General features: G+C 53.4%; 12 protein-coding genes and 1 long non-coding RNA gene across 24 annotated transcripts in view; 8 read left to right on the forward strand and 5 right to left on the reverse strand.

The window, feature by feature from the left end:
- The first annotated feature begins 8,474 nt into the window (after positions 1–8,474).
- On the forward strand, positions 8,475–40,257 carry LOC122387049 (laminin subunit alpha-1-like). Its single transcript, XM_043376848.1, has 43 exons — positions 8,475–8,624; positions 11,340–11,446; positions 12,437–12,620; positions 12,886–13,025; positions 13,298–13,389; positions 17,780–17,912; positions 18,089–18,229; positions 19,979–20,152; positions 20,488–20,666; positions 20,941–20,955; positions 21,118–21,252; positions 21,549–21,663; positions 22,563–22,703; positions 23,100–23,299; positions 23,678–23,871; positions 24,232–24,483; positions 24,960–25,255; positions 25,501–25,665; positions 25,948–26,117; positions 26,583–26,700; positions 26,921–27,019; positions 27,299–27,425; positions 27,574–27,750; positions 27,991–28,145; positions 28,529–28,687; positions 28,937–29,091; positions 29,876–30,058; positions 30,223–30,324; positions 30,612–30,780; positions 31,125–31,272; positions 31,480–31,736; positions 31,976–32,116; positions 32,319–32,488; positions 34,870–35,052; positions 35,256–35,408; positions 35,869–36,004; positions 36,226–36,354; positions 36,498–36,671; positions 38,373–38,529; positions 38,747–38,880; positions 39,146–39,268; positions 39,628–39,730; positions 39,845–40,257. The coding sequence occupies exons 1-43, from the start codon at positions 8,513–8,515 to the stop codon at positions 39,997–39,999; spliced, it is 6,552 nt and encodes a 2,183-aa protein (XP_043232783.1). The 5' UTR covers positions 8,475–8,512; the 3' UTR covers positions 40,000–40,257.
- A 781-nt stretch (positions 40,258–41,038) lies between these two features.
- Positions 41,039–47,645, forward strand: LOC122387053 (splicing factor 3A subunit 3-like). 4 transcript variants are annotated; one of them, XM_043376855.1, is made up of 5 exons: positions 41,039–41,068; positions 44,807–45,567; positions 45,833–46,030; positions 46,278–46,390; positions 46,673–47,645. In XM_043376855.1, exons 2-5 carry the CDS (start codon positions 44,901–44,903, stop codon positions 47,195–47,197), a joined length of 1,503 nt encoding a protein of 500 aa, XP_043232790.1. In that variant the 5' UTR covers positions 41,039–41,068; positions 44,807–44,900; the 3' UTR covers positions 47,198–47,645. The 4 variants fall into 4 exon arrangements, with proteins under 4 accessions (XP_043232790.1, XP_043232791.1, XP_043232792.1 ...); XM_043376856.1 differs by lacking the exon at positions 41,039–41,068 and adding an exon at positions 43,383–43,428 and having other exon boundaries at positions 44,809–45,567; XM_043376857.1 differs by lacking the exon at positions 41,039–41,068 and adding an exon at positions 43,418–43,467.
- Positions 41,664–43,212, reverse strand: LOC122387055. The gene is made up of 2 exons (XR_006257492.1): positions 42,955–43,212; positions 41,664–42,506 (listed from the first exon to the last, which is right to left on the reverse strand). It is a non-coding gene; the product is annotated as an uncharacterized LOC122387055 (long non-coding RNA).
- Positions 47,601–52,335, reverse strand: LOC122387054 (dimethyladenosine transferase 2, mitochondrial-like). 3 transcript variants are annotated; one of them, XM_043376860.1, is made up of 9 exons: positions 51,978–52,335; positions 51,124–51,577; positions 50,815–50,969; positions 50,422–50,569; positions 49,976–50,115; positions 49,595–49,732; positions 49,064–49,209; positions 48,580–48,739; positions 47,601–48,057 (listed from the first exon to the last, which is right to left on the reverse strand). In XM_043376860.1, the coding sequence occupies exons 2-9, from the start codon at positions 51,479–51,481 to the stop codon at positions 47,950–47,952; spliced, it is 1,353 nt and encodes a 450-aa protein (XP_043232795.1). In that variant the 5' UTR covers positions 51,482–51,577; positions 51,978–52,335; the 3' UTR covers positions 47,601–47,949. The 3 variants fall into 3 exon arrangements, with proteins under 3 accessions (XP_043232795.1, XP_043232793.1, XP_043232794.1); XM_043376858.1 differs by having other exon boundaries at positions 52,043–52,208; XM_043376859.1 differs by lacking the exon at positions 51,978–52,335 and adding an exon at positions 51,935–51,965.
- A 2,330-nt stretch (positions 52,336–54,665) lies between these two features.
- Positions 54,666–95,710, reverse strand: LOC122387056 (SRSF protein kinase 3-like). 3 transcript variants are annotated; one of them, XM_043376861.1, is made up of 14 exons: positions 95,396–95,710; positions 84,911–85,034; positions 68,371–68,525; positions 65,395–65,503; positions 63,536–63,623; positions 61,941–62,135; positions 60,572–60,734; positions 59,377–60,048; positions 58,788–58,994; positions 58,229–58,507; positions 57,065–57,196; positions 56,575–56,684; positions 55,979–56,249; positions 54,666–55,674 (listed from the first exon to the last, which is right to left on the reverse strand). In XM_043376861.1, the coding sequence occupies exons 1-14, from the start codon at positions 95,427–95,429 to the stop codon at positions 55,487–55,489; spliced, it is 2,727 nt and encodes a 908-aa protein (XP_043232796.1). In that variant the 5' UTR covers positions 95,430–95,710; the 3' UTR covers positions 54,666–55,486. The 3 variants fall into 3 exon arrangements, with proteins under 3 accessions (XP_043232796.1, XP_043232797.1, XP_043232799.1); XM_043376862.1 differs by lacking the exons at positions 57,065–57,196; positions 58,229–58,507 and having other exon boundaries at positions 95,396–95,669; XM_043376864.1 differs by lacking the exons at positions 57,065–57,196; positions 58,229–58,507; positions 58,788–58,994 and having other exon boundaries at positions 95,396–95,669.
- Positions 95,711–98,355: 2,645 nt separating this feature from the next.
- On the forward strand, positions 98,356–106,078 carry LOC122387057 (uncharacterized protein CG4449-like). Its single transcript, XM_043376865.1, has 8 exons — positions 98,356–98,385; positions 101,042–101,306; positions 101,528–101,699; positions 101,910–102,033; positions 102,353–102,484; positions 102,893–103,037; positions 104,090–104,291; positions 104,609–106,078. The coding sequence occupies exons 2-8, from the start codon at positions 101,042–101,044 to the stop codon at positions 104,700–104,702; spliced, it is 1,134 nt and encodes a 377-aa protein (XP_043232800.1). The 5' UTR covers positions 98,356–98,385; the 3' UTR covers positions 104,703–106,078.
- Positions 106,079–107,391: 1,313 nt separating this feature from the next.
- On the forward strand, positions 107,392–130,070 carry LOC122387058 (kinesin-like protein KIF28P). Of its 2 annotated transcripts, none has more exons than XM_043376867.1 (21): positions 107,392–107,549; positions 110,984–111,059; positions 112,211–112,414; positions 112,582–112,714; positions 113,088–113,276; positions 113,488–113,707; positions 113,971–114,094; positions 114,422–114,563; positions 115,480–115,635; positions 115,828–115,964; positions 118,360–118,529; positions 121,899–122,036; positions 122,279–122,430; positions 122,639–122,787; positions 122,942–123,076; positions 123,223–123,369; positions 123,654–123,800; positions 124,033–124,289; positions 124,482–124,602; positions 128,724–128,861; positions 129,585–130,070. In XM_043376867.1, the coding sequence occupies exons 2-20, from the start codon at positions 111,015–111,017 to the stop codon at positions 128,859–128,861; spliced, it is 2,904 nt and encodes a 967-aa protein (XP_043232802.1). In that variant the 5' UTR covers positions 107,392–107,549; positions 110,984–111,014; the 3' UTR covers positions 129,585–130,070. The 2 variants fall into 2 exon arrangements, with proteins under 2 accessions (XP_043232802.1, XP_043232801.1); XM_043376866.1 differs by having other exon boundaries at positions 128,724–128,853.
- Positions 130,071–131,742: 1,672 nt separating this feature from the next.
- Positions 131,743–132,568, reverse strand: LOC122387059 (cuticle protein 7-like). Its single transcript, XM_043376868.1, has one exon. It carries the CDS (start codon positions 132,551–132,553, stop codon positions 131,822–131,824), a length of 732 nt encoding a protein of 243 aa, XP_043232803.1. The 5' UTR covers positions 132,554–132,568; the 3' UTR covers positions 131,743–131,821.
- Positions 132,569–136,181: 3,613 nt separating this feature from the next.
- On the forward strand, positions 136,182–137,260 carry LOC122387060 (cuticle protein 7-like). Its single transcript, XM_043376869.1, has 2 exons — positions 136,182–136,366; positions 136,554–137,260. The coding sequence occupies exons 1-2, from the start codon at positions 136,361–136,363 to the stop codon at positions 137,163–137,165; spliced, it is 618 nt and encodes a 205-aa protein (XP_043232804.1). The 5' UTR covers positions 136,182–136,360; the 3' UTR covers positions 137,166–137,260.
- Positions 137,261–138,157: 897 nt separating this feature from the next.
- Positions 138,158–143,031, forward strand: LOC122387061 (cell surface hyaluronidase-like). Its single transcript, XM_043376870.1, has 3 exons — positions 138,158–138,431; positions 139,208–142,071; positions 142,553–143,031. The coding sequence occupies exons 1-3, from the start codon at positions 138,309–138,311 to the stop codon at positions 142,761–142,763; spliced, it is 3,198 nt and encodes a 1,065-aa protein (XP_043232805.1). The 5' UTR covers positions 138,158–138,308; the 3' UTR covers positions 142,764–143,031.
- A 6,073-nt stretch (positions 143,032–149,104) lies between these two features.
- Positions 149,105–172,421, reverse strand: LOC122387062 (2-aminoethanethiol dioxygenase-like). 4 transcript variants are annotated; one of them, XM_043376873.1, is made up of 4 exons: positions 171,984–172,421; positions 169,158–169,269; positions 157,828–157,895; positions 149,105–151,192 (listed from the first exon to the last, which is right to left on the reverse strand). In XM_043376873.1, exons 3-4 carry the CDS (start codon positions 157,885–157,887, stop codon positions 150,413–150,415), a joined length of 840 nt encoding a protein of 279 aa, XP_043232808.1. In that variant the 5' UTR covers positions 157,888–157,895; positions 169,158–169,269; positions 171,984–172,421; the 3' UTR covers positions 149,105–150,412. The 4 variants fall into 4 exon arrangements, with proteins under 4 accessions (XP_043232808.1, XP_043232809.1, XP_043232807.1 ...); XM_043376874.1 differs by having other exon boundaries at positions 172,140–172,419; XM_043376872.1 differs by lacking the exons at positions 169,158–169,269; positions 171,984–172,421 and adding an exon at positions 164,985–165,156.
- A 271-nt stretch (positions 172,422–172,692) lies between these two features.
- On the forward strand, positions 172,693–177,006 carry LOC122387063 (39S ribosomal protein L10, mitochondrial-like). The gene is made up of 5 exons (XM_043376876.1): positions 172,693–172,854; positions 175,300–175,496; positions 175,623–175,733; positions 176,101–176,302; positions 176,523–177,006. Exons 1-5 carry the CDS (start codon positions 172,824–172,826, stop codon positions 176,741–176,743), a joined length of 762 nt encoding a protein of 253 aa, XP_043232811.1. The 5' UTR covers positions 172,693–172,823; the 3' UTR covers positions 176,744–177,006.
- A 64,915-nt stretch (positions 177,007–241,921) lies between these two features.
- Positions 241,922–283,936, forward strand: part of LOC122387064 (transcription factor Sox-7-like) — a 69,434-nt gene continuing 27,419 nt past the window's right edge. The window contains exons 1-2 of the mRNA XM_043376877.1: positions 241,922–242,089; positions 251,007–251,417. Of these exons, the coding sequence (XP_043232812.1) occupies positions 251,015–251,417 (403 nt within the window). The 5' untranslated portion in view covers positions 241,922–242,089; positions 251,007–251,014. The remainder of the gene's footprint in view (positions 242,090–251,006; positions 251,418–283,936) is intronic.

Genomic DNA, 283,936 nt, shown 5'->3' on the forward strand with positions numbered 1-283,936 from the left:
TGCGGTCGATGGGGCTGAAATTTTCACAGCGTGTTGATGACGTCACGCGCACGTGCAGTGTCGAGGTTCGAGTCTCGGGGGGTCGATGGTTCGCACGTGGCACGCCCTGGAAAAAGGTGCATTTTCTCCAAATTTGCTCGGTCTTCAAGTCATCGGCAGCCGGGTTCGACGAACTTTGCAACTAAAATGCATGACGATCGGCGGCGGGTGCCTCTCATTTGCAGATTGACAGCTTATTTATTTTGATAAACAGAGGCGAATGAAGATGTTGATTTTCGGTAAATAAAGACAGTTTTCAATGCGCTTACACAAATGCACCGCGTTTGACGCAATGCGCCACATTTGTCACGAGGCGCCATTTTTGTCACAAAACGCACAACTTTATCAAATATGGTCCGATAAACGTGCGATTCGGTGGAAGGATGCATGACAAACGGACAGGAAGAAATGCACCACTTTTGTCGCAATGCGCCACATTTGTCACAAGGCGCCATTTCCACCAAATAGGGCAAAGAATAATGGGGTGACACGAGTAGGAGCAGGGTTAGGAACTCTTTTTTTTAGTTTATCAGTTTATCTGATAGTCTGTGACCTCACATGACCCAGTGGTAGTAGTAGATGTAGTGGTAGTAGTATATGTAGGGGTAGTGGTAGTATTAGGGGTAGTGGTAGGGGTAGTGTTAGGGGTAGTAGGGGTAGTGGTAGGGGTAGTGGTAGGGGTAGTAGTAGTGGTAGTAGTAGGGGTAGTAGTAGGGATAGTGGTAGGGGTAGTGGTAGGGGTAGTAGTAGTGGTAGGGGTAGTAGTAGGGGTAGTGGTAGGGGTAGGGGTAGTGTTAGGGGTAGTGGTAGGGGTAGGGGTAGTGGTAGGGGTAGTGGTAGGGGTAGTGGTAGGGGTAGGGGTAGTGGTAGGGGTAGGTGTAGTGGTAGGGGTAGTGGTACGGGTAGGGGTAGGGGTAGTGGTAGGGGTAGGGTAGTGGTAGGGGTAGGGGTAGTGGTAGAGGTAGTGGTAGGAGTTGTAGTAGTGGTAGTGGTAGAGGTAGTGGTAGGAGTAGTGGTAGTGGTAGGGGTAGGGGTAGGGGTAGAAGTAGTAGAAGTGTGGTACAGGCCGATCTAATGTGACGTGGTGACCTATACGACCTGGCCTGACCCAGTGTGACCGGGGATGACCAACTTGACCTGACTTGATCCCGTATGACCCAAATTTCATCCAACTAAGTTATTATGCTCAAAATTTTCCTCTGCACGTTTCCGTCCATATCTCTGCTTCCAGACGACAGATCAATTTAAATCAAACACCGTTCGAAAGCAAATTGGCTGCTGCCGCATTTTATGGCTACGCCGCGAAGCAAGTGGCGCAGCCGCTTGTCTATATTACTATTTGAGGAGGGTGCGTCTGTCCGTTACCGAGGTCCCGACTTGGTGGTGCTTTGCGTGGACTACAGGCCAAACCGTTGCACCTAGCCCGGTGAAATTTGCACAACTCATAGATCAAGGATGCGCGACGTGCCTTTGAGGGGTCTCAGCTCGATCGGGTCGATAGGGAGCGCGTGGTGCGTGCTCAAAAAGTGCAAATTCGCGTCATAGACCTTACATGTATAAATCGGCGTGCGAAATCGGGCGAAAATGGCTAATTTTGGCCGACACGGGTCCAGTTCCCGTGCAATATCTTGGTGACCAGGGATCCGACCGGCACGGGGAAAACAGCATCGTGTACAGAATTGAACGGGCTATTGAATGGTGTGCAATGCAGAGGATAGCACGCGCCACGTGCACCGGAGAGGGCACTTTTATTTGAAAAATTGCGGTTTTTGAGGGATTTTGGAATTAATTTTATTTTTAGGTGACCGTTAAATGGAGCGAGTTGAATCAACGCCTATTTGCAAGAGAAAGGTACCGCCTCTCATATAAAAATTATGAAAAGCTGATCGATCCAAATCAAGGTGGTGCAAATCACAGGAGAAAATGGTGTTTGTCAATTTTGTGCCACTTTATTAATCACACGGGGTTTGCTGCATAACCTGATACCTTTGGCAATTGAATATGGTACCATTGGATAGAGCATTCAATTCTGTCCAATATTCACTCTTCATTTTTGCATAATTAGCAACAGTATCCTTAAAAATGTAAATGTTCCAAACCATTACATTGTCATTTTTAGCGAAATTCATCGATGGCCCTCAAAAGACTTCACGCCAGTTTTCGAATCATTCTAAAGTAGAACGCATGATAATACGACACGGGCACCTCGATGCGATGTATCTTTTTGTTTTCTTACAAAATGCTTGGCCGTCAAAAAGCAATCGAACGAAATGGATATTTACCAACCAAATCGACACAGACCAACCCACGGGTCAAAAAATCCCCCCTTAGCGTTGCGGAGCACGCGGGTAACCCTAGTAATGAACTATAGAATGAACTATAATTTGACCTTGAAAGGTCAACTTGAAAATTTGACCTCAGGTCAAGGTCATGACCTGACCGGAAAAGGTCATGTTGCATATCAGTCGATGCGTCTCGGCAAGACAAACACAATGAGACCATCCCTAGCGTTCTATCTCTTTCCAATCCGCGAGTTATTGGCAAAAAACTGTTTGTAGCCTCAAATGACCTCGGATGACCTTTCTAGAGGCTATCAGCAAAAATGACACCTTGGTCATCACGAGTGGACTAAATCATTGTGATTTTGATATATTTGGACTGTTCCTATGCGTACACACGGATCTAGAGGCATTTTCATTTTTCTCCATTGACTTGTAGGGGAGAGTGGGGTAAGATGCCCAGGGTGGGAAAGACGCCCCACCCCCTCTAGCGACGAAACAAAGAATCGGACCTGGAAATTAATGTTCTTAGCGTAAAGCGGAAGCCTGCCTTGTTAACGGCACAAAAAAATTGCGAAGCTCAGTTGGGCAACGGCTGGCTGATGACTGCATGTTTTTTATTTGCTGCTTTCAAAAAATATTTTGGTGTCAGAACATTGTAAATATCAAAGAAGGTAAATAATTTTTGCGTCCCTTGCTATAGTCGTGATACATTAGCATGCGTGTACTGTGTCCCAAACAGTTTGTTTCATGGTGTAGTTTTATGGCTAACAAATTGTACTGATTTAATGTTACTTCGGTACCTTGGGGTAAGATGCCCCCTGTCCTGATGGGGAAAGACGCCCCCCTAAATCCGTAGGCTGTCCTTCAAACAGCCCGTCAAATCATTTATTACATACTTGTGATGTAGACAAAAGCCGATCTGGGACTATTGAGAGTCCAGTACGGTCGGGTGCTCCCCATGCCGGTCTCTCGGCCCACATAGCGACTTTTTGGGAGGCATCTGACTCTGAGAGCCCTCACGACGGCCTCTGTGGGCCCAATTATTGGCTCCAGGGCCCATCACGACATCCTTTGAGGGCTCCCACGTTGGCCCCACGGGCCGCACTGGCATCGGAGGTCCCCACGATGGGCTCGAGGGCCCTCAAGCATCATGAAGACCTATATGATGACGTTTGGTGTCTACTGCAGGCTCGAAGGGACTACTGATTCGTTCAGGCGATTCACGTGCCCATTTATGTCACTTATAGTGCAGGGGGCATCTTTCCCAACGTCAGGGGGCGTCTTTCCCACCCTGTGGGGTAAGATGCCCCCTTTCACTTCTTCAGGAAAATGCTTAATAGCAAAAAAGTAATAATATTTCAGGCACGAAAGTGTGATATTTTTGGAGAAAAATGATGTCGGCTTCCGTTGAAACTCCAAGTTTTTGCTTTCCCATCGTCATTTTCGAATAATATATGACATAGTAAAACCCTTGGCATCTTTCCCCACTCTCCCCTAATGGAAAGGTCATGCCACTGACCTGACCTTAGGTCACGGATATAAAAAAAAAAATCCGAGATATACAAATTGTAGGCGCCCATAACAGCATGCAATCCACCAAGTTTAAAACCTTTCTGACAAACACTGCAGGCTGGACATGATTGCAAACTTTTTTAGGCTTGGTCAGTTAACTTGACCTGGTGACCTGACCTGACATGACCTGGGGTCAAAAATTTCACACCTTGTCCAAAATTGATGTACCAAAAGCTACCCCAAGCGGCGCGGCGCTACGCGCCGTTTTTTTTTTTTTTATTCACACGCAAAAAACGCGACAGGGTGGTAACATATGCCCCCCCCCCCCACTGGGGCGAAGGCTAAATTTAACTTCCAAGCTTATATTATAAAAAGCGATACCTAGTATCATTCCGATAAAGTCGCGTATCATGAGGCAGATTAGACGTTACATGAATCCCTGTGTTTGTCGGTTATCAGATCACGCTGGTGATAGCCGCCGAGTCAGCAGTCTCCGACCTTCCCAGCTGGGCGTGCATTAGTGACACACATATACGAGTACATAATCGACGGCGTCGGTCACATTGGCTGTGCTATCAGCCGCATATGGGCTACACCGAACCGCATACCTACAGTAGCGGCGCCCATACACGAGACACAATGCAGAAAACCCATGCGTTCTGGAGTATATATTTTATTGTATGTCCATTAAGTTAGCGTCGTATAAGTTGCGCTTAAAACAGGGCCTCAATTAATTTAGAAAGCCCTCTTTTACGCTAAAATAATAAGTTGTAGTACGTAAAAGCCACCTGTTGCCGTATCCCGGCAGCCGTAACATGTCGGAGGCGCGGTTTGAACGCCAGCCTGTAGCCGCGCGCGTCCTCCCCGCTGCCCGTGGCGCCCGGCTGTGCCGACTGCGCCATATATGGCGCGGTGCGCCGTGTTCGCGGTGGCGCGCGCCGTTTGAGTCGCCGCCGCGCCGCCGGCGCCGCCGTATCCGGCCGAGTGGCATTGTTGCAAGGTCGAGCGAAGGCCGACAGAGACAAACGGCCAGCCTCAGACGTCCGAGGGGTGACTGCAGTGAGACTGTGTGTGAGAGAGAGGGAGACAGATGGAGGGAGAGAGAGAGAGAGGGGAGGGAGGGAGAAAGTGGAAGAGAGGGCGAGAGAAAGAGAGAGAAATGAAGGGAGACCCGGCTGTTATCGGGTTAAAGGTGCACGGTCAGTTCTGCGTGCCGACAGATTCCGTATCGGGAAGAAGGTCTGCTCGTTCCGGGCGGTATTGAAAATGGCGATTCGAAGTGAAGGTGGACTGTATTTCATAGTTTTGCCTTCCGAGGGTTCGTGGCTTCCGCTTTTTAGATATGTTCCTATATGGAAGAAACAATGCTTGAGTAATAGGTATTTAAATTCGCAAATAATCGGTATATAAATATACTACCTACATTGAGTAATAGGTAGTCCTATAAATTCGCATAACTGACAATATAAAGGGAAGTAGGTGACGGTGTGTGTGACCGTATTACCAGGCAAGTGACCGTTTACATACATACATGTTCATTGTTCGTGACCGTAGACGTATGCAAACGACTGTATGTATACCGTTTATGTCCGTCCCAGTAACCGTATAATTTAGTAACCGTATAAGAAGCATTGACCAACTACGAACATATACGAACAACAGAGCGGTATGCATCGCGCAGTTTTCAGTGTTGTCAGGTCCTGCGTGGGTTAGGATGCCCCTCAGTTCCGGCTCCGGGTGATACCATGGAGGTGATACCGGGCTATCTCCCAGTTCCGGCTCCGTTACACACAGCAGTGACGCCGTGACTCGTCGCCCCGATATCTCAGCCCGCGCCACGTCACGGGACGGGCGGCTGCGATACAGCCGCGTCGCGCCGGCGGCCGATACGGTAACACCGCGGCCCACGCATATAGACACACTGGGCCACTCAGGTGACACCTGTCCCGCCATGGTGACGGCGCGCCCGTCGAGGGTGGGATCGTACTATACTACCGGAGCTCGGACAAAAGTCGGCCATGTTATACACTCACTAGCACAGCTCATGAACACCAGATACAAATTCCCAGATCAGAGTGAAATATTTTCTCACAGACCGCTGGCTCGCGACCCCCGCATCGCGCCGGCGACTGCCAGGGTAAACAATAGCCGGGGCAGTTCGCTGGTGGTGTCTGTCTTCGTTTGTCGACGGACGCCGCCAGCGTCTCCGCTAATCAGCCGGTGCGGACTGCGGACCAGCACTGCACCGAGACCGTGCAGCCCGGCGGCCCGCGGTGACCTGGGGTGACCCACTCGAGGGCGGTCGACTGTCGAGTGCCGCGCGGTTAGATGGACAGCGCGGTCTGTGATGAACAGTGAGACAGGAACCGGTTACGAGCCGACTCGCTCCGTCTCCCACGGAGAGTGCTTACAGCGGCAGCCGTCTCTGGTCGAATCGATTAATTCATTTATTTCGAGATGATCAATACCTGGGCTGGACGTGATTGTGCAATCTACGCATTACACGATTTATACGGGATAGTGTGTTAATGAGATAAGTGAAGAGCTTGTAAAAAAAAGTAATAACAAGACTGTTTCAAGTCAAAGCTCAGAGTTATGAGTAAGAATGATCTTTTCCGAAGCAATCACCATCACATCAGCTCTCGGAGCTGATGATAACTCGGAGGGGCTTCACGACCCAACTTTGTCTTACCCTCTTCACTGCAAAAATTCGGGTCGGCGTAGCGGCGTCGGTCTCCACCGACCCAGCCCGCTGCAGGTGACGGTCCATTTGTCAGACGTCAGGGTAACTAACCCGCTGAACTACCCTGTCCCGGTGTCCCACCGCGCTGTCTGCAGCTGTCTGAGGTCAGCCCCGGTCACCCAGCAGACAGGCCCGCAGCTGCACGGTCAGCTGCTCTCTCGAGCTGAGAGCAGCGGATGTAAGGCATCGGGAGAAATTGAGCTGGCATAATTGTGAAAATCACTTATTTAACCCTCGCCGGACCTATTGGTTTTCTACATACGCGCCGGCCGAGGGGGGGGGGGGCGGGTACGACCCCCCCCCCTCGCCGTTTCGCCCCTGGTGGAGCTAGCGCGTCGCGGAAAAAAACGAGCGTGTGCGCCGTTACGAGACGCAGAGATTGGTACCCAATTTTAAGGTCCTAGGTCAACCGGTGACCTCTGAGGTCAGGTCAAGTGCCCCAGGGTACGGTTCAGTTTTTGGTGAATAACTTCGCAAAAAACGGCCGCAGAGCCGCGATTTTGGCAGCATCGTGTTCGCCTCGCTCAGGCGCGTCGAATGATATACTTTTTGTTCGGGTCAGGTCAACTTGGGGTGTTGACCTCAGGTCAAGGTCAGGTCAGCACCCCCAGGTCACGAAGTTGGTCGAAAGAGGTCATGTCGCATATCATTCGATTCGGTAGGTCTTCCTGAGTCCATTGGTGGCTTTCTCGACTCGCTAGCTCAATTTGATCGGGAGTTATTAACGAAAAACTAATATGACCTTGATGACGTCATAAATGACGTCACGGAAGGTCAACATTGCAAAAGTGACGCATCTAACCTTGCAAGGAGTGCATCAAATCACGATTCTGTGTGCTTGAGATAGTTGGAGATCGTTCACGGCGCCAGAATAGCAGTTTTCATTTTTCCCCATTGACTTATAATGGTGAGGTCACGAAAATGACCTGACCTCATATGACCTTTAGGAAAAATCCGAGATATACAAGTTGTGAGACTCATAATGGATACTAGATCCTGCAAGTTTCATTTCCCTGTGACATCTCCTCTGGCAGTGAGGGCGTTGCGAAGTTGCGACATCTGAAGACCGTGCAGAGGTTCACTTATGACGTCATAGGTCAGTGACCTGACCTGACCCAAAAATGCGGTTGGTGTCAAAAGATGCGGCTTGGATCAAAGGTCAGGTATGCCAAGTTTCAGCTCTCTATCGCCAGCGTGCTCGGAGCTATCGCGAACCCCCCCCCCCCCCCCTCGGCCGGCGAGGGTTAATACCGGAGCCGATCGTCGTGATAAATCCGTTGGATCAGTCTCAAGTAAGCACTGGCTCAGTTGACGTTTACTTTGTAAAGGGACAAACAAATAAAAATGAATAAAGCGCAAATACATAAAGCGCAAATCTGCGTCCACAGGGCATAGTGTCAAAAAATGAATAAAAACGACGGAAGCCATTTTTTTTGCCACTTAGAAATCATCCGTGGGGTTAGGTAATTCATTCAATATATTATTACAGTTTCCCGGGGAAAACTAATTACACCTGCAGGAGTCATTAACGACTTAATTAACAAACCTTGTTTCAAAGTCAACTGAGTTTCATAAATCCTGAAACACAACGAAGCGTCAAAGAAGACCTGAGACGTTTACCGTTAAATATGCATGCATAATCATACATTCAATATTTTGCTGAATTTGCACATTTTGCCGAAAGACGTACACACTACACTCGAGCTGTCGCTACTCTGCCTCTATCAATTTATGAGCTCACCCTCCCCTCCCTTCTCCCCCTCCCTCTCACGTGCCGTAATGACCGTCGACACCGTCGCGTCTCATGGCTGGGGGCGGGGCGGGGTGGGGTGGGGTGGGCGGTCGGCGGCCCGGCTCTCGGCGCCCATCGCTCAGTGCGGCGCTGACGGTGGCGGAGAGCGGGCCGAGCGGCGCCCCGAACGGTGACCGGTGTGCCATGAGGTCGCTGAGGGTGTGGGTGCCGCTGCTGCTGGCCACGGCAGCAGCCGCCGAGTACCTGGACAGGGGACAGGATCGACTGTACCGGGACTGGAGGGGGCTCCAATACGGTGAGTTTCCACACGCGGAACAAAAGCATCGACCGTGTTCTCGGAGGGAACACAAATGATCTTGTTCACTTGTTTTTGACTTAGCTCTTAGCCATCGCCCATCCCGTAGTTCTGTCTCATCCAGCAGCGCATATCGTTTCCATTGTCCGCAACTTTCGTGGAATAATGCCAGGTCAAGATTGACCCTCGCCGCAACACTTTCCTTACCTATATCAATGATTAGTGGGCAGTGTCAGCTATACCAAAGTGTGAAACGTTCGGAAGAGTGCATAAGAACGCCAATATTTCATGGTGATTGATGTTGATTTGTTGACACTTGGCAGCCGGCTTCGAAGCACACTGCCAGTTCCGAGGGTAGCCGATCCCACAAATAACACAATTTCTGCAGCCCAGACCGGCCAACCACCATGTGTGGTAATTTGCGTAGGTACTAAATACATATACATATGCGACATGCATATTGCGTATAATATGCCCAATTTCTTACTACTTGTACACGGAATACGGACGCCAACTTAGATGCAAATGGCCCACTGTCTGTATTGTTCGGCATTTGGGCATCAAAGCCTCCTGAGAAACGAGGACGTAAGGACACAACAGATTAAAGCTCGAATGATTGTGAACAATTTTCACGCGACCTGCTTATATTTATGCTTTACTCTCGTGAAACCGAATTCGATATAGGTACGCTGCGAAGGATAGGTAGATCAATTTTTGGTATCTCTGTGATCGTTTTAAATAGACCAGTCATCTCTGCATGAGTCAAATACCAAACAATACTCAGCACAGTATCAGAGCACTGCTACACTCGTGTTTACCAGATGAGTAACGGACCCATAAGGATCTGCAATGCACCTGCGTCACTTGATAGCATTGTGACGACACCTATCATTATCGCATTCCAACCCACTCATAGCATGCATAGCTGGACACCCACACATTTTTTGGCACGCGGATAACCGTGATTGTAACGAATATATAATATACGAACGTTTTAAAAACTGTACCTGCGTAACCCGGATATACTCTCTTCACCCTCTTTACAATATCAGTTTTAAATTGTGCAAGGTGCACTAAATTCTCCGGAGTGTCCGTTTACAATTTAATGGTTCCGATTGAGTCGTATTTAGCATTACAATCAATGCAGTTGGCTCAGTCACCGAGTTCACCCACATCATGAAATGAATCTATTAGCTCATAAGTCATAGAGCTCCCCGCCACTGAGGCCGTTCCGCTACTTCGAGACTCCCCGAATCCTCATCTCCGGATCACCGCCCGCTGACGTCTCACAGTATGCACACCGGTCCGCTCCCGGGGTTCCCAGGCGGCGAGTAACCTGACGCGGCGCCGAACTGTGTGAGCGTACGCACTGTTTATCGGCGCCATCAACAGAAGAGGAGGGGGGGGGGGCAGAGGGCCGTCGTCGTCACCGACGGGCCGTGGGCCGTCGGTACTCTCCGCGTCGGACCGTACCGTGTCGAGCCGCCTCGAGGGCTGTTGTCTGTGCGTGAGGGAGCAGCGTTTCAGGCTTGTCTGACGAGAGAAATAAACGGCAAGAAATGAAGGGGGTTGCGAGTCCAGGCGGGCGATGTTACGCAGGCGATGGGCTGACATGGCTGGGGTGCGTTATGGGGCTCCAAAGACATTGTCTGCTGCCATGGTCCTAGCATCCGCCCCCCATGGTGGACTGTCAGACGGACTGACATGGACCCAAGAGACGCTGTCTCGTTATGATCCGGGTAGACGACTATCGTCCCGATGGACTGTCATGATCTCGCTGGGCGCCGCCAGGTATGCCCACCTGTCCGGCACGTGCCGCGGCCGGTCGGCGCCGCTCGCCTTGTAAATGATCCCCTTCCGTAAGTGGTAGGCGGCGGTCGGCGGCCACCCGACGCGTGTTTATAGGTGCCGTGATGTATGATGACAAGCTGACCGGCCGGGCCGCCGGCCTCATCCATAGCAAGTAGTGGCGGCGGCTCTCGGCTCATCGGTGTCCGGCCGGCCGGTCCGCCCTGTCTGGCAGCTGTCCTGTCTCCGGCCGGCGCGGCGGCTGACCTGCCCTGTCTGGCAGTTGTTCTGTCCGCCCTGTCTGGCGGCCGTCCTGCCTCCTGTCTGGCGGGGCTGTCCTGTCCATTACGGCGGCTGCCCTGTCCGTTACGGCGGCTCTCCCGTCTCCTGTCTGGAGCCGTCGCCGCCCCGACACGGCCCATGTGACGCCGGCGGCGCCCGGTGCGCCCGGCCGGCTTTGCACGCACACTTGGCGGCGTATCGTGGCGCCACGCTCTGTTTGCCGTTGATAAGACCTGTCAGCGTCCGATCGGGACCGGGAGGGCGGGCCGCACTTCAATGGCGGGTGCCGCCTCCATCCTCCACTTCCCAGCTCCCACTCTCCCACTTCCTCACACTGTAACGTCGGCCTCTTTGACAGTTGACTTTGTGTACGTGTGCGAACAGCTCATATCTCAAACTGGATACAGCTTTCGATTGCGTTGAAGTTGAGATATTGATACAAAGTTGTGTGCCTTGTGTTCAGAGCAGACTTTATCGTTCCTTGTGCATGCAATAAACCGTTAGTTACTCCTGCAAGAATAAATGGATCTAATGGGATGTCCGATGTAGACCCTCGTGAAGTGATTCGAAGTGTTAACTCGTCCGACCTAATCGAATTAACTGAACGGCCTCGCAGAGTGCTAACACGCCGGCTGCCCTTCTCAGGCTGCCGGTGCGACCCTGTCGGCTCGGTACACTCCCGCTGTGACATCCGAACAGGACAATGTGTCTGTCAGCCGCACGTGACAGGACTGGCATGTGACCGCTGCAAGGTGAGTCCGCTCAGAACATCGGTATTCGTACACTTGTCACAACTGTCCCATAATCAACATAGAAATGTCTATAATATGATGTTGACGAAGATATAAATAAAATAAGTTTGAATTTCAAGCGAACCAAAGGACATTGCTATAGATTTTATACTGACGCGTCAAACCGAGTAGCATCTCAAAACCAAATTTATTCAGCATCATGTGACAGAGTGAAGATGTCGTACGGCTCAAACTGTCCGTTTCGTTTTTCTTTGAGCGCCTTCAATAGCGACCGGAACGGAAGGCATTGTAGCGGTTCAATTGAATTTGTGCTTATCTTTCGAGAGATGCCGATAAGCGAGAATAAACGAGTGTGAATCGTCTAAACCGAGAAGAGGGATTGAGTAGAGAGATTCCAGTCGCTAGATGACTATCGGCCGAGCGGCCCGCAGTAGGCAGTAAGCGGCCATAGTAGAGACCGGAACCCCGGCCCGCGTGCCAGCGGGCAGCGTCACGCAGCTATGCGTAGCCGATCCTTTATCGGTAACGGCCGGCCGGTACGCGTGGCCCGCGCCTCCGATCCCATCTACAGGCTCATGAATAATGGATCGGCACACTGCCGGCACGGGACAGCCCGAGCCACTCTCCTTGAAACACTACCGGGGCTCCCAAAACGGCAGAAAACCAGCTTTTAAACCTAAACCATCCATGTGTAACATCCATAAATATGATAGAAGTGTACTTTATATACGGGTCGTGTGCGTTGTCGTGCAGATTAAGTGAACATTTTTATGTTCAGTGCACGACCATCGGTGTTTTCAAACGGTGCTCGTCGGGCATCTCCTTCTCGTTTCCAATGGCGCTGTTCGAAGTAATGCCCATCTGTTTTCAAAAGGTGTTGCTCGAAGTAACTCTAGTCCATTTACGAACGACACCATTCGTAGCAGTTTCGATCCGTTTTCAGGCTTGACCGGTATCGTGTTCCTTCCCACGCCCCGTCTCCGCCCCCAGGCGGGCTACTACGGCATGCGGCCGGGCGCTGGCTGCCGCCGCTGTGACTGCGCCTCGCCGGGCTCGGCACCTGAGGTGTGTGACCCGGAGAGTGGCCGGTGCCTGTGCCGGCGCGGGGTCGGCGGCGCGCGCTGCACCGCCTGTCTGCCCGGCTACTTTCTGCTCTCCAGCTCCGGCTGCCGCGGTGAGCGGAAGGCGAGGGCGGGATGGAGAGGGATGGAGAGGGACAGAAACAGACTAGAGGGGTGGTGCGAATAGTCGGGCTAGTATGTCATACTTATGCATCTGTTGGCAAACTATGTTGTGTGTCCCGGACTCCCGAAGCTGTATTTTTGTGTTTTGCTTGTGACGTATAAGTAAAGATATAATAGGCTATACAAAGTGAAAATATGTAGGTGCCTATTTCGTATCCTGACGCTGCTGTGCTAACCGAGCGGTCCCGTTGGCAGAGTGCGGCCCGTGTGACCTGCCGGGTCACCTGTGTGACCCCGACACGGGTCACTGCACCTGTCCGCCGCACACAGTCGGCGCCGCCTGTCAGCTGTGTGAGCCGGGCTACTGGGGCCACCACCCCACCGCCGGCTGTAGGGTCAGTGCCCAATGTTCATCACCAGTGGAGGCTGTGTCTAAGCAGTTCGCCTAATATGCATCATGATTTGTCTCAGGCAGAACTGTTACTTCGATAATGACCTATGCAGGAGTATGCACGACCATTAGAAGCAGACGTAGGCCTACACAGTAGACACTAGACACATACATATAGACATAGAAGTCATAAATATCGCATAGATAATAGATGTAAGAGAAACTCTGTGAATGTCAAAATAATAAAACTCAGCTGCAATGTCCCGCGGCCGGCAGAAATGCGCCTGCAACCAGACGGGCTCCGTGTCCGTCCACTGCGACTCGTGGACGGGCCGCTGCGGGTGCGCTGGCGGCTTCGGAGGTCCCAGGTCAGTCACGGGTCAATGTCAAGTCAGGTCAGGTCAGGTCTTGTCAACCAACCAATCACTGTGGTGGTTGATGTTTACCTTCACCTCGTCCCATGTTGGGGCATAACCTCATTTTCCTGTGGTGAAGAATTCCTTCAGATTTGGCAGCTGTTAGAATCTTTCAATCTGGCTGCCGCCCGCGCTGATTTCTTTTTTTCGTTTTTGTGTTGTGGCTTTTGCCAAGGTGGCTTTTGCGTGAAGTGGTTAGTGTTGACCGTTTATATAGCCTTGGTGTTGACTTTGTTGTATTTCTCTGTATCGTTGGTCTGTTTCAACCTATAAACTGACATAAAGGTCATGCCGAAATTGCTCATAGCAAGAAGCTTTACAAGAATGGCATTTGCCGTGACTGCAAAGGCCAAAGGTGAAGGTCATTACTGTTACGGCCTTGTGTTTGTGATTGTTGTGCTGTGCTCAGTGCTCTGACTGGGCCAAGGTCGGGTCAGTTCAGGAAAATGCTGCGTTAGTATTTTTATTTATAGTGGTTACGCTGATATTTTCTGATGCTGTCTTCTAGCCCCCGACCGGTCGTGCATATTTACGTCTGGACAACGAGTTGCGGGGAAAAGTGCTGACTTTGTCGCGGTTTTAGGAGCCGGTGATTAGGCTGGATTTTTGGGTTACTTTTTCGTTCCGATTCATGTATTGCATAGTGTTTGGCTTTTGAATATTTTAGTTCTTTCAGATAAAAATTAGTTGCACTACAACTTTTGTAAAAACGTTTCATTTTTTATAAGCCGACCGTCAGAGTCCTAAAAATACATCAGCACTACAATAATTGTAAACAAACAAATGGAGCACCGCTTGGCTCTGTTCCAAGGCCCTTTTCAAGTTTATCTGGTGGTTTCCGTACTCTTGTACGTCGTTTTGTTGGATGTTTTGAATCCCTTAACATTGACGTATATCATATTTAAGAAGCATGTTGACTGAAAACAACCCCAAGTATCAAGAAGCCTGACAGCAGACAGAGGTCCTGACCCTGAGCATTAGCAATAACAATATCAAGTTGAACTTGGAAGTTATGAAATTTTGGTTGATAAACGCAAGTTGATCGGGCTCATATTCAGCAAGAAAAAGTAAAATTAAAAGAGCTCATCATTATTGGCCGAAAACAAGCTATAATTTTGCAGATTGAGATCTTGAATCAATACTGAAGAGCACGCTGAGCAGTATCATGCCAGAAAATGTTGACTGATGAGTGCATATTATTGAATGATAACTTACAAGATAAGTTAGTGCTAGCTATCAAGTGAAAAATCTAGAATGAATGGACTCGGGCAGCTTTACTATGATTAGATGCTATGCAGACGGTAATGTGCATCAGGTACTCAGTGTCTGGCAAATGAAACATGCGATCATTCCATTGCTACTGGAGGAGAAAGCTTGGATCACTAAATCCACTTTATGTTGATTTTGATGTTAATCATTACTGTATTTCTTGGAAAAAGGATTGTAGTAAAATTGTCAATGTGACAATCCATGGAACGATGTTATCATATGTGTTCATTAGTCATTTGTGATAGTGATTGTTGGTCCAATATACAATGGCAAAGCTGAAAGCTCTCAGCATTTTTTTCTTCTGTGGATGGCCAGCAGTGACTCAGAACTTAGAAGTATTAGTTTTCTTCACAGGGCTGGGATAAAAAGTACTGAGGGTAATCTTCCACCAAGGAACTTTACTTTGACACAGAGGCGGATCCAGCTCAGAGTTTTGAGGGGGGGGGGGGCAAACCATAACAATTTATCAATTCTTTCCATGCATCGTCCATAGGCGTAATGTTAAAATTATGCCGTTTGGGGGGGGGGGGCAAATGCCCATTCTGCCCCCCTGGATCCGCCACTGCTTTGACATGGTACGAGATGCAGGCACAAGTAGGTAGGTGCTTTGTTCCTGTAGTCAGTAATTGTGTAGGTTTAGTTGGGTTAGGTTATATTAGGTTTTAATTTGCCCCAGTGGCCAGTGTCCATAGAAATGTGACCTGAACAGTGTGCATACCTGACTAACCCGACAGCTGACATAACCTCAATCATCATACATATTTGCAACCTAGCCAAGACCTGCATAGCAGTAGCACCCAGTTATAGGTAGGTACTCACCCTAACTCAATCTTACCTGCTAACCTTCAACTTCCCAACAGTAAGCTCATCTTGCCAAGCTGCATCCAGGGTCCAGGGAAACAGCCAAATGAGGAACTAGCTCATTGGGTGGCTGGTGAGAGTCTGTGCATTTAAAGTGTTTCTTCTCTGAAGCTGCTCTGCACTGCTGTATGCCATGTTAGATGCTCAGAAAAATGTGGGAAATGATAACTCAGCTAGTTTAGTGCTTTATTCATGCTCGAGACATGAGACATCAATAAGTACAAATCCTGCGGGGTACAGCTATGAGCTAGGTGAGTATGTTATTTGAATATGCTGTTTGACTGTAGTAAATATACAAACAATCACAGGGTCACAATTATATTCAATCTCCGCATAATCATACAACAAAATGCCCATAGCCTCACTCCGAGCACACAACAAATTGAGATAACTTAAGCCTTTGCAAGCACAAAAATGCTCTGATTTACAGGATGGGTATACAATATATCCTCTGTCCTTGGGGATCTTGCTGCAAAGTTTGAGTTGAAGTAAGATGACTGAACTTCAGGTATTATGATTAACTTTTTCTTCTTAGCCACTGCTTATGTACGAGAAAGACTAAATCAATGAAATGTTTGGTTGATCAACGCCTTGAAAATGTAATGATCCATCTTCAATTCGACATGAAGGCACAAATAAAATAGCTCCCACTTCTCTCTCCTCTTCTCTGATCCAAGATAAAATTGAAATGTGTAAATTGAAATCTGTCTAGTCAATCATGGAAGGAACGGATGAACTTGAGGTCAGGTCAATATGATATTTTGCGATATGCATCAACGTTATCTTGGAACTTTTTTGCAGGTTCGCTTCATATTTTGTAACAAACGCGCATAAACTGCAATAAAACAGCACTATATGCTTCTGGACAAAATACAATAATAGTAAAAACTTGGCCCTGATGGTACTCATTCTCGGCCAAAATGTAATAACAAAATATTTTGTAGTAAGAACTAAATTTCGGCTAAAAACAGTGCACGTTTAAAAAAAGAATCATTCAAATGACGGTCCATTATTGCGGTCCTGAAATCGCCACTATTTCCGGCCTCCCCAACGCAACTCGTTGTCCAGACGTAAATATGCACCGGTCGTCAGCCTATTTACCGTGCCTACCACTCCTATCAGTCCAGTTTGAGTTCTGCCCCTCAGTCGAACGGTCGTCTGAAATGGCGCATTATGCCTGATAACTATGTATGAGCCATAGGAATTGATTTTTCATTCTTATCGCCGAAATTGTTTTACTATCAGTCGACGGGCGTGTCCGTCTCGGTGGAATAACCCAGCACCCCCAGTACAGTTTCGCTGCGGGCGCCGTGCGTGACGTTCTGCCAGCGGGAGGTCCGGTCACGGTGTTGGCCTCGGCTCAGTGAGGAGCCGCCCTGATCCCTCTGATCCTTCCCCTCAGCTGGAGGTACCCACCCGCCGCCGTCAAGAGGAGACATAACACGTCACTGTGAGGAAGCCAGTAGCACGCGGTCCCACAGGGCGGCCTAGTATAGTGCTCCCAGACCATGTGGCTCTGTTGTCGGGGGCCGTCCCAGGTCATGTCAAGTGCCGAGTCAAGTGCCCTGTCCCACCGAGAGGCCGCTTATCCGGCGGCCAGAGTGCCCGGGCGGTCGGGCGCCCACCGGTGTCCCCTATGCGTCATCTGTCTTATCAAGTTTGGCACATATTTGGGATTAGAACTGGCGTACTGACATCAGGCCTGATATGATACGAAACATCAATTGAATCGCTGCCATTCATAGATATATTGGGATATATTTGTGAATGGATGATGAAAAAGCAAACGAATGAATAAATGAATGAATGAATGAATGAATGAATGAAGGAATGAAGGAATGAATGCTGTTATGATTGAATGAATGAGTTAATAGGTGTCTTGCGGTCGAGGATCCCCGTTTCCGATAGACTGTCTCGGTTTTTGTGTTTTCAAATATATTTTATATTTTTTCTTTACGTCAGGTGTTCGAATTGTCGCACAAATGATCAGCACACACCAAACTGGTTACAGGTGCGACCGCGCTGCTCGCTGTGTCTGTTACAGGTGCGACCGCTGCTCGCTGTGTCTGTTACAGGCGCGAGCGCTGCTCGCTGTGTCTGTTCCAGGACTGTGACCGCTGCTCTCGCTGTGTCTGTTGCAGTACTGTGACCGCTGCTCTCGCTGTGTCTGTTACAGGTGTGACCGCTCAGCTGCTCGCTGTGTCTGTTACAGGTGCGAGCGCTGCTCGCTGGGGTTCTACTCGTTCCCCCGCTGTCGGCGGTGCCAGTGTGACCCGGCCGGGACCGCCGGCTGTGACGACCAGGCAAACTGTCCCTGCGACCAACAGGGACGCTGCTACTGCAAGGTTTGTGGAAACGATATCATTTCTTATCTTTCGGTGTCGTTTTACTTTACATTTCCAAGCTTTCCCTTGCCAACTCCAAGTGATAATAATGAATTTTCAACGTGTTGGCACTAATGGGTGATAGAACTGTACCTATGCCTTTATGCCATCGGTATGACAGAGCGGGTTTGTTTCAGACGAATGTTCGCGGCGCCCGGTGCGACCAGTGCGCTCCCAACACGTTCGGTCTGAGCGCCGACAATCCGGACGGCTGCACGGCCTGTTTCTGCTTCACCAGGAGCGGACAGTGCTCGCAGGCAGAGTTCACCTGGGTGCCGGTACGTACCGATGCGGCCTACATCTCGCAGTCGTGAGTCGCCAACCATCCTTGTCCACACCCAGATTACACTGAGGGACACCTATCAGCTACTAGGAGCCAAATGGTAAGTATCGTGCATCGTGTAGCGAAGCGACTTCTCGTCGTCTTTGAATTTGTGTCTTTTTTATTTTCCTTTATTTTTCTTCCATTTCATACGCTTGTCTTACCACTTGTATATCTGCTGTCTTGTAATTAGCATCATGATGAGTATTTCAGTCTTGCATTGCTGTTGCTGTTTGATTTGCGTCTGATCGCTGCTCGCCTTTTCAGTAGAATGATTCAGATGGCGTGCAATTTTACCAATTTTGGCACACTCGGTTCCTAAGACTTTGAAGTCTGCTTTCAATGTTTGGTCTAAGACCCTGTTATACATTCTAAGAATGTTTTTATCAAAGCCATGGCCATGATTTAGATTACTGCAAGTGTAGCCAGGGTGCCGTGCTAAGATCGAGTCGTTCCAAGGACCTTTACACACAATGTTTGCATGCCTTATGGCCTGCAATCACAGCTGATACAATGTCAAGACAGGTGTCTGGCCCACCCGATCTTTCAGCTCTTTGTCGTAAGGACAAACCGCACGGTGATCATCGAGTACGACGAAACGTACGAGACTGTCGAGACGTACCCGTTCGTTCCGTGGCGTACGGAGGAGATCTGCTACATTCACGTATGGCCGGGTGGCGCTGAGATAGCAGGGTTTTAGTCGGCAGCCGCCGCTGACAACGCCCCCTCCGTATAATGTGGCTAACACGGGTAGAGCGGAGGCAGGGCTGGCCAGGAGACGGACTCGCAACAACGAGTAACCGGGCTCTTTCTCGGAGCCACCAATGCTGGGACCTGGACATTAGATGCTCGTCAGTTGGCTTCCCTTTGCCTCGCCAGTCGTACCTAACCCGCTGCCGCCGCCGCCGCTGCTGCTGCTGCTGCTACCTGGAGCTACCTGAACTGAAAGCCAAACATCTAAGTTCAGCTGTGGAAATATATCGAGCACACCGCTGAATGCAGACGTGTAGCTGCATGCAGCTCGACCCTTGTGTCGCGCTTTGCAATGCTGCTCCCAGTGGTTTCGCCTGTGGCTGCTGCCGCTGCCCGGGTCACCATCGCGCTGCGCTCTGCTGTTACAATCCCTGTTAGCCGTCATTCTGTGACCTGCCTGTGCTGATCCAACTGTTGGGGAGTGGTGATACCGAGCGAATGTAAACCATTCTCCCCACCTCTGTACCATAAACCTCCAGTGCCGTTTCGTACAGTGGCTGACGGATGAGCGAACTCTGTGGCATGATGCTTCACCGAAGTGGCAAAGATGAACATTAAAAAATATAGCAGCTGCCATTCTGCCAGTGCTTTTAGTGTTTGTGACTAATTTTGAAACACATTCGTGTGAGTCTCTATGATGTATGTCTTATCGTGGTTTTGGTTGGCTGACTCCGTTCAATTGCATCTATGTAGATGTTGCACGTCTGAAGTGGTTTACGTTTGCTGAATTATAACTTCAATGTTTTTTTTTTCTATTTTATTGGCGTTGACCGATCCCAGGTATTTGTGCTGTGAATGCATTGTGGCAGCGAATCTGTTATACAAAAGTGCAGCGTTTCAACGGCTCAGCATCAACTAGCCTGACTGCCTAGTCTGTTTCTCAATGAAGTATGAAGTGAATTGACTTCTGTCGCTGACCCACCTGCTGACCTGACCTGTCTCCCACCACCAGCTGACGCTGCCCGACAAGCGTTCCCTGACGCTGGGTCCGGGTCAGACGCGTCTGGACATCATCAACACGCTGCGGGTGATCCCGGAGCGAAGCGGGGATGTCCAGCTGGGGCTCGGACAGCCGCTGGACACGCCCGTCTACTGGGAGCTGCCACCACAGTTCCTCGGCGACAAGGTGAGTCTCACCGGCGGTGGATAGAGCAGCCAGCGGGGTGGACGAGCGGGTCCCCAGGGCGAGACTCACTTACTCATCTGCCGGCAACTGCGGGTAGCTACTTGATAAATGTCCGGGTGGGTAGCATGTTTCTCGAAAAAAGGTCTCCTATCCTGGCTACCGCCTACCGCCGTCTAAACAGCTCTTCAACTGCCTGTACTCTGTCAGTGTGATGGTGATGAGCAGGTTTCCACTGAGCTTCCGTATGATTGAAGGCTCTGTGCCAGTTCGATTTTCACTCTCCATTTATCGCCTGACTTCATGTGCCGTGACGCCGCTGTCGGCTCCTCCCTCAGGTCCGCTCGTACAACGGTGAACTGCGGTTCCGTCTACGCACTGAGGGCGGCGTGCGGCCGTTCCCCGCCGCCGTCCTGGCCTCCTACCCGCTGGTGCAGCTCCAGGGACACAGCCGGCTGGTGCTGGAGTATTTCCCTGAGGACGACCGGCCAGGCCCCGACGGCCTGCACACCGTCAGGTAGGTAATCGGGGCACAGAGAGGCGCGGCTGGGCTTCGAGCTCGCCCCCACTTGCCGCTATCGGGACGTAATATTTTCACAGTGATCATCTGTAGCGTAAATAGAACGGACTCCGCATTTGCCTGAGCTGAGCTTACGGTAGGCATTTTAGGGAACATGTAGATGATAATCAAATAAACTGTTGTGGCCGTAAACGGGTGCACTGTAACGACGCACGTCATGTGTCATTAGTGACCCTGTTCTGTACCCTGATGTTCCGTACTCCGTTGTCAGGTTCTACGAGTCGCTGTGACGCCGGAAGGACTTCGTACTCTGTACCCCTGTACCCCCGGTACCCCACTGTTCCGTACTCGGTTGTCAGGTTCCACGAGTCGCTGTGGCGCCGGAAGGGGGACGGCTCTGTATACCTCTGTACCCCCGGTACTCCACTGATCCGTACTCGGTTGTCAGGTTCCACGAGTCGCTGTGGCGCCGGAAGGGGGACGGCTCGGCCCCGGTCAGCCGGGAGACTCTGATGGTGGCGCTGCAGAACACCACTCTGGTGCTCGTCAGGGCCACGGACGCCATCGACACACGCAAAGCAGAGTGAGCCAGCCTGGTGTAAAAAAAAATATGCAGAAGACAGACTGATGCACTCTCTCAAACAGTCAAACGTTAGGATGGAATAAGCACACTTAGGCGTAGGTAGTATATCAAACTTTCCAGCTGATAGCTCTAGCTCTAATCTCTTGCTCTAGAGGGCTTGTGTCTTTGGAGATGAAATAAGCACAGCAGGATGCCCTCATATCAGACTCTGTCTGGTAGCTCCAGCTCTGGCGAACTTGTGTCTCTGAATACTGGTCTGGACAGTGGTTGGCTGACGCGTCTGCCGTCTGCCCCAGGATATGGGACATCAGTTGGGACATGGCCGAGCCGACGTACGGCCGGCCGGGCGACACGGCGCTGGGCATAGAGCGCTGCGCCTGTCCGGCTCAGTACAGCGGCTCCTCCTGTCAGGTGAGCTGAACGCACACAGCCAGCCGGCGTTATGACGTTATCAGTAGCTGGATCACACATTTAAATAATCTGTTGTATTTCTGTTATTTTTGTATTTATTCATGTACAGGGTGACACAAAAAAGCGGTCATCACCAAAATTCGAATAACTTCGGAAGTATTATTCAGATCATCACCAAACTTCGGCCACTTTAGGTCACACCTATGTAGCAGACATCCACCAAGTTTCAAGTCTTCACTACGAATACTTTTAGTACAGTGTGTGTTTTACGGACGCTCCACAATGTGCTCCAGGTGAGCGCCCCGGCACTGCAGAGCGTAGGCACACCTGCATCCGGCGGGCAAAGTTGCCGATAACCCGATAAGAATAACGTTTCAGGGGTAGCACACCCCCTGAGCACTGTCTCCAGAGGCCATTGCACTCTGTAAAGTGCACAGCCATCGGGTTATCGACAACTTTGCCCGCCGGATGCAAGTGTGCCTACGCCCTGCAGCGCCGTGGCGCTCACCTGGAGCACATTGTGGAGCGTCAGTAAAACACACACTGTACTAAAAGTATTCGTAGTGAAGACTTGAAACTTGGTGGATGTATGCTACATAGGTGTGACCTTAAGTGGCCGAAGTTTGGTGATGATCTGAATAAAACTTCCGAAGTTATTCGAAATTTGGTGATGACCGTTTTTTTGTGTCACCCTGTAGGTGTTTATTGAATACATGCTTCGCAAGACAGCACTGCAGACGGCAGCTTTTTGTCCGTATATTAACGGAAGTACTCAATACATGACTATGACTATGACTATCCCATATCGACCATCTTATTTACTTGCTGACACATATTGACTCAGTGATTCCCGCTCAGCAAAGTCCAGCTGACACCCCCCGACTGCGCTGTTCCCGCAGGACCCGAGTATAGGATTTTACCGAACGTTTACGAGTGAGGAGCGCAGCAGTCAGATCATCATTGACCTGATCGGGGACGTGGCAGAGTGCCAGTGTAACGGCCGGGCGACCACGTGCCACCCGGACACCGGAGTCTGCCAGGTGAGACAGCGCTGAGTGACGGGGGAGTGTGGTCCGACACCGCGGCTGTCTGAGACAAACTCAGTACTGAGGGAGGGCAGGTCCCGTGTCACCCAACGCCGCCGTCTGTCAACATTAGATGATGTCGACAGTGGGTGTCAGCAGACGTCTCAACACTCAATGCGGGCACCGAAGTAAGGAAAATAATACCTGGGTTCATTCATTGGTAAATACCCGACGAAGGTAATCGCTATGCAATTTGGAATGCTGATCGCTCTTAAATGTACAATACAATGCAATACAATACAATACAATACAATTAACCATTTTTTCGACCCCGTCCTGTTGGTCACTCCGTATATCCGCCGTTGCGCTGTGACCCTCTCACGCGCCCGGGGGCCGCTCGCTGGGTTCCAGAACTGCACCTCCAACACGGCGGGCCGAAACTGCGAGCTCTGCGCAGTTGGCTACTATGGGAACCCGGCGGACCGCGGCGGCTGCCGGCGCTGCCTCTGTCCCACCGAGACCGTCTCCCACGCCGTGGGCTGCACGGGGGACTACAGGGTGGCGTTCCGGTGCCAGTGCCTGCCCGGCTACTACGGCCAGCGCTGTGACCGGTGGGTAGGGAGCGGGGACAGCGCTGGGGTGGGCCGTGTCGCTGCTGCGGCCAGCGCTGCGACCGGTGGGTGGGGGTGGGGGGGGGGGGACAGAGCTGGGGTGGGCCGTGTCGCTGCTGCGGCCAGCGCTGCGACCGGTGGGTGGGGGTGGGGACAGAGTTGGGGATGGACCCGTATCGGTATCCGACTCCGAGGGGATAGTATGTGATTGGTGTTTTACGGGTTCAGCCTCACCATGTCCTTTGAACGAGAGCACCACTTAGCAGTACCTACCATCCCATTGGTGCACAAATAATGCGTTTCAATATGCTGTTGTTGTCTACTGCATAGTTCACTGCATGTAGTGGCTGACTCTGATCGAGGCTCTGTGCCGTCCAGGTGCGACTACGGCTACTACGGGGACGCCCGCGACCCGTCGGTGGGCTGCGTGCCGTGCGGCTGTGACCGGGCCGGCAGCGTGGCCGACCACTGCGACCCGACCACGGGACAGTGTCCGTGCCGCGCCGGCCGCACGGGCCGCGACTGCACCGCCTGTCCGCCCAGACACGTGCAGACGGCGCGCGGCTGCCAGGGTGAGACCGGGGGATAGAGCGACAGGCTATCGAGGCATCGGACCGCGGTGATTATGGTTAATACGACCTGCCACGGTGTCAGGGTGGAATTAGATATTGCGTTAGGACACATGCACAGTGTTCAAATTCAGAGTGATGTGGGCGTTTGCAGCGATTATGATCATAATACTAACGATCATAATACTAACGTGATCATAATGCTTACGCGCTGATAAACCTAGCCGTTAAGTAAGACGTTCATGAACCGATATCACTGTGCTAACCAAGCCCCCAGGAGTGCCAACGGACGCCGATGACCCCTGCTGTCCGCGTGTCTCGACCCTCCACTGCCCCCCTGACCGTCTGTCTGCTCCTCGGCAGCGTGTGAGGACGGCTGCGTGGGGCTACTGCTGGTCGACCTGGACGCGCTGTACGAGCTCGCTGCCGCCGTGGACGTGCCCTCCTCGGCCGGCGCCCCTTGGGACACCCTGTACACCATCAGTAACGAGACAGAGCGCCTGGACGAAGAGCTCACTGACTACATCGGAGTCAGAGTCAGCCTACAGGCGCTAAACGACTCCTTCGACCTGGACACGATGGCAGAAAACCTCCTGGTGCAGGTAACTGAACAGCGTGAACTGGCGAGCGAGGACTGGATATTAAACATTCGAAAAGTATTCTTTGTCGAAAAGTATGTTATTCTGTTATTTTAACTAAAGGTGGATCCATGTTCTGATAAACTGTTGTCGTGATTGACGTTTGTTTTTCAGTCCGAAAGTTTCGTGTCATCTCTGCCGAACAAATTGAGCGAAACAGAAGAGCTGCTGAACCAACTGAAAGTCATAAACGACTCTGTCGCCGAAACAAAGGCGATCATTGATGGTATGTAACTCTCGGTTCATACGGCTATGGCAACTTATTTTGTCCTGTTTCGAACTTGAATGGTATCAGACCTGTTTACGTAAAAACAAGGTTGCTGTGCCTTCTCTGGTAAACTAGCTGAGGGCTGTAAGGAGCCATCCATACAAGCTACAGATGGTGTACAAGCGACTATATGCAGCTGTTTTCCCTGTCAAGCTGTGTAAACTCCCGTCCCTCTCCGCCGGCAGGCACTATGACGGACCTGGAGCGGTACATGGGCGGCGGTTCGCCGTCCACCAGTGTGGACCAGGCGCTGCGCGAGGCCTCCGCTATCCTGGAGGAGCTGCGGCGGCAGAACTTCACCGGCGCCCAGCGGAGGGCGGACGACGAGCTGGCGGAGGTGGGCCGGCTCCTGGACAGGGTGCGCGCCCTGGAGCCGAACGGCACCGCCCTGAGCGAGCCGCGGACCAGGCTGGAGCGGCTGCAGGAGAAGCTGCAGGACATGGGCCGGCTCATAGAGGGCGCGCGGCAAACCGTCACGGAGGTACGGACCAACCTGCTCGGGTGGGGAGAGAACAACATGGAACCTGTCACATGGGAAAACAAAAGGGCTTACGTAATCCCCAAACGTTCAGGGCGGGCAGGTATCCTAGAGACCCTTTTGTTTGATCGAATGTTTTTATATCTGCTGATAACTTAGTCACGCACCGTACTCCGTACCGATTTCATTTCCCTTCGATCCGGTGTAGCGTTACTTTTATCTAACTCAGACTCCCCGCTGGACCGCAGACTGAGGCGCTGCTGGACGATCTGAGAGCCCGACTGCTGCGCCTGGATCAGCGGAAGCAGCTGCTCAGCAATGAGACTGAGGCTGTGGAGGGTCTGCTAGCCAACAGCAGCGACGCACTGCTCCCGCTTAGGAGGCTGTACGATCAGGCGCAGGGACAGACCATCGTTAGTAAACAAATACATACAAGACTCAGTGGCAATGTCTAAATGATAACTTGTCTCAAGAAAGTCACTTAGACTGAAAACTTGTCTCAAGGCGAGTCACTAAGACACGAGATCTGTCTGAGGGCTAGTCATCCTCTATGGACTATGATTTATTAGAAACAATGCAAACCCTCGCAATCAAGAAGCACCATGCATTATCGCCATCGTACCTCGAAACTGCTGACAGCAATATGAATCGTCTTCCAATCCATGTGTCACCACCGTCGTATTTCCTGCAAACAGGACCTGACGGACCTGCGGGACCAGCTGCAGCGGGTGTCTGCGAACGACTCGGAGCTGCAGCGGCGGATGGCCGAGCTGTCCCAGCTCAGCCCCGACTTCGTGCAGGAGTACCTGCTGCCGGCCGAGGCGCACGCCGCCCAGCTGAACCAGCAGGCCGAGGAGCTGGCCAGGTGAGATGATATATACCTGAGCAGCTGGCCAGGTGAGCCGGTATACCTGAGCAGCTGGCCAGGTGAGCTGGTATAGAGAACGGCTGTCCAGGTGAGCTGGTATAGCCGAGGAGCTGGCCAGGTGAGATATAGCAGAGCAGCTGGATAGCTGAGCAGTTATAGCCGAGCATCTGGCCAGGTGAGATGGTATAGCCGAGCAGCTGGCCAGGTGAGATGGTATAGCTGAGGAGCTGGCCAGGTGAGATGGTATACCTGAGCAGCTGGCCAGGTGAGATGGTATAGCCGAGCAGCTGGCCAGGTGAGCTGGTATACCTGAACAACTGGCCGGGTGAGCTGTTTCAGCGAACCCGCATCTCCATGACTGTGTAGTGAGAGACCAGCTGGCCCATTCGGCTTTATGTAGTGAGTGGTCCGTCTGACTGGTGTCCCTGGCTGTGACGCTGGCGACCGGTCGCTCCGTCCCAGTCTGTTCCAGGGGACTCGCCAGGGGGCTAACGCGTCGCTGGCGGCGGCCCGGGCCTACCAGGAGATAGTGGACATCCTGGAGGCCGCGAACGAGACAGCCAGAGCCGCCAACCAACAGGTGGGTGGTGCTGGTGCCGGACCTGTGATCATCCGTTTCCTTGGGGTGTGATATGACTTATAAGCCTCTGGTACGCCTAAGTTGGCTTAGGAGATATTTACACAATACACATACAAGTCTGAAATGATGTTGATTTTTTACTTTAGCAGCAGCTTGGCGCACAATGTGTGATCTAATTCCCAAGCTCTGTCCAAGGAGTCTGCTGACTTTTTTGCTTCAGGTGGGGCTGGTTGATACTGCATCGCTGACTTCACAAGGAGAACAGGCCAAAGATAAATCGGAGGAGCTTCTCAAGGCGGCCGAACAGCTGGGACGCCAGGTGAGACGATTATCGTCACTGTCGAACTGGAACATATCGTGGCAATGCACCGGTAGGCAATTGTCAAAACACTTGAATATCTACAGCATGGGATCATGAAAACATTTGGGTAACTTTATCTTTTAGCTGATCAGTGAAGCACGAATATCTGCAGTTGGTGATAATCGACTACTGATTGGTTAAATCGTTGTCAGTATTGTAAGTTCATCGTCATTCCTTCGATTGAATAAGACGTGACAGACCATGAATAAGACGTGACAGTTTTAACCTTTTCACCAGGTGAATGCATTATCCGCTGACCTGGCCGGCAACAAGACGAGTCTGCAGAGAGTCAGCGACGCCGTGCGAGATGTCCGGAGTCAAAATGATGTCATTCAACGAGAACTGAAACAGCTCAACTCTACCGGTTAGTCACAAACTAGGATCGGTTGCCTGTATCGTCTGTGCGTGTGTGGGGCTATGAATATGTTACCGTTAGCTCTCGCGTCACCAAACACTGCCGTGTTATCTGAGGAGCCCCAGTCGGCCGGTCTGACCGCCCGCCGTCGGCGCAGAGCTGGCCCGCTCGGTGGCCGCTGCGGCGGAGCGGGCGCGCGCCGCCCTGGCCAAGGCGGCGGCGGTGGACGCGCGGACTGGGGAGGTGGAGAGCGGGCTGCAGTCGGAGCTCCGGCCCGGCCTGGACAAGCTGCAGCGGCAGTCGGAAGCCGGGGTCAACGACGGACTGCAGATGGGTGAGCAGTGCAGGGCGCACGTGCATGCCAGTTAGGACGATATGCTATTTATTCTTTGTTTCAACGTTCTTTAATTTACACCATTTATACGTTTATCCTACGTCATGGTTTACTTTACACTCATTAACGCTTATCCTATACAGCTTATCACACCTCTTATTTTCTACGTTCATACCGAAACTGCAGCAAGAAGCCCCGATTTGTCGGCCGTCTAACGTCCATTTGGCTGTCCGTTCCCAGTGGACGAGGCGGCCGAGATCATCAGCGAGGCGGCCAAACTGGCGATCCAGGTGGAGGAGAGGGCGGACTCGGCGACCCAGTCCACTAAGGACGCCAAACTGCAGCTGGAGCAGCTCAAAAACAAGATACTGAAGACGCGCCAAGCAGCATCGAAGGTAAGCTCTATCAGCGTTACTCGCGTGTTCTTGCTATAACTACGACCACACACCCGAATCGCAGTATGATTATGTTGACACCTACCGAAGTCGTGAAGCTTGTAAGAGTCTGCGTGTACTAATCGGCGCCAGTTCACATGCGATCAGTCATCGGATGACAGAACTGTCAGTTGGCTGTGAAGAACTGACCGGGCTGGTGTCGCTGCGGTCGGCAGATCCGCGTCTCGTTGACCTCCAACTGACCTTCTGACCTTGACCCCGCGGCCGGCAGATCCGCGTCTCTCTGACCTCGAACTGACCCTCTGACCTTGACCCCGCGGCCGGCAGATCCGCGTCTCGCTGACCTCGAACTGACCCTCTGACCTTGACCCCGCGGCCGGCAGATCCGCGTCTCTCTGACCTCGAACGGCACATCGTGTTCGCGTCGGTACCGTGTGTCGGAACTGCAGCCGGGCGCCACGTCTGCGCTCCGGCTGCGGTACGCCGTCTCCGAGCCCGCCATCACCGACGCCCTGCTGCTCTTCATTGGAGCGACGGGAAAGGTGGGCGGCGACCGTCACAGGAACGCCGAACGGACACTGAGCGGGCCCACGCGGTGCTGGGAGGGAGCGGGGGAGCGGGGATTGGGTGTCAGGGTCGGGCAGACAATGATTATACCAACTTTTGGTTGACTGAGTGCCAAATCAAACGCCACATAAAACTCACGTGCGAGGTCTTTGGCGGTGGTGGAACTTAATCAGAGTGCCTTCCCTATGCATGCTGATCTACGATGTATGTTTCACGCTCTCCAGAGTGACTTCCTGGCGGTGGAGATGGTGGACCGCCGTGTGCGGTTTCTGTGGAATAACGGCGGCTCCACGCAGTCCGTCATTCACCCGCTGAAGCTGGAGACGAACAATGAGCAGCTGCTGTGGGACGACCGCTGGTACAGCATCGAGGCCACCAGGTCAGCGACACATAGCAGGGAGGAGGGCTCGCTCCCGCGATCAGCCATAGCTAATTCCGCTCAAACTTTTATAAACAGTAATTCACGAATCCACAAATAAGAATAATAATCGTGGAAGATCTTCACCCTATAACTCGACCATTACTTTAAACTGGTGGGTCGGTCTGTGTCGAATTTCTGTCTGTTGCCTCTGCTGTCACTATCATCCCGTCCGTGTCATTCCGTCTCTGTCCCTCCGTCCGTGTCATTCCGTCTCTGTCCCTCCGTCCGTGTCATTCCGTCTCTGCCCCTCCGTCCGTGTCATTCCGTCTCTGCCCCTCCGTCCGTGTCATTCCGTCTCTGCCCGTCCGTCCGTGTCATTCCGTCTCTGCCCCTCCGTCCGTGTCATTCCGTCTCTGCCCCTCCGTCCGTGTCGTTCCGTCTCTGTCCCGCCGTCCGTGTCGTTCCATCTCTGTCCCTCCGTCCGTGTCATTCCGTCTCTGTCCCTCCTTCCGTGTCATTCCGTCTCTGTCCCTCCGTCCGTGTCATTCCGTCTCTGTCATTCCGTCTCTGCCCCTCCGTCCGTGTCATTTCGTCTCTGTCCCTCCGTCCGTGTCATTCCGTCTATGTCCCTCCGTCCGTGTCATTCCGTCTCTGTCCCTCCGTCCGTGTCATTCCGTCTCTGTCCCTCCGTCCGTGTCATTCCGTCTCTGTCCCGCCGTCCGTGTCATTCCGTCTCTGTCCCTCCGTCCGTGTCGTTCCATCTCTGTCCCGCCGTCCGTGTCATTCCGTCTCTGTCTGCCAGGATCGGCAGCCTGGGCCGTCTACTGGTGCGTCCGATGGAACCTGGCGGCGGCGGCGCCGACCCGTCCCCGGTTTCTGCAGCCGCCACGGACGGCCTCACGGTCCTGGAGCTGACCGGAGAGGACCCAGTGTTCATCGGCGCGCCGCGGGACCGGCCGCTGCCGGCGCCCGTCACCGCCGACAGGTCAGACGGTGTGACTCGCTGAGAGAGCCCTCCCATCGGGGTGGATTGACTCCCTCCCTCACTGACACATTTATTAATCGGCATAGTGATGTCTTTAACTGTGTGCAAGGGTGCTGTGTTGCACCGATGCTGAATAGAACTGATACTTAAGGGCCTGTTCACAGATTTGCCGGCTGCCTGGATGACGTCTCGATCAACGGCCAGACGCTGGGTCTGTGGAACTTCCAGGAGACGCGCGACTGCGGCGCCTGCCGCACTGGTCCCAGGTGAGGCGTCAGCCGACAGTGCCGCCCGGCAGCCCTGTCAAAGCAGCCAGTCAGCAGCGGGTGGCTGCAGAGTGGCGAATGAGGATCCATACTGATGCTTCACTGTGTTTGATATCAAGCTACGTCATGCTACGAAACCCATGAAGGCACTAGTGCAGCATAACCTATAATTTCAATTAATTTTACCCAAGGGACGCCCAAAACACGCTCTGCGGCTTTGTTTGGGTTGCTCTGTAAGTCCAGACAGCGCACCATCCCGGCCGGTGACAGCCCTCTGTGTCCGGCAGAGCCGACGAACTGGCGGCGGCGCCGGAGAGCGCGTTTGACGGTGAGGGGTACGTGGAGCTGTCCCCGCTGGCCAGTAGCGGCCAGCGCCGCATTTACCTGCCCGCCAGTCTGTGGATGCGCACCTTCGACCCCGACGCACTGCTGCTGCTCGTGGCCAACGAGAAAAAGGTAGGTAGGCGGCAGACGCACTGCTCCTGCTCGTGGCCAACGAGAAAAGCCCGTGTCTGGCACTGGGTCTTCTCGGGGTAGAAGGTAAGCGGGACACAAACCAGCATAACTGGCTGGCTCTGCCTCATGTAGGTGTTGACCAAGTTATCTCGTTACTCGCGCAGACTCGATTTCAACATTGTTTATATTCTATCCCGTAGCCCAATGGATTCACCTTTCGAGTGGCTGAATCATAGATCGTCTGAAAAGCGGATTGTCTGAGCGGGGACGCGACTAACTGCGGTCTGTTTCTGTGGAACTCGCTGGGCTGCCCAACCATCGAAATCCCGTGTCGCCCTTCGCAGGGTCAGCTGTTCAGTCTGGAACTGCGCGATGGATTCGTCGTGTTCCGGGTCGCCTTCAGCAAGAATGCCGAACTCGTGGTTAAATCCAAACAAAGGCATAATACGGGCAACTGGACGCAAATTGAGGCAACTTATTATGAGAAGGAGGGTACGTGAACTCAGAGATTGATTTCAATCGCTTAATTATCAGTTATTGGTTGCTTGTACTTAATGTTCGATTAAAAGGTCAATAATTTCCTTGTATATTGAAAGCTGTTATCGGAGCACGCGATCAGGGATAATCAGTGAAATGACGAGAACCGTAACACTTCTAATTCAATTTGGGGTAATCAGATAAGCCGTCTGTTGCCCGCAGTCCTACTGAAGGTGAACGGTGACGGTCCGAAGGGCACGTTTAACCCGGTGGGCGGCGACAGCCCGCCCGAGCTGGCCCTCTACCTGGACACCTCCAAGCTGTACGTGGGCGGGGTGTCGCCCGACTTTGACCGTCGGCCGTGGTCGCAGCTGACCTTCGTGCCGCTGCTGGGCTGTGTGCGGGACGTGCAGATCGACACGGCCCAGAACCTGAGGAGCGGCAACTCGACCGGCGTGACCAACGGCTGCACCGGACAGGTCAGTCAGGGGAGAGGTGAACAATGGGCAGAGGTGTAGGCTGCGGATCGGCAGAACCGCCTTCGGCAATAGCAGCTTTGGGACGGCGACTGAACCCGGCTACTGTAAAGAGGTGTGGATGTAAGGGATCAAGGATTCCGAGAAAGGGTTGTGCTGTTTCCCAGGCAGATGCTTAAACGGGGGAAGGGGCTCAGACAAAGGTTGTGTAAGTATTCGTTTGACGCGGCGCCCCATCTCAGGAGCTGAGGACTGTGAGTTTCCAAGGCGACGGCTACTTGGAGACGGACTCGTACCGTCTGAAGAGGAACGCCAGTTTCGGCCTGTCGTTCAAGGCAGACGCCCCGGACGGCCTGCTGGTGATCTCAACGTTTGCCGGCCAGGTGAGCGTGGTGGTCGCGCCATCGAGGAACTGTCAGCTGATGAACAGCGGCGTCTCAATGCTGACTGTCCTGTGGAAGCCGGTGTTTGGACGGTGTCAGTGCCAGTGTCAGTCCCGCCGGCCGTACCCCGGTGTGTCGCTGTCTGTACCAGTGAATGGCTGAGAAAGTATCCGTCAGTCCCACTGACCGTGTCCCCCGGCAGTCTGCAGCCGGCTCTGCCGACCTGTCCGAGGTGTACTCGCTCCGTCTGGTGGGTGGCCGCCTGGAGCTTACCGTGGACGGCGGTACCGGACTGCTGAACATCACCTCTGAGGGCACCTACAACGGCGGCGGCCGCTTCCACACCGTCAGCGTGCTGAAGACGTCCCGCAGGTGTGCTTACTGGCCCGTCACCTGACCCGACCCGACCGCACCTGATCTCACTAACTGCTCGTCTCACCTCATCTGAACTTACCTGACCTGATAAGGTCTGAAATTCACTAGTAAAGCCGTATTCAGTAGGTTGTTTTCTCTCTTAGTAGGAAGATGTATCGGGGAATATCGCGTTCTAACCTCTGTTTGGAGTCTTAAACAACTCATGCACAACCGATCAGCAATAAACCCAGACCCCAGTATCTCTGGGCAGCCCCGCCCTCCCCTGTATAACTAAACCCAGGGTGGAGCTACTGGTGGGTGACCTGTCCCCCCTCCTCTCTATACCAATGAGCTAAAGGTGGAGTTACTAGTGGGTGGCCAGTCGGTGGGCTCCGGTCAGCTGGTATATTACCCCTGACACACATACCCCCCCCCCTCCCCACACACACACACACACACACCAGGATAGAGCTGCTGGTGGGTGACGAGTCCCCCCCCCCCTCCCCACACACACCAGGATAGAGCTGCTGGTCGGTGACCAGTCGGTGGGCTCCGGTCAGCTGGTATATCACCCCTGACACACATACCCCCCTCCCCACACACACCCCAGGATAGAGCTGCTGGTGGGTGACCACTGACCAGTCGGTGGGCTCCGGTCAGCTGGTATATTACCCCTGACACACATACCCCCCCCCTTCCCACACACCCCAGGGTAGAGCTGCTGGTGGGTGACCAGTCGGTGGGCTCCGGTCAGCTGGTATATCACCCCTGACACATACCCCCCTCCCCACACACACCCCAGTAAACATGCCGACGTCGGCCCGACGTCGGCCCACGTCGGGGTGACGTCGGCAACTCGGCATCGGCATGCCGACGTCGGCCCGACGTCGGTCCAACCTCGGCACGACTTCGGCTGGATGTCGGATATGCCCGCATGTTCCGACGTCCAGCCGAGGTCCAGCCGACGTCGGGCCGACGTCGGACCGAGATCAATTGCTGAGGTCCAGCCGACGTCGGGCCGACGTCGGGGCGACGTCGGACCGACATCGGCCGCTGTTTTGACCTTTAAAATAATATAAAATACATGTTTCATGTTTCATAAAGAGCTTCTGTATTCAAAATATCCTCAGGAAACTCAAATCTTCCTCCACGCCGCAACCCCCTGATCCGGACTGGACGGGAAACTTTATCCCATTTGGGATTGCCCGTAAGCCGAGCTCGCCCGTAGCCGGGTGCGGTGAGTGCTTGGGGGCTGCTCGGCCTATCCTTTGGTCAGGCTCAGCCCCGGCAACTCACCAGGGCCGGGCCCAGTTCATATAGAAAGGCCAGTCGGCAAGTGTCACTTTGCCAAAGTGCCGCTTATCAAAGGAACACTTTGGGAAACGTTGGTGCAGGTGTGTAAGAGTGGCTATATGAATCCATTGTGGGGTCGCCCTTTCCAATAAGTGTCACGTAACAGCAATGGGACCAGGGACTCTATATGAACTGGACCCAGGGTGCTCGCCAAGAAGATCAATGTCTCCATCCTATGATCCTTCCGGCTCTGAAATGGTCTTGTCAGACCGAAAGGGCATAACCCAACAAAACAAACTAAGTTCGTTAGCTGGCTGCGTGGTGTAGTGGTTAGCGCACTAACCTCGCGTTCGAATGACAAGTGGTTCGAATCCCATCACCGGCTGATGCTTTTGGCGTGTTGTCCCAGTAAACATGCCGACGTCGGCGACTGGGGGGCTCGAATCCCGCCGCCGGTTGATTTTTTTGGCGCGTTGTCCCAATAAACATGCCGACGTCGGCCCCGTCGGTCCAACGACAAACGATCTCGTCAACCTCGGCAAACGATCTCGGCCCGACGTCGGCTCGACGTTGGCTGGACTTCGGCTGGACGTCGGAACATGCGGGCATATCCGACGTCCAGCCGATGTCGGGCCGAGGTTGAACCGACGTTGGGCCGACGTCGGGCCGAGCCTCGGCCCGACGTCGGGCCGACGTCGGCATGTTTACTGGGACCCCAGGATAGAGCTGCTGGTGGGTGACCACTGACCAGTCGGTGGGCTCCGGTCAGCTGGTATATTACCCCTGACACACATACCCCCCCCCCCTTCCCACACACCCCAGGATAGAGCTGCTGGTGGGTGACCAGTCGGTGGGCTCCGGTCAGCTGGTATATTACCCCTGACACACATACCCCCCCCCCCTTCCCACACACCCCAGGATAGAGCTGCTGGTGGGTGACCAGTCGGTGGGCTCCGGTCAGCTGGTATATCACCCCTGACACACATACCCCCCCCCTCCCCACACACACACACACACCCCAGGATAGAGCTGCTGGTGGGTGACCAGTCGGTGGGCTCCGGTCAGCTGGTATATCACCCCCCCCCCCCCTCCCCCACACACCCCAGGATAGAGCTGCTGGTCGGTGACCAGTCGGTGGGCTCCGGTCAGCTCGTACCGGGCTCCTCCGGTGTCCGGGTGCCGGCGCGCGGCGGCCTCTTCCTCGGAGGGGTGCCCGCGGATCTGGGCCCGCAGCTGGGCGGGCCGCCCGCCTTCCGAGGCTGCCTCACTGACGTCATACTCGGAGACAGGTGGGTAAGGCAAAACCTACTAACATGTGAGCGTCACCAATTCACCATCCGACTGATAGATACGGCGCACACCGCGGTCCTAGACGGCTTATGCTGCCGTCAGCTTTAACAATGCGCCTTGAATATTTTCCATGACATATAGTTGTGAATATACCGCGTGTCAGTTGCAGCTATCTCAGCAGTCTGTGTTGTATGCTGTGCAGACTGCTGGTATTCGATAGCCCGCTGCGCTACGAGCGGGCCAAGATCGGCCGCTGCAGTGACGGCCGCCGGCGCAGCACCCCCACCGACCAGATGGCCACGGAGCCGGCTCCTGACCGCTGTCACCAGCCCAGACAGGTCACCCTGGCGGACAGGTGAGCCGTCACCATCTGTCACCATATCAAGTATCAACTATCACCAGCTCAGACAGGTCACCCTGGCGGACAGGTGAGCCGTCACCATCTGTCACCATACCAACTATCACCAGCTCAGACAGGTCACCCTGGAGGACAGGTGAGCCGTCACCATCTGTCACCAGCTCAGGCAGGTCACCCTGGATTCGACAGGTGAGCCGTCACGAGCAGTGCCGTCCCAAACCCGCCGTCGCCATTTTAAACGGGCCCCGGCGGCCAACGCTCTGCTGGCGTCATGTCTTCAGTCTGCTTCACCAACCGAAGGCTGGGGGCCCAGCTCGGAAGGATAGATGGCACGGCGGCAGTCGCATATCGCTCGTCCCGTGAGTTTGTTCAGCACCCACAATAATGACCAACCGATCTGAAACACCTGGTGTAGCTGATCGTTCTTACTTCTTCTCACGTTATCCCTCTTTTGCAGAGCCCTGAAATTCGGGGACGGCCCTCACAGTCACGTATTTCAGCAAGTCAGTAAGAAGGAGCTGCAGAGGAAGAACTTTAACGTGTCATTGAGCTTCAGAACATTTTACCCTAACGGTCTTCTGTTATACAATGAGGTAAGCATTTTACTTGGCTTGAATTCCCTAACTGATGGTAAATGCTCGTAACTTGTTAACTTGTACTGCTAGTACTGCATAGTGCCATTTCGCACCAACGTAGAGGAATGAACCAGCAATCAGGCATCCGCTGAGCGTAAATCAGGCTCTTAATTACTTTCGTCTTATTTCCTGGATCACGGTTTTCTCCCATTTACCGTTCTACTGCCGTTGTTTCGCAGCGGAGGAAGCGACAGGCCCACTTCGTGCTTATGTTGCGAAACGGAGCGGTGATTTTTAACGCCACTCGCCGAGCTAAGACAATGGAGCTGACTGCGGGCGGTCATCTGAACGACGGCACATGGAAACGGGTGGGTATAGTGAGGATAGTGAGTTGCTTTGCTGTCTGCCGGAGGAGCCGGGAAAACTGACACTGTGTTGTGCTGTGGCAGTGTCACTGACAGAAGACAGTCGGCTGAGTTGTATCCGTATTGTGACGCCGGCCGGCTCCCAGGTGACGCTGACGAAGCGCGGCCGGCGCTACTCACTCGCCGTGGACGGCGGCCCGGAGACCTCTGCGCGCGGTCTGGGTCGGCTGCCGGCCGGCAATGGTCTGTACGTGGGCGGTCTGCCGCAGAGCTCGTACGGGGACCAGCAGAGCCTCGGCAACGAGCGGCTCACCACGCTAGTAAGTACAGCGGACGGCGGCCGACAGGGGGCTCGGGAACGATTTTCAAGTTGGGGGGGGGGGGGGCAGCCTAAAATACCCGACATGATGCATATGAAACAGTGGCGTAGCTATAGGGGCCTAATGGGACACGTACCCCCCCCCCCATCGGGTTCAAAGGGACCCTCGGGTCCGAGGGGCCCTGCGGCGCCATTTGACCGCTGAGGGATAACGATGGCTATGTTTCGACTCAGAAGGGCCCATGGGGCTCGTTAGAGCACCTCATGGGCCCTAAATAGTCATTTCCATTTCCCGCCTGTGATGGTCCCACACTTATTTTTCTGAGGGCCCCATAACGGCAACTGTCGGGCCCTCATCGGCGCCTATGAGGGCCCACACCGGTGTCTCTGAGGGTTTCACACTCCAACTCTGAAGGCCTACACCAGTGCCTATTAAAGCCCTATATCGGCGGCTCTGAGGACCCAACCATGAACCAACACCTGCGCATCTAAAGGCCACCCACTGGTGACTTTTGAGGGCCCCACACCGGTGACTCTGAGGGCCCCACCGGCGTCTGACAGTACCATACCGGTCTCTAAGGACCCCACAGGACTTCTTCTGCCGGCCTAAGGGCCCCTTGCCGGTCACTGAGACCCCCTGCCGGCTTGTAGAGGGTTCGTATCAGCAGCTTCAAAGGCCCCACACCCGTCTGTAACGGCTCCGCACCAGCGTCTATGAGGGCCCACAGCAACGCCTGTAATGACCTTCACCGGCGCCTCTAAGAGAATCACACTAGCACGGTCCTCTGAGCGCCCACACCGGCACCTGCATGACGGCCCCACACCAGTGCCTCTAAAGTCTAAAGGCCCCTTACCGGCGGCTCTGAGGGCCCTACGCCGGTGATTCTGAGGGTGCTACCGATAACCGAAGGCACCACAGCTGAGGTTTAATCCCATACCGGACTTCCGAGGGCGCCAAGTCAGTGCACTCATTGCCCCACATCCCTCCCTCGCGCCCGGAGCGGGTAAACTGTGTTATACCTAAAGCAACGATTTCACCACCGTTGTACGTTACGCATTTCTCAAAGTTGACTCAAAATGGTCTAGTATAAAATCTGGCCTGCCAAACTTATGGCCAAGGTCAGGCCCAAACCAAAACGGGATGACAATAGCAGATGTCGTCAAATCGATACTGTATCAGCAGAAACCATTCAGATGGCTAGGAAAATGCCGTGTGTCGATGCTTACATGTATAAAGGAAACAAGAAGGAAATAAGTCCGGAAAAGGGAGGATAGAGCCTTTCTTGCTGCCTCAATGTTGAGGGGGGCGGCGCCCCCTCGGTTCCAATGTTGGGGGGGGGGCAAGCGCCCCCGCTGCCCCCCCCCCCCATTCCCGGGTTTATGGGCCGGCCGACCATGTGCTAGCTCACGAGCTTTTGGTTGTTGCGCTTTAAATCTAGTGTGCAGCACCGTTACTATGACACCTAAATTATTATCCATAAGGTTGAATTTTTTTACACGTTGCTGAGGACTTTCAATTAAAGAGGATTCGTTATGCCTGAAACGGCAGAAAGATGATATAATTTTAAAGGATTCTCACTTTATATTCGCTGAAACAGAACTATATTGATCGGCTGCTAAGCCTGAAAAGTTCGGCTCTAGATTATCTGAGCAGCTACGTCGCTGAGCTGATATCCCTGACATCCATTGCTTTGTTCCCCAGCGAACGGAGAGCTTCAAGGGCTGCATCCGGCAGCTGGCAGTGCGCCAACGCGTCTACAACCTGACGCTGCGACAAAATACCTCGCTCAAAGTGGCACAGTGTAACGCCCATGTTGAGCAGGGCACCTTCTTTGGCGGCGACTCCTTCGCCACATACGGTACGTTTTATTATGGCGTGGCTGGGTGTGATTAAACTGACTGGCCTCGTCCCAGCCTCAGCTATCTGTGATTTATGATTACATATGGTGCTTACTTAACGTCTACACTATGTTCTTTTACGCGCAATTCCCACCATATCGAAGCTCAATAACGAAGTCAGAAAAGGCAGGGTAACCCAATGAGTCAGTAGTGATTTGCTGCCTGTCCGCTCGCCAGACGACAGTTTCCAGCTGGGTGACGAGGTCAGTCTGGCGCTGCACTTCCGGACCACAGCGCTAGACGGGGTGCTGATCAGCGTCAGCGGCCCGGACGCCCGGCCGGCGCTGGCACTGGAGCTGCACGACGGAGAGGTGGGCGCTGCGACTGTCAGCTCCGTTATATCACACACCACAGTCCCTGGAATAGGAGTTAGAAAAGTGAACGCTATTCATCTACTTCGGAAAATCGGGCTTGTTTGTTTTACATGATTGTCGTTTTAATGTTTATCTGGTGTTATGCAGATAAAAATTTGCGTTTGAAAGGTTCTGAGTGTATCTGTTGACCTGACCTCAGTTGTGGTCGTGTTGGACATTCGGCCTGTTATTTTAACACCCCCCATTCGCCGCCCGTGCTCAGGTGGTGTTCTCAGTCCAGAACGGAAGCAAGGAGCCCATCAGGGCCCGCATGAAGTTCGCTACCCGGTTCGCCATGTGCGACAACCGCTGGCACACGGTGAAGGCCTACTACGTCCAGAACCAGGTACCGGGCGGCAGAATCACAGCTCCACTCACCTCACGGCCGGTTACCACGTACATATTTTACATATTTTACACGTACGCGACGTACATATGTAATGTCGTTATTTGCCGTCTCTAATACCGGATGTTAATGACGAATGAAATGAAAAGCTAGAGGATGATTGATAACCTGATGTTTCCCGTAATAAATGGCGAAAGTGTATAGTAATGAGACTGTCCAACTGACTGATTGTTGATAACACGGAGTTGTTAGCGCTCATTGATGGTTCATAAGGTTTCACCTTCAACACTTCTATTATATAGCTCCGTTAGCACGCATCGTTCAGTTAGCACACGACTCAGTCTGTGGCTGTGCCCCAGGCCCGTCTACGTGTGGACAAGTACCCAGAGACGTACGGCGTCAAAAAGGACTCGGGACGAATACTGACCGGCCGGTTCCCGCTCTACATCGGCGGACTGCCGTGTAAGTCTCACCCAACATGTTGCTGTTCCAGTTACATTGATATGGTTACGGTTTGAATACCCGGTATATTTCAGCTTCTTTTTCCCGTCTAACATTTCCCATTGTCTCTTTCAGACTCCAGCGGGCCGGTAAAATCGATTCTGTTGCAGCAGGATAACTTCAGGGGCTGTATCCGCAACATTGAGATCAACAAGCGGCGCCGCGACTGGACGGACATGACGCAGCTTACCAATGTGCTGCTCAACTCGTGCCCGGTCGAGGCGCGCTGAGTGCTGAGTGCCGGTCCGCGCTGAGTGCCGGGACGCGTCTGGTGCCGGGGGGGGGGGGGGGTCAGACGGTGGGTGCTGTCGGACTGAATGAGGGAGTGTTGACGAAGTGCAGGGTGTGCGGCTCTGTTGGTATGACGCTACAAACGGGTAGGTATGACAGTGTTCGGACGTAGCTCGTGCTTTTACCGGTATCGTGATTTGTTTTATTATGTTACACCGTATGAAATGTAAATAATAAATGTGTCTCGTTTGCGATAATGGTCGTTTTTACGTACACTTTCCTACGATCAAGATGGATTTGCAAATGCCATGTGGCTAAATGCTGGTAGTAATTAGTAATTAGTATGGAAGGGAGAGCCGATGCTGCCCGATACATGAAACTGCACTGACAAGGTATGGTACGCCGTACGGATAAGGGACGAGGCCACGTTCCTGGTGTACGGATCGCACGAACGGTTAGAGAGAGATGTCTCGACCGTATGACGGTCCGAATTCCATCGGGTGGTCCTGTTGATGGTCGGACGTTGTTCTATATACCCTGGGTCGAACGATCCTTAGACATAGCGGACGGACCTTACCTGGGATCCACTTCATTTGGAAGCGGGCTTGAACAGTGGTTGTTATTGACGGTGCAGGCATCTCATCTCACTCAGTAATACCTAGCTACTCTCAATAAATTGCGATTTTGGCTATCTTTCGAGTGATGTTGATGGCCCTACCACCGTTTACCGCTCGTCTGCTGCTTTTTAATCCGTCCTAGGTGTACCGAAGAGGCATCGAAGAGGGGTAACTAAAAATGGTTCCTCCTGCCACTTATCAGTCGATTAATATGTTATGTGCATGAGGTTGTTAGACACGAACTAAGCATTCTGACATGTTATTGTGAAATAACAAACGTTAACAGGGTTAACAGTATATATCAGCTATATGATAGTTTTTAGCAGCAAAGTAGTACTCGCCTGTCCAATTCAAAACCTCAACCTTGAATCGCTCATATTGCGGCATTTGCGCCGCAATCACACATTTCTGACCGGAGCGCTGTTCGGCAGCCGGCTATTTTGTGTGCAGGGTATGACGTATTTCGCGAGCCGACGTCACAGGCGGTGACGTCGGCTTGCGCGCGAGCCGAGCAGTGCTGCCAGATTTGGAGGATTTCCGCAAATCTGGAGGATTTTGAACTCTATTTGCGGACAAATTTCGCTTTTGGAGGATTTTTGATTCTGGAGGAAAATCTGGAGGATTTGTCGCCCGATTATTATATTCAATTTCATGGAAAAATATAACACATTCAAGACTAAAAAGGCATTTTCCTGCCTAGCGTCACCCTACCCGTTAGGATATATCACGTCCTTTATCACCGTGAGACTGCAGAATGTCTCAGTCTGTAGCTATATCTACGAGGGTACCAAACTACTGGCGGATCTAAGGGGGACATTTGGGGCAAATGCCCCCGGCCCCCCTGCAGCGCCCGAAATCGACGAAAATTTTTGTGTTTTTTTTAGTATAAAACGAAAACTTAACTTTTTTTAAAAAAAAGTATCTTTGAAACTGCACAGCAGTGCGAAAGGATTCGAAATCCGATGAGTTTTTAGAATTTGGTGAAACTTTTGGGGTTAGGTATTGTATCGTTCTCGGGCTCTCAGTACCGAGAAAGAGGCGTGGACTTCAACAGCGAATTCTATTATCTCAGAGCATTTAGCATAGCGGGGAGATCAAGACAAAAACAAAGATTCGAGCGGGAACCAAACGTTACACTTTTGGCGCATCTGTGACAGGCAAGTAATCACACACTAAAACACTGCCATATTACGTGCATCACGTAACATCCCTCTCCTTTAAGTTTGAACCACTACAGGTTCAGCTTGAGAGGAGGACGGACACGTCGCCCTGACCTGGTGCAGTTGGAGGCGACAGCGCTCTCTCCAACTGGCTCGGAATGCGCGGCCGGTTGCTCGCTCGTGGTGGCTCGCGTCGGAGTAGGCTGATGTTCCGCCCCGTTCCTTGTTGCTGCCTGGGCTGTCGTGTGGCGCTGCTGTGGCGTCGTCGGCTGCGTAGCTCGTAGGAACTGACGGTTTCGACGGTAGATGACACCGTCTTCACTTTCTACTTCATAGCTCCTCGGCTTGAGCATGCTAGTCACGACAGCCTTCTTCCACGAGTTTCTGCCGTCGATTGGCTGCATTCGGACCGGTTCCCCCACTTGTAGGGGTCGCAGTTCTCGCCTGCCGGTGTGCCTGTCGTTTGCGGCAGCTTTCCTGGCTTCCAGTCGCTGTTTCTGGTTGATGTTCTGCTTGGGCTGGAGAAGTGCTTTAGACGTTGGCACTCCTGTCCTTGTCCGTCGGCTCATCAGACGCTGTGCCGGGCTCGTGTCCATCCCTTCTTGTGGGGTATTCCTGAGGTTCAGGAGACCCAGGTACGGGTCCTCTCCTGCGGCTCTGCTCCTCTTCATCATTCGCTTGACTGTCTTGACAGCGGCTTCAGCAGCTCCATTGTATCGTTCTCGGGCTCTCAGTACCGAGAAAGAGGCGTGGACTTCAACAGCGAATTCTATTATCTCAGAGCATTTAGCATAGCGGGGAGATCAAGACAAAAACAAAGATTCGAGCGGGAACCAAACGTTACACTTTTGGCGCATCTGTGACAGGCAAGTAATCACACACTAAAACACTGCCATATTACGTGCATCACGTAACAGGTATAGCCCCCCCGCAGCGTCCAAGACCGCCTTTCTATATCTACCAATAGGATTTGGAGGAATCTGGAGGATTTTTGTAACTGATCTGGAGGATTACAGCCTTCCCCATCTGGCAGCACTGGAGCCGAGCGCCAACGACAAACTAACGGGAACCCTCGGACACCCTCGGGGCATAAACCGCGGAGTCGCATATTGAGCGAGTTTCATAAGGAAAATTCATATTTTTTCTTTTCTCAAATGATAATCAGGGTGTCTCTTACCTTTTTACATATCATTTAGGCTTACCTAACACTTCAGTTGCCAAATATCTGCAATTTATTCAAGCGAAGGTATTTTCAGTAAATATCAATGGTATAGACCGAAATCTTTTGAATAAAAACTCCAACCAACAGAAATAAAAATAACTTAATTTATTCCAACCATTTCCTCCAAATAAACAACATAAAAACTCACTTTTACACACATCATTCATAATAAAGCATACTAACACGCCGCTTTTGACAATTGCGGCGTCGAGTGGCGCGCTGCTAGCGCTCTTTTTCGATCGCACAGACCCTGCACGCGCGCGAGCACACTACGTCACGTCCGGGGGGCACAGGTATATGAAAAATCGCAGTGACGTAACACTTTTCTCGCTTCTCATTGGTCAATAGCCCGTTGCCGGGGTAACGTGCACGTATGTGAGCGCGGGCAAGAGTACTAGCCGGCTGCCGATCGGGGCCCGGGCGCAAAAGGTATGCGTTTATTTATTTAGGTTTATTTTTTATCTTAAGGTTTATTTGTGAAAATTAATGGAATTCGCCTTTTTCGCGTATAATCTTACGACTCTTTACATCTGTATTTCCGTGTGTAAAGTGCTTGCTTTGAGTAACTTAAAGGCTTAAGGTTGTAGAACCTCAAAAGCTCACATTGAATATTTACAATAAGCCAATCATAATTAATGCATTTTCTGAATAAATGGTCATAGTTTCTTCTGTTGATTTTCTGAATGTTCTTCTGAATAAATATTACAGTATCCATTGTATTTATTGGTGTCGTCAGAGGTCTGAGCAATTTTGAATGCTGAACTTGGACAGCCATTCAATTTCAGATCCATTTCAGTTCCGATCATCCTGACCAATACCATGAGTGCTCAGTGGCCATTTCCTGATCCTGCACCTCGCACGGGGTTTAGAACATCACACTAATTGTTTTTTGCAAATATGTCAAGAAAAGATGTGCCACCATTTTAGGCACACCTTATTGGAAGTGTTCCTAAATTTCCCAAATTTTATTTTGGTTTTGGTGATGGGGGGAAAATTCTGTACTTAAAAGGGATGAGACTTGAAAAGGATGAGTGAAAAATTACTGGTAAGATTGTGCCCAAACAAACAGTGGAAATGATCAAAATTCTAGACTATACTTCTCTTCGCATTGTGGCATTTGTGGTCGGATGTTAAGTAAGAAGATGTAATGCTTACCAAGGCTTCACGCACTGAATGATCACTTAAAAATGTTCAGCAACTGATAAGAGCAGTAGTCTGTAGAACACCTTGCAAATCGCAAAGGTATCTCAAATTTTGATATCAGTGACCAAGGCCAGGTTATTTTTTTACATTCCCATTATTGGTCAGTGGGAGAAAATTGAACTACACTTTTTGGACATAAGTCATGTTAAATGTTCAAACGAAAAACATTGGTTAGATAACAAGTAAACTAAACATGGCACATTGAATAGAAAAATTGCAACCATGATCTTGTTTTAATTTCTTATGCTACCTCTACATTGTTACTTTGACACCTCTCAGCCATCATGTGACATAGGGTGTGGCTTTGATGCATTAGGCAGGCATTTACTTTTTGTCTCCCATGCTCATTTTTTTGTGAGTGCATCTGTGAAAGCTTATTAAGCAATGTGAAACGACAAATGGCTTATTTGTATACTGAGGCAACTTATTATCAATTGACTTATTGCCATAAAACATTACATGATGAAAAGGTGAGAAGGAAAGATTATTCATTGTTTCCAGATGACCTCTCTGCAGTAAAATTGCCATACTAAAGTAAACACCTTCAAACCCACCAAGTCAATAGGTACTAAGTTCAAAATGTAACAATGCCCTACTGATTCAGAGGCTGTGTATTACATTCTGCATAGTAAGCTGAACCACAGCCGTCGCCACTGGTTCGCCACTCCTTCTGACTCCGCCGACGGACGCCAGTTGCCATGGAGACGATCCTGGAGCAGCAGCGCAGCAAGCACGAGGAGCGCGAGCGGCTGGTGGAGGCCATGAAGCGCGAGATGCTGCACAAGAAGGGCTCGAGCCGCGACCGAATCAACTCGGACCACCGTCTGCGGCTGCTGCTGGACCGCCACCTGGACTGCAGCCAGACACTGAAGGACCTCTACGAGGACAAGGACGGCGTGCGCAAGGAGGAGGTGGCCGCCCTCTCCGGGCCCAACGAGTTCGCAGAGTTCTACAACCGGCTCAAGACCATCAAGGACTTCCACAAGCGGCACCCGAACGAGATCTCGGTGCCGATGTCGGTGGAGTTTGAGGAGCTGGACAAGGTGCGCGAACAGAGCAACGACGAGACGGTGATGGTAGAGTTCAGCGACGAGGAGGGCTACGGAAAGTACCTGGACCTGCACGAGTGCTACACGCGCTACGTCAACCTCAAGGGCGTCGAGAAGGTCGACTACGTCACCTACCTGACGCTGTTCGACCAGCTGTTCGAGATGCCGCGCGACAAGAAGAACGCCGAGTACCGGGCCTACCTTGAGGCTCTGCTCGACTACCTGCACGACTACCTGCTGAGGGTGCGGCCGCTCACCGACTTCGAGCAGAGCATTAAAACCATCACTGACGAGTTCAACAAAAAGTGGGAGGCAGGTGAGACGATCGGGAGGGTAGAGGTAGATACTGGTCTGGCGGAGAATTTATAGCGGTAAGAGGACAGACTGGGTAGTGGTCAGCTGGTATGATAAGTCGTTCACTGTTGTTTTGTCAATTATAAAGTGAATTTTAATAGAAATATACCAGAAATTTGTTTCTACCGCTATTTAATACTTTTTGTTCGAATTACTGCGTACGTCAGTGTAGTTATGCATCCTGTCTGCACAACCCCCCCCCCCCCTCCCCCCTCTGTCCTCGGTAGGCACGTTCCCGGGCTGGCCCAAGGAGACGGGCGGCGCGCTGACCCATGGCGGCGCTCACCTCGACCTGTCGGCCTTCTCCTCCTGGGAGGAGCTCGCCTCGCTCGGCCTCGACCGGCTCAAGTCGGCGCTGATGGCGCTCGGACTCAAGTGCGGCGGAACGCTGGAGGAGCGCGCCCAGCGGCTCTTCTCCACAAAAGGTCTGTCATGGAGCGAGGAAAGACGCTTGTCTGCTGTTCTGTGTGAGGTGCGAGTCTGCTATTAAGTGCGATTCAATGCTTACAAGTTCAAGTGCGTTGAATTTAATTCGGAATACATAAGCCAATCATTTTCAATTTTCCCTCGGAGGGCTGCTATGTATCGGCCCCACCACCGGGATGTTCAATCGATGTCGTATCTGATTCTCCGGTCGCTGAGTTAGAGTGTAACCACCACTCTCGGTTACAGGAAAGAAGCTGCAGGAGGTTGACCAGTCGCTGTTCGCCAAGAAGCAGAGCCTGCGCGCCGGAAAGAGCAAGGAGGCGGAGAAATCGCGCGAGCTTGCCTTCCTCGAGGCGCAGGTACGGCTGGTCGCTTCGTGTCAGGGGCTGTTATGTTATTATGACTCTCGCTCGAACTTTTTCATATTATTCGCTTTGTTTCCTACGGTTGTCACTACATAATCTGGTTAGCCTGTATTGCTTTCCCCGAACGGTGTATCGTTCGACGGGCCTGGCTGGAAGAGTAGTTTTACCCTGTTTCCGCAGCTCATCCTGTCCCCCTTTCTCTCCTGGCAGGTATACTGAGTACTGCGTCGTGGAATAATAGTCTCCCCCCCCCCCCTCGGCCCCCTCTCCCGGCAGGTATACTGGCTGGTGGAGCAGCTCTCTGAGCAGCGCGCCGCCACCAAGGAGAACGTGGAGCGGCGCCAGGCGCGCACAGACGGCGAGCGGGACGAGTCAGACGCCGAGGCCAGCGAGCCAGAGTCGGATGACGATGACGATGACGTGCCGTACAACCCGAAGAACCTGCCGCTCGGCTGGGACGGCAAGCCGATCCCCTACTGGCTCTACAAGCTGCACGGTCTGAACATCAGCTACACTTGCGAGATCTGCGGCAACTTCATCTACAAAGGCCCCAAGGCGTTCCAGCGACACTTCTCCGAGTGGCGGCACGCCAACGGCATGCGCTGCCTGGGCATCCCCAACACGGCGCACTTTGCCAACGTGACGCAGATCGAGGACGCGCTCTCGCTGTGGGAGCGACTCAAGGTGCAGAAGACCTCCGGCAGGTGGCAGGCCGACGCCGAGGAGGAGTACGAGGACTCGCAGGGCAACGTCGTCAACAAGAAGACCTTCGAGGACCTGAAGCGGCAAGGTCTGCTGTAGGTGTTGTGGGAGCCTAGGAGACCAGTCGGTGATCTGGTTCGGTGTCTATCGTGTCGTGTATTGAAGTCCAGTGCGCGGGACAGTGGGTACTATCAGCTCAGCACCCCCAGTTTTGCAGCACGTATGACCGCATGTCGACTTCCAATTGACGCTCGCCCGGTCGAAGTCCAACTATGGAGCCCCTCTGAAGCTCCCTTTGGGAGGCAGTGAATCACACTGACGCCCTTCCCAGTGTGATGTGACAGTGAGTCGGACCTCAGCGTACCGTCCGGCTGTCGCACGGCTGCCGCAGACGTGTTTGCAGAGGGGTTTATTTCGAGAGCATCCTGTGTGCCACAGCGCTGACTGCGGCACGTATTGTGGGAGGGTTTGTGAGGAGTCGTCTTCAGTGTGAAACGCATCATTCATTGATATCATCAATGTTTCAAAATACATGACTTGTACATGATCTTCTTAACATTGGCGGCTCGTTTTGGACAGCTTAATAATCACCGCTCAGAAATCACTATAAAACGTCTCTCGGTTGCAGCTGCATATGGCAGTTAACACGCAATCACACACCGTACTGTAATTAAATATCACGCTAAAAAGGCACCATACAAACTTCACTCAGTGGCGCCCGCACTGCGTCCCTGGAAGACCAACACAATATGACACATTTTCAAACGCCCCCTGCTATACACGGACAGAGTGCGGGCAGGTAGCGGGTCTCAGGTACAGCAGGACGTCCTCCGTCCCCGCTCGGTCCGGTATCACCGGTACTGCTGCGGCTCGAAGTGTTCGGGCGGCTCCTCGTGCTGGTCGTCCTCTGCCAGCTGGTGCTCCGAGTCCGCCAGCTCTGGCTCGCCGCCCAGCACGTTCTGTCGGACAGATAAGACAGTTAGTGGCAGACAGTAACGGCCACAGATCAGATCAGATCAGATTTTTCTCGGGGTGTTGGCTTTGCAACGCCACCCCATCCGTATTATCTTCGTCTGATATTTTATCGATTCTTGTGATCTTCCTCTTTGGCGTTCAGTCAGTGGCAGTCAGTAACGGCCACAGTCAGCAGTCCGGAACGCAGAGTCGTGTACGGGTGTATCAGACATTTCATTGGAGATGGAACAGATGAGCCGGTCTCGAGCAACCCGTAGTCGGTTTCCGTCTCTAACTTGTTGGACAGATAGATAACTCCGGCCAGCCGGTGGACTCGAGGGGCGCGGCTCTGGCCTTACCTCTGGCCAGCCGAGGGACGGGGGACGAGCGCGGCTCTGTCCCTCCCTTCCTGCCGACGGACGCGGCTCTGTCCCCTCTGTAGTCTGCCGACGGCCCGAGGGACGGGGACGGGCGCGGCTCTGTCCCCTCTGTAGTCTGCCGACTGCCGCGTGCGGCTCTGCCCTCACCTGTTGTACGGCGGCGTGGAAGGAGCAGGCCGGGTACTCTGGCCATTTGGCGAACTCCAGGAACACCTCGAGCACCTGTTGGGGCTGCAGCTCCCGGAACGGCGCGAACACGCCGTGGCCGAGCGCGATCAGACGCGGCCCGCAGCCGGGCACCCACTCCCTGCGGAGAACGGGCAGGGGAGGCTATCAGTGGAAATGTGGGTAGCCTGCGGATAAATTATAGGTCATGTGCTCTCAACAACCATGTGTTGATGGTAGAATAAAAAGTTATAGAACAGCTGAAGAGTATACTCGCAGAGTTCGAGGCCCGTGTTGCTACGCTGCACAAGTTGATGACTCACGCAATGAATCCTCATAGGAATACGGCAAATACGAGCATACAGTTACACATTTCAAAACACAACAGCCAAGCTACTGCGGTTATCACAAACACAGTTAAATCGCCCACCGGCCGCATACCCCGCCGCGGGCCGGCAGTACTCACTCCATCTGCTGTATGATCCGCCGGGTGCGCGAGACGGCACAGTGGCGCACGAAAAAGTCCAGATTGTGCAGCTCGGCCTCGGGCACCCCGGGGTCCGCCTTGGGCGCGTACCGGATCAGAACCATGTCCGAGCCGGACGCCTCCACCTGGGGATGGGGGAAGGGGGGTCAGACAGCCGGTAACATCGAAATAAAACAAAGGAGTGGTCAAACTCGCGAGAAGCCGAAACCATGGCTTAGGGGCGGGAAACGATCAGAATAAACGGGACAACAGTGGATACAAGTGTTACAATCAGCTCAAATAAGTTGGTGATAAAAAACGGCTAGAGCAATAAAATTTAGCAAGGGACGGTGCTTAACAGCCAATGATGATCGTTTTAAATCAGGTGCAAGTTGGTATTTTCTGCATAATTTTATCAGCTTTCTGAAGAATGCTTCGAGAGACAAAAGCGGTAGATACTGATACAAGTACACCGGCTAAATACTACGGGATTTTGTGTCAGTCCCACCCACCGCGTGTTTTCCAACGGACCTTTCTGCGCGGTTTGACCCAGGGGTAGAAGTGTTTGGCGGGCACCCTGTCCAGTTCCTCCAGGTCGAACAGCATGCGACTGATGATGCTGTAGGGCCGGTACACCCGTCCCGCCATCGTCGGGCCGGCAGTCAGCCGCTGTAACATGTTCAGGAGGGTGTCACACGCTTGCGAGCAAAGCAAAAGAGATTAAGTCTAAGTAAATACATATCATATCCGCACTGCGTTGAGAGTGACCGGAAGAAGAGGTGGGCACGTGTACGTGCGAGCGAGAGAGAGAGAGAGAGAGAGAGAGAGAGAGAGAGAGAGAGAGAGAGAGAGAGAGAGAGAGAGAGAGAGAGAGGGAGAAAGAGATGCAGGGGACCGTGTCTCTGCACTGACCGCGTACTCTGCTTCTGGTACGTAGACGAGCAGCTCCGGTCGACCGAACTGGAACAGTAGCTCACGGGAGATGACGGTGCGCACCAGAAACTGGAAGAACACGCTCCGGTGTGCCACCCCGACCAGACGCATACACGGCTCTGAGGGGGGGGGGGAGGGGAGGGTCAGATAACAGATTCGATCAGGAGCGAGAGGGAGGGTCATGCACCACGTCGTGGGTTCGAATATGAAGAGTCGACCGAAGACACGGACACATGGTCTACGCCGGGTAATGTACGCATTGGAACCATCTGTACCCTTCGGGCGGCCGCGGACCGCCGCCGCCGCCTGACACGTACCGTCCGTCCACTGGCGGTGCCGGCGCCTGACACGTACCGTCTGTCCAGTCGCGGTGCCGCCGTCCGGCGCGTACCGTCCCTCCACTGGCGGTGCCGCCTGACACGTACCGTCCGTCCAGTCGCGGTGCTCCAGGCCGTCCACCACCTTCAGCACGCGCGAGTCGTCCCCGTGAGCGGAGGCGCCGTAAAACTTGGACAGGTGCATCAGGTTCAGCGGAGTTAGACGCACTGCGCCATCCGTCTGCTCCGAGAGCATCTGGACGAAGGATTTCAACAGTGAGACCGATCAGTGATACCTGCGCGCAGACGCAGAGCCGGCCCGAAATACAGCACATTTACAGCGTGGGATGGATTTGGGGTTAATTCCTTCGTATGGCTCTTGGTATGGCTACTGTCAAGAGCCAGACCCGACGGAGAAACATGTAACAACCCACTCAAATGGTCAGATCGGTCATCGAGCAGCCAGCAGCCCTCTCGCTGCTGCCCCAGAGGTCCCCTCACCCTGACACAGTGCTGGAAGGCAGACGTCGTCTCGAAGCCGACGATGCGCCGCACGCCGGCCTCCAGAAGCCGTCGTGTGAGCACCCCTGGGCCGGGCCCCAGCTCCAGGTGGGGGATGTCCAGACTGTGGCCGGACAGGTGCCGCACAACGCTGTCTGCAGCACGGTCACACAGAGTCACACAAAGTCAGAAATGGAGGCAATGGTAAATACAGTGAATGGTCACCATCATCATTTGTGCAACAACCACAAATGTATGTAAGATATTGTGATGTCTCATGAGATGGATAAGCAGCCATGTCCCACTTACCAGCAATAGACTCATTTATGATATAGAACGTCTCCGGGTTGGGCTTGCTCTTGTTCAGCTGAGCATCGAACTGCTGCAGCAGTTTTTGCACTGCTGCAGGCTCCTGTGCCACATGCTCTGCTAGCAACTCTGCCTGTGTCTTTTTCTTTCCCTCCCCTTTCAATTTCTTGGGCTCATTTATCACATCTCCTTCTCCTTCCAGTGGTTGGTGCTGTTTGCTTTTCGCTGTGCCTTTCTGGGCTTGTTTAGGTTTCTTTGGTTCGACATTGTCCTGAGTGGAGCACAATCTTCTGAAAGTGAGAGCCACACAGTATGAGGTCTCACGTGGCAGACGAATGAGCCTGAATAAATGGTGCATCTTCTGTACTTGCTGATGCAGCGACCAAATCTGATTAAACCCTCAAAAGAAGGAACAAACTATGTATCAATGTAATATGGTAGAAACTAGAAGCAGCTGAAAAGTAAACAAAATATAATCAATAAATTCATTGACTGAGACTACTGCAAATTGCAATCCTTTGAAATATGGGGTACCTACAGCCAGAAACACAAACAAAAGCAGTAAATGCCTACCTACCCAAGTAGATAGGTAGGTACCCACCTCCCAGCTCCCTAACTACAGGCTTATACACTACAGCATAAGAAATTAGCATAGAGCAAGAGTATATCCACGTCTAACGGCTATGCACCCTAATCCATCAAGTAGAGCTAGAGCATAGCATGATATTGATATGCTCTACATGATATGATATCCACAATGAGTATAGTTTAGTGAATCCACAAGTAAATGCACCTATGAATCATATCATACTATCAACTAAGCCAAGGCTGAGGCCATCGAACTAAACACTCACCATCGAAGAACTCAAGGCCTATATACCTAAGCACAAAAAACATAGCATCAATATGCACTACCTACTTTTTGCTCATATCAGCACCAATGAAAATATGTTGCGGACGGATCAAAACACAAGTTTGAGGTCAGAAACGGTCCAAGTTGGATGATGCTTACTCATGAGATATACGGCAAAGGAACCTCATGTTTCATAGCAACTTGTAACTTTTTTGCATTTTAAAGCCTTGTTACTAGGCAACACACGATTGTTCGCTGCTTTTGTCTTTCAACAGAACAAAATTAGAGAAGTGCATATGCCGCAAGAGCGCCAGCAAATAAAGGAAGACCGCTACTAAATTATTATTGGCTTATGTATCAACATATGTATTTACATATGTATGTAGTTTATGTACTATATGTAAGGGCAATGACGATCTTTTAAATGGATATTCAGGGTTACTTTTAAAGGGGGGGAAGAGGGGAATTTCCCCCCTTCGAAAATTCCGCTCCCCCTTTCAAATCGTGTCTGAACGGCTAGGGAGGGAAAGGGGAATTTCCCCCTTTCAAATTTATTTTGGAGCCCATTTTCAATCAATTCGCTATTCAGATTCTATAGCCATCGTTAATCAGATTCTCGTCATCAATCAACGTTGCTGGCGTTAAGATAATTATTAATTTTCAATTTTCGGTTCCATCCAACCATTTTACGTTCAGTGCAGCAGGAACTCCAGATTTGACCCGATACCGATCGGATAGTCGGTGGGACCGTCTCTTGTCTTGTCTCTTCCGTCTTTTCGCAGTCACTGACATATCGGTACAGGCGTCGGCGTAGAAACCGGCGGGGGACGGGATTACCTCTCCGAACCAAGGGTGGATACAGGGGGAGGGGGGCAATGGGCCATGGCCCCTCCTTTGACGCAAAAAGAAGGTGACCCCCTTTTGGACCCCCTTTTATATTCTGTGTTCTTTCTCAGAAACGACCCATTTATTCACGATTATTTTCACTTTTTCATCGACGCCAAGGCCAGACATGTAAAATTTTTTGTCCCAATATGACAATGGCCGTGTTTAACCATCCTCCAAACCGGAATCATTGAAGGAAAAACAACGTTATTTTTGTCCCATAGGCATTAAAGCTTTGAGTAATAAATGACTTTTCTCTTTATGCAGCATTCACGTTCATCTGCTTTGCATGCAGAGCAGGGCGCAAAAAAATGTACCTCATCACAGCCGGCTTTCCCAATGGAACTTTCACTGCTCACTAATACTAATAGTAATAATTCAAGTTTTGTGCTTCATTAGTTTTTGTTCGGATATCACTGCCCACCTTGTAGTTGTAGAGGTTGCAGTTTTGTAGCGCCGTCGTTTCTCTACATACACGACCACACAAAGAACTTTGGAATTGCTCGTTAACTGTAGCTTTTGTGAGCGTTTAAGAATTTCATGTTTTTTGCTCATTTTTGCTCGAACAGTTTGACATCAATTACTCCTGACCTAAGGTGACCTAAGACTTGAAATTTTGTGCGAAGGTTTCAAATTGATGCCCGGTAAGGTACTAAAAATTTGGCGGCGCTGCGCGCCGCCGTTTTTCGCTTTTCAAGAAAACCCACATGGGGGCCAAAATGACCTCCAATCAGGGCGCGGATTAACCTCTCTCTTTAGAAAGGCGTTACTTAATGTTTGGCCGGGGTATACCTACTAGTTATTGATACCACTGATAGGTTGATACTACTGATTGGCATTTGCAAGGGCGCAGTCAAGTTGGGACCACCCCCGCCCCTTACAGCCAAGGTAGGTGCGTATATTTTTTAGCAAAATTATTTTTTGGCAACCTTCCAAAATAAAGTGGCTGAAACCCGAGGAAAGAATAGGATTTGGGGGTAGGTAAGGTTCTGCGGGCTCCATCCTAACGAAAAACCTAATGGTATTGCCGCCCACCCCCCTTTCAGATGCCCCTGGATCCGCCTTTGCCCCGAACTTTATTCCCCCTCTCAACTTTTCCTGTAAAAGTAACCCTGTGGATATTAATTTATGGATGAGAAGACACAAATCTTTCCACTCGTTTTCCATAGAATTTACGTCATTGCCGTCAATATTCCTTTGAGCAAGTGGAAAGTAAGCAAAACACAGCTCCTCGCTTGCGACACCCATGTGAATAACGGACACCAAATCAGGGGCCGTATTCACGTCGATCATTTTCGTAAGAATTTTCTTAAGTTTGACCTACTTCTTAAGTAAATTTTTTATTCACGTGAACTCCGTCGATAAAAACTTAAGAAGTCTCGACGTGAATACCAAATTATACTTACGAAAGAAAATCGACTTACGAAGTCGACGTGAATACGGCCCCTGATTTTATTTGCAATGGCAACGACAAATAGCCATGAGTCGCTAGTTGTGCGTTGAAATATGTTTTAGGACAATTTTGATAGGCATCCATTCAATAAAGCGTGACAGCGTCGTTGGTAGGTCCTTATCGGTCTTGCTAGTGCCTAGTTTATACCCCTGTAGGCATGATAAATCAGCCGGCGCCTGTTTTGCAAAGGATAACCATGTAACAAGTGACAAAACGTAAAACGTATGATAGCTGAGAAGGCTCAAATCTGGCAGTATAATAGCAGCTCAGTGGTGCGGCCGCCAGAAGTTGACAGCCGGCCAGATATTCATGCGTCGACGAAGGCTGACTGAACCAGATGAAACGCAGATATCATGGAAACCTATATTAACTACCGATTCGGGTCCATCAAGCAGCAACTGAACGGAACATGAACCAGCCACAAAGGTAGGGAGAACAGTGCGGCCGTGCGTGAACAGCATCAGCACGGCGTGTTCAATATCGGCTACCGTGAGCAGCCGTCGGCCGGCCGGACGCCGGGCGAAAATCAACGACAAATGACAGCTGAAACCCGCTCAGACGTCAGGACTGTTCGCCACACGCAACGCTACCCTATCAGAAACAATACGAAAGGCATTTCACTGAAAGCGTCCGAGCCCGTGTGCCGGTGGCGTGTTGCCGCGTGTTCGGCGGCGCCGCTCGGCCGGTCGGGATTGTGCAGCAGTGGGAGGTCCAGTCGTTTGTGTTCGGTCCTGTCGCGGCCGGCCGTCCGTCTCTCTGGCTGAGGTGAGGGCAGTGCTGGCCGCCGGCAGTCACTGAGGCGGCAGTCGGACCCGCGGCCCGCTCCGGCCGCCGCCGGGCAGACGCGTCTCACAGAGGGCGTCCCCGGCCGCCGGGCGGCAGAGTTCATTTCACCGCGCGAGGACCGTCCGTCTCACAACCGAGCGGCCGCCGCGCGCGCGCCGCTCCTCGCCGCCGCGCGTCACAGCTGTCCCGCAGCGAACGGGCGCGCCACACTCGTCACAGTCGGCCGGTGCAGAGGTGCGCCATAAACGCACACACCGTGCGCCAATCACGTCTGCGCGGCGCCGGTCACATCATTGGGCTATGGGGCGCCGCGCGCGTCCGCCGGCCGCTCAGCGTACAAAAATACCGGCCGTCTGGGGCGGCGGCCGCGGCCGGGCCGCGCCGCGTCACAACGAGTCGAACCACGGGTGTCGCAGGCAGTCGGCAGCCGTGGCGCGCTGCTCCGGGTCAAAGTGCAGCATCGGCAACAGGAACTCGGCGAAGGCGTGCGCCTCGGCCTCGGGCCACTCGTACTTCTCCATCAGAACCTCGTGCAGCGCCCACGGGTTCAGCTTGAAGATGTGACGCAGCTCGCCTGACGAGACAGGAGAGAGGGGAGGCCGTCAGACACAGAGAACAGACACAAACACAGCAAGTAGGGAACTAATGTGTGATCAGACTGTATGAGCAGACTGAACGAGGGCGAATATAACCGATCAGCATCATCATCATGGGAATGATGAATCGCGGATCGAGGCTGCATGATGCGACTTCAACTGATTTGGACCCATTTACAATATGTGAGTGAAAGGGTTCAGCAGTGGAATTACAGTGACAACGAATTACAATTAGTATGGGTCTATGGGTCATCAGCTCCCGGATGGGCGTCTGTCACGTACCTTTCCTATTGAAGAAGTCGCGCGAGTATTTGCCGCTGAACATTATCCGTTTGGGGATGTCTCCCATGAGCTCGATGATGTGCGCGATGTGGTCCTCGTCTCTGCTGTAGTTCTGACCCGTGTGAGGCTCGAACAGGTAGTCGCCGGTGGCCAGCTCAAACGCCATACACGCCGTGGACCAGATGTCGGCCGGGGGACCGTACCCGGCGCCCAGCAGCACCTCAAGGCACCGGTACTGGCGCGTCTGAATGTCCTCCGTGAAATGGTGGTGCTGCGGGCAGATCAGGTCAGGTCAGGTCAGCACCTCCAGACAGCGGAACTGAAGCAGCACAGGTCAGGTTCTCTAGAAAATGCGCAGATGATACGTCAAACACTTGCACAACAGAACACATTGATATTCTAATTAGGAATTTCTACGTAAAATAACGAGCTAACGGACAAAGTTCTTGCTGCGTGTATCCTTCAGTGATATATCTCCCAGCAGTCCGATCAGCCCCGTGAAGACTCGACTGAGGCATCAACACCGTCACGCTATCAGTCCACGGACCGCCTGACCACCCTCACCACTACCACCATCGGCCTCCCGTTCCACGTACCGTCCAGCAGGCGTTTCCGAGGTCGGCGATCTTAACCTGGATGTCGCACACCTCGTGCACGGGGTCGGGCCTCCTGGGCGGGGCCCCGGTCCGCGCCGCGCCCGCACCGTCTGCCGGCAGGGGGGACGGAGCGTCAGTGAGGGGCCGGGCAGGACAGGAGGACAGGGGAGAGGTGGCAGGACGGTCACAGATCGGAACAGCTACAGCACGGGGCTGACATACGCCACAGTACGAGATGAAATTATAGGTCGGCCGTTACACAAAAGGAAGAGATGGTTCCGCTCAGTCAGTTAAACGTCTTACTCGCAGACACATTGGTCAGAGGAGAACCTGGACAGTCTCTAGTCTCTCCGACAACGAACAACACCCAAACACATAATAATAGCCACAGTACATTGCCCGTCGTTTTTCACTCGTTTTTCCCAGCCTCGTAACGTCGGCTCTGAAAACCGCTACCGCCATAACACACCTCATCGAGCCGTGGCCGTACCTGGCAGCGGAGCGACCACCTCGCCGGGCGATCCGGGCGGTCCGTCCCACTGTCCCACTGAGCGGGGAGTGGGGCCGGGGGAGAGGACAGGAGCGGGCGCCGGGACAGGGTCCGTGTCCTCCTCCTCGTCCTCTGGCAGGCGGCACATGGAGTCAGGAGGGGACGGTCAGAGGCGGGCAGGACAGGACTGAATGGCAGACGGCACATAGAGTCAGGAGGGGGAGGTCAGAGGCGGGCAGGACAGGACTGAGGTCAGGTCGGCGGCGCTGGTAGGCGGTCAGACACCAGCAGAACAGACGCACACTGAACAGTCATCAGTGGTGCAGGACAAGAACATCTAAATCGGGGAATAGTGACACCGGATTATAACGGTCTTGTTTAGCGACTGAAGCACCCAGTGAGAACAATGATTGACTTCCCTCCCCCCTCCCCATGGCTGCAAGTCCCCGGAACCTGACGCAGTCAGCCCCGCTGAGCGGCCGGCACTAAATGAGCGCCATAAACAACAGAGACGGCCACCACGACCCGTCCACACAGCCCGAAATAGGCCCGGCGGACACCGGCAGTGGGCCGTCCGTCATACCCCGCGGCCACTGAGGGAGCTGAGCTCTGACCGCAGACACATCGACAACCTACGGCCTACTGTTCCAGCCCACAAACCCCAGCGAATGGCCTCGTTAATTCAGTGAGACGGGTCCCAGACCGAATATCAGGCCACCTCACAAATTATGTGATCGTTTATCAAATCAAACGTCACCAAATGATGGCCAGAGCTCCTGATACTTAGATGGACACGACAGTCTTTCCCCAGAAACTCCGAACCATCTCCATGCTGTTGCCAGCGCCATTCATAGATATTCAACATCAAACCATGTTCCCCATTACGTGAACTTCAGGTTCAGCCCTTTACTCAATAAACACACAATATACCCAGTACCCTGGTAGTCACAACAAGCATTGACAAAACAGGCTACATATACCTACTCCAACTCATACTTCAACCTGCAAACTTTTCAAAGCGACTCAACTTTCCCCAAGACACCTCCGTCTCAGCCCGCCCTCCTACCAACTTCTACCGTCAATTACGCCCCCACCAGCCCTCCCCAACTGCCACCCATCCCCATCCCGTCCATCAGCCACCCACACCCGCGGCGCCCGTCCAACCTTCGATATCGACCCAGCCGTCACTGTCTCCTCCGTCCGCGGGTGGCGGCGCGCCGTCCCCGCACGCATCCAGCGGCAGCAGCGGCCGGCGGGCCGGCGGCTCCAGGAGAGCCAAGTCGGACAGCGAGTCGCCCGCCGCCGGAGCAGAGGTCGGCGGCGACAACGGGGCGGGAGGAGGTGGGACGGGAGCGGCAGGAGTCGGAGACGGGGCCGAGACAGGAGCAGGAGGTGAGACCGGAGCAGGAGCAGGAACCGTGGCGTCTGGGGAAGGAGACGAGCCTGGGGAGGATGCTGTCAGTGATGGGTCGTCTCGGCGAGGACAATGCTAGGATAGTTAAATAGGAAAATAATAGTTTCATAGTTATGGACAAAGCGACTGAAGGAAAGAATGAAGGTCACAACGTCGGGCAGTGGTAAGAGGTAGAACATGATGTTCCTCAGGCAAATGACAAACCTTAGATAGCCTTGACATTCGCTGATGCACCACAACATCCACAGTCGCCAGCAGCCCTGCCGCTGATTAGTCCTGCTGCTCCCCCCGTCTGAACTGTCCACTGACCGTCTGCAGCCGCCGGAGTTTGGGACGGCTCGGCGCCCTGCTCGGCCCGCCGCGCCGGCTCCGCCCCGGCGCTGTCCGCCGCCGTCTCGCCGGCCGCCGGTGTCGCCGCGCCCGGCTCCTCCAGGTCGTACGGCAGCGTCACCGTCTCGCCGCCCTGCGCGTGCTCCACCATACCCACCTCCATGTTGGCCAGACTCTGGCGGTTCGCTGCGGAGGGGACGTGCACATAGGCCGGGTTAGATGCAGTAGTGGGCGGAGCAGAGGCGGATCCGGCAGGGATGGCGCAGCATTCAGCTAGTTACAGCAATAGATAGTGAGGCATCCCTCCACAGTTCATTGTGGATGACAGCCTTGGTGTAGAGACCAGAAATTGTAAGTGCTCACTCTACACTCAAAGGTTTCAAATGAATATCAAACAATAGCAAAAGAAACGTTAGAAATCCACGATGCAAAATGTTTATCGCACACAAGGAAACGCATTTAGCTGAAGATCATCCGGAATGCAGTCTCCAATGTTAAAGCTGGCAGTAGCACGGGCAGAGTGTTTTCGTACCCCGCCCTCCCCAGCTGCCCCCTGCGCGCTGCTCACCGGTTTTGACGGCCTCTGCACTGGGGTCGGTGCGGTCGCGCGGGTCGTGCGGCTCGTCCTCGGGCCTCCGGCGGTGGTCGGCCTCCCTCCTCCTCCTCTCCACCGCTCTGTCCTCCTCCCCCTCTGCCGGAGGAGGTGGGGAGGCGGCGTCTCCGTTCACCTTAGTCTCCTCCTGTGTGTCCGCCGCGGGCTGAGCGGCGCCATTCTGCAGTGGCGCCGGCGCCGGGTCTGCTGCCGGTACTGGATCTGCTGCTGCCGCCGGGTCTGCCGCCGCCGGCGCCGGGTCCGCGGCCGGCGCCGGGTCCGCGGCTGGCGCCGGGTCTGCTGCCGCCGGCGCCGGCTCCGCAGCGGCCGGTGCCGGGCTCGCCGCCGCCGTCCCGTTGGTGGCTGCCGGCAGGCCGTCCGTCCCCGTCCCGTTGGTGGCCGCCGGCGCCGGCTGACTGTTCTGCCCGCCGGCGCCGTTCTCAGGGGCGGCACCGTTCAGCTCCGGACCGGCAGAGGCAGCAGTCGCGGCGCCGGCCTCGGCGTGCTCCCGCTCCCACTGCTCCGTCAGCTCGGCCATCTGCTCCAGACGCTTGGCCTGCCGCTTGGCCTTCTTCTTCAGCTTCTTCTTCTTGTTCTTGGTGAGTGTGGACGGGTCCGGCTGCTGCAGGTGCTTCGGTGTGGTGGCCACTGCCGGACGTAAGGGAGAGCGTCAGCATGACGTCTGCTTAAACAACTGTTTGCTACCCGTTTTGAATTTATCGCAATAATAATGAGGTAAAAGACATACGAACGAAAGAAGCCAACATCAGACAGGTCTTTCGTCTGCATATACATATACAGGGTCCGCCATTACATCTCTGATCTCCCTGTAACTCACTGAAGGAGCCGGGCAGCTGAGGTCTTATCTCCCTCCCCCTCTCAACTCACTGAAGGGACAGCGGTTGAGTCTATCTCTCCCGCTAACCCAATGAAGGAGCCGGACAGCAATTCTAGTCCTATTCCCAGTAACTCACTGACTGCCCATCCCCCGGTTACTCACTGAAGGATCCGGGCAGTTTTAGTCCCATCCCCCTGTAACTCACTGAAAGACCCGGGCAGTTTGAGTCCCACCCCCGGTTACTCACTGAAGGAGCCGGGCAGTTTGAGTCCCATCTCCCGGTTACTCACTGAAGGAGCCGGGCAGTTTGAGTCCCATCCCCCGGTTACTCACTGAAGGAGCCGGGCAGTTTGAGTCCCATCTTCTGGACCTGAGCGGCGTCGGCGGCCAGCCGTCGCACCTGCGCCTCGTCCACACAGAGCAGCACGTTCTCCGGCTTTATGTCCGTGTGGATGATCTGACACTTGGTGTGCATGTAGTCCAGGCCCTGCAGTACCTGTCACAGGGCGAGCGGCGGGGTCAGTGCCGAGGAACCGGGGGTAATCGAAATCAAATGCCGTAACCGATAACCCGTAACCAGTATCCGAACCAAATACACATGCAGTAGCCGAATTAAACAACGGTACATAAAGTACAGCGAACTGGAGATCAACCGGAGGAAATGAAGTGAACAAACGGAAAGGCAACTAGGTATGAACATTGAACAGGTGTGTGTCAGTGGTCACGTTCCGCTGAGCAATCAGACTAGACTGCAGTTCAGGGTCAGCGTCAGTAACTATAAACAGCATGAGTCATCGGCACCCCTTGCCTAGTATGCAGTCGATGTGACGAGAATGGAAAACACTTTGCCCTCGTCCAGCACCAATGTTGACCACCATCTTCAAACACCCGAGCTGGCAGGCCGTCCATTTCAGACCCAAACCGGCGGCTGAGCGTTCACTGGGACAGGCTGTTACCCGGCGCCTGATTAACTGACCACCAGCGGGGCACTCCGGCCAACTTCGCAGACCCCGGGGGGAGGCCGGCCGCGGTAATCGATGATTATGTAACGGGGACACGGCAACAAACACCCGACATCACCCGCAGTGCCCGGGGATAGCCCCGAGGGCGGCGTGAGTTGGGGAGCAGGGTCTCAGCTGTGTCCGCCGAGCTGGCGGCCGGCGGGGACGGAACCAGATCCACCCTCACCGCAGTGCCGCTGTCAGTACTACGCTATCGCACATCGGGGTCCAGGTTTGGTGAGCCCGGCCATTTTCGGCTGCATCCATTCCGTGCCGCGCCCCAGCAGTCAGCAGCATCCACCGCTTACCAAGCAGATCGGCTCGCGAAAACGCTGGCTAATCTACAGCGACAACAAACTGAGACCTGGCTCGGGGCACTGAGCGTTTAGCTGTTGTACGGAGCCCGTAACCCACTCAGTAATGCCTTGTAATACCCCGCTAAACTCTTCCAAAAGCTGCTGGCAGCCCACCATCCTAGCACGGATACCGTAACTCAACAGGACATCAGCATACCACACGGGTCCAGTCATTTGGTCGGCACGCGGCCGTCGTTCAACATCACGATCTGGTCCTGCCGTCCACCAAAGAGCTAAGCCCCAAGCCCCAAGCCCCGAGCATATCGCTTCAGCGTAGGAAAGCTACCACTGTCCCTCCACCTACCCTTCCCCAGAGCACACAGTAACCCCGGCGGGCGCACGCACCTGTTTGATGATGGATTTGACGTTCTGCATGGGGATGCCCTGGTAGTTGCTGCGGATGATGAGCTTCAGCAGGTTGTGTCCGAGCACCTCGAACACCATGCAGACGTGGGTGCCGTTGACGCCGTTGATTTTGAAGTCGTCCAGGAGCTGGACGGTCCGCTCCCGCGACGGATCCTCCTCGTCACTATCACGGACCTGCGGGAAAGGCGCGCGGAAAAACGGGTCAGTGACTTCAGCGGCAATACACTCCTTGGATGAGTATTGTTTCAGAATTCAGGTCATCACACACGCACACATGACTCGCGAGAGGAAGGTGCATATTCATATACATTCACGATAGCATTGCAAGGGTGGCAGGAAGACCGATAGAAAGCAGCAAACGCAAAAGGCGGGAGACGCTTTAGTTACTTTACAGCGAGGACGTGTCAATGGCCGGAGGATAACACGGGACCAGAGCACTGGCATTTCATGCCTGAGCACGTGAATGTTTGGGTGTGACGCTCGCCACCCACCCCATCCCCGCAACTATCACAGTCCCCTGTATCTTCAGCCCGGTGTGGCGGTAACCGTAGCGGCTATTCCCGTCCCCGCCGTACCCCTGCGCCCGTCGCTGGCGCCGGAACAAAGGCCCGCTCTCGGCTAGATCCCGTCCGTCGGTCCGCCGAGTGGGACGGCCCGACGGCCCAGCCCGGGACGGATCACAGCCGCCGGTACCGGCACCGGCCAGCGGCGCAGGTACGGGGCGGCCGCGACAGGGGCGTGGTGATGTAACACCTCACGGCCGGAGACACTACCCTTTAGCTTCAAACTCAGTGAATTCAGATGCTTCTTCAATCAACAAAGACGGTTACAAGACCAGTCACTAATCCTGATATTTATCCTAATGGAATTCTGTGTGACCCCTGCAATGAGCTCCCAACTTCCAAACTGTCCCTGCCGCGACCCCCTTCGGAAAGACCAATGCCAAGTTCGGTTCAGTAATGAGCGAAGTACGCCAGTGCACGCGAGATCCACGACCCAGAGAGCCACACTTGCGGTCTCGCCTCATCTCTTCAATGACACTGCGGCACGTGGCAGAAGGCAGGAGAGGAGGGGTGGCCCAGGGTTACATAAACTGCACCCAGTTGTGTGATGAAAGCAACATCCTTTGCTTCAATAAGACGGCAATATCTGTCTCATCTGGCAAATGGACAACCGTAACTCAGGAAACGCAGCTGAGCCATTTAAACACACTCGCAACGAATTCCGTTGCTTCGCCATTATTGGTGACGTGCGACTTACGTGCACCATTCCTCCGGGGCCAGTAAAAATAAGCCGCGCCGCTCAGACGCGGAGGGCCCATTTCCTCGGTGACGTCAGCCAGAATACTGCGTCCAAAGGCCGTATCTCAGAGTCCCATCCCCCATCCCAGCCCAGCCCACTGGAAGGTGTTCCGGCTCACGCAATCCGCGGACAGGAGAGAGAGGGGGAGGGCGGAGAGAGAGGGAGGGAGCAGCGGAGCAGAGATGACAGGTCTGCGAACCCGGGGCAGCGTTTCAAACAACAAACAGCGCTCGCGTCACCGGCCCCGCTGGCGCCCCGCCCGCCATACTAACACATTTGAGCAGTTTGATCTCGTCCAGCGCCGTTTCCGTGTAGTGGCTGGCGCTCTTGACGACCTTCATGGCCACGAACCGCTTGTCGCTGCGGGGCGAAACGGCAGGTCAAAGGTCAGGGTCACGATAGAGGTGCAGCGTAAACGGGGCCACACAAAGGGAGGCGAGACCTCATCAACTTGGAAACAGAGAGGAGAAGAACTTTGGACAAAGTTCTCAACTTGAGTTACATTTGGGACGCAAGCAGTGTCTACAGTAATCCTACCGATTCTATTCACTACATCGTAATATGCTAAAATGTGCATAACAAAACCTTCTCCCATAAAGGCGCATCATGACACAGTTATCCAGTGTTACAACCGTACATACGCTGTAATAACACCGTTACGAGTCATACCAATACAGTCCCGTCATGAATCAGCTGCCCGTTCGAAGCACATGCAGCCAAAACTCTCGTAAATCCATTCACGGACTGTCCGACCATGTAATGGACACGATAGTGCGACCAATGACAACTGAGTACACTGCTGATCTGCATCGGAATATCAAAGCACGAGCCGCCGCCAAATATTCAGGAACTCATGCAACCGGCCGGCATTACGTAAGGCCGTCACCGTTCAGTCGCGGCGCGCACAATGGCAGGAAGAACTGCGCATAAACCCAGAGCGTGCAGAATACCAGCAAACCGGGGGGTACTGCGTACAATCACAGGGTGTTCAGAATACCAGCAAACCGGGGGCAACCGCCTACAATCCCAGGACGATCTGTGCACAATCCCAGGGGCGCACACACAGTACACAAAAAAGGGGAGAGCTGCTCCTCCTCACAACAAAGTAACCCACTGCGAAACAGGTATCAGTCCTCTTTAACCCGGCAGTTGCTGGGGTATTTCGCCACCCACCGTTTGCTGGGGGGGGGGGGGGCGTTAAACGCCCCAGCCGATAACTCGAGAACCAATAGGCGCAGCGAAACGCACGAGGCGGCAAACGAAAGAGCGCGACGAGACGCTTCAGATGAGTACTTAAAAGTTGAATTTTGAGGTCACAGGTCGGGTCAAGGTCAGGTCAAACACCTGAAATCGGGCTTTCAGTAGCATGGACTTCAGGACTTCGCAATGGGCGCCTCTCGTCATAAACTCTGTCAAAACGGTGCACAATCCATCATATAAGGCCTACAAGAGTGTCAGCTCCATGTAGGGGTCAGTCAAGCATAGGTCAGGGTCAAGGTCAGGTCAACCGGGTAGGCACATATCCCCGAAAATCAAAACCGATATTCGCAGCCTGTGACACATGTTTAATAGGTAATTTGGGGCGTAGAACACGATGGCGACATTCATTTTATCATACAAGTACGTGTTTGGCTCAAAAAGTTCAATTTAAGAAATGCATGTATCATGGTCGTGAAGTAGTCACGAAAAATTGCCAAGATTCAGTTCAAGATTATGGAAAATACGGAACGATAATCAATAATCGAAGATAGCCATTTGATTGATCATGGTATTGGCAGTCTAATGGCGTTTACGGCATGTCTGTATGTCTATTCTGTGATTTTATATGATTTTTTGAACATATGCCGTTTTTGGTCGAAAACTCAGAAATCATGACGTCACTAAAACCTCGATATCTCAAAATTTTTCCGACCGATTTTTTTTAAACTTTGTCGCAATAAACTTCAATCAATTCCCTACAGGTACCCAAAATTTGGCGCGCCTGCGGCGCGCCGTTTTTATGCTATGGCCCGGCGAAAAAAGTGGGGGCGTTTAACGCCCCCCCCCCCAGCAACTCGCGGGTTAACAGCATCACACCCCACCACAGAGCCAACCCTCCCTTCCGTCGCCCACCCTGCCGCCGCCCGCTTACCGTATATCCCAGCAGAGCCAGACGGTCGAGAAGTGGCCCCAGCCCAGCTTCCTGATGACGTGGTAGCGGCCGTGGAACATGTCGCCGATCTGCACCGGGTGGTAGCCGCCTGCGGACACGGCCGGCGGGTCAGCGCGGCGCAGCGCCGTCACAGCCGTGGCCGCCGCGGACGCGCTGACCAGCAGCGTCACCGCGGCCGTACAGGCGGGGGTGGACGCGGAGGCTGGGTCGGAGACGGAGCTCCCCGTGGCGGCGCGCAGCCAGCCCGGCGGCGAGCGGTGCCGGTCAGCGGCCGGGTCCCTGAGGGCGGCCTCGGCGGTCCGGTCCCACTCGTGGTCGGCCCGGCGCGGGCACGGCTGCGGCGCCTCCATCACAGCCATTCAGCAGCGAATGACGAGGGGTCTGACGGCCACACACCACTGGGGTCCAGCGCCGGCCGGCCCGCTGGCTGACCAGACCACTGCCCTGCGCCGCGCCGCCCGCACTGAGCACAGCCCGGTCTTCCGCCGCACCACCCACACTCACGGCGCCACAGAGTGCGTGACTCCCCACAGGCCGCGCTGCCGGGCCGCCGCTATCACCCACACCCGGTCCGGACCAGCCGGCCGGGGCCCCGGTGCGGCCCTCACTGACCGCCGCGCTGACCGCCGTGCTGACCGCCGCGCTGACCGCTGACCACTGGCTGCTGACCAGCCGGACCGGCCGCCGCAGCGGACCTCATCCATAGGCAGCGGGCCGGTCAGCAGCGGGCCGGGCAGCAGCGGGCGGCCAGCCGCCGCGGGGGTGCAGTGACGCACATGACAGACCGGCCCGTCAGCGGGGCGGGCCGCGCGGCGCACTGGTCCGCGCAGAGTGCCGGGTGCAGCCGCACCAGCACCGCGACTAGCGGGTGTCCGGGAGGGGAGCGTCCAATCACGTGCGTACCCGGTGCACATGTGCATGATCCGGCGCACGTGAGGTGCATGGTGGTGTGTTCAATGGTGACGGGCCGCGGGGTAGCACAGTGACTATGATGGAGCGGGAACCGCTACTCGTATCGGGTCATCAAACTAACTGATAGAGGAGGGGATGAGGGGGAGGGTAGCGAGTGGCGACCGAGGCAACGACCCAAACAAGAACAACCAACCAGCAGCTCCAGGGCGGGAGACTTGAACGGACGATTTACCTAATGCATTCCCAAGAACATCTAGCATCCTTAAGCAACTTTATGCATTAGAAACTTATTCATTACTTTGTAATCGGCCTCTTTGTCTCATATGATAACAGATCGTATATAACGACTTTTGACAACACATCAAACCAGATTAGGGACAGGAATCCGCTACCGTGTCGCTGCCGTCCGTTTTACAGGGGACAGTTCATAGAGGCGACAGTGCTTTCAGCTGTCAGACGGTGACAGGGGCCAGGTGTCACTGTCAGCTGAACTGTCTGACAGTGACAGAGGCCAGGTGTCGGACCGTCATCGCCGGCGCGGTGAATGTCGGCACCGACACTCCCCCGGCGGCGGCAGAAGCGGCTCTGCCCCACCGGCCGGTCGTCGCTCCGGCCATACGTCCAACACGCAACCGAGGCTAGCTCACAGCCATTCGGCCACACATACGCGGCGCACCATACCGGCGCCAGCAGCATGGGTCGGGCTATTTCCACCCGAGTAGACCAATAACACAGCACGCCTGGGCAGGATGGTGCGGCATTCGAACCATTGAGAACGGACGAAGCACTACACCACTGATCTAAATTGACGGCACCGGCGTTCACTGACTCAGCATTACCCGCAGTCCATACCGGTGTGTCAAACTAACAAGTTCGGTCGTCAGCCAGAGCCACACACGACACAAAGGTCGATAGACGGGGCACAACTCGCTCCGAGTAGCGCGTAGGTGGTTATCAACAAGACCGTTTAGGTAACTAAATTAGGTAGCGAACCTTTGGGAAGCGGAATGCATGCTCTGTGAACCAAGATACTCGCACCAAAACATCAAGGTTAAGTAATGAGTCAGCTTTGAGTACGACGCTCCATGTCAATGATGAACATTCTACATTAATTTCTAACGTTCAGCGAGCTGCTGATGCAATGAACAACCACAGCAAACTTTAGGTCGCGTCGTTTCGCTCTTTACTGCGGTGTTGAAATCGATACTCCATTCACGGCGTACCTAGCCACTGCGCCCCGCCCGTCGGGGTAAGGTCAGGTGACTCATCACCACACCAGGCTTGTACCGAGGTCAGGTAAACAGTCGTCCAACGGGTCCAGTCAGGTCAGGTCAGCGGTCACGAAACAGGCTTATAATCGGAGAGTCAGGGTCGGGTCAGACCTTTTCGTTTCAGGGTCGAGTAAGGTCAGCTCAGCGGTCACCCACCAGGCTTGTAGTCGGAGGGTCAGGGTCAGGTCAGGTCAGATTCAGTTCAGGTCAGGGTCACGTCAGGTCAGCGGTCACCCACCGGGCTTGCAGTCGGAGGGTCAGGGTCAGGTCAGGTCAGCGGCCACACACCGGGTTTGTTAACAGAGGTCAGTTCAGCGGCCACACACCACACACCGGGTTTGTTAACAGAGGTCAGTTCAGCGGTCACCCACCGGGTTTGTAATCAGAGGTCAGGTCAGCGGCCACCCACCGGGTTTGTAGTCGGAGGTCAGGTCAGGTCAGGTCAGCGGCCACCCACCGGGTTTGTAGTCGGAGGTCAGGTCAGGTCAGGGTCAGGTCAGGTCAGCGGCCACCCACCGGGTTTGTAGTCGGAGGTCAGGTCAGGTCAGCGGCCACCCACCGGGTTTGTAGTCGGAGGTCAGGTCAGGTCAGCGGCCACCCACCGGGTTTGTAGTCGGAGGTCAGGTCAGGTCAGGTCAGGTCAGCGGCCCCTCACCGGGTTTGTAGTCGGAGGTTAGGTCAGGTCAGCGGCCACCCACCGGGTTTGTAGTCGGAGGGTCAGGTCAGGTCAGGTCAGGTCAGGCCAGGTCAGGTCAGGTCAGCGGCCACCCACCGGGTTTGTAGTCGGAGGGCGCCTCCTGCTCGTCATCGTCCGAGCCGAGGATCTCCTCCTCCTTTTCCTCGTCGCTGCCCACGCTCTCCTTCTCGTCGTCGCTGGCGGCGCTGTCCTTCTCAGAGACGCTCGCCTCCGTCCGCGACGACTCGGTCCTGTGGACACAGAGACAGAGACAGAGACGGTCAGCGGTACTGTCAGACTCAGTGATGGCGGGACACAGACAGAGACAGAGACGGTCAGCGGTACTGTCAGACTCAGTGATGGCGGGACACAGACAGTCAGATGCAGGCAAATGGGAGGGGAGTTTTACTGAGCTCGCTGCCTCGACACGAAAGCAGCTGTCATCTCCAGAACATGAGACGGAAAGTCACAGGAACATAAACAAACAGAGGTCTGACACACACAGCTGAGGCCGAGAGAAAGGCTGACGATCATCGAAAGGCACACACGGAGTCGGATGGTAGCAAGTTTTGGTCAGAACAACAGGGCCTACCGTTAAACACCGATCCGTTTATTGGTCATAACATGGTCATCAGGTGGCCGTAAAACGTCAACCTACACGATCCCTACAACTACGACTACCACAGCGGGCAGCGCCAGTGGAGCTCTGAGGACAGGTGGCAGCGCCGTGGTAAACAGCCCTGACCCTGAGCGCCCCCGGGGTACCGGGGGAGGGGGGCGCCGCGTTACCATGCACGCCCCGGTCGCCTCAACCGGCCCCGAGTCGACGGCGTCACCGATCGATGGCGCCCGTCAGCTGGCCCACCGGGGGTAGGCAGGAGCCCGAGGGGCCCGAGGGGGCCGCGGGGGGGGGGGGCGGCGGGGCACAGTCGGAACCGACAGCCCGGCAGCGCCAGCGGGGCGCCGCAGCTCGGCAGTCAGCTGATCCGAGCGGGAGCCGACCTCCGGCCAGCAGCCCCAGCTGACCGGGCGGGGGCGTCCTCCGGGGGAGAGGTGCGGGCCGCGGTCGTGAGGCCGGCTCACACTAACGGGCACTGTTCGCCGGACCGTCTAACTGACGGATGATGAACGGAGAGGAAGGGAGTGAAGGGAGAGGAGGATCCCCGGGTCTCGGCAACGGGCGAGGTCAGCTCAGAGAGGCCCGGGGGTAGTGAGGAGAGCTTGAGCTGGCCTGAAGAAGAAACGCTGGCACAATGAAAAACAGCACTCTGCCACTGGCTGGCAGGCGAGCCATACCGCTCCTCTCTCACAGGGCACCCAGCACCACCAGTGCGGAGCACACACCACAGTCCACCAGCACCAGCACCAGCACCATCCTGGCACCACTGACCCCAGTCGGCCTGCTCCCCAGCGGCGCGGCGGCGGCTCGTATCTGGCCGGTTCCCAGAGCGCGGTCACCACCCGCCACAGGAAACGGTACATCCCGGGCCGCACCAGTCACCATCACCACCGACACTGCACCATCACCAACGCCATCACACACCAGCGGCACCAGCCATCACCACCGACACCAGCCCGGCTGCCGCCGCCGCCGACCGCGGGTCAGGTCAGGGCCGGTCGGCGCCGCCCCGGTGACCGGTCAGCCGACCCGCGGCGGCCGGAGAGGACTGGAGCCGGCCGAGCCGAGCCGAGCTCCACACTGTGTGTCTCCTCTGAGAAGGACAGAGGAGCGGGGACAGAGGAGCGGGGGCACAGTGAGAGGGGTGTCTCCACCGCCCTGCCCCGACCGCAGACAGACCCAGGCCCTCTGAGCGGTGTCTGTCTCTGTGCAGCACGCGGGCGGTCCCGTTTGACGCACAGAGGGGGCCGGCAGACCGCAGGACAGCGGCGGGGACGCAGCGGACACACTGGGGCCACAGGACGGTGCGGCGGCGGGGCACCAGTGAAGGGTGCCGAGAGCAGGGGAGCGTCCCTGGTCCGGCAGACCCGCCACTCGCCGCCGCACGTCTGTCCGTCTGCCTGACCGGCCGGCTGGACACCAGGCGACGGCCGACCGGCCGGCTCCGATACCGACAGCACAGCGCCGTGTATATTGTTTTTATTGGGGCTCGTATCGGTTCAACGATAACGCGGAGCCAGCAGAACGGCGTCTGGCTTACTAAAATAACCCTTTCTGAAGTAAGTGTTTCAAGGTCACTCCGTTATTTTATACTGAGCATGAGAAAATGTCTGATATGGAACTCCACACACGATTTCAAACACAAGCCCAGCAAGACACGACGGCAGCCCGTAGTGATGCCAAATTGCCAGTTCCATTCTGAAATGTTGACATCCCAACGCCGCCCGTTTATAAATTTGCCAGCTCCATTCTGAAATGTTGACATCCCAACGCCGCCCGTTTATAAACATAACGAATGAGCACAGGGTGGGATTCGCTTTGCAAATCCGTTGAGACAAGATTCAACTCCGACAGTCACCCTATCGGCGAACGGTTAATGAAAATAAACGACGCACAATAGTAAGGTCATGTCTTTAGTCAAATTCGACTGCAAAAATAAAAAAACTGGCTATCCACCAGCACAGAGAAGCGCTGAGTGTAGCAGTAGCACCCAGCAGCCGCCCTCGGTAGAAACTGTGTTACAGGCGCTATAACAGAGCCAAGTGATGGCCTGGCAGCCAATCGGTGGCGGCCCATTTCGGGGGAACGGCCGCCCATTTGGCCGGGACTGTCCGACAGCTGACTGCTGCCGTGGCAGAGTGGCGGGGTCGCCCGCCGTCCGTCCGTCCGGGTCCACACTGCGGCGGACCCGCGGCGCCTGTATGTACGGACCCTACCGGAGACGGCCGCTCAGACCGGTACTCAGGTAGGCTTTCCTTCCACTCAGTAAACACAGAAGTCCAGCGCACATGAGTCATACGGCAGCGAAGAGTGGCACATCAGGCAGCAACAAAACAAACACCGAGGATAAAGCAATCATCAGATTTTCTACGAGGAAAAACTGCAAGTGCGGAAATGAGCAGTGGCCTTGCATCATATGCCAACTAGCATTATGACGCAACAGAGTGAATGATAAATAGCACTGAGCTACCAAACTCCCGAGACGGACGATCAAAGGCGCCGTTTGCGCGTGTCACCGCCGGTCGGCCCGGAATTGGTCGCTATTTCCGGACTCGGCGCCGCCCAGTTCCGGCGGTTCCGGGGTGACGCCGGAGTGGTCACACACGCCGGAGGACACGCTCAGCCAGGGGAGCGGGGAGGGGTCGTATAACCAGACAGGGCGGGGTGTGAGACTTGGTAGGACGGTCCAGAACTTCAGGACAGAGGAGCTTTTAGAGAACAGCGGCAGCCGCCAATGAACTAAGCACAAAGCGTGAGCCAATTTTGTTAGCGTGTGCCGTGTGGTGTGTAAACGCATATCCCACTCACCTCACCGACTTTTCCTCGCAGGCGCAGATACGGTGCAGGGTTAGGGTTAGGTGCAAACGATCGACAGGCGGTAGCGTGCTGACCCTGCGATCTACCCAGTTTCATCAGCAGCTCCGTAATCGACACCACGGGCCGCAGTGCCCCATTTTCAGAGCACTGAACGATCGGAAAACGGCACGCATTGATTGGCAATTCGCGCACAGAGAACTTTAACAGCCGATATTCGTCGTTGCAATAGGGGCGGTGACTCTCAATTGGATTACTGGACTGGCTGCAGAGCAACGGGATTCTATTGGAGTTCCAAGAGACCTACGATTCGATTACTGAGTAACAATCGAATCATTGTAAGACGGGAATAATTGGCAACTACCCATATCTCGCCTTCCTTTGATCATTTGTGCTGAGGGCCGCCCGCCTTCCTTTGATCTCTCACGATACGGTTATGCGGTACCTTTGCACCTGTGAGTGCCATAATTGCATCAACTGGCACTGAGCACGGTGCGGTACTCCCCTCGCTGAAGGACGGCCCTGTCTCCCCCAGTTTCTGCAGCCTCGACCGGTGTCACCGCCGCCGCCGCCGCCGCCGCCGCCGCCGCCGCCGCAGACGCGGGTTGACAACAGCCACGCCCCCCCCCCTTCCACCGAGGGGGCGGGTAGGGGTAGATCGATTCGCCGTCGAGAGGACCGACCGAGTTGGGATCGAGGCGACCAGCTGCCGCGCGGGAAGGGAAGGGAGGTCTGACCGGCGGAGTAAGATCCGAGGCGACCAGCTGCCGCCGCCGGCGTCTGACCGACAGCGGGTTATCAGTGCCCATTACCGCGGTACTTTGACCTTCCTGTCACGGCCTGCTATCAGTATTACCACTGGAGCAGTACCATCCTTGCCGAGCGGCGGAGAGGTCAGGATTTCCAACACAAACAGCTGGCGAAAGAGGTGACCTCCGCATGAGTCAGACTCCTCCAACGGCGCAGCAGTCAGCGTCCCCCGCAGCTGGTGGAGCAGCGACCTCCGCCGACGGCTAGGGATGACGAGTCGGGCCTTTTTCCGCCACCAGCAGCCGTCTCCGGGCCGGGCCGGGGATTGACGGCCCGCAGCTGGCTGCACAGAGCTGCAGAGCCGCTGAGTCGTCCGCCGACCTTGGGTGGGCAGAGGATGTGACGCCACCGCTCTACCGTCTCATTAGAGCAAACTGCGGCGAAGGGGTGGCAGCACACACTCGGGGGCCGCCCGCCGACCCTCGGTGGTCCCTGGGACAGCGCAGCGCCTCACGCTGGGGTGGGTAAATGTTTTACGGTCCGGGCGGCAGCTATAAACCAACGGAGGGGCGTGCTGGCCACGAGCGAAAACACGGGACGTCAGAGGAGAAAACAGCGGCAGAGGCACGGCGCGCTCACGAACACGGAAATAAGCCGAGCCGGGGAGGTGTTACCAAGGTGCCTCCGACAGGCCCGCGGAAATCAGCAGGAAATCGGCCGCTGGGGAGTACAGGCTGATGGAGCGTTTACCCACATGGAGTGACTGGAAGGCAGAACGGTGGCGGCAGAGCTATCAGCCGAAACTCGTCCCTGGGGGTTAGCAGGGGACTTGCAGCCATTCGCCTTCTGCGCTAAGGCTATCAAGTATCAACACAATAGCAGCTCGCCAGAAAAACACGGCCTTGACACCCAACACGGCCTGGGGGAGCGCCAGCAACGAATGGGTCATTTCAGTCAGCTATAAACCGACCAGATGGGCCGGCAGACCCCACAATACGACAATACTAGAGCGCGGCTAGGTCAGTCTGGGCCGGCAGACCCCACCATACGACAATACTAGAAAGTCCTAGGTCAGTCCGTTAGCCAGAAGCCGCAGTACAATGGCAAGACGCAAACAAAACACAACTGTGACATGTCCGGTGATCAAACTTCTGAATAGTTTTGAAACCTTTAACATTTCACACGTAGTCAGTGCCGATATCCGCTACTCCACAGCCAAGTACCTTGTAAATGGAATAATGCCTACCCGAGTACCCCATAACTGATTCAATAACAGTGGAAAGAAAAGGCATTACTCTGAAGAGAGACAATGCTAACAATTATGTTGCACAAATATTACGATTCCCAAGCCGTTTACGGCTGTGATGGTAGCCAGTAATTACGTTGTCTGCACCTTGTAAAACATCATGACTGAATAGCTATATGAGGTACGGGAGACTTCACGGCAGTGACTGCCACTCGGCGAATCGCATGCAAACTAAAAAAAAACAAAAAGCGCTGGAGCCCCAATCCTGTCCTCAGGCGGAGCCGTGTTCTACTGCTCAGTCCGGTGCTGATAACGCACTGGACTGTCCCGGACCTCCATTCGTAGGATGCAGGCTGGGATCCTGGAAAGGCTGGGATATATTGGTGGATTGGACCTGATGTGCTCTGCCGCGCTGGGCAGGGCCGGAAATTACATAGAGTCACGTTCTCAGCTGATCGGGCCGGACCGACCGGCCGCCGGCCGTGTTTGATTGGGAGGCCGCGCCGGCCGCCGGCCGTGTTTGATTGGGAGGCCGCCCCGGCCGCCGGCCCAGAAATGGTGAGTCACACTGAACTGGATCAGAATGGTTCGGTCCGGCGCCATGTGGTCCAGTCCGGTCCGATTTGGTCCGGACTGTGCCGGACTGGACTGCGTCTGTCGGGAGGTCACGGCGGCCGTCAGGGCTAAACAGAGTGGGACTGGCATCCTCCGACGGCCCAAGGACTTGACGTCACAGCTCAGCCGCCAGAGAGTAGGGGTCACCCAGACAGGGGAGAGGTCACCTAGACAGGGGGAGAGGTCCCCTAGCCATGGGGAGGTCACCCAGTCATGGGGTCATCACTCAGCCGAGAGTGGGAGGTCCACACCCATTATCCACCGCCCGGCTGCAGTGGAGCAGTCATCGATCCCGTCGAGCGTCGCGTCATGGCGGCGAACTGGATTAAAGCGGTCACTACACGATATCGACTGGCGCGACACGACCCCAGACGTTCATAAACATCGCCACAAAACCGGCATTCATTCAGCGCGAGTGGCTGTATTTGTGCACCTGGCGATCGCGTTATTTCAGCTGAAAATCCTTATCCCAAGAGCATCCACCACTTGTTCCATCCAACATCCCCTAGCGACACTGCATCACCCGACCGTCACCCCATATTTCTCCAGTATTTTACACCCCGCCGCCAGCGCGTGGTCCCCACAGGCCCGGCCGCGCCGCCTGCCCGGTTCGGGGTGGCTCCGGTCGGCCGTCATCGGTCACCGGCCGTGCGTCACCCAAATAGGGCCGGCCGTGGCGCCGCGGACGGAGACTCGTGTCGATCGCGTGTCCCCGCGGACCGACGCGTGATGGCCACAACAAAGGGGTGGGCAGGGCCGGCCGCCGCGCCCACCCGGGCACCGTGACGGTCCGCTCAGCGTGACGGCGTGCCGTGACGCGCAGTGACGCACGCTCTCCGGTGTGGGTGCCCGGTGCGTGCGGGTGTCGGGTGCTGCCGGCTGAAATAACGTCCGCGGCCGTGTCACCTCCAGGGGAGGGGAGGCAGAGATACGCCCCTCCGCCCTTGAGCTGGTTTAAACCCAACACCACTGAGACACTGCGACGGACCAACAAAACCCGGGCGGCGCGCGGCGCATTGGGCAAAACCAGCCGTCTCGAGTACCGCCGCCGCGGCAGCACGCAGTAACAGCACGCAGGAGCGCACGCCGCCCGCCCTGTGTCCAAAGGAGGGAGGGCCGCCGTCACGCCACGCGACGGAAGGACGCAGCGCCCATCGACAGCCGAGGGCACCGACCGAGGGCGACCACAATAAACAGGTCACCAGCAGTGGGTACAGGTGTGCCGAGGGACACCGAGAAACAAACGAAACGATGAACGAATAAGCAGCGGATAATAGCGAAAAAACGGGCTGATAGGACAGCAGTAAATAATGCTGACCATGAGTAGCCATATTTAGACACCCTATGTTTGGAAGCGGAAGGAGTTATCAACATCGGGTGCATCGTAACGGACCGGTGCATGACTAAACCTGATTCGGTAAGGTGCAATGACAACGCACGGGTTATCGACCCCCACAGATTGCTCCAGTACCTACCTACTACCGGAATCGTAAATAACTAATCGAGAAACCAACTGATGCGTGACAACATAAAAAGTCTCAAATTCATATTCGTCCACTAAACATCTCCAGAAAATTTGTTTCATTCATAATCCACGCTGTTCTAAACTGCTTATTTGCCATACGCCTATGGTTCGTCCCAACCACGGCGGCGCGGTATCACATGTGCCGATGTACCCTTGGGGCGTGGGAAGACCCACCGATAACCCCAGCAGACTGTCAAGGCCGTCCATGATCGGAAACCATGGTCCGCAGCCATGTAGCCCTAATCCCCGCCCCGCTGTATGTCCCAGTCCCCGCCCCGCGTCTGTCCTAACCGCTGTCCTACCGTCTGACCCGGCCGCTGTCCTGCAGTGAACCGTCCCCGCCCTGCCGCAGCCGGGTGCAGTGGCGCACTGCGTCCCTGTCCCAGCCAGTGGCAGCTGCACGGACCAGAGTCGGGCCAACTTGCAGACGAGGGCGGGGACGGGGCGTGCCGTGACAGTCAATTCCGGCACCGCAGCTCGGCAGACTGCCTGCTATCACCCGCCCCACGGCGGCGTGACCCGACCTCACCCCGTCACCGCCACCTCCGGCCCAGACACCGACACCGCTACAGACATGGGCGCCCCGCACTTTCTCGGAGGCGTGGCCGCTTCGTGTGTGGAAAGGGTGGAGGGTCGTACTCGCAGCAGTGGCGCCGAGCTGGTCTGAGGCAGCGACGGTCTGCGGTGAGCTGGGTCAACTGGGATGCCTGCTGAGGTCAACTGGGCGAGATGTCACCAGCCACACCGGTCCCACAGCCATGTCCGCACCGCGGTTCACAAGGCAGACCATGGACCAGATCAGACTACGGACTAGACCATGAACCAGACGGCGGAGTGGACCACAGACTACCGATCGACGTTCGAAATGAACCACCGACCACGGACCGCGGCGCGCCGGCCGGCACGCGCCGCCCCCACCCGGTCGACCGCCCGCGGCGAGCTACGATTCCCAGCGGTGAGCGGTGAATGGCGCCAGCCGGCACGGAGCTGGGGCATTCCACGATAGATCGTACCAGGCCCGTCACCCTCATCTCTCAGATTTTAATGAAAATCGGTCCTAGGGGTAATCATAGGCCCCAAAGACGCCTGGCAAAATATCAGACTTCTCAGATCAAAACTTTTTGAGTTATATTGCATTACATTTTTTTAACTTCGGTATGTAACGGTGAGTTTGATGGCCTATAACTCAAGAACGGGTTAAGCAACCAACAAAAAGTAAACAACACTAAGCTTGCGATGAATCAAAAATTAATATTACTATTTAAAAATTCCAAAGAAAAAATTTCATTGTTGAGCAAAAACCTTAATCTTTTTTCATTTGCCTCTAATGACTTTTGGGACCAAAATTTTTCACATTTTTATTTTTACAAAATAATCTTCATGTCATTGCAAATCGACATGCAAAAAATTAAAAAGGTGTTCTTTCTATAAGTTCCTCATTTTCCCGCAAACAAAATGGGTTTCGGAGGGGTTGATACGACCCCAGTACGTCGTTTCGCTTCTAATAGAGCTAGAGCCTCGCGGAAAAAACGAGCGTGTGTGCCGTTACAAGTCGCAGCGATTGGTACCCGATTTTAAGGTCTCAGGTTAATCGGTAGCGTCTGAGATCAGGTCACGTGACTGAAGTTACGGGTTCGGTTTTTAGTAAATAACTTCGCAAAAAATGGCCGCAGAGCCGCGATTTTGGCATCATTGTGTTCGTCTAGCTCAGGTGCATCGAATGGTATACTTTTTGCTAGGGTGAGCTCAACTTCAGTAGTTGACCTCGGGTCAAGGTCAGGTCAGAGCCCCTCAGGTCACGAAGCTGGGCAAAGGGTATCATATGGCATATCATTCGATTCGGAAGGTCTTCCCGAGTCCATTGGTGGCTTTCCCGACTCTCTAGCTCGATTTGATCGGGAGTTATTGACGAAAAACTCGCACGACCCTAGTGACGTCATAAATGACGTCACGCAAGGTTAACAATGCAAAAGTAAAACATTGAACTTTCCAAGGAGTGCATGAAATCACGATACCATGTACGTGGGATAGTTTTAGATCATTCTCGGCGCCAAAATAACAGTTTTTATATTTCCCCATTGATTTATAACAGTGATGTCACGTGACCGACCTGACCTCATGTAACCTTGAAAAATTCCCAGATATACAAGTTGTGAGATCTCTGGAGGACACCATGTATGCCTCCTGTAACTTTTATCTCGGACAGCTATGGTCATTGGCGTCCAAAACAATGTCAGAACCAAACAGCCTTTTTCACCCTCGCGCTTATAGGAAAGAGGGTTGAATGAACCCTCTTTTCACTTTTTTCAGATGACTCAGACTTGAATTGAAATTTCAGTAACCCGTGATGTCACTAGGCAGCTTTACCACGCCATTTGTAAGCTCCCCTCCCGAAATCACTATTCGAAACCGTTATCGTGACGTAAAATAAATACATTTATAGAAAGAACACCTTCCTAATTTTTTGCATACTTCTTAACAATGAGCCAAATATTTTTTTAAAGAAATAAAAATTCAAAAAAATTTGGTCCCAAAGTCCAAAAAATACAAATGAAAGAAAACTCGTTATGTCATATATCAAAAATAGCATATTTTTCGAAATTTAAAAAATACATATTAATCTCTGTTTCATTGCAAGTTCAGTGGTATATAACATTTGGCATTTGAATAATCCGTCTTAGAGTTACAGCCCGCCAAACTTAGCGCTGCAAAGCAAGATCCAAAAAATGTTATACACCATAACTCAAAAAATACTTATCTGATAAGCCTGAAATTGTTACAGGTGGATTCAGAGCCCCTGATTACCCTTGAGACCAATTCTCGTCAAATTCCGAGAGATGAGGGTGTCAAATTGGAAAAAAGTGGTACGATCTATCGTGGAATGCCCCAGCTATTACCGGCCGTCGAGCGCCGACCATCTCACAGAGCAGTGGCAGCGGAGAGACCGAGTAGCCGAGACGAGAGAGCCCAGCGCCGCACAGCTCCGGAGACCAATACCACAGCAGCAAACCTTGATACTGCGACTTTCAACAAGCCGGAGCTTTTGAGGGAGTATCCAGGCCCCAGCGCACATGTGTCCCGGCGCCAGTGCTCAAATAACGTAAATGAAAACAAAATAATGAGCACCGGCTGTCAGCATACGGTCGCTAAGCCTCGCCAAAAGCCGTCGAATCCTACTCATGACAATTGGGTTCGGCTGAATCGCCAAAGCCGCTCAGAGACAGAGACTGCGAGGTGAATCCCCATGGAATTGGCCCCTAGCCATCACAGAGTGCGGAGGCCGTTCCGCTGAATGGGGGATGAGCTCCGACCGACCCTCTCAGTGCCGGAGGCGGTACAAAGCAATGCTACACCACCCCGGTCATCCCGACCACCACTGCTGACGGGTCGGCGGCGAGGTGCGCGATCTATAGACCCGCGGGGAGCGGCGGGCGGCGCGGACAGAGTCGGTGACGGCGGACCGATCTATGGACGCCCAGGGAGCAGAGAGCAGCACGGGGAGAGACGGTCGGCAATCTATAGACCGCGCCCTCAGAGCCTTAAGCGACGTGGGTAAAACCAGCGAAGGGCTGTGATGTATAGAACTCAGAGCCTCCAGCGCTGTGTATAGAACCAGCTATTGATTGCTAAGTGCAGGACAGACCCCTAAGAGCGTTCGGCGCCTCAGGCAGAACCGGTGACGGTCGCCGATCCATAGCCACCGGGGAGCTGGGAGATGGCGGGGACGGAGAGCCGGTGACGAGCCGCGGCGGCCGCACCGTCACCTAGGAGATGCGGCGCCGACCCGCCCTGCGCCGGTGTCGGCCGGCTCCGGGCCTCAGTAGCCGGTAGACGCCGGATCATTCCCAGAAAAAGAGGCTCCAGACATAGACAGTCGGCCGGCCGGCCGGCGCCGAGCTGCCGTACAGCCGTCGACGGTAGAAACCCGCAGACCAACATGCGCCGCAGGTTCACACAACGTAATTTCACCCTTGGGATGCAGGAGGCTAATGATCAGGCATCTCAATGTTAAAAGTATTGGTTTCCCGTGTGCATTACGTTTTAACATCCAGCTATGTTACAACTTACAACATGATGCAATAACGAAACCGAAGGTACGCCATTGAGGACATTCAATGACGTAGATGGATGGTAGCAGTCCGAAAACAAACTCACTTTTGCATTAGCATAATTTGGTTAGTTGCATCATTTCATCATTCATACGCCGCACGACCTGTAATGGATCACAGACGTGTCTGAATACCAAACCACACACCATGAATACGGGGTCCAAATAGTGCGGCATCTGAAAAAGCACACGAACATCGACATTGAAACGAGGCTGGAGGACAAACCTCAATGGCAGCATGATCTAGCATTTGGAGGTGTTAAAAAAACAGCCGACCAATTGCTACATCGGAAGCGAATTTAGCTAAGCAATGATGAAACACATCAATATACTGGGAGAATTAAAAGTTAATCCCTCATTTATCCACAAAACTGAAGTGCTCAATCGATAATCACCCACAGTCGAACAAACAAACGCCGGGAAATATTTCCGCCAACAGAAACAATGCGATCACAGGGACAATGTTCACATAGAGAAACAATGCGGTCAACCTTAATCAGCGGACACAGCGCGTGTGTGTGTACGCTGCCGCCACAGCGGGGAACCGGTGGGTACAGACTCGCCCAGATCCGGGTAATAATGAGCACCGACTTTTGACCGTCGGCACGGCGGATAACGAGCGACACGCCGGCCGATCAGTCGACCTTCGCACACCAGCGGCCGTTCGGCAAACGTCGCCGCCGCCGTCATCAGGGGGTGACCTGCATACGTCAGGGGCTCAGCAAACACCATCGCCGTCCATCGCAGCGCCGATCCAGCCGGTACGGGTGCCGACACAGGTCGGGCAGATGTGACGGTGCGCCCGGAATGGCAGGAGCTGCGGCGCACAGTCAGACGACCGCTCAGTACGTGATGAGCAGGTGATCCAGCGCGCGGCGCGGCACAGGGTCCAACCCGCGCCAACTCGGGGCAAGTTTGGCACCGGCGGCGGCCGCCCCGCCGTCACGCGTCGGTCGTATGCGCCGCGCCTGCAGCTGGTTGGCGTAATATCGCAGTCGGCGGCGCTGACCGGAGTCGGTCCAGCTCCGCGGGTCGCGGGGCCGTCAAACAGACACCCGGCGTGTCACTGCGCCGGCAGCCGACAATATCGCTGGAAATAACAGCTTCTGACGACCAGCGCAGCTTCATCGAATGCCAATCAAAACCTACGTGCGTCTTATGAACACATGATCTCCAATCTGGGACTATCTGTGTTGCGCTAGTTCCAGTGTGAGGCCGTCCGGAACGGCGCGGCGGCTGCCCGGCTCCAGCCCAGACGGCCAGACGGCAGGGCGGGCCGGGACGGGCCGGGGCGGGGCTGGAATGTGGAGCGTTTCGAGGCTGTGTGAGCCGCTCGCAGCCGGCGGTCCCGGCCGGAGCGGAGCTGCGGGCCGGCGGCCGGCCGGCCAGACCCGGAGCTGGGTCGGCTGCTGGGACGGACTCGGTCGAGCCTCCAGTTCTCCCTCCCCAGTTGTCTTCACCAGGGTAACGCCAGTCAGGTGTTCAGTAAGCTGCCGCCATCTCCGTACCGCCCGTCACGCAGGGAGGTCAGCGACCGATAGCCGGCGGCGTCAGCGCAGACGCTAATGAAGCGCCAATATCGGCCGCTCATCCGTCCGCCGCTCGGCGCTCACACGCAGCCGCACGGCTCCATCTCCGCGGCTCTATCTCCGCGGCCACACAGCTACATCTCCGGCTCTATCTCCGCGGACACACGGCTCTATCTCCACGGCCGCACGGTTCTATCTCCGCGAACACACGGCTCTATCTCCGCGGCCGCACGGCTCCATCTCCGCGGCTCTATCTCCGCGGCCACACGGCTCCATCTCCGCGGCCGCAAGGTTCCTTCTCAGCGGCCACACGGCTCCATCTCCGCGGCTGGCCTCGGAGCGAATGGCTCCCCGCTCCGAGCACGATATACTGTCCGCCTCTGAGTATCTCGGTCACGAACGGGGCCGGAAACTCGTGACGACCCCGACCACCACATCGCCGAGGTAATATCCCGGCTTCTGCGAGGGCGGATTAGTGGGGCGATGGGCCAAACAAGGAGGAATGCTGAAGCCAACGATCACCGAAGCTACGTTGACTTTTCTGAATCAATGACAAAGGCGGCAACGCGCAAATACCTATGTCACTGGCGAAGATGCTGATGAGGTGAACGCGTTTGTCAGTTTCAGATCACAGCTGATTCGGAGCCAGCTAACCATGTGTGCGGCCACCTCGGACCCTTCTCACAGCTGGTGGCTCCTTTCACTTCCCTGGCGCTGTCCCGACCCGTGTCCCTGCCCAGGGGCGCGGCTCGGACACCCGCCGGCCGCAGCGGCCGCCTCCCTGACCGGGCGGACGGCGCTGTGCGCAGGAAGGAGCATGGCAGGGCGCCTCCGACTCTGGGCGGGGGCGGGGCGCCGACCCGCGGTCCGTGGGTGTCGTACCGAGGTCATCGTCGCAGCAGCGCGCCCATTCAGACCAGCCGGCACGCGAGTTACCCCCGGCACTGCAGCACGGGCCCGGCCGATCGGCCGGCCGATAATGCCCTCTGTTTGGCTCCAGAAATAGTATCGGCCACGGTCCAAACGTGGCGGCGCTAAATATTTGCGCGCAGTCTCAACTGGACTTCCGCCGTTTACGCTGTGCTCGGCTGGGGTCTGCGCCGCGCGGCACAGGCGGCTCGCCGCATTACATCGGTCAAGCCGGACCGGCGGCACGGAATATGGGTCGCAGGCCGGCGCACCACTGCTGGCAAACCTCAGCACACTCGGTCTTATCCGCTGCGGTCACCGCGATCCGGTCCCGATCCGTCAAAAGCCCACCACAAGCCGTAGGTACGTCTTACTGGCACCGCGATAATACCTACAACGGGTTCAAAGTCGAGTTGCAACTAACACAGTCCGGCGCGGAGACAGAATGTTCCGACGGGATAAGTCACGGAGCGACGATCAACTCTCAAAAACGGCACAGCTCGAGCCGATAAACCAGACCAAAACAGAACAGTCTGAACACATCCACGTTCGCTGGCACATTTTCACCGCTGAATCCGAACCCTTAGCGTCAGTGTCCTCGCCTGGTTTCAGTACAACAGTAAGGGCGCACAGACACGTTGTCTGCCCCGGCCGGGCGGCGCCGCCGGCCGCTGGCGGGCCCGGTTCCCACCCCGGCCATCGGCACCTCCCCCGCGCCGCCCCGGCCCCACCAAATCAGCGGCCGGCCGGCCGGCACCAGCCAGCCGGTGAGCCGTCAGTGACCGGCCAGACGTCCGTAACGTCCAACCGGCCACGCGCAACGGCCGGAAAATCGACCTTATGGTATTGCCACTGCACAGTGCACAACGGTGTAATGCGCGGAGTGTACAGGCCCTTGAATTGGCACTCATTCTAGATTAGACACAACCTCTTCGCGGTACGATCACACAAACAAAGGGCTAAGACGCGACGGCTAGAAAGAATGTCCTGGGAAGCGTGGAAACGGCAGCTTCACGAACCTATTACCGGATCTTGTCATGGTGATAACCAATGGCGACAATTGTGAACCTTCAAAGAAATTAAAAACTCGTAATAAATGGATCGACAGCTGACAACGTTCAGACTTCACCACGGTGTTTGTTCAAGACGCACACAATGAATCGCGGAAATGTAAGCGGCCGTACCGCAGAACGCTCAGCCACTTGTGAACAGGGCGGATACCGTATAAACAGCTGCAGCGCTCACTGCAGCAGCTGAGCCCGGTACACGGATTGGGGCCGCCCCGCCCCGCGTCAACTGCGACGGTACCGGCCGGCCGGGAAGGAAACGGCGCACCCAACAGCCGTGCAAATACGGCACTGTTATACCCGAGCGTGGCGCATTGAAAGCGAAATAGAATATCACCTACTCCATCAGAGGTAAAAGCGTAAGTATGAACACGATTTTGCACATAATCTTTTAAGAGTATCCCTGAGCCGAGCTTTTGGAGGAAAACTCGGGCGCATCTCTGCCGCACCATACAAACAACAGCAATTCCTCCGATATACCGTGGACACCCTCTCCTGGTCACCAGTCGCCTATCTCGGTCGCTCCGTCCCCTCCCCGCCCGCAGCCGACCTCTGGCGTGTCTCGGCGGCCGCGCCACGCCCCTGGTCGCCGGCCGCCGGGGCTCGGTCACACTGCGCAGTGCACCGGGCGGGGTCGCTGCACCGCGCCACAGAGACACGGTAGCGCCCGGTCGGTCGGCCGGCCGGCCGACACAAACACTGCACATGGGCGCGGGACATGCCACCGACGCGTGGCCCGGACGGGAGGGGGGAGACGGCCACGAGCCCCGTTTTAGAACTGACAGAGTGAAGAGCTTGTAGATTCGACCGCTACAGTTGCACGGAAATTGTGCAGGAGACTGCACGGAATACCTACTAAATTACGAGCGTATAAGTAAGTCAGACATTTACATCCAGGTGATTTACAACGTAAATGTCCATGCATTCTCTAATGCCAACAAACGGCTAGAAGGAATCCATTACAGAACGGTAAATTTCCGCCCCGCCGGCCCATTAATTTAGGGACGAAGGTCACCGTATTGATACACTGTTTACCAGTTCCGCATTGGCAAATGCGCAGCGACCGGTTTACATCGTGTTCAGCACAGCTTACGGCACGAGGTGATGGAAAATTACGTCACGCAAACGGGATGCGTCATACCAACGTAACGCTCAGCGGAAAGTTACGAACGTGAGATCCTACCCCCAAAATCTCCAGTCGCCAAGAAAAACAAACTTATCTGCAGACAGTCATTGCCCTGCCTAAAAGAGGACCCAGCAACCTTGATACACATACACGACGGAAAATCGTCAGCATAGATCATCAGTCTGCCTAACCGCTCTCCAATGTCCCGCGGAATCAGCAGGCTATGAGCCCAGTCCCGGCATCCTCTGCAGTCTGCTCCCTTCCACACACAGCCAGCGCCCGTCCACGGCGCACGGCCCTCGCGCCGGTCACAGACAGTGGGACCCACCTATTGTTGTCGCCGTTCTTGTGCTGGTTGTTGGCCCGGTCGCCGGTCGCCTGTGACTGGATCTGCTGCTTGATCTTTGCCGTCGGCCGCTTTGGCCGTTTCTTCTTGGCCTGGATGGCGCGCACTGCGAAAACACAGGGGCGACGGTGTCAGAGATGTAAAATGGTGGGCAGTAATGATAGACATGTGCCTCTGGAGGCGAAAGGAAGAAACTGATGATAAAAATAGGGACCACATAGGATAGCCACAGAAGCAAACACGGTAGCTGCAGGCGTGGAGCAATATATCACAGTCGGAATGTTTCGGGCTTATTTGTATCGCTAGACAAGACAAGCCCGACCTGCTATAAACAGAAGTGAGCTGAAACCTTGGCCGAGGCATCCGAGCAGTAGGCACAATCAAATGCACAATTAAAAGCGTGAGAAACAAAAGAAATTCCATTCATCGTAAGGTTAGCTAATGGAATCTAACCCAGATACGTAAACTGGGTTAACCCGCGACCGCCTGGGGGGGTCGGATCCGACCCCCCCCTCCGTTTTTCTTGAATAACTCATGAACCGCTTGCGCTATCAACTTGAAACTTCGCATACCTTCTCCCCCATCAATTTGACGTCTCTTGTGCAATTTTTAAGAAAAAAAATTTCAAAAATTTTTGAGATATATCGATTTTAATGATGTAACTACATGGCGTTTTCAGTCAAAAAATGGTAAATGTTTAAAAAATCGCCAAAAATCGAGGTTTTAAGCAAATTGCAAATTAAGGACATGAAAAGACGCAGCTCAACGAGTTCTTTAAAATGGCTATCTCGGATTTTCCATAAAATGCGTTTTTCACCCCTAAAAATTCAAAAAACTATATTTTTTGGAAAACAGCTAATAAAATCCAAAATTTTGAGAATTTCCAAAAAACCGGAATATATGTTATAGAGCTCTATTAGAACATTAGATGTCCCAAATTTCAACTTTCTATCTTGATTTTTGACCCCCAAATTGTAAAAAATAGCTCCAACATGCATAGGGCATGGTGACGTCATCAGCATTTTCGCGAATTAGAGGCACTTCTGAACATCGCCTGTGAAAACAAATGGCACCACTAGATTCCTGGGACAAAGCTGGTCTAGAAAAGTGCATTTTTATGTCAAAAATAAAAAGTTGAAAAATTGACTTTTTTTCTTAGCCCTCGTTTAGTTATGTATGGTATAAACGATTTTTTATGCTTTCAATGCACACTTATCACCAGCGCAGTGACTTGGGGTCACATATAACCATTACCATCGGATTTGGCGTCAAAAATAAGCCATAAAACATGTGTCGCACGCCCATGTAGCAGAAAGTGAAAACCGTGACCTTTTGTGACCTGACCTGACCTTGACCCGTACTTAGTATGACCCCTATACGCACATGGTACCTTCACTAGGTCTTTGAGGTCATTTGTGGTGAGTTTCGAGCAGCAGCTATCGATTCCGCTGTCCGTAAGCCTAATCATGCAAAACCCCTGAATTTGACCTTTGACCTGACCTTGACCCGAAAGTTGACCTCAATCTTAAAATCTTAAGAGTGCTTTGGGAAGGTCTCGTAGAGACCTTTCGAACGCCGCCTCGCGGGGCTCGATACGACCATTGGTTCTCGAGATAACAGGGGGGGGGGGGTCGGATCCGACCCCCCCCCCCCCCAGGCTGATGTGGGTACGGAAATAGCCCAGGCGGTGCCGGGTTAACTCGGCATTTCACACAAATGCTTAATCTGATAAAGCCAGCCGGACCATTCGTCTTCTAAAAACAAACTAACTATAGCGTCACAAGCCGCCCGCTCCGCCACCTCGAGTAAGACGCCGCGCGGGCCATCGATTCCACCGCCTGTCACCAGTGACTGGCGTGACAATCCACTGCCGTCACAGACTCGGCCGAACGTCCCGCCGGACACGGCAGCGCACACGGCACGCCGCCCCAGTGACGTCAGAGCTGTGACGCCACTGGTATAGCCGCCGGGCCCATCCATCTCGGGCGCACCTGTCGCGCGCGGCGCTGGGCGGGTCCCGTTACCGCGGCCGGGCCGGAGTCACGAGCTGAGGTGAGGAGGCGAGCGCAGCACCCACGGAGGCGACAGGGCGAACCGGGGCGTGGGACCGCCGCCTCCGACAGAGCCAGAGACGGATCATGTAGAGATGGAAACTGGGAGTGGGCGGCGGGACGGCTGGCAGGCGGGAACAGCTGGGATACTGGGGCGACAGATACTCGGGGATGACGAATCGAGATAGAAAAGGCCAAAGGGTTCCTGGTCGGAGCCACAGAGATGCCTTCCTTGGTGAAAAGGGACAGCGAGATTTAAGCATGGCTGAGAGACAGAGACAGAAGGCCGAACAGACATGTGGGGACAGACGCAGCTGCGACGAGAGAAGACGCTGGTATGTTCGGTATGGCCGAGATTCTAGCTTTGTCCCAGTAACAGCCTGGCAGCCCACCCATCAGACAAGGTGTCGGTCTGTCTCCGGTCACGGTAGTCAAGCCGCCAGGGCCCTGGTGACTCGAACTGCAGTCCTCACCCTGCAAAATGAGGACCGAGGACGCAGCGCCAGCCTCCGTTCTGCAGCTGGTGGTTCTGAAGGAGGCCGGGAGGCCGGGACCAGGGAGGAGGCCTGGGCCCTGGACCAGGGAGATGTACCACGCGCTGTGTGTCGGAGCGTGGGAGGCGGGGGAGCCGGCCGAAGGACGAATCGAAACATCGCGGAAACTGAGCGCCATAATCGCGAATTACTGCTCAAAGAGACGATAACAGCGTCCCGAAACAGCTCATTTTCATAACACACAAAAAAAAATCTGACAGAGCAGTCCCTCACAAAGTGCGATCACAAGCCTGATCAGCACTCCGGCGGTCAGGTCGCAGTCTCTGCCTGTAACACCTCAGCCCGGCATTCCTTCCGCCGCCAGTCACACGGTCCCGTGCCGTACTGGATCGCAAATCGCCGCCGCTCACCAGGCGGTCGGACTCGGACTTCGCCGGTGGTCCCGGCAGCGGCAGCCGGACGTCAGCCGTGTGATCGCCGCCCCTGTCCGTAAACACGGACCGGTAGTCGGCCGGTCGGCGGCCCCAATACCGACAGACACCGGCAGCCGGCCGGCGCCGCCCACCGTCCGACACACAAACTAGACAGGAGCCATTACCGCGTCCATACCCGCCTCTGGGAGCACAGACAGGCTCAGGCATCGAGGTATGCACACTCTGAATCAGCCATACTAGACCTCACACCAGACCGAGAGGCGAGAGCAGCCGCCTTCACCACCGCTGGCGCAGGCGCCACCACCCAGTGATTCAGACAAACTGCGTACCTTCGAGATACAAATCGCAAAACAGCATTGTGTTGACTGCCAAAGTTCGGGTGTCCTTTCGTGTCTGCTCGACTGTCTGTTTGCATATCTTTCCGACCGCATCTTTGCACGGGTCAGCCGTGCCTTGCGTCGTCTGGTCGTGTTATCCGTACACAATGCCAGTGCCCGGGACGGTGCTCCCGTCGTCTCCGCCGGCCGGTGCTGGCCGCTTTTCCTGGTCGCTCACACAGGCGACACCAGCCGGCCCGGGAGGCGGCCTGACGTTCATTGGCACCGGCCGACGCGCCGGCGGCGGTCAAGGGCGGCCGTGGCCGCGCTCCGATACGGTGCTGACGTCACGGCCGGCGCAGCAGGGGCAAAGACCGGCGGGGTACGGCTGGGGCCCGGGGACGGGGCACGGCCAGGGTCCTGTACCGAGCTGCTGAGCTGAGCTGGGAGTGAGCTGTGGCCCCTACTCAAGGATGAACTCCCAGAGAACCACAGCTGTGAAAACCATAGCTACGACTAGAGAGCGATGGCAGCAGGGCTACTTTGACTGGCTGCGGTGTATATCGGCGAGCTACTCATCACCCAGGGCTGTGGGATCCAGCCCGCGCGTGGGAACGGCACGTCTCGGCCAGCGCCCAGATAGGCCACAGCAGAGCTGGCACTACTAGGAACGTCAGGCACTCTGCTGAGGCCTTGGGCAGGGGTCGCGGGGTCGCACGAGGTCAAACGGTCTGCTGCGGCGGCCGGCGGGTCACCACCTCTGGTGACGCCAGACGAGGCGCCCGCTCTCCTCCTCCCGGCTGGCGCGCGGCCGCTTCCCGGGCCGCGGTAACGGATCGGCGGCACTGGCGGCACTGTCGGCGGCTCGCAGGCCGCTGACGGTGATTCAGACCGCCGGACCGGCGCGGCGGGCCGGAGCACCGCCACCGCCGCCGGACGGCACGCACCGGCTGACCGGAGTCGGACCTCCAGACCGGACAGACGGCTTAATCAGTCTCCAGCGGCGGCACAGACAGTCTGATCCGTCCACCTACAACAGACTTCACCCACACTGTGCTCTGTGGGCCACGCCGACACGATCGCCAGCACTCTGTTAGAGACGCATCCACCAATCTCAGACGGGAGCGGTGGGCCGATCTGCCGGGCTGGACCGGGCCGGGCCGGCGGACGGTCGATCAGCTGAGCGGAGACGGCCGACCGGGCGGGTCGCACCGCCGGCCGGTGGAAGGATAGACCGGGAGAGCGAGATGGCCAGCCAGCCATCGATGAAAGGCCCGCAATGGACTGACTGGATGGTGATGGGGTACTGGTAGATCTCACTCTGATGTCAATCAATAAAGATTAATGACATAACTGGGCCAAAAGATTACATAAGTGTCCATAGAGATCTACAGGAACAAAGCAATTCATCGAAGTATGCATCAGCTTTCACAATTTGACTTCTATTGAAGGTATACTTCAGCAATCAGGATCTTGTAGTTATAGAAACCAGTAATGTTGGGCACTGTATACCTAGGTAATACACTGTTTTTATCACACAAGATCCCAAATAGCAGCCATAACTCAGAGCCTATTTTAAGGGAATTTGACTGGGGGGGCAACCTGGAAAATTGTCTTTAATAATCCATTAACCCTCGCCCGTATTGGTGTTTCCAGTAGCGAGCGTATAGGGGGGGGGGGGGGGGTCCGTTGGACCCTCCCCCTTGCCGTTTCGCCCCTGATCGAGCTAGAGCTTCGCGGAAAAAACGACCGTGTTGCCCGTGATAAAAGGAAGCCGATTATACCCAATTTTAAGGTCCTAGGTCATCGGTTGACCTTCCAGGTCAGGTCATTGACCCAAAAGTCGGGAAAATCGGGACCTGTTAGAGCGTCGTAAAGAGTGGCTGCTATGGTTTTTCGGGGTGCTGATCACGAATATCATGTTAGTTATGATCATAGATGATGTCTTCATGCATTTAGGCCAGGTCAGGTCAGGTCAGGTCAACCAGTAAGGGTTTTGCCGGGTATTCGTAGTAGGTGGCAACCGCCTCTGACAGCTTCGTAACATGTTACGAAGGCACCAAAACTACTTCGTAAATGGTCAAATGGTTGCTTAATTCGAATTCAGCTCCAAAAACTAGCCTAGAAAGTAGAAACATATAAAACTCGAAAATGTGAACCGAGGTCATCAAAGGTAAATGATCTGACCTGACCTTCCGGTGATCTTGACACCCACCCTAATGCATGGGAGCTACATCATATCCCATGTTTGAACGTTTGAAACCACGAAAAGACTGCAAACGCGCGGCTAATGCGAGGCGACATACGCCGAATCGCGACCTCGGCCAAACATGGTGCCATGGTGCTAGGCCGCCGGTGCATCTGAAAGAACTGTGGTGCCCCTGACAAGCCTGAAGTTCCAACGATAGGCCCGTGGTGCCCCTGACAGGCCCATGATGCCTTTGCGAGGCCGGTGGTGTCCACGTGAGGCCGGTGGTGCCCCTGGGCCCTGAAAGGACTGTGGCGCTCCTGACAAGCCTGGAGTGTCCCCGACAGGCACGTGGTGCCACTAACAGGCCCAAGGTGTCCCAGTCCCTGCGAGGCCGGTGGTGTCCCTGCCAGGCATGTGGTGTCCATACTAGGCCTCTGGTGCCCCTGACAGGTCCGTGGCGCCCTTGCTAGGCCTATGGTGCCTCTGGCAGGCCTATGGTGCCCCTGGCGGGCCTGTGGTGGTACCCCTGACAGGCCCAAGGTGGTGCCCCTGCGAGGCCGGTGGGGCCCCTGGCAGGTCTGTGGTGCCCCTGGCAGACCTATGGTGCTCTTGCTAGGTTGATGGTGCTCCCAACAGGCCTGTGGTGCCCCTGACAGGCCGGTGATGCCCCTGGCAGGCCTGTGGTGTCCCCGGGCCCCAAGAGGGTGGGGGGTCATGACCCATATGACCCACCCTTAGATACACCACTGGTCATTACTTACAGACTGACTCATTTGACATCCATTGCAAAACAAGTCACAGTAGTTACGTAGTATGTTTGTCACCCTGTTCCTTTATGCCCATTTTTATAGTGGGCAAATCTCGACGACTAGGGGGCAATTCTGTTGAGTGCGGGGGCATTTGCCCCCCCAGTTAACATATTAAAATAGGCCCTGCCATAACTAGCACTATACAAATGTCATATTACTTGGTAATGCATTTTGTTAGTTTATCAAGTTAAGAGTAGCCATTACATAACTCTAAGGGCATCACCATGTTATAACTCCCCTACTGAGAAAAGGACATAATGCATAGGTACCCAGTGATACTTAAGGTAAAGTAAAAACACATCCAATCATTACAGGGACTTAACATGTTTTCAAGTTATCTTAAAAATCATATACATGATTCTACAACTTGGACCTTTAAATACATGCAAACAAGGCATTGCAAAATGCAAACTCTTCAGATTAGAAACATGCCATAATTCATATTTATAACAGACACCTTGTGAAGGATCACAACTGGGTCTAACACTGCTTGAATCCATCATAGTTGACAATATCCTCAGTGAAACACATCATTGCCAGCATGAGCTGTGACACTTTATTCTCATTAGCTGCAACATTTTCTACTGATGGAAGTTTTAGGGAGATCAACTTGAAAGAGGCTGCCTGCAGGATGTGAAAATATAAACATTATCTTTCTGATGAATTTCAAAAATTAATAAACAATAATCAAAGGGATATCCATGCATCAATGATAACACTCTTCCCCCCTCCCCAAATGACCAACATTTTATATCCTAGAGCAGCCAAAAACAGCATAAGCATAAAGCAACTCCTCACTGTACTATGCATCCTAATCTCTAACTGAACCAGATAAGGGTATCATCATATTGAATTCAAGGCAGTGATCTGATAATGGCTATGTTAGAGTTACATGTAAGTTGACATCTAGCATGGGTATTGACTTTTCCTGATAAATATTTGGTAAGTGCCTATCTACACCTTTTGTCAGTTAAATTCGGTGCGTAATCGTCCATTTTAGAACTAACGGAATGTGTGTAGACATACCGCAAAATTATGTACAAGAATCACATAATATCTCGGCGCAGGTTAGGCTGTCGGCGGTAAAGCATTCAATTTCGGCACAGCGGCAAAACGCTCCATTTTCGGCGATAGCGCGAGTAGAATCGGCTGCGCCAGCATAAGTTTAGAGGTAGCGCACGCTATTTAGCAGCAGTAAGAACCAAATTCGGCACTGTTCATTCAATTTCGGCGGGTAACCGGAGGCACCCAGATGATTCATATTTTCGGGAACGCTTCTTTAGCATCAAATGAATCCTCATGCAGCTTTGTAGCTTTGAGATATTCTCAGGGGGAGAAAAGCAGGCCATTGCTTGTTTAGCGTCACAGTACCTACCGATCGTTTCGCTGTTTCCCGTTTCGAATTCTGATGTGAAAATTGATAAGCTTTACTGAGTTAGTACTATTTATCCTAAACAAATAACATCTGTGGGCTGGTTTCTTTTTTATTACAGTACCCGCTCCTGTCCGCACATCGTGGACGACGATCGACAAGGCAAACACCAATCGTTGTTGGACTCGAGGCATACCCCGATTCTCTTTCATTGAACAACGTCTGTGCTGTGTGTTCCAAGTTTTTGCCCAACACATGAACCCATTTTATCAAAAGACGTGTTATTTTACTTCACCTTGAATGCAGCCCATCACCTCGTCAATCACACATAACACAATTATCTCCACCATACCAGAATGAGTCCTACCAATCGGTTATCGTTGCACTTCCTGATCATCTCCATTCTCCAATTAACCAATTGCCAGCGTGAAACATCAAACATCCCTTAGTCCTACTGTGTGCAGAAGGACACGAAAATAAACTCAGCATCCCGTATCGTATCACCTTGCCTCCCCTCACCCCGCCCTACCGCCATGAACACCACCAGAGGCTTAGCGTCATTATTCTAACCCGTCCCATGGACAAGACTCGTAGTTGCGGCAGGTGTATCTCCCCCTCCCCCTTCCACACATCAAACAGCATCTGACCGTCCATCCGGCGCTCGGCGCATCCTTTCAACAACCGCGCGACGACACAGGGCGTCTCTGGCGCACGGGCGGGGTTAAAGTTCAGTAGTCGCGTACCCTGTCGGCCTGGTTTTGTTCTCCGCCGCCTTCGTTTTAAGCAGGTGCCTATGCACCTATGTAAGTACTTCCTTGGTAGAAATTAATAGGTACATTGTAATGTTTTGATTAACCCACATAAAGCACGAACATGAAATAATGCTCATCGCTGGCGATTGCGAAAGGAATATTCGGCGATAAAGGAGAGGGTAGAGGGCCGAGGGCATGCACATTGCACAAGTCCAGACAGTGAGACAGTGTCAACAGTAAACACCTTGAAAAGCGTTTGACTTAATAACAATGCTCCAACAAACTTATTTTGTAAGCGAAAAGTCTCTGCCTGCTTCCAAATAGCCGCTGAAATTGAATGAATATCGCCGAATTTGGTTGCTGCTGTTCTAAATATCGTGCGGCCGTCTCCAATTTCCAGCGGCATCGCCGAAATACAATGCGGACACGCCGGAACCGGGCGTCTTTTGCTGCTGCGCCGAAATTAAATGCTCTAATGCCAATCATCGCTATAAACGGCCGACAGGCAATGCTATACTGATACATAGCTTTGCGGTTTGTCTACAAATAATCCGCTAGGTCTAAAATGGACGCGTACGTACCGAAATAAACTGACAAAAGGTGTAGAACTTAACCCTATTCCTGGCGGGCTCCGCCGGGACAAGAAACTGGCGGGGGGGGGCCGATTCGGCCCCCCCCCCCCTGAGATCTCGAGAACGAAGCAAGATAGCGACAAGCGGTAAACGGCATCGGATACGCACGGCCAAGATCTACAATTTTTACTAAGGTCATTTTCAGGTCAGGTCAAAGATGACGTCACAGGGGTCGAAAAAGTCAAAATGGCGGCACTAGATATGGAGAGAGTTTTTCTCGAATAACTTTCGAATTAGTCAAGATAGGAACAAACTAAGGGCATCATCGTGATCCTCTGGTCAATCCGCATCGAATGATATATATGTTGACCTCGAAAGGTCAAGGTCAAAGGTTGACCTCAGGTCACGTGACCTCGAGGTCATCATGTATATCATTCGATGCGTCTTGACGAGCTGAACACAATGAGACCATCCACGCGTCTGTATCTTGTTCCTGTACAGAGTTATTGGCCAAAAACCTTTGGTGACCTTTGATGACGTCACATGACCTCACAGCTGCCCAACAGCAAAACAAACCTCAAGGTAGTGAAGGTTGATCGTATATGAAGTCATGTATGGTATATGGGGCCATTCCGACCCGTTTTAGTGGTAAAAACAGGGAGTTGATTTTTCCCCCATTGACTTATAATGGGGAGGTCGCGAAATTGAACTGACCTTAGGTCACCGATATCAAAATTCCGAGATAAACAAATTGCACATACTGGTACCCTAACTAAACCCTGAAGAGAAGAAATTGATCGGTCAAAAACTCTAGCTCTGGCGTGATTGCAAACTTTTCTGAGGTAGCGTCACCAAACCGCCTCTGGTGACCTGACCTGAGGTCAGATCAACTCAAAATTTTCAGACATGTTGCGTAGAAGCCTTTTAGGAAAAGTCAGAAAATTTGAGCTTCCTAGCTCAACGCGTTTGGGAGATATAGCCAAAAAACCTCAGGGGGGGGGGGGCTCCTGAGGCCCCCCCGCCAGGAATAGGGTTAAGTTTGCATGTTATATGTAACACCTAGTATATTTAATTTTTCATTAAGTATTAGGTAAGTGCCTTAAACTTTAGTTTGTTTGCTTCACACAATCAATATAGCACTGAAAATATATGTCACTTAAGACAAATGTGATGTTATACTGATACCTTATAGAACATGCTGAAGCTATGAAAAATCACAAACTGGTAGCTCCAGCAGTAACTGGTGGAACGGGATTCAACATGTCATTCTACAGTATCAGCAAGCTTAAGGAAGGCTAGCTTTAAAAGCTGAAAAATAGCTGACAAAACAAATGCCCCTACTTTTACGAGCAAAATTATGTATAAAGGTACCTACCGCAGGGCGCAGAGCAAGATTGAAATAGCCATTTCCTCAATAAAATGCATCAAAATAATTCCATGAAATACAAAATGCAAAAACAGAATGGATTACCTACCTTTACGATTCACTGCTGAATTCATGCCAGGCATGGCGATTCCTTATCCTTTGTCTGCGCGAGCACAGCAACAGGAGGGAGAATTAGCACTGCGCACAAGCTGGGCTCCTTTTACACGAAAAGTTTTATGCACACAAGTGCATCACAAATCTTGTGCCCGGTATGACAGACGTTAAAAGTTAATAACAATTTATTTCGCCTCAGTTTTCCACCGTATCGCGCTACACCTCAGTCTCACACATCCACAACCCAAACGCACGCTCTCCGCTTTCTGTCCGATCTCCGCACTTCGCTATTTGCTGCCGTCTATCTCCAGAAGCAAATTTGGCAGCATGACGTCACTGGCTTTCAAAACAAGATCAGGCTGCTAATTTATTGTGTAAAGCTCGGGCCATTGTGCACGGCCTTCCTTGTATTGCTTGAGAAAGTTTGTGCCAGTCAATTCTAGAAAACCAAAATTTTCTCACATTTGCTTTCGCTTACATGTCGTTTAAAGAGTTTCGTAGTGATTGATCGTTGAAACTTGTACACTTTTTGCCCAGGTCATTTACTTTTCATGTTCTGGGTATAATACAACAATGCCTGTGCTAAGTGCTCCATTTTCATCATATCTTTTTTATCGTTGATGTTGTATATTTTTGGTTCAGTTCTTTTTGAGGAATATGGACAGCATAATAATAAGAAAGTAAGTTTTGGTAAGCAATAAGGCGTTCATCTCTATTATAAAGAATGTTATTAGCTACGCTCATTTTTGACACAGTTTTCCTCAGTTGTAGTGTCCTTTGCTTTGAGGGACTTATTTTAGCATTTGAACATAATCCTTCACAAGGAAAATTGATCAAACAATTAACAAACTTACCTAAAAAGGACTTCAATTTCTGGTGCTTTTAGCTCAAATTCAGAGATATTACGTCATTGCTACCAAATGAAACAGCTACGATTTTTTACCTCTTGTAAATTTGTTTCAGCTGATCAAATGCGGCATATCTGAATCTCTTCTAGAGTTCAGTGATCTCTTCCAGGCCCATGTCACTCCACTTTTGATGACATCATATGGGGGCCTCAGGACAATAATGGCGCGGCGCGCCACAATCGCTTCAAAGCTACTTGCCAACAGTTGCCATTTTTGAAAATATTATTTTGAAATAAAGTTCCAAGTAATAAAAATATTGTAATAAAGTTGTTGAATAAATCGATACCATGTCTAAAAACTTACTGAAAAATGATTTATTCATAGTAAAAATATAAGCTCGATGCGTTTTTACGTTGCTTTCCTTCAACTGCAGAGGGTTTTTAAATCGTCTATATCTTCAAAACCGGCCATTTCTTAGCATATTGCTGCTCTTTTTTATCGCTAGAAAATTAGTTGGAATTTTCAATGACATCAATGGTTGAGCGATATGTGTAGAGTGTCACCAACAATCTTCAAATGAAGTTAGCCATTTTTACGTTGTAAAGGAATGGAGTACCCCTATCGAGCATCAGTGGTGACGTCACTCAGGATCTGTCTCTGATTGGTCGGCGGGAGAGTGACTGTACCTTCTATAGATGGCCTTGATCTCTTCACACATTTTCATCTTTGTAAATCAGTAAATGAAATTAGGTACATGAAAATTATTGCCTGCAGTTTTTGGTGGCTGCAGGCTAGTGGATGCTTGTATTTTGCTAGTTTTTTTATTTATAAATGAATTTCTGAGATCTGATCATTTCATACTCCGTTATCAGTGGGATTTTTGTACCAGCCAGCCCTAATTTTCAGCAGGGTTTGTCATTATACTTTGGCTGAAGCTTGAGCGTGTTCCAAAGCTATAAAAGCTTTTTCCCAGGGATGCGGAGCCGTGGAAATTTCAGACGGCTCCGGCTCCGGCTCCGACTCCGGAGAAAAAAATCGGCTCCGGCTCCGGCTCCGGCTCCGGGTGAAATGTTATGGCGGCTCTGGCTCCGGCTCCGGCTCCGAGTAAAATGGTCCGGCTCCGGCGGCTCCGGCTCCGACTCAGTACATCCCCTATGCAATCAATTAAATACGGATGGAAGAAACATTGGATTGGTACACGTTGCTTCTGTATTTGCATAACAACTAACAACCAAGGCTATTTTTCTCAACAGGACTAGGAACAAAGGACTAGGAAGCGATGGCATTGGAAACGCAGTCGCCGCGAATCGGAGTTCACTGAACCATCGTAAGCTGACACCCGTCTCGGCTACATTGGGGGGTGGGGGTGGGGGTGGGAAGAGACGGTGCTGGGAGTCGCAGTCCACTGCACTGCTTCAAAACAATGGCTGTCACCTGATGACCGGTCCTCATGTTTTGGGGATGCAGTAGACGTGGGGGGGGGGGAGGAGCAGACAGGAAGTTGATTGCGTACTGTGGGATACTGGGGATATTCGGCTTTTTTCATTCACTTGATGGCCCATGACGTACTATTGGTCTCAAGATAAGGGCCCAGGCGACCTGTAGTTTTGATGCGGTGAATACCATTACCCTCGCCACAACTCGGGCCGAGTGCACCCCTCCTCCCAGCCAGCGCCACCCCCACTCGAGTTGTGGCGAGGGTGAGGGTACTCACCGCATCAAAACTACAGGTCGCCTGGGCCCTTATCTTGAGACCAATAGTACCATATGTTTTACTGCCTTGTACTGTCAAACCGAACTAGGTCAATTATTTTTTTCCTCTTCAAAAAATAAAAAGGAGCCGGAGTCGCCCCCTTTTTTGGCGGCTCCGGCTCCGGCTCCGGCTCCGGGCTATATTGTTTCACGGCTCCGGCTCCGGCTCCGGGCAAAATATGCCGGCTCCGGCGGCTCCGGCTCCGACTCCGGCTCCGGCTCCGCACCCCTGCTTTTTCCTTTTCAGACATATTTATTTCCAGGTTTATTCCTTTTCAGGTGATAAGAGGCTCCAATTTTAATTGTTCTCACCTGATTCATCCTCACCAATCACCATCCGCATCCTCGCGCTTCCCTTTCTGAATTGGTGTCAACCACACCACAGGTGAATACAGGCTCATACCTGGGTGGGCTCTCTAGACCCTAGGCCCTCTCCAAGGTGGCCTTTTTTACCAGCCACGTCAACATGAAAAATGGCTAGTGACACGAAACTTTTGCTAGCATCCTTACTGACATGTTTCATATCAGTTGGGGGAGGTTTGGTCAATGGTTGTCATTTTTAGCACATGCCATTTTTGGCAACCATGTGCTAAAAATGACAACGCTATCAGCTATTTTTAGCAACGATGAAGCCGATTTCACTCCTCAGCGAGGAAATCACGATTTTGGAAATACAAGCACTGATTTTGGAAAAGAAGTGCTGCCACCTGGTGCAAGAAGAAGAAACCAGCTTTAATATGGCCGTTGTTTGTATGGTAGTCCAACGTTGAAGTATACCCTTTTTTGTGGCCCGAAGTTGGAACTTTAAATTGAAGCATCCGAAAATGATCGATATTGATCGAAATCATGATGTTGATGAAAAAATAATATGTTAAGTTGAGAGAGGAGGCCATTTTATCCAGATGCGGTGGTTTACTTCTTGAAATTATTTTTGCTTACGACGACTGCCATGTAATGAGGGATAATTAGCAGCCGTCATTAGCAAAAATAATTTCAAGAAGTAAACTACTGCAGCTGGATAAAATGGCCTCCTCTCTCAACTTAAAATATTTTTTTTCATCAACATCATGTTTTCGATCAATATCGATCATTTTCGGATGCTTCAATTTTAAGTTCCAACTTCAGGCCACAAAACAAACTACCATACAAATAACAGGCATATTAAAGCTGGATTCTTCGTCTTGCACCAGGTGGCAGCACTTCTTTTCCAAAATCAGTGTTTATCTTTCCAAAATCTTCATTTCCTCGCTGAGGAGTGAAATCGGCCTCATCGTTGTCAAAAATAGCAGAATCGTTGTCATTTTTAGCACGTGTGACAAAAATAGCACGTGCTAAAAATGACAACGATTGACCAAACCTCCCCCGACTGATATCTATATTACTATTTGAGGAAGGCGTAGTTTCTGTCTATTACGAAGGTCGCGACATGGTGCTACGTAGCGCGGGTTACAGATCACACCGTTGCACCTACCGCGCTGAAATTTGCGCAAGTTATAGAACAAGGATGGACAACGTGCCTTTGAGCGGTCTCGGTTCGATCGGATCGATAGCGAGCGCGTGGCGCGTGCCCAAAAAGTGCAAATTCGCGTCATAGACTTTACATGTATAAATCGGCTGGCAAAAACGGGCGAAAATGGCTAAATTTGCCCGACACGGGTCCGTTCCCCGTGCAATATCTCGGTAGCCGTGCGCCCGATCGGCACGGGGAAAACAGCATCGTGTAGAGAATCGAACGGGCAATCGAATAGTGTGCGGTGCAGGGGTGGCACGCGCCACGTGCAAGTGTGAGGGCAATTTCATTTCAAAAAGTGCCATTTTAAACGGATTTTGGATTTTATTTTATTTTCCCGTGACCATCAGACTGAGAGAGTTGAAACAACGTCAATTGCCAAGAGAAATGTACTGCCTCTCATGGAAAAATTGTGGACAGCTAATTGATCAAAAACAATGTGGAAAAATCGCTGAATTAAAATGGTATTTGTCCATAATGTGCCACTAAAAAGATACACGGGATTTGCTGCTTAACCTGATACGCTTGATAATTGAAAATGCTATCATTAGAAAGAGCATTCAATTCTCTCCAAGATCCAATCATCACGTTTGCATGACAAGCAACAGTATTCTTAAAAATATAAATGTTTTAAACCTCTGCAAAACGATTTTTAGCGAAAATTATCTACGCCTTTCATTTGTCTTAAAACTACGCACCTCAATTATAAAGCACATTTGACAGGTTCACTGAACTATTGACAGGTTCTGAAGTAGAAAGCATGCTTATCAGACACGGGCACCTCGATCCGATGGATATTTTTTTCCAAACCAAAACGTTTAGCCATCAAAAAACAATCGACCGAAATGGATAGATAACCCAACCGACACAAGAACAACCAAACACCCGCCGATCGTAAATACCCCCTTTTCGCGTTGCGGAGCACGCGGGCCACCCTAGTCAGCAGCTATTTTTCTTATAACTGGCTACGTTTTTTGGAAATTTGTCATCATAATGAAATGGAAAATTGCCAGCCTGCAATTTTAATGGTGGTAAAGCTGGAATGTGATTATTGGCTGACTGGTAGGTACTCTCCAGCTGTAGTTATTTTTTGCTCTAAGTTGCCCCAAAACTTTTGCAAGCCACATGTAAAAAATCACCATTGAAGTAAAGGTATTCAATCCTTATTAACTAACCAGCAACCCTACTTATGCTTCATATCTATAGTATTTTTTTTTATTTTGGTTCAGTTTGTTGGAGCCTCAAAAATAAAAGTACCAGCAGTCAGTAATTTTTCTGTAGGTAAAATTGGCATCTAATCACAGACTCACAGATGATCTCCAAGAGCATCTAATGACTAAACAGCTGACCTCCCTGATAGGTTATTTTGTATCACCCTTTACCAAAGGTCTTGGGGATTACAGGTCTAGATTATGTGTTATGTGTGGTGTATTTTGTTACCTCTGTCCATCACATTTTGATAATAGCAAAATTTAACGAGGGTAAAATACTATTGGTGATGTCATTCATTGACAGTATCTCCCTCTGGCAGATGATGGCATCAGAGGTGCCCATCGTGCTCAGTGATGACGAGGAGGGGCCGCCGGCGCCGGCTGACGGGCCGCCGCTCGGTGACGGCGCCGCTCCGTTGACGGGGCCGTCTCCAGACCCGGTCGCCGGCGGCCACACCCCGCACAGCTCCGAGGAGTTCGACTACTCGGCGGCGGCTGACGAGGTCGACCTCAACAACGTCTCGCTGCACGAGAGCGACATCGAGGAGGGCGACATCTTCGCCGAGAACCTGCAGCGGTACACAGGTGACCGGAGACGGCGGCCGCCCGGCGCCGGAGCACAAGGGCGACCACTGTGTCAACTTTTGGTGGCTGGTCGATCATATCAGTTGTTTATGGTTCCCATCTAGGCTCTCACCATACTGTTCGTTCGTGCACCATTCTCAGTTCCGCGCATTACCCCCATGTAAGTGTGATCTAACCCCTGACCTTATGTGTGTGTGTGTGTGTGTATGCGTGCCCGTCAGAGTTGCAGCGTCAGACTGAGGAGCGACTCGCTGCCGAGCCGCCGCCCCGCATTTCCTCCCCGGAGACGCCCAATGGCGCTACCAAACGGGCCGCCGCGAAAACAGGCGGCCGGCCCAAACGGCTGCGGACGAGCTCCCCGGACCGGGAGGGGGAGGGCGGCCAGGAAGAGGAGTGAGTGCGGGCTGTTAATGAGCCAGTGCAGTGCTGGTTGGTGTACTTATACCGCCCAAACTGTCTCCTTGTCAAACATAAACACCAATGCTGCTAGGGCATAGTCTGCATGCCTGACTTCTAAATGTCAATGTTTGAAATGACCTAATGAAATATCACGTATCTGCCGGACTCCATCAGAGACTGATGTATCGTTTGTTCTGTCGATAGCGAGGAGGAGTTCCTGGCGAATCTGCTGGCGACGCCTCCTGTCGCCGCGGTACGCCGCAGCCCGCCAAAGACACGCCGAGGGAGGGCTCTGGACATGTCTGCCCCGGAGGTGCTGCAGGAAACGGTGAGGCTAACACTTGACGTGTCCCTTTTGATGTACCAACTGGAGGAAACGGCGATGCACGCAGTATTATTTTTGAAGAGCCGAGCATTTCGTCCTGCTCTGTCAACGCTCTTTAGTAGCTACCAAGTACCTACCATTGGCCGACAGTGTAATTAATCGAGATCGATATCACACGTCACCGATGTACGAGTGGGAGAAATAGCTGAGCTCTCCGTGCCATGTTCTGAGTGCTGTTGAGACCGGCTGTTGGTGCCGACTATTCCGCCGGCTGTTGGTTGCGGCCCGTCCCTCCCCGTCTGACGCCGTTCCCCGCCGCCAGCCGCCGGTGGTGAGCGACTCGCCGCTGGTCCCGGCCGAGGATCCGCCGGAGCCGGAGCCGGAGCCGGCGGGAGCCACGTTCACTGCGCGCGTGCTCGCCGGACAACTCGTCATCCGACTGCAGATGAAACGGGTGGGTGGTTAGTCCCGCCGGCGACTGCAGCGGCTGGGTGGGTAGCCCCACAACTGCAACGGCTGGGTGGCGCCGCGACTGCAGCGGCTGAGTGGCGCCGCAACAGCCCCGGGGGTGGTTAGCCCCGCGACTGCAGCGGCTGGGTGGCGCCGCGACTGCAGCGGCTGGGTGGCGCCGCAACAGCCCCGGGGGTGGGTAGCGCCGCAATCCTGGGGTCGAGTCGGTAGCGGGCCTTGGTGTGGACTCTGCTTTGGTGAACTTACCCATTCCCCTATTTGCTATCGCTCTTACATTTTCTGCAACTTACTGATATTTTATAGGGCCCTCTGTTGTACATACTACATGCCATCATTCAAACCCCTTGACTGTGACCTGACCTCCCCCCCCCCCCCCCCCGTCGTCCGTCAGTCGGATCGGCTGCAGCGCCTGTTTGACGCCGTGGCTGACGAGCTGTCGCTGCCTGTCCAGCGGGTGTGCCTGGGTCAGCGGGACGTCATCTACAGCCCGCACCAGACGCCCGACGACGTGGCACTGGGACCTTTCGACATGATCGGTGGGTGAGACGCGCGCCGCGCCGCCCGTTCCAGTCTCTGGGGGACGCAGAGTGGGGCGTCCGAGCGGCTGCCGGGCCTTCAGCTCTTCAGGGCCAGCGTGCACCAATGAATTGTTAAATTGCTCAGCAGTGTCATTACGGAGCGAGCGAAGCGAGCGGAGTCTTACGTAGAATAACGGAAATTTCTTAGTATGAGCGGCCGGCCGGCCGGCCGGCCGGCCGTGCGGACGCTTTTGCGAGGCTTATATCTCAGCAACCACTTGACCGATTTACACGCGGTAATTTTTATAGGGTAGCTTCATTCCTTCTACCAAGTTTTGGACTATTCCCGATGCATGTGAGTGACCCCTTATGCACGTGCCACGTGCAAAACGAAGAGGTGTCAGTTTTGCAATTGTTGCAATATTTCGGTAACTACTCGGCCGATTGCGCTGAAAGTTGGCATGTAGGTAGGCACCCACTAGGCACTGCATATCCATGTGCCAGAGTTGGGGTGCTGCTGCACGTGCGCACGTGCAGGGGTCGTTTCCAGATCTCGAGAACGGCTGGACCGATTGCGCTCAAATTTGGTACACGGTTAGGGACCGGTTAGTAGGGTGCCGTGGAAAAGCCAGTCGGGACCCATTTTGCACGTGCGCACGTGCAGGGTGCCGCTCCCAGATCTCGAGAACGGCTGGGCCGATTGTGCTCAAATTTGGCAAATCGCTAGAGACCGGTTAGTAGGGTGCCGTACACAAGTCAGTTGGAGGTACCCCCTCGCAATTTCGCACGTGCAAGGCCCACCCTCTCGCTCGCTCCGTTAGTCGCCCCATAAGGCGTTATACTGGTGTGGCATTTGACCAATTTACTTATTGTACTTGCACACTTTCACTTTGACATCGAGAACCCTCATGGATGCAAAGCTCACTGTTTCAACCAGCTGGTTATCGCGATGCTTTTAACTTTACCTGCGTTTGGATTAATTGATTCACCGCTTGCTCACGCAGCACGGTATACCGTTTTCTGTTGCCGGAGCTCTAACATACCTCCCCATATGTCCCGTTCGGTCTCAGAGTTCTGGGAGGTCAGCTCGGCACGGGCCGCCCCGGCTGCCCCGGCCGTGCCGCAGCCGGTCGACCCCAACTCGATCGAGCTGAAGGTGCAGAGTGCCGAGCGGCGCGGCGCCGTCACGGTGCGGCTGGGCAGAACCGAGCCCATGTCGGTACTGATGGAGCGCTACGCCCGGCAGAAGGGCGCCGAGCTGGCCAAACTCAGGTGGGTGTACGTACACCGCGGAGTGCTGGCCGAAGAACGGGGTGGGGGGGGGGGGGGTGGGGGGGTGGATAGGGGGCGCTGCTGCTGTGGAGAGATTTGTTAGTTGCGCGGCAGGATGTTGCCGGTCTATTTCTATTGCCTAGCGGCGGTATCTGCTGTTGGCATTGATTGACTTGTGCTTCCGGATGCTTTAGCTGCCGCGTTATGAACCATTTAATGATGTTGATGAACGAAGTGATTCGCAACGATAGAAACGCGCATTGAAAGGTCTTACTCAAGACGTATGGAAGTCACGGGATGGCCGCTGTGTGTTTCAGGTTCCGGTTCGATGGCGAGGCTCTGGACCCGAGCGACACTCCTGAGACACTGGATCTGGAGGGCGGCGAGTGCGTGGACGTGCACTCCTGCTGACCTCTGCGACCTCTACACGGGCTCCGATCTGACCTCTGCCGTGGCTGCCGCTCTGTGACCTCTACACTGGCTCTGATCTGACCTCGGTGCGGCCGCTGACCGGAGGCCACGTGCTCGATATGGCCCGGTGTGATTGTGGTAGCCTCTCAGTGTTGAGCCTCTCTTGAAATTATCGCTACTCGATAGTATCGCTATCGCTACGTGGTTTGAAAGCGCTTGGTGTTTAAGGGTTGGCCGCCTGGTGGGCCCGTACCGCTTTCACGGCTACGCGGGCCGGCCAGGTGGCCAACCCTTAAAGGAAATAGTTCACTTTTAACATGGGCTTTTAAACTGGAATAATAGTTTTGTAGCTGGAGCTGAGACTAGCACAAATCAGAAGCTTTTACGTCCCAACGATCACCCTAGACGAAGATATTCCATTTCTCGTTCCGAAAAGAGGACCTTGCAGAGGAATGTGTGTCTTGCTGGGGAATGCAGCCACGTCATCGTCAGCCAATCAGCATGCTGCTTACAGCCAATGGGTTTGCACTACGCAGTATGCTTGGTCAACGCATAATAAGCTTCCACGTTAAGCAATATTTTATATAGAATACAGTTCTTCCTATATTAACATATGGAAAATAATCTTCTTTATAAATGGTTTTATTTGCTTTTCTGATCATTTAAAGCATAAAAATTATAAATCTATTGAAAAAAAAATTAATTTTGGGAGAGTGAACTATTCCCTTTGAGTCAGGAGCCCTCAAACCAGGGAGCGATAGCGATACTTCCAGGAAAGACTCTTGTTGGACAATTGTAGAGATGCACGAGCGATACTTGTTTGGCACTCTGAACCATGCTGAAGGCGCATACAATTGGAAGGCAGCTGGTTGCAGCTACTGACTGCAGAACACTGCGTAAAAACTGCCGATCAAAGTAATCCATGTCAGTCTTGTGGTGCTTCCTCGCAGATATAAGTACCTGATTCGCGCATCATTTGGTCTCAATGTGCAGCGTTGATTGCTCAGCGTCCGTCAGTATCATCCGATACTGAGATTGTGCGCCTATTCTGAGTGTATTTATTTGTGACGTGTAGGTATCGTCTCCTGACAGGCGGGGCCTCAGACCACTAGCTGCGGAGGCCGGTGTAGTGTGCTGCGTCAATTTCAGACCACCGTCAGAGATCTGCTATGTCGAGTATGGGTGTGCCTGCTGGCTGCTGATGGGTGTGTGTGCGTCAGTAGCTGGTGGTTTCCGATCAGGTCTCGTTTTGTGCTGGCTGTGAGGCCAGGTAATACGGATCATGTCCGTCTGCATGTCAGAAATGTGTATAACTGTCCGCTCTTTTTGTAATGCCGTGTTGGATTAAATTGCCGCAATATATTATTTTCGGATGATTCGTGTTTTTTTTTTTTTTTTGGCACATTAGCTTGGCGTCAGTATTTCTGCAGTGCACTATAAGTGAAACATCACATTCCTGGGCAGATGATCAGACAGTGCCCGAACTGACCGAGCCAGCGCTTTGCAACGGCAACTTTTTCGAGGGGCCCCACAGACAGAAGGCTGTTGCTTCTGTTTGGTTTGCGAAGCGTACAGGGTAACAATGTTTCTAGAGAAATGCAAAATACGTAGTCCGCTCAATTTTACCGGAAATAATGTGTGGAGAAGTTTCCAATCAAATATGAAAGTGTTACAGCACAGTACACACATATAGGTATAATTAATTGCTAAAATCAGTAGGGCTATAACATTATGTGAAGCTAGCTGTGCCGCACCGCTGACCTGACCGCTGTACAGTGTACATGCTGTTCTGTTATTTGGCGGCTACATGGCTGAATATAGGCTGTGCCGCTGCACAATATCGACAATATCCTCTTAATCCGATGACGCATGACGCTACGCTAGTAGTGGACGCCTGAAGTTATGCTGCGCCGCATTACGTGATGTTTTGCTACACGGCCGCTAGATGGCTCTAGTGTAGTGCGCCTAAACCTTGGCTGTGCCGCCGTGCAATATCTTCTGACGCCGATAATAGATGACGCTAGTAGTGAGCGCCTGAGGTTATGCTGCGCCGCATTACATAGTGTTTTGCTGAACGGCCGCTAGATGCCACTAGAATATTGCGCCTGAACATAGGCTGTGCCGCCGTACAATATCTTCTAGATCCACCAGTAGATGGCGCTAGTGGTGGGCGCCTGTAGCTATGCTGCACCGCATTGCATGATGTGAGATGCTTCGTTAACCTAGAAATATAGCTGCATCTAATCTTAGTACATACCTACACTGTTTTGTTTCTGTTGTATTTTGCGTCAGCATTCATGCGGACAGCGGAATGGAGTCATATCCTTCGAGTACATCACAGTTATTCACTGCAACACGGTAAGGTAGGTTGTTGGTAGACATTCCCAAAAACCTACCTAATGGGTTTTGTTGCCTACAGTGTCAAAAAGAAAGCAAATGTAAAAAGCTATTCAGTTTAGTGTTCGTTGTGGAAAAATACTAATTTTTAAGCCGTGGTGAATTCCCTGGGCTCCGTTGCAGCCAGTGCGGTACTGCGCCGTTGGCCGCCGTCGGCTCGTTGTCCGATCGACCGGAGCCGTCAGCGGCGGGCCGGCCGGTCCGCAGTGACCCGCGCCTGTGTGTCTGTGTGCAGCCCGTGTGTTTGTACGACCCGTCCCGGTCCGGTGGCCCGAGGTCCGGACGAGAATCAATGGCTCTATGGATACGCATAAACAGCGGACGGAGCGCCGCCGCCGGCGGCCGGACGCGGCCTCAGTCAGCCGTCGGGCCCAGTGCAGCCGCCGGCCCGAGTGACCTGGCTCAGGTCAAGTCAGGTCAGGTCTCACGGCAGCCGGGCAGTGACCAAAGGTCAGTGGCAGCTCCGGTCAAGTGTGTTTGCGTTTCGTTGGTGGAGTCTGGCGTGGGACGTTCTACGTGTGGTTTGTGCATTTTTCTTACAGCCTCCGAGCCGTGCAATTTCCTCGTAGTGATTGGCAGATAAATATGGGTATAGGGGCACAATAAGTTCGGTTCCTTTGAAAGACAGACTACTTCAGAACTGCATTCTAGGTACGATAGTCGGGATAATACAGTACATAAGTCCCTTATGTATAATATCTCGCACGGCTATATCTTGTCCGGATACAGCTACCAATTTCAGTATTGGATAATGTGGCTCTAAGAGTTGAAAAACTTCGTTATAAAACCTAAGTAATAAGTATAATTGAAATTGTAACTGACTTGAAATTAGCTCCGTGAAATTGTGCAACGTTTATTTTAAATCGACGTTTTAACTCAACCAAAATACAGTGTGTGTTCACCGTTTTGAAGAAAATGCAACGCATATATGAGCAAAGAACCGAAGGGAACTGAAACTGACGTTCAGGAAAAATATAATCCGTCACTTACGTAACGACTAACGATATCACGTAGTAAGAGAAGTAAGCATAGCCAAGTTTCTAGTACTTTGTTGAGCTATAAAAGCATGCCATGTCCGGACAAATCAAGATCGGCACGTTTGGCGAGATCAGCCGAGCAGCCATCTGTACGTGGTTGGTGTCTGTGATCCGCTGCGGTCAGCTGGGGCGCAGCGGACAACCGAGCGCCACTTATAGTGATGGTGGAACAATCACTCAGACCACGATCTTCTTCCGTACAGTTGGCAGTTGTCTCACTGGAATGCGTCTGGATTTAACCCTCGCATGTGTAGGGGGGTCGGATGGACCCCCCCCATGGTTTTTCGCGAATAACTCGCGTAAAAAGCGGCCGATTGCGACGAAACTTTCAGTACCCTCGCATTGAATAATTTTACACCTACCCTGAAAATTTCATGACCCTGACCCAAATGACCTTTGACCTGTGACCTCTTTTCCGAGACCATGTTTGGCCGGAATCGCGATTTCGCGTATGTCGGCTCGCACTAGCCGCGTGTTTGCAAGCTTTTCGTGGTTTCAAACGTTCAAACATGTGATTTGATGTTACTCCCGTGTGTGTCAAGGTCACCTGAAGGTCAGGTCAGGTCATTGACCTTTGGTGACCTCGGGTGACCTCGGGTCACTTTTTCGAGTTTTACATGTTTCTAGGCTAGTTTTTTAGCTGAATTCGAATTTAGCAACCATTTGAACATTTAGGTACGAAGTAGTTTTGGTGACTTCGTAACATGTTACGAAGCTGTCAGAGGCGGTTGACACGTACTACGAATACCCGTCACGACGCCTACTGGTTGACCTGACCTGACCTGACCCGACCTGGTCTAAATGCTTCAAGACATCATCTGTGATCAATCAAAACTAACACGATATTCGTGATCAGCACCCCGAAAAACCCCTTAGCAGCCACACTTTACGACTTTCTAACAGGTCCCGATTTTCCCGACCTTGGGTCATTGACCTGACCTGGAAGGTCAACCAACAACCTAGGACCTTAAAATTGGGTATCATCGGCTTTCTCTCGTCACGGGCAACACGCTCATTTTTTCCGCGAAGCTCTAGCTCGATCAGGGGCCAAACGGCAAGGGGGGGGGGGTCCAACCGACCCCCCCCCCCTACACATTAGAAGCTGGCAAACGCCGCACACAGAACCGAGGTCACCAAAGGTCAATGACCTGACCTGACCTTCAGGTGACCTTGACACCCACCCTTATGCATGGGAGCAGCATCAAATCACATTTTTGAACGTTTGAAACCACGAAAAGCTTGCAAACGCGCGGCTAATGCGAGCCGACATACGCCGAATCGCGATTCCGGCCAAACATGGTCTCGGAAAAGAGGTCACAGGTCAAAGGTCATTTGGGTCAGGGTCATGAGATTTTCAGGGTAGGTTTATAATTGATCAATGCGAGGGTACTGAAAGTTTCGTCGCGATCGGTCGTTTTCTACGCGAGTTTTTCGCGAAAAACCTTAGGGGGGTTGCATCACCTCCCCCCCCTGTGCCGGCGAGGGTTAAGGAATAGCAAGAAAAAGTTCCCAAATTTCGAGCCCCTAGCTTAACCCTATTCCTGGCGGGCTCCGCCGGGACAAGAAACTGGCGGGGGGGCCGATTCGGCCCCCCCCCTGAGATCTCGAGAACGAAGCAAGATAGCGACAAGCGGTAAACGGCATCGGATACGCACGGTCAAGATCAACAATTTTTACCAAGGTCATTTTCAGGTCAGGTCAAAGATGACGTCACAGGGGTCGAAAAAGTCAAAATGGCGGCGCTGGATATGGAGAGAGTTTTTCTCGAATAACTTTCGAATTAGTCAAGATAGGAACAAACTAAGGGCAGCATCGTGATCCTCTCGTCAATCCGCATCGAATGATATATATGTTGACCTCGAAAGGTCAAGGTCAAAGGTTGACCTCAGGTCACGTGACCTCGAGGTCATCATGTATATCATTCGATGCGTCTTGACGAGCTGAACACAATGAGACCATCCACGCGTCTGTATCTTGTTCCTGTACGGAGTTATTGGCCAAAAACCTTTGGTGACCTTTGATGACGTCACATGACCTCACAGCTGCCCAACAGCAAAACAGACCTCAAGGTAGTGAAGGTTGATCGTATATGAAGTCATGTATGTTATATGGGGCCATTCCGACCCGTTTTAGTGGTAAAAACAGGGAGTTGATTTTTCCCCCATTGACTCATAATGGGGAGGTCGCGAAACTGACCTGACCTTAGGTCACCGATATCAAAATTCCGAGATATACAAATTGCACATACTGGTACCCTAACTAAAACCTGAAGAGAAGAAATTGATCGGTCAAAAACTCTAGCTCTGGCGTGATTGCAAACTTTTCTGAGGTAGGGTCACCAAACCGCCTCTGGTGACCTGACCTGAGGTCAGATCAACTCAAAATTTTCAGACATGTTGCGTAGAAGCCTTTTAGGAAAAGTAAGAAAATTTGAGCTTCCTAGCTCATTGCGTTTGGGAGAAATAACCAAAAAACCTCAGGGGGGCTCCTGAGGCCCCCCCCCCCCGCCCGCCAGGAATAGGGTTAAGTGGTTTTCCGTCGAGACCAAAAAACTACAGGTGGGGGCCGATTCGGTCCCTCCCCCCCACCCCCCACACCCACCAGTAATAGGGTTAAAGATGACAGCTTGTTTGGCACGCTAATTTAACAGACTTTATTAGCTCTGGAACCAATTTCCATCACCTTCCTTTCATATTCTCATCTCTGCTATATTTTCCAATACGGTATTTGTACAAAGCGCCCCCATTGGCTGCGGAGTGATCGACATTCCCGCGCTGGTCGTGTATGGTTGCGTGAAGTGGCCAGTGGGGCAGTATCGCCCAGTGATGCGAGATATGCCGTTTGCAGGTACACCTGAAGCTAGTCAGAAGACGCCATCATGACCGAAGAAAATGTCAAGGTCGCCGTCAGGATTCGACCATTCATATCCTTTTCATGCAGCTATACTCGTAGGTGGTTTTCGAAACGCACGATAGGCGATGGTATCATTATCCCGCGCGCGCCCCGTTGAGGTCTGGCATGGGTTCCACGTCCTGTTGATGTCCGTGAAGTTAGCGTCAGCAACAGCAACGAATACCGCGTCGGATTCAGAATCGCTTCAAAAACCCTAACCAGGTCAATTAGGGGACAGGAGCACGAATATGACATTTATGTTGTCCTAGCTCCTTTCCTTCATCCCTTAATCGTCCCTTGAAGGACGGGGCGCGTCAAAAGTGCCTCAAGGCTTCGTCTGATCACCAAAATAATGGTCGCAATCGATTCCTCGTTTCAATATCTAGCCTCAGTCGAAGGTTCCAGACCTGTGCCTCCTATCGCTCATCCTTTAATCGTCCCTTAATGAATGCCACCATCAGGTACCAGTACCACCTGTCGTTGTAGGCACGGACCCTAGAAATCCCCGCCCTCAGGAACCCGGATACCAGGCCAACAATGCAATGCTCTACATTTCCACCCGCGTGTATAGTGACTCAGGGCATCCATGACGTCATGCTCACCACAGTGCCAGCCGCTGTTGATGACGTCACAGGCAGGTCCAAGGTGGTCATATTGACCGCTGCCGCGGTGACGGTGTCGCTCGCCGGCCTATCGCGTGACCGGAGGATCCGCCGGCGCGGCCGACCGCGGGCCGCCGCCGTCCGGCCGCCGAAGGTCAGTAACATTGAGCGCGCACACAGCGGTCGACGCCAGCCGTTAATGAGAGTGCAAGGTCATTAACGAATGGTCGGCGGGCCGGCGGCCAGAGGGGTTATTAGAGGAGTACAATGAAAAATATTTGAGAAAAAGTGTTGATTAGAAATGGACAGTTACAACTGAGCAATTCATATAAGTGTATAAGCCTAGCCTAAGTATTAGCCTATGACTCAGGCTGGAGATAGGATTTAAACGTCTCCCTAAAAGGATATTTTGCACCTTTGTCCTAAGGCAGCCTGGAAAATTGTCATATTAACCAATAGGTATCTTTAGTTTGTTCCCGCCAAAATAGCGCTATAGATTAGATATGCCTGTATGTGGTGTACTCGTCGTTCACCCAGTAGGTACTGCCTCGCTCGGCTATGCTCCTTGACTGAGGCACACAACAGTCGCGAGAAGGGCCGCAGCGCCCAGCTGATTCTCGACACCAACGGGAACACGACGTTCATCCGCGACCCGGCGCCCGGCGGCGAGACCAAGTCGTTCACCTTCGACCACTCCTACTGGAGCTTCGACGGCTGCAAGGAGAACAACGGCTACTTCGAGCCCGACAAGAGCCACAAAAATGGCGGCAAGTTCGCTGACCAGGTCAGTGCAGCTCTGGGAGATGGGTGTGTTTATGGGGCGGGGGGCGGATATCAGGAACGCATGTAAGCAGAGTGCCCGGCACTGTTGTAAGCCTCTCGATGGGTTGATTCTATTGCTACACTTTTTCTAGTCACTTCTGAGTGCTCTCTCGTCATTTCTTCCGTCAGAATATGGTCTTCAACGACCTGGGTCAGGGTATTCTCAAGAACGCCTGGAGTGGCTACAACGCCACTCTGTTCGCCTACGGCCAGACGGGCTCGGGCAAGTCGTACTCCGTGATCGGCTACGGTCCCAACAAAGGTACCTACCCGGCTCGGCCACTCGAGTGGCAGACCGTCAGCGCTCCGGAGGCACTTGTCGCGGCCTTTGCCACTACCGAGGCGAGCTAAACTGTTGTCCAAATCGGAGAGAATGCCTTAATACCTATAGTAAGATTACGGTGTTTTGATAGCATTTGAAATTACGCTGAAAACGCGCCCAGCTCCAAAGCAATCAAATTTGGGAATGTTTTTCGATTACGGCACCGAAATATGGAGAAACAAAGCGCTAGGTATAGGTAATCGTCTTTTAACGGGCACCGTCGAGAATATCACGCAAACGTAATTTTTTTAATTTCCATTTTGAATGTAAACGGACTCCTGTGGACTCGGGCTTGATTTGTTTATGTCCTCAGGAATCGTCCCAAAGTTTTGTGAGGAAATCTTCAAAGGTATCAAGGAGAAGGCCAAGCAACCCATTGTGTTTGAGGTTAAGTTCAGCATGCTGGAGATCTACAGTGAAGTAGTACACGACCTACTGAACCCGGCGAAGAACAAAAAGTCCGGCCTGAAGGTCCGACAACACCCCAAGAAAGGATTTTACGGTAAGCGTGAAAACAGATTCACGTAAAAACATTCCATGATGTTTGATAAGTCATCACTCATCACATTCAGCGATCCACACTCTAACTAAGCTAGGGACCAACTTACTATGTCAGTTACAACAGGGAACATCTGTCTGGTGGCTTTCACAATTGGGCCTAGTCCTTCCTTCTCACCGTGCTAAAACTTTGACTCCCCCCCCCCCTCTTCCAGCCGAGGGTCTGAAGCAGGTGATGGTGACCTCGTACGCCGACATTGAGGCGCAGATGGACGAAGGCACGATGAACCGGACGGTGGCCTCGACCAACATGAACGCCACCTCCTCGCGCGCGCACACCATTGTCGGCATCCACTTCACGCAGAAACAGAAGAACGCCGCCGGACAGGAGACGGCCAAAACGTCCATCGTCAACCTGGTCGACCTGGCCGGCAGGTCGGTGAAAACAGGGAGCGGCAGCCCGCTGAGCGCCCAGCCGGCTGGCTGGCTTTGTGCAGGAAGGGCGGGTCCTGGTCGTGAACCGATGGAAATTCGTCGTTATCGTAAACGGCTGGGTTTAAAGATGTGGTCAAACGATTAAGCCTTCAGGTCTAATGAAATAAATGCAGGCGAATGATAAAACACGTTAAGCTGTGTAAGGAATAGGTTGAAGTGGTATTAATTATGTCGCCACGGGTTCTGTGTGTCCGTCGTCGCAGCGAGCGGGCGGACAGCACCGGCGCCACCGGTGACAGGCTGAAGGAGGGAGCCGCCATCAACAAATCGCTCTCCACACTCGGAAACGTCATCTTCGCTCTCGCCAAACAGTCCAGCGGTGAGAAGGTGAGGAAAACTAGTATCTTTAGTCTTTACACGCGGTCCAGCGGTAAGAAGGTAAGACGGTTAGCCTCAATACTCCAGCAATATAACTGTCAACTGTCAGCATATACCTGTAAATCACTTCTGGTTACAAATGGCTATCAAAATGACTATTAGTAAACCTAAGAGATCACGGAAATTACTGATGGCATATTGCATTAATTGTATGAATAAGGATTATTTTACCTGTTCAATGTTACTGACTCTTTCACTACGGTTTACCGCGGCAGATAGTTCTGATTTCTACGGACTGACCGTGCTGACCTAGCACCCCGGTCGCGTCCTCCGCAGGACGTGCGTGTGCCGTTCCGGGACTCCGTGCTGACCCGGCTGCTGCAGAACGCTCTGATGGGCAACTCCAAGACGGTGATGGTGGCTGCCCTGTCACCGGCCGACCTCAACTATGATGAGACCATGTCCACGCTCCGCTTCGGTAAGTCTCACGGCTGTTTGTTAGGCCATCCATTTATAGCACCAAGTCCTAAAGTCGTGGTTTTCGCTGCTCGTCATATATCAACACACTGCTTTTTAAACATATGACGACATTCTCCGGTCGAAAATAGTAAGTTTTTTGCCGTAAGCCGGCAATGTTTGGACCCTACACAGTTTCAAAAGCATAAATATTAGGCCAAAATAATATGTTCAAGCCCTAATTAACCCTCACGATATAAAGAATTACTTATGCTTCAAATCTAGCAACAATTTTGTGAACATGAAAAACAGGCTCACACTAATTACTGCAATTACTCACATACATGCTTTTCGGCAGTTAACACCGAAAAGCGACGATGCATGGCAGATTGTGGCCGCTGAGTATTAGGCCTCGCCGTCATCGTATGAAAAAATATCGGTGGTGAAATTACTCTGATATCGATCGCCGGGCAGTGGGTTGTGCAGGAGAAGGCTAGAGGAGTGGCTGTAACTAGCGCACCCAGCTCGCGGTATGTACGAGCGGTACGCGAACGCGAAACGGACGGTGGAAATGTGTCATACAATCCACATAAAATATTCACCACGAATGTCAAGGTGACTCGGGAACAGCCCTACGTGTGACGGATCCACCGCAAATCCTCGTCAACGGGGACACCTGGAGGGACGCCGAGAGCGCGGTCTGGAAACTTAAAATCCCAGTTCGCCATGGCAAAGTCGCTTGAAATAGCCGTAGCAGTGTCTGACGTGTTCTAAGTAAGCACAAAAGCATTATGCGTTTTATGGAATTATTCGTTCTACTGGAAAGCATAACTAACGGGTTAGCTCAGTAACAGTTTCATTATCATAACCACGATCCATGCTCCTACCGACATCTGACTGCCCTTTTCTGTGCCCTTCCCCTCCCTTTCCTCTCGCAGCCGACCGGGCCAAGCAGATCAAGACCAAGGCGACGGTGAACGAAGACCCGACTGAGAAGCTGCTCCGCGAGCTGAAGGAGGAGAATGAGCGGCTCAAGGCCAGCATGAAGGGCGGCAAGATCGACATGGGCAACACGGCCGGCATGTCGGCGGCCGGTGAGTGCCGGCCGCGCTCTCAAACAGAAAATTAGTGCATTAGACACTCTCGCCAGAGCACTTCAACATACCTATGAACAGATATATCGGCGCAGCAGAGTTCCTGCAAACGTTGAGTGTTGTTGATGATTGTTAGTTGTTACGTGTTTGCGCTGTGGTAGAGCCGGTGACAGTAGGTATTTTACTTCTCAGACAAGGAGGCGCTGCGGAAGGAGCTGGAGGAGGAGATGCGCGCCCAGATGCTGGAGAACGACCGGGAGCTCGAGGACATGAAGAAGTCCTACGAGGAGAAGCTGAAGGCAGCCCACAAGTCCTCGGCCACGGCGGCGGTACGTTCCCGGGACGGGACGGGCTCGCGGAGCTGGTCCGGACACGGCATTGTGGATATCGTATCACTCGTGACTCGGACATTTGTGCCTGACATGTTACGAAGCTACATAACTATTAATGATATAGTTATCATCCATATCATTTATCATATGGTGTTAAGTGCATACACTTTAATCGGGGCAATAGTGCATATATTTAGTCGTGGCAGTTATATAATCACATAACTACAATTGGAACAATAGACGTAAGGATTTCTTTGGTGGGAGCCAGACAGCCGTCCTCCGGCCTCCTGGCCGCTCCACTGCTCCTCCGGCATCCTGGCCGTCCGTCTCCGCTGCCACTGCGTCACCTCTGACCCCTCCATCCAAGGGCGGCGCCACCGTGGGGGCAGTGGGGGCAGACTGCCCCCACTGGCAGGAGGCCGTGGGGGCAAGACTATGTTTTTGCCCCCACAAAATTTGGCTGAGGTATGGGAACAGAAGACCGGTGCAACATTCATTATAGGCGGTTATAATAGTACGCCTGTTTTTGACGGTCCTCGTATCAAGTGCGTCAGCAGAACGTTCGTTCTCGGACCGTCTGTCGCATATCTCGTACTCCCACTCATTCTCCTACTCATTTTCATTCACCAAAAGGCTGCCCTAGAGCTTAATCTCGAGGAGGTTGAGAAGCAGTTTATCAAAAGTCGGCCAGAGAAGAGATCACCCTCTTTTGGGAACCCTTAGACTGAGACTGAGCTCAGAGAGGTATGACAAAATGTGATAGGTATGTATATCCCGGGTTATCTGGAATTGTATGTGGGTCGCCCTAATGGAGCTTATTCTCGTACCTATATCAATCGTATGTGAGAGAATCGCACATTATATACGTACTACGGGGAAAATGAGAAATAGGTACTGACTATAGTTTTGAGGAACACACCATTTTACATCTCAACGAACAACATAACGTTTTCAGTAGTTTTCACAGGTTTGTGTCTCGCAATCTAGTTTTATAGTTTTATTTCGGCCGGGCGGCCCGGGGGTAATCCTAACCACCGCAGCCCGGGGTAGCCCCCCCCCCCCTGTTTAACTCCGTTAATAAGGCAGCTACTGAAACAAAAATGGTACCAAACGAAAAGTATCTATGAGAAGATTCTAAAGCACCGAAACTTTTTGACCTCAGGTCAGTTTTCAAGGTCAGAATTCAAGGTCAAAGGCAAAAACCGGCATTAATGTAGTGGTCTCAAAGTACGTGTTCCAGAGGACGGCATGGTGCATAAAATCGGCTAAAAGGGATGTTGAACAAAAGAAGAGAATCCGTGGATTCCGATGATGTGCATAACATTCAAATTCAAGGTCACGATCATGCTCAAAATTGACCACAAACTTTGCACTTTTTCTTATATCTTGTATACTAAATTCCGAGATGTTTTGATATGTTTTCAAGCTTAGCGGACCCCTATTTGTGCTTAAGCTTACGATACAAGACTGCTACGAGGTCAAAGTCACAAGAGAGTATCCTTGCTAGAGGCTATTTCACTATTCAAGTCAGGCATAATAATTAAAACATGTTTTGCCATACTGAGGCTCTAAATGAATGCTTACAGCAAAATGGATGCCAGAGGCCAAGAATCGTGATCCGCGGCTACGAAATCATCACAAATGACCTTCCATGTGTAAAAAATCAACCAAATGTCATTCGAGGTCACATGAGGTCAACATAAAACTTGACCTTTTCCAAACAATATATATGTCATTCGACGCGTCTCGACAAGACTAATGCGAAGGTACCACTGCCGTAGCTCCAGAACCATTTTTGTTGAAGTTATTTGCGAAAAAAGAAACTAAAGCCCCAGCTCGGGGTCGTTGCCCTGACCTCTGACCTCAGGTCACCAAAGTTACTTAAGTATTTTTTCTGGGTCAAATGCTACACAACCGTGCTCGTAATTTGTCTTTATCTCTAAAACTCAATTTTTGGCAGCTGGTTGAAGTTCACGTCCGTGACGACGAAGTTTGCCGTGCAGGAGTCTAGAAAAATCGGCTCTGAGACATTATCAAGGAGGCTAGGTCCAAATTTTTTGCTTCAAAAGATGTCAAACTAATGGGGGATAAGGTACAGCAAGCTTCGTCTTTCTATCCCTAAGCGTTCGTGAGGTATCGCAAATATTCGCCAGGGGAGGCGAAAAATGCCCCCCCCCCCTTTCCGGGCCCGCGAGGGTTAATGGTTAAACTCAATACGCCTATGCATGAAACCTAAAACCAAAATAATTTTGAATGACAACATCTAGGGACAATGTGCTCATGGATTTTGCAGATCGGCGTTATCAGACAACAGTCGGGTCAGTCTCAAGCTTGCCCCCACTGGCGAAAATTCGTGGCGCCGCCACTGCCTCCATCTCTGTCCCGTCCCCAGGGAGGCGCCGCCGCGGCGACCAACCGCGAGAAGGAGACCAAGCCGCACATCTACAACCTCAACATGGACCCCATGCTCTCCGGCCGCATCGTCAACATCCTGAAGAAGAAGCAGACCGAGGTCGGCAATAGGAAGGGCGGCGAGAGCGACATCACCATGGTCGGACCCGGGTGAGTGTACTTACGGAGACGGCCGAGGCGGCTTACCGGACAACTAACCTGCTCCATTGCGGCACACTTACCCACAGGCCACTTCTACTCCAATAAATAACGATTGAAGAGTGTGGCCAAGTGCACCACAACCTGTTTTAAGTCTGTGTGCGGTGGGTAGGCACGATAAAAACATCCTCTTGTTTTACTGGTCAATGCCTTCAACAAATTGCAGAAGGTTTTAATGCTCCTCAACAAGTCGATTTTAGATGTTAACCGAGTATAAGCATCTACCAAGAATGCACAGGTCCGTGATCGAACCAGCTCTGCGTCTCTCCAAACATTTATGCTGACGTCACTATAGGATTTGTGTTCGACACCTGCGGGCCAGTGAGCCGCGCCATCGGGTGACACTCGCGCCGACATTCATCACTTTTGGCGCCGCCGCGTGGGCCGTCGCCATGGTAACGGCCAACGACGCGCGCGAAACGACCGGCCGACATGTCAGTGAGCACCTGGATATCGGCGAAGGTCGGCTGAAGGTGGCCGGCCGTCATCGATTGTCGAACAGAAACTGCTGGCGGTGGCGGCGATTAAAACGGCCGGCCCTCCGCTGACACTTCACACGGAACAAAGAACGTGCTGGCGTTGATGCATGGCGGTGGAAGAAGAGCGCTTGCTTTAGAGACAAACGTCGCACTGTCGCTAAGCTAAATTCGCCAACATTGAGTCCAAGAAGTTTTGTGTCATTTACTTATTGGCCCTAGCTTCTTATAGCTGCCAAGCTACTGCGTTGAATTTAATTGCGTGGGCCCGAGCGTTGCCAGATTAGACCTTTTCACTTCCAGGGACTCGCCTTTTTGACACGTATCTGCATTTTTATTGATGGGCTGGGTATCATCTAGGTATCCATAGATCATGCGCTATGTAGGACGGGAACTCAATGGATCATGAATGGGTACATTCATGGAGTACGGTTAAGACAGCGGTTTGATTACGGGCACGTGCTCTAACTATGACGCCGGTCATATCTTATATAACTATCTTCTCTCTGGACGTTCCCAGCGCTCTTTTCCATCCACTTGGCCAGTCGTCCGCCCACTGACTCAGTACACTCGATCTCGGGGCCTGGCTCTGGCGTTACCGGCGCGGCGGCGACCGCCGAGGTCGCGTTCATGACCGTGCCCCTGTGCGGTCGGCCGTGCCCCCTCCCCCCCCCCCCCGCCGTTCGCCGCTGGCCCTGTATTCAGTGGCCCAGCATTCATAGTGGTGGTGAGGGAGCCGCCGACATTGATTGGGCCCGCCAACGCCGCCACAGCTGGCGTCACTAGCAAACAGTGACCGGGCCGGACAACTGAAAAACACGGCTCAATGGCCAATACACCCACCGGGCAGGACAACTGAAAACACAGCTCCATATATTGGCGGAGTGGACATGGGACAAATGAAAAAACAGCCCAATGCATCAACGGAATGCAGCAGGATATGGAACTTTATAGCATCAAGCAGGATTCACGCACCAATTAAATGTACCTACCCGAAAGTACAACACACTCGGCACGCACCACGCATTACAGCACGTTAGGACAAAACAGCACAGTTTCATTTCTTCAATTGATTACGAGCGAGCGAGCGCAGCGAGCGAAGTGAGTCTTTTCAATATAACGGAAAAATCTCAGTATGAGCGGCCCGGCCCGGCCCGGCCCGGCCTGTAACGCTTTTGAGAGGCTTATATCTCAGCAACCGCTGGACCGATTGGCCTGCGGTCTTTTTTGTTGGGTAGCCCCATCCCTTCTACCCCGTAATTGACTACTTTTGCTACATCTCAGTGACCGTCGTGGCACGTGCCACGTGAAAAGTCAAGGGTGTTCAAGCTGTTTTGCAAAAGTAGTGATTTTGAGAGGCTCATATCTCAGCAGCCGCTTGGGCGATTGACTTGCGGTATATTTTGTAGGGTAGCAGCATCCCTTCTACCCAAAATAGGATACTCTCGATGTATGTGGGTCACCCCCAGTGCACGCGCAAAATACAACAATAAGAGGTCCCAAATTTGTTCCCATTTCAGTAACTCGGTAATTACTAGGGCGATTTCGCTGAAACTTGGCATACAGGTAGGCACCCACCAGGCAATGCATTCCCATGTGTTGCGGTTAGGGTGCTACTGCACGTGCGCACGTGCAGGGGGCGTTTCCAGATCTCGAGAACGGCTGGGCCGATTGCGCTCAAATTTGGCACACCGCTAGCGAGCGGTTAGTAAGGTGTCGTGTACAAGTCAGTTGGAGGTACCCCCTCGAAATTTCGCCCGTGCAAGGCCCACCCTCTCGCTCGCTCCGTTAGTCGCCCCAAAAGGCGTTATACTGGTATTATCCATGCAACGAACTTGATGAATCAGTTAGATGATTTGATGAAACATTGCTCGTAAAGCAATAATTTCGTACGCCGCAAAATAATGCGAGGAAAACAGTCTAATGTTTAGAGTCTTATGTGTAGATGTTAACACGCGCAGTGGAAGGGTTGCGAGTACTACGCCCAGTGGAAGGGGGGGGGCGGATGTCGCCCCCCCCCCTAAGATCTCAGCTCCCACTGGAGCTAGAAAGACGGAATTTGGAGGGTAGGTAGGGGCCATGGGGAACTCTGTTGTGTGTGAATTTCATGACCCTAGGTCAATATCTTCAAGGTCAAATGAGGTCAAATGTGGTCAAATCTGCCATATTAGCGACTTTTTTGCGTTTACACGCCGATAACTCAAAAAGTTACCGGCCGATTTTTTTTAATCTTTCACTATACGAAAGAGCAAACATTTGTGAGTATGTATGGTGAATTTCTAGATAATCCAACAATAAATATGGCAGTTAGAAGCCTGCGAAGGGTAAGATGTCGCCGGCTGAGGTGGCATCGGCCGACGCGGGAAACGCGGCAATCACAATTTTGTGTTTACACACTCATAACTCAAGTTGTTACCGGCCGATTTTCAAAATTCTTTGACCATATGATTTCCTGTACATTTCTCAGTCTTCTCACCGAATTTGACGCGAATATAATATAATCAGCGGTAAGGAGCGCGATGTAAAGACGGAACCGTCCCGCCCCGGCACAGTCTACAATTCAGGCGGCGCGTAACGGCTAGCGCCGGCCGCCGCGCCGCCGCGCCGCCGCGGCGGCAGGATGTTTGACTTTACACCGCTATTACTAGAAAAGTTGTGAACCGATTTTCTTTCTTTTTGCACGAGAAGATCCGCAATTAAATTCTGGACAGGTAGCCGAAATTTCACATTGATATTATGCTTGCGGCGCGAGTTATTGGCGAAAAACAGGAGGGGTGGGCGAAATCCGCCCCCCCCTTCCACTGCGCGTGTTAAAGCTTTATCACGCTGTTTAATTGGTTCGCAGTATGCAGGAGAAGCACGCCATCATCGCTCTGGATGAGAAGGCCAACAAGGTCAACATCAAGCCGTGTAACACCGACTGTCGCGTGCTGGTGAACGGGACGCCGATCCAGGGCGAGACCACGCTCTGCCACAACGACAGGTTCGTCGGGCCGCTGCCGCCACAGGCTGCTTCCGAGGCTCCGGGGATAAGACACTTACATTTTAACGCTCACTTTATCTGCATTTGAGACGATGCGATGAAGTGTGATATTCGAGTATACAAACAGCATCCAGCGTATGTCACTCATTTTTTTATTCAAAGGTCATTGCTACTCGATAAAGTGCAGCTAGACGTGCAGTTGACCTGCAACGTTTACGCATTATTTGTATTTATGTTCACAGACTGGTGTTCGGAGGAACTCAGATCTGGGTATTTGCTAACCCAGTGGAGGCGAAACAGAGCAAAAAGAAGTACCCGACTATCACCTATGAGTACGCTCAGGAGGAAATCGCATCCAAAAACGGCCTCAAGATGGACAACACAGCAAACAACGGTAAAACAAATATAGAATTACTGTTTGATACGTTTTCGGTCCTGCTGCTATGTCAATGCTTTTGTCCTAAAGGAAACATCAGACATCTGGTACTTTCATAACGTCCAACGGCTAAAAGAACAAAACAAGTACCTTGAGTGCCCTTTATAAGCACTCCCCACACCCGCCCGCTGTTCACCACTCTCCCCGCTGTCTCACACAAACACAGCCCAGGTGCAGCTGCAGGAGGACCTGCTGGAGCTGATGCCGGGAGTCGAGACGGCCAACAGCATCTCCGAGGAGCTCGACAAGAGGTGCAAGTTCGAGATCCTGCTCGTCTCGCCGCAGATGATGGGCAAAACGTCCGGGAACACCGAGGTACGTGAACGCGGCAACAGCGCACGCCAAACGCATATCTGTAGTGCCAAAGGAAGTAACAGTTTTCTAAGTACATATGAACAATGGTGAGCGGCGAGCCATACCAAGCACAAAATTATTATCCGTTCTGTGATGCGTTACTTCTTTTGTGCAGGTCTGTGTCAAGATGAAGAACCTGGCCAACAACGCTGAGTACGTGTGGTCCAAGGAGAAGTTCCGCAACAACCTGTACCTGATGCAGGAGATGTACGCTAACTTCGAGGACGAGGACGACTGGGACCTGCCCGAGGTGAGGGACAGCAGCGGGTCCAGCTTCGCAATACCAGTCAGAACGTCACCTTCTGGACAATACGACATCTGCCTCAGGACTTGTTTCGTTAGGCACCCGACACGGAGGTGACAGCGTTCTGACCCCTGTCCCTCCGTCCCCCGCAGTCCCAGGACCCGTTCCGGGAGCCCCCGGACACGGAGGTGATGATCGGTGTGTGCCAGGTGGTGCTGCAGCCACTCGCCTTCCAGGTGGAACTCAAGGATCAGGTGGAGATCAGCAACTACAAGGGCGCCGAAGTCGGCGTACTCAATGTGAGTCAAACGGTTTTTGTCAAACGGGGAACCTTTCCAGAAAATTGACATCTATTCTAGCGTTTGAGGTGCCTCTTTTTATGGCATAAAACTCGTAATATAGTTTACTTTCACTTATTACTTTAATCGGGCTTCCAATGCTAACTCCTTTTGACGTTACAATGATGCGATTGCACAGACCCTGCAACATGTTATGTTTGTCATCCGAAAATATCCTGTACCAAAGTCAACTCACGAATAACGTTGGTTGCGTTGCCGTGACCGGTGCCCGCCACCGTCCCCAGTTGGAGGTCGTGCCCTGTGACGCCTCCGGCAAGGAGTACAAGGAGGAGGACGATCGGTTCGTCGACAGCCCCGACATGCTTATCGGAAAGGACGTCAACTTCGTGGTCAAAATCAACAGCGCCAGGGGCCTGCCCAAAAGCTACATGGTGAGAAGGACATGCGACCTTTTGATAAGGATTTACCTTTATTCAGGCTGCAAGTCTGAACAGTTTACCACATTCCGTGTATGGAACACAGAAAACATACTCTATGGTGCTATCTTCATTCTACATGCACTTTAAGTTCCCGGCCTGAGTAATCAACGTGCAAAATTTGCCAATGATAGGTATGTTTTGACCTCGAGTGTAGATCATTTACAACTGTGGTCTTATGTGACAGGACGTCTACTGCAAGTACAAGGTGTACCTGGAAGACGATCACAAGACCAAGATGGTGAGCGACACCACCAACCCCGACTTCAACGACAAGAAGATCTTCAAGTTCCCCACGGCCACCAAGCAGTTTGTCGACTACCTGCACAACAGCACGATGGCGATCCAGCTGTGGGGCAAGTACCGTCTGAGGAACCTCTCCGGGTCGATCAAGAACCTCACCACCAAGGACATCATGAAGACCGACAGAGGTGTCTTCTCCAGGTACTAATTTTACTTCTTTGCTACCACTTTTACTTAAATGCCTAATTGTTGACTCTGTTTTGAAAAATAAAGAAGATAATTCATATGGTCATGCAAGTGCGCAATGTATAACGCAGCCGATATTGATCACGGAAATATGATTGTTAATTGTTATTCATCCCCTCTGACGCTGCCTGCGTTCCGTTGCGGTAGGACGGCGAACCTGATGAACGGTTTCCAGATGAACGGCCGGGTGGTGGACCCCCAGAAGCAGTCCATCATCGTCGAGCTGCTGCTAATGAAGAAGACGCAGGCGCGCCTCCAGCAGCGCGTGGTGAGTCCGTGTTACGCAGCTGCACAGCTGGACTGGCAGTGGCCCTACTCAGCATATCGACAACGTGTGCTGTCGCAGTCTGACAATGCGGCAGGCTGCAAGCCTACCACGCCGTTTATAAAGACAAAATGCGTAAAAGTTGTATGCGAATGCTATACCTATTACTTAACCGCTACTGCAGATGATAAAGCAAATGCTGTCAATTCATTTATTATTGGAGTTAGGAGAAGCAGGGCTATTTTTAATTTCTTTTTGTTACCTGTTTCACCAGAAACATCTTCCATCAGCTACTGAACCTCGAATTCTACCTACCCAGATAATCAGCTACCTATCGCCTATCCGTGCGAAACTGAGCGTCGTCCTTGGTCGTACACAGCGATAGGTAGACTGTGCCGCAAGACACACTGAACTGATAGACTGTGCCGCAATGCACTGAACGCTCGGCGACCAATAATGCGCAACTGTTTTGTCTGCGCAACATCTATCTGACAATGATCAATTCACTATAAGGCCAGCAAACTTATTCTGAGCTTTGACATGTACATGTTACGGGTCATATGCTAACTTGGGCAGTATGCAAACTGCCCGGGCAGTAGGCATACTACCCAACAGCCCGGGCAGTATGCATACCGCCCGGGTAGTATGCATACTACCCGACCCCTTGGGCAGTATGCATACCGTCCGGGCAGTATGCATACCTCCCGGGTAGTATGCAATAAATGCATACCACCCACCTTTCTTCTCACGGGCAAGATGTTTACTCGGGCAGTATGTTGACTACGCTTCGTGAGGCTTGTTAATGCAATAACTCGCGTATATATGTGAATGACAAACGTTTTAACCTTCCGGGTGGTGGGGGGGGGGGGCATTTTTGTCCCCCCTTAGTTTTTTTCGATATACCTCCAGAATTCCGCTGCGCCGATTGCAACCAAACTTTCAGTACCTTCCCGGGATCGTAGCTATTATACATTGTGACCAAAATTTTCCAAAGGCTATGATAGGTTGGCCGCTAATGACGTCGGAGTGACGTCATTTCTGCCATTTTCGACCCAAAAAAGGTTTCGCGGGAAGAGCTGTCAGGCCTACAGCTTTATAGATACAGAAAGTGTTTAACCCGCGCCCCAGTGGCGGTCTCGGCCAACTTCGCCCTAGTGGGGGGGGGGAGGGGGGGGCATATGTTACCACCCACCTCTAACTCAAAAACTAAGAGGGCTAGAAAGACGCGGTAAAAAGCAGTCGATAGCTCTTAACCCGCGAGTTGCTGGGGGGGGGGGGCGTTAAACGCCCCCACTTTTTTCGCCGGGCCATAGCATAAAAACGGCGCGCCGCAGGCGCGCCAAGTTTTGAGTATCTGTAGGGCATTGATTGAAGCTTATTGTGACAAAGTTTCAAAAAAATCGGCCGGAAAATTTTTGAGATATCGAGGTTTTAGTGACGTCATGATTTCTGAGTTTTCGACCAAAAACGGCATATGTTCAAAAAATCATATAAAATCACAGAATAGACATACAGACATGCCGTAAACGTCATTAGACTGCCAATACCATGAACAATCAAATGGCTATCTTCGATTATTGATTATCGTTCCGCATTTTCCAAAATCTTGAACTGAATCTTGGCAATTTCTCGTGACTACTTCACGACCATGATACATGCATTTCTTAAATTGAACTTTTTTAGCCAAACACGTACACATATGATAAAATGAATGCCACCAGCATGTTCTACGCCCAAAATTACCCATAAAACATGTGTCACAGGCTGCGAATATCAGTTTTGATTTTCGGGGATATGTGCCTACTGCCTGCCCGGTTGACCTGACCTTGACCCTGACCTATGCTTGACTGACCCATACATGGAGCTGACACTCTTGTAGGCCTTATATGATGGATTGTGCACCGTTTTGACAGAGTTTATGACGAGAGGCGCCCATTGCGAAGTCCTGAAGTCTATGCTACTGAAAGGTCAGGTCAAACACCGATTTCAGGTGTTTGACCTGACCTTGACCCGACCTGTGACCTCAAAATTCAACTTTAAAGTACTCATCTGAAGCGTCTCGTCGCGTTCTTTCGTTTGCCGCCTCGTGCGTTTCGCTGCGCCTATTGGTTCTCGAGTTATCGGCTGGGGTCGTTTAACGCCCCCCCCCCCCCCAGCAAACGGTGGGTGGCGAAATACCCCAGCAACTGCCGGGTTAATGCGTATGTTTGAAAGTATTTCGGTCATTTTTCACCTTAGAGCAATATTGGGGTCACCAGAGGTCATCAAAGGTCAAAATATGCCAATTGTCATTATATTTTTCAGAAAACATGCCGCTATCTCATGAACTATGGTAGCTAGAAAACGCATGGAAGAGCAATCGATAGCTTTTGAACTCTTCTTTTGAAAAGGTCATTATCAATATTGACCTCAGGTCAACGGTTTAGCCTCCAGAGGGCAAAAACTCCAAAAATAGCTGTTTTTACTAAAAGTGTTTTTCGACAATTACTTTCGACTACAAAAAGCCACAACATTTCTATTGCCAGAATCGTGTTCCCCTCGCCGAGACGCGTCGAATGAACTATAATTTGACCTTGAAAGGTCAACTTGAAAATTTGACCTCAGGTCAAGGTCATGACCTTACCGGAAAAGGTCATGTTGCATAACAGTCGATGCGTCTCAACAAGACAAACACAATGAGACCATCCCCAGCGTTCTATCTCTTTCCAATCGCGAGTTATTGGCAAACAACTGTTTGTAGCCTCAAGTGACCTCGGATGACCTGTCTAGAGGCTATCAGCAAAAATGACACCTTGGTCATCACGAGTGGACTAAATCATTGTGATTCTGAAATATTTGGACTGTTCCGATGCGTACACACGGATCTAGAGGCATTTTCATTTTTTCTCCATTGACTTGCAATGGAAAGGTCACGCCACTGACCTCACCTTAGGTCACTGATATAAAAAATCCGAGATATACAAATTGTAGGCGCCCATAACAGCATGCAATCCACTAAGTTTGAAACCTTTCTGACAAACACTGTAGGCTGGACATGATTGGAAACTTTTTTTTAGGCTTGGTCAGTTAACTTGACCTGGTGACCTGACCTGACATGACCTGGGGTCAAAAATTTTACACATTATCCAAAATTGATGTACCAAAAGCTACCCCAGGCGGCGCGGCGCTTCGCGCCGCGGTTTTTTATTCACACGCAAAAAACGCGACAGGGTGGTAACATATGCCCCCCCCCCCCACTGGGGCGAAGGTTAAGAATAGGTATAAAAGGTGTCGAATTAGAGGGCTACAAAACTGCTATTTCGGATTTTTGAACTTTTAGATTTTGACCCCCCAAAATCAAAAAAGTAATTTTCTTAATATAATAGGCAAGAAATCCAAAAAAGTTGTTTTCTGAATTTCGAACAAAAACGGAAAATATGTGATAGTCCCTACCGCCTTCTATCCACATACCAAATTTGATATTGATTCCTCTTTTTTGGCAAAGTTATAGCGAAAAAAGAACTGTTCAAAGTTGATGACGTCAAATTTTGTCGTCGTCGTTTCATTTTATTCAGTTCACGCTTCACAATGACAATGACTTGTTGGCCACTGGTTATTCAACAATGGATTTGGGAAAAAGTAATTTCAACACTTTATTCCAATCCTCATTCCATCTTATGATCGATCAATCACGTTGGACGACAAAAATTCTTCTCGGTCGATCTATGTATTGTTATCTAGAGAGCCATTTATATTCTTAATGTGGACATGGATTACACAACTTTAAGTCGGACAGCGGGCAGTATGCAAACTGCCCAAGCTTTTGGGCGGTATGCATACTGCCCAAGGGGTCGGGTAGTATGCATACTACCCGGGCGGTATGCATACTGCCCGGGCTGTTGGGTAGTATGCATACTGCCCGGGTAGTTTGCATACTGCCCAAGTTAGCATATGACCCGTAACATACATAACCCCGGGGGAAATATTCACGGTTTTTATTCTGAAAATTTGCTAGTTGTTATCAAACTGCATACATTGAAGGAGATAGACTAGTCTACCTTGACTGACTCGTGTGTCCCCATGTGACCCGACCTGTGTGACCCATGTGACCCCATGTGACCCCGTGTGACTGGCGTGGTCCTCAGGACGGCGTCCGTAAGCTGCTGCAGCATGCCGACAAGATGGCCCGCCACCGCGTGCCCGTGGAGCTGATGAAGCGAGCGCTGGACGCCCAGACCTCCGCCCAGGTGGATAAGTGCATCCGGGATCTCGAAGGTAAATAGGTAAATACTGCTCCCTCGCATAGATGTGCCGTGCTTAATTGATGCACCTAGTACCAACAACAACACTTCGTGGATTGGAACAACACCCCCCGTCTCGCACCCTTTCGCACGTAGAGAATCGTATTTCAGTCGCTTTCACCCACATGTTTGCGGCAGAAACGGCACATAAAGATAACTCGGGCAAGCGCGCACCTATCGTGGCAAATCTGCTAAGTAAGTGTTACTCTTACATTACCTCCTAAGAATATGAGAATTCGAACAAGCAGAACGAGAACGTCCTGACTATCCGAATGCTATGATCGAAAAAAAAGTCAACCAGCAACCTACATCCCGAGCGTTGAAGCAGTTGGTATGTGCTGTTTATTCTGGCTCACCTTTCATAGTGGCATTGAACTCTGTAAGCGTGTTGATCGGGAACAAATGAAGAAACATCTCGGTATATCCCATTGAAACGCCGATCAAGTAAATAGATTTAAGCAGCAAAATGTTTTCCACTGAAGGTAAATCAATGCTTGAACTTTATTGACTGGCTTCTTAAAGCTCGTCTCTTATCTCTCCCTTTCTCTCTTTCTCTCTCTCTCTCTCTCTCTCTCTCTCTCTCTCTCTCTCTCTCTCTCTCTCTCTCTCTCTCTCTCTCTCTCTCTCTCTCTCTCTCTCTCTCTCTCTCTCTCTCTCTCTCTCGCCCCTGCCCCTGGTTCTAACCTCTACCACCCGTCTCTTCAGATGACCGCGATGACGATGACAGTGGCCGTGGCAGCCGGTCCAGCAATGGCTCCAGCAGCTCCATCTGCACAGTCATGTAGCAACGTTCCCGGCCTCTGCAAACCATCCCGACCATACCCTACGCGACCGGCGCCATCATACCAAACCCGACCGGTGCCGGCCTCTCTGAGGTGACCTTTCGGTCCAGCCGGCAGATGCCAACAGGATGTGGGCGTCTCTGAGAGAAGTGACCTCTCGCTCAATGTCGCTTTTCAAGTTGAGCTCTCTTTTGAGCGAGGTTATTCGATCGCGGACTCACTGACCGCTGGTCTAAGTGGTGTGCATAAGGACTGGGATCAGCGCACAAATTCCAGGCTAAGGAGCGCTGCTACATGACGACAGATGTGGTTTGTCTTAGAAGTGAAGGACAAGTGCCGAAGCAAGTTGCATATTTTGCACTTTATTTGGCCGATACGTGTCTTGAAAGAAACGTTACACACATGCTATTTATACTTTATTTTGTTTTATATTACACTCGTGCGTTAATGCACTCGTTTCACTCGTGCATTAACACACTCGTGCTCTAATCACTCATCTCCTGCGTTAAAACCATTTATGCACGGGAAACCGTGTATTAAAAATATTGATATATTTTGATTGATGTGCATACGCTGATTCTTTTTTTAGTGTATGTGCATTTTTTGTTGTATTCTCAAAATAGTTGTTTTGTCTCACGTCATTTTTTTTTTGTCTCGAGTGCCCGATGCACGTACCTATATTTTTATAGTAAAAATGAAAACATGTAGCAGAACAAAGAGCCATATAATGCGTTTATAAATTTAGGGCAACAGTTTCTGTGGAAGCGATGAAGAACAGCACACATGTCGCACAAGCAAGCACATGTATCTGTTATATAAGCATTCGTTAGTAATGGCACAGCACTGGGGTATGGATAAAACGCTATCAGATTCTTAGACGAAGACGGCATCTCAATCTAGAAGATGCTCTTTTCGAATTACACATCAGTTCATTGTGTCACGGGCCTGAAAACAGCCGGCGTTTACATTACATGTTACCCGAGTGATAGCCGTAACTCAATGTACCCCTTTAATGTTCTTTGTGGCGTACCTACTTCAGTACCTACCTAAACAGACAAAACATTTATCAATGAATTTCGTAAATACCAATATCCATGCTAAGGCCAATTAACATTTGTTCTGTGGGCTGTATCCTCGTAATATATTTGGATCTAAGTACGTTTTAACATGGAGTGAGAAGCATGTGCACAATTTCAGGACCATGCATTGGACATAAGATATAATATATCATCTTACACGGTCCAAGTGCCCTTTCAGACGCGCCATTGCTTTGAATAGTGCTCCTGCTGGAGCCTTAAACTCGCTGTGTTAGATTCGATAAGGTGTTTTCCTGTATCGTTAGGCTGGTGTTTCGTGTCAATTGTAACCTGTGATATATTCATCCACTAAAAAGAGAACAGTGCCTTAGATCTCAACGACGTCTCTCTTTTGCTCTCTCTTTGTTTATCGTCTGTTGTGGTCACATCTATAAATAAAACAATCTGTGTTTGAGAAATATATCAAATGATTACATATTGTTTGAGTAAGATGGAGCCGAATTCCCAAACATGTTCAACACGCATAAAATATTATGGACACAACCTATGAGGTGCGGTTCTCGCGAGATTAAGCGGCAAGTTTTGCACTTTTACATTTCCGGTTATATCTCAGAAACTAATCGATCTACGATGAAGCCGTTTTACACGATCATGACCGTCTTGTGAACCAACAAGTCGATCGCATCTTCAACACTTAAAAGCTTAAGACGACGAAGATATAGCCTGAAGTACACTAAATTTTCTAGGTGCAAAACCTACCGTTAAAACCCGCGAGACCCGTACCTATATTTTAAGCTATTAGGTATATTTAATTACTTCATGACCAAGCCAATTATTGTCTAATTTTATTTGACGTCAAATGCTTATTTCTCCCGATATTTGTATTCGGCGATCATGATTTGTAAGGTATTCACAACCAAACTAAAAAAAAACTATGTTAATCGACTAGCGAAGGAGGTGCCAGTATAAAGGTAACAGCTCAGCTGGTAGCAAATAACATTTTTATGCTCTAATCAGGAGCAATATTGAGAAGCCATCAGCCCCGAAGCTGTTCAGTGTTCACTGCTGAGACATGTGTATTATCGAAAAAGCGCGGGAGCACCTGACAGCCGGCAGCAGCTAGTTACGCATAGCTCGTGTAGGAAGAAACAGCATCGCCAACATTGCCCAGGGAATGAGCTGCGTTAACAATACCGGCACCGGACACAGCAGCATTGAAGTCAGAGGCGCCGTTGTAAGAAACCGGGCCATTGAGAGGCCTGGAGCCGTACGAGGGGGCTGCGTTAATGGAAGGGGCTGCGTTATAGGATGATGCTGCGTTAATGGAAGGGGCTGTGTTATAGGAGGATGCTGCGTTATGCGAAGGCGCAGCGCTGTACGAAGGCGCTGCGTTAAAGGAAGGTGCTGCGTTGTAACCAGAAGCACCACTATGGGAGGAGGCGGGGCGACCACCGGAAGAAACAGAGTTGTATGAAGGAGCTGTGCTGTATCCAGCTGCCGTGTTGGTGGCCGCCCCAGCGCCGTAGCCCTGGCCCGGGCGGTCCTTGGGGTACTGGGCCTCGCCCTCGTAGGTGACCTCGGCGTTGAAGCCGTTGTAGTGGTCGGCGACGTAGTTGACGTGCTGGATGCGGCCGTCGGGCAGCGCCACGCTGTAGCGGCCCTGGGTGCTGTGGCCGTCGCCGGCCTCCTGCTGCGCAAAGTTGGCGCCCGAGTACGGGTCGCTGACCGAGTACTCGAAGGCGTACGGGTGCTCCTGCTGGTCGTACCCCGTCTGCTTCGGCTGGACGGGCCGCTGGCGGGGGCCGGTCCGAGACGCCGCGGGAGCGGGGGAGTACGAGGCCGCGGCCACCGCCATCACCGCTGCCAGCAGGAACACCTGAGAACGCAAAGAGGCAGTACGATAATGACAGGCTCCTTCATGATTGGTCACTTGTCAATAATCGTTCATGTTGAATAGAAAATTGAAGGATTTTATGCAAGAAGTAATGCAATATGAATACCAAATGCGATCACAATAACTGGCAACTGCAGGATATTGACATGATTCTCGGTGCAGGAAACTACAAAGTAAGCTATTTCACTAAAACTACGATAAAAGCGAGCAGCTGAAGTCTCTATCACTTGCAGCATATAGTTACCTTCATAGCTATTGTCTTTGGAGGCTGTGGACCACACAACTGACGCCTACAGTCACGCCGATCTGACAATATATAGGTGTTCGTTTCACTGACGGTGGCTTCGTTTGCACGACGTCACGCTGTGTGCGCAAACGGTGCTTAGCTCGTTTCGTCACATCTCACACATGTACTTACCTACTTCCAAGATATCAGACCGGGAGGGGTGCGATATAATGCTACATAAATGCACGAAAAAGACTAGGTCAAGCTTCTAGTTTCACTTTCATGCGTACATACACAAAGGAACCTAACTACCTTATACACGAGAAACACCAACGAACATTTATAATTGATTCGAGCCTCAGAGAAAGGGTAAACAATCCGGTCTTACTCGGCCAGGTGAAAAAAACGAGCGTCCAGAGCAAAGGTCCCGAGCCGGTCCCGTAGCTCAGTTGGTAGAGCGTTGGACTCCGCGTGATGAGAGCACGCGTTCTCGGTTATAACAGTCCGGGTTCGAAGCGCGACGGGCGCTTGACATTTATGGGCCTCCTGACAGGTATGGTTGCGGTTGGTAGCAGGCCATAGCCAGGCGAAGTCAGCGAGGGGACCGGCCGTGCGTGGCTATGTGCGCACGTTAAGCTTTGAACTCTAAATTCTGCCATAGAACTGGAATTGCGCGATCGGAGGGTAGAGGGCAGGATCACCGCAACAAGCTTCGCTTAGCGGTGGCTCTGTCCTTGTGAATCCTTCCTATCAAAAGGTTCGGACTAAATTTATAAAAAAAGATATTCGTGTGTCATGTTATTCTTAATTGTTGTTGTCCGTTAAGGTGAATGTATCTGCGCAAAGGCATCGAGAGTATCTTCTCAATGTCGTTATGCGACTTTCTAAAATAAGGACTAGGGTCCGAGAAATACGTTTGTGATGCTCCAATCTTAGTAATACATAGGTACACACTTGACATAGTCTATATAAACATTCACACTAATACTTTACTGCTCAGTAGCCTTGTGTTGCACCGGCGATAGCCCAGTGCATATATCTGTATCGATCGATGCATCCGCCCCACTGGCCGACAGCTGGTGCGGCATTAACGGCTCGGTGGTGCTCAATGTGGCGCAATATATCCGAATTTGCAGCGACAGCGCTGGATGTCACTGTAGAGCAGGGAGGAAACTTATTTGGCCTTGGGTGAAAACAGATCGTGCATATTTGACCACGATTTTAGCTAGAATAGGATGCTTCAAAGGGGCGATTTAACCCGCGCCGTGTTGGGGCGGGGGGGGGGGGCATTTTCACGCCCTCTCAGATTTTTCGCGAATAAACCAAAACGACACCTGTTCATACATCTTTTCCGCACATGTTGTGAAATTTTCAGATCCGGGTCGTTCAAGGTCAGGTCACCAGGTCACGTCAAGTGACCTTAGGTACCTAAAAAAATCCACTGTTTGCTGTACTTAGCTACATCGACTGAGGAATCGCTTTGAAACTTTCAGCGATCGATAAGGGTTACAGTACCTATGTATATGATATATATCTTCGAATTTCGATATCTCTGCCCTAAGGTCAGATCAATTTGCGACCTCTCCGTTAAAAGTCGATGGAAGAAAATTGAAATGCGCCTCTTTTGGATAAATGTCGTTCTAAACACTATAGGTGATAGCAGCATATAGGTGAACATGACAGAATGAATCAGAAAAATGTACCTACCCGTAACCCTTTTAGTACCTCTGAGGTCATCTCAGGTCATCCAAGGTCCCAAGCACTGTTTGACCATAACTTTTGAGACGTGCTAGAGCGCTGAAAACACCGCAAATGTGTTCAGCTCGACGATAAGGACCGACTGATATGAAGCATGATCCTTTCCGGTCAGGTCATGTCATTGACCTGAGGTCAATTTTTCAAAATGGCCTTCTAAAGGGACCCTCCCACCTTCAAAAAAGTTAATGAATTGGCATGAAAGTGATGTCCCTTGGTTCAGAAAGAGCGAAAACGAATATCTACCAAATTTCACCGAAAAATATTCACTGGTTTTCAAGATATTAGGCTTTTACTTTTGTTTACTTTTTGGGATCTACCCTGTTACTAGCGACTTTATTTGGAAGCAATAATTTGGCAGCCTTAAAGTGCGACAGACGTTGCGCGCAAAGCAGCGTATACCACCACGTGTTAACGATGGTTTTAGTCTAAGATTTAAAAATCGTTAGATCTCCGCTGACGTCACAAATTCTAAGGGGGCATTCCAATGCATTAGCCCCTTAGAATCCGAAAACTGCAAGTTTGAAATTCCATATCTTCGAATTAAAGCATTTTTCGATGTTGTGAGTGCCCAAACCGGTATTTGCAGGCCATGGCCACCAATTTGGCTATCTCAACTCAAAACTAATGTTAAGGTGGGAGTGTCCCTTTAAGATCAAATGATAGTTCATGCGACGCGTCTCGACGAGGGGAACACGATGCTGGCAAAATTAATGTCGTGACTCCCTTGAGTCAAGAGTAATAAGAGAAAAAACATTTTTGCCCCGTAAAACTGCTATTTCTAGTTTTTTTTTCATTTCGATGCTCAGTCATTGACCTGAAGTCAAATCAGAGGACGTTTCATGAATTACACGTAATTATTGAATCTACGTTTCCAATAGAGTGTTTATATCGTATAACAAAATTTCATCTTTATTCTACCCATCATTTTCTATTTAAAGCTACAGCTTGATATTGATATTTTGTTGATGTGTTGGTAGCTCTATTGGTTCCCGAGCTATGCGTCGGTGATTCGAAAATAAATTGTTAAAATAGACAAATGTTGACCTTTTATGACCTTTGGTGAGCTGACTTTTGACCTGACCTAAACATGACGGATTTATTTTCTTCATTATTTTTCACGCTCTTTCGATTGCCGCCTACTGCGTGTGGCTACGTGGCCCAGGAGCCGAGTTAGACGGAGGGGGCGTGAAAACGCCTCCCCCCAGCACACCACAGAAAACTCAGATCACCAGCACGGCACGATTAAAGGGGTGGTTTCAAATTTTTTTAGTGCACTTTATGTCATTGCTGCTTATGTTATTATTTTGTTTTAAGGTTAAAAGCATCATTCAACTAGCATTTATAATTACAATGAAAGAAAGGCACAGTGTGTACTGTGTCCAATGAGATGTTATCATGTTGAAAGCACTAGACCATGCAGTAACATCCTATTGTTATCTGTGACCCACATTGAATCTGATTATCACATAATCTTCCGTTTCTTGCGGCAATATCACTATCATTGCAGGTTATCTGACGAATGTCGTACGTTATCTCCAAACAGCAACTGTTCGGAATGGCCGAAGAGTGCCCGGCTGGCTGGAGAAGCTTGCATAAGTATTTCCACAGACTAGATATGAACCAGAGCAGCTCGTCACGGGTGACTGCCGACCAAGTTTGCATTGTCGGTGCTCATACAGGCCGCTCAAAGGCCATGACGACGATGCAAGAGAAAGTGTGCCTGCCTATATAACGCATTTTGCTGGTCCAAGGGATATCAGTAGGTACTACTGAATCCAACAACGATGAAGGTAGGAAGAAGTTTTGGTTTGATATAAGTGCTACGCATTAACGTCATTAATTCGTGATATCTGAGACGGTGATGCGCTATTCCCTGCAAACCAGAGCCACTTGATTTTTAGGTATGATGAGGCACAAACACGCGAATGAATATGGTAAGCATCGCTTCTCAGTTCCAGCATCTGTCTGCGTTCCCAGGTGTTCCTGCTGTTTGTTGTGGTGGCGGTGGCCGCGGCCTCGTACTCCCCCGTTCCCGCGGCGTCTCAGACCGGCCCCAGCCAGCGGCCCGTCCAGCCAAAGCAGACGGGGTACGACCAGCAGGAGCACCCGTACGCCTTCGAGTACTCGGTCAGCGACCCGTACTCGGGCGCCAACTTTGCGCAGCAGGAGGCCGGCGACGGCCACAGCACCCAGGGCCGCTACAGCGTGGCGCTGCCCGACGGCCGCATCCAGCACGTCAACTACGTCGCCGACCACTACAACGGCTTCAACGCCGAGGTCACTTACGAGGGCGAGGCCCAGTACCCCAAGGACCGCCGGGGCCAGGGCTACGGCGCTGGGGCGGCCACCAACACGGCAGCTGGATACAACGCGGTCCCGTCGCGCAACTTAGCTTCTACGTATAATGCAGCTCCGTCGTATAACGCAGCTCCCTCGTACGGCTCCGTCCCATCCAACGCCGCCGCACCCTCCTACGGCACTCGGTCGAACTCTAACCCCTCGCTGTCTTACGGTGTTGACTCGTCCAACGGGGCTTCTTATTCTGCCAATGCGGCTGATTCATTTAACACCATCAGCGCATATAACTAATCCTCGCCAAAACGATGGCTCTGTTTACGGCACCGCTCCTGTAGCTGCAATATTTTGCTGAATGCAGTCCATCAATAAGCCACGGGTTACTTACCAGCACATCATCCGTGCTGCGTTCTGTTGTGTTTTGCAGTGCCAGCGTGTGACATGCTGTGTGTGCAGGTTAAATAAAAGCGTTGTCATCGATCAGCGTTGTCATCGATATGATTACGCTGCTGGTTTGGTATCTTGCTGTTCTTGTAAACGTCTATGTATGTAATTTTCTTTTTATATAAAAGTCATGCTGCTGTATTTCAGTTATCCCCAATCAGGCAACAGTTTTCTTGGATCGTCAAATGCTATTCCTTGTGTGTGTTGAACGATACCAGTTGGCTTGGCAATCGACTCAAATGGCTACTGTCGCGGAGGCGCGGAAGGTGAGACGACTGAGCGGGCCGAGACTTGTATTGCAACTGTGGTTCTGATTCTGATTCGCCAGTGCCTGTGCGTTATATGCAGGGTGGTTGCACAATGAAGGACCGGTCCGCCGACCCGCCGGGTCGGTGGACGGTGCCGACACGTGGGGAAAGTGACGGCTATTTCTATATAACAAAGCTTGCACGTGTACTCTCTTTATCATGATATGGAAGAAGGGAATCGGTCCCACACTACCGACTTATATCTATAGATATAAGTCAGTAGCCACTTGAGTCGATTGCCAAGCCAACTGGTATCGTTCAACACACAAAGGACGGAAGGGATGAAAGCATCTGAATACTGTGACCCCATACTACCACACATTTACAGGTACCTAATAGAGCCGTATATAGAAGCACATACCTACCTATAAAGGCTTCGCGAGGTGCGGCATCAGCGTGTCCCACCCTTGCCCCGAATCATACCGCCGCCTATGACGCGCGTGCTAGAGTTGCAAAACGTACAAAGGCACACACTCGCGCCTGCCCCTCTCACAGGGCTGTTCGTCATCCCAGACGCCGTATATATCACAGTCAGCGACAAACGGCGAACAGAGCGTTCCACAAGTGTTCTGCCGTTCTGCAAATCAGCCTCCACGCGAGGCAGGGGTCTGACTCGGTCCCGCACCCCGCCGCCGACCGGCATATAAGCCGCTGCAGGGGTGCCGCTGTAGGTGACACGGCAGCCATGTCGGCTCCGCTGCTCCTGGCGCTGCTGGCCGCGCTCACAGCGGATGTCCGCGCGGAATGTCCCGACTCCGCCGGCGACCTGAAACGGTGGAGCTCGGCAGACTCGTGGAACTCCGGACAGGTGAGCTAGTGTCCGTGCGAGTCATCAGGTGAGAGAGTCAGTCCGTGTGAGTCGACAGGTGAGAGAGTCAGTCCGTGGGAGTCGACAGGTGAGAGAGTCACTCCGTGTGAGTCGACAGGTGAGAGAGTCAGAGTTCGTGTGGGTCGACAGGTGAGAGTCAGTCCGTGTGAGTCGACAGGTGAGAGAGTCAGAGTCCGTGTGAACCAACATATGAGTCACTTCGTGTGAGTCAACTGTTGAGAGTTGAGAGTCCTTACTCTGCAGTGTGAGGTGAAAGGCGGGAGTTTTCTTGAGGGAAGAATGGGTGACTTATTGTTCTCCGCTGCAGAGATACGATTTTAAGCAGATCATACCACCTTTGGTCTCTTAAGCCGTTCAGTTCGTTTAAAACGTCGCAGATAAGAAGCGAGTAAAAGAAGCCTCCTTTTGCCTACAGCCCACAGGTAATAAAATAACGGAGGTCAATAAGACCTTTATTTTTGCATTTTGCGGCGGGCGTTTTTGCGGCGTTTGCGGGTGAGTGTGTTCAAACAGCCTGCGGTCCCGCGATGCGGAGCCCAGCATCGCAGATGCTGGTAACGGAAGTCAATAAGACCTTTAGACGCGTCCATGCAGCACTCCAGGGCCGGCCAGGGTTGGGTTTATGATATCCACTTACCTTCAGAAAGCAGTGATATGCTGCTGATGACGTCTATTTCGATAAGCAACGCGTAAAGGAATATCTACGAATATGTACCGCATATCCGGCATAGCTTACCCTAATGACGTCTTTACAGGTGCCAGCTGGAGGAGACATTACGATAAATACGCCGATACTTCTTGACGTCAGCACGCCGAGTATGGACACGGTTACCATCGCCACCGGCGGGAGGCTGGTGTTCGATTCCTCGGTGGAATTCCTGAAGCTGACCGCCAACATGATAGAGCTGACCGGCGGCGAGCTGTGGATCGGTTCCGAGGACTGTCCCTATGTCAGCGAGGCCGAGGTTCTTCTGACCGGGCAGCGGGACGAGACGGAGGGCGCTGCCAGTGTCCAGAAGGCCGTCCTGGTTCGAGAGGGGGTTCTGGAGGTGCATGGAAAACCTAAACGTCCCTGGACTCAGCTAGCTGCGACTGTACCCAAAACGACCCGGTCCGAGGTGATTGGAAATCCAATTTACAGCGCCACTGACAGCGACGCCACCTTTCCGGGAACTGGGTTCCGTATGATCGAGTTTGACAGCTCCGGAAATGTCGTCAAAAATTGGGGTCGTGTCTCCAATCCACAAAAGTTCAACAAGGTCAAAGATAACACCGGCAGCGTAGTGGTTGTTGTATTATCCAAGAATGTTGTGCTCGACAGTACCTCCCCAGACACCGCCGACGCCTTCGAAGACATGTGCTTTGGCGGCAGCCGGCAGTCGGCGATGGCCTCCATGGTGGACGGCCAGCGGGTGGCCTTTGCGGCGGTGTGCCACATTGGCTCGCCGAGCGATAGCACCGAGAGGGTCGGCTCGCCGGTCCACTACCGGTCGGAGACGGGCTGGGTGTACGCCACCGTCGGCGGCGTGGACTTTGCCGCCATGTCCGTGGTGTCGCTGGAGTCCTCCGGGTCAGCGGAGGACCAGGTGGAGGCCGCCACCTACACTGCCGGAGGCGTGCCTTCTCTGGAGCAGACCGTAGAGCTGGTGGACGGCGTCGGGACCTGGAAACCTGGCGACCATATCGCCATAGCGTCGACCGACTTTGATTACCTGCAGGCAGAGGTGTTCGAGGTCCTGCAGTGCAGCTCCTGCAGCAAGTACCAGGTGAATATCCGGGGTCCCGTCCGCTACACGCACTGGGGAGAGGTCACGGATGGGGTCGACATGAGGGCAGAGGTCGGCGTACTGACCCGAAACGTTCGGTTCCACGGAGAGATGGAGCCTCAGTGCTATGGCGGCAATCTGTGCGATGAGTTTGAGCAGGACACCTTCGGAGGACAGATCAAAGTTTTGATGGATTTCACAACCGTCAAGATCGAAAATGCTGAGTTTTTCCATATGGGACAGCAGGCCGTCATCGGGTCGTACCCAATTCATTTCCACATGTGTCTGGACACATCGTCCAAGGGGGTATACATTCGTAAGAACTCAATCCACCACACATTCTCTCGCTGCCTGACCATCCACGGCACCCACAACGTCACCGTGGAAAACAACATGGCCTTCGATCACTTTGGCCACTGCTACTTCCTAGAAGACGGTGGGGAGCAGCACAATACGTTTAAAAAGAATCTTGGATTTGGGACGAGACCGGGCACATTGCTCCCGACCGATGCCTTCGGCAGGGTGTCCACATTCTGGATAACCAATCCGGACAACGCGCTGATCAACAACCACGCCGCGGGCTCGTTCGGCATCGGGATCTGGATCCTGATGCCCCGCCTGCCCACGGGTCCGTCCGCCAGCGTCGACATGGGACTAGTTGAACTCCAGGCGAGACGCACTATTCTAAAAGCGTTCCGAGGCAACGTAGCACACTCGAACCGCAACTTTGGCTTCCGGCTGGACGATGAGCTGTTTCCGGACGGGACGGTGGCGCCCGATATCTACGAGCCTAGAGAGGATCCCACCGACCCCGACAGCGACCCGGTGCTCATGACGCTCGACGACTTCACCGCCTACAAGAACTCAGAGGGCGCGTGGATCAAGGGCGTGTGGTCGCTTCTGACCAACTTCCGGCTGGCTGAGAACGGAGTGGGCATCATCATCGCGTCCTCTTTCCCAGAGGATTTCGGTCCGTATTACCAAGTCATGGCAAACTGTCGCATTGTCGGTGAAACGGCCAACTTCGGCGAGCCGGCCGGTGAAGTGACTTTGGAATCTGGGGAGGTCATCGTAATGAACCGGTCCATTCCCAGGAAGGAGCCCGAGTACGCCCTGATAGGCTTTGTCTTTTACCGCGGCCCGCTTCACCTCATGGACACGTCGTTTGCTGGGTTCAAGGCGAACGCTCTCCACCCAGCAGGTGCCATTGGCAAGAAATTTTCCAACCCATACTTTTCCTCACCAATCAACAGCGTTCGGAACGTGACGTTCGACTTCAGCGACCCCTCGGAGGGCGCCAGGTTCTATGACGGAGACGGCACCGTCGTCGGATACGAGGAGCGGGACGGGAACCGGCACAACGTCCTGCTGGACTGGGACGGCTCGCTGACCACCTACCCGGGCTCCAGCCTCGTGCGCCCGATCCCGCTGCTGACCAACGCTCGCTGTGTGGAGGTGCCCGACTGGGGGCCCGGCTCGGCGCTCTGCCCCGACCGGTTCACCCGGCTCCGGCTGGACGGAGTCGGCAAAATACCCACCTTCCTGACCCGGAACGACCTGATGGCCTCCGAGGTGGAGGTGTCGCTGTTCGAGCAGCAGATCAGCTACGCCCTGAACTCGGCCGAGTCGTACATCCTGCACATGAACACCACGGTGCCGGCCCGGTTCCGGGTAGCCGTGATCGCGCTGGACCAGAACGTCACCCAGCTGGTGGGTGTCTGTGTCGGCGCCAGCCAGACCCTGAGGCTGAAACCCGACAGCTACACACCCGTCAGCTCCCTGGACGAGCTGAGCGCCGACACGACAAACTCCAAGTATTTCTACGACTCGGAGGCTGGAGTCGTCATGCTCAGGTCAGTGGGAGACAGAAAGAGCACTATTTATCGCTGTGGCTCTTTATCAGCTGTGATGCATTTGGACGACGGCGCTGGCAATGGAAGTTAATCAACATTTACTATTAAAAATACAATGAAAATGGTCAAAGCGTTGTAGGTACGTAAATCGTATTTCGTTTAAAAGCAAACTCATTGAAATTAATTCATTAATAATTGCTAAATCGTTACGCGACCTCAAAATGATAGCATAACGTTTTAACTGCATGTTAGCGATGTGTGTATTAGAGTTCACGATTACCTGACGTATTAGTAAAATTCATTGCAACATTGCCAACTTCTTAATCTTATTCAAACAATGTTATTTGTTCAGATGACTATTGACGTAGACGATTTATATCCTCGAAAATTAGTAAACGTTCTGGCATGGACGATCACAATAAGGCAAGGGCTGTAGGCATTTGCCTTTATGTTCATTGATCGACTAAACCTCTCCGCGCAGATTTTCGAACCCGTACGCCCGCGGTAGCAGCACGCTCTCCAACTGTCCGGGAGAGTTGGACGGCGACGGGAACGGCTCCTGTCTCACAGAGGTCACATTTATCCTGGACGCCTCCAACGACGACGGCGACTGCCGGGAGCGCGCCTACCCGCGCTACCGGACCGAGCCGGTCTCGGCCGACGGCGCCCTCACTGCGCCCACCTTCGACTGAGGCCCTAGGTACACACGGTACAACGAGCCGATCTCTACCTACCGGCTTCTACTGAGGACCTGCCCGCGGTACCGGACCGACCTGGTCTCAGCCGCCGGCGCCCTAACTGTGTCGGCACCTTCTACTAAGAGCGGCGGAGGGACACGTTCGACCAACAGGTTCAAGATGAAATGACGGGCGTAACAAGATAGTCCGTAGTGTGGTTCCGGCCAATGTGCACTAAAGTTGTCATGTGTGTTGGTTGCTTGAATACATTTGTGGGGCATTATGAGCTTTATTGTCCGATAAACGGTAAACGTTAACTGTTAAATGTTACGGAAGTATTGCAACACAAACATTGCATTTCGTCTCGGTGTCACTAGTAACGCACTTGTAATATGTCTAACCTTATAACATTGTCCTCGTCTGCCTTTGACCTGACATAGCCGACAGCGCAGCTAAATAATGCGCCGAATTTACATGCCATTTCAGCGCCCGACGACTCAGGGTCCGTTGGTTCGGTTCGGGCTTCTGCCCGATTGGTTTCGGGTTCTACTCGGTTGAATCTTCAGTCCTGTCAAAATGACCACATACTATTGTATAAAGAACAATATTATTTTTTTCTATTTATTCATTTAGTTATTCATTTATTCCTGTAAGTAATGAGATGAGTTGCCTGGTAAGCTGCTGGACTCCAGAGGACCATCTATGCGGTATGCGCTCGTGTCAGCTCGACGCCCGAGATCACACCGGCCGCGTATCGACTGAAGGTGAGCTGAGCCAGGTCCGCAGGCTGCAGGATGACCTGATGGAGCGGCGGCACCGGCCTACGTCTCTCGGCCACCGGCGGGTGCAGGACGGGAGGAGACTGCTCTGGCGGCGACACTGGCCGAGGCCGGGATCTCGGCTGCAGCGGCGGCGGCGGTGACGGGGGCAGTAGCGGCGGCAGTGGCGCTGGTGACGGCTGTGGTGACGGGGGCGGTGAGGGGACCGCGATGACCGCCGCTGCCGGGGCCGTGCGTCCCCTCCACCTGGCCCACAGGCGTCTCCACGCGGCGGCGTACCGCTGCCGGAGATCCTCGCACCAGTAGCCGAACAGCCAGCCGTTGGCGAGGAACAGCAGCACGCGCAGCCAGCCGGCGAGGTGGCGCGCCCGGCGCAGCTCGGCGCCCGTCACCAGGTGCACGGCCGTGAACACTTGGTGCGGCAGCTGCAGCAGGGTGGTGAGCGCCGTCAGACGGAGTACGGCGTACAGGGCCCGGTGGCCGCCGGCGCCGGCCGCGCGCCCGCCCAGCGCCGGGTGCTGCCGCCGGATGGCCCGGTCCTGCTGCACGCCGCGCGCGCCCACCACCACGTTCAGCAGCAGCGTCACCGTCGACACGGACACGCCGCTCGTCAGCAGCAGGGCCTCCACGCGGTCGGACGTGAACTCCAGATAGACGCACATGACCTGCCGCGACGCTCCGGCCGCGTCCCGCGCCAGGTCCGGCCCGGCGGCCAGCAGCATCAGCAGGCCGCTGAGCAGAACGGCGGCGTGCAGCAGCCGCAGCCGGCGCGCCGACAGCAGGCTGAAGTAGCGCAGCCCGTGCTCGACGGCCACGTAGCGCTCGACGCTGACGGCCGCCAGCGCAGAGTTCCAGGTGACGCCGGCGGCGTTCTGCAGCGTCAGCAGCAGCCGGCAGCCGAGCGGCGACAGCGGCGCGCCCAGCAGCCGCAGCAGCTCCAGCAGCGCGATCAGCAGTCCCAGCAGCACGCCGGCGCAGGCCATCAGCAGCAGCAGCTGGAACATGGGCCGCTGGCGCAGCGAGCGCGCGCTGACGATGGCCAGACCGGGCACACAGGAGCTGAGGGCCATCAGCAGACCCACGACCAGACCGATCACGTGCAACATGCCGACGGCAGGTCAGAGCGGCAGAGGCAAGAGGTCAGGGCGACGGAGGGTCAGGGTGGCAGGGGTGCGAGTTCAGAACGGTGGGAACAGGAGGGGAGGAAGGGTGCGAAAGACTGACCACCAGCAGGTCAAAACGGCAGAGAAGGTGACCTGCATGTACCAGGCAGCGTGCTCAAGTCGGGGAGCTGCGATGCACTGGCACAGTTCATCTCCAAGGAGTCTCTGCAACTCAGACTAAATTCCTGAAGTATGTGAAGAGCTGAAGCAAAGGTGCTCTCGAAACAGAACTGGGTGTCCGCAAATACAGGGAGGACGGTCAAAAGATCGCCGCCTCCCCGTTATCAGTGCCACCGCTCCTCCGTCTCTGGCCTCCCGCCGTCCGTCTCCCGCCTCCCGCCGTCCGTCTCCGGTCTCCCGCCGTCCGTCTCCGGTCTCCCGCCGTCCGTCTCCCGCCGTCCGTCTCCCGCCGTTCGTCTCTGGCCTCTCGCCGTCAGCCGTCAGCCTTTTCTCCCGTCGCGTCGCGTCGGCTCACCCTGTGACCGACGATGGCAGCCTGCGGCACTGACCGGTCGCCGTCGAGATTTATACGGCCGGCTCTCGCTGCAGTCGGCTCTGGCTCCGCCGCCTCGAGAGGCGTGTAAGCCGATTCTTGCTACTTCGGTATCACTAATCAAGTACCATTGCGTCCTATGCGTGCGTATATGCTTGCAAACAGGTAGCTAAGTGAGCATAAGGGGTGCAGAGCCGGAGCCGGCACTTTTTCCCGGACCTGCGGCAGTTCGAGTGTTTGTGTGGCGCTGAAGCCGGAGGTGTAAAATGAAGCAAGTCCGCCTCCAGAGCAGATGTAAGATAAACATTGTACGTACACAACGCGAGTCAATTTACAAGATCCATTGGCGAGAGTCAGTTTACAGGAACCGATTGGTGACGACTTCCTTGTATGAAATACACGGATAAAGTTTGCCGTAGGTATGCAAAAAGACGGTACTTAGGCCTACATGTAAATGCACACATATGACCTACCTACAATTTTTAATAAGATGAACCTTCACGTTCACGTATCTAGCACATTGACGGTTCCAAGAATCGTTTCGTTGACTCGAGTACGCATTTGCCAGCACTGGTATCACTGCAGGCAAATTTTGTAAAATGCCGTGAATGGAATAGCATGCACGACCTTTATGGACCCAGAAGTCGCAAGCGTTGGGCCTCGTTTTCTCCTAAGTCAATCACCGTTTAAGCATTTTCTGAAACTACCAGCGATGTCTGTTCCCAATCATTCAGTGCTCGACTGGAGCCCGTGCAATATCGCTCTGGCGCCGTCCCTCTGGCCGACCGCGCCGGTCCGCCCCCGATTTTTAAACTTAGAATGATATTTTCTATGCCAATGTGATCCCGATAAAATTGGCTTTTATTTCAACTCCGTTTCATTTCTAAAAGGCGTTCACATATAGGAGATATTGGCAAAACTTTAAACCATTGACCAATGCATATTGGCCATTTTGCCCCAGACCCCGGGGCAAAGCAGACACTGCAGGCGACTTTCTTGCCCCAATATGAGATACAGGATTAGATAGTTACCTCATGTAAGAATAAAGTCGTTGATTGTAAAAAGGTTTAAGAGAGGATGGATGTTAATTTTGCCATCGTTCACCTGTTGGTGAAAAATGCAAGAAAATTTATGGAAAAACATTGATTTGCATTATTTGGGTAACTTTGTAACCGAAAAGCGGTCGGGTCGAGATTAACGCGTAACGATGCATTTCAATAATGACGTTTGTTGTCCAAGTGGAAACAGTTTATGGAATAAGAAACTGTTCACTCTGCCTCGTCCACTTTGCCCCGCGCCTCCCATCTGAGATAAACATCTTCCAGGCATTAAAACTGACAGAGAATATTTGCGATAACCACTTAATGGAAGGATGAGAACAATTAAATAAACTTCCAAACGGTTGTGACATAAAATATCCAGCATTTAAAAAGCGTAAAGATATTGGGATAAAAAGAATAGCTTGAGAAAATAGATATGTCTTTTCGTCTGCCACGGAAAAATGGCGACCGGTCAGAATATCCGTTCTGGCTCATTCAAACGATCGCGAAGAGAAGTACCTATAATTGTCAACAATAGACTGATGCCGACACCAGCTGTGGAGGGCTAAAACGAAGGGTGGCAGCTCAGCGGCCTCCCTCCCCGACCCCTGTTAGTGTTTGGGCCGGTCGTGTGCCCTCTCTATAGGTCAAGGTCGGGCTGGGCCGCTCCGTCCATTCGCTCCTGCGCCGTCCCCTCCTTTGGTTCGCCCGCGCTAGTCCTGCCGGTCCGGGCTCGTCCGTCCGGTGACTGGAAGCGCATAAATCCCGTACGTGCGATGGTCGCACCGGTCCCGGTGGGCGGGGCTGGGCCTTTTGTGAATAAATTATCATCCGGAAAATCTGGTATGTACCAAATATCGATGGAAGCAATTTTATCGGTTCCTCGTGGAACAACTACCTGAAAACGTGAGTTTTGTTTTATCTGTAGGTTACCTGCGCGCTCCATCCGAGAGGAGGTTCAAATCCCACTGGCTCCGTTTCCTTTCAGATCCTGTGAGTGTGACGGCTAAGGCCGTTAGCACAGATATGCTGACGAATGCAAAAATTTTGGAATGGAAATTATCGTGCACCTTTTTCAGGCTGGTTTGATGCCTAGCCTAGCGATTAACTAATGACGGTAACTCGACAGTTATATAGGCATACCATTCGTCCTGGCTTACTTTACGATTTTGTGTCCCACTTCATCTGCGAACGGTGCCCTGTAAGCATGAGTTCTGACTACAGGATAGCCGTAGTTTCATTCGGTGTAGGCACCCCCCCCCCCATCCCCCTCCTATTAGACGCGTAAAAGACACACTTCCTATTCAGCCCACTCCGAGTCTCAGCTGCCAGCCAGGGTACAGCTATATGACCAGGGCCTGTCAGACCGCTGATGCCGCTACCCAACGACCTCCCGGGCTAAAACCTTAATCTATGTCCAAATTTCACTTCCCGATCCGGCGGCCGGCGGCGCTGAGGCTGCCAAAGAACACGTTGCATCATCTGCCGGTGGTGGCCGGGCACGGTCAAGGTCGCGTCAGCGTGCCACGCCGCGGCCCTGTTTATGCCAACTCCTCGCAAAGCTTCCCCAGCCGCCCGCGGTCGGTGGGATCGCAAAAAAAAAAAACGACTCACGGTGCCCCCCGCCCCTCCAGATGGTCTGAGGGGACCGGGCTGCCGGTGTTGTAGATAGAGTGCCCGTAGTCCAGACACGTCCCTGTAGTGTTTCATCCTCTGGAGGTAAACTGGCGCCTGATTTCATTGTCGGCTGATCACAGAGAGCTGTGAGGGAGTAAGTAGTCAAGTACGCCCCCTCACAAAGTCTCATTGGTGTCATTAGCGGAGCCCGGAGGTCCGCTTAGCGAGTCCGTGGACCTCCGGCGGCGGCGAGGCGTCGGTCAGGGTACGGAACCACCCTGCCACCTGGCGGCGGACGAACCAGGCAGAGATTCACCGTCCGGCCGCGCGGTGCAAACTCCAGCCACTCGAACAAAGTCCAAATCGTGCATCATCCCACGTTGCAGCGTCGGATGACTTGGATGTTTCACGGCGTCTTGGGCCATTTCAAGGTCGGAACTCCTCCGCAGCGTGGAGGGCCGAGCCCGCCGCGGAGACGGGGCATCACCTGAACTGGAGCTCCGGACCGGGAGGGAGGGCGAGCGGGCCGACCGCAGCCGTTTGGACTACATCAGCGGGGAGCTCGCAAACCGGGGCTGGCCATCCATTACCAGAGTTCAATGACCACAAAAGCATGACCGCTTTCGGCAATTCGCTATACAAATATCCCAAAAGGTCAAAAGTTCAAAAGGTTCAATTCCAACAAAATGCCGAAAATGTCATTAATGCTTTGTGAAAAGTTGGCGCTATCGTTGCAATACAATTACAGCCACACATCAATAGGTACTGTTATTCGTCAATCGTCATTTCTGATTCAGCCAAAGTCACGTTAATTGTGGCTCTACATCGTACAAGAGTCACCAGGCATGTACCTCATCTGGTGTGCTCAGCGAAGGCCTCAGCATGGCCGGGAGAGTCCCGGAGCCCCGGCGACTCGCCTCCGTCCGGTGCAGTGTTCGGCACCCGACCCGACCGACAGGCCCCATATCCATCGAGCGGCCCTTATCGCCATCTGACGGGGAGGAGGCTGACCCCCCGCTGTCCGTCGGGCCGGCCGCAGAGACACCGCCGCCTCCAGCGACACACGGCTCGCACCGCTCGTCAACAATACCACCTTCCCAAACCGGCGCGACGCCCGTCCAGTTCCCCAAGGTCACCGGTGTGCATTACGTCACCCTGCCAAACTCCCACGGGCCCAGCTTTTCCCTTCTGTCGGCCAGCATAACGGGGGCTCCGCGCCTCCGATAGACATACAGTCGCCGCAGACACACAGACAACCGTGGGCCAATGTCATGTGTAACTGTATTTCATACAAAGCGGCCAAGCATAGGAAGATGCACTTGCTGCACCAGGTCGGTCCGGGGCGCGCCGGCCGCCCGCCCGCTCCCCAGGTCTGCGCGCGGGTCAGTGCGCAGGCCGCTATAGGAGACCGCGCCGCCCGGCGCACCTGGGCGTCCACTACCAGCCGGATCAGGGGAGGCCGGGCCGCGACACGTGGACGTGGGCCATTCGGTGTTCTTGTACGTGTGTTCTGTGTTCGTGTGCGTAAATGTTGTGTGTCAGTGTCTCGTTAGGTGAGTACTGAACAGGTCTAAAACTGTGGGCATAAAAAGTGCATGTTCAAGCATGCACAAAGTGTGGTGGTGTGGTGTTGTATGCGCTGTACAGGTGTCATGTGTCGCTGTGTACGACTGTATTTGTGTTTGCGACGTGATTCTGTCTGTGGCTGTGAGTGTAGGAGTGTGAGTGTAGCTGTGTGAGTGCGAGCGGCTCGGGTGACTAGACGAACAACTGGGGGTGTTGAGCCGTGCCACTCGCTGGCGGCCAGCGGCGGCCCCCTGCCGTCCGCCGCCACTCCCTCCGTCCACTGCCCGGCCGGCCGGCGCCGCCCCCGCAGTCACTCCGCACTCCCCGACACACGCGCGCACTTGCACTGCTCTCCGGGTGAGCTCTGGTGAGTTCGCCGGAAACAGAGCTCCGTGCGGCCGACCGGCGCCGTTCCCGCGGCCGCAGCAACCCTCCACCGAGAGCGCGGCCGTTCGCGCCGCCGGCAGAGAGTGAGCTAACATTAGAACTCACCACCCTAAGGCGTCACTAAAAGACAACATTCGGATTAATTCATATCACGCCATGACATAAGAAAACCTCATCATGGCTGAGTGGGGGACCGCGGCGTGGTCCCGGTCGCCGCCGTCCGCCCCCGCGGCTCACTCTCACTCTCACTCTCACTCCGCACTCGCTCTCACTCGTTCGCACGCGTTCACTCTCTGGCAGCGCCCGGCTGGAGCCGGCCCGGCGGATCACTGGGCGCCGCCGCCGCCGCCGCCGCCGCCGCCGCCGCTCAGTCCCTCCCTCAAGTCGCTGCTGCGCGGCAGTGGCAGGTTCACGCACCAGGCCCGCTGGCCGCCCGCTACACTGGAAGCCCGGAGGCGGGCCGTCGGTCGCGTGGCCGCCGTTCCCTCGCCGTCACACTGTGCGCCACCCGCTGTTAGCACCACCAGACACCACTGAGGCCGCTGGCCGCGGCCGCCGCCGCCACCGGGCCGTCCCGCGCGGCGGCGACCCCGGCGCAGCGTCCGCCGGCGGCCGGCTCTCAGCCGATATCGTCCACACGCGGTCCGCGGTACTTGGCCGAGTCAGAGGGGAACGGGTTGTCGCGCACGCGGATCAGCCAGCCCTCGGAGCTGAGCTCGCCGTTGGTCAGCTGGTGCAGTCGCACCGGGTCCAGCTCGCGGAACGTGTGGTAAATGTGCTCGTGCTCGTCATAGGGCGGCGCCAGGATGTCCAGGAAGGCCACGGGCCCGTCCACGGCGCAGATCTGGTGGATGTTGCCCATCTCCGGGGTGAGCAGCGCCGGCCCGTCGGCCGGGCCCATGAAGCGCGGCAGCTCCTTGGCCGTGTGGTAGATGGTGCCCAGCCGCGTCTGGCGCACGTCCCACTGGGCGGTGGCCGCCGCCGAGTCGCCGCCGTTGAGGATGCCGCTCTGGGGCGCGCGGCGCGGCGTGAACGACTGCATCTGCAGCTGGCCGTGCAGCACCTTCAGCACGCCGTGCATGTTCGGGTGGTCGTGCATCGGCAGCGTGAAGCCGTTCTTCAGGATGAAGATGCCGATGCTGATGTACTCGTTCTCACAGAGGCGCACGTACGTCATCGGCATGATGTTGCGGTCCTGCGTGAAGGGCCGCCGGTCGCGCACCCAGTTGGGGTCGAAGGCCACGTCCTGCGGTGTCAGCTGGTGCACCAGCTGGGTGAGCTGCGACAGTCCCTCGCGGAAGGCGGCCGTGCCCTGCGGCGTGGATCGGAACACGTCCACCGCCATCCGCACCACCCGCTGGATCAGGAACTGGCCCGGGGCGGCCATCGCGAGACTCCCCTGCCGGCACACGGGTCACGGGGGGTCAGCACACAGCAGCACTACACGGGTCGGCGGGGGTCAGTATAGAGCAGCGCGACACGGGTCACCGGGGGTCAGTATAGAGCAGCGCGATAGGGGTCACCGGGGGTCATTATAGAGCAGCGCGACACGGGTCACCGGGGGTCAGTACAGCAGCACTACACGGGTCACCGGGGGTCAGTATAGAGCAGCGCGACACGGGTCACCGGGGGTCAGTACAGCAGCACTACACGGGTCAGCGGGGTCAGCACACAGCAGCACTACAGGGGTCACCGGGGGTCAGGGACGAGCAGAGCAGAGCGTCAGGAGCACGACAATCAGCCGGCGTAAGGCGCACAGCGGCTGGGGGACAGCAACGAGCCAGCGTCAGAGGCGGCGACAGGCTTACCAAGGTCACCACGAGAACACCAAACAGGACTTCTGTCAGATAGATCACAGAGCTGCACCATCGACAGACATACAGACCGCTGCAGCATCGACAAACCGCGATATATAACGGCGACACCGGGCCTCACAGCGCCCGACACAGACCACCGGACAAAAGAACTACCAGGGCTCACAACTGGATACAAACTGGCAGACAGAACCAGACTACCGGATCTCAAGACGGACAAGCAGACAGACCCGGAAAAATAACACACGAACCACTAGAACCAAAAGAACCAGAATATCGAACCTCAAAATACTGGGAATAGCCGGGCCTCCCGCACCGTCCGGCTACCACAGACCACTAGACACAGGCCGGCAGACCCCCGGACCTCCCAGACACAACAGTCGCAGCTCACTGACAGACCGGCAGACTCGCGGACCCACACCGCCGCGCCGAGGGCCGGGCGCCGTCTGCCGTCCGGCCGAGTTTTCCTTGGCACAAAGACCACCGGCAATGCATCCCGGCGTCCCGGGTGACCGCCGTACCGCGGCGCCCCTGCCCCGTGCCCGGCCACACCTCGGGCGGTGACAATACGCCGTGTCGGGCCGCCGCCGCCGCCGCCGCCGGCTCTGTTTTCGGTGTGACTGATTTCCGGCAGCGGTAAATGTGGCCATGCGGCCGACAACAGACGTCATAAGCCGGCTATCGGCCCAGGACCTGTCGTCGGATGATGCAACGGCCGTTTGTACAAGGTCAGCGGCCGCGCTAACCTGTCGCCCTGCCGACATGCTTCATCGCGGGCGGCAGCAATGAAATGCGGACAGGAGCCGCACAGACGGGGAGTCCGCGCAGGTCAGTCGCCGCGGACCGGAGCAGCGGCGACAGCTCGCGGCCTCGGCCCGCTGACAGAACGGCCCCGCCCAGGGGCGGCCGGGACGCGCGCCGACGAGCAGTCGGCGTTCGATGCCACGCAGGGCCGGAAGCGATCTATTCGGTACGGCACAGCGGCGACCAAATATAAGCCGCGCCCATTATAGACAGAGCCGGCGGGGGACGGCCGGCGGGCGGGGCGCGAGAATTCCGTCCGCCGGAATCGCCCTCGAGTCGGCGGCGGAGTCGGCGGCGTGACGGCGGTTTCTGGAATCGGCTGCGCTGCAGGCCGCCGGCGCCGACCGGCCGACCGGCGGCGGGCGGCGGAGCGATCCACCCAGAGGGCCCGCGGCCGGTGTCGCAACACAGCGGCCCCCCAGCGCGTCTGCCGGAGGCGGCAGCGGCCACCAGAGCCGCACGCCCAAACACTCGCCCGAGCCGGCACCACGCGACACGAACAGGGAAATAGGGCAGCGTGTGTGAATATTAATAGCCGCACTGGATGACAGATTCGCGTCCGTCTCTAATGCGCCCCGGCCGGTCAGCTGGGCCGCTACTATCAGTGTCGGCCGTGCGGGCACTGTCGTACAGCTCAGAGACAAGCCGCGGGGTGAATTCGTTAGTGCAGCGGCTATCGGCAGCCGGCCGGTCCCGGCAGCCGGGCCACCATTGGCTGTGAACTGTGACCGGTCTGCCGTCACGGAGGACGGGGAGCCGAGTGTATGTCGGGTCAGAATGGGTCAGAACAGGAAGTAGCTGGGAAGGGTCAGGACCTACAGGGTCTTTCATATTGAATGTTACTTTTGAAAGAGCTATTTCTCAGTACATATATTTTCCTCATGTAATATGTACCATCACATGAAACAGAAACACATTAGCGTTTTTGCACATACAACTTTCATTTTAATGCTCCTCAGGAATTTTCCACTGTGTCGCCCTTAATTAAGGCACAGGTTTCGGCCCTCTGACGAAGGTGTCGCACCCCGCGCCTCACAACGTCTGGGTCCAGGCTTCCAGCAAACCTCTCCACTGTGGTTCGCAGTGGATGGCTGCAGGGGGGTTTTGTCTCAGATCTGCCAATGCGACTCCCCAAAGCCAGTAGTCCAGCGGGGAGAGGTGGCGGCTGATAACGCGCTCTTCGAAATTCTCGATCAGCCACTGGCGCAACAGCTCAGCCGTGGTGTGCACTGTGGCGCCATTCTGCTGGAACCACAGGCCGTCTCTTTGAAACTTGTCCCTGGCCTGAGGCAGAAGCATTCCTTGAGCAGCCTGAGGTAAGCCACCCAGTTCAGTGTTGACCCAGGGGAGAGCCAATGGATGAAGACTTGTCCGTCGACCGTTATCCGTAATGCGTTTTAGTGGTGTTGACACACTGTTTTTGCGTGAAGGAAAATTGGCGTTGTGAATTTTTTATTTTTTGGGACAAACCCTAATCAATTTGCAACAATACGCACATAAAATTCACGTGGAAGTGATAAAATAAGAGCTCCTAACTAAATGTTCAAAAGTAACATTCATTATGAAAGACCCTGTATGTTGTAATTTGACAAAACGTCTATAAAGAACAATTGACAAGCTAAGAAAACTAAATTCATGTATTATCAACCAGAAACGCAACATTCGCAGCGACCTATTCGTTACTGATAATCCTTTATTAGGGAGGTTATTTCATCGCTTACGACGACCGGTGCGGTGGCGATACCTACCAGACTTAAACACAGCAAGTAACGATGCCAAACAAGCAGCACCATAAAAACGAGATAGCGCTGCCGATGACAATCCCTACAGGAGATCTGCGCTCCCCGTCGTCGTTACATCGCAAGGCGGAAGGCCTGCAGTGCTGAACTGCTGACGTAACAGCGAGTCGGGGCATTACGGATGACGCACAGCCAGAACAAGCAAACACGGCCGACGCACCGATGGACCGGCGTGGGGCGGCGCGGCCACTGAGGGGCGCGGGACGTCACAGCCCGCGGCCGGCGGGCACACGGTGCCGTGCAGTGACCGGCCGCCACAGGTCCACTCAGCCGGGCGGCCGCTGAGGGGTGGGGGCCGTCACAGCCCGCGGCCGGCCGGACACACGGTACCGTGCAGTGACCGGCCACCACAGGTCCACTCAGCCGGGCGGCCACTGAGGGGCGCGGGACGTCACAGCGCCGCGGCCGGCCGGGCACACGGTACCATGACCGGCCGCCACAGGTCCACTCAGCCGGGCGGCCGCTGAGGGGTGGGGGCCGTCACAGCCCGCGGCCGGCCGGACACACGGTACCGTGCAGTGACCGGCCACCACAGGTCCACTCAGCCGGGCGGCCAGTGAGGGGCGCGGACGTCACAGCCCGCGGCCGGCCGGGCACACGGTACCGTGCAGTGACCGGCCACCACAGCACAGTGTGGCCGAACACCAGTTTAGCGCGAATTTAATCCCAGCGCTGCTCGGATCCACTGAAAATGGTTCTCTGGTTCCAAAACTGACACTTACCCCTCGCCGGACTTATTGGTTTTCAAAATACGCGCCGGCCGAAGGGGTGGGGGGGGGGGGGGGGGTTGGTACGACCCCCGTCGCTGTTTCGCCCCTGATGGAGCTAGAGCCCCGCGGAAAAAACGAGCGTGTGCGCCGTTACGAGACGCAGCGACTGGTACCCGATTTTAAGGTCTTAGGCCAACCTGTGACCTCTGAGGTCAGGTCAAGTGACCCAGGTGCGGATTCATTTTTTATTAATAACTTCGCGAAAAAATGCCGAGGAGCCGCAATTTTGGTATCAACATGTTCGCCTCACTCAGGCGCGTCGAATGGTATACTTTTTGTTCGGCTGAAGCTAACTTCAGGTGTTGACCGTGGGACGTGGGTCAAGGTCAGGTCAGAGTCCTCCAGATCACGAAGTTGGTTGAAGGATGTCATGTTGCATATCATTCGATTCAGCAAGTCTTCCTGAGTCCATTGGTGGCTTTCTCGACTCGCTAGCTCAATTTAATCGGGAGTTATTGACGAAAAACTCTTATTACCCTAGTGACGTCATAAATGACGTCACGTAAGACCAACAATGCATAGGTGAAGCATCGGACCTTGCAAGGAGTGCATGAAATCACGATTTCGTGTGCTTGAGATAGTTTATTAGGCTGGAGCCTGTCCGGCCGCGCCGCCCCCGACCTTGGTCAGGTCACATAGGGCGGCCGACTAGACATGTTCAAAGCTGAGTTGACGGCAAATAGGCAAAAACTGGCAGCTGAAACTTGCTCGCTCATGTTCAGAAAGGTGCGGAGAGTTCAGCCATGCCCTATTCGTCATATCCATTTTTATCCATTTTGACATTTTTCAACTTCTTTATTAAATACTATCGTGAGAACGATACACATGCAGGGCTCTTGTTCTAACTCATTAAACTCAAAAACCATTCATTGAAAAGCTACCATGATAGCAGAAACAGCTTCATCATGAATTGTGCTATCCGGTGATATGCTATTTTCTCATATATCTTCTCGAAACTTCCGTAAAATTTACGTTGAAAACTGGCCATATTTATCAGTACCATAGCCCGATTTTAGGAACCGGAGCGTGGGTCTACTTTCGGCAGGGATATAAGTCCTCAAATGGTAAAGTGGCTTAAAAATAAGGTTCTATCAGATAACTTCAGACAATTTCCTACCCACTGATAGGTATAAATAACAGTTTATCGAAAGTCGGGTTTTTGATTAAATTCGCGCTAATCTGGTATTCGGCAAAACCGTGCACAGGTCCACTCAGCCGGGCGGCCGCTAAGGGGCGCGGGCCGTCACAGCCTCAGCCCTATCGCTCCGAACGTCGATAGCGCACGAGTGCTCAGCGCCCGACGGTCCGGCGACATGGGCAATCAACCGGCCGGGCCGAGTCGGGACGCCTCCATACTACAGCGCGTCTCGCCTCCATACCACAGCGGGCCCCACCTTCCCACCCACGGCACACCCCACATGGACCGCACCGGACGGCGATGACGCTGAGGTTTCGGCCGTCTGGACTGGAGCCGTCTCTGGCGCCCCGCCCATATGGACCAGTAATGCAGTTCACGCCGGCGGCGCGCAGTCCCAACAAATCCCACCGGCCACCGGCCCGCCAGGCCGCAGCATCATTGCTTACTCAAGCCACTTCAGCCGGGCCGGGCGCACTAGGCAAAGTGCTACGTAAACGATTGGGTTTCGGACTGTCATGACCGCTCCTGCGCCGCCGGGTGGCAGGCTCGGAGCTACGCAACGGAACCGGGCACAGACATACAGTAGGTACGAACACACAGTACAGTACAGGCTCGGAGCTACGCAATGGAACCGGGCACAGACACAGACATACAGAAACGCACAAACACAGGCGGGAGACACGGCGTCCGACATAACATGAACTATATCCAGACCCGGAACAGCCCAGACCAGAACAGTGTTCTAAAATTGGTACTTGTATTTGTACATATTTGTATTTATTTACACACGGGCTCCATAATATTGCTTTTCAGGCTGTAATTGAGAGCGTTCGAAGTATTGCTGTAAATTGATGGGCCGTGTTGTGTGCGTATCTCACGAGAGCAGCTCTCTGTCGCTAAGCCGATGCTGTCTGCCAGCATAAACTAATTGCTATTGAGGGTGGACGAATATGACAATTTCCAGCAACATTTGGACGTTTAATCAATGAACAATTCATAATACATCAATCAAAATATCAGAACATGACAGGAGAAAAGGTACGACACAGTCACAGCGATTCACAAAGCCGTCACCACAGCCGGTACTACCCTCAGTCTATGCTGACCGATACGAGTGTCCTGTCCCTCGCCGCCTCGTTCCGTCCGGTGACAGTGATTTGGCGTGTCTGCCGCCCTTCACCGGCTGGAGGACGGTACCCGCGCTCCGGTGTGGTGTGCCCGGTAATGTGCACACGGTACGTACTAACGGAGATGGACGCCAGGGACGGATTTTGTACGAAAGTTAGCTGGCATTCATCTGCAGTTGTCACGGGACATGGGCCGTGCCCATAGCACCTCCGAACGTAATGAAACCCATGCACACAACGCACATTGACCACCTAAGGTCACCGCAATCAATACCGCTCAGAAGCTCATCCTGACAACGCACACCGTCACACGACCAATAAACACGCGAAGTCACATCAGTGAGAGCGAAATAAAGTCAAAATCCCACTCCAGCACCCACGTACAACACGCACACATCACAGTGCACGCATCCACACCCTCATCCCGCACCTGCACACGCCACACACCAACCAATGCACGCCACACATGCCCGCACGGCCCACACCCACCAGCACAACACACGCACGAACACAGACACGCCCCCGCCCCACACACCCGCGGACACACGCCGGCGCGCCCCCATTCACAGCGGCTGAACGTACCGGTGGCGCCGGGCTGGCAACGACGTCTGAGTCGCCGCCCCTCGCGCTGGCTGTCGACATGCAGCCACCTGCGGCAGGGGGAGGGCTGGGTCACATCGACGGCCTCGCCCGCAGGACGCCTGGGTCACACAGGGACAGATTGGGTCACACAGGACCTCACTCATCCGAGGGCGACAGTCGGCAGTCACAAGGACCGGTGGGTCAGAGCTGAGCGGCTGACAGAGCCGCGGCACGGCGGCTCGATCTCCGCCAGGCGAGTACGGAGTAGTGAGTAGATCATCAACAATCCTCCACCGTCCCCTACAGGGCGGCACACGGTGGGACAGCCGCAGAACACCGGCTGACAGGGCGGGACACGGTGGGACAGCCGCAGAACACCGGCTGACAGGGCGGGACACGGTGGGACAGCCGCAGAACACCGGCTGACAGGGCGGGACACGGTGGGACAGCCGCAGAACACCGGCTGACAGGGCGGGACTCGGTGGGACAGCCGCAGAACACCGGCTGACAGGGCGGGACACGGTGGGACAGCCGCAGAACACCGGCTGACAGGGCGGCACACGGTGGGACAGCCGCAGAACACCGGCTGACAGGGCGGGACACGGCGGAGAACATCGGCTGACAGGGCGGGACACGGTGGGACAGCCGGAGAACACCCGGCTGACAGGGCGGGACACGGTGGGACAGCCGCAGAACACCGGCTGACAGGGCGGGACACGGTGGGACAGCCGCAGAACACCGTCCCCTACAGGGCGGGACACGGTGGGACAGCCGCAGAACACCGGCTGACAGGGCGGCACACGGTGGGACAGCCGGAGAACACCGGCTGACAGGGCGGCACACGGTGGGACAGCCGCAGAACACCCGGCTGACAGGGCGGGACACGGCGGAGAACACCGGCTGACAGGGCGGGACACGGTGGGACAGCCGGAGAACACCGGCTGACAGGGCGGCACACGGTGGGACAGCCGCAGAACACCGGCTGACAGGGCGGGACACGGTGGGACAGCCACAGAACACCGGCTGACAGGGCGGGACACGGTGGGACAGCCGCAGAACACCGGCTGACAGGGCGGGACACGGCGGAGAACACCGGCTGACAGGGCGGGACACGGTGGGACAGCCGGAGAACACCGGCTGACAGGGCGGCACACGGTGGGACAGCCGCAGAACACCGGCTGACAGGGCGGGACACGGTGGGACAGCCGCAGAACACCGGCTGACAGGGCGGGACACGGTGGGGCAGCCGCAGAACAGAGCACCGGCTGACAGGGCGGGACACGGTGGGACAGCCGCAGAACACCGGCTGACAGGGCGGCACACGGTGGGACAGCCGGAGAACACCGGCTGACAGGGCGGCACACGGTGGGACAGCCGCAGAACACCCGGCTGACAGGGCGGGACACGCCGGAGAACACCGGCTGACAGGGCGGGACACGGTGGGACAGCCGGAGAACACCGGCTGACAGGGCGGGACACGGTGGGACAGCCGCAGAACACCGGCTGACAGGGCGGGACAGCCGCAGAACACCGGCTGACAGGGCGGGACAGCCGCAGAACACCGGCTGACAGGGCGGGACAGCCGGAGAACACCGGCTGACAGGGCGGCACACGGTGGGACAGCCGCAGAACACCGGCTAACTTAGCGAAAAGTATCGCGATAAAAGGCAGTCCTCTGTTGGAAGCATGACTGAACAATGAATGAATGACCGAAGTTAATGCCGAGGAGTCCGAGGAGCTCGCCTCACTGTTATTGACTTTCGCCGACGCACGGCAGTGTAACCGCCCCACTAGACAAGACCGCGACTTGCGCCCGCCAGCTACAAGAACAGCGGTCGGGCGGCGAGGGTTTGCGTATCGAGCAGCCTCGCTTTTAAACTCTATGCCCAGTGACGTGACACGGCTCGAGCCAGCGGCTTTTAAACCGGCAGCGAAACGTTTCTTTTATTTGGAGTGATTGTGCGTGCGTGTGTGTGCTGTTTCGGCGGATGATTGTTGTTTGCCGTGTACCTTTCGACTTTCCCAACCGTTTTATTCACTGACAATTGACACGTAATAGCCACCGTGTTGTGGAGTGTCTGCTGACGTAAATATAATGAATGAATCATTTAAACCGCATTGAACAAACAAAATTAAAGTGAAAGTAAACCAGGGCCAATGAGCTGCCACTGAGCTTCAAAGGTATAATTATAGCCATGGACAGTGAAACACTAACAACTGGGTACTATTAAAGACGAGCTGTGCAGCACTGATTTATTAAATCAGCCACGGACCGAATCTGAATGGCTACAGTGGCGATACGCTGACCACAGAGCGAGGAATGCCCAAGGCGCTGAAATTCTGCACATCTACAGGAGGCATAACTACATACGAGGCATACTCGTATACTTTCTTTCACGACTGACGTTTCGATTTTTCGATTTTTCGTGGGTAGGGAATGCAGCAATCATAAGTAACTGTTCACATAAATGAAAAGTGAGCACCTTCGTTAAGCATGTGAAACATAACAATTCCTAAGGATAAAGGCGTTTAAAGCACCGACTATGTATTCCAATGTTCAAAGTTAGGGCTGCATGGCGTGCGTGCAGATTGCAGGAAAGGTATTTTGAATATCATGTGCGACTCTTGGGTCGCCCTATTAACATGTCTTTGTCGCCACTCAGCGTTAAGCAGCTCGGAAGAGCCGTTTCAGGTCAGCGCCAGTTATGAATTTACATACATGCATATTGCATGCGTTACGTTCTATCGCCCTCACACGGTTGGACGGCGCAGACAGTAAATTCAGTCCCCAAATCCACTAAACAACGTCCGTTCACCCCAGGGCGTCGGTCGCAGTTACTGTGCAGCTCAGAACACCGAGTTCGAGGGTCGCGTCTACATTCCCACCGGGTTTAACACAGCGGGCGCGGCCCTCAGAACCAGATGTTTAGAAGTGAGTCCCGTTTACAAACCATTGGCACGTTACACGGGTTTCATCAGCCGGGGCACGTATTTTTGTTTTATTTGATTATCGGTCGGCTGCCATGTGATCCAGGTCGGCGTGACGTGCCGTTCTCTCGGGGCGGCCACTGACGTGAGCGGCGGACCGCAGAGCGGCCAGGGAACACCCGGGCAGCGCCCGCACCCAGCGCATCGAGCAAACCTCAGCACAGTGACCGCGCCAGGGAGACAGGGGGGGGGGGGGGAGGGATGGATGGGAAGGAGATGAAGAGAATGTACCGAAAAGACCTCATGATTCAGACTTCTTCCTCTGGGGGGACTCCCGGCGATCCAGGATCCCGCGGCGTTCCCACGGACACCAGAGAAGCCGCAGAACGACCCTCATCCCACCGCGAGCGGCATTCGCAATAGACATTTCGCGAAATCGGCGTCACCACGACCATGAGGTGGCGAAACTCGCTGCAATCAGCTGTTCTGAGCTGAGCACTCATAGCCAGAGAAGGCACTCACAGCCAACGCAGACGAAGCGTAAAAAGAATTGTCCGTGGTAGTTAGGCAGCCTCTCGTGATAACATCTACCGTTGTGGAGGGAGTCATAACAGATTAACCTACCCTCACTATCACGCATCGAAGAGCCAAGAACTAAAATAACTTACTGGTATATAAATGGTGTAATCTATTTATTACTTAGATATACTGCAACTTACCACCTCAACGATTCCATTGATCAACGCTTCTGCCAGGTTAGGAAATACTCCACATTAACATTCATGCAGGCACACATCACACTCTACATTTATCCTTATTTCATTTTTAACCGCTGCTCCATTTATAGAATAAAGGATGATGAAACATGCAGAAATTATCCTGTTTGTGCCGGCCCAGTCATGAAATTCCTCAATATGACGAAGGATACAACCGTAAGAGTCTGGTCAATAGTGTATGTCCTTGTGGTCTTTCGTCAAACGGCCTTGTGGGACAGCATGTGTCCTTTCCGAGCCTTGGTCTGTCTGCTTCGCATGGAAAGCCGAACTCAGTCACGAGTCCCCACTCAGTAAGGCCATCAACAAAGAAAACAAAACTAAGGTTCTAGGGGTTTTAATGAATAATGCTTATTAAGCAGGTAATTTACTGCACATTCATCAATAGAATCCTGAGATCAATATTTACTTTCGACGAGCCCTTGGCATTACTAGATGGGCTGCCCTCACCCTCCGGTCCTATGGTTTTACGGCACCCTTCACCCCGCGGAAATAGCACTACGGAGGTGCCCGAGGGGTCAGAGGTGGCTCGTTGCATCCTCGTCCCATGGCCGGCCACTCGAGTCCCCACCAGCACGGCTCGTCGTCCCGTGGGCACCCATGGGTACGCCCGCCGTTGGGCGGCGCGGCCGGCGGCAGCCGTCCCCTGCAATCGATAAGTGGCACCGAGAGCCGCGGCTGCAGGCTGGCTGCGTCAGCGTCTCCAGTCGGGTCACATGACCCGGCCGGTGACGCCGCGACTTCTCGACCGACGACACCGGCGGAGACGGCCCGGGCCCAGAGTCGACAGAGACGGCCCGGGACCAGAGTCGGCAGACGGCCCGGGACCAGAGTCGGCAGAGACGGGCCGGGACAGAGTCGGCAGAGACGGGACGCCCCCGGGACAGACAGGGTCGACAGAGACGGGCCCGAGGCAGAGTCCCGCCCGGCCCCCTGGACCAGTATAGACAGAGACGGCCCGGGCCCAGTATAGGCGGAGACGGGGACCGGGGCCAGGGTCGACAGAGACGGCACGCCCCCGGGGCTTTCAGCCGACGGATCGGCTCATAACTACCCGGGCAGATGGTGACTGCGGATATTTCTATATTCCGCTTTCCTATCAACGATGCCCTGCTTGGGCTACATGGGTTTTTGCTCCGGATTGCATCAGGTCGACCTCGCTTTTTTCTGCGTTTGCTGAACTGTGACAGGTGTTTGCCAATCTGGCGTCAAATATACCCTCTAGACGGATGTTTACCAGTCCATTGATTTCCCATCGGGTGGAGCCCGTGACGCGTTGGTAATGCTCCTCCATTAGAGGTAGCGTTACCACTGGGTCCCATTCATACGACGTGGTTTCATTAATCGCATGTGCTTATAAACGGCGTGCTGGAGCGCCAACTGTTTGTTAGGCGACAAGCAGAAAATGACCAGCCATGGTGAGGATTACAGCGGTGAAAATTACGACTATACCACACGTACTTATGGACGGCGGACTCCAGCCGACCGCTGTCCGTTCCCGACGCACGGCGGAGGTCTGCCCGACCTCGCCAGGAATCCAGTGAAGACCTCGGCTGCTCCGAGCGGTGGCTGCGCCGCCCGGGTCGAGCCGAGCCCGCCGGTGAGCGTACACACGACCCGGCCTTCCGGGTACCGTTACCGCCGCCGGGCCACCGCTCACCCCGGAACAACACGCCGGAGCGGGGGGGGGGGGGCAGACCCCGGCCCGGCCGCCAATAAAGCAGGGCGCGCTGCGCCGCGGCCGGCCAGCCACGGCCTGCGCCCGCCGACACCGCCTGTGTCAACACGCCGGACTGTGCAGCGCAGAGCCCGCCCGGGGCCATGGGCTGAGGGCTGCGGAGCCCGCCAGGGGCCATCGACTGAGGGCTGAGGGCTGCAGCGGCCAGCAGCTCTTGGTCCCTCGGGATAGCCAGCCAGGGACCTGCCGTTGCCACAGGGGAGGTTGCGGCGGCCGGGCAGCTCAGACTCCACAGAGACTCGCAGGGAGCCAACCACAGGCGGCTCGGGTCCTGAACACACAGGGGTGCACTACTGGGCAGCTCAGGGGAGAACATGGGTCCGTCACCGGGCAGCTCAGTCCCCGGAGGGACGGGACGGCCAGCTCGCCGCCGCTGCGGCCGCCGCGCCGGTGACACGTGCCACCGAACCTCAGCACCCGGCTGACGAAAGGCGAGACCTAACGGTTCGCGGCGACATACCGCACGTCAGCTGCCCACCCATTAGCTGACATGTAACACTCGATTCACCGGGGACTGTACGAGCGACTGGATGGCTGCTGGGCCGCAGCATATCAAATAATTCAGATGGCAATCTGTTGGTAAAGAGTCACTCCCACTAAGCTATAACGGCAGCATGGTTTCGTGCTAAGTTTAGATACGTCCAGAAGCCTTTTTAGTGTCGAGATAAGCCCAGACATCCGCGTGCCGCAATAACGACTCCATATTTAACAGGCATATCTTGGCGATTCCACGAACTGATGTCTAAATATAAACGGCGAGACGGTTACCATTCAGGCTGACGAGGTCTCTATTGAGCCAGAGAAGGTTAATGCAATGAGCGGAAGAACCGGGAGGTGGTAGACTGTAGATCGGCGGACGGCAGTCGAGCAAAATTACCGTGGCCGATGGAGAAGCACCAGTACCTGGTTCCCAGCACTGTCTCGCTGCCGCACACAGTCTCGGAAATCCCGGGGAGGTAAACAGCGAGCGACGAGATGATCCACGCTCGGACACAGCGCGTCAGAAGCGCCACAGTCCGGTCCTGAGCCAGTCACTGAGCCACCAGGGCGGCAGACAGCGAGAGTCAGTCTCATTGTGCAACTAAGGAATGTCTACACTAGACCGTTAGGTAGTGCCCACATTGTAAGAAAAGGTTAGCAAGGAGTCGACAACCACGCACTCTATTTACCGGGCTCCGCAGCCCGTTTCCATCGTTTCCAGAGCTCTCGTCAGCTGTTATCGTCGAGTCGCAGCCGAGGAAACTGTAACAGCAACGCAATACGACATAACACCAACCGGGACACCGCAGTGCTCGTCATCCATTCAGACACCGCCGATAGAGCGCCACCCATTACAAGAAGAAAAAACAGCAGCGGGCGGCGGCATAACCGAGTACCTGCGCCATGAAGCCGGTACAGCACATTAATGGCCTGGAAATCGGTTCCCAGCAGAGTGCGTCCGGCCGAGCTTCCAGAGACTAGTGCTCCCAGCTACTCAAATAGACCGTCGCCGGACGAGAGGCAAAAACGAGCGCGGCTCGGCGGCCGGTCACAGCTGGACACGGCGAGGGGGCACCCCCAGGCGGTCTGTCGGCGCGTCATCGCCGCCGACGGACGTCATCGGCCGTCATCGGCCGTCATCTGACGTCATCGCCGCCCCCGCCGTCCGTCTCGCCCCCACCGGGAGCAGCTATCCCGGCCCGCGCCCCGTGTCCACCGTCCCGAAACCCACCGCCCACCGTCTCTAGTCCACCGCCACCCGCCTGATCCACCGGCACCGGCTGCCCGCTGTCCACATTCCACCGCGCTCCGGCGCCCGCCGTAATCCATCCGATAGCCGGCCGGCCGCTCACAGTTGAGCCTCTCGAGCCGCCGGCCGGCCGGCCGGCGCCGCCCGCCGCCGCTATCAGAGTGTTTGTCTGGCCAGGTCGCGGCCGTGCCTCACATTGCACGCCCCCCGGGTGGCCGGGGCGCGGCGGCGGAGGGCCGGCCGCCGCCGCACCGCGGCCGCTTTCCCCGGCCGCCGGTTCAGCCAGCACATCCACCGCCGTCCGAGCTGCCGTGTCAAAGCGGCGTGGCTCGGACCGAGATCCGCTCCGCGGGGATTTGGCCCGCCTCGGACCTGCTCCACCCATCACCGTCTGAACTCTAAACAAAACCAGTGGAGGTCGAACCGTCCCTGACGTTCAAACGATAGTTCAACCCAAAACCGGTCGCTTAATCAGGACGTCAACCACTGGCGCTTAACGCTATCCGACACTTGGATGCGCCCGCCAGGGGCAAATGATAGCTCGATTTGAACTTCTCCATTCAATTCAGCTCTACCATTTGCAGTCAGGTGACTGTGCAAGACTAACTCCCCCACTAAGCCTTCTTTCCGTTGCCTGCCCACTAAATCCCCAATCACGCACGGCGGCACACAACACTGCAGTCAGTTCCTACACGAGGCCGATCTGCCGGATTTGGCTCAGGTCTCCGGCGAGAACATTGCACCGCGCCTCTGCCGCACCCAGACTTTCCTTCTCATGACCTTTTCTCACACTCACCTCTAATAGGAGGCTTGATTCAGTCCTTCGTGTTTTTTTTTTTTTTAATCCTACCTGTGAACAGTTTGTGACGGGAGCTCGACCCTTAGTTGACAACATCGCCACGACTTATTGGCCGAAACAGTGGCAAAATGTCCTTATTCAAAGGTCCATGAAGGGCGATACCGTGCCTTCCCCTGGATGCAAACTAACTCCTTACGAATTCTCAAGAAATGATGGGATTATCTTCGGTATTCTTTCCACATCTTAGCTGTTAGCATACGCATGGATAAAAATAAAATCTACACTTTTTAGCTCCAAAGTCACATCTGCCAGAAATGCCGACACAACATTTGAACGTTGATGATGCAAGCAATCAATTAAAAATGGCTTCGTTTTGCCTTTGAAGTTCACAAACGCTCCTTCCAACAATCAACATATAAAAGCGTGCCACCGACATCCGCGGGTAACAATAGTCGAGCACCGGCCGTTTCTAGAAAGCCGCGCCGCCTTATATAACTGGCGGCCGTGTCGCCACAATGTCATGTGGGGCGGGAAATATCCCGCCGTGTCGGCCGGCTCCGACCAGGACGGGACGGACAGGAGGGGAGCGGGGAGGGGAGCCGGACGTGTCGGTCCGGCCCGCCACCGCGGCCAGTCACCCCTTCCCAACCACGGTCCACCAGCGCCGCGCCGCGGCTCACACCTTACTGACCAGCGCCGCGCTACACCTAACACCTTACTGACCAGCGCCGCGCTACACCTAACACCTTACTGACCAGCGCCGAGCCACACCTAACACCTTACTGACCAGCGCCGAGCCACACCTAACACCTTTCTGAGCGGCCGCCGAGCCACGACCCACACCTTTCTGAGCGGCCGCCGCGCCGCGGCTCACACCTTTCTGAGCGGCCGCCCAGCCACGACCCACACCTTTCTGAGCGGCCGCCCAGCCACGACCCACACCTTTCTGAGCGGCCGCCGAGCTGGACAGAATGGGACTGAGAGGTCCGAGGTGGCAGGACTTTTCTCTTTCCCGCTCGACACCACACGGCAAGGAGGAGCACGACAGGGCAGAGCTAGGCAGAGACAGAGCAGGACAGGACAGGACAGGACAGGACAGGACAGGACAGGGCAGGGCAGGGCAGGGCAGGGCAGGGCAGGGCAGGGCAGGGCAGGGCAGGGCAGGGCAGGGCAGGGCAGGGCAGGGCAGGGCAGGGCAGGGCAGGGCAGGGCAGGGCAGGGCAGGACAGGACAGAGCTAGGCAGAGGCCGAGGCAGGGCGCGGCGAGGAACCGAGTGCCACAGGCCACATAAGAGCTGCTTCTTACCGCCCACACAACGACTGCCTTTACAGGGACCTTTCAGAGGCATCTGGATACCAAATACTTCAGGAATCTAAAACAAACCGTAGAAAACTGGTACACTCGGGGGCAGATTGATGTTCCACCACTCCCTACCCATCGGGCTCCCATGGCTCAGCGCTGGCTGCTGCCAGTGGCAGCACTGCCAGCACTGGCACTGGCAGGCAGTGCTGAGCAGTGCTGAGGGCAGGCAACACTGGCAGCAGCCAGTGCTGAGCCATGCAGGATCGCCCGATGGGTAGGGAGTGGTGGTATCAATCTGCCCCCGAGTGTACCTAATGCAATGCATGACGCATAATGTACTCGTAAATTGATGCACTAGTCCATGCACTAGTGCGTCCGACTACATCCATGCGTTTGTCTTGCGGCAGTCCATCATTGAAAGTATCGTTCGTAACCTATGAACGGCGAACTTCTCGGAACAAGCGAAAATAATGAAGTGCCCACGACACCCACGATTGCTGTAAGTCTAAGGTGGTCTGCGACATTGGAAATGTTACGCAATTCGCAGCGAATCTCCGACCGAGGCTCCCAGCGAGTGCGTAGCAGTGTGCAGCTCTCATAAAATAAACAGTCGCCCAACTATGACAAAGAAAACATCGCCACACCAACGGATAAACACGTCACAAATCGATTCATGGCAACGATAACAATGTTTATGAAAAGGTATGCAAAAATTAGGGTCAGGTTTAAGTTCCCAGCGCGCAAGCATCGTAATACACAATGTATTCAGCAGACCGCCGAGTTTATTGGAAATCCACTTCATATCGCGGGTCCAGCGCTGAAAGTCATGCCCCGTTGTGGTTTACCTTCGCCGGCTGTTTCCTCAACCAACAAGCTTATGCAGCAAGTTTGAAAGCCCCAGTCCTAAGCCAACAGGGAAAATCCGCCAGCTTCGGCCGACGTGTCGGCGCCACTCAGCATGATGACGTCATCACCTTCACGTGACATCACACCTCATCCAGCCAATGGAACGCGAGGCAACAAAAGCGAAGTCATTACAAACTCCGTCAATGGCAAATTGAAAAAAAAAATAACGAGCTCGGTCGTCGACTTCACCCTCTGAATGCTTGCTTCGGTGTGAACACATTTAACGCTTTGATTGCCGCCAATAGCGTGATACGCTTCCCTTAATATATTTGTAATTGTATTAAAAGGCATATAACTTTTGATATGGCTAAATGTAAGAGGTCTGAATCAGAAAGAAGCCTTGAGGCCTCTGTGCCGGTTATTTTCAGCCATAAACCTAGCGAAGTGATGCAACAGGACGCTTAGAATACACCTCCAAAGGCATGCTCTCTCTGGCCGGCGTCTGATCCGCACATCACGCAAGGACTTGTTTAGAAGCAGGTAAAGCGGCGGCCGGACGCGAGCGAAAACTGGAACGGCCGAGCACCGCTCACGACCATCTTGGAGGCAGGTAACGAATGGCACAGAGGATAGCCAGGGGGTGACAAGAAAAAGAATGGCGATCGTGGCCTCCACATGTCGAAAACGACTCAACTCGTCATTTGACACCACTCTCCGGACTAAGTTTGCAACACTCTTTAACGTCAACCAGTCAATGCTGCTCTCTGCCCCCCCCCCTCAAACTGAGCGTATAACGCTAACTCCTGGCGGTGGGTGGACCTCTCGAGCAGATGTCCGGGGTCAAAAGGAACAGTCGGTCTCCTCAGTGGGTCCCTATGGGCTGAATTTTACCATCGCGGCATCATACCATACCGATGGTAGTACATAAGTATTTGTATTCTTTGGTTCCCTCCAAACCTGCTGACCAGACGAGTGGCTGGCTCTGACCGAGTGGCTGCCCACGGGCCGTTGCAGCTCACCTGGTGGGCTCGGCGGTAGTGGCTGGCTCTGACTGAGTGGCTGCCCGCGGGCCGTTGCAGCTCACCTGGTGGGCTCGGCGGTAGTGGCTGGCTCTGACTGAGTGGCTGCCCGCGGGCCGTTGCAGCTCACCTGGTGGGCTCGGCGGTAGTGGCTGGCTCTGACTGAGTGGCTGCCCGCGGGACGTTGCAGCTCACCTGGTGGGCTCGGCGGTAGCCTACGGCTCGGTGTGCAGCGCGGCTCGCCGCCGCCGTCTTGCCATCCAACGGTCTGTCGGCGCCCACAGCACGCAACACGGCGGCCGCACACCTGCCCACGACAGGTCACCAGTCAGTCACAACTCACACAGACAGTACGGGTCACGTCCGGTCACGGGTCGGTCACACGGACAGCACGGGTCACCGGTCAGTCACAGACAGCACGGGTCACCGGTCAGCCAGAGACAGGACGGGTCACCGGTCAGTCACACAGACAGTACGGGTCACCGGTCACCGGTCAGTCACACAGACAGCACGGGTCACCGGTCACGGGTCAGTCACACAGACAGCACGGGTCACGGGTCAGTCACACGGACAGTACGGGTCACGGGTCAGTCACACAGACAGCACGGGTCACCGGTCACGGGTCGGTCACACAGACAGCACGGGTCACCGGTCACGGGTCAGTCACACAGACAGTACGGGTCACGGGTCACGGGTCAGTCACACAGACAGTATTGGTCGCGGGTCACGGGTCAGTCAAACAGACAGCACGGGTCACGGTTCACGGGTCAGTCACACAGACAGTACAGGTCACGGGTCACGGGTCAGTCACACAGACAGTATTGGTCACGGGTCAGTCACACAGACAGTATTGGTCGCGGGTTGGTCACACGGACAGCACGGGTCACGGGTCAATCACACAGACAGTACGGGTCACCGGTCACGGGTCACGGGTCAGTCACACCGGCCAGGGGAACACTTCCGGTCCGCACGAGCCGCCGGCCGACCGTCAACAAACACAGCGCGACAACAACCGAGCGGTGCGGGCGGCGGGGCGGGCGTTAGAGCGGACCGCCGCCGCGGGGCGGGTGTCAGGGGAGCCACTCTGGAAGGGAACACTAGCACAATATGGCAGGACAGCTCAGTTCAGCTGAATGACATCTGACACCCAACACACCACAACTGGACAGTGGACAGCACTGTACCAGGGAGAGGGAACCTGCTGCCAATCAGATCCTAATTAGGTATATCATGTGGGAACAAATGGGTCTACAAAACTTCTACCTGTACATGTGAGTGCTTTTAAAAATGGTCAGCAGCATTATGAAAGGTACCAAACATAAAGCAACTATTTTAAAATTAATCACGCATTATTTTCGTTAGGCATTACAGAAGTTGTCATGGTAAATTTGGGGTTACATAGGCACATTTATAGCTGCATCGAAATGCCTCCATGGTAGGGACAGAGCAGTTGGCTCCTCCAGCAGGCTGGTGCAATACATGAATCACTGTGCTGGCACACACCTAATTGCCAGCTGTTTTCACTCAGGTGCAGCCATTCCTGGTCCACCAGACACATACCTAGTCAGAGTTCCCAAACTGCCTGCCTCAGGTTAATTTTCCAAGCCACCAAAACAGGATATCATTTAACACAAAACAGGTACCTGGGTTGAAGAACTGTGAAGTTGACATCAATGTCCTACCATGCATAGAACAATGGCAAGAAGGAAAACAGAGGACAGCATCTAACTTTGCTGATAAGTGTTAGCACCTTTCCATACAGATTTCCTAATTTTCTCAGCCTTGCAACCCTCTGAAGGTAAATGGCCCCATTGAGATGCTTCAGAAATTCGAAATGGTAAGGTGGCAATGCTGGCAGGCTTAGCCTCAGAACTGTGCAGTGTTGACATTTCCACAGTACATTTTGACATTTTGGACAGTGAGGAAACATGATGTAGGTACTATTTCTTTTTTTACACCAGTCATCAATGACTTGAAACAGATCAGTTAATCACCATATAGCAATCAACTTCAACAATCAATTCTTACATGAAAGCACCCACAAGCATATGCTAGCATGTAGCTAAGTAGCAGCATTTCTTCACTAGGTAGGTACCTACCTGTTACCTTTCATCAGTGTTCAGGTGTAAAGTGTGGCAATGTAGTTAGGTGCTCATCAGCTAGTTTGATCACATTCTTATAGTAACAAATCTGTAAATTGGGTTTTGATGGCAAAATTATGTGGCTGAAGCATTAGTGGCACAATGGATCAGGTCACAGTGCCCAGAATTAAGCAAAAACTTTGTGGTTGGTAGCAATAATCTGCCCAATCATAGCCAGATTCATGATTAATTAAATGATTAAAGAAAGCATGTTTTTAGGGCTCATGATTATAAATATAGCTGTAATGAAAAACCTAAGTCTCATGCTAATAAATTAAATGTATTTAAAACAAGGCCAAAAAATAAGACAAGTCTAAATAGAAATAAGTCTTATTTTCTGAGCCTTACTTCAAATACATTTATTAGCATGAGGCTTATAGGTTTTTCCTAACAGTCATATCAGATTTGCAAGCCTATTTGTATTGTTTTAAGTGTTTTAGTGCACATGAATCCTTTAATAGGCAACACCTTTAACAGGTACCAGCCAGCTGATAACATCACCATGCTCGTAGTTTTACTTTTTGACTTACATTCAATCATATAGCCTATCTTAAATCATATTTATTCATGCATTTAAACACTGATCTCGACAGGCTCAGCAATCCCAACATTCTAACGAATCTTTACCTTTAGTCCTTTGATGTGCCACACACTAAACTAATTAAGCTTGCTGTAAAACCAAAGTCTCAACAACATTTAATAGGTACATTTTACCCGGACTGATACATTCTATCACCTGTCCTATGTTCAAAAGATAGGCGCACACTGCACAGATCTATAGTGATGCAAGCTTTCAGCAACTGCTACTTATTCTATCAATAAAGCTGAGCAAGGTTAACTAACAAACCCCAGCATGTACTATTACCATTTACATACCCACCTAAATTCAGAAGTTCTTTTGTAACACAAACTCAGACATTGACATGCGCCTCTTCGCCGTGGAAATGACGAGACTATTGTCTCCTTGTAGCTGCGCCCTGAAGTTGTCTGCGGCCACCCTTCGAAAACGCTTCCAAGAGTGAAGCGTTTCACATACCTGACAACACACGTTGCCAAAATTGAGCACCTGAAGTCTCGCAATCAATCACGCAACAGACTTTGCACACTGACTCCTCCAAGCTCGTCGCTTCGGGGGCGGGGTAAGCAGCCAATAATTTCAGAGTTTCTACTACCGATTTCGGTTTCAGTGGCCGCGATGAGGTAAGTTACGCTCACTTGTAATGTATTTCAGTGCAGGGTACCTGCTAATTCAAAACAAAGACAATCTACCGATTTACACCGGAACCCGTCTGCCCCGAGCTACACGGAGCCCGAACGTGAGTTTTTTTTCCGATATGGCAGCAGTTTGGCATGATGCAAGTCAACACCAAAATTACCTTCACTTGTCCACTTCATTCAAAACTGATTTCGCCACTGAATAGCCTTTAGTCCATGATTTGCATACGCCAGAAATATTTGAAACTGTTTTTATCTAATTGCTTTATGCAATTATTGCTTTCTTCTAAACTATTTTTTGCTAATAAAGCGAAAAATGTTTGAGTATAAAGTTAATTACCTACTAGCGAAATTATTTCAAAAATGGTAGCATACCGAAACGGGGAATGCTGCGCAACTGTTGCGAAATGATTTTTCACGTTTTGCATGTAGTTGACCGTATTATGTATATTTTTCATTGAATTTATGTCAAATTTGACCACGTTAACATCACATAACACTCGAAATGTCCATTCCATCAGCCTGCTGTCTAAGGGGTAAGATCTTCCTTTGTTTTATTTACTTTTGAGCACGTGTCTATGAAGGTGAATCAGAATGAAAGTTAAACACTCTATACCTACTTCAACTTATTTAAATTTGTATTAATTTTACCCTTTTTGAAGAGCCAACGGTTTTAAGTCTCACCATTTCTTGACGGGGTGTCGAAAAAACTATCAAAGTAGCCCTGCCTGGTTGACAGTAGGTATTCGGGTCTTGGTGTCGCTAGCCTTTACCTATAGTCAGGTTTTTCAAGCCTGTTTGAATTGATTGCTTTAAGTACACAAATAAAGGTGGCCCGAGATGAGCAATGGAATTGAATAGAGAGTTCTAAGTCAGTTGGGCAAACTAGACTTTTGGAATCAAAATATGGAGGCATCAATAATTTGATTCTGGTGGGAGGAGCCATGACCTAATATGGGCATGGAATCAATTTTTTGATTCATTTGGGTACACTTTTGACTTCAAATGTATCGTTACGGTTGAAAAAAGGCCCATGACGGTGAGATTTTTCTTTAAAAAGGTAGAAAAATGTGGTAGGTTTGCAAAAAGTGTTACCTCAAAACTAACAAATTGTCCCTTTGGCCTTGTGAATGGGAAAAAGATAGAGGCACTGTCCATCACGTAAAAGCTGTTTTGAGGAAATCACACTGTTTGTTATTTTTGTATCATGAATTGCATACTAAACAATCAGTATTTGTGTAAAATGGCAAAATGAAATTTTCAAACCCCTAATTATCACTGTTGTAGTGCTTTTATATTTATTATATGGCTTTTACCTGTTGCTTCAGTTTTTGTATTCTTGACATTTAAAAATTGTGAATTGTTATCAAATGTTGTGAAGGTTATGTACAACAATGCTAAAGGTATCTGTAGTGGTGCTGAGGATCACACTTAATGAGAATAATAGCAAGATAAATGCTGTATTCTTGCAAGTCATTGTTACCTATCTCTTAACATTACCTGTGAATCAAAATAATGATTAGCCAGCTGATGGGGAATCAATATTATGATTATCTGTTTAAAGTGAATCAATTCCTTGATTGCCTTTCACTACCTATAGAATTCAAATTGCTATGATAGGAGCAATATTATTTGCTTAGGAGATACTTTCAGCATTTCTGTTCAAGATCAGGCATGCTCCTTCTGGAAACACTCTCTTATTTTTATGTGTTTGGTAAGTTAGAAATGGTCTGCATTTATGCCCAAATATGGTCAAAAGGAATCAATCTTTTGATGCCTCCATATTTTGATTCCAAAGGTCTAGTTTGCCCAACTGAAGTAAAATCAAGAAAAGATGATTTTTTTTAATTGGCAAATGTTAAAGGTAGTGAGGTTCCATGTGTGCTTCTCATCAAAGCTTTTAAAGAAATAGGACAGACTTAAACCCTCGCCGGCCGAGGGGGGTGGGTGGCGGGTGCCGCCCCCCATAGGGTTTTTTCATGATTACTCTGAACACGCTGGCGATAGAGAGCTGAAACTTGGCATATCTGACCTTTGATTCAAGCCAAATCTTTTGACACCAACTGCATTTTTGGGTCAGGTCAGGTCACTGACCTATGATGTCATAAGTGAACCTCTGCACAGTCTTCAGATATCACAACTTTGCAACGTCCTCACTGCTTTCACAGGGAAATGAAATTTGCAGGATCTAGTATCCATTACGAGTCTCACTAGCTATATATCTCAGATTTTTCCTAAAGGTCATATGAGGTCAGGTCATTTTCGTGACCTCACCATTATAAGTCAATGGGGAAAAATAAAAACTGCTATTCTGGGGCCGGGAACGATCTCCCACTATCTGAAGCACACAGAATTGTGATTTCATGCACTCCTTGTAAGGTTAGATGCGTCATTTTTGCAATGCTGACCTTGCGTGACGTCATTTATGACGTCATCAAGGTCACATTAGTTTCTCGTCAATAACTCTCGATCAAATTGAGCTAGCGAGTCGGGAAAGCCGCCAATAGACTCAGGAAGACCTGCCAAATCGAATGATATGCGACATGACCTCCTTCAACAAACTTCGTGACCTGGGGGCGCTGACCTGACCGTGACCTGAGGTCAACACCATAAGTTGGCCTCACCTAAGCAAAAAGTATATCATTCGACGCGCCTGAGCGAGGCGAACACGATGCTGCCAAAATCGTGGCTCTACGGCCGTTGTTTGCGAAGTTATTCACCAAAAACTGAACCGTACCTTGGGGTACTTGACCTGACCTCAGAGGCCACCGGTTGACCTAGGACCTTAAAATCGGGTATCAATCTCTGCGTCTCGTAACGGCGCACACGCTCATTTTTACGCGACGCGCTAGCTCCACCAAGGGCGAAACGGCGAGGGCGGTCGTACCCCCCCCCCCCCCCTCGGCCGGTGCGTATGTAGAAAACCAATAGGTCCGGTGAGGGTTAAGAAATAGAATTATAACACAGCCCGTGCTCCCCAGGACTGGTGGTCAGAGGACCACTCCTTGCCTCTGTCCGTCACAAGGCACGCATAAACATCCAGAAGCCAAAGCTGCCTCACTGGGAGAAGGCGCGCTTCCAGCGGCTGACAAAGCCACGTCTTCCGGACCCAGTGGATGCCAGGCTGGCGCCGCACGCAGGCTGCTTCCACGCCGTGGAGGTCCCGCCCGCACGGGAGGTCAGTGAGGACGTGATGGCAGGGAAGTGGGGACTTTGAATGATTAGATGTCTGTGTGACCTGTTATTGCTTGCTGATTTGTCTTGCATTGTTGTGCTAATGTGTGTGGTTCTACTGTCTCCTCAGGACAATCCTTTGGAAGTTCTTATCGGAAAACAGCTCCGCAAAACCTGCGAGAACTCACGACTCATCATATTTTTCCATCGTAACTCTATAACGCTCACTGAAGTACATAAGGTAAGCATCTAGCAGTGAGCCCGTGTGACCGTTTCGGTAATCAGAGAAACGATCGATCTACGGGATGGTCTACGTCTACGGGTCGATTGTCTGGAGTGTCGGGACAAATCGGGACCAATCGTCTACGGGACTGTCGCTCTCTTTTACTGTTTTACATGTGACCTAGTGCAGTGGACTTCCCCTAGGCACGCTTGCGATGCACCGCCGGCAGCGGTATGTCGCAAGTGTCGATGTAACTAATCGATGTCTCACTGCGTTGCGATTAACTTTGGCCTTAGTTGTATTATTTACGTGATAGTTGTGTCTAAAGCTGCAGTGTTGCGGTCCGCTCACCGCCCCTGGCTCCCCTCCCCGTGCGGCGCTGCAGGCCTGGCAGATGCTGAAGCGCGCCGGCTTCACCTACCACAAGCTGTTCAACAACCGCATCGCCGGCCACGCGTTCTCGGAGACGCGGCTGTGGCCAGTGCTGCAGCTGTGCCGCTCGCACACGGCGCTGGTCACGTGCCCCGAGCCGCGCGTGGCCCAGCTGCTCAGCCTGCAGAAGCGGCTGCCGCAACTGGTCGTCATCGGTGGGTGTTGCCGACTGGCCGTGGGGTAGGGGCGGGGGGGGGGGCTGCTACGGGCAATATATTGAGTTGGTCTTTTATTATTGCAATAAGGCAGGTAACGGATTGACACTATTTGGTCTGGCTGACGATATGGTATTGCATTGAGATTAGTGCTGCAATGTCTGGAGTGGATTCACGTGTGTAACAAGTGAAGGCGTAAACGGTTCCAATGTGCCCCCAGGTGGAGTGGTCGAGGACCGGTTCATGTCGGTGGCCGACCTGGAGCGGTACGCCCAGCTGCCCTCGGTGGACGCGCTGCGGGCCCAGTTCTGCCACCTGCTGAGCGCGCAGGCGGCCGGCCTCAGTGCCTCGCTGGGCCACCACCAGGCGGCGCTGGTGCGCTCTCTGACGGCCTACAGCGAGCCGGCGGCAGCGGGACGGCAGGGCCAGGAGGAGAGCTGAGGGAGGCGGGCACGGCTCTAGTGAGAACTCTCCGAGTGTGCGGGTGTGAGTTGGGGACGAGAAGGTGACTGTGTGGGTGCCGTTCTGTTTTCTAGAGCTCTCAGAGTGCCTGGAGGCTGGAGAGGCAAGGGACAACGTGTGACGATGGTGCATGGGAAAGTCTGAATAAATAAATGTCAGTGCGCTTACGTTGTGAAACAAAAATGGTCCGGTCGACGCCACGTATAAAAAAATGATGGTTAAATATAGAATGCATAGCAGTGGTGGCATGGTGTGTACTGTGTAGCATTAGCTAAAGTAAATAGCCGTGTGCCTTTATTTGTGGAACAAACTTTGGCCCAGTGGAGATTCCATGGTTTATCTTTGCGTCACATTTCGTGATGGCCCTCTCCGAACTGCTTCTAACGCCGACAAACTGTCACAGATGCAGGACGATCGCACATTATCAAATCGTGTACTGTGAGCGGAGTTGAAAATAATGGCTGGACAAGACGCTTTACCGGTTTACTGAGTGTCTCCAAGCACCAAAAGGTGTATTTTCTACATGAGCAGGTTTTGCCAATGGTGCTCGTGCCGTGGTTAACTGGTGTTTCCCCGTTGATCACCGTCGAGCGAGCGTAATTGTCCGAACAGAATCGTAAACAGGCCCATAACCACTAACGGTGATGTTGTGGCAACATTTCCAAACTGGCAGAAACACCGGTGAACTAGAACAAAAATGCCTAGCAGGTAATTTCGTCGTTTCTTACTTCCAGGATGGCGACAATTGAACTGTGCTCATTTGTGGCGGAGGGGAAGTGACTCATCCAGGTCTCGAGGCCGCCTCAAAAGAAAATCTTACCCTTTTATGCCCGCCTAGAAGACCGGGGAGTGCACGCTGTTTGACGCGTCGTTATTCAGGCCAGGTGGAAGCTGGTGACAGCCACGCCAGACCCGGGAAGGTCGTGTCGCCATCTACCATATGGGCTTTGATTGGGCTCGAAATCCTTCCGGTGAACCGGCCGCTGGCGGTGTGGTCGGATGGTGGCGCTACGCAATAATTCCCCTTAGCGGGCATCCGGGCTGCTTAGTTATCCATTCGACAATTTTGACTTAATTTATAAAAAAAGTTCGAGGTTTGTAAAATGTAAATTTGACAATATGCGAACAAGCGACCAACGGCACAGCGTAATTAACGAGACAGCTAACCGCTGACAACAAACGAAGCCTGGGCCAGACCGTCGCGAGAGGCTTTTTAGTCACCAACTCACCCGCACAGTGCCACAGCCTGCAGCTATGGAAGTGGCAACTGGCAAGGACTCGGCACGTAGCCAGGATTTTGCTCAGGGAGGGGCCACGGGTTACAACTTACAACCTAGTGTCGTACCCCCTCCAAAAAAGGAAAACTCCTCGGATTTGGCCAACTATTTTTGGGATGTGGTGCAGCTGTTTTTATTTGTTTTTAGTTTTATTTGACTTTATTTTATTTTTGCCTTCAGGGGGGGTCATGGCCCCCTTGGCACCGTCCCAGGCAAGGACTTAAGTACTAAACTGTACCTTCCGATGCACTTACTGACGAATCCACTGCTATCTTCTCTGTCTGTCTGTCTGTCTGTCTGTCTGTCTGTCTCTCTCTCTCTCTCTCTCTCTCTCTCTCTCTCTCTCTCTCTCTCTCTCTCTCTCTCTCTCTCTCTCTCTCTCCCTCTCTCTCCCTCACTTATCACTAACCCGTTCACTAAGTCACTCACAATGACTCACTAGTTACTCCGTCAATGCACTAAAAATGAAACAAATAAAAACTAACATTGTAAACCACGCTGTACCCTACCTGCTTTTATAATGTTGCAGTGATGTTCCTCCAGGAATAGGGCCTTGGTCCAGGAATTTTGCAGCAAATTAGTTTCACGGTGAAATTTAGTTGAAGTACATCAAGTACATATATGAAGCGACGGAGACAAACTGTGGCTTTATTTTGATTTCCTGAAGCGGTGAGGCTTGGGCGAGGCGGGTGTTTTGAAAAATGTTTGTTTGAACTCCTGCCTCCAGGCGATAGGTATATACCTTGAAATCTAATTTCTCCTGCAGTGTTGTGAAGTGTGAACTTATGGTTATGTGAGCCATGAGCTCTTATGAGCTCCGATTTGTGTCGTTGTGTACCCGGCTAATGAGTGATCAGACTGAGACGATTGGACAATGCCCGTGTCTTTGAAGAAGGAAGAAAAGGTGAGCTTTCTGCTACGAATAAATAATTTGAATGGGAATTATCTCAGGCTTCGCTAGGTTATTTGCAAATTGACCCGCGCCGTGCTGGGGGGGGGGGGGGGGTACGCCCCCTTCTCAAATTTTTCGCGAATATCTCTAAAAAACGGCGTCACGCATCGCCGCCGTTTTTGGCACACATGTTCATCTTTTCTGCACATGTGCAAATTTCAGACCCGGGTCAGGGTCATTCAAGGTCAGGTCACTAGATCACGTCAATAAAAAGTTCCAATGCTCGCTTTAGGCACCTACACCGAATGAACGATCGCTTTGAAACTTTCAGCGATTGAGAAGAGTAACAGTTGCAGCGGTTCTGCGACACCTGAGCGAGCGTCATTTCAGCGAACGACATTTGAGCGAAGCCTTTTCAGCGATTATCAATTTAAGCGATTGACTTTTTCAGCGATTGCCAAGTCGGCGAATTCAATCACAGCGATTATCAACTTAAGCGAGGACCAGAATCAGCGAAACCAGATTGAGCGAATATATGGAGGTCAATGGGGGACCAATTGAGCGAACACAGTTACAGCGAAACCGAACGCGACGGAAGTCAATCATTTGCTACTTTTCGGGAATTCTTGCCCTTGGAATACATACCCGCTGTTATGTGTCATGCTTCAAGCTGCGCGCGGCAAATTAAAAATTTGCTTTTTGCTTGGAAACCACAAAAATATGGCCTCATTCTGCAACCTTGATCTGGAAATGTGGAACGTGAGAGATAGGACGATGGAAGGAATGCCAAGGACCAATAAATAAACTCGAGGGATGGCACAGGGGGATCCAGTCTATGTTTCAGGGACCTCACCCAAATATCTGGAAATTCGTACGTTGCTTGGGGCAAGAACAAATTTTACAACATGGGGACTGATCCAAATTCAAGCGGGGGAATTTCGCGAAAAACAGCACAAGCAATATGAATCTCTGAACAAACGTTTGGTCATCGTTATTGGTCATCGTTATATCCATGGCTCTTCACCAACGCTTCTGGACATAATCGCTCTCCTCTTATCTGCCAGCCTGGCCGAGATGCGAGTACCGTACAGCTTCCGGCGAAGCACAGTGGTCCCACTTATTAAAAAAAGCAGCTTGGACCCAAACTGTCCGGATAGCTACCGACCAATTTCTTTGGTGTCCACGGTATCAAAGCTGCTCGAATTACTGCTTCTTCGAGAAATCCAACTTTCTTTCCGACCTTCAGACCTACAGTTTGGATTCCTTCAGCGCCGGGGCACCAGAGAGGCAACGCTACTCGTCCAGGAAGCGGCTGGCCACTATTTGTTGCACGAATCCCCGCTGTTTGTCGCTAATCTCGACGCTCGTAAGTGCTTTGACCGAATATGGCACGCTGGCATCCTACTTCGGGCTAAAGACTACTTATCTCGCCGAAGCTGGCTGGTTTTAGCCTTCTGGTATAGCGACCTCTCAGCACGAGTTCGGTTCGGAGGTTCTATATCGGATGCGTTTTCCGTACGACGAGGGGTGAGGCAAGGTGCGCTTCTGTCACCATGCTTGGCCAATATTTTCTTAAGGCCGCTGATACAGCAACTGGACGATACCGGCCTTGGTGCAATGGTCTGTGGTAAGCATGTCCCAGTAGTGGCTTACGCTGATGACCTCCTAGTCATGTCGGGGAACGCACTTGACCTGCAAAAGCTATTGGATTCTGTCTCAGAATTCTCAGTTAGCTGGAGGCTCGAATTTGTTAACCCGGTCCCGAGCGCAACCAAAAGTCACTGTTTCATTTTCGGTGCTGGTCTTTTAGCCCAGCGACCTGAGTGGCACTTATGCAACCAGTTGCTCACGTGTAAGGAATACACTGAGCACCTTGGTGTTCAGCTGCACCCGAACCTTCAGGGCCGAGTGCACGTAGATGCACGCGTGTCCCGTGGACGAGGCGCCTATTTCGGTCTCTCCCGAGCGGGTTTGTTCAGCTCGCAGCTCCCTGGCCCTGACAAAGCTTTCCTTTGGCGAGCCATAGTATCCCCGACCCTGTTATTTGGTTGTGCTCTGTGCCCTCTGGGACCCGCCGACATCTCTCGTCTCGAGTCCTGGCAAGCAGCAACAGTCAAAGCTGCCTTACGTTTGCCATCCAGAGCCCACCACACAGCTTTGCTCGCTGCTCTGCACATACCGAAGGTACAGGAGACTCTACGTCGCTCCATCATCGCGTGCTTCCGTGATGCGTTCCGCGAAAATCACCGCCTACGCCAAATTCTGGTTGCCAGCCTGGCCACTCTTGTTCTTGGGGATGCCTCATCGGGACACTGCGCGCCTATCGTTAGATTTATGTTCATCGTATGTGGGGCCAATATGAGTGTGCTTCTACAGGTTGCTGGAGGTCATATCCCACCTGAGATTATGTACACCCCAAGACCCCCCTGTGGAGTCACCGACTCGCTCAGCTGGCTCCTGGCTCAGAACACTGGGGAGGCATGGGCACTAATACAAATGATATTAGCGCCACCCATATGATAGTGTTATGTTGTTTTTGGTATGCCTATGTTTTGGTGTAGGTATGATTGTGCATATGTTTTCTGGCGTATGTCTTGTGTGCATTGTGTATGTTTGTTATGCCCATGCTTGTCTTGTCTCTAGACGTAATACAATTGATGATGATGATGATGATTGGCAAACAGCATGGGTGGGGGGTGAAATCGAACCGCTGGAATTTTTGAGAAATGTGGCATTAAATTTGGAGCTTAATGTCTGAACTTTGAACGTGACATCCGCCATCCAGTTCCGGATAACCATGAAAAGTTCCGGAAACATTCGTTGTGCGTACGCTCGCAAAAAAAAAAAAACACCGTTACGGGACGATGAAGTGTTTCGCTGAAATGACAGTCGCTCAAACTGTGGTCGACGAAAAAGATGTCGCTGAAACATAGCTTTCGCTTAAATTGATAATCGCTATATTTGATAATCGCTCAATTTGATATTCGCTAAGTTGCTATAGTTCGTTTTTTTTAAGTTTGCCCCTCACTGTAAACGTCTTTTTGAACATAGCACGAGAATTGCTAGCTGAATTACTGAGAAAACTGGTAGGCGCACACTGATTTAACCAGATTTCACAGACGATCAATTTCATCAAATTTATTTACTATTTCACAGACTCGTAAATCGTATCTGCCAATACCTACAGCCCCACAGGGATAGACGACTTCTCAGGAATTATGTCTGAACTAATAAATAAATTGCATGGCGCTTAACATAACGTTAAATCGTCGATGTTCAAAACTTATTTTTGAAAATATTATTCATATCTACAATACAATGTGCGCTAACCAGTTTTCTCAGTAATTCTGCTAGCAATTCTCGTGCTGTGTTCAAAGAGACGTTTACAGTGAGGGGCAAACTTAAGAAAAACGGACTATAGTCGCTGAAAATGTTTCGCTCAAATGACGTTCGCTCAAATGACACTCGCTAAAGTCGCTCGCACCGGTTGCAGCAGGTATGTATAAAATGTAGGTATATCTCGGAATTTTGATATCGGTGACCTAAGGTTAGGTCAATTTTGCGACCTCTCCATTACCTATAGGTATCTAAGTCAACGGGAGAAAATTAAAATGCGCCTCTTTTGGATGAACGTCTTTCTAAACACTCTCAAACATTAATTTATGGGTAAACATGACACATTGAGTGAGTCGGAAATTGCACCCGTGACGCCTCTTTGTGCCCCTTAGGTCATCTCAGGTCATAAAAGGTCCCAGCAGTTTTTTTTTACAATTTATAGAGACATGCTAAAGGAATGAAAACACCCTAGATCTAGATGTGTAAATGTGTCCTAGTCGACGATACGGATCGACTGATATGCAACACGACCTTTTCCGGACCCAGGTCATGACCTTGACCTGAGGTCAAATTTTCAAAATGGCCTTTCAAGGTCAATTTAAGTTCATTCGACGCGTCTCGACGAGAGGAACACGATGCTGGTCAGAGTAATGTCCTGCCTCTCTTGAGTGAAAGTTATTACCTACATAAAAACATTTTTTTCGAAATTCGGCTATTTTTTAGTTTTTGCCCCCTGGCCTGGAGGCTAAACCGTTGACGTGAATACAAATCTAAGGACATTGTAGCGAAAGAGCGTAAACAGATCTATCGAATGCGCTTTTCTGCAGCGCTGTAGCTCTGTTGGTTCCCGAGTTATGCGCCGGGTTTTCAAGCATTGTTGAAATGGGCAAAATTTGACCTTTGATGATCTCTGGCGACCTGACCTTTGACCTGACCTAAAAATAGCCGAAGTGGTTTCTACATTATTTTTGACGCTCTTTTGGCTGCTACTTACTGCATGTCGCTATGTGTCCCAGGAGCCAAATTAGACGGAGGGGCGTGAAAACGCCCCCCCCCCCCCCAGCACGACACCGAAAACTCAGACCACCAGCACGGCGCGGATTAACTGACCGGTGAGGAAGGGAGAGGGCGATATGATAAAACAGTTTCTTCAGACGCGAGGTTTAATTGATGGTGCTGCCGGGTTTAACAGATGTTGCAGTAAAAACGTGGAGGGACCGCAAGCGTCCACCACACCCCGGGAGGCGCGGGTCAAGTCCCTCCAGTGTCTATTTCCATGTGAAGGGCCAACCACTCAGGGCAACTTCTGCCTTCAGGCGAACTCCTCCGAGACAAGATCCTCGCTTAATTCCTGCCTGCGGCTCTGCCGAGAGTCCTCCGGACCCTCAGCAGCGCCGGAGACCATCTCGGAACGTGCGCCTCTCCCGAGTCCCGGTTCGCTGGCCTCTTCGACTTCGCCGGACAGCGAGGTCAGTTGTGGGGCATGTGCTATACGTCGTACATGGTCGTACCTTTAATCGGGTCCTGTGTCTGTGAATTTGCAGAAGAAACATACGCCAAATATCAGGAATATCCCAAAGGCAGAAATTACATATGCCTATCTTCCAATAACGTTCGTTACCAATAACGCTGCCAATAACGTTTCAGCCTTCCTCCACATGTTAAGTGCCGCCCGACTGACCGGCTGTATCAAAGTACATGTGTAGGTACTTACTATGCATTTCAGAGCCCATGAGACCCTGTTTTTTGGCGATAATTTATTTAATATTTGTCCAAATTGCTTCAAATTTTCACAATGCACATTTCAGCTCAAGCGCCAATTTTCGTCAATATGGTCTCTTAACAAAATATTAAATTTAAGGGTATTTGTCGTTGCCTCGTAATGTTAAAATCGGCTCCGTAAATCCGTCAGTGGAGTAGAGGCTATCCGTGTGTACGCGTGACGTCACTAACACGTGACCATTAAGCTCCGCCCTCCCGGCGGACGGGGCGGTGACCTTGGCCGGTCAGTCGGCTGCGTGGAGAGGGCGGCGGTGGCTGCCGCCGGCCGCGCCGGGGCGGCTCGCATGCAGCGTAGCTGCCGTGTAGCCGTCGTTGCAGCCGTAACTTCATCGAATGAGCAAAAAAAAAAAAGCGCGCATAAGTAACGCATTAGCCCTTGACTTTGTATTTATCACAAATCTACGTACACCCTGTTCAGTCACAAAAATATATAATTCCACACAAGATTCGGGGCTTGTGAAAAACGCACATAAAATACCCTGTTTATTTCAAATGATTGCGTAAAATTATGTATCAGGTCAGACTACGTCCAAATTGCAAAAAATGTGTTTCTTAATGACCGTTCTCGTATACTGCTCAACGTCCGCCTGCCACAATCCTATTTCTTTTTGTGCACGTATTAAAAATATAACACACACAGCGATAAAGGACAAGTTTACCACACGACACATCACGCTTCTGCTCCACCCGGCGCCCCGCACCGCTTTACGAATCACGAATACCGTCGTCTCGGTGGAGTGATGCCCCAGACAATCGGCATTCGGCCGCGCCCGCGACATAAGTCTTCATTCTACTTTGTTGCTTTCTGCGCCTTCCGCAGGAACATTTATTGTAGCTGCCAAATATATCAATATTTTTGGGTCATGTGGATGCTTACGCATGATCTCATAGGTAATCGGGTATACTGACCTGACCCAACCTGACGATGAGATAGGCGCAACTCCGGCGTAAATAAGTGCCCAGAGTCCCAAGATTTCATCTATCTTTTCTTTTACGGCCGGTTCGGTTCTAATTGATCCTACTCTGATTCTGAGGCCAGTTTTACCAACAGAAAAATAGCCGCCTGCCGGAAATTTTCGCCTAAAGACCGCTTCAAATACGGAGCATAAGCGCGATGGGCACGTAAGCAGATAGGGCTTTGCCTTTTACGCTCCGTATCTGAAGCAGTCTACGCAAAAAAATCCGGCAGTCGGCTATTTTTCTGTTGGTAAAACTGGCCTCTGATCATTACGAATATTATGAGCTGGTCCGACGTTGATACCAAAATATGGAGAAGACTGCCCTCGAACGGATAATTTTTGGGCTTTCGTCCCGAAACAACTTTGCCAGCTCCACTTGTCTCCAGTATGCGGTCCTACTGCGACCTCCCCGCGGTGCTGACGCCGACTGAAACGGCATAGACCCATCGCGGTCACGGCCAGTGGGCGGAGTTAAGTTGGGCCCGGCGTAACGTGATTGGCCAGCGCTCCTATCCAATCCGGTGCGGCAGCAAGCGAGCCTCTATCCGGGTGCAAAAACTGATTAACATTACGAGTCAACGACAAGTGCTCTAAATTTTGATATTTTGTTAAGAGACCATATTAACAAAAATTGGCGCTTGAGCTGAAATACCGTATGTCAAAATTTCAAGCTAATTGGACAAAAACTGGAGAAATTATCGCCGAAAAACAGGGTCTCATGGGGTTTGAAATGCATAGTAGTACTCTGGCGCCTAATCTATGTGTTGGGTATGTTAGTGGACTATATGTGTACCTAATTCGTAATAGGCATTTCGCTATGGACATTCTACACAATGAACATCGAGCTGATTTGGATCAGTGGCACGGCACAACAAACTACATAACAGCTAACCAGTGGCACAGCACAACACACGGCCTGCTAACCAGTGCCACAGCTCGGTGACGTCCTAACCGCACGGCTTTGGGTGATGGATGGCGGTGCTGTGCTGTGCGCACCTGGCGCACGGAGCCAGTGCGGCTCCCGGCGTGCCAACGCCCATACCGACCCGGTGTTTTCCTCCTTTTCCACGGCGAACGCCACAAAGCCGCAGGATCGTCCCAGTGGCAGTACGAGTTTGACATCTGCGCGCAGCGAGCTGGCTGCTTCACCGATGTTCTGTCCGATGTTGTCGTTCCATTTTTAAGCCGCCGGCTCTCCTCAAAACTTGGGGATAACTGGCTGGTACTGATGGCATCGACCCGGTAAAGTTTTCCGCCGCTTCCAGGAGCAAAGTTCTGATCGGAATGCTCTCTGATATCACGCTGCATTAGTGGCATCAAATTGTCGAGGAAATAGTCTGGAATGTGCTGTATTACATGGATCTGTAGACGTTGTCGCTGACAACCCGGAACAGAGGTAGACGTCCGTCACTGAGCAGCACTGCCACCATTAAACTGCTGAAAACACCCGCCGTAGACTGTGCTTACAAAACGGCACTCTGTTTCTCAGCGCGCTATTGTTAATGACAAAGGACCGCTAGAATGCACCGGATTTTGTATGCCTGCTCTCTGAGCTCTATGCATATGTGCCGCGCATGTGTAGGTAGGGAGGGTGCTTACTTTCACTGACTGCCCTGCCCTTCTGTATTTTACTTTGCATGCACCTATAATGTGTTTGATTAATTCGCTGATGCACTAATGTACTCACCATTGTGCCCAGCTGCACTGGTAGGCCTATACCTACTTATCCCCTCTAACCTCTCCTTTCCCCATCCACCTGTGGCCGGCCTCTGGCGGCTCCCCTTCACTCAGGGCGCGGTCGGTGCCAGGTCCGTCCTGTCTCTCGGGCCCGCCCCCGCCCGCCCCCGCCCGGGCCGCCCGGGTCAGCCCCGTGCCGTACGGTGGCCGGTCGCCGCAGGCACGCCGCTCGCATGACCGCCGGCCGGCACGTGCCTCATTGTTACCGTCTCGGCGGACGGGAATGAGCCGCGATGGACGAGATAGCCGGCGAAAGGCAACCGCACCAGAGCGGCCGATCCAGGGACAGGCTGCTTTATTCCCGAAAGTGTGACTTCTGGGGCTTCCTGGGCGGCGCCGCGCCGCTCTGCGCCGCGGTCGGTGAGCGGAAGGGCCGGCGGTCGATCGGAGCCGGCTGGCGGTCTGTTTGGTCTCGATTGTGAGCCGAGTGGTATCCTGTTTGGTGTTGATTGGCGCCGATCATCCAGGTGGTCGGTGGTCTGCGGTCACGTGCCCAAGCAGCTGACCTCCACGAGCGTCGAAAGCTCAGAACCCCCCAGGGAAGAAATTACTCGGATTGAATTTGGGATGCCCCGTACAGCTTCCCGAGGTTTCCTGTTACCACCCGACCACTTAGCATGCGCTACGACGTAGTGGAGCACGGTGCATGGATTTTTTTCTGAGATTGTAAATTTTCACACAATGTATACACTCAAAACTTTTTTACTACCTCCTGGAGGGTTCATTTTCATCAAACCAGCAAGATAAGAGTATATTGAAAGGGTAACTCTTTGCTACCATTATGTGCATAGTAACGGTACGTGGTTGATATGAACTTATTCGCCAGCGAAGAGTATTATTACCATGCAAATATCAATATTACTCTCGCGATCCAGAACATCACGAAAACTCTTTCCTTCTGGGTATCGTGACTCGTGTACAGATAGTCGTTTCATGCGTGGATCTTGTTTACCCTCGTGAAGATGATATTTGAAATGGCATCACTCAGCCAATCAGAAACGAGATCGGCCGTTTGCGGTTTGAAGGCCGCGCGCATCTGTCAGTTTTCGGCCGTTGGTCTCCGAGAGCGGATGTGAGCAGTGTCGGTGCCGCGCGGCGTGGCCGTTGGTGATTGTGCTTGTGTGCTGTTCATCGCCTATAGAGCCTCTGTGGACATTTTATTGTAAGTACCGATGTGCTAGAGCATTGCATGCCGTTGAGTGGTGCTAATTTGACCTGGTTAACAGGACCCCGTGCACGGCCACGTGGCCTAGGTTGTGAGTACGTACATTAATTTTGTTGTGATACTACAAGTTTATGCATTTTGTTGGTGACTTTGAAAAAGCCTTGCACTGTAGTGATCCAGTCTCATTATCTCACGCAGACGGGCGACCACCCAGGAACGCCGTCGCTCTCTTCAAATATTGTGCGCTGTGCCTTATCCAATATGAGGGCGCTGAATGTCTTGTATTCACATTCAAAGTGCATTCAAGTTGTATCGTGGTGTTTATTTACCGCTTGTGCATTGCTGAACGCTTCGTATAAATTCGTATGCATAAGTGAAGAGTCTCACAATGTTCATGGCTGGTGTGCCCCTCGTATTGTTTGTACGGAAGCCAAATATACATTGTTGCTCTTGAAGCATGTTTTTTAGTTGGTGAGCTCCGGTTAACAGAAGCTTCGTGAAGCTTCTGAAGCAAGCGTCTGTGAGTCTGTTACCATCCTCTGGGGGTTTACACTAAAGGAAAGAGTAAACATTACCATGTGACAAAGGGTAGGCCAGAAGAATATGCTCTCTGTAGGAGGGTAAAGCACAGAGTAGATGATGCGTTACTCCCTAGAAAAGGGTTCCGTTTAAGATTTACTCTTTCAAAGAGTGTAACCCAAAAAATGTTACACTCTAGACAAGAGTAAATCAAAAGAGTTTACCATTCAGAAGATGGTAAAAAACGTCTGTGTGTCATGTTACCCCTCCCTGGCGAGTTTACTCTTCATGAAAGAGTAAAATTTACCATCTGGAAGGTGGTAAAAAACGTCTGTGTGTCAAGCTACCATGCTATGGCGGGTTTACCCTTCAGGAAATGGTAAAAAAGTTTTCAGTGTACTTTATCTAGTATTGCTTTTGTTATTTGTTTTCATTCCTAAGTTTTATGAACCAGGACTAGGAGAGGAGTTGGAAAGGGTTGAGAGTTGAGATAGATGAGGCAGCCGCCTCCATGATGAGGCATTTTCTTAGAAGAAAATGACACCAGCGTTAAACAGACGGGCGCACTTCTGAGCCGCGTCCCCAGCGCTGGCGTCGATCCGTCTGCACACGGAGCCGCCGACCCGTGTGTGCTACGCCGGCCCCGCGGCCCGCCGGGTACCCCTCGTTCCCTGGGGGGAGTCGGCAGCCGGCCGCGTGCGTCGGCACCTGTCACGCTCCCCGGCCGTGAAACACCGCGGCGGCCCGGCCGGGCACGGGCCTGTGCACCCTCACCGCCGCGCCGCGACTCGGGCGGGCGGGCCCGGGGTGGTGCACCCCTCGACCTCGCCGGGGTGGGCTCCCTCCCCTCCCCGCTGCTGGGGAGGGGAGGGAGGTGGCGGGGTGGCACGAGCCGCCCCGGCCCATCAATCACGCCCACCGTGTCTCCGGAGTCCGGACTCGGCGGGACGGGGAGCGGACCGGGGGGCAGCTGACGGCTGAGGAGGCCGTGACCACCGAGATAAACTGAACGGGACCCAAACGCCGCCACAGGCGAACTGAACGACTGCGCGGTAATGTGCTTTCAACCGAAGATGAAGCATGCTTTGCGGCACAGTCTGACTTCAGGCGCACACTAGTAACGACATCTATTATCCAAAACACAAGCAGACGTCTTGTTAAGTCTTGTAGTGCAAAATAAGCAGATATGCACGTAAGATACCTACATGCAATCACGTGACTGATATAAGATGCAGGTTTCACGTGAGAACTGACTATAACTACTTGTGATGAAATGAAGAACTTCGCACACAACTTTGAGTGTCATACTTCAGTGACGCAACGGTCGAATTGATCGGCGTCCTGCACTTGGCTTTTCTGTCTGTGAACTTCGTGCTTATGCAACCTCGTGCACGAACTTAAGAAGCTTGCTGACCAACTTCTTATGAAGCTGATGTTGACTGACCAGCAAGGAAGTGGCGAAAAGTCAAGGATGTAAAAACAAAATACCCGAGTACCTTCCGTCTCGAGAATCGTGTCGGTCATTGCCTCGATGAGCATTGACCCCAGTGTGGGCGCGAATTCAGCTGCCGCCGTCGGCCGTTTCCCGGAGCGACTGGCGGCCGGCCGGCCGTCGTCGGGCGGCTATGAGATCTGCCACAGTCCTGCCGGCGGCACTCCACTTCTGAGATGGATCGGGGCAATCAGTGACCCCACCCGGCGCGCGGCGGCAATTCGGAAAACCAACCGCGCACCGCTATCACACGGTCCGCTATCTGTTATCTACTCTTCACCTCAGTCAGAGAACGGCGGCCGCCTCTTTATGTGTATTCGACTGTACCACCGACTGTGCAGAATAATGGTCTAGCCCGCGCCCTGGTGGGGGGGGGCTATTTTTTGCCCCCCCTCCAGACTTTTCGATATATCTCCAGAACCGCTGCGCCGATCGTCACCAAACTTTCAGTATCCTCCCGGACATCAATTTTACACATTGTGACCAAAAATTTTCCAAAGGCTATGATAGGTTGGCCGGAAATGACGTCAGAGTGACGTCATGTTCTGCCGTTTTCGACCCAAAAAAGGGTTTCGCGGGAAGAGCTGTCAGGCCTATAGCTTTGCAAATACAGAAAAACGATAAAGACATAAAAGCTGTAGAATTGACAGGGCTACAAAACTGCTATCTCGGATTTTTGAAATTTTTGGATTTTGACCCCCCAAAATCAAAAAATAGATTTTTTGAATATAATAGCCGAAAAATCCAAAAAGTTTTTTGAATTTCGCAAAAACCGGAATATATGTGATAGTCCTTACCGCCTTCTATCCACATACCAAATTTGAGATTGATACCTCTTTTTTTTGGCGAAGTTATAGCGAAAAAACGGTTCAAAATTGATGACGTCAAATTTTCAAACTCAATTTTTAGCCATTCTAGACCTCGTAGCGCAAAACAAAGACCACCATTAGACTCCCCGTGACGAGCTGCATCGAATCAATACCCATTTTATGCAAAACCATCAACTTTAAAATTTGACCTTTTTTGACCTGACCTTGACCTGACCTTCACCAGAAAGTGACCTAAGCCGTACCTGATAGTCTTATAACCAACACCATTGAGTTGGAAATGAAAAATTGGCCATAAAACATGCATCGCACAACCTTAGTACCTAAAGTTAGGTTCATGTGAACCTGTGACCCTTGGTGACCTGACCTGTGACCTGACCTGGTAATGTCAGTGACCTCTAATAACAACATATGTACTAGGCAACTGACGCCATATCGCTGATTCTCGACAAAATGCGTTTTCTTCGGTGTTATAGCGCATTCCCTAGATGACCCATGAACGGTGAAACATTTCATCTTTGACCTGACCTGTGACGTCATCGGTGACCCCGAGGTCAATGAAATTTGGTTTCCCCCGACAAATTTGACAGGCCTTTCGAACGCCGTTTGAATTTCGCGGATCCGTCCAGTAGTTTCGGAGATACGAGGGGGGGGGCAAAAAATAGCCCCCCCCCCACCAGGTCGCGTTATAAACAGACCCCACCAGGGCGCGGGCTAGCTGACTGCTGAGGTGCTTTCTGATATTTATGTTGTTCCTTTTGGCCTCGTCATGAAAGGCGCCCGGTGCTACCGCTAACAAGATAAGTGACAGCAGTGACAGCATGCCGATTCATTTTAAATGCGGTCAGTCCGCTTATACAATGTCTCTGGTCACGGTGGATGGACCCGCTGCGTCCTTCATTATGGTTCCAGATCTACTTTCACCCTCGCCGCAGCCCCTGAGCTGCCGTTCGCTCCGATTCTCCGTCTGGTTTGCGGCTTTGATCAGTCGCACAATCCTGTCGATCACTGGAGACAGAGCTCGACACTCCCCCCATGGGACGCTTGACACAAAGACCACCCCGGTCACTACTGAGGATCGTCAGCCATAGAGACCTAATGAGATCTCTATGTCATCAGTTGGCACCGGCTGGTGACGATACAAGAGTAGCCGCCGCCACCGCAACCCTCGTGACCCTCAACATTCAAAGTGTGGCGACCCTCACAGGCTAGCAGCGGTCGTTAGCGGGGCGATTTTTGGAGTTCGGTGTCGGTGCCCCCTCGGCAGTCGGCAGCGCCCTCTCTCAGGTCGGTGTCGGAGTGGCTCGGCTCGTCTCCCGGTTTGTTTGACCACCGGTATCGCCGCCCGATCGGGGCCATATATTTCCGGCAGACCACCCGCCGACGGCCGCCGCTTCTGTAATGCCCAACGCAATTAATTAGCAGAAATTATCATTATTTAACGTCAGCGAACGGGGAGAGACGGTCGCGGCCGAGCGACTCCAAAGAGGCCGGCGGCCTTATCTGTGGGCCGCGGCGGCCGTAAAGCGGCGAGCGGCCGCCGGCGGCACGGCCCACCCACCGCACCGACATCATTAGCGCGCCAAAAATCCTAAACGGGGTTTTTGTCTCCGAGTTCTAATGAGCCACCTTGCAGGGCGGTGGCGAAACCGATACCGTCGTAGGATATTAGTGAGGCCTGTCGTTGGTCGGCTGCTCTCGCGGTCCGCGGCCGCCGACCGAGCACGATATCGCTGCTCGTCTTGGGCAGGCGCTGGCCGCAGGAGTAGCCGCGGTGAGCTCGGCGATAGCAGCTCGAGACGCTCCTACAGTCTGAGCTTCTATATTGTCGGCCACCTGATCGCTCCGACTCCTGGCTGAACGCGGTGTGAGGCGGCGGAGCGCTCTATCGCTCCGATGCCTCTGAACGCGGTGTGAGGCGGCGGCGCGCTCTAATGCGAGATGGCAGCGCCAATCGGGCGGCTGTTTTACGACGCTGTTTGTGGTTTGTTAACCAGTGTCGTCCCCTCAGAGCTATCGCGATGGCCGGGCGGTTTATAGTCCGGCTAATGCCGACCCGCTCCACCGGCCGGCCGTGGCTCCATTCATCATCGCCCGCACTTAGCTACCTCACAGGGGCTACGCTTAAATGCACCGATAGTGCACTGCAGGCAGACTTGACAGTTCTTTACGATTCAGGGCAATGCATGCTTTCAAATGTGTGAATAATATAGAGTTGATTTTGATTTTCGTCTTCGCTCATTGCTCAGTAGTAACTGAAACTAGGGTTACCCGCGTGCTCCGCAACGCGAAGGGGGGATTTTTTGACCCGTGGGTATTGGGTTGGTCTGTGTCGATTTGGTTGGTAGATATCCATTTCGTTCGATTGCTTTTTGACGGCCATGCATTTCGTAAGAAAACAAAAAGATACATCGCATCGAGGTGCCCGTGTCGTATTATCATGCGTTCTACTTTAGAATGATTCGAAAACTGGCGTGAAGTCTTTTGAGGGCCATCGATGAATTTCGCTAAAAATGACAATGTAATGGTTTTGAACATTTACATTTTTAAGGATAGGTACTGTTGCTAATCATGCAAAAATGAAGAGTGAATATTGGACAGAATTGAATGCTCTATCCAATGGTACCATATTCAATTGCCAAAGGTATCAGGTTATGCAGCAAACCCCGTGTGATTAATAAAGTGGCACAAAATTGACAAACACCATTTTCTCCTGTGATTTGCACCACCTTGATTTGGATCAATCAGCTTTTCACAATTTTTATATGAGAGGCGGTACCTTTCTCTTGCAAATAGGCGTTGATTCAACTCGCTCCATTTAACGGTCACCTAAAAATAAAATTAATTCCAAAATCCCTCAAAAACCGCAATTTTCAAATAAAAGTGCCCTCTCCGGTGCACGTGGCGCGTGCTATCCTCTGCATTGCACACCATTCAATAGCCCGTTCAATTATGTACACGATGCTGTTTTCCCCGTGCCGGTCGGACCCCTGGTCACCAAGATATTGCACGGGAACTGGACCCGTGTCGGCCAAAATTAGCCGTTTTCGCCCGATTTCGCACGCCGATTTATACATGTAAAGTCTATGACGCGAATTTGCACTTTTTGAGCACGCGCCACGCGCTCCCTATCAATCCGATCGAGCTGAGACCCCTCAAAGGCACGTCGCGCATCCTTGATCTATAAGCTGTGCAAATTTCACCGGGCTAGGTGCAACGGTCTGGCCTGTAGTCCACGCAAAGCACCACCAAGTTGGGACCTCGGTAACGGACAGACGCACCCTCCTCAAATAGTAATATAGACAAGATATCTTGGCTCGCTACGCGTCGCGTTGGCCATAAAATAATTAATGAGAAAATTTGGGACCGATTGGTGTTCGTCCCGTGATGATCGGACGTCTAGAAGCTTCGACATTCGCGAAAAACTTGCTGAATTTGCAAAAGTACTTGGTACTTGCTTCGTACTTGCAAAAGTACTCGGTACTTGCCAAAGTACTTGGTACTTGCTTGGATAAGTACTTGGTACTTGCTTGGTATTTGCAAAAGTACTTGGTACTTGCTTGGTACTTGTAATAGTACTTGGTACTTGCTTGGTACTTGCGAAAGTACTCGGTACTTTAAAAACTTGCCACTCTACTCCCTGCTTCGGGATAATTCCGGGTTCGTCGTGTAAGAAAACTTGCCACTCTCCCCCCGCTCCCCCTTCGGAATAATTCCGGGTTCGTCGGGTAGGAAAACTTGTCACTCTACTCCCCTCCCCCCCCAGTTCCACACCCGACTCTACTCCGGCCCCCCCCCCTCGGGATATTTCCAGGTTTGTCGGGTAGGAAAACTTGCCACTCTTCTCCCGCCCCCCCCCCTCCACAGCCATTTGCCACTCTCCCCCCGCTCCCCCTTCGGGATAATTCCGGGTTCGTCGGGTAGGAAAACTTGCCACTCTACTCCCCCCCCCAGTTCCGCACCCGACTCTTCTCCCGCCCACCCCCCTTGGGATATTTCCAGGTTTGTCGGGTAGGAAAACTTGCCACTCTTCTCCCCTCCCCCCCCCCCACAGCCATTTGGTAGGTATCGATCGGTGTTTGTCCCGTGTCGGTGTCAATCGGTCGTCAATAAGCCGAGAATTATTTCAATCGGCGCCGATCAGAATCCTTAGAACGGAGGTACCCACGCTCATTTCTGGCCGTATTTCACTTTTCTGAGATGTACGTCAAACTACGTATTTAAAACTACATATTCTACAGCCGAATCTTCAAACTGGGGGTACCTCACTCACAATCGCGCGTGAATCAGCCGCATTCCTGTGTCTGAAGCCAATGCTTAAGAGATATGTGGTTCCGCGGCTATCTCGCAGGCCCTAAGAGAAAAAGCTCGCTGCAAAAACTGAGCACTTGAAAAAACCCGCAAACCGACGCAAATAGAATAGTTATACAAGCGGCTGCGCCACTTGCTTTGCTGCGTGGTAGGAAAAAATTGCGGCGCCAGCCAATTTGCTTTCGAATGGTGTTCGATTCAAATCGATGTGTCGTCTAGAAGCATAGATATGGACGGAAATGTGAAGAGATTTAAAAAAGAACTGCTCTGAGAGCTTTGTTGGGTGAAATTTGGCTGATACGGGGTCAAGACGGGTCAAGTGGTCAGCCCCGGTCACTTTGGGTCAGGCCAGGTCACATAGGTCACCTCTCGTCCGATGGGATCAGCCCGGGCCACTATTCTACTTTTGCCTCCACTACTACCCCTACCACTACCACTACCACTACCACTACCACTACCACTACCACTACCACTACCACTACCACTACCACTACCACTACCACTACCCCTACCCCTACCCCTACCACTACCCCTACCACTACCTCTACCACTACCACTACCCCTACCACTACCCCTACTACTACCCCTACCCCTACTACTACCCCTACCACTACCCCTACCCCTACTACTACTCCTACCACTACCCCTACCCCTAACCCTACCACGACCCTACCCCTACCACTACCCCTACCCCTACCCCTACCAACACCGCTGGGTCATGTCAGGTCACAGAATAATTGGATCCAATCAGTACTAAAATATTAGACTTAGAGTGTTCCCAGCCCTGCCCCTATTCGTGCCATTCCATTACGCTTAATCGTATTTGTCGGAAATGGCGCTTTGTGGCATATGTGGCGCATTGCGACAAACGCGGCGCATTTCCACCCGGCGATTGAGCATGCACCTTGGCACCAAATTGCACCCTTATCGGGCCATATTTGACAAAACTGTGCGATTTGCGGCAAAAATGGCGCGTTGTCACCAAAGTGGCGCATTGCGGCAAACACGGTGCATTTGTATACTCGTATCACAAACTGTTTCCATTGAACGAAAATCAACACATTTTTTCGCCACTTTTCATTCAAATTAATAACTTGCCGATCCGCCAATGCGAGGCACTCGCCGCCGATCGGCATGCATTTAGTCCACAAAGTTTGTCGACCCCGGCTCTCAATGAAGATCTACGAACCGATCAAAATTTCATTGGCGTTCTTCCAGCGCGCCCCACGCGCGAACCGTGCACCCCAGCGAGTCGGAACCTAGAAAAGGCGCTGACCCGCTCTGTCACCTATAAGGTGTGCAAATTTCAACCCCCTACGATATACCGTCTGCCCTGTAGGCCGACTAAATTGAACCCACTACACGGCGTGGCGGACAAACAGACAGACAGACAGATGGATCCTGTTCAAATAGTAAGATAGATTAGAGGCATCCATATCCTCAGTTTTGGATGGTGCGTGGCGTGTAATGCATAAACGCCCCGAAGCAAAAAAAAAAATCATCCCATTATCCGGTGTCTTCACGGTCTCCTGACGGGTTGTTCCGTATTGGAGTGGTTACGAAGAGTCCCCGGCCCGACTCCCCGCTCCCGACACCTCTGGCTCGCCGCGCGCTTGAGTGTCCCAGCGACCGGGTGTCGCTCTGGCGGCCGGGTGTCGCTCTGACGGCTGATGGACAGCGGTGCCCGGTTCGTGTCCAAGCGAGGCCGGACGCCGCGGCTGGGCGTCTGTCGCTCACTTTTCCACCGGCCTGCACCGGCGCGGCTTACCAGTGATGTGCACGCAACGGAAGAACGACAGCCAGTTCGCCGAACGGGCCGCGGTGATAAGGAAAGATCGTGATTGTTGCTGAATGCACCGGCGGAGCGCCGTAAAAACGTCCTAGCGAGGAGGAACAACACTCTGCGCCCGGCCGACACCGCGCGGCGCTGCACGAGCCGGGCCGGGCCGGACACATGTCCGACACAGCGCCGGCCAAACGGAGCAAACACCGTCACTCATTTTACTATAAGTGATGTTATGCTTGGTAGAACAATTTATTTGAAAACATATAAATTTGTATTTATAATATATACGCGACATGCCTATACAATGTGTTGTTATAGGGAGCAAAGCGAATTGGTTTATCATGTTTGTGATAGCTTTCATGACGTTAAAGCTGCATCTTCTCTCTCTCTCTCTCTCTCTCTCTCTCTCTCTCTCTCTCTCTCTCTCTCTCTCTCTCTCTCTCTCTCTCTCTCTCTCTCTCTCTCTCTCTCTCTCTCTCTCTCTCTCTCTCTCTCTCTCTCTCTCTCTCTGTCTCTCTCTCTCTCTCCCTCTCCCTCTCCCTCTCCCTCCCTCTTCAGTATTTTACAGCCCATGACTTCATTCCGTTCATTTCCGTATGACAGTTCATTGAACTGCAGTTGGCATGCATTATTCGTTCCCAACTTGGACGTAGGCAGTAAAAGGCATTTTGTTACGATGCTTATCATCGCATGTGAATGGTTAACTGATAGAGCATTACCTATAGTGGACCCAGGAAGCTGACGTTTGCCTTTTCAGTCCAATTTACGCCCAGTCCCATTGAACTGCGTTCTTTTCCTACCTCGAGGCTTAGTCATCAATAAATATGCAACTCAAGACCTATCATATCTCTCTCATCCAATTCCGAATTTTCATTCCACCTGTCCACATTGCGATACTGTACCATTAAAAGGAGCATATCAGACCGATCAGTCGCAGTTCGGCCTCGATTGGTCTACAAGTAAAAGGCTGCATCGGTCCAAACTCACGCCTTTTCCTGATATTGCAAAGTCCATAATTCATTCATCCCTCAGAGCTGAACCTCGGCTTCGACTTTGACGCTCCGTTTGCCGTTCAGTTCAGTAGAATGTGTGGCAATCCATTCATGGGGTCATTCCGTTTTTGTTTTCTTGAGCAAACGAACAGCTGAATTTCGGCTGAACAATTATATTATTTCTTGTTTTGTTGGGTCAGGTCCTTTTGGTCTGACGAGACCCTTTCAGAGACGGAAGGATGATAGGAATTAGGGGGGAGACATTGGTCTGGGCGGGCGCCCTGGCAAGTCGCCGGGCACCCGGCCACGGGTGTGCTCCTATGCAGGGAACTGTCCGCATGGGATAAAGTAGCCCGTCCAGCCCGAATCAAGGGGTTGAGGCGTGGAGGAGAAGGACTTGACTATCCTGAGGATGGGAAAGACGGAACGGTACCTACTATCATTTCTGACATCCGTGGTGAAATAAAGGTTGTCCAATGTCCAAACTGCGCTTGTATTCGGCACGGCGGCTGTGCGCCCTTGGTACGGCCACCATGGGGACTCGGGTTCAGGGACTCGGTTGCTTGTAGGGACTCTAGTGGCTCCATCGCCGGCGGCTATATGACCGCCGACCCCAGCTGCGATTGGCTGCGCAGACCGGGCGGTAGGCGTGTCCCCTGTGTCGTTGGAGCGGCCGCCGCCGCCGCGGGGACGGGCAGTGGAACTGGAGGCGCTGTGGCAGGTCAATGGCTGGGTGGGACCAGGCCGGTGTCCAACAGACGGCGCTGAACCCACGGAAAGGGCACAGGGCGAACATGCATCCAAAGTCGGCTTTGGTTGCAAACAGCACAATTCACGTAGGTGAGTTGTGATGGAATTGCATAAGGAAATGTCAATAGGTATGCCCACGCATTCTTGCATTTTGTACGTACCACAACCAGTCAACGAACACTTTTCCATTCCTTGCTATAGCCTGCCCTCCCTCCCTCCCCATCTCCACTCGTAGGGGCGGGGCGGGGCGGGTAGGGGCCGGCCAGAGCTGCGGCCGCGTCAGACGCCGGGCCGCCAGCTGATTGGCCGGCCGAGCGAACCACTGCCCGGGGCAGTGGGGTCTGACCTCGCTCGAGCCAGACGGCTGTCAGAAATGTGTCACGGGTGGGGCAGCAAAAGCAACGTGGCTGTGGGGGGGGGGGGAGTTTGGTGATTAACTGTACTGTGAACTGAAATATCTATCTGAACTACAAGCCAAGATCTTTGTTTGCAACGTTGTAACTTTGTACGCTCATGTCACCACATCAGGCAATAAATACCAAAGGGCAGACGAAAGAATTGATACCTAATTCACAAAAACCAGCTACCAACAACCATCAAGGTAAGCCCGGCCTAGTGTTGGCTTTCTTTTTATTCCCATTGTTCTTTTTATCTTATTTTATCTATATCTTTTTTCCTGTGCTGGTTATTTTCATTATCATTCTGAGTGGTGCAGACATTTTTACACTTTGTAAATACGTTTATGAATGCGTAACATCTTACCAGCTGATTTCTCTGTGATCGTGTAGGTATAATTCATAGTCACGTCGTCAGGCAATATCAGTACCTATATTCAGTTGCCGGTGCGCCTCTGCTCTCTGTCCTTTCTTGTGACTCTGTGCTCCCTTTTTATCCAGTAGGTACCCAACTACCCAGCTCTTTATTTATTTATTTATTTATTTATTTATTTATTTATTTATTTATTTATTTATTTATTTATTTATTTATTTATCTATTTATTTATTTCAAAAGATCGCCGACGGGATAACTCATTTAGTGACGAAGCCAACAGCTCTCATGATTTCGTTCTGCCCGCTCCATGCCCCCACTTTACTCATACTCACCCACTTAACACTCGCCGGGGGCAACCCAACTGAGCGATTTTAAGCCGATTCCGTACAGCCCCGATCCCGCACTTACAGCGTGGTAGGTAATTACTAATTCTTTTTTTTACACTCAAAAGCAAGACAGAGAATAACTCGAAGGCTATGCTATGAGTCATTCGGAAATCGTAACGCTAATGCACACGAGAGCACATGCCTTACTCATCATTGCCTAAGCAAATCCTTCAACAAAATTGTCCTAAAACATCTGTCCTCCCAGTTTCCTCCCAGTTTCCTTCCAGGCTGGCGGCAATTGACAAAAGTTTGTGAGCATTTAGCCAAAAACACAGACTTTCTTTTGTAGCTACACTGAGCGAATATTTTATTTATTCATTGATTGAACCAATCGAAAATGTGAAGTGTCTTGCGACCATCTTCTATCATTTTCCGATTGACTGATAGCAAAGCCTTCGGGGCCATTCTCGATTTTGTCGAGAAGAAATCCGTACCACGCGTTCGAGGGTCGTACTTCCCAAACGCAGGCGTACCGAGCCAGTCCCGCGCCCCGCACCGGCGGCCGGCCGGTGCGGTCCTCTGCGCGCTGCGCCGACCCCACACGGGGAAGTTAAATGGTTGGCGTCCCCAGCGGCCGGTTCGACACATTCCCGTGTCGCTGGGACAAATCGCCACCCTAATTAGAGCCATCGCTCGGTGACGGGGTCCCGGGCCGGCCCTGGCTGACCGGAGGACGGCCAGGGGTTTGGGACCGCGCCGCGAGCCAGGCCGGCCGTCCTACATACAGAAACACCGGGCCGGGTCCTAGACATGACAAGAATCTGCGTTATATTTTGCTGAATTTTAATGAAACATGAAAGTCAAACAGCAAGTGGGTACGTTTATGCCGTGTGAATCCACTAAAGATGCCGCGACTAATTTGTACCTATAAAAACCGGTGCTTTTGACATGCCATCAAGTGTTTCGGTTCACGCAATGGCAAGCTTCCTGGAACTTGGAAGTGCCAAGCCATCATTTGAAAATTGCGCCAAATAGCTGGGACATTCGCCTCAGTTAAACACTACAATCCAAAATGTGCAGACGCTGCAGTATCCCGAGCTGTGACTGATACATACTGTTATCGCGTCCCCCGGCGTTCCTATAGTCTCGCGAGGTGTGACTGATACTGGTTCCGCGTCCCCCGGCGCTCCTATAGTCTCGCGAGGTGTGACTGATACTGGTTCCGCGTCCCCCGGCCTCCCCATATCTGGTCATCTGATCGCTGCCGTCTGACCACCCATTATCCGTGTATTGCATTAGCGACATGGATCTCTGCGCCGGTGGCCCGCTGGATCTGCGCCCAGCCCACCCAACTACCGCATTAACACGCTCCATTACAGCACTGCTCTCAGCACCTCGACTGATCTGTTCAACCCCCACCGAGCCTGCTCACAGGCATATTGACAGCTGCCCTGTCACAGTCGCACCACAAAAGCCACTCAATCTAAGTGAACTTTCCGATCGGTGGACGCGTGTCGGGCCTTTTTTCTGATGGCCGGCGGCCCGGCCGACGCGGGCTCTGTCTGGTGGTTATCTGTCCGCGGCAGCCTCGTCTGACGGCCGGCGGGTCGGACCGCAGTGTCCGCGATACTGGACCGGCCGGCTGGTCGGACCGCAGTGTCCGCGATACTGGACCGACCGGCTGGTCGGACCGCAGTGTCCGTGATACTGGACCGGCCGGCTGGTCGGACCGCAGTGTCCGTGATACCTACTGGACCGGCCGGCTGGCCGGACCGCAGTGTCCGTGATACTGGACCGGCCGGCTGGTCGGACCGCAGTGTCCGTGATACCTACTGGACCGGCCGGCTGGTCGGACCGCAGTGTCCGTGATACTGGACCGGCCGGCTGGTCGGACCGCAGTGTCCGTGATACCTACTGGACCGGCCGGCTGGTCGGACCGCAGTGTCCGCGATACTGGACCGGCCGGGTGGTCGGACCGCAGTGTCCGCGATACTGGACCGGCCGGCTGGTCGGAGCGCAGTGTCCGCGATACTGGACCGGCCGGCGGGTCGGACCGCAGTGTCCGTGATACTGGACCGGCCGGCTGGTCGGACCGCAGTGTCCGTGATACCTACTGGACCGGCCGGCTGGCCGGACCGCAGTGTCCGTGATACTGGACCGGCCGGCTGGTCGGACCGCAGTGTCCGCGATACTGGACCGGCCGGGTGCAGTGGTGGCTGATACCGGGCGCAGTGATACCGGGCTGATTGTGAATAGTGGGGTATACTGGACTGCACACTGCACTGTCAAAGTCAGTGACACACGCCCTACGGCCTATGTGCACCGTGTGCACAGTTGGTGTCACCGGGCCGAGCTTGCACAAAGGGCGGCCGGTGCACAACGCTGCACAGCGCCCTGTTGTGATGTTTTTCGATCATTGATCGATGTGGCTTAAGACGATCTGACCAAATATCAATTATCCGGTTGTCCAGACTAATTGTCAAACGTTAACTACCGTGCGCATTTTCAGTGGACGAGTTTGATTTACTGCTTTTCAGCGGTTCCAGTTTGCGGTAGACGAAGACAGGGCGGAGATGAAGACGGAGACGGGACGGAGACGGGACGGAGACGAGACAGAGACGGAGACGAGACCGAGACGGGACGGAGACGGGATGGGGACGGGACGGAGACGGGACGGAGACGGTAGACGGGATGGGGACGGGACGGAGACGGGACGGAGACGGTAGACGGGATGGGGACGGGACGGAGACACAGACAGGAGTTGATGGGTGTGGCAGCATTCTGGAGATAAACTACATTGAAGATGTGTTTGGTCAATAAAAACAAATAAAGCAAGTCAATAAAAACATGCAATGATAAAATGATTCAATTGTTTTGTCGATCCAGGATGTCCCTGCTAGACTAGGAATTTGAAACGATACATCAAGAAACTCAACTTCAGTAGCTAAAGAAATTTGTGGCCATAAGCTGAAGCCTTCCTGAAAGGCTGCACCGGATCATGTCATTCGGTGGCTGAAGCCGAGGTAATCCGACGATACCAGACTGCAGGAATAGATTTCATAAATCTGGCCATCGTGACAACAGTCTGCCATACCGATTACAGTTTGATTTATGGTCGTGCTTCATTTCAGATCAAATATTTGATTTAGAACTTTGCTTGTTTGTCCCACGTTTGTTCAGCATTTAAAATGTCGCATGGCTCAAACGTGGTAGATTTGTGCTATGAGCACAACTATATTGAAATAAAACTAAGCTTTGAAATGCCAGCAACATTCCATTTCAGCTGTAACAGTTATGATGCATTAGTTTGACTTTAACCCGCGCACCGACGGGGGGGGGCGGATATCCGCCCCCCCCCCTGAGGTTTTTCGCGAATAGCGGGAAAACCGCGGCGCGTAGCGCCGCGAAATTCGGTATGACTATAACGTCATCAATTTTACACATGGTGTGCAAGTTTGAACCTCCTACCTTTTAAGGTCAGGTCACCAGGTCACTTTGAATGACCCAACCTCAAGTCACTTTTTTGCAACTTTGTCACCGTGCCAGAGCTACAGTAGATGTCGGAGGCCTTTGAAAGTCGCAGGATATTATTAGGTCATTAGTAGCTACAATTTGTATATCTCAGAATTTTGATATCGGTGACCTAAGGTCAGGTCAATTTCGCGACCTCCCCATTATAAGTCAATGGGGGAAAAATCAACTCCCTGTTTTTACCACTAAAACGGGTCGGAATGGCCCCATATACCATACATGACTTCATATACGATCAACCTTCACTACCTTGAGGTCTGTTTTGCTGTTGGGCAGCTGTGAGGTCATGTGACGTCATCAAAGGTCACCAGCGGTTTTTTGCCAATAACTCCGTACAGGAACAAGATACAGACGCCTGGATGGTCTCATTGTGTTCAGCTCGTCAAGACGCATCGAATGATATACATGATGACCTCGAGGTCACGTGACCTGAGGTCAACCTTTGACCTTGACCTTTCGAGGTCAACATATATATCATTCGATGCGGATTGACGAGAGGATCACGATGCTGCCCTTACTTTGTTCCTATCTTGACTAATTCGAAAGTTATTCGAGAAAAACTCTCTCCATATCTAGCGCCGCCATTTTGACTTTTTCGACCCCTGTGACGTCATCTTTGACCTGACCTGAAAATGACCTTAGTAAAAATTGTAGATCTTGGCCGTGCGTATCCGATGCCGTTTACCGCTTGTCGCTATCTTGCTTCGTTCTCGAGATCTCAGGGGGGGCGGTCATCCGCCCCCCCCCCCGTCGGTGCGAAGTTGGCGCAGACCCCCGTCGGTGCGCGGGTTAAGCACTGATTGCAGATATGAGCATTTCACTTGGGTTGATATTCGGATACGTTCCGTAATTTGTACCCGTGAGTGGGCGAACGGTGCCACCATTTGCTCGTAATGTTAGAAAGGGAGTTTTTCCAGGCTGTTTGTGCAACAGTTTCAATTTGTTGCGAGTGATTGCTGAAAGCGTGTGGACGATACAGCGCAATAAGACGGTTGACTACAGCTGATACGACTATGCAGCTACAGCTGCATATGGCGACAGTGGTATTGTTTGGCTCAATTTTAGACGCACCGCTGACTATATGAGCTTGTATGAGGCGCTGCAGGCATCAGCGTGGAATGCCAATAAGGCGACTGAAATGTTCACGTTGATAATAAGAATGGGCACCACTAAATGATATTAATATCAACATTTTGTAAATAATCTTAAAGGGACTATCCCACCTTCTAAAATGTTGTTAAAACCAGTTAAATTGTGCCCGACTTTATAGATTGGATGACCAGGAACACGGTTCTGGCATTTATCTTTCATTAAACATCTTAGGCTTCCCATATTCCAAACACAAACTTTCAAATATGTGACGTCACAGCCCAAAATTACCTCCTTCCCCAGGCCACATTACTGTCATAAAGCTGATTCTTTTTACTCTGTAGGCACCACAACAAAGTTCAGACCAAGTTTTAAGCGATTTTTCAACGAACAAACCCATTTAAATCAGAATGACTAAACGAGGTGACATCACACTAACGGTCGCTCCATGTTGAAGATAGGGCCTTGTACAAGGCCCATTTTCAAATGAAGGGAACGAATTTCTTCAACACCAAGAGGCCGCGGGGGTTGCAACCTAGATAGATAGTGGTTTCTGAACCTCGCCGCAAACTTGGCTATCTCAACTCAAACCCCATGTTAAAGGTGGGATAGTCCCTTTAACTTAAAGCTAGAGGTGTATCGCTCCTATGAGGCCCGTAGTAGGTGCTGGAGAAAGGAGGGTCAGTTTATCTGGCTGGTCGTCGTGGCGTCGTGTGTTGTCTTTTTGGATCATCCATTGTCTTCTCTATGACTGACGGTCAGCTACCTCTCCAGAAATAATATTCTGTAAATACTTGGCTGAAGCAGCTGGTCTCATCCATCAATGGCTTTATGTTACCATTTAATGTAGATAAGTTAACCCGCGCCCCACTGGGGGGGCTATTTATAGCCCCCCCCCTCCCGTTTTTCTGCAATAACTTCCAAACCGCTTGACGAATCGACGCCAAACTTTCAGTACCTTCGGCTGCATCAATTTGACACCTTGTGTCAAAATTTGAACTTCGTAGCTACCATAGGTCGGCCGGAAATGACGTCAGAGTGACGTCATGTTCGTCCGATTTCGACGCAAAACATTGAACCACGGCAATCGCTCCCAAGAGCTCAGTTTTTAAGCTAGATCCAATTTCTTTGCATGAAAGGACTTAGAATTGACCGCGCTATCAAACTGCTATCTCGGATTTTCAAAATTTTGAAAATTTCGAAAATTTTATATAATAATATTCAAAATTTATATTTTTATATTTTTTCAAAATTTTTTTGACTTTTCGAAAAAAACGGAATATATGTGACAGAACGCATGATTATGACTAATTCGAACAAGTTTTAGCTAAATATCTTCAAAAATGGCCAAGTTATACGCATTATTGCAAAAAATTCACAATTATTAATTTTTCAAATCAATTTTTCAGTACGTATTTGGCATCGTACACCAATATAAATGGCACCATCGTGTTCCTGAGCTCAAACTGCATCCAATAGACACCTTTTTTGTTGAAAAATTTCAACTTCAAAATTTGACCTTTTTGACCTGAAAGTGACCTGACCTAAGCTAATTTCGACTCAAAATGACCTTGAATGACACAGACGACATCAAATTCGAAATCTATGGCCTAAATGGACCATAAAACATATGTCACGTGACCGACGCATGATATAATATTTTCGTGACCTGTGATGACCTGACCCTGACCTGAAAATCAAAGTACAAGTTTGGTACCCTCAAGGTATCTAGAGCATCTGTTCACGAGTGTGGAAACCAAAAATGAGCCTGATCTGACTTGTAAGACGGCGGCCAGAGCCCAAAATGTGAACAAGCCAAAGTGCTAATAATTTTTACTTTGACCTGACCTGTGACGTCATCGGTGACCTCGAGGTCAATGAAATTAGGTTTCGCTTGACAGTTTTTCCGGGGCTATCAGACGCCGTTTGAATTTTGACGATCGGCCCAGTAGTTTCGGAGTTAGGAGGGGGGGGGGCTATGAATAGCCCCCCCCCCCCCCCAGTAGGGCGTGTTATACACAGACCCCAGTGGGACGCGGGTTAAAAGTAACGAACTAACTGGAAAATAGGCTTACTTTATATTAGCAATGCAAAGTGCAGCAAATGCACGCAAAACTGCGCCCATCCCTGTTTGTTTTTCCCGGATTAAACAAACCGGATTAGCGTGGCTGTTTTATTCTGCAGTGCCAATTGGCGGATGTCAGGCCGCGCCTCAGCAATAGCCATTAAACTGGCCTCGTGGCCAGACAGGAAAGTGGCCGCCGTACGGTGGCTTCGGCTGATCATTAGTGGGCTGAGACGCGTGGCAGCATCAGACGACCGTCATCATGCACCCTTTGAACCGAGTGACTATGCTGTACCGATGATCCGATCCCATTGAATAGTTAGCCCTGTTACGGGAGAGGTCGCATGACGCGTCAGCCGCAAAATACGCTGTTGAATGATACAAAGTGATAAAAATGGTATCAGGTACGCTGTCATTTTCTTAAATAGTATTTGACCTAGTATAGACATTGGACACCATCCACATATTTGTGGGATTAGATCAAATTATATCAAATTGCACAAGTTTATCCTATTCAGTCCTCTCTCCTCCTCTCTCCCTCTCTCTCTTTCCCTCTCTCTCCTCCCCTATCTCTCTCTCTCTCTCTCTCTCTATCTCTCCCTCTCTCTCTCTCTCTCTCTCTCTCTCTCTCTCTCTCTCTCTCTCTCTCTCTCTCTCTCTCGGTGGGGTCTCCCCTCCATCCCTGCCCGCTGACCTGAGGTCGCCCGGCGCGTGATCCGTGTGGGAGCCGCCGCGGGGAGCCGCCGCTGCACTGTGGGCAGGGAGCCGCCGCCGCAGCGGGCTCACTTCCGATCGCAGTCAATCGCCGCTCCGATATGCACGCGGCGGGCGGGGCGGCGCGCCGGTGGCGGGGTGGGGTGTGGGGGGGACACGGCGGGCGGCGGGCCGCCGGCGGGGAGCCATCACTGGCCCAGCAGGCCGTCCCACCCTCCCACTCAGCGCCGCCGTGGGGCCCACCGAGCCGACCCGACCCGGTGGTTAGTCATCTCCTCGGGGTGGGCCGGTCACAGAAGGTCGGTCAATCAGTAGCCGGGGCAAACCTAACGGGTACCTACTTATAAACAATCTGTTGTTCTGGGCGAGTCTTCACACGGAGACTGACGGAGTGAAGTTAACCCTCGCCCCGTTGGGGGGGGGGGCCATTTTGCCCCCCCTGTGGTTTTTCCTGAATAGCAAGAAAACGGCGCGCAGCGCCGCCAAATTTTCAGTACCTTCCCGGGCATCAATTTGACACCTTCACACCAAATTTCAAGTCTTAGGTCACCTTAGGTCAGGAGTTATTGAGGTCAAACTGAGGTCATGTTCGAGCAAAAATGAGCAAAAAACATGCAATCTTGAAACGCTCACCAAATCTACAGTTATCAAGCAATTTCAAAGTTCTTTATATGGTCTAGTAGACAAAAAGCAGCGCTACAAAATTGCTATCTCGGATCTTCAACATTTTTGGTTTTTGACAAAAAAAAATTCAAAAAATTGATTTTTTTAGAAAAACTTTGAAAAAATCCAAAATTTTCCCGAATTTCGAAAAAAACCGGAATATATGTGATAGTCCCAGCGCTCTTCTATATACATACCAAATTTCAGATCGATATCTCGTTTTTTGGCCAAGTTATAGCGAAAAAACTGTTCAAAAATGATGACGTCAAATTTTTGAACTCAATTTTTAGCAATTCTAGACCACGTACGGCAAAACAAAGACCACCATTGAACTCCCCGTGACGAGCTGCATCGATTCGATACCCATTTTATGCAAAAATATTAACTTTGAAATTTGACCTAATTTGACCTGACCTTGACCTAACCTTGACCAAAACGTGATCTAAGCTGGCCCCAAAGGCTGCCTGACCCATATAATCGCATTTGTCATGTAAAATGGACCATAAAACATGTATCACACGACACTTTCATATTGTGACCCCCCCGTGACCTGACCTCTGTGACCTGACCTGGTATCAGTGACCTCAAATAGCAAAATATGTGTTTGAAGAACATTTCCCCATCGATGATTTTCAATGAAATGCATTTTACTCGATTTTACAACGCATTTCTTGAAGTGCCTGTAAACGGTGAAAATTGGACCTTTGACCTGACCTGTGACGTCATCGGTTTGACCTAGGTCAATAAAATTGGTTCACAAGGTAGTTCCCCGTTGGGGCTATCCAACGCCGTTTACCGCTTGTCGCTATGTTGCGTGGTTCTCGAGATCTTAGGGGGGGGGGCAAAATGCCCCCCCCAACCGGGCGCGTTGCTCGGCAGAGCCCAACGGGGCGCGGGTTAAACTGCTGGCAGAGTTATGTGCCGGCTCATATCATTTGGTCGAACATCACCCTGCTGTTTATTGTGATGATTGACATCAAGCCGTCCGCTAGGTGGATACCTCACAGTCACGTCAGCACACCGCTACTAATGGCGTGGCAAGACGGCCTCTATAGCATGGGCTGGGTTGTACTTTTTTTAGAAGTATTCTCGCCGAACCGATTTGAGATGTTCCATGTGATTTGATAGCCACCATCCGTCAGCAAATGTAAGACGCTATCCGACATCACGGGACGACGTCTCCGACCATCTGGGATCGTCCGCCGACGGGTGTCGGAGGCGCGCTGCCATATGAGGTCGGTGTGACGGCTGCCATATGGGCCGATCGGACGCCATCTCGGCCGCTGGCTATCACCTGTCACCTGTCACCTGTCGCGCTGCCACCTCGGTGACAGGCGCTGACAGCGGCGCGGCGCAGCGGCGGGGACTGTGCCATTTTTAGGGGTCCGCAGGGAGGAAGGCCCATGGCGCTGAACCTGCCATCTGTTGGAGGGCCCTTAGGGTTTTGGCCCCAGCTACCTCAGTGTTATATTCGTGTTATTCATATCCACATACTACAGATGACGTGATGACTGGTCAGTGAGCAGATCATGAAAAAGATCAATGCTATAATTTGGTTCTTACTATTTTGACATGGCACGAGTCTATGATGTCACATTTTACTTACACTAAAGGCCAGTAAGCATCAGTAAACACGATAAAAAGGCGACTACACCCTGGTCGGTCCGCCCATTCTCACACGCACTCTGAGAAGGGAGAGTTGTTGAGAGGCGTTGTCCGGGCGCTGGTCATGTGTTGTGTGCTTTGCCGCACGCGCAGGGAGGCTCCTCACGATCGTCCCGGATCCTCCCTGGCTGACCCTGCAGTGGCTGCACCTGTGGTGCACGCACGGGCGTAATGTCCGCGACAGGCCAGCACACATATAACGGGAGGGGCGGTCCAGCGTGCAATCAAGGGGGCGGGCTCCGTTAGAGGTAACGTTATGGGAGGGGCGGCTGGGCTGCTGATGGGTCAAGGTCAGACTCATTGCGCAGGGTCAGACTCAAGAACCTAACTTGATAAGGTTAGTTTATAGACTGGGGTCTATAAAGCATCGGTGGTGAGTCGGCCTGTCTATGTCTTAGTCGATGAATGAACATCGCATGGTTGGATCCCGCAGCTAGGCAAATGGTAATTCATCTTTCAGCTTGTCTGTCAGAGTTTGCTCTGACATAAAACACAGTCTGAGCACCGAGTCTGGCTTCGTTTTGATTTTCATTTGCCCTTTTATGTCCTTTTTCTACTCGTCTATTGCAGCTGACGTCTACTTCTTTTCATTATCACAACATCTCAGGCCTGCATCCGTTTTTGTTTCTATGACACAAGCACGACCTTCTTGTGAGTTTTGCGTTGCACCGGCGGCGTGCCGTTAAAAGGTGGCGATGTGGGCGAAGGACAGCTGCCTTTCACCATCTCCACGTCCCGTGTCCGGCGCGGGCCGGGCCGGGCGTGTCCACCGGGCCCTGCAGCCGCGCTGCAGCCGTCCACGGCTCCGTCCGGTCACAGCGCCGGCGCGCCGAGTCTGACCTTACAGCTAACGAGCTGGGTACGACCCGGGCGAGCGAGCCACAGCGACAGAACCACCGGCGGAACCCCGAGCGACCACCGGGGGAACCTCGAGCGACCACGGGCGGAACTCCGAACAAATCACCGGCCGAACAAGGGGTGGACTGCGAGAGAACTTACATGGAGCAGAGCCCGAGCGGAGACATTGGGGGCGGCTGGGTTAACAACGGCAGCCATGTGACAGTTGGAAGGTGAATGGGAGGGTATTGTGCAATCTCAGAGTGAAAAACAATAGTTTGGCACAACAGGCACACCAAATTAGCTCATCGTCCTTAGGCACATTTTTTGCATCAATTTCATTCGAAAACGGAGCATGTTAAAAAACTAGTGACTGGTCAGCGGAAATGGAAAAGATATTGCATTCGAGCACATCTGTCTATTATCGGAACAGCGCGCGGCTGCTCTAGAAAACCCGTCTCTGTTCGAAGCGGGGCGGGGCGGGGCGGGGCGCCGTGTCGGCGCCGGGCCCGGCCGGTCGCCCCAGTGCAGAGCGGCTCCTCTGTAGCTGCGCGCGCTGCACACACGTGTTGACAGCAGGTCGCAGCCGCTCTGCCGGGCCACGGAGCCAGTTTCGGCGGGTCGCCGGCGCTTCCGGCGCACTGGCCGCGCGCGCGCCGCTCGTCCGGATGGCGCGCCAATGAATTTTTAACTTTCCAAAAATGAGTCGGCCGGAGAACAATGGAGACGGATAATTGGAGCCGCGTATGCGGGCGGAGGTCGGCGCAGGAGACGACCGACCTTTCTAATGGAACAGCGCGGCCGGCCGGGCGGCGCTCTCCGCGACCGACCGTCCGTCCGGCGGGCTGGTCCGTCCGCCCGTCCGTCCGGCGGGCTGGTCCGGCCGTCCGTCCGTCCGGCGGGCTGGTCCGTCCGTCCGGCGGGCTGGTCCGTCCGGCCGTCCGGCGGGCTGGTCCGGCCGTCCGTCCGTCCGGCGGGCTGGTCCGTCCGTCCGTCCGTCCGTCCGGCCGGCCGGCCGGCCGGCCGGCGGGCTGGTCCGTCCGTCCGTCCGTCGGGCTGGTCCTTCCGTCCGTCCGTCCGTCCGTCCGTCCGGCGGGCTGGTCCGTCCGTCCGCCCGTCCGTCCGTCCGTCCGTCCGTCGGGCTGGTCTCTGTGTCTCCACCGTCCCTCCTGATCTGACTCTGTCTTTCGGTCTGTCTGGTCTGGTTTGGTCTGTCGTTAAATGAGAATTTGCTCTTCTATGGAAAGTGTGACCCTAATATGGGTGATTTTGTCTCAAAGATCCAATTAATTGCCACATACGGGGACATTGGTACGTTTTACGTGCAAAGTCAAAAAGATGATAAGTGAATCACACCAGCCTAGGAAAATTGCAGACTTTTGTTCATGCATTTATTTCATCTAGCTGGTCATTTGTTGGGGTGTCAGATTCTGGCTGCTACTTAATCGTTAACGCTTACCTATCTAAAAGATAATAGCTCATTTGGCTCTAAGCCGCGTTAGAAAGGCATCGTAAGAGCAATACAATCAGCTATTATAGTGATATTTTTGTCTGGAACGAACGGGGAAAAACTGCCGTTTTTCAATGGTTAACACTGCTGCCATATATAGCAGAATTTCTGCTGAGTGCCATTGAGTGCCGTGTTTTACATGCAGTCTCGCTGAGTCACCGGCGCGGTCTGAGGCCCGGTCCCGCTGCACTGTCCGGCCGAGATGGATATCTGTGCGCGCGCTGACGGGAGCCGGCCGTCGGGCAGGTAGGTATAGGAGGGGAGGGAGCCTCTGTGGGCCGCTGGGCGCCGCACGGATGACGGCTTTTTGCCGAGCGGCAGAGCGGGGACACCGGTGTCGGTCACGAGTTTCCTGGCGCGCCGTCGGCCGGAGCCACCGGTGCAACTCGGCTCGGTCCGGCGGCGGCGGCGGCGGCGGCGGCGCGGGCGTGAAGATCGGTATCGCCGGCCACAAAGGACGGCAGCGCTCGGGCCCGGGCGCGCGCCCCGTGACTGGCGCCGGACAACTGTTTTAGTTTTTACACACCAATTAACAGCGCGGCCTTTTTACTCGGAAGGCATTAAAGGGTTCCGCACGGAGCGTTTGCAAATTATACCGTCATGGCGCCCTGCACGGCAGTGGACAGCGCTCACGAGCGTCTCAGACAGGCGACGCTTAATGGACTGCCCCAGTAGGCTCGCCTGGTGGGGAGTGGACCTGAAAAGTATATCTTTCTCAGCTTTATAATATACTTGAGGGCTTATGTCATGAGCGAGCCTCATTACGGATTTCCAAGTAAATCTTAAACCAAGATTAACTGTTTTCGTTATTAAAGGCTGGTCTGAGCTGTTTCCTGCCTTCTGCGAACGGGCCATCCGGTAACTAATAACAATGTGTGCTGAAAAGTAATTTACAGTTCAATTAAATAAGGCGGAATGCTGCAGGCGTTTTATGGCCGGCCAAACGTCATTAGGAGGGTAGTGACGTCAGTGGAGATCTATTTCTGGTCCTGTCGAGGTGCTGGTGGCGCCGGTCCTTATTTCTATGGTGTCACCGCCCTTGGTAGTGATACATAAGTATGGCCGCGTTCGATGTCTCCTCGGACGAAGAACATTCTACGCAGATTATTCTATTTTGCGTTCGGTGAAGCACACAGTCGGACGACGAGACCGGCCATTTTGTGCGCCACTTACACAATGTGCGTCAGTTTCGAAAAAGGCCCAAGTTTACGTTTCCATAGAAACCGCGCACAAATGTCAACAACTTCTGCAAACAGCTGCTGCGCCGCTTTTGAAATACGCGCCATCATTGCTTCTCTGCCCACCGTAGTACGCTCAAAAGATTCTGCGCGGACGGCAAAGATTCTACGTGACGTCACGTAGAATCTTTGCCGTCCGTGCGACATCGAACGGCATTTTGGGCCCGGACGGCATAGAATCTTCGTCGTCCGGGAGACATCGAACGCGGGGTATGCTTCGTTCTGCACTTTCTTAAGTAAGGACTATGCAGCAATATTTAAAGTACGCAGGCAGATGAAACATCATGTTTCATTTTTAAAGATCAAAACAAGACACTGGGATCCAAATAGACCACGATACATGAAAAGCACTGTCTTGGCGTGAAGGACTAAAAGTGTGAATGAAACTCCGCCATGAACGACCGATAGAAGGTAATTTAAATAAGAAGCCAGCGTCGCCAGGTGACACGTCGCAGCGCTCGCGAGGAGGCTCCATCCCGATCAGTGCGCGCTCGGGAGAGCTCCATCCGAGTCACTGCGTCCGCGCGAGGCGGCTCCATCCGACTCATTGCAGGCGCGCGTGCGAACCGCCCCCCGGTCGCATGCTGTAACGCCCCGGTGACGCCCACGCGGACGGCAAACACGCGCACGCAACGGGGCACCTCGCCGGAAAGATCGGCCTCCGGGGTAACTCGGGAGAAGCGACCGAGCCGGATCGGATGTGTTGCTTAGGCAGCCGCGGCCCGGCTGCTAGCTTTGGTTGGTGATGGAGAGAATAATATGAAAAGGCAGAAATGGCTGCATGCGGTAAATGTTTTACCACTCATCGATGCCTCGAATGGAATCACAGGCTGGCAACTTCAATCATGAATCAAACATCATTAGGTGGGTGCTACAGTTACCATCAAATCACCACTTTGCTAGATCAGTCTCAACAGTTCCGCTAGACGCGTCGGTCAGCTACCTACGCTGGACGAGGGGTCGTCTACCCATTGATATCCGGCATATCTCAGTGGCGTGTGGTCCCTCAATATCCTGTGCGGCCCGGAGATGTCCGGTGGCCGGAGGGCGGGCTGGCGGCCCGGCGTCTCCCGGAGGAGCCCGCCGCCGCCGCCGGTGGGAGCGGTGGCTTCGTTAGCGCTGATAGGCATCTGAAGAGCCGCCACCGGAAAAGGCCCGACCCGACCGGAAGTCGGCCAGCCTGGAGCTGCTCCCAGCGGGCGGAGAGGACGAGGACGGGAGGAGAGGACACAGGACGGGAGGAGAGGACATAGGACGGGAGGAGAGGACACAGGACGGGAGGAGAGGACACAGGACGGGAGGAGAGGATACAGGACGGGAGGAGAGGACGAGGGCGGGAGGAGAGGACACCCAGAGGACGGGAGGAGAGGACACAGGACGGGAGGAGAGGACACAGGACGGGAGGAGAGGACATAGGACGGGAGGAGAGGACATAGTACGGGAGGAGAGGACACAGGACGGGAGGAGAGGATACAGGACGGGAGGAGAGGACGAGGGCGGGAGGAGAGGACACCCAGAGGACGGGAGGAGAGGACACAGGACGGGAGGAGAGGACACAGGACGGGAGGAGAGGACATAGGACGGGAGGAGAGGACACAGGACGGGAGGAGAGGACACAGGACGGGAGGAGAGGACACAGGACGGGAGGAGAGGACACAGGACGGGAGGAGAGGACATAGGACGGGAGGAGAGGACATAGGACGGGAGGAGAGGACACAGGACGGGAGGAGAGGACACAGGACGGGAGGAGAGGGCACAGGACGGGAGGAGAGGACATAGGACGGGAGGAGAAGATACAGGGCGGAGGAGAGGACACAGGGCGGGGGAGAGGACATAGGACGGGAGGAGAGGACACAGGACGGGAGGAGAGGATACAGGACGGGAGGAGAGGATACAAGACGGGAGGAGAGGATACAGGGCGGAGGAGAGGACATAGCCGGTCCCGTAGCTCAGTTGATAGAACGTTGGACTCCGCGTGGTGATAGAACGCGTTCCCGGTTACAACAGTCCGGGTTCGAAGCGCGACGGGCGCTTGACGTTTATGGGCCTCCGGCCCTCCTGACAGGTATGGTTGCGGTTTGTGGCAGGCCGTAGCCAGGCGAAGTCAGTGAGGGGACCGGCCGGGCGGAGAGCTATGTGCGCACGTTAAACTTTGGACTCCAAATTCTGCCATAGAACCGGAATTGCGCGATCGGAGGGTAGCGGGGACTCTGTCCTTGCAAATTCTTTCATTCAAAAAGCCCGGACTAAATTTCTTTTAAAAAAAATAGGACGGGAGGATAACACACGTATGAGGGAAGGAGAGGGCAGCCGGAGAACGGTAGGAGAAGATAGCCGGAAGTGTACCTTTTATGGCTGTGTAACGTCACATCAAAGAATATAAATTCTGCCATAGAACCGGAATTGCCCGATCGGAGGGTAGAGACTAGAGAGCAAGATCAACGCAGCAAGCTTCGCTTAGCGGGGGCTCTGTCCTTGCAAATTCTTCCATTCAAAAAGCCCGGACTAAATTTCTTAAAAAAAAAAAATAGGACGGGAGGATAACACACGGATGAGGGAAGGAGAGGGCAGCCGGAGAACGGTAGGAGAAGATAGCCGGAAGTGTACCTTTTATGGCTGTGTAACGTCACATCAAAGAATATAAATTTCATCCATAGGGAATAATTGACAGAAAGACGATTGTAGATAACAAAATAAATGAAAAAGAAAGAAGAAAAACAGCTAAAAGAGAGGAAAGATTAAACGCTGCACATTGAAACGTGCTCGTAAGATGTGGCGAATCATGCCAGGGCGATGCGGACAGTGCGATGTCAGTGTGATAGCCTGGTGTCAGGTGTTCATTGATCCGCCCAGGGCAGGACCAGTCATTTTTGCATGTCATGGACGAAACGAAGAGACTGATGAGCAGTTGCTGTGATGATTCGACCATATCTGTGGCGGCAGAGCCAGTCCGCTGACATACTGGAGATCCCAGGAGGACGAGGTCGGCACATTCATTCCTCGCTGGAGCTGGTTGCGGCCTGCGGGCCACAGATGTCTGAGTGTCATCGGTCCAGCCGCTAGTCGAGGACGGTGCACGGATCTAATGTGAACCAGCGTTGTACGCCCCAGTGGGCAGGGAATTCCGCTCGCGTGATGTGCGGAGCATAGTTGCACTCATGACAGCTCCCTCAGCTCTCAGATTTTCTGGGGTTTAAAGGGCAACATCCAAGGCACCTGTGACATATTGCCTGTCTGGCAGCCAGGAAGTCAACCCGCGTGCGCTTCATAACGCCATCTGACCATCAATGCGGACGCACCCCGTACACACTGCTCCCTGACAGGTGAATCCCTTTCGAAGGTGTCACATTTTTGCACGAAACACTTCCTCGTCACGAACAGTGTTAACTCATGGCTAATGAACGCGGAACTAGTGTGACGTAAATTGCTAGTTCCCAGTCGTGTGTCTGATACAAACACGATGCTTCTGGGGATCGTCTCCATGAAAAATCGCATTGTTTTCTAACCCTTCATTCACCCTTGAGCACACACGCCAAGTGCTGCTGCCAGCAAACACTTCTCTTGTCGGGGCAGCTCTTTTACTATGTTTGCCAGCGATAACCAGCACGGTGGCATAGTTGTGTAGATAATGGACACGTTCACACTCGGTACGTTGTTTGGCTTATAGCCAACTGGAATCGTACTCAATTTGAATACACCTATACATGCTCAAATCATATTGATAAAAGGACACAACTTCTCGATTGAAAATCAACCAGGCAACTTATCGCACTACCTTAAAATCCCTTTTCGTGTACCTACAAAAAAAAAAACTACATTTCAATTCACAAATGTCATATTTTTACAACAGCTCAAACACAGACCTCCATTGCAGGTCAGCCCAGGTCAGGTTTTACAGTTTACCTATTGCAAGTCCCCTCCGTGGCCGAGTGGATAAAAAGCGCCGGAATTCGACGCTTAGACGGTAGTGAGGGCCCGGTTCAAGCCCCGGTGCGGGCGGCCACATTTAGCTCCTACGTGTAATGGAGTGCGTGTCTATGGCAGGGGCCGCACAGAGGTCAGGTATCGTGAGTGAGCGGAGGGGGCCGTTTCCAGTCGTGAGGGCACGTTAAACATTCGGGCACAATTCTGTCATACAACTGGAATTGCGCGATCGGGTGGTGGGGTCAGGGTCAGCACAACAAGCTGTGCTTAGTGCGGGCTCTGATTCCTCACATCCAAATTTGAAAGAAAAATAGGTATGTGTACTTTTACGATTTTACCAAAAGGTGCGCATGGTGTGCCAATAACCATTATCATAATGATTGCGTCAACGTTGCATCATAATGCATTGCGCAGTGCGCAGGGCATTGGCTTGATCATTGTTTGTGCACTCCTAGTCTGCACGATTCAATCCAGTCAGTTACCATTAGGTATGATATTTGTACCTCGGACCATTTGCCTCTTGCCATGGCCTTGAGTGTAAGCACTCGTCACTTTGCTTTGACAGCCGTAGCCCCACCTCGTATTCCAGCATTGAATTGGAGAGCAGCGTCCGCAAACGATCTGGCTCGCTACAACGCCCAAATAAGGAACAGATTGCCGCCCTATGATGCATTTGTCACCATGTTACATGCTCATTGTGATCTTGGCTGCGATCAATTTGATCACTTAGGCGGAATGGCCGACGCCTACGAACACTTTATTAAAATACTTACTTGCGCCGGTAAAAGCTGTGTAGGAGAGCGCGCACTGGCTCATCCAAAGAGTATACCCGGCTGGAACCTGGAGGTACGAAATGAATATTTGGTAGCTCGTCATGCATTTCTACGTTGGCGCTCTAACGGCTCTCCAAGAGACGGTTTACTGTTTTTCCAAATGAGTTTCTCGCGCTCGGCATTTAAATATGCGCTACGACGTTGCAGAAGGAGATATGAAATAACCCTTGCTAATCGAATGAGTGAAGCTCTCGTAAGCCAGCCAACTGATCGTTTTTGGGCTATTGTCCATAGACACTTAAGCGCAAAACCACCCATCCCACAAAGCATCTCAGGTGTTGCTGGAAGTTTAAACATAGCTGTCATGTGGAAAGACCACTATTCCCGGCTTTTCAATGACATCACCTGCAGCAGTGATGAAACATATCTGCTCCAGCTCACCCGTTTGGAAGTGGATGGCATACCTGCCGTCACGCTTGACGAAGTCAGGACTGCTGTCGCTAAGCTCCGAAGTGGGAAATCTCCAGGCTCTGACGGTATCACTCCAGAGCACTTGCTTCCATTAGAGGATGATGTTCTCTACGCATTTGTGTTAATCTTTCGTAGCATCTTGAGTCACTGCTACCTACCGGATAGCGTCACACACTCCCTTCTTGTGCCATTAGTCAAAAACAAAGGAGGTGCTCTGGACCACACGTCCAACTATAGGGCTATTGCCCTCTCAACAAGTGTCTCTAAGGTCCTTGAACTGATCCTTCTAGAGAGATTAGCGCCATATTTGCGCACCACTGACGCGCAATTCGGATTCAAAGAAGGTCACTCCACTACCCATGCTACTTTCGTTCTAAAAGAGGTCATAGAGTATTTTAACACACGGGGGAGTCCAGTTTATGCGTGCTTCCTAGATGCACGGAAAGCGTTTGACAGAGTCTCACATTCAAAGTTATTTAGTATCTTAGCCGAGCGTGGTGTGCCCGCACCGTATCTAAAGCTGCTTCTTCACTGGTATCGCTCCCAGACCTTGTCTGTAAAGTGGGATGGTCATGTATCTGACAGTTTCAGCGCAGCGAATGGGGTGAGGCAAGGCGGTATTCTGTCTCCGCTTTTGTTTAATGTGTACATTGACTCTTTGCTGTGTGACTTGCGTAGAATGAGTGTCGGCTGTTGCATAGGCATGTGTTCCACTAATGTTCTGGCCTATGCAGATGACATTGTGCTGTTGGCTCCCACCAGGGTGGGTTTACAGACACTCGTGAGTGAATGTGAAAGACAAGCGCAACTGCTGGATATGGAATTCAATCCAGATAAATCGGTGTGTATGCAATTTCTGCCCAAAAGACCTTACTCAGTATCACATCTTACCAGTTCGAGACCACCTCAGGTAGTACTCTCAGGACTACGACTTAAATGGGTGCCATGTTTTAAGTACCTGGGCCATGTAATACGAGAGGACTTGCGTGATCTCGATGACATGTGTAGGGCCAAACGTGCTCTGTATAACAATGTGAACATGTTGTTAGCAACTGTTGGCTTCGCAAAAAGAAATGTTTTAACGAAGCTCTTTAAAGCACACCTCGCCAGCCTCTATGGATGTGAGCTCTGGACCATGTACCGAGATCAGAGAGCAGCTCGCGAGCTTAGCATTGCGTATCATAACTGCATGAAGCGACTTCTTAAGGTTCCCAGATGGGCCCGTAATCATGAACTATGTCATGATCTTACAATGTTAACATGTCAAATGCAAATAGCGTATAGACAGATTCTGTTCTGGCGCCGTCTTTCACTCTCTCCCAATGCTCTGATTGCTGCCGTGTTGGATAGTCCAGCTGGCCAGGTGGGTCTGGCAGCGCAGCAGCACTTGCGACTGCGTCAGCAGTATGAGCTCAATGACTTGGATTTGTCCGCTATCTCGCCTTCTGAGCTTCATAATGTCTTTGTTGCCCGGATCGAACAAATTGTGCGTAGAAGGGAGAATGCTGAAGCTCCAGATCGGTTTGTGTACCGGATATAGGGAAACACGCATTTTACATTCGCTTCCTGTGTCTTTGTGTTTGTTGAAGTGTTGTGGTGATATGTATTGTGTATATGTACCGATTTCGGTATGAAATAAACCGTTATTATTATATTATTATTATTATCTCAAAACAGTTCTTTTTACCGAGCTGAAGCGATCTATATTCATCGATATCGAGACAAAATAAGGGCTATAATACTTCAATAAGGTTACTACCGTTACTGCTAGCTGGAGCTACTAGAAGTTCTCGACTGATCTAGTCAGGTAGACCTCTGACCCATATAGGCCAGCAGACTCTGCAAGCCAAGCGTTCTGTTTTGACGACCAGAACAAGTTATCCATGACGCAACTACGCGCAGCTGATCTTTGGTTGGCGAGTTCGCCTGCACGGTGGTTCGGGCCTCATTCCGTGGACAACTTAAGACATTTTTGTTGTATCGCTGGCATTTAATGAACGAGGATGGATGTCTACTTAGGCTGTCATCTAACTCATGTCCACGTCCAAATGTATTAGCCGCTGTCAGAGCCTGCATAGTTGTCATGCTAATCCACAATTCGGCTGACGTGGAATCGGAGCTGGTATTGCGCAGTCTGTCTTAGTCTTCGGCTCCGCGATCGGAAACGAACGGCGCCGCTGCTGATTATGCTATACACAGGATTAACTAAAACTCCCCCCTCTCTCCATCTCTCTCTCTCTCTCTCTCTCTCTCTCTCTCTCTCTCTCTCTCTCTCTCTCTCTCTCTCTCTCTCTCTCTCTCTCTCTCTCTCTCTCTCTCCCTCTCTCTCTCTCTCTTTCTTTTTTCTTTCTTTCTTTCTTTCTATCTTTCTTTCTTTCTTTCTTTCTTTCTTTCTTTCTTTCTTTCTTTCTTTCCTTCTTCCTTTCTTCCTTTCTTTCTTTCTATCCCTCTCTCTCTCTCTCTCTCTCTCTCTCTCTCTCTCTCTCTCTCTCTCTCTCTCTCTCTCTCTCTCTCTCTCTCTCTCTGTGTCTCTCTCTCTCCCCCAGGCCAATAAAACTTTTGATAAGTTTTTTCCATTCATTCATTCTGACGCGCCATATGCTCTCTCGACTTGGACCCATGCATGGCCTCTCGTGATCTCCAGCCACCTCGTCCCGTATTGGTCGACCGGTGGAGCTCAGCTGCATTGATCCGTCCGTGGATTGGTTCCGGGGCCGCCGGTGGGCCCGCTGCGTCCCCGTAACGTCTGTGACGTGGCGGCCGTCACGTCCACGGCACGTACTGACCGGGGGGTCGGCCAGGTGGCCACGGCTGCCTGCAGGACGGTACGGCACGTCACGTCACCCAAACGCCGCGCCGCCGGAGAGCTGCATTATTCACTCCTCTGGACATGGTGGGAAAATGATTGTGTTTGTCTTACGTCACAACTTTATATAGGGATATTTTGTTATGGTTCGACCCTATGGTAAGGACTGAGGACTAAGGTAAGGACCACTTCAGTGTTGCCAATCCTTGGATCCATTGGTGGCTTCCTTTCGCTGCGGATTTCCGTCTGCTCTGTCCGGCACCTGATCGGGCATCCCCATGGGTCAGCGGCCAGCCGGTCGGGTGACGGTCGGTCTCTCGGCGGTGCCGGCGGCGGCGGACGGCGCGGCGGCACGGGCCGATTACGGCCCGCTCGGAGACCGCGCGGGCAGCGTCCGGCGCCATCGCCGCTGACACCGGCCCTTTGTTCGCCGGCCATGGATCCATCATAGTGACCAGTCGGTGTCAACAGGGATTCGGCCGGTGGTTCTGATTGCAGCGGCGCGGCGGCTCTGTCCCTCTGCGGCGCGGCGGCGGCTCCTCCGCGGCTCTGTGTCACGGCGGGGTTGGTACTTCCATGCACGACACAGAGCCCGGGTCTTCACTGATCTGTGTGGGCGGCCCCTCCCCAGACCAGGTAGACCGCGGTAAGTACCGCTGCTCTGTGGCGGCTCCCGTGTGTCCCGGGGAGGGGAGAGGGACGCGCTGGGATCTCCGTCACCGGAGAGGGGTGGAGGGGCTGGGATCGGACGGCGCGCTCCGACAGCCCGGGCACGGCTGGCGTTTCCGGCCGGTGACGTCGAGCGGGCCAGGGTCACCGGCCCGTCATCGGTCACGATTAGAGCCGCACAAACGTCGGCATCGCTCCGTCTCTTTGTCTCTTCCGTGCGGTCCGTGGGGCTGATTTCGTCTCCAGGTCTAGTCCATGTTTGCAGCTCCTTCATTGATGTCTTTACCTTTGTTTCCCTTGCAGTGCCCATGTGTTCAGGACTACTTCATTATTTGTCTGGAAAACCGATACCACTCTTTTCTGATGTAGGTATGCATTAGGTATGTACATACATACTGAGGCTTTGCTGCGCTTTTCGCTACCTTCCGGAAGAAACTGTCTCATTTTACCACGTCCTTAGAGCTCAGGCCTCCGCCTCAATTCATTGATGAAACTACCCACGCTGCTTCCATGTCTCCTTCAATTCTTCAAATCATCCAAACTTCTACATTCGTAATCACATTCGTAATCGATGAGATGTAAAAACGCCCGGCGGTGATCGCACTCCGTGACGGGAGCCGCGGCTGCAGCGGCGCTCCGTGACGGGAGCCGCGGCTGCAGCGGCGCTCCATGACGGGAGCCGCGGCTGCAGCAGCGCCGTCATACGGCCGCCGTTTTTGTGTCGGTTTTACAGATTTCATGCTCGCCGTACGGTAAAATTTATGGCATCAATTACGCGCAGCTCCGGTGAGCAAATAAATTGCGCGGTTTCCGCCGCGGCACAGTTCACAGGGGGTGGCTGGGGTGCGGGTGGTTGGGGACACTGCACCAGTGCCGCGGGGTACCGGGAGGGGGCACACTGCGTCACTGACGAGGGGGATACAGAGAGGGTGGGACATTGCACTACTGACTCGGGGTACCAAGAGGGGAACACCGCGCCGGACGATAGCAGCGCGTTTTGCCGTTTACGGAGCAGTGTGGGCGCGCTCACATTTGCTACTTTGATGAAGAGCTTTGTGTTACCTACATTCATTACCTAACAAACTCATGATATTTGCCAATATATCTGAATCTGACAACTCTTTACTCACAGGCCGTAAAAACGGGCAGACTGTTACGAACATGGCATCAATTTGTGGTAATGCCGGTAAATACCAACTGGTGAATCGCTGGCTGAGAATCAGCCGGGTGGGAGCTTACCGAATGTATCAGCCCGACGAGTCATGGAGGGCGGCCGTCTCGGCTCGTTTGCAGCTCGTGCAGCAGCGGTGGGCGGTGGGGCGCGTACCCAGCGGCTGGGCCAGCTACGGCGCAGTGGCGGCGGCGGCGTGCCCGCTTCCGTCTGCCGCGCTCCGCCGCCGCCGCGATCCCTATCTGTCGCCGTCCGAGCAGCCCCCCAATTACCGCGCCGGCCCTGGTACCGGCCGCCTTATCACAGGAAGCCCAGTGTTCGGGGCGGCCAGCGTGATAGTCTGGACGGCAGAGGTGACTCGCTACGGAAATGCGCTGTTCTGTGTGCTCGTGGGCATGCAATAGTCGGGTTTCTCAGTCCTCGTCGTTTCCTCTTGATTCATTTTTTTGTGCAATGTGTTATTCATTCTTACACCGGTGTATTTGTGACTCTGTAAATCACAGTTGCCTACACGTAACCAGTCTTTTCGTGGATTTATTTCGGTGTGTGCTAGCCCGATATTAAAAATCCTTTTCTGTCTGGAAAGATGGCCGACTTTCAGTTCACCCGGTGTATTGTTGCCTCACTATCGAACTGCTTTCTTCCAAAGTTGCCGCTCATCTCGACCTCTTGGTCTCCCCTCCCCTCCCCTCCCCCCCCCCCCCTTCCTGTGGCGGTGACACAGCGCCGGCGCCCAGCCGCGCCGCTGACCCTGACACGTGACCCCTGCAGCCGGGCCGGCCCGCCGCCCGCCCACCCGAATAATTACCGACTGATGACAGGCAGGGCCTCGGCTAAGGAAATTTGACTACTGGGGCATATCGTCAAAGTGTGTTGGCGCCCTGCTGGGGGGGGGGGGGGGGGAGGTTGAACACATGCAGTTTTTCCTGCGGTTTTTCGCAGATATCTCAAAAAACGGCGGCGCTCCAGCATCCATCAATTTTACACGTGTTGTAAAATTTCAGACCAAGGTCATTCAAGATCAGGTCACCAGGTCACTTCAAGTGACCTCACCTCATAAAATGTTTCAATGAATGTCGTAGCTACACCGAGTGACCGATCGCTTTGAAACTTCCAGCGATTGATAAGGGCAACAGCATGTACAAAATTTATATCTCGGAATTTTCATATCGGGGACCTAAGGTCAGCTCAATTTTGCGACCGCTATTATAAGTCAATGGGAAAAAAATTCAAAACCACCTCTTTTGGACGAAAGTCGTTCTAAACACTATAAAACACTGTACGTGACTTTGACACACTGAACATGAAAATAGCACCCGTGACCCTTGTTTATATGCACCTGAGGTCATCTCAGTTCACGAATGGCATCTAACAGTTTTTCGCGAATAACTTTTGAAAGAGGCATGCTAGAGCGATGAAAATGCCTTAGTTGTGTTTGGCTCGACGGTGCAGATCGATTGATATGCAACATGACAATTTCCGGTCAGATCATGACCTTACCTGAGGTCGAATTTTCACGTTGACCTTCAAGGTGAAATTGTAGTTAATTTGATGCGTCTCGACGAGAGGAACACGATGTCGGTAAAAGAAAACTCGTGCAAGGCATGAAATCTTCTATTTTGGTAGTTTTTGCCCCTTGCAGGCAAAACCGTTGACGTTAGGTCAAATCTAAGAGAAATAACCAGAAAGCATGCTGATATGGCTATCAAATGCGCTTTTCCGCGGTGCTGTAGCTCTAATTGGTTCCCGAGTTATGCGCCGGCATCTTGTAAACTGTCGATATTCGACCTGAAAATCGGCGAAATTTGGCCTTCACCATGACCTGACCTTTGACGTGACCAAAAAAGTGGCCGAAGTAATTTCGTCATTATTTTTGACGCTCTTTCGAATGAAGATGGATTATGCGGTGCAAAAAGATATGTTTGCCAATGCACGCCTATGTTTTTTTATAGACATTGAGGGTGCAGCTGCACGCCATGCACTCCCTCTTCCGCCGCCCCTGATTTCTTGCCATAAACGTCTTCAACCGCTCCCGAATGAAAGAATGTGCGTTAACATTGATGTATTCTCATTTTGTGGAGGTTGGGCAAAGCCTGACCACTACTGGGGCATTCCTCGACTCTACTGGGGCATTTGCCCCAGTAGTTAACATGTTAGCCGAGGCCCTGATGACAGGTGTAATTACTCGCGTTCGCGCCGGTGCCCTATTGTTTGCACTGGGATGAGACGGCACCAGCGCGCCCCCCACAGATCTGCATAGAAGGCACCAGCGCACCACAGCTCCACAGACTGCACCAGCGCACCACAGCCCCACAGACTCCCCCCACCCTCTCCCCCCTACAGTTGTATAGAAAGCACCAGCGCACCACTACACAGCCCCAAAGACCACCCGTAGCTGAGGCAGCACGGAGGGAAGAGTACGCACTGCCCACATAGCCCGCGATTTTGTCTTCGATGAGTAAAGTTGAATATTACTTATGCATTATGCAATGATGCAGCTGAAAAATTGTGAATGCATGATTTAGGCCATTTTCTCACTTGTAATAGGTATTTTGACCTTATAAGGTCAAAATGATGATTATTTTCATTCGCCATTCGTGTTCAGTAGTGTTTTGCTCAATTTGAAGCATGTTTCGGGGTACCAGGGATACCTATTGCAAGGTAGCGCAGAATCTGGATAATTGCTCGACACTGAGAACTTCACTACCTACCGAAATAAGCGCTAAGCGCTGCGAGCGCTGCTGATATCACTATCACATGCTTATTTGTTGTGTACCACTGGTGAAAAACGGGCGTGCAGTCACAGCAGATGCGGGGCGATCTGTCTCCCGAATGCGGTCGATTTATCTGCCGAGGTGTGATTGGTTGCCCGCTGCTCACGGGGTGCTCGCGAGCGGTACTGGTCGGGCCGGCCGGTCGGTCCAATCACTGCACTTTGACGCCGCCGCCGTCTGATCGAGGGTGGTCACTGTTCCCTGATGGTGTGGAGAGGCAGGCGCGTCTCACCCATTGGTCTCAGGTTGTAATCGGGCAAATGTGGGCATGATTGGGACCAGGATGCAGATGGTTTTCATGCTCAGTCACGTGAATTTGATCCTCAAATTTGTCACCAGCTCCACCAGTTTTGTCGCCCATCGAGATCCCTGTGGTCCAGAGGCTCCGTCACTCGAGCCAGATTCTCTCCCACTGGAGACGAATCCACCAGCCTCCTGCGCCATGCGGACAGTCACAGTCCAGCAGTGTGCCCTCTACTGGGGACGACCCCCAGCAGCAAGTGTGTTCCTCTATACGGAGGAGCGTGTCTCGTCCGGCCGCGACCGTCGGCCGTCCGGTGCAGGCGTCTTTCCTCCCCGTCGGTCGCTCGGAGCGCCGCCAGCCGCGGTTCTGGGAGCGAGGCCGGTCGCGTGACCCGTAAGCCGGCGGTCACCTTGTGCACACTGCACAGTGCACGCTAATCAGGGCACAGCTGTGACCGCTGCGGCCGACGACAGGCCGCCGCTGTGGTCCGTCGGACCGCGGTCCACCGGTCACAGGTGGGGGACAGGGGACCATCGAGTCGGGGAACTGGCACCGGCCGGGGCGGGGGCTGACCCGAACCCAGCCAACTGGACCCAGTGATAGGGCCGGGCGGCGGTCACCCGTGGGTCGAGTGACAGACGCGTTCTCGTCACACGGGCTCGGTGCCCACGTGCGCCGCTGCACTGGTCCAGATCGATATCGGGCCGGCCGCTCTGGCCTGTCGGTCCGCCGGTGACGTCTTAATTGGTTGTTGAGTCGTGCGCGCCCGCTCACTGGAAGATGCATCGTCGGCATCAATCACTGTATGGCGGCGGAGACAGGGCGACCGAGCGGTGACCTCCAATCCGGCGGGAGGAGAGAGAGAGAGAGAGAGAGAGAGAGAGAGAGAGAGAGAGAGAGAGAGAGAGAGAGAGAGAGAGAGAGAGAGAGAGAGAGAGAGAGAGAGAGGGACGGATGACACGGACGAGAGAAAGGGACCGAAGAGACGAGAGACTGCTGTTGGACGGTTAGAAGAGACGTCATTTTCAATTGCAGTGGCAGCAATGCAAATCCTATAGCTCGCACATTACCTCACTCAGTAGGTCACCTTTTCCTCCAAGCAAGTTTCTTGCGCGTGTCAAAAGTTCATTATTCATAGGCCTAATTATGAAGATGATCAGGTATTTCGAAATTCAGGCATTTGGCTGCCTTCCATTTATATTTGCCATCAATATAGGTACTAATTGTCAAGTGTTGTATTACCAAATTCCTGATGATCATGTGTGCTGCGATTTCCCCGAAATCGTGTCATGTATTTTCACTTGTCTCCAAATAATTAACCACCAGCATTTTACCGCAACGCCAATATTAACACGCAAGTGTGGCCTTTATTGCAATTAAGCCGTTCTTTTCAGTCGTGCGGTGGCTGTCCTGGTAAAATTATAGCCCGTCGCGTGGGTTTTGGGTACGCGATGACTCAGAGGGGTTCGCCATATAAGGCTCCGGGCGCCATGTCATTCGCAGGTTCGCCTTATGCATGTATCCCGGTCGAGGGTCGACTGGGCCGGGTGCCCACAGCCGTGTTCTCCTTGTTCAGTCGGTGCGAATGTGTTTGGAGCAACTCGACTCTACAATTTACATGTGTCCCCACGGTGGTCATTTTTGTCTCAAATGCAGTTCTACATACATATATGTTGTTATTGAACACGGGCTTGCGTCGTACCCTGAAATTATTAAGTATTGGTAACTGGTGGTGTGGCCGTAAGACTCACGATTAGCAATAACCGCCGCTGGCGGAGTGGTCGGCGGAATCAGTCCGCAGCCAACAAGCAAGAGTCCAAGTGCCAATCCCTGAGAGGGTGGCGCAGAGCTGGCCGCAGCTCAGTGCCTCTGGGTACCGGCGGGGCGTTTGATTCCCCCGTCCCCCGTCCCCCGGGACCCGGGTCCACCGCGCGGTCGGTGATCGGCACCCGATGTGCACCGGCACACAGCCCACCCACCGCCGCGTGGCGCCGCATCGGAACCGAGCCTTAGCGCCTTTCGAGCCGTGCAACTGCGCCGCCTCCGCCGCAGTGCGCCGTTTCCGCCACAACAGCCGCCGGTGGGCCGGACTGCCAGTCACGCGTCGCCAACTGACCGGCTCCGGTCCTCAGAGATGAGCTGACCGGTGCAGGTGGTCCAATTACCTGCCCTCACGGAGGACAGTGGTGATCGGCCATGTTCATCAAGACAGCCCAGATTCAGCCCAGAATCAGTACACCTCAGATCGAGCTGAAACTTGCGTTATTGACCGGGTATGCTACCGCCGTTCCGATTATCACGGAACATATTCGTTTCATTGGAGTTTATGTTACGCAGCCGAAAAAGCGCCAATATTTTTAAGCGGATATTGCATACCCTTCTTGAAACTTTGATTGAAAAGCCAGTCAGAACTCAAGAGATGAAGTCGCTCGCCTTGGAATGGATTGCATCGCTTGCATAGGCGGCGGAACGGGGGGGGGGCACCGGGGCACCGTGCCCCCCTTGATTTTGGCATTTTAACATTAGCCCTATGGGCGTTGCTTGGAAAGAATGGGACCAAAAGTCGGCAGTGCCCCCCCCCCCCCCTCCCAATTGAAGGTGTTCCGCCGCTACTGATCGCTTGCTTCACCTCGCATGCTTCACCAATCACCTGGGTGTTTACTGGGCCGCATGGCTCCTGCTCAACAGGCACAGCCGTGAGGTATTCGGTAAGGGTACTTCTGTAGTCTGTACCTACTTCTCCTCGCTTGTCAATGGCATATATTTATGAAAGGACATATTGACTAATCCGGGTCTGTAGTGAGTACACTCGGGACAGTATGTCTGATCACTTCGGAGAAGCTGGCTCGTATTTTGGTCCTGTCACTTTGTGCTCAAGGGCTTCCAAAATCACGGATTGCTGCATGTAAACTAGCATTGCTTCTCTTGTTTCTCCAAAAGTGCTCGGGGAAAATACGAGGAAAACACAAGGACCTATCGTGTGGCAGACATCTCCGGTGTTAAAACTGACAAATAACAAGTGTTGGCCGGAATCATAAAGCGCCGTACTTTATATAATGATACCACGCTGCAACCGAGCGAAGGATTTCCTATGTCAGAGGACAAGAAAAAATAACAAGCCGGTGGATCAGGAAGCCAGACTGCTTGAAACGCTAAGTAACCAGTCTATAGTATTTGAGGTGCTGGATGCGACGTGAACTGCGTATTAATATACAAAACATCGCATCCACATGGACGTGCATCACAATAAACATCGGCAATGCTTATTGCCAATGCGAGACTGGCGTCCGTTTGATTTTCCTTCCTTCTGAGAGGAACTCGAACGGAATCCGCCCGCAACAAAAACGCTGGCACTCGTCCACTGGACATTTTGCTGAAAGGCGAATGTAAAAACTGGAGACTCCACGGGGATTTACGGTATCTGATGGGTGTCTTTGCATATCAACAATGACATAAGGCAGCATTGCACTGTCACCCTGGACACATTGTTAAACGGCGCCCGGTGTTCAACACAGGGGCATTCTCATGCATAGCAATGACTGATGCTGCGATCAGAGCGTACACGCCCTTTCAATCAGTTACAAGTACGACAGAGAATGACACGACTAAACCAAGGCGATACGCGAAGTAATTGCTTTTTAGATGTTTCATAGGTACTGGCATTGAGAGCTGCTGGTCATCGGACGGTCGGTTGCTGTTCAGTGCTCAGTATTCACGTTTTCACTTGACTGTTTTTTAATTTTATTATTGCACCTGAGTAACTAAGTACTGCTGGCCAGGTGAGTATTATAGGTTGTCACCTAAATCACACTGAAAACAATTTAACCCAAGGCCGGCGAGTAAACCGGTGTTTCACGGGTACCCCTATCCGCAACCATTTTTAACCACCCTCCCAGGAGTAGTGCTAGATCCCATTGCGGTGTAGTCGTACTTGCTCTGAGCGGATATAACCGCTCTCAGCGAACATGTCCGCTGAGAGCAGGGACGACTACACTGTTATGGGATATTACTGTCCAGGGCTGCGGAGTCGGAGTCGGAGTCGGAGTCGGAGTCGGTCGGAGTCGACAGTTGTGACCGGAGTCGGAGTCGGAGTCGGAGTCGATTTTAGAAACCCGAGCCGGAGTCGGAGTCGGAGTCACCGAAAATCTGTCGACTCCGCAGCCCTGCTAGGTCTGCGGAGTCGGAGTCGGGAGTTGGAGTCGGTCGGAGTCGACAATTCTGTCCGGAGTCGGAGTCGGAGTCGGAGCTGGTTTTTGAAAGCCGGAGTCGGAGTCGGAGTCGGACTCGCCGAAAATCCATCGACTCCGCAGCCCTGTACTGTACTCCTGGGAGGGTGGTTAAAAATGGTTGCGGAAGGGTGACCCGCGTGCTCCGCAACGCGAAAAGGGATATTTTCGATGGACGGGTGTTCGGTTGTTCTTGTGTCGGTTGGGTTATCTATCCATTTCGGTCGATTGCTTTTTGACGGCTAAACGTTTTGGTTTGTGGAAAAAATATCCACCGCATCGAGGTGCCCGTGTCTGATAAGCATGCTTTCCACTTCAGAAACTGTCAAATGTGCTTTATAATTTAGGCGCGTAGTTTTATGACAAATTAAAGGCGTAGATAATTTTCACTAAAAATCGTTTTGCAGAGGTTTCAAACATTTATATTTTTAAGAATACTGTTGCTTGTCATGCAAACGTGATGATTGGATCTTGGAGAGAATTGAATGTTCTTTCTAATGATAGCATTTTCAATTGTCAAGCGTATCAGGTTAAGCAGCAAATCCCGTGTAACTTTTTAGTGGCACATTATGGACAAATACCATTTAATTCAGCGATTTTTTCCACATTGTTTTTGATCAATTAGCTGTTCACAATTTTTCCATCAGAGGCGGTACATTTCTCTTGCCAATTGACGTTGTTTCAACTCTCTCAGTCTGATGGTCACGGGAAAATAAAATAAAATCCAAAATCCGTTTAAAACGGCACTTTTTGCAATGAAATTGCCCTCACACTTGCACGTGGCGCGTGCCACCCCTGCACCGCACACTATTCGATTGCCCGTTCGATTCTCTACACGATGCTGTTTTCCCCGTGCCGATCGGGCGCACGGCTACCGAGATATTGCACGGGGAACGGACCCGTGTCGGGCAAATTTAGCCATTTTCGCCCGTTTTTGCCAGCCGATTTATACATGTAAAGTCTATGACGCGAATTTGCACTTTTTGGGCACGCGCCACGCGCTCGCTATCGATCCGATCGAGCCGAGACCGCTCAAAGGCACGTTGTCCATCCTTGTTCTATGAGTTGCGCAAATTTCAGCGCGGTAGGTGCAACGGTGTGACCTGTAACCCGCGCTACGTAGCACCATGTCGCGACCTTCGTAATAGACAGAAACTACGCCTTCCTCAAATAGTAATATAGACAAGCGGCTGCGCCACTTGCTTCGCGGCGTAGCCATAAAATACGCAGCAGCCAGTTTGCTTTCGAATGGTGTTTGATTCATACCGATGAGCCGTCTGGAAGCAGATATATAAATGAATATTCTGATGGCTTAGTTTGATAAAATTTGGGTCATACGGGGTCAAGTCAGGTCAAGTCTGTCATCCTTGGTCACACTGGGTCAGGCCAGGTCACCTTCGGTCAGGCCAGGTCGTATAGGTCACCACGTCACATTGGATCGGCCTGTGCCACACTTCTACTAATTCTACCCATACCACTACTCCTACCACTACCCCTACCACTACCCCTACCACTACCCCTACCACTACGCCTACCCCTACCCCTACCCCTACTACTACCCCTACCACTACCCCTACCACTATTCCTACCACTACCCCTACCACTACCCCTACCCCTACCCCTACTATTTCCCCTACCACTACCCCTACCACTACCCTACTACTACCTCTACTACTACCCCTACCACTACCCCTACCACTACCCCTACCACTACCCCTACCACTACCCCTACCACTACCCCTACCAATACTACTACCACTACCACTACACCTACACCTACCACTACCACTGGGTCATGTGAGGTCACAGACTATCAGATTAACTGATTAACTAAAAAAGAGTTCCTAACCCTTCTCCTACTCGTGTCATTCCATTATTCTTAATCGTATTTGGTTGAAATGGCGCCTAGTGACAAATGTGGCGCATTGCGACAAAAGTGGTGCATTTTTTCCTGTCGTTTTGCCATGCATCCTTCTACCGAATTGCACCTTTATCGGACCATATTTGACAAAATTGTGCGATTTGCGGCAAAAATAGCGCATGTGGACAAATGTGGCGCACTGCGGCAAACGCGGTGCATTCGGTTAAGCGCATTGAAAACTGTCTTTATTTACCGAAAATCAACACCTTCATTCGCCTCTGTTTATCAAAATAAATAACTTGGCCAATCTGCAAATGAGAGGCACCCGCCGCCGATCGTCATGCATTTTAGTTGCAAAGTTCGTCGAACCCGGCTGCCGATGCCTTGAAGACCGAGCAAATTTGTGAGGAAATACGCCTTTTTTCAGCGCGTGCCACGTGCGAACCATCCACCCCCCGGGACTCGCATCTCGACACTGCACGTGCCCGTGACGTCATCAACACGCTGTGAAAATTTCAGCCCCATCGACCGTACCGTTTGACCTGTGCACGACGTCAAAGCACCCCTCTGCACGGTGCAAACAGACAGAGTTTCATTTCACAAATAGTATAGTAGACAAGCGGCTGCGCCACTTGCTTCGCAGCGTAGCCAGAAAATGCGGCACCAGCCAATTTGCTTTCGAATGGTGTTTGATGTAAATTGATCTGTCGTATGAAAGCAGAGATATGGACGGAAACGTGAAGGGGAAAATTTTGAACATACCTATTCTGAGGGCTTAGTTGGATGAAATTTGAGTCATGCGGGGTCAAGTCAGGTCAAGTTGGCCATCTCTGGTCACACTGGGTCAGGCCAGGTCACCTTCGGTCAAGCCTGGTCGTATAGGTCACCACGTCACATTGGATCGGCCTGAACCACACTTCTACTACCTACTTCTACCCATACAACTACTCCTACCACTACCCCTACCACTACCCCTACCCCTACCCCTACTCCTACCACTACCCCTACCACTACCCCTACTCCTACCCCTACCCCTACCACTACCCCTGCCACTACCCCTACCACTACCCCTACCCCTACCCCTACCTCTACCACTACCCATACCACTACCCCTACTACTACCCCTACCCCTACCCCTACCACTACCCCTACCACTACCCCTACCACTACCCCTACTACTACCCCTAACACTACCCCTACCACTACTCCTAATACTACCACTGCCCCTACCGCTACTCCTACAAATACTACTACCACTACAGTACCACCACGACCACTGGGTCATGTGAGGTTACAGATTATCATATAAACTGATGAACTAAAAAAGTGTTCCTAGCCCTGCTCCTTCTCGTGGCATTCCATTGTTCTTAATCGTACTTAGTTGAAATGGCGCCTTGTGACAAATGTGGCGCATTGCGACAAAAGTGGTGCATTTGTACTTGTCGTTTTGCCATGCTTCCTTCCACCGAATTGCACCTTTATCGGACTATATTTGACATAGCTGTGCAATTTGCGGCAAAAATAGCGCATGTGGACAAATGTGGCGCACTGCGGCAAACGCGGTGCATTCGGTTAAGCGCATTGAAAACTGTCTTTATTTACCGAAAATCAACACCTTCATTCGCCTCTGTTTATCAAAATAAATAAGCTGTCGATCCGCAAATGAGAGGCACCCGCCGCCGCTTGCCATGCATTTTAGTTGCAAAGTTTATCGAACCCGGCTGCCGATGCCTTGAAGACCGAGCAAATTTGTGAAGAAATACGCACTTTTCCAGGGCGTGCCACGTGCGAACCATCCACCCCCCGGGACTCGAACCTCGACACTGCACGTGCCCGTGACGTCATCAATACCGTGCGAAAATTTCAGCCCAATCGACCGCACCGTTTGACCTGTGCACGGCGTCAAAGCACCCCTCTGCACGGTGCAAACACACAGACAGAAACACAGAGTTTCATTTCACAAATAGTATAGTAGACAAGCAGCTGCGCCACTTGCTTCGCGGCGTAGCCATAAAATGCGGCAGCAGCCAATTTGCTTTCGAACGGTGTTTGATTTAAATTGATCTGTCGTCTGGAAGCAGAGATATGGACGGAAACGTGCAGAGGAAAATTTTGAACATAACTTAGTTGGATGAAATTTGGGTCATACGGGATCACGTCAGGTCAAGTTGGTCATCCCTGGTCACACTGGGCCAGGCCAGGTCACCTTCGGTCAGGCCAGGTCGTATAGGTCACCACGTCACATTGGATCGGCCTGTACCACACTTCTACTAACTCTACCCATACCACTACTCTTACCACTACCCCTACCACTACCCCTACCCCTACCCCTACCCCTACCACTACGCCTACTCCTACCCCTACCCCTACCCCTACTACTACCCCTACCACTACCCCTACCCCAACCCCTACCACTACTCCTACCACTACTACTACCCCTACCACTACCCCTACCACTACCCTACTACTACCCCTACCACTAATACTACCCCTACCACTACCCCTACCACTACCCCTAACACTACCCCTACCACTACCGCAATACTACCACTACCCCTACCACTACCACTACCACTACCACTACCACTACCACTACACCTACCACTGCCACTGGGTCATGTGAGGTCACAGACTATCAGATAAACTGATAAACTAAAAGAAGAGTTCCTAACCCTGCTCCTACTCGTGTCATTCCATTATTCTTAACCGTATTTGATGGAAATGGCGCCTTGTGACAAATGTGGCGCATTGCGACAAAAGTGGTGCATTTATAATTGTCATTTTGTCATGCATCCTTCTACCGAATTGCACGTTTATCGGACCATATTTGACAAACTTGTGCGATTTGCGGCAAAAAATGGCAGCTCGTGACCAGGGATGCGGAGCCGGAGCCGGAGTCGGAGCCGGAGCCGCCGGAGCCGGCATATTTTGCCCGGAGCCGGAGCCGGAGCCGGAGCCGTGAAACAATATAGCCCGGAGCCGGAGCCGGAGCCGGAGCCGCCAAAAAAGGGGGCGACTCCGGCTCCTTTTTATTTTTTGAAGAGGAAAAAAATAATTGACCTAGTTCGGTTTGACAGTACAAGGCAGTAAAATATATGGTACTTACGTCATGGGCCATCAAGTGAATGAAAAAATCCGAATATCCCCAGTATTCCACAGTACGCAAACAACTTCCTGTTTGCTCTTCCCCCCCCCCCCCACGTCTACTGCATCCCCAGAACATGAGGACCAGTCATCAGGTGACGGCCATTGTTTTCAAACCAGTGCAGTGGACTGCGACTCCCAGCACCGTCTCATCCCACACACCCCCCACCCCTACCCCCCAATGCAGCCGAGACGGGTGTCAGCTTACGATGGTTCACTGAACTCCGATTCGCGGCGACTGCGTTTCCAATGCCATCGCTTCCTAGCCCTTTGTTCTGCCGGTTCTCTCCGAGGTGCGTTTGCGCGGGGACGCGGTGAGCCGGTCATGGCAAAGAGTAACGCGTATAACCAATCCAATTTTTCTTCCACCCGTATTTAATTGATTGCATAGGGGATGTACTGAGTCGGAGCCGGAGCCGCCGGAGCCGGAGCCGCCGGAGCCGGACCATTTTACTCGGAGCCGGAGCCGGAGCCGGAGCCGCCATAACATTTCACCCGGAGCCGGAGCCGGAGCTGGAGCCGATTTTTTTCTCCGGAGCCGGAGCCGGAGCCGGAGCCGTCTGAAATTTCCACGGCTCCGCATCCCTGCTCGTGACAAATGTGGCGCACTACGGCAAACGTGGTGCATTCGGTTAAACGCATTGAAAACTGTATTTAACGAAAATCAACACCTTCATTCGCCTCTGTTTATCAAAATAAATAACTTGCCAATCTGCAAATGAGAGGCACCCGCCGCCGATCGTCATGCATTTTAGTTGCAAAGTCCATCAAACCCGGCTGCCGATGCCTTGAAGACCGAGCAAATTTGTGAGGAAATACGCACTTTTCCAGGGCGTGCCACGTGCGAACCACCCACCCCCCGAGACTCGAAACACGACACTGCACGTGCTTGTGACGTCATCAACACCCTGCGAAAATTCCAGCCCCCTCGACCGCACCGTTTGACCTGCGCACGGCGTCAAAGCACCCCTCTGCACGGTGCAAACAGAAACACAGACAGACAGAGTTTCATTTCACAAATAGTATAGTAGACAAGCGGCTGCGCCACTTGCTTCGCGGCGTAGCCATAAAATACGCAGCAGCCAGTTTGCTTTCGAATGGTGTTTGATTCATACCGATGAGCCGTCTGGAAGCAGATATATAAAGGAATATTCTGATGGCTTAGTTTGATAAAATTTGGGTCATACGGGGTCAAGTCAGGTCAAGTCGGTCATCCCTGGTCACACTGGGTCAGGCCAGGTCACCTTCGGTCAGGCCAGATCGTATAGGTCACCACGTCACATTGGATCGGCCTGTGCCACACTTCTACTAATTCTACCCATACCACTACTCCTACCACTACCCCTACCACGACCCCTACCACTACCCCTACCCCTGCCACTACCCCTACCACTACCCCCACCACTACCCCCAACACTACCCCTACCACTACCCCTACCCCTACCCCTACCCCTACTACTACCCCTACCACTACCCTACTACTACCCCTACTACTACTACCCCTACCACTACCCCTACCACTACCCCTAGGCCTACTACTACCCCTAACACTACCCCTACCACTACCTCTAATACTACCACTACCCCTACCGCTACTCCTACCAATACTACTACCACTACACTACCACCACTACCACTGGGTCATGTGAGGTCACAGATTATCATATAAACTGACGAACTAAAAAAAGAGTTCCTAACCGTGCTCCTACTCGTGTAATTCCATTATTCTTAATCATATTTGGTGGAAATAGCGCCTTGTGACGAATGTGGCGCGTTGCGACAAAAGTGGCGCATTTGTGCCTGTCCTTTTGTCATGCATCCTTTCACCGAATTGCACTTTAATCGGACCATATTTGACAAAGTTTTGCGGTTGGTGACAAAAATGGCGCCTTGTGACAAATGTGGCGCACTGCGGCAAACGCGGTGCATTCGGTTAAGCGCATTGAAAACTGTCTTTATTTACCGAAAATCAACACCTTCATTCGCCTCTGTTTATCAAAATAAATAAGCTGCCAATCCGGAAATGAGAGGCACCCGCCGCCGATCGTCATGCATTTTAGTTGCAAAGTCCATCGAACCCGGCTGCCGATGCCTTGAAGACCGAGCAAATTTGTGAAGAAATGCGCCTTTTTCCAGCGCGTGCCACGTGCGAACCATCCACCCCCGGGGACTCGAACCTCGACACTGCACGTGCCCGTGACGTCATCAACACCGTGCGAAAATTTCAGCCCCATCGAACGCACCGTTTGACCAGTGCACGGCGTCAAAGCACACCTCTGCACGGTGCAAACAGACACACAGACAGACAGAGTTTCATTTCACAAATAGTATAGTAGATAGGGGTACCCGCAAAACACCGGTTTACTCGTCGGCCTCGGGTTCAGTGACGTACCCAAGGGGGGGGCCACGGGGGCCAAGGCCCCTCCCTGAGCGCCGAAGGCGCTCAGGGGGCCCCTCAGGCCCCAGGATATTTTTTAAACACTGGATAAAACGTCTTTTACTCGGAAGAAAAATTGATATTAAAGTTTCAATTATGTGCCCTGGGTACCCGAGGGGCCCCTGCAGTCATCCAAGGGCCCCCAGTTTCCTGGGTCCCTGGTCGCCTAGGGGGCCTCTGGTAGCCGGGGGCCTGGTCTCATGGGGGCCCCTGATAGCCTGTGGCCCCTAGTCGCCTAGGGGGCCCTGGTCGCATGGGGGGCCTCTGGTCGCATGAGGCCCCTAATCGACTGGGGGCCCCTAGTTGCCTAGGGGGCCCTGATAGCCGGGGCCCGGTCGTATGGGCCCCTGATAGTCTGTGGCCCCTAGTCGCCTAGGGGGCCCTAGTCGCATGGGGGCCTCTGGTTGCATGATATTGAGGCCCCTGATCGCCTGGGGGTACCTAGTCGCCCAGGGGGCCCCTGGTAGCCGGGGGGCCTGGTCGCATGGGGCCCCTGGTTGCCTGGGGCCCCGGTCGCCCCTAGTCGCCTGGGGGACCCTGGTCGCCTTGGGCCCCTGGAAGCCTGGGATCCCCTGGTCGCCTGGGGGCCCCTGATCGCCTGAGGGCCGCTGGTCACCTAGAGGGCCCCTGGTCGCCTGGGGGCCCCTGGTCGCATGGGGGCCCCCTGGTCGCCTGGGGGCCCCTGATCGCTTTGGGGACCTGATCGCATTGGCCCTAGGTTGCCTGGAGGGCCCTGGTCGCCTGGGGCAGTGGGGCCCCTAGTCATCTGGAGGACCTGGTCGCCTGGGAACCCCTGGTCGACTGGGGGCCCCTGGTCGTCTGAAAGTACGCTTATCACCTGATTGATCCCAAATCATCTGAGTGACTACTGGCTACTGGATATAAGTAGTGACTGGAGTAGGCACTCATCTGAAGGAGCCAATATCTTTCACGGTGCCGGAGATATCACAGAAAAACAAAAAGGCTAAACTGAATACCCCCCAACCTTGGCCCCAAAGGCGTCATTGGCTAACACAGGGATGTGGGTCGATTTGCAATCGCATTTCCTCGTAAGTCCTATTCCTCCAATTAATACAGAGTGTCCCAGAATTACCCAAGCATTTATTTTCTGGCTAGAAGTACAATTGCGCTCGATTCCTAGTGAAACATATAATAGCCGCGTTTACATAGGGCTAGTTGCCAGATAGTGGAATTCCGATAACGAGACATTTACTCCCCACTATTATATTATATACCTACATATCCGGCATTGGAGGATGTTCAGTAATTGAGGCGCTCGCTCATAAAATGCCGTGCGTTTCATGCACACTCCTCAAGCAAAAATATTTTTACTTTCCAATTTTCCACATTTTCTCAAGGCTTAGACCGTTACAGAGACCGTTTTAATTGACTTTGATGAAGTTGAACGCGAGAAATCACAACCAAATGCTACATTAGGCTGTAAAGAACTGAATTGTGTTTTCCCACACACGTGGCGTTTTCTCACCTACGTCTGCAGGAGAGACCGGACCCACTATGCCCCCCCCCCCCACCATCGAAAGGTTCTTCATGACTCCCGGGGGCCCCCGGGGAACCTGGGGGGCCCTATACACTGTGGGGGGCCCTTTCGAAAGCAGGTGGCCCCCTCCTGGGCGAAATCCTGGGTACGTGCCTGCTCGGGTTAAATTGTTTTCAGTGCACCGTTATTTCAGTTAGCGATTAACCCAAATACACAGTTGTATGCTCATCAGTTAAATGGCGGGCCGGCAGAACCAGCCGAGTGAAGAGGGGGGGGGGGGATTTTATCGCGGGCAATCAGTCAACAGCGGGCTCGGTGCGTGCGGCGGCGGTGGCGCGCTTCCTGGCGCAGCTTTAACGAGGTGCGCGCCTATGTTGGGAAACCTTGAGCGCGTGCGGTTGGGCAAGAAGCCTTGACTCTTTCGGCGAGATGCAGTTTTGCTGGCGAGAGGCACGGGAGTGGAACAGCAGCTCACGCAAGCGCGAGCGCCGCTCATTATCCGCCCCTGGGCCGGCCGGGGCGCGCCAAAAACATCCGAACTGCGGCGCAATCACGGCGCGCGCGCGATGGGCGATTTCATGGTCAATGACGGCGGCCGCCGCTCGCCGGCTGAGCGCTGTGGGCTGGGGCTGTGCCCGGCGGGACAGTTGGACTCGCAGAGCGGTGGGTGTGTTATAGACTCCAGACTGACTTGTTTTGATCAGGTGGTTTGCTGTGCTCTAGTTGGATGGTAATCTCCACAGACTGACGGCGCTGTGCCCCGAATTGGATTACTGAGTGTGATGGACGGACGTAGCCGTCAAACTGTGACCTATCCGACAGCCAGAGGCTCTCGCTGTGATTTCGTCACGCGACCCAGCGCCGGGGATCGCGTTTGCGGCATCACGCCTCGCGCAGTTGCCGACCCGAAACCCGGCTGTCGGCCATGTTGGAGTCACGGAGCTGTCGGACAGCTCGGCAGCTGCCACAGCAGACAGCTGCCGACCGAGACTCGGCTGTCGGCCACGTTAGAGTCAAGAGCTTTAGAATTATGAGAACTGCTCTAGTCGGCGTGGAGGTGGCATGAGGACTGAGGAGGAGGGCAGGTTGGATTGCTACATGCTTCATCGTTGGCTGAATTTTTATGAACGGTCAGGAAAGGGAAGATAAGATTTGAGCTCCACTATGTATGCCAATGGATAGTTCTGGCTCTTTTAAAATCGTCACTTTTTTACAGGTAGAAATGTAGATTTCTCAAGGGCAAATGACGATAAAACTCCTTGCTCTGTTACTTGATATGTCCGAGTCCAGATATAACAAAAATATTATAAGCTAAAATTTTGAATAACTGTAACAAACGTATTAAAACTAAAAATTGACGAAGCAACTTACCTTTATCTCTCTGATCGTCGGAGATATAATAAATAGTGCACTCGCACTTGCGTTGATAATTGTCGGTTGCTTTGTCCGATGTTTTAGGGCCCTGCTTTTCCTAATTCAGCATTGTTGACGTGAAAATGAAACACGCGAACTGAGTGTACGCCCAAGCTTCTGAGCACCCATGCTTGGGATCACGTACGGCTAATACAAATTGTTTGTTATGCGTGTTTTAATTTATTTAAGTTGAACTGAACTAAAGATCGTGGACTTGACAATACTCAATTCACAAGCACGAAAGTAATCTTAAGTTTTCAAAGCTGGCGTAAATCAATGTCACTTCTTGCTTTGTCGGACTTTTCAAAAGCTCTTTCCGTGCTTCTGTCACCAAAGCGTTCGTTTCGTTTTTTCTTATCCTTAACTGTTTTGCTATACGTTTGAAGAATTGCATCTTGTTCATAGTCTACATATATTTTCTTCTTATCACCAGAGCTATTTAGGTGTGATGATTCCTGTTTTACCACATTAAGTAGAATTTGCGAACTTTCTAAAATCTTCTGGTAAGCCTTATCAGTTTCAACGATAATTCTCTCATATTCTTCCTTTAGTTGGATCTTCTTGGCCAGGCTCTCGTTGATCCTAGTGAGAGTTTCACTCAGGTTGTGAATTTGTGACTGAAGTGCTCTCTTTTCTGTCTCTTCTTTTCCTATTTGATCTTGAAGAACTGCTCTTCGGTATCTAAGTTCTTCTACAGTTTTCACCAATTCATTGTTGTAAGTTTGTAAATTTGGGCCGTGCTTGGACGACATACTGTGATTTTGCAGCCTTGCACAGAGAACAGAAACGAAACTGTTCGCATCGCTGAGAAAGGAAAACAGCCCAGCAGTTTATTTTTATTTTGCGTCGCGGGGGCTGTAATGCATGCATCTTCTTATTCAAATATGCCTGGGAATTACGACCTCATGAAAGTGAAGCGATCTTATTAAACAACTTAAGCTATTGAGTTTTTATTATCTTTCCTGAAGATTTTAAATTACCAAAAAAGATACATTGATATTGCAAAAGTGACGAGCATAAAAGGCTTTCGCTGTTACCTTTAACACGGTGAACTACTCGCCCCAGCCGATCTCGCCAGTCCGTCGTCTCTCTGACGCTGTCGCTCCTGTCTTTTGCCCGTGTCCCGCCCTCCCGCCGCGCCCCGCCGAGCAGGCGTCCTCTCCCTCCTCTCCGTCCGCCCCGCCCCGCCCCCTCTCGTCTCGGGCGCGTCTGCCGGCGCGACGCGCGGCGATGGCCCGGTATGCATCTGACCGCAGCCCCGGGGAGTCTGCGCCGCCGACCCGCGCGAGAAATGGCACATCACAGTTTAAGGTAGCCATCTTCTATCTCTGTCCGGCATCCAAAACCGGGGTGTTTGCCAGGCCCGTCCTCCACATTAATATCGCGCCCGGCGCCGCGCCCAGCCTCCCGCGCTGGCTCCGCCCTTCATCTCGGCGGCGGCCAATGGGCGCCGGCGGCGCGGTCACGTGACGCCGGCCGGAGCGGCCGCCCGGCGCGGCGGCGGCGGGGCTCAGACGGGCCGGTGTCGGGCGGTGGACGGTGGTGCCGGACTGTGTGTGCCGTGGTGATCGGGACCGTGCGCGTCTCTCTAGGACTGTCTGGCGGCGCGGCGCCGTGAACTGACCGACTACAGAGCCTGCTCTGCTCTCCTGCTGGGGAGCACAGCGCCGCAGCACACACGTGAGTCGCACGGCCGGGGGTCTGGAGGGGGCCCGGCGGCCTGCGGTTAGACACGACTGCATCCTGCAACTGCACGGTCGCTGTCGTCTGCGGTCCGCGCCGTGCCGGGCCGGCTGCAGAGTTCACTGCCACTCCGGGAAACCTTCCCATGTCCGGGCAGATTTCGGTGTGACGAGCCGGCCAAAAACCCGCCCGACCTCGTGTGAAAATCCGTCGCCGAGTGGGCTCAGTCTGAAATAGAGTGGTGCGCCACAGCACCAGTGTTGCCTCGGCGGATTTGCTGCGTAGCTTTGAGTAGGTCCTTTTTTCTGCATTCTCATTGGGCATGTACTTAGGTACTCAGTGTGTAGATGCGTCGGCATTTTTGCATGCGGCATTTGCCCAGTGATGCGTGTTATATAAATATTTAATCTTCAACTTCCGGTCGTTCCTTTAATTGAAAAAGTCAGGCGAATCCCTGCTAAGCTTCTCTGCTATAGTCCGCTATTAAGCTTTCATGTAATTTTTAAGTATCTTTTCTAAAAATTATTAATGGGGTAAGCGGCTGCACGCCAAAAGATGCTACCAAACCAAAATTCATGATTGCATGTAGATATATGGGTTCCATGGGGAAGTGACTGCTCCATCCGCACTGTTTGTTGTTGTTTTTAGCATACCAAGTCTTCGCGTTGAGAGGCCTTTTTCGTTTAATTTTACTGCGGTTCGTATGACAAGTTATCAGTTACTGAGACGTCATTTTTGCAGATCCAAACTAGGGCTAAAAATATAGTCTGGCAGATTTGAAGGGAGGGGGTATCAAGAGCGAACGTGGGGACTGGAGCGGCTGAAAGTAGCCTTTGCAGTGCGGTGCGCGGTGCACACCATGCTGTTTTTTTTTCCGAGAGTCGGCCTTATTGAATTTTCCCCATAGACGGCTGAGTGCTGCGGTCACTGCACTCAGTCCAGACATTCAGGTGTGGCCGAGGTATCGACTTTCCCCCGCTGGAACAATGTTGACCCTATCTGAAATAATAACCATAGATATACAATGGCAAGCCGCGTATTTGATGCACTCAAATAGCCTATGCATGTAACTCTGATAGTATTCTACACGGCTGTGTCTATATTTAGGGGATCGCGTTCAAATTGTACTTTATAATCGAAATAGAAACAGTACGTGCCACGTTTCTTACCAATCAGCAAGGAATTGGACATTGCATGTCGCCCTGTTTTGAGTCTGTTGGCTGTCGAATTCATCAATAGCGGCACGCGGCGTTCGCCACTGCCGGCCGCCGAGTGCCAACCACGGCATAACTGCATCGGTCATCACACGAACACGCCACACGCCGGCGGCGGCAGCTAACTCGGCCGCTGGGCGGTGTGGCCTCTGTGCCGTCCAGCCCCGCTCCCTGGCCCGCCCCCAGCCCCCTGTACCCCACCCAGCCCCGCGGGCCGGGCCGGGCCGCTCTGACCTTTGGACGGGACCGGAGCCCGGAACCTGACCCGCAGCGCCCCGCGCCCCACCGACAGACCCAGGCACGGCGCCGCCGCCGCTGAGGCACGCCTCATTTCCCGGATAGTCCGGGTGCTTATGTGTAATCCACGGGGTGTTCTAGGGCTGAAACATAACTGCTGCTTTGCATCGTATATTTGCATAGATCGTACATTTGCTGGCGCCCGTTTAATGTAACGTTGTTCGGACCAAACCACGGGATGTGTGGGCCGCGGCCGTATACCCTACCGTAGCCGAGCCGTGTCGGTGCCGTGTGTGCCGTAGTCACGGCCGCAGCCGTGTGAGCAGACTATACGCCCGGCTTGGAGATCAGCCGTGGCGAGGCCGCAATGACCGTGCTCGTCGCTAGGACCATCTCCACTTCTAGCACTACTGGCCCAGCCGGTCAGATGCGCTCGTGCAACGAATCAATAGAGAAAAAGTAGTGCAAGAATAGGTCACACAAAATCACCACTTGTTTCAAACTCTTTCATCTCGGTGTGGTGTTTCGTATACACCGTGGCTCGTGCAGTACCGTGCAGTACTGTTCTGGCCGTGCGGTGCCGTTTTAGCCGCGCCGTGCCGTCCGTGCCGTCCGTGCCGCGCCGTGCCGTCCGTGCCGTCCGTGTCGAGCGGCGCCGTCCGTGCCGTGGCCGGTCCGCCGTCCGGCCGTGGTCGGGGTTCATGTGCGGCCTTACCGGCCCGCCTCGGGGCGGCGCAGGGTATTGGGGTGGCCGCTGCAGCTGTGCTGATTTCAGCCGCCCGTCCAGCCGCTCACCGATACAGTATGATCAGCAGCGCTGCCCGGCATCTGCAGGAGAAGGAATCAATCCGTTAGCACCCATATGACAGTGACTGGGCAAAACGCTGTCCAACAGTCTCTGTCTATGCATATTGCACAGCATACCATTTCTTAGCCCATCCCTCACTACCTTATGACTCTGTCAGATATTTACCATCAGCACATATTTAACAATATGGTGATATGGCATTTGACGTGTGTTTGTTCTAATTGGTACCAAGCCTAATCTAGTGCCCTGCCGCGAAAGCCGCTGGGAGCCGCACCTGTTGCCGCGGGGAGGGAGGGGGCACTTGTAGAGCGAAATCCAGGCGGGGAGGGAGGGAGGGGAGCACCTGTAGAGCGAAATCCAGGCGGTCACGAGGGGAGCCGTGCGCTGCGGTGGAAACGGGAAACGCACCTGTTACTGGGGAAGACACCTGTACTGAGTGGTGTTGTGAATATGCAACTGCACGCAGACAATAGGCAGATCAGAAGGGCGACGGCAGATTAAATGGCTTAGACTAGGTGCAACGGTCTGACCTGTAGTCCACGCAAAGCACCACCAAGTCGGGACCTCGACCACAGACAGACGCACCCACCACAAACAGTAATATATATTGGTAACGGTTGGTGACTAACTTGGTCGTTTTCAGATGAGCCCGATTGATTGAGATAGCGATGCAATAAACCTGCATGATGTGGTGATAAAAATTGTACCTATAGCTTTTAGAAGAATGAGTGGGATCATATGTAAACAAACAAAGAGGCACATCTTGTGCCGACTACCGAGTGATTTCAACAAATGTTCGCGGCTACGCTCAGCAAGATTTTCACAGAGGCAATCTCGAAGTAGATTTCACTATGTCTTCTCAATGTTAACTTTTTAAGAAATTATTTGACAATCAGAGACATTTAATTACGCTGACAATGTGCGCACTTGTACAATCGATTGACACTACGGCTAAGCTCGAGGGTTACATTGCTACAGAGATTAGTATTGAGCACGCGTCTTTTCATCGCCTGTATTTGGGAATTTACATAAGATCTCAGGAATGGAAACCCGGAATTCAATTGTCATTTCTGCTTTTAGCACAATCATGAGGTGTTGTGTTAGCGCTCCAATCAACCCTGGTTATCTGTTGTAGTCTGCTACTGTAAAGCACAATTCTTTGTGCATGCACGGCTACTGTTGGCCACAATTAGGTGCGGCCCGTATCGATGGCTGGGCTCCAGCTGGGTCGTTAGCCGGCGCCGATGACTTGTTTCGGCCGGCCCGGGACGCACGCAGGCCAATTTTCCGCCGACGGAAGTTCCGTGACGACGCGGCACGGGACACTTTTTCGGAAAATCCAGACTGTTAGAGCCCAACATGCGACATTTGCCGGTGCGGGAAAAAACACCGGCTGTCACTTGGTGTCGGGTGAATGCATGGCACCGTAGTATTCTAAGTACGGCGGCGGCGCCGTGATTCACGAAGGACGTCCCGGGTCGGGCGGCCGGGACCGCTCACGGTCCCGGTACTTCTCGCAGGAGTACCTACCGGTACCGCTGGTACCGGTACAGTGGACGGCGTCACGACTTCTCGATAGCAAGAAATTGGCGGTATTTGATAACATGTTGTCAAGCTCGTAATCAAAAGTTGACGTCGACTGAACCTTGACAGTTATCCGTTTATTTTTGTTCGTTTGTCCGAGTTAAAATTTACTGTTCATGTGAACCATTTAAGCGTTGCTTAAAACGGCTTAAACATACCGGCTCATTGACGTAAGTGAAATGGGAATTATATTTAGCTGTCGTAGTTATTGGGTGTGCTAATCAAAAGTAAAGGAGTTAAGGACGGTTCATTGCCGCGTACCTGTGATGTGACGCTGTAACAAAGATATTTTACCCGCGCGGTGTAGCAGGTAGCATTCTGACCTGCACTACCACCCTACGAAGCACAACAATAATTCGCTGTTGTTTCCCCTGGCACTTGTAGAGCTGAGTTGGTGATTTCTCCGAGACCACAATAGGGTATATCCCGCCGCTGAGGCCGTGCCGTGTTGCGCTGACTCGGCGGGGCCTGACCTCTCAGACCCGGGTCCTCCCGGGGGGGGGGGGGGGGGTCAGTCGGGTCTACGCTGACCTCTGACCTCAGCGGCACGTCATCAGACGGCGCTGAGCGGGCAGTGCGGTCCGCTCAACATTGTCTGCCTCCGGTCCCCCGGCCCGGTCCGTCCCCTGCCGCAGGCCGGCGGACCCAGAGCTGACCGGTCTGTGTCCCGTCAGCGGCTGAGGCTGCAGGGTCACCCGGCACCCGGTGACACCCCCACTGGACCGCCGGCTGCGTCAGGGAACTCCTGACGTCACCAAACACACGGCGTCATCAGCAGGCCGCCCTGGATCACCCGCGGCCCATCGTCGGCACTCATACAGTTCATCGGTCTCATTATACGCCTGAAACTTGGACACGTGGCAATATTGTGCTACATGTCTAATGAAAAACTTCATCATCAACTAGCGTTGAGCTCGCGTTTATTTTTGCCCGTTTGTATCAGCGTATTCCAAGATCACGCGGTCTCAATAAATCATGGCTGACACCGAGCCCGGCACCCGTCTGACCGACTCGAATCACACCCCTGATATCGAGTTACAAACACCAGCATAATTGAGCTGTGGTCGGCGACCTACTTCTTCGCCTCGGGTCGAGATGCGCACTGAATTTCAGCAGCACGTATCGTGTCTCGCTGTTGATTTTATCTTTTAAAACCCCTGACGCTGTAACAAGAAGCACGAACATTGCTCAAACGCCAATTTCTGGTACCTAAGCCTACATAGAAGTGGATGCTGCTGCTAAGCTGCCAGAGCCATCTCAGAGGAGTGCTGGGCGGTGACCGGTCTCATGCGGCTTCGACTACCGTTCCCAGAGGAATCGCGAGTTGCTCCGCTGTCCCGCCGTCCCGTCCACTGTCCCCGAGGACCGCCGCCCGTCCCACCGTCCCGCCGCCGCGCCCAGCCGGGCCGCGTCACTCCAGAATCAGATGTGTCAGCGATAGCCCCAGAAAGAAACACGCGGAAAGCCGGACTCACCCGCAAAAAGACATTGTGCAATGTCGACCGGCGACTGCAGGTCGTCCGTACAGGTTGTATGCAGGCCTTATCTCATGCGCCATCTGCCGTCCCGCTCCCGAAGATAAGGATGATTTAGAGCAGAGCGTGTTCCGGTCGCGGGGCGTGACCGGCCCGGAGGGAGGACCTACACGCCGCTCGGACCGTGTGTGAGACTCGGCCGCTAACGAGCGTCGCCCTGCCAGATCTCGACCCCGTTCATTTTGCACGCTCGTGTAAAACAACAAAATTACATGCGAGCTGTTCTGCAAAAAAAAAAAATGAACATCAACCAATTTCTTGCGACAATGCTCGAAACTATCCAACCATCACATTTTGCTCCTCAGCTGTCGTCAATAATCTGTTCCGCACGTTACGTGTTTTGTTGTTCGACTCTGCATCCTCCAGCCGTCTTGTCTCACCTCCGATGACTCGTGCCTCCCCGGCGAGGGATTGGCGCCCCCGCCCAGCACCACCCACTGATGTTCAGCAGTGGGGCGCCTCTGAGGTGGCCCTGTGACCCCGGCACCACCCCCTCTGCTATCCAGCAGTCTCTGCGGTGGCCTGTGACCCGGCGCCTCCACCAAACCTTTTGTGACACGCGTCTGCGGTGTATCTGCAGCGGCGGCTCGTCATTACCGCCTGTATCGGACCGCCCCCGGTGCCACACCGCCACATCATCACTTCTATAATTAAATAACGATTATCGCCGGGATCTGCGGCCGGCCGACGGGGCGTCTGGGCGCCCGCCCGCGCTCAGGGTGTCGATAGCACGTGTGTCATCGGCCACCGGCGACCCGGCGCCCCGCCGGCCGGCCAGGGAGGGGCGCGTGCCGCCGGAGCCGCGGCCGGCAGGGCGCCGTGCAGATGACTGAAACGTGACTCGGGGAGCGGCACTGTGCCGCCCTATGGCCCGCGGTTGGATGGGCGGAGAGGGTGGAAAACAGGGAGGGAGCCGCCGGAGTGACCGGCCGACACGGCCCCGCACTGTGTGTGGTATACGTATAGCTTCGCGTCGAGCACGGCACGGCGATGTACATCATTCTGCAAAGAACTTGAAGCAACGCTAATGAGATAGTGTTGTCTGCATCTAATTTCATGTTTCAAATCGATAAAGATGTGAAGGTTTCATGACAAATAACAAAACATTGTGCTAAGCGGACATTTCGATGTTTCTGAAGGTTAGATCACATCAGTCCAATCAAGTAATATGATTTACCGCACTATCCTACCCGAACTGATAAGATGGCTGGCATCCCCGATCGGACGTCGTTTCCTTTCCGGCCGGAAACTGCCGGCGGGCATCAAAAGGCCGCCGGCCCGACACCGGCCGTCCACCCGGCCCGACACCGGCCGTCCACCCGGCCCGGCACCGGCCCGACACCGGCCGTCCACCCGGCCCGGCACCGGCCGTCCACCCGGCCCGACACCGGCCGTCCACCCGGCCCGACTCCGGCCGTCCACCCGGCCCGACTCCGGCCGTCCACCCGGCCCGACACCGGCCGTCCACCCGGCCCGACACCGGCCGTCCACCCGGCCCGACACCGGCCGTCCACCCGGCCCGACACCGGCCCGACACTGGGAGTCTACCCGGCCCGACTCCGGCCGTCCACCCGGCCCGACACCGGCCGTCCACCCGGCCCGACACCGGCCGTCCACCCGGCCCGACACCGGCCGTCCACCCGGCCCGACACCGGCCGTCCACCCGGCCCGACACCGGCCGTCCACCCGGCCCGACACCGGCCGTCCACCCGGCCCGACACCGGCCCGACACCGGCCCGACACTGGGAGTCTACCCGGCCCGACACCGGCCGTCCGCCCGGCCCGACACCGGCCGTCCACCCGGCCCGACACCGGCCCGACACTGGGAGTCTACCCGGCCCGACACCGGCCGTCCGCCCGGCCCGACACCGGCCGTCCGCCCGGCCCGACACCGGCCGTCCACCCGGCCCGACACTGGGAGTCCACCCGGCCCGACACCGGCCGTCCACCCGGCCCGGCACCGGCCGTCCACCCGGCCCGACTCCGACCGTCCGCCCGGCCCGACACCGGCCGTCCACCCGGCCCGGCACCGGCCGTCCACCCGGCCCGACACCCTGCAGGACTTTCTGTCGGCTTTTCTGCAGCGCGCCCGCTACATCCGTCGTGTGGGAATGCTGGCCGCCGCCGTACCTGAACGACGCCAGCCTTCCGACGGTGCAGAGCCCCGGGGAACTGGGCGCAAACTGGGGCGGATCCTGGAGCCTTTCGGGGTAAACCCTTCGATCCACCGGCCGGTCCCGCGGCGCCGTCCGCCCGAACGGTCGTCATCCCCGTTCTTTCTGTAGTCGAGGACTGCAGGCAGACATACTGGCCGTCGCTCTCCAAAGCTGCGACAAAGCTGACGAAAGTCCATGAGTAGGAAAATCGCCTGTGCTCCGTGTGCCTCGATTTTTGTCGCGTTCATTCGTCGCGCCGCGTTGAGTCAGAAGGAAAGATCATCGCAGAAGTGTGCATTGGCTGTTACTCGATGCACACAAAAAGGGAAATGAATCTGTATTTTATTGTGAACAATAGGCGCTGGCAGTTCAAAGAGACTCATTCATTGTGGTCCTGACTGAAGTTAACAGACTCGGAGCACCACTTTTGTTATTGGTTCAAACCGGTTCGGTATACGGATAATGCCCAATTTACCTTCCAGACATGCGTAATGCTTTGACCTGTATTTGATGAGCAATTGAGCAATTTTGACACCTTATGCAGATAAGATCAATACAAATTAATCTAGTCAACTGAGACTTGTTATACATGGTGTCCCATTTGTTCAATGTAGCGCGTATCTTAACGATAACTGGTCATCACACGTCACTTTACCGAGCCTTTGGATAGCGTTAGTAACCATTGCCTTCAATGGCTGGCATCATTGCCCTGAGCAGCCGTACGCCCCAGCTGTCCACTGTTCGGTGCGGTGGTAACTGGACCACTGAACGCGGCGTGGGAGACGCGCCATCTGCCGCCGCCGCGCCGCCGCTCGCCGCTCTGTGTCAGTTGTCTCTCCCTTCGACCGGGTGGTGCGCCACGGGAGAGCCGCCCCGCACCGCGGCGCACCGCCGCGCCGCCGCCGGCAGCGACAGACACTCTCGTTTTCACCCCGAGAGGTGTGTTTGTGGCCAGCCAACACTTTCAATGTGGGATATTGTGAGGTATGGTGCGGACGACTCCGTGCACTTGTTCACACTCAACAGGGCGTGTTTGAGGCTGGGTAAATATAGAATAGTAAGACTGACTCCGCCGGCCGGGCGGCAAGGCGCCGTCAGCTCTGTTTACGTTCCATTTCGTCCAAATTACCCGCCCATCCGTCACTCCTGACAAGTTGCCGGCTTACTAACAACCGTAATAACGTCAAAGAAAGTGCTGTAAGTGGTACTGGGAGACGGGCCGCGCCGGTCACGGCGGGCGGGACCCCCTCCCCCCCCCCCAGCTCACGGCTCGGGCCTCGGGGTGGTCCTCCGTCCCAGGCCCAGCAGTGGCCGTTCCGTCTGTCCGGTTCCCTCTGTGACTCCGGTCCCCCCTCTGACCGCCCCGTCCCCTGTCGGCAGGAGTCGCTATGGAGGCGCAGTACATCGCCTCGTCGGCAGAGGCCGAGATGGCCTACTCGCAGCAGGCCATGTACCAGCAGTACTACTCGCAGATGGACTACCGCTGCTCGCCCATGGAGATGGGCTACTCGGTGCGTGCCGACGCCGCCGGCGGCGACCTGTACGGCCGCGGCTACATGGGCCACCTGGCGCCCTCCATGGTCGGCGCCGCCGCCAGCTACGACTACAGACTGATGCCGGCCGGCAAAATGTGCGGCGAGCTGCCCCCCGGCGGGCCCCCCGAGAAGAAGGGCAAGGAGGCGCGCATCCGGCGGCCCATGAACGCCTTCATGGTCTGGGCCAAGACGGAGCGCAAACGGCTGGCCGACGAGAACCCCGACCTCCACAACGCCGACCTCAGCAAGATGCTGGGTAAGTGAGCTGCGGCCCCGCCGCACGACCCGTCCCGTCCCCAAACACTGACCGAGCAGGAGCACCGGGCGCTGACGGCCCCTGACCCAGTGGGGCCGGACAGGGGCCCGGGACGGCCGACCGTCGCCAACGGCGGACACAGCGGCTCCCGGCGGCTCCCGGCGGCTCCCGTCGGCTACCGGCGGGCTCTCGGCGGGCTCCCGGCGGGCTCACGGTGGCTCACGGCGGGCTCTTGGTCCTCCTTTGGCTCACAGGGGCGGACAGTCAGGAAGCTCAGTGCGGGGCCCGCCTGTCGTCCCCAATGGAGACGGATTGTGCGGGTGGGTAATAGCCGCACTGATTACAGAGCGGCTGGGGCGAGTTAAGTGCCGCAGTCGCTGCCTAATCTCCCCCTATGCTCTGCCGGATGACACAGGCTCCCCCAGAGCCGGGTAAAAATGAGACAAATTTGGTGACAGACTATTTTCTCGGCGCCTGACGCGCAGCTGCCGGATGACACGCGCGGCTCGGCCGGGTCGACCCGTGTCCCGGACAGTTTATTTGCCACCTCCGCCTTTCACTGACGAGCAATTAGCGTCCGCCGCCCTGCATGTTGTCTCCTCATTGTGCAACGGGGCCGCGCTGCGTGAGCTCTATCATAATGACATCGGGCCCGGCGTGGGGCGCGACAGGTCGTGGGAGCTGACCGGCAGGGGCCGGGGGCGCGACCCGCCGTGGCCCGGGCACCCGGTGGGAGGCGCGTGACGGAGACGGTCGGCCCGGCCCCGCCGTAACTCGTGAGCCGAGCACGCCGTCTCGGCGGTGGCCGCGCGCGGTGGCCGTGGCTCGTGCCCTCGCCAGTTTACTGCTGATGAGCCATGATTATTAGCGACTGTTGAAAGCCAGGTGATTAAGATTTAAATGGCGAGTTCCTGCACGTGGGGCGAGTGTCAGCCGCCTAGGCCAGACCGCCTCTTAGAGTGACAGCGGCCCTAAAGAGCATCCTCCCCCATCAGCTGACGGGCGAAAACGGCATAAAGAGCATACGGAAGACGGGTGAAGTCATGCATGCATACTTACCGGTTGTGTTCGTTTGGTGATAATCTGGTAGGTAAGTGGAAGGCATGATAATTACTCGGGTTGTAAAGCATACGAATATGGCGATGTCACGTCATTTCAAGACTTCTTGCGCAACAACCAGCCACTATCTATGCAGTGTATGAAAAGTTGCTAGGCATACATAAACTAAGGCCTTACATCAATCCCCAATACCCATGACTTTCTTCACAAACGAAAGTCAATAGATAACTACCTGAGCTGCGTCCCATTGTTTACCGTACCGTACCCCGTAGCCCCGGGTTCGTTCGGTGTCCCGTGTCCCCTGGACCGGCCCTGTGGCTGCTCCAGTGCTGTGGCCGCCGGTTACCCGCCCACCGCCGGCCACAACACCGCATTGTCCATCGCGCCCGTCCGCAGGCCAGGGGAGCCGGGCCGGGCCGCGCGGCTCCTCGGGGCCGGCCGGCCGGTCCGTCCAGTCAGCAGTACTGAGCGCGGCTCATTGCACGTGCTGAGCCGTAACTGGGGCAGCCAGAGGTCAGCAGATGACGCTGCACCGCTGTGTGTGTGTGTTTGTGGTCCCCCATCCACCCGCCGTGCCGGCCGTACACACCAGTTGACTCGGCCTGAGCTCAGATCAGGCGAGAGCTGGGACTGAGCGGGGGCGGCGGGGGCGGCCACCCGTCCCACGCCCCGCCCCCGGCTGATTGTGGGAGCCCCTCACTGGGCCAGCAGAGTGTGGGAGTACTGATTCAGGTGCCTGGGAACGCGCCCCCGTGCCGGCCCCAGACGCGTACCGATTAAATGGAGCCAGAGGATATTGCTCGGCCGCACGCTGATTGCCGGGCTGCGCTCTCCAAAACAAAATTGGGACCCATCGTTACGTCAAATATGCTTTTGACATGCTTATCTACCCAGATGACAAAACGCCTATACACCTTTGCAACGCATCAATTTAAGATTGAGCAATGAGCATGTAAATTCATTAAATTGTATAGCTAGGAGTACAAACAAGGTAATGCAAAAAAAAGGCAACGAATAATACACTACAAAGTGTATAAAACTTACAAGTCAAAGGCGACAAGTCTGCTAACAAAATCTCTCCGTGCCAGCCTGTGTGCTGTTTGGAGTCACATCATAGGCAGAGGGCACTCGAATGGATGTCAGAGCACGGGTCTTGCAGCCGCTGAAGTGTCGAATACTAGACGTGTTCTCGCCTTCAGACGGAATGCCTTCAGGGTGTCGAGTTGCCCATTACTGATCAAAACAGGCCGGGATCTACAGCGGAGTCCGGCTCAGTGCTCGGCGGCTCGCCCGGAGTTACTGGGTCCGGTACAGTAGGTCTACTAAAAAAGTCCCCCGCTCCAGAGGCCGCCGGCCGGCCGAACCCCCGGATTCCAGCCCCGACTCTATTGCGCAGACCGCGGCAGCGACACGGGTCAGGTCGCGGCGCCCGGCGAGTGGGTCAGTTGGCGGCGGCCGGCCGTGGAGTGAGGACGCCGCGTGAGGGGCGCAGAGATGCCGCAGTGCAGAGGAGGTGAAGATAGTGACTCTGCACGATGCGGGAAATGATGCCTTTGTGATCTAAATTAAACACCTTCAGTGCATATCCTCCCTTGCCCCATTCCTATTTTATCATAATCCTTCAATAATCCGTAATGACCACAGACCATTCAACGCAAGCAAGCAAACAAAACAACCCGTTTAGCGGCGACATCATCTCGGATAAAAAAGCGTTAGTGATGATTAGAATAGACTTAGCGCGGGGGCAAATCGAGGGGTATATATGTATCACATACCGAGTATTTTATTCCCATCTAGCGAAATAAGATTGGGGGTCTTGTCCAACAAGTCAGCGGCCAGCTTCTAGACACAGATAAATGCTTTGATTTCGGTCGCATCGTTATCTGCAATAATTCGAAGCGAGGTTTAACCCTCGCCGGCCGAGAAGAAGAGGTGGATGCCGCCACCATGTATTTTTTTGCGGTAGCTCAAAGCACTGATGATAGAAGGCTGACATTTCATATGCCTCACATTTGATTCAAGCCGGATCATTTGACATCAACCACGTTTTCAAGTCAGGTCACTTAACTATGACGTCTTAACCCTCGCCGGCCGAGGGGCGGGTGCCGCCCCCCATAGGGTTTTTTCGCGATAGCTCCAAACACGCTGGCGATAGAGAGCTGAAACGTGGCATACCTGACCCTTGATTCAAGCCGGATCTTTTGACACCAACCGCATTTTCGGGTCAGGTCAGGTAACTGACCTATGACGCAGAGCCTATTTTAAGGGAATTTGACTGGGGGGGGGGGGCAGCCTGGAAAATTGTCTTTAATAACCCATTAACCCTCGCCCGTATTGGTGTTTTCCAGCTGCGAACGTAACTATATGGGGGGAGGGCCTTGGAACCTCCCCCCCCCCTCCTTGCCGTTTCGCCCCTGATCGAGCTAGAGCTTCGCGAAAAAAAAACGAGCGTGTTGCCCGTGATGAAAGGAGCCGATGATGATGATTTTAAGGTCCTTGGTCATCGGTTGACCTTCCAGGTCAGGTCAATGACCCAAAAGTCGGGAAAATCGAGACCTGTTAGAGCGTCGTAAAGGGTGGCTGCTATGGTTTTTTCGGGGTGCTGATCACGAATATCATGTTAGTTATGATCATAGATGATGTCTTCATGCATTTAGGCCAGGTCGGGTCAGGTCAGGTCAGGTCAACCAGTAAGGGTTTTGCCGGGTATTCGTAGTAGGTGGCAACCGCCTCTGACAGCTTCGTAACATGTTACGACGGCATCAAAACTACTTCGTAAACGGTCAAATGGCTGCTAAATTCGAATTCAGCTCCAAAAACTAGCCTAGAAACATATAAAACTCGACCATGTGAACCGAGGTCATCAAAGGTAAATGACCTGACCTGACCTTCCGGTGACCTTGACACCCACCCTAAGGCATGAGAGCAACATCATATCCCATGTTTGAACGTTTGAAACAACGAAAAGACAAGACTGCAAACGCGCGGCTAATGCGAGGCAACATACGCCGAATCGCGATCCCGGCCAAACATGGTGCCATGGTGCTAGTCCGTCGGTGCATCTGAAAGAACTGTGGTGCCCCTGACAAGCCTGAAGTTCCAACGACATGCCCGTGGTGCCCCTGACAGGCCCATGATGCCCTTGCGAGGCCGTTGGTGTCCCTGCTAGGCCGGTGGCGCCTCTGCTAGGCCGCTGGTGCCCCTTGGCCCTGACAGGACTGTGGTGCTCCTGACAAGCCTGGAGTGTCCCCGACAGGCACGTTGTGCTACTAACAGGCCCAATGTGTCCCTGCGAGGCCGGTGGTGCAACTGCCAGGCATGTGGTGTCCCTGCTAGGCCTCTGGTGCCCCTGGCATGCCTGTGGTGCCCGTGCAAGGACTGTGGTGTCCCTTGGCCCTGACAAGCCTGAGGTGTCCCCGACAGGCCCGTGGTGTCGCTGACAGGTCCGTGGTGCCCTTGCTAGGCCTGTGGTGCCTCTGGCAGGCCTGTGGTACCCCTGGCGGGCCTGTGGTGGTACCCCTGACAGGCCCAAGGTGGTGCCCCTGCGACGCCGGTGGGGCCCCTGGCAGGTCTGTGGTGCCCCTGGCTGACCTATGGTGCTCTTGCTAGGTCGATGGTGCTCCCAACAGACCTGTGGTGCCCCTGACAGGCCGGTGGTGCCCCTGGCAGGCCTGTGGTGTCCCCGGGCCCCAAGGGGGCGGGAGGTCATGACCCATATGACCCACCCTTGGATCCACCACTGGTCATTACTTGCAGACTGACTTATTTGACATCCATTGCAAAACAAGTCACAGTAGTATGTTTGTCACCCTGTTTCTTTATGCCCATTTTTATAGTGGGCAAATCTCGACGACTGGGGGGAGCAATTCTGTTGTGTGCGGGGGAATTTGCCCCCCCCCCCCCCCCCAGTTAACATGTCAAAATAGGCCCTGCTATGACGTCATAATTAAACCTCTGCACGGTCTTCAGATGTCACAACTTCGCAACGCCCTCACGGCCAGAGGACCTTTCACAGGGAAATGAAACCTGCAGGATCTAGTATCCATTACGAGTCCCATAGCTTGTATATCTCAGATTTTTCCTAAAGGTCATATGAGGTCAGGTCATTTCAGTCAATGACCTGACAGGTCAGGTCATTATAAGTCATAATGACCTGTCAAGTCATTATAAGTCAATGGGGAAAATGAAAATTGCTATTCTGGCGCCGGGAACAATCTCCAACTATCTCAAGCACACAGAATCGTGATTTGATGCACTCCTTACAAGGTTAGATGCGTCACTTTTGCAATGTTGACCTTGCGTGACGTCATTTATGACGCCATCAAGGTCATATTAGTTTTTCGTCAATAACTCCCGATCAAATTGAGCTAGCGAGTCGGGAAAGCCACCAATGGACTCAGGAAGACCTGCCAAATCGAATGATATGCGACATGACCTCTTTCGACCAACTTCGTGACCTGGGGGCGCTGACCTGACCGTGACCTGGGGTCAACACCCTAAGTTGACCTGACCCAAACAAAAAGTATATCATTCGACGCGCCTGACCGAGGCGAACACGATGCTGCCAAAATCTCGGCTCTGCAGCCGTTTATTGCGAAGTTATTCAACAAAAACTGAACCGTACCTTGGGGCACTTGACCTGACCTCAGAGCTCACCGGCTGACCTAGGGCCTTAAAATCGGGTACCAATCTCTGCGTCTCGTAACGGCGCACACGCTCGTTTTTCCGCAACGCGCTAGCTCCACCAGGGGCGAAACGTGAGGGGGTCGTACCCACCCCCTCCCCCCCTCGGCCGGCGCGTATGTAGAAAACTAATAGGTCCGGCAAGGGTTAAGTAAACCTCTGCATGATTGTCGGTTATAAAATGATGCAAATCCGCAATGAACTTAGTTTCATATAAGCATAATGGGGAAATATGGAAACTGTTAATTTGCCTTCGGAAATAATCTGAAACTATACCTCAAGCACATGAAATCGTGACTTCCTACATTCTTGGCAAGGTCTAATGCTTCACTTTTGCATTGTTCACCTTGCGTGACGTCATTTATTACGTAACTAGGGTCATAGGAGTGCTTCGTCAATAACTCCCGATCAAAATGAGCTAGCCAGTCGGGACAGCCATCAATGGACTTGTAAGACTTGCCGAATCAAATGTTATGCAACATGTCCTCCTTTCAACAGCTTCGTGACCTGTGTTGCCCTAACATGACATTGACCTGAGGTAAACATCCTAAATTGCTTCACCTAAGCAAAAAAGCATATAAATCGACGCGTCTGAAAACAGAGAACACGATTGTATCGAAATGACGATAATGCGACCATTTTTGCGAATCTATTTACCAAAAACCGATCCAATGCCTTGGGGCCCTTGACCTGCACTAAGAGGTCACTGATATTTTAAAATGGGGTACCAGTTGCTGCGTCACCTAACGACGCAAGCGCTCGTTGTTTTTTTCCGCGAGGCTCTAGCAGCTAGCTCAATTATAGGAGCTAAACATGGGGTTGGGGAATCGCTCCATTCTCACTCACTATTTGGCCGGGATAGTGTTTGCAATTATTGTTAAAATCTAGCATTTTAAGATTTCAAATGACCCATTTTTCCCCTCCCAAGTCTTTCGATTCAAGGTCATAACACCAGGTCACGTCAAGTGACCTTACCTCAAGGAAAGTTCCTGTGAAAGTTCCTCATCATATCTATACCGACTAACCGATCGCTTTAGAACTTTCAGCGATTTCAATGGGCAACAGAATATGTATTTGAAACTTTTACTTTGCAAGTTTGACATTGTTGACAGAAAGGCCGCGTCAATTATGAGATCGCTCAAGTCAATGGGAGAAAATTGAACTGCGGTTTTTTGGACGGAACGCATAATAAACACTCTGAAAACATGTGGTGCTTGATGGGATACCATACTGAATGAGAAAATTGTTTGTTTGTTGGGAGCCATCTTTTTCGGTCTGAAAAGGCCCTTGCAGAGACATGACATTTAACTATGCTCTGGTGTAGTAATTGGGTTGTGCGAGCCAGCGACAGTGATCTGCAGAAGCGAGACTGTTCCCGTGGGACCAGATTGCCCTGTTGGGACGGTCCGGCCGTCTCCCAAACGGTTACCCGAAGAGGATTATGTGTCCTGGAATGGATCTGACATCAACTACAGGTTGACTGGTGGGGTGACCTCCAGTCCAGAGAGGGAAGCATGAAGACTAGGGGCGATGCGGATTGGTTTTTCCTTAGGATAGCAAGGACGGAAGGAATCCAGCACCCTTGACCCTTCCTTACACTGAATGTATCTGTTAAATCTCCTTAGCGTTTTTTCTCGACATTGTCAAGGTGTCATTAATAAAAATATGAAATCCGGCAGGATAAATTAAATATAGAAATTGTGGCCAACAGAACATCATCAGTTGCGTTCAACCACACACCCAGCTTACATACGAGCCATGTAATAATTATTTTTGATAGACATGCTTAAGTTATGAAATCATCTGAAGTGTTTAATTATTTTTGACAGACATGCTTAAGTTATGAAATCATCTGAAGTGTTTGTAAAGTTCCACGATACGGATCGGATCTAATATCCTGCTATGCATCATGACCATTTCTGGTCAGGTCATGTCTTTGAACATAGGCCAAATTTTTCAAATGACCTTTAAAGGTCAACTTTTGATTCATTCGAAGCGTTTTGATAAGAGGAACACGAGGCTGGTAAAATTAATTTCATGCAAGTTTTAAGCTAAAAACTTTTACATTATAGTGGAAAAACAACTGGTTTCCTCATAATACCGATGGTGGCAACTGGCAGTTGTTGTTATTTATATGCTAAGCCGTTGACCTTGATTAAATCTGACAATATTATTCAGACATAGCGGTAAACGAGCTGATTGTTGTGTTAGGTTAGGCTCTTCCATCGACTTCAGAGTGGGAAGGATGACAGGAATTAGGGGGAGACATGGGCCGGGCGGGAGTCCTGGGCCTCATGCTCCGCTGGGGCCGAGCCCATCACGTGGGTTGCATATGGATAGCCCTCGGCGGTGTTTCACAGCCCCGCGCTGCAGCACGCTGCGCTGCGCTGCTGCATTGTTGCGGCGGTTGATATGAATTCGGCTCCACGCTAGCGTTGCGAGCTTCCGAGTCTGTTGATGCTTCTATGGAAATTGGAAACCCAATGCATCGGTGCGCGCAACGCACCCTGTCCAAGCAAAATTTTACCATCGATGACCTCTGGTGACATGACCTCTGGCTCTGGCCCGATCTAAAATTGGCTGAAGTATTTTTTTCTTCTTTTTGCTACTTTTGACGCTACTTTGAATACCACTTAAATGCCCAAATCTGAGTTTGTGGCCATGAACATCTACTGCCATTCTTTAATACCGGTTTCGCTGCGCTGAGCGGTGGCCGTCCTGTTTGTTGGATTCTACAGCTGGCTGGCGGAAAGCGTTACCGGCCGCCCGTCCACCGCCCGCGGGCCGGACCGAGCGGTCCCGCTGACCCTACCTGACCTGAGCCCGGCGCGATATGGGACAGGCAGACGGGGGTTCGGCTCAGCGAAGGCAGCGCCCACTGGTGCGGGGGACTTTTTAATAGACCTACTGTACAGTAGGTCTATTAAAAAAGTCCCCAGCACCAGTGGGCGCTGCCTTCGCTGAGCCGAACCCCCGTCTGCCTGTCCAATATCGCGCCGGGCTCAGGTCAGGTAGGGTCAGCGGGACCGCTCGGTCCGGCCCGCGGGCGGTGGACGGGCGGCCGGTAACGCTTTCCGCCAGCCAGCTGTAGAATCCAACAAACGGGACGGCCACCGCTCAGCGCAGCGAAACCGGTGTTTAAGAATGGCAGTTCATGGCCACAATGATTATAGATAGTCATTGTTAGCCTGTGCCCCACAGGAATGCCTAGACTCTAACGCCCTGTTGGAGGGGAAATGGGGATTGAGCATCATTCTTATATACAGCTTTGGGCATTTAAGTGGCATTCGAAGTAGCGTCAAAAGTAGCAAAAGAAGAAGAAAAATACTTCAGCCAATTTAAGATCGGGTCAGAACCAGAGGTCATGTCACCAGAGGTCATCGGTAGTAAAATTTTGCTTGGACAGGGTGCGTTGCGCGCACCGGTGCATTGGGTTTCCAATTTCCATGGAAACATCAACAGACTCGGAAGCTCGCAACGCTAGCGTGGAGCCGAATTCATATCAACCGCCGCAACAATGCAGCAGCGCAGCGCAGCGTGCTGCAGCGTGGGGCCGTGAAACACCGCCCAGGCCCCCTGTCTCCCCCTAATTCCTGTCATCCTTCCCACTCTGAAATCGACCGAGCCTAGCCTAACACAACAATCATCTCGTTTACCGCTATGTCTTAATAATATTGTCGGATTTAATTAAGGTGAACGGCTTAGCACGTAAATAACAGCAACTGCCACCATCGGTATTATGAGAAAACCAATCGCTTTTCCACAAACACTTACAAGTTTTTAGCTTAAAACTTACTCGAAATTAATTTTATCAGCCTCGTGTTCCTCTTATCAAAACGCTTCGAATGAATCAAAAGTTAATCTTTAAAGGTCATTTGAAAAATTTGGCATATGTTCAAAGACATGACCTGACCAGAAATGGCCACATGATGCATAGCAGGATATTAGATCCGTATCGTGGAACTTTACAAACAGTTCAGATGATTTCATAACTTAAGCATGTGTATAAAAATAATTATTACATGGCTCATATGTAGGCTGGGTGTGTGATCATGCTTACGAGTATGAAGTATGAACGCAACTGATAATTTTCTGTTGGCCACAATTTCTATATTTAACCCTCGCCCATGTAGGGGGGGGGGGTTGGTGCAACCCCCCCTGAGGTTTTTCTTAGCTACACGCCGAACCGTTTCAGATAGCCTGCTCAAATTTTCAGTACCCTTTGGGGCATCCTTTACGCAACTTTTGGTAAAATTTTTTTTGTCAAGGTCATGTCAGGTCACGGAGTTATGACGTCATAAAGGGAACAACCTCCGGCCAGATTTACGCTAAATTGGAGATTGCTTCACATTGGTATAAATGCCGACTGACCTGACACACTGATGGATTGTTTTAGAATCACAACTGGCTGATTTGACATTGGCACAATGTCCGTTGACATTTTGAAGGTTACTAAAGGTCAAGGTAAGGTCAGTGACCTCGGTTGACCTGTAATAACTTCTTGCACTTGTATGCCTTTTCGGGGTATTTTGATGCCCTGAATTCGAATTTGCTATCCATTTCAGGCATCGTCGGTTGTTTCTTGTAGTTCATTTTGGGTCAGGGTCAGGTCAGTGACGTCACACGCCTGACGTGACCCAATGCACAAATGACCTTGCAGACTTCCCGAAGCTCCCAACGCATCATTTTTAGAGTTATGACATCGAAATAGGTATACACCAAACGATAGAGAATTGATCAAGGATCACGACAGTGAAGGTTTCAAGTCGATATCTCTTACCGTTTTGCCGCAATCAGCGCGGAAATCTGAAAAAGTTAGATTTTTCCGAAAATTTGACCTTTGACCGGTCATAAGTAGGTCAAATGTTGACCTAGGACCACAAAATATACCACCAATCGCGAGATCTCGTTGAGAGCAATCCGTTGGTCTTTTCCGCTAAGCTCTACGACGCTCCGTTTTCAAACGCCAGGGGGGGTCGCACCAACCCCCCCCCTGCATGGGCGAAGGTGGCAAAACACCGTTTACGGGCGAGGGTTAATTTATCCTCCAGGATTTCATACGTTTATTAATGACACCTTGACGACATCGAGAAAAAAAAATGCTTAGGAGATTTAACAGCCTGAGATACATTCAGTATGAGGAAGGGTCAAGGGTGCTAGATTCCTTCCGTCCTCGCTATCCTCAGGAAAAAAAATCCGCATCGCCCCTAGTCTTCATGCTTCCCTCTCTGGACTGGAGGTCATCCCACCAGCCAACCTGTAGTTGATGTCGGATCAATTCCAATTTCCAGGACAAATAATCCTCTTCGTGGTGACGGTTTGGGAGACGGCTGGACCGTCCCGACAGGGCAATCGTCCCACGGGAACAGTCTCGCTTCCGCAGATCACTGTCGCTGGCTCGCACAACCTAATTACTACACCAGAGCATAGTTATGTCATGTTATGTCATAGCTCTGCAAGGGCCTTTTCAGACCGAAAAAGATGGCTCCCAGCAAAACAAACAATTTTCTCAATTAGTATTGTATATCATCAAACACCACATGTTTTCAGAGTGTTTATTATGCGTTCCGTCCAAAAAAGCGCAGTTCAATTTTCTCCCATTGACTTGAACGATCTCAAAATTGACCCGGCCTTTCTGTCAACAATGTCAAACTTGCAAAGTAAACGTTTCAAATACATAGGTATAGTGTTGCCCATTGAAATCGCTGAAAGTTCTAAGGCGATCGGTTAGTCGGTGTATTTAGATTGATGAGCACAGGAACTTTCCTTGAGGTAAGGTCACTTGACGTGACCTGGTGTTATGACCTTGAATTGAAAGACTTGGGCACACTATCCCGGCCAAGCACTATCCCGGCCAAATAGTGAGTGAGAAGGGAGCGATCCCCCAACCCCATGTTTAGCTCCTATAATTGAGCTAGCTGCTAGAGCCTCGCGGAAAAAACGAGCGTTTGCTTCGTTACGTGACGCAGCGACTGGTATCCCATTTTAAAATATCAGTGACCTCTTAGGGCAGGTCAAGGGCCCCAAGGCATTCGATCGGTTTTTGGTAAATAACCACAAAAATTGTCGCATTATCGTCCTTTCGATACAATCGTGTTTTCTGTTCTCAGACGCGTCGATTTACATGCTTTTTGTTTAGGTGAAACAATCTAGGATGTTTACCTGAGGTCAATGTCATGTTAGGGCAACACAGGTCACGAAACTGTTGAAAGGAGGACATGTTGCATAACATTTGATTCGGCAAGTCTTGCAAAGTCCATTGATGGCTGTCCCGACTGGCTAGCTCATTTTGATCGGGAGTTATTGACGAAACACTCCTATCACCCTAGTGACGTCATAAATGACGTCACGCAAGGTGAACAATGCAAAAGTGAAGCATTAGACCTTGCCAAGAATGTATGAAGTCACGATTTGAAGTGCTTGAGAGTTGAGGTATAATTTTAGATCATTTCCGACTCCAAGATTAACAGTTTCCATATTTCCCCATTATGCTTAGGTATATGGCACTAAGTGCATTGCGGATTCGCATCATTTTATAACCGACAACCGTGCAGAGGTTTACTTAAGACGCCATGGTTAAGTGACCTGACCTGAAATTGTTGTGGTTGTGGTTGATGTCAAATGATCCGGCTTGAATCAAATGCAAGGCATATGAAATGTCAGCCTTCTATCATCAGTGTGCTTTGAGCTACCGCAAAAAAAAAAATACATGGTGGCGGCATTCACCCCTTCTTCTCGGCCGGCGAGGGCTAAACCTCGCTTCGAATTATTGCAGATAATGATGCGACCGAAAACAAAGCATTTATCTGTGTCTAGAACGGCCACTGACTTCTTGGACAAGATCCCCAGTCTTGATTTGCTAGATGGGAATAAAATACTCGGTATGTGATACATATATAGTATATACCCCTCGATTTGCCCTCGTGCTAAGTCTACTTTAATCATCACTATCGCTTTTTTCCGATATGATGTCGCCGCTAAGCGGGTTGTTTTGTTTGCTTGCTTGCGTTGAATGGTCATTACGGATTATTGAATGATCATGTGATAAAATAGGAATGGGGCGAGGGAGGATATGCACTGTGTCTGCAGGTGTTTAATTTAGATCACAAAGGCATCATTTCCGGCATAGTGCAGAGTCACTATCTTCCCCCTCCTCTGCACTGCGGCATCTCTGCGCCCCACACACGGCGTCCTCACTCCACGGCCGGCCGCCGCCAACTGACCCACTCGCCGGGCGCCGCGAACTGACCCGTGTCGCTGCCGCGGCCTGCGCAATAGAGTCGGGGCTGGCATCCGGGGGTTCGGCCGGCCGGCCGCCTCTGGAGCGGGGGACTTTTTTTGTAGACCTACTGTACATACGAGGGACGGACGGACCGGGACGCTCTGTCTGCGTCACTCGATTGCCTCAAAACTGGTGCACGCGCGGCGAGACACGCCGTGTCGCCGTCGGTATCAGATCGGCCGACCCGTGCGACGACAACCCCTCATTTCCGCCGACAGCAGCGCGCCGGCGATAAGGAGGGACGGGCCGGCCGGTTTCGCCGCGCCCGGTGACCTGACCCGGCCCGCGGCGCGGCGCGCCATGGCCGCTCCCACCGCCACAGTGGATGTCCCATACGAGGACAGCGTGTCGCGGCCGCCTGTAATGGGTGACCCGGACAGCGGCGGCCGCCGGTCGGCGCCGGTCGGCTCAGTCAGGAGTGAGTGCCGCCCACAGGGCCGGAAACGGCCGGGCCGTATGACGACCGGCACTGAGCGTGCTGTGACGTCCGGCGTCCCACTGGCGTCCCACTGGCGTCCCACTGGCGTCCCACTCTCACTGGCGTGCGCCGTCCCCCTAATCCGAGCCATTAGCGGCCAGCGCAGCCGGGCGGCCGTATGGAGACATTACCCGGCGGCCGTACGGGGAGCGATGCGTCCGCCGCTTTCGTGATGACCTCGCCGAGTGAGCCGATGTCGCCGAGGTCACAGTGCATGCGGCACGGTGACCCGCCGACCAGGGCCTCGAATTTCGAAAGGGTGGAAAAGTCGCAGACGGCCGTTGCTGGAGCCGCGGTAGATGCCATTGGCAGCTGACTAGACAGCCAGTGGACTGGTTTGAATTATGCGATACAATCTGGTCGTAAAACTGAATCAACAGAACCGCTAACATCAAAGTTCAATTCTCGTGTGTCATGCACGTCTGTGCACATTTTCGTTAGGAATCTCATAAAACTGGAAATTTCTGAGCGACTTAGCGTGCATGCACTCTGGTGTGTTCCGTGCTCCGCGCGGTGAGGAGCACCACTCCCGGTCGGTCGGATATCTCTCCATCGCTGTGACAAACCGGGACAAGATGTGGGCTTATCCACTCTGCGTGATCCCCCCCCCCCCCCCCCGCCCGTGGAGGCCCGCCCTGTTCCGAGACCGGCATCGCAGAACTATCGGCAGTCTGGAAATCGAGACGAATTAGCCAGCTGACATCATGCCGGTGATAAATCACCGGGGCGGGCCTCCCTCCGTTCAGCGGCATGACATGCGCGCGCGGCTCAGCTCGGCCGGCGGTCCCGTGACGTCCGAATCACTGTCAGCACGACCCGCCGGTCCGACCACCGCTGTGTCAGCCAGGATTGGCGGCCTCCTATCTAATGGCGGAAAGTCAGCTATTCTAAACGGTCGCCCGCTATGCATACTGTCTGACCGTGCCGAGGAGAGCTCCGGCAGATGCCATGCCAGCAGCGCGCGGTTGGAATCGCTCCTCGGTCAGCCGTCGCTGGTGATGGCGGCGGGGAAAGACATGAGCCGCAGCTCGGCCCGGCCTGGACGTGTTCCGACCCGGCCGGCGGCTGCAGACCAGCCGTACACTGCAGAACACGGGATGGCCGGTGTTCTGTACTGCCGCGCTGCAGACCTGCCTACCGGACCTTGGGGCAGCTGCAGCTCCACTTCTTTTCCGCGGCGCAGCGGCGGCGTTCCTGGCGGCTTAACGAGTACAGCGCGGTCGGTGACACAGTCCCAGTCATGGCCCGTACATTTTTAGCGGCGCAGGGAGCCGGCCTCGTACCTTAAGTTGACAGGTGATAGCTCACCTGCAGAGCCGTCCCGTGCAACAATGAATTACATATTTGCCTAATTATACCAGACATATCGCGCTACATAATTTGCATAGGACAGAAGCCAGGCCCGACTATTCCCTGCTCACTGCGGACCAGCCGCGCCCGCGGCGCCGAGGGGTGCTGCTCGCACGCCGCCGCCCGTCTCCCGCTGGCCACTGCGGGCCGGCCGGGGTCGGTCCGGTCGTCCGGCGCCGTCCGCTGGCGTGAGGCCGTCCAGCGGCCAACATTTCCTCCACGTGTCGTGCGGTTACCTGCGGTCCGTGTCGGACTGCCGGCGCGGCCTTCCCTCCCTCCCAGAGTGTCCCCGAGAGTTACCGAGTGTCCGCAGAGTGTCCTCTGGGTGTCCTCTGGGTGCCCTCTGGGTGATCTTTCCCCACTCACTCTGCTCCAACGGTGCCACGAGCTCCCAATTTCCCACTTTTACTGTGATGCTGTACGAGTCTTTTTTTGCCGACGATGGATTTTCAAGATCATTCACTCGACTGGAATATGTATTTTCTCATGTCCGTTTAGAACATCGAATGTGGTTGCGTCTTGGAAAGGTCATGTAACCCTCTGCCGTCTTTAGAAGTATACAACTAGAAAAAAAAAATCCTAGAGAGTCTTGTGTAGCGCTGGACTTTCAGCGCCGACAGTTCCACCTAATACCTTTTGAAGACGTCATGGGTCGACCGATCGCCGCACCGGTGACCCTCCGCGGTCCAGATATCACGCGCGGCGCGTCGAAATCGTCACATGCGCGTCAGGAATGTGGCACTCTCTCCGCGGTGGCGCCGAGGTTTTGTGGGTCCAGCGGTGGACCGGGTGGGCCGGACCGTGCCGGGTCGGCGCCCGGCCGGGCTGTCCTGGCACGCTCCACTGAACTGCACCGTCCTACTGACAGCGAAACGGGCACCCACCGCCAGTAACGAGCCACACAGCCGCGTCCGGCGCCTACCGAGGCGTCACCGCAGCACATATCGACACCTGACCTTGTCGGGTGGTGACAGCACCCAGCCAATCTGCAGGAATGACGAGCCGGTCAAAAACCGAGGAACGGTTCGTCGGAGTCCTTGGGGCTGCCGTTATTACACTGATGGCACGAAGATGCAATGCAGCGCCTGTTTGGTGATCGGTGGGCGGATATTGCCGAACTGGTCGGGCCGGGGCGGCAGCCGTGTTTGACATACGTATAAGCGCTGAGCTCGGCACGGAACGGGCCGGTGCACCTTACTCGATGATCTCATGACCTGGATGCCCCGGTTGTCCCTCCCACCCGGCCTGACGTCACGAGGAGCCCCCTCTCCCAGCCCCCGGTGTCGTCTTGCATCTGAGCACCTCGGGGCCGCGCCGTCCCAGTCCGGACCTGGCGCTCTCAGCTGACGGAGGCGATCGACCCCACTATGGCACACAGCCAGGGCGAGGTCACTTGACCAGCCCGGCAGTCGCTGCCCCAGGGCTGCCGGTACCAGAACCAGGTACAACCCTGGAACACAGGCATCCCTGTGTATAAACCGGGCCTGCTCGGGATCGCGTGACATTGCTGTCCGCTGACTAACCGGGTCGCGCACAGGCGAACCCGGCAGCGCCCGACAGCGTGCCACGCTACAGGTCGGACTTTCAGTCGGAAAGCCCTGGCACGGCCGGCCGTTTCTGAATCTGATCGCCGGCCGCGCCGCGCCGACTGCCGTTTGAGCCGCCGACCCACCGCGCCGGGCCGCTCCGATCCGGTGACGTCACGCCGGGCGGATTGTGACACATCCGCCGAAACAGATATACCGTTCGCCCATGTGTCATGCCCCGGCTAGCGTGACCGGTGACCTCATGCACGGCCGAAACCAAAAAGGTGTCTCCCTTTTTCTCGGATCTGTCGTCACTGGCCAGGCCGGAGCGCTTTCTCGTGGGTTTGATCGCACTCACGCTCACGGTAGTTTACATTCACCTTCCCCGTCCCGATCTCAGGCTGTCCCGTCCAGGTCAGTCCGGCCCGGACTGGCCGTCTTTACCAACGGACCGCTGGCTCCCCGGAGGTAGTAACTAGCTCGGACTCCCTAGGGACTCACCGGAGGTAGTCCGGACTCCCCGGGGACTCTTGGACTCCCTGCGTCGCAGCGCGCCATTTCCGGCGCGGTGGAGGCAGGTGGCGCGGTTGCGCGCTGAATCGGCGTACCTCCGGTGGCGGGGTGGGCGTGCATAATGCGGCCTGCTGCAGCCCCGTGCACGGCGGGCACGGCGACCACGTCCGCCGCGCGGCGGGTGGGGCCGCGGCCACTGAATATGGGGCCGTCCCAGTCTGATCCAGTGTCCGCTGGCAGAAACACGAGCCCGAGGCAATTCTCCTCAGAGACCGAGCCGCCGGACGCCCGAGGCTCTTTTTTACGTGCTATCTGCTGAAGGCTCTGACCCATATCGTCCCCGCGATGTCTCGGTAGTCCCCCATATCGTCCCCGCGGCCGAAATCTGACCCGGGAGAGACAGCGCTCTGCCCGGGGACCGTAGGCGCCGTCAGATTTCAGCGCAGGATAAGGCACGTAGTAGTCGCATTTCATCACTCACAGCCGACAGTCGGTTAGCTTTGCCTCGGAATTATGTTGGGGATATCTACCAAGTGTGCTCGGTAATAAATGGTTTCCGCATGAAGCTAATTTTACTCTTACGACTGATCTGGACTTCGGCTATTCTGCGCCATTCACATTGGTCACTCTGATACAGTTTTGATCAGCAAGCCTTCCCCTTTCCCCAGCGTTGTCTGATGAAGGCATCATCGTCGTCACGTATTCATAGTCGCGCCACCAGCCGTCTCTGCCCTCCGCTGACCTCCGGCCTGGATTGAATCACCCCGGGGGCCTCGCGGTGATAATGTCTCTCCCCCCCCCCCTCCCACGGTCAGGGGGCGGGGTGGGAGAGTCATCATCACCCAAACCGCAGTCATGGCGGAGCCCCCCCCCCCTCTCTGCAGAGTGACAGCTGACGCCGGCGATCGTATCTGGTGAATATCCGGCGAGAGCGCTCAGCGCGGCCGTCACCGAGTCGGCGGCCGCGCCGCTCACACGAGCTGCCTCGCCGGCGGTCTTGTCGGACGAGCCGATGGCCCGATAAGCGGTGCCGATTCATTGACCGGCCGCCGCGGTGGTCCGGGGGTCGGGCCTGCCGACGGGGCTGTCGAACGTCTGCAGTCCGCCGCGGCGGCTGCGTCTGAGGTGGTAGAACTGCTCCGTCTCCGGTACCGCCGAGTGTCCCCTACCGGCTACCTTACATGGGTTTGGTGATTAGAGGGGTCACTGCGCCGGTCTGCTGGCTGTCTCTGCTGGCTGCTCCCTCCTGGTGAAACGAACCGATTCATCCAGTGCAGCTAGCGTTTCAGGCTACCCTGTTTCCGAATTCCGAGCTCTATCCGTTTCTCTCCCCGTCATCGCCCTGCCGTTGTGCAGCTGTACTAGGTACCCCTGTATCCTCTGTCGCTGCGACACTGGTCACAGACCGGCGGTAGCGGCGGCGCGTCCTGTCGCCGTCCGGTGCGCCGGGTGACGGCCGGCGCGGCAGATTAGCCGGACGGCCGGCGCTGCAGCGCCGTTCCCACGCCATGGGGACCGGTCCGACGGGGATGCAGCCGGACCGCACCCCCCGCCCGCCGCCCGATTCCCCACCGCCCCACTGCCACATCACACCACCTACCGTCCCACCACCCACCGCCCCGCTGCCAAAAACCCACCGTTCTCGCCCGCCTGCACCAGCCCACCGTGCATCGCTCACCCCCACCCCACCCATCCCACCACAACACCGTCCCACCGCCCACTGCCCACAGCCCGCCTTTCACCCTCCATCCCACCGCCCACCGCCCCCACCCACCGTCACGCGGCTTCTGCACGCCGCTACTGCACGCCGCCGCCGCCGCGGCCGGCAGGGGGTCGATATGCTGGCAGCGGTAATGAGGGGATTTATTGGGAGCCTCCGCGGCGGCCCCGGCTCTGAGCGCCGGTCAGACTCCCACGGCCGGGTGGCGCCGAAGGCTGGGGTAGTCGCCTCGGTAACCGTGTAACATGCGTCCGCCGTCGGCTGGAGGCGCGGCGGAGCCGTGGTGTTTGGAGCACTCACCGTACAGGACTCGAACGCCAGTAACCTCTCTCCCCGGAGCGGCTTTACCGAGTGAAACAGGGAATTACCGGCGGGTCGTGCCGGGACACCAGCTCTGTCAGACGCTCCGGTTTTGGAGGGTGACGCGTGCGGTGACGGCACCACCCGGCGGGCTGCTGGTGATAGTGTCCACATGAAACGGCCTGCCTAAACACGTGACACCGCCTGCCTAGCCATCGAGCACTGCCTCGGTACAGACTCTGGCTGACCGGGTGGAGAGAGCCGGGCCGGCCGGGCTGCCGCCGCGGCCAGACCGCCGGTCATACCGCTGATGGATTAGACCGTGGCCGCCCGGACCGATTTGATTAACGAGCGGGGGGCCGGCCGGCCGTGCAGTGGAGCCAGAGCAGCACCGTGCACTCAGCAGCACGGCCGTGCAGCCGCGGTGTGGCACAGCACCGCCGCTATTGGCGACTGTGTTGGAACGCTGCAAGGGTGTGTATTTGCGCCCATGCATTAGTGCGCTACAAATGATGAACATGGGCTGAAAATCGCATTCGGGGGTGAGGTTACTTTGTTTGAGTTTCAGCTACCTTTCCCCTGAAGCTTTATTGTCATCATCTAAATTGTTGAAGGCGATTCAAATAAAATTGTTCGGAACTTTGAATCGCAATTACCCCTTCGTTACCAGGAAAACAATAATAGCCAAATGATGCAAAAGTTGGAATAAGTTTTACATTATATAGACCAAGAGCATGACACCACTTAGCTGGAACTCCCTTTTAGTGGCTACCTTTTTTATCCGTCGTAACAATGTGGTATCCAACGAACATCTTAATTCCGGCTATCCGTTTTGCAATGGCAGCTGCTCGCTTTAGCAACAGAGTAGGTCGACGACATTCAATTCTCTTCCGCGGGCGTCACACCTTGACGAGAAGTTCCGCATAGTCCCCTGACTGATGTCAGAAGTTTGAGAGAAGGTCCGAGAAGTCTGAATGTTGTCCGAGGTCTGTTAGTCGGGGCGCTCACAACAAACACGATGCGCCCAAAGAACTGAAGTGCAAGGCGCTGTTGTGTTGAGAGCCGAGTGTTGCTGGTCGTTCGTGACATGCCGGATACACCCTACATCCGCGTGGAAATAATGGAAAAGGCTGGTGACAGCGATAGCCACTTAAATCTGAGGGAGAATCATGAGCTTATCGACGTAACAAATTGATGCGTTCAACATGCACTGCTCTCGAACTGAGTCGACACACAGCCCGGGGGCACTGTCAATTACGACGGCCATTGATTTCTCGCGCGTGGGAGCGCTACTTTTGTCCTATACGCTAACGGTGCCGGAGACACCGGGCTGCGGGCCGTTTTTGCTCTGCCGGGCTGGGAGGAAGGCCGGGCGGCGCCGACTACAGTCGCCTCTTTGGGTGGCGTTATAGCTCATTGTGCTGGTCAGCGGGGCCGACCGGAGGCACGGCTAGCGGTTCTGCGGGCGGACGGACGGTCTGGGCCGGATGGGGTCCGGATGGTCTCCCCCGGTCCCCTCCCCCCCCCCCCGACCCCGCCCACTCGGCGGCGCTGGCCTCCGCACAGTGCAGTGTTGGTGGCGCCTGCGGCTCTGCAGGGCCGTCGGCCGGTGTCGCCGGTTTGGAAGCGGCCGGTCCGTACTGCCGCACGGTGTAACCTGTTGTCCTGTCGGCCGGACTCCATGAACAGCTGCTTACCAGTCGCCCTAGTTTGTCTGTATTACATCACTCGCATTTTTCTGCCCTTGATTGTTTGAAAAAGCGCGCTGTAAAATTCAGGGCGACACACATACAATGCATAGCATGTCCCATTGATTTCGTGTCGCACGAACCGTTCATTGAACAATCGGAGCTCGAAATGCCATGCTTGGCATTGGCGCCACACCAAAAGTCGGCTTGGCCGGCTGGCGTACGACGCTCCTTTTCGGTCGGTTCGACCAGCGGGCCCGCTCGGCACCACCCGCAGCGCGCGCCGCCCGGCGGCACGGCCGAACCGTCTCCGCCGAGCCAATCGCCTCCAAATCGGACCGGAGTTTTTTCGGCGCGATTTCCAGGGTGCGTGCTGGAGTTTGGCGGCGGCTGTGCCGATAGGATCTGTCCCCGGCCGACCGGCGCGGTCCCGCCAGCCGCGCCCCGGCCACCGGCCGCGGCCACGGCTCAGTTCCGATGGCCCGGTTGCATGCCGACCTCCATTAATGAGGGCCACGGCCCGCTGAGTGGGGTCCGTGCGCCGCCGAGCTCCCCCGCCGGCCACGCCAGAGATGGGGCACGCCGGGCGATCGTCGGGGCACCGGAAACGCGGCTGGACCCGAGCCATGAGCTTCATGGCGAGTTTCACGAAATCCTCCTCCCGTGAAAAGACCTCTGCTGTGTCGGGTTCTCACACTACCCTGCGCGGAGCCGCCTCGTATCGTGGCGTGCCGGGTCAGTGTGAGCCGTGCCGTGGTGTCCCTGGGTCGGGTCGTGTGCGCCGGGGTCGGGTCGCTCCCAGGGTCGGCGCTGGCCGATGGTATCGGCGCCTGTCCGGCCCGGATCGGCGCCACAAAGTGTCCAGTGTCCGGCCCGTAATGACCGACTCCGGTGCGACCCGTGGTCGCTCTGCTGGGAGAGACGGAGCGGACAGAGCTGGCTGGGAACGGGCCTCGGGCAGCGGGCGAGAGAGGGGACGGGGCGGGAGGATCAGCCACCGCTCATCAGTTAGGGAATTGATCTAAAGTGAAATTCTGCCGCTTTTCACTATTCATTTGTGATGTTACATGGATTTTTCGCCACAGCTATATAGCAATTAGACGTCTTTTCTGAAAATTTGCCGGGGAACGGTGTCTGCGATGAGCCGTCCCGACGAGCCGATAGCCGTGCCCCACGACTCACGAGTATTCCGTGTGGGTGGTCGCGGGGCCGGGTGGAGAGGCCCGCTCCGGTTAAGTGCCGACTGCCGAACCACATCGGAGCGTGCTGCGGCCGCCGGGGCCGGGGAGGTTTGGGGAACGGCCCCGGGCGTGACCTGCTCTCCGCCGGCGTCTCAGCTGCCGGCGCGACCACCGTCCTCCGCGGCTGGCTCTGGAGGTGGCGGATTCACAGGTGCGTGGATCGTGCTGGCGCATAACTGAGGATTGAGCAACGGCATTCAGCGGTAGTTGCTTCTCGTGGCTTTGTCTTCACTTCTGTTGTTTTCCAAACGCTGCTTCATGATAAATTCAATGATCTTTATTGGCTGCATGCGAATTCTAGCCCTCGTAGTTTGACCAATACAATGGTAAGCTGCGGTGAAAGTAAAGCCGCAAACGCTAACTGCTACCGGTATTTACCTTTTGTGTTAGCCTAAATCCTTCAAATTTGCTCCAGTAAGGTTCTTACAAAAGCCCAGCTGCCTTAGAAAAAGACTCAGTCACACGTGCCCGACTACCTGTCACCACTCTGCTGCCCATCTCGGACCCACGGCAGACCCCCGGCTATCAGCGCCCTGTGCGGACATTGCCCGCATTGTTGGCCGGGTCCCGGCGGCGCCGTGCCTCCCGCGGAGGGCCGTCACCGCCGCCCATCGGCCGCGGACCACCGTCGATCACCGGCGAGCCCGCCGATCTGCTGATCCCGCTGATGGCCGGTGACGCGCCGCACGCACCCCGACTGACAAACATGGACGGCCGGCCCGGCCCGGCGCGGCACGAGCCCCGCCGGTGCCGTGAATTCCTGGCGTGGCGACATTCCTGGCCGGAGACGCGCCTCCCGTCACTCGGAGATCGAGAGGGGACAGAGAGGAACAGAGACAGAGGGTAACGGAGAGGAACAGAGACAGGCGGGACAGAGAGGAACAGAGACAGAGGGGACGGAGAGGAACAGAGACAGACGGGACGGAGAGGAACAGAGACAGGCGGAGAGGAACAGAGACAGGCGGGACGGAGAGGAACAGAGACAGACGGAGAGGAACAGAGACAGACTGGGACGGAGAGGAACAGAGACAGGCGGGACAGAGAGGAACAGAGACAGACGGGACGGAGAAATGGGCCGAAAGGCGAACTGCAGATGGAAATGAAGAAAGTGGTGATCATGGATTGGCTTTAATACCCATTTTCTGAGATTAGGCTAGTAAACTTTTGCTTGCAGCTGAGGGAAGTGGTGATGCAATTTCCCTTTGTCTCGACATTTCGTTCCCTTTGTCGTCAGCCGACGCAGGAGGAAGCGCCGACCTCTCTGTCCGTGCCCGCCGTTCTCCTCGGCCGGGATTTTAATTAGTCGGGCCGACACGGCGCACTTCCTGTGGTGTGTTTCCGGCCGGCGGTGGCGGCATCCCGTCCGACCGGCCGCCGGCCCGGCCTGTCCACACGTGTCCGGCCGGGTCACCACTACCGACACCGCCGTGTCACCGTGTCGCCGCGTCGGTGTTGATACTCTGAAGTCCAGGCTGTGCCCAGTACGGTGTTTGAAGGAATACTGCAGTGGATAACTGGCCCCCCTTCCGCCTTTCGTTACACCGTTTGTTTCACTCTCCGTTCCATCCCTCCGTTCCACACTCTGTTCGACTTCTGTTCCACCGTGGTCCACCTCCGTTCCAATCCTGGTTCCACGCTCCGCTACACCTCCCTGTGCGGGCCCACCGTGGCGGCGGCGCGGCGGCCGCCAAGCCGCCACCGCACTTCTCAGGCTCAATGTGCTATTATCACATCCCAGGTCTAATTTTTTATTTGCCCAGGTCAAAAATCGGTCTTCAAAACATCGTTTAAACCGTAACCTGCCTCAACAGTGAACTAATTTTGGTCGACCGAAGGCTGTTACTAAATCAATAAATTGTAGCGTACATGACCCGCCGTATCATTAGTGGTTGAAATTGCCCCCACTTCCGTTAGAAAGCCAAGTAACTCACCTTTCACCCCTGAGCCGATTCCTGACCCGGGGAGGTCAGCCTGCTTACCGGGACCGCTCTGCGCGCGTATTTTGTTTACAGTGAAATGATGATGGATTTTATTGGGTGGAAATCGGACTGGTTTGGCGGCCGCTCGCCACGGGAGTCCGCTCCAATCTGCACTTCACACGGCCCCCGACTGTTTCAATCACCCGGGGCACCGCTACCAGCTGCGACCGGTCACCATATCGCTCACTGCCCGGCGGCGGGGAAGGGTGGAGCACCTTACTCGTCCCGGAGCAGTGTAAACATCTGGAGCGGCGCATCGCCTTCCAGGGGGCTTCCTCTCGTCCCCTCACCTGCCGAGCGCTGTAGGAGCACCCGTTAGTCGTCGGAGGTGGGTTTTGGCTGTCGGCTCTTAGCGGTGGTTCGGGCCGCTCTCCACTGGTGACGGCCGTGCCCTGCACCGCTCACTCTGCGCTGTCCGGCCGCCACGGGGACCCTCTGATGGATGTGTGAGATGGCGGCCGCTCTCTGACGGATGGCCGGGGCGGCGGGCCGTGCGGCGTCCCGCCGACACCCCGGCGACGGACGGGGGCGGGGCGGCCATCGCGCCGCCCAGCCACATACATTTCTCCGCGCCAGGCGAAAGGAACTACCCGAGATCGGTCGACACGCCGGTGACGAGTTATGTGTTGCCCGCCCCGCCGTCCAGTTCGGCCCTACCCAGGGGGTGACGCTCCTGCCGATCGCGGACGCCTCCCGTCTCCCGCGGTCGCAGCCGTTCTAATGTGTACGGTCCGATTGAACTGCGAGCCCACAGCAAATCACCGCCGTGTCCTCTGTACCGCCGAGCAGCCGTTCCCGGAGTCGCCGCAGCGGTAATTGATCGCATTAGTCCTGAGAGCGCTGTCGTCCGGTGGCACCGATCGCCGCCCGACCATCATCGATTTAGTGCTGTCACTAATTGGCTGACGAGCGATCTGCCCGGCGGATCGGCGCCGGGTCGCTGTCCGGGTCACGGGCCGGGTCACCGGTGGCCCAGAGCGGACGGGCGTCGGTAGCCGGTGGGTCGCAGGTCGCCCCCGCCGCAGAGCACGCTCACTCCTAATTGGAGCCAGCCGTTCCCACCGGTGGCCATGCATTATAGGATAAAAACACTGATCCTCGAGTGACCCCCGCGCGCCGGCGTTCCCAGCCGTGTACCCGAGCAGTTGACCCCGAGGAAAAAATTGGGTTATGGGAGATTTCACCATGTTTTCGTGCGCGATCGGTGCGGGAAGGCGTTGGGTTCCGCCGGAGGCGACTGCGTTTTTGCTGAGAGCGAGCCGACGGGCGTCGCGCGGCAGCCGCTTGGGCGACGGGCGTGCTCGGACCGTTCTCAGAAACGGAGGTCTTCTATGCATAGGACATAGAGACATTGAAGTATTTCGCTGGAGTTCAGCACAGATCAGTGATGTGAGAAGCTCGCTCAGCTTGCCTATTGAATTACGTAAAAAGAGGCAGATGGAGTAATGCTCCTCCGCACTGCTTCTCAAGTGAAACGGCTATTTTTACGCAGTCTTGTACGCAGTCTATTATGACGGAGCTCAGGCTTGCTTCCAGCTGGCCTCAGAGGCACTCCAAGCATGCGATGTGGCAATGATTAACGATGATGATAATTCATTGTTAACTGTATTATCAGTAATTAGTTTCCATGCACGGATGCGACCGCAAACAGTTGTCAGTTCATAATCTCCAAAACGTTTTGGATGGGTGGATTTCTTAAATTAGAATTCACCTTGAGCACCGGCATCACGCATGATTCACACGAATTCCCACATAAATTCACACCCATTTACTGCGCCCTTTGTATCCCGTATCGCTCTCCGCCCCGCCGTGCCCCCGTATCGCTGGCCGTATCCCCTGTATCGCTCTCGATCCGTCCGTATCGTCCGCCCCATATCGGTGGGTGGCCGGTCTGCGGTCGACGGATCGCTGCTCCGATCCTATCTGCCCGACACCGGCGATCTGTCGCAGTCGCACTAATGACCCGCCCTGTTGGCCGTGTCCGGGCCGCTTTACGGCCAAACGCGTGATTTACTGGCGATACCGGAGCCCCGGTGCGACACGGCCCTGTCCGGCGGACGGAGCGGCGCGAGCAGACCAGAGGGGACAGAGAGGCGCCGCGGCGTCCTCAGGTGAGAGCCCCGACAGTCACCGGTGGTCGCCAGTGGTGCCCCGTGATCAGGAGTGGTCACTAGTGTTCACCCCCGGTCACCGCTGGTCGCCGGCTGCGGCACCGGTGCGGCCGCTCCCCTCCACCGCACCGGTCCGGTCCGGGAAACTGGCGCGCTCTTTTGCCGGCGCCGCCAGTGCCGCGATTTTTCCGCGGCCCGCCGGCTCATCCTCGGTTTGTGCCGGCACCGACACTTTTTGCCGGGTCCGCCGGCGGCAAAGGAAGCGGTCAGCGCGCGACGACTGCCGGAACTAATGACGAGTCCTATCCACGACGCGCCGCGACGCCTCATGGCCTATATGTCATGGCCTCTAATTAATTCATTTTCACTTTTACTGGAGCGCGGCAATCTTCGATGCGTCGTTGTTGTGAGCGGCATGGTTGGAAGGATGCTTTCTTGTGCGGCGGCGCGGTCTCCGGTGTTAGCGGCCGCCCCGAGCACGCAGCGTCGCAGTCTCCGCCGCCCGGCGGGGGGCGTGACTGGGCGCTCCGCACAACCATTAGCGCATTAAAACCAATTAAGCGCGGCCGAAAGGAGCGCATGCAGCCGGTGATTACTGGTGGGCTGGGTCCTGCAATGAATACGGAACGGTGCTCTATGGCTGCAGCGAAACCGCCCGGGCCAAATACCTGCTGCTCTCAATGCAGAGAACGGGACGACGAAATTCCAAATAATGCATTACGTAGCGGTAGCATGTTTTTTATCGGATAACTTGTTAACTTGGTCATCTCATGCAGGACACATCATTCATGCTACCGCCCGCTGGATCATAGATTATGATAAACCTTCCAAAAACGCCACCCTAATTAACAGCTTCCGTTCTGCATCTGCTTTTTATCCACAAAGTTATGAATAGCTGCGTAAAAATAATGCTCCTCGGAACGCTACTGATGCGCTCCCTGGCGAAACACGCAGCGTTCTCCTTGGAGCCTGACCATTTTTTACGTGCTCCACGGCCGGCGCGGTGTGACCGTCCCGGAGTAAGTGCCGGCGCGGAATTTGTAGCCAGCCGGACGCCACCAACCCTTCCCCGCTCGGCCCGACCCCCTCCACAAATCACCGCTTCGTCACACGAGGAAGTGGACATGAACGCATTTTTTCTCTCTGCCTTTGGAGTTTTTGCTCATCTTTGCGGGGTTCAGTGACCACATAAATCGGCCGCTGGGGTCGGGCGGTGCGTCGTTGGACGGTGGGCCGGCCGGCGCGGGGCGCTCTATGACAGTGGGCCGGCCGGCGCGCTGCGCTCTCGGGGCCGGGCCGGTGTCCGCCGCCGACTGATTGTAAGGCGGCCCGGCGCGGCGCGGCGGCCCCGCCGATTGATGGTGATTAACCCCGCCGCCGATGGTGTTACTTGTTTAATTGTCGGAAAGCTGGCCGCCGCAGAGGTGTCATTAGAGACCGTCGGCGGGTGGAGACGCCTGGCAAATTACCGGCGCGGCGCGCCGTATATGTCCCTGCCGCGCCGCGCCGCGGGACGAGCTGCGCTCTGCGGCCCCCTGAGACCGAGAGACGGCGAGAGGCAGCTCGCTCCATTGGACGGGGCGTCAGCCGCCGTCCACGGCCGGCCTGACGGCGCGGTAACTGGCCGAACTGCTGGGCTTGTCCCGGACACTCCCATGTTTCAGTGCGCGTGCCGGCCGCTGGCTGAGTGCGTCTGGTGTGACCGCCGGCCGCCGGCTGAGTGCGTCTGGTGTGACCCTGACCTGGCGTGGACTGGGGGGGGGGCTGTGACCCGCGGACGCTCCCCCTCCGTGACTCAGGCTCTCTCCTCGACCAGAGTTTCCGCCGGAATGCCCGGAGGGCTGACGCTGCGCCTTTCTCGCAGATGAAATGCTGATGTCAAATATAGGAAAATGCCCGGTGTCTACTGGCGCGTGGAGCGGTGTCTCCTTTGTGTTGGCTCCGGTGAAATGGCCATTCCATTCGACTGTCGGCGCCGACGGGAAGTCTGCATTTTTAACGAGACAAACGGGAGCACGCTTCCGTCGCCCGGGGTCGCCCGTGTCTCCGAGTTCATGCCCCTGCCGACCGCCGCGCCGGCGGCCCCGCCCCGGGAGTCCAGACGGCTCCCCGCCCCGGGAGTCCGGACGACTCCCCGCCCCAGGACTCGGCGGCGGCCCGTGTATCTATCTCGCTCAGCGCCTCTCGGCTCGGCGGCGGCCGCTCGCGCCGCTGAGTTGTGACGCCATTAGCGGTGTTTTATCTGCCCGCCGACAATTAGTCGGTAGCGTTTAGCGCTCGCTGAGATAAGTGGCGTATCAATTTACCGGCGGCGCTGGCCACGGTCGGGCCCGATTAAATTAGTATCCCCGGAGTCGCCGCGCCGCACGGCCGCCCCGGCGCGGCGCTGAGCAGTGAGCGGGCCGCCGCGCGCCGAGACCGCCGCCCGTTTGTCTTTTAGCGCGGCCATCTGGTGTGTGGTGTTTATTGCCCTGTCAAAAGCGCCACCAATCTGCTCTCTGGCTATAAATGGCCACGGACTGTTTCCAGTGGGAATCCGAGCGTTGGCCAAGTGACACTGTGCCTTACTGCTCGGGGCGGCGAAGATGATGCTTTTTGTCCGAGGCGACTCAATGGAATTATTGGACGCGTATTGGTGGCGCTTTTTGTGCGTGTTTTTGTGTGGGCCCAGATCGGGTTAATTGCAGCGGACTTTGGGGAATGCGCGGTGTTGTGGTGTGTTAATGAAGACTGACAGGGGCCGGGCTACCGGGCGGCAGCTGAGTCGCTGGCTGACCTCAGTATTCCCTGGGGCAGCGCGCCAGACTCAACGGGGCCGCCTTCAATCAGCCGCGGGAGGCGGTTTTAGTAGACTGAACTGGGGTGACTTGCTAGTTGCTGTGAGTGTGGCACATTTAAAAATGAATGTGACAACTTAACCTAAATGTAGAACTTTTCCCTTCTTTTAAAGTATGTATGTTCATATTCACGTGTACACGTGAATCACGTGATGCACGCATTAGTTGTATAACTTTCAAACATGAACTCCTACGGACATTGAACAGCTCATCAGCCGAGTTCAGTGAGAAGTAAGAACCGTGGGAGAGCGGGGCCACCACGCCCGGCATCTGCCGTCTAATTGGCCGTCCGGTCTGACCGGCGGCTCACAGACGGTTCACAGTGGTCTCCCGGCCCGGTCCGTGAACCGCTCGGTCCGAGCCGTGTCAATCCTGACATGGACACACCCGCCCGCTCCCCTCCTATCGCAGACACCTGTATCGTCCTCTGGACTAGGTCCTGCGGTAAGGGCAATCTATAGACGGCCGTACACTGGGCCAACTGGAACGGCGCCGATCAGTGTTTGGTGACAAATTTGGCGGCGGCACTGACTGGACTAACGTGACGCCCTGTCCGCCGACCGCGTCGAAATCGGCGCAAATATTCAATATCCGAGCGAGCGCGGCCGTCTGCTGGGTGGCGTGCATGTCATTGTACCGACCGACGGCGACCACGGCCTCATGCCCTTTTTGGCTCATTCCTTCAAAATATGGCGGTAGTGGAGCTGAACACACCACTGTACCACGCACTAATTTCGACTCTTCCCGCCGCGGATCTGTGTGGAAATTCGGCACACGCTCCGAGCCAAAGTTGGCCTTTCCTCGAGCTGTGCCGCGGCCCGTTTTCCTACAGCCGATGAGCGCCAATCAGCAGTCGTCTCCGGTCGGGACCGGAAGCCGGCGACGCCGGTCCCGTCTCTGCAGCAGCCGGACCGCGCAAAAATCGCCAGTGCGTGCGGACAATGGTCCCACCGACCGAGCAGTAATAAAACCAGTAAAACTGTCTGGGCCGGCCGGCTGCTCTGGTTTTGTAACCCGTCCGACATCGTTTGCTCTGCGGGACGGGACGGGTCGCCCGGCACACAGATAGGTCGCCTCTCTGATCGTTATCGGGTCATTGGCTCCGCAGACCAAGTGCTTGTCACAACCGTGCTTCAAAGAGCACTGGGGTTATAATAGGTCACCTGCGCGCCTCAGAGACGGGTCGGCGGGCGGCGCCGTCCGTCCCGGGTCGGGTCGGGTCGGTCGGCGGGCGCCGCCGGTGGCCGGCCGCTCGTGTCGATACCGGATGATGCTGCAGATCGGTGCAGGATCACCGCACGATGGATGGCCGCCCCGCTGCGCGGCTCGTGCAGCCCGTAGGAGCGCCGCTCGCCGGCGGTGGTGGCCGGGTCGGCGCCGGGTCAGCCGGCACAGAGGGGCGCCGCCGCCCGGCCGCCGGCGCCCCGCCGCTCAGTGGCTGTACGGCGCAGTCGGCCCCGCAGTGCCGACAACTCATCTGCCGCGGTACAGCAGCAATGACACGGCCGGGGATCGGGGAGCCGTCTGACACCTCCCGCTCCGCCATACGGTATGGAGGAGCTCCAACGGCCCTCAGTCCTACCGGGGAACGGAGTGTGTCATTCACTCCATCTTGTAGCACTGGGTCCTGGTGTTGCTGTCTACCTTAGACTTTAGGTGCTTGGTCACTGGTTTTATCACGTTGAGTATTGCTGGATGATTGTGCGGGGAGCTGACTCCGTATTTTCCTGTCGGAGTTGCAGTCAGACTTGTGGGGTGTGGTCGGTCAGCAGAGGACACCGATAGAGCCGTGATTCCGACCGGCACTTTTCAGTGTTCATCGGTCGTATCCTGATGCTGGTGATGAGCGGTGAAAAGTGAGGGGTGGATGGAGGAAACCTACCCAAGGGTTTTCCCAAACGCGCAGCGGCAGCGGCTCAACCTGACGGCGGCAGAGAAGGAGATCGCTGCTGTTAATCGAGGATTTTTTGTCACGACTACGAGCAGTGGTAAAATGTTTGTTGACTGAGAGGTAAATTTATACATGCGCCCTAAATGAACCACAAGCGTTTCGTTGGTTTTAGTGTACAGAAGGGCCTATCGATTTCACTTGTAGTCGTCACTGGCCAGCAGCTGGGTTTCTGTGGTGTCGGCAGCTCCAGCGACCTCCGAGTCCCGGCCCTTTCACTGCGCCCCGCCCAGCACGCAGGGCCCGTCCGCACTCAGCTCGCACCGCCTCCCTACGTCCCGCCGTCCGCCATGCCCGTCCGCCCGTCCGCCGTGCCCGGCACGGCCCCTCCCAGCACGCCCGGCCGGCACGTCCCGGCCGCCGTGGCCTTGCGGCGCGGCGGCGCTGCACGCGGCCCACGGTAGCATCGGGCGCCTCCTCCAATTTAATCAGGGCCCGGCGCGCCGCCGGTCACGTACGGTCCGTGCCGCCGCGCCGGCCGCGGATCACGTTACCGGCGCGCCGGCCGTGCAGAGGTGATTTATTCGCCCCAATTTGGCCGTCTTCTGGTGGCGGTCGTCCCGCGCGCCGAGTCGGCGTGGCGTGTGTGAGCCGCCGAGACGGCTATGTCGTGCAACACGCCCACAACTGACACGTGTCGGACGAGGGAGGCGGGCACTGGGGTGACCGGATAGGAGGGCAGGGGGGAGAAGTGGGTGACTGACGGGGGCAGAGCCAGCCGCCAGCACACGGCATTGAGCTGCCGGGGCTGTGGATGGGAGTGGGACAGTCGGTAGACGCCGCCGCGCTATCTGAAAGTTGGAACCCGGGAATGTCTGAGGACGGCTGGCGGAGGCCGCTCCACTCCTGCGGCGCGCGCGACGAGCAGGTGGTCGGCGCAGTGCGCAGAGTCGCGCCACTGGAATCCGCGCCGCCAATCCGCGGGAATGGCGAACACGCCCCGGCCGGCGCATAGCGCTCATAGTCCGCGCAATACCTGATTAATTAACATGTCGCTCTCGAGGCGGCCTCTTTAGCACATGGTGTATTTCCCACATTTATTATCTGGCCGATAGGCTCGACCGCAAAAAGCTCGGGCGCTGTGCTGGCTTTCTGCTCCGGTTTCCACGGGCGTCGGCACACGGTGGTGGTCAGAGCTCGGCAGTGAGACGGCCGCCGCCGCTGCACCGCGCCTATCCGAACAATCTGTCATGGGCCGCTTCGGCGAACCGATGACGGAGAGGGTCGTTAGAGTGGCCCGTTTTCCTGCAGCGAACCGGCGGATGCCCGCATCGGTGCCGTGCCTTTCGAGCCAGCAGAACCGGCAGCATTGCACCAATTCTACGGCGCTGCGATAAACTAGCTTTGTTGTTATGTACTAGCTTTTACATACAGGGTAAGACCTGTATTGGCTCATGCATTACGCCTGTGCTTAGTTACATTACAATTGGATGTATTTTAATGTCATTTGCTTGTTTCCTTAGTGTTATTTATGGTGTGTGAATTTAGCGCTCCGATGCACTCGCCGTGTGATGTTTGCTCTCCATTTCTCTCCGCCCCCGTGTGTGCCCTGCCCCACTCAGACGGGCAGTGGACGCGACCCGAAAAACCGGCGCGGCGCTCCTCTCCGGGGGGCCGGCAAAAAGCGGCCGCCAGGCGCGCCGGCCGGCCGCTCGGCGATTTTTCTCCGGGATGGCGGCCGCGGGTGGTCCAAATGAGATCGAACGGGCGAGAAATAGGCAGCCGACCGGACAGGGGGCATGGGACGTGAGCTAAATACATCGCACCGTCCGACCAGTTTCAATTATCCGGCGCCGGCCGGCCG

This window comes from Amphibalanus amphitrite, unplaced genomic scaffold (assembly GCF_019059575.1).
Source record: "Amphibalanus amphitrite isolate SeventyFive unplaced genomic scaffold, NRLGWU_Aamphi_draft 000272F_arrow, whole genome shotgun sequence".
Lineage (NCBI taxonomy): Eukaryota > Metazoa > Arthropoda > Thecostraca > Balanomorpha > Balanidae > Amphibalanus > Amphibalanus amphitrite.

Excerpts from the sequence above, each read along its gene's own strand:
- LOC122387049 (XM_043376848.1), top strand. The coding sequence starts at position 8,513 with ATGAGGTCGCTGAGGGTGTGGGTGCCGCTGCTGCTGGCCACGGCAGCA. Across the intron at positions 12,621-12,885 it reads CTCCAGCTCCGGCTGCCGCG|AGTGCGGCCCGTGTGACCTG; the intron begins GTGAGCGGAAGG and ends TCCCGTTGGCAG. Across the intron at positions 32,117-32,318 it reads TCTCAACGTTTGCCGGCCAG|TCTGCAGCCGGCTCTGCCGA; the intron begins GTGAGCGTGGTG and ends GTCCCCCGGCAG.
- LOC122387053 (XM_043376855.1), top strand. The coding sequence starts at position 44,901 with ATGGAGACGATCCTGGAGCAGCAGCGCAGCAAGCACGAGGAGCGCGAG. Across the intron at positions 46,031-46,277 it reads GCGGCTCTTCTCCACAAAAG|GAAAGAAGCTGCAGGAGGTT; the intron begins GTCTGTCATGGA and ends TCTCGGTTACAG. Across the intron at positions 46,391-46,672 it reads TTGCCTTCCTCGAGGCGCAG|GTATACTGGCTGGTGGAGCA; the intron begins GTACGGCTGGTC and ends CTCTCCCGGCAG.
- LOC122387054 (XM_043376860.1), bottom strand. The coding sequence starts at position 51,481 with ATGCACCATTTATTCAGGCTCATTCGTCTGCCACGTGAGACCTCATAC. Across the intron at positions 50,970-51,123 it reads CATAAATGAGTCTATTGCTG|ACAGCGTTGTGCGGCACCTG; the intron begins GTAAGTGGGACA and ends ACCGTGCTGCAG. Across the intron at positions 48,740-49,063 it reads CGGATCATACAGCAGATGGA|GGAGTGGGTGCCCGGCTGCG; the intron begins GTGAGTACTGCC and ends CGTTCTCCGCAG.
- LOC122387056 (XM_043376861.1), bottom strand. The coding sequence starts at position 95,429 with ATGCCTGGCATGAATTCAGCAGTGAATCGTAAAG. Across the intron at positions 65,504-68,370 it reads GCCCTCCGACTACAAACCCG|GCGGCTACCACCCGGTGCAG; the intron begins GTGGGTGGCCGC and ends CCGTGTCCGCAG. Across the intron at positions 62,136-63,535 it reads AGATCAAACTGCTCAAATGT|GTCCGTGATAGTGACGAGGA; the intron begins GTTAGTATGGCG and ends CCTTTCCCGCAG.
- LOC122387057 (XM_043376865.1), top strand. The coding sequence starts at position 101,042 with ATGATGGCATCAGAGGTGCCCATCGTGCTCAGTGATGACGAGGAGGGG. Across the intron at positions 102,485-102,892 it reads TCCGACTGCAGATGAAACGG|TCGGATCGGCTGCAGCGCCT; the intron begins GTGGGTGGTTAG and ends GTCGTCCGTCAG. Across the intron at positions 104,292-104,608 it reads GCCGAGCTGGCCAAACTCAG|GTTCCGGTTCGATGGCGAGG; the intron begins GTGGGTGTACGT and ends TGTGTGTTTCAG.
- LOC122387058 (XM_043376866.1), top strand. The coding sequence starts at position 111,015 with ATGACCGAAGAAAATGTCAAGGTCGCCGTCAGGATTCGACCATTC. Across the intron at positions 112,415-112,581 it reads GCGGCAAGTTCGCTGACCAG|AATATGGTCTTCAACGACCT; the intron begins GTCAGTGCAGCT and ends TTCTTCCGTCAG. Across the intron at positions 114,564-115,479 it reads CATGTCCACGCTCCGCTTCG|CCGACCGGGCCAAGCAGATC; the intron begins GTAAGTCTCACG and ends TTCCTCTCGCAG.
- LOC122387059 (XM_043376868.1), bottom strand. The coding sequence starts at position 132,553 with ATGGCGGTGGCCGCGGCCTCGTACTCCCCCGCTCCCGCGGCGTCTCGG.
- LOC122387061 (XM_043376870.1), top strand. The coding sequence starts at position 138,309 with ATGTCGGCTCCGCTGCTCCTGGCGCTGCTGGCCGCGCTCACAGCGGAT. Across the intron at positions 138,432-139,207 it reads ACTCGTGGAACTCCGGACAG|GTGCCAGCTGGAGGAGACAT; the intron begins GTGAGCTAGTGT and ends ACGTCTTTACAG. Across the intron at positions 142,072-142,552 it reads GCTGGAGTCGTCATGCTCAG|ATTTTCGAACCCGTACGCCC; the intron begins GTCAGTGGGAGA and ends CTCTCCGCGCAG.
- LOC122387062 (XM_043376872.1), bottom strand. The coding sequence starts at position 165,075 with ATGGATTACGGCGGGCGCCGGAGCGCGGTGGAATGTGGACAGCGGGCA. Across the intron at positions 157,896-164,984 it reads GTGGCGGTGGACTAGAGACG|GTGGCTGCATGTCGACAGCC; the intron begins GTGGGCGGTGGG and ends CCCCTGCCGCAG. Across the intron at positions 151,193-157,827 it reads TTGCCAGCCCGGCGCCACCG|GGGAGTCTCGCGATGGCCGC; the intron begins GTACGTTCAGCC and ends GTGTGCCGGCAG.
- LOC122387063 (XM_043376876.1), top strand. The coding sequence starts at position 172,824 with ATGTCCATTCCATCAGCCTGCTGTCTAAGGG. Across the intron at positions 172,855-175,299 it reads ATCAGCCTGCTGTCTAAGGG|GACTGGTGGTCAGAGGACCA; the intron begins GTAAGATCTTCC and ends CGTGCTCCCCAG. Across the intron at positions 176,303-176,522 it reads GCCGCAACTGGTCGTCATCG|GTGGAGTGGTCGAGGACCGG; the intron begins GTGGGTGTTGCC and ends ATGTGCCCCCAG.